Below are 254,297 nucleotides of genomic sequence, written 5' to 3'. Positions count from 1 at the left end.
AAAGAAAGTTTTTGTTATAAACCTGTAAACATATCAGGTTTAAAAAGGTTAAAATTAAATTTCAACTGCTCAGCTGCAAAAATACACTTATAATTTTATATTTAATACGTACTTATACATTTTATACTTATTACAGTTTGAACAAAATCTACTAAATATATTTTGGCAAGGAAAACCTCCGGTCTTTGTCTGTGTAAAGAGCCCCTATGGTCTGATTTGTAATTTTACATTTCATTTGGTGTGCAAGTGTGTACTAGTACATATTAACAATATGCAAATGGTCCAAACCCAAAGTAAACGATGACTCGAGTTTTACGTCTCCAACGTAAATCTCTTTTCTTGGACTACAACAAACACACGGATTGTAGGTAACAGTTTACTTTCTTGAATTGATGTAGAGAAGACCGACATTATCATAAATCCTCCCGCTTCAGACTCACAGCCTGTAAGTTAACTCCTGTTAGCATTGCATTGTGAGCGAATCTTTCAAACATGGTAAGGAGTGTCATGTTTACAGTGTCATGAGCAATTCTGCCCCCTTAAGACCTTGACTGGTACCTACCAATAATGCCTGGTCAAAATTTGTCATTGCGATATCTCGTCTGCCAAAGCGGTCTAGCAAGCTAATTACTTAGCATACAAAATATATTTTTAAATAAAAGCTTCCAAAAAATAATATAATAAACTTGTATTCATGTTGCAGACACTTTAGTAGTTTTGTGTCATCATCTGCTTTAAAAAAAACTATCTTTTTATTTTAGAAAAGTATTAACAAAACATACCTTACAAAATTAAGGTTTTTTATAGTAAAAGTGTAGTAATCATGGTTTAAAAATTACAATCATGTTCATCTGTATAAATAATGTATTAACTTTACACTGTACAAAAGTGGAAAGGGTACAGTATATCTAAATAATAAAATTACACAAGCAATGCCTCATTAATGAAACATACCGTTTAAAAGACATCGATTGTACGTTTCACAATGTTCTAACAACATTAATCATAACACGATTTTGTAGGATTTGTAATAAAGCACTAAAAAACTACCCATGAGGAGTTTTTTCAGCCAATGGAATCACACAGGGTCCTAAGGGGGCAGAATTGCCAGGGAGGACAGAATTGCTCATGACACCGGCTGACGTCAAGGTATTCAGGCCAATCACAACGTACAGATTAGCTGTGTACAGATTACAATCAGGGACACAGCGCTTTTCAGGTCGATGAGCTTTGTACAAAATCAATGCGTTTCAGGAAGACAGGATAGGCTATCTGGAACTACAAAAATATACGGTATGTGAAAAATAATGTGTTTTTTTAACCATAAACCACCCAGACACATTGTATTGCACCAAATACACAAAATAACCTTGTTTTTAGCCTTGTTGCTCTTTAATGGTCTGGCTAGTGGATAAACTGGAACAAATACCTTGTGGAAAATAACAAATGTTTTGGATTCCTTCTGATCATGGATCACCGCTACATGAAGGGAGGTTTGGCAGATGATCTATAGTTAACATTGAGCTAACGTTATTGTGTAAATAATGTATACAGTGCAGTTCAGGGGTCACCAATCCTGCTCCTGGAGGGCCGGTGTCTCTGCAAAGTTTAGCTCCAACCACAGACTGTAAAAAAAGATGGACGACTCTCGTTCGCTCTCTTCCATTGGTGAAAAGTGAAGCCGTCAGAGTCCCGATACGGCGCTGACTTCTTGGGTCTTGAGTCTGCACAGTAGCGATTTCGGGACCAGTCCTGAGCAGTAGAGAGCAGGAAGTAAAGCCGCGAAAGCAAGGCCCCGCCCTCGCATAATTCGCATATCACACCTGTCAATCATGACGTGACACCACTGTTTTTATATCATTAAATAACTAAAAACAAACTTATTTTAAAAACAAACACTTGTATTTACATCAGCGTGATAAAAACTACATTAAATGACAGAAACCAGCTTCGGAAAAAATTGTATTGAAGTGTAATTAAATTGTTTAGTTGTTCTCAAGTCCCATTAAATAACATGGGGAGGCGGGCTTTATGACCTATACTGGGACCAGTCACTGGGGGGGACTTCACTTTTTAGGGTTTGTGCGGCATGCTTGACTCCAACCATAATGAAACACACCTGAAGCAGATAATTAACTACTAAGCATACTAGAAACTTCCAAGAAGGTGTGCTGAGGCAAGTTGGAGCTAAACTCTGCAGGCCGTCCAGGAACAAGTTTGGGGACCCCTGGGGCACATTCAAGCTCACACCGGTGCGCAGCGGTTTGCTACGGTTTCCGGGTTGAACGACAAGTTTCCTGGAAACTGTGTGCAACAGGTTTTAGATACGTTTTCTCTTGTTTGGTGGGTGTGTCAGAAATGTCGGCCCATGCAGCGGCAGTACTAAAGAGACAGCTCGCTCAATGGGTTCAAGTTAAAATATTGTCAGTGACTGTAACATGGAGGGTATTTTACAGTATTAAACACGTATTTATAACGATTTCATCAGGCTCCAGAAACATTTAAAAAGTACGCAAAGAATGGCCTTTAAGCTACCGTAGTTGCAACTCTTGCGTCATCACAACAGGGTGTTCAACGCATCACCATTTCTGTTTAATAAACGTTGTGCAACATTTTGTCAGGATTCAGCCCTGGTGTAGTTCTTCCATATACACCAGGGATGGGCAACCCCAGTCCCGGAGGGCCGGTGTCCCGCAGAGTTCAGCTCCAACTTGCCCCAGCACACCTGCCTAAAAGTTTCTAGTATGCCCAATAAGTCCTTAATTGGCTGCTTCAGGTGTGTTTAATTATGGTGGAGCTAAACTCTGCAGGAGGACCGAAGTTGCCCATCCCTGATATACGCTTTAGCTATATTTTGAACTAAGGCATGTATGGGCAACTTCGTTCCTGGAGGACCGTGTCCTGCAGAGTTTAGCTCCAACCCTAATTAAACACACCTGAAGCAGCCAATTAAGTTCTTACTAGGCAATACTAGAAACTTTTAGGCAGGTGTGCTGAGGCAAATTGGAGCTGAACTCTGCAGGACACCGGCCCTCCAGGACCAAAGTTGCCCATCCCTGACCTAAGGTAATCTACTTGTTGTTTGTCTAGCTCCGGGGTTCCCAAACCTGTTCCTGGAGGTCTAGCGTCCTGCAGATTTTAGCTCCAAGCCCAATCAAACACAACTGAAGCAGCTCATCAAGTTGTTCAGGGTTGCTTGATAATTACATGCAGGTGTGTTGGAACTGAAGTCTGCAGGACGATAGCCCTCCAGGAGCAGGGTTGGGCACCCCTGGTTTAGCTTGTTATCAGAAATAAACTACTCTAAAAGGAGTTTATCGGAAGTTACGTTTGGTCCATGAAAGCCGTTATGCTGAAACTATTGTAAGAATAAAAATGTACTTGTTGCCCCTGAAATACATTTTGTAATATATGTTTAACCCCAGCCCCAATCAAACAGGCCTAAAGGTTAAAACTAAATTTTCAAATTCAAAAATATATTTAATTAAGCTTTACTTTCTACAAAATATCTTTAGCGTACATATTTTGGCCAGATAAATGTATTTATTTGCCGTATGGTAAGAGAAAGATTTAGTATCTATGTCCACAAAACTAAGCCTAGCAGCTAACAGGAACTGTGATCGATCACTTCCTGTTGTTTACCAGCACACAATGTCTCATCTATAGTAAAGTTTTCAACAATGTAGCCTATTCTTAACAGACTAAAATAAAGTTTGGTTTATTAAGTATTTCTTTGTTTACTTCACCTCATTAGAAAGACCAGGCTAGCTAAAGCCAGGACTAGGCCTTAGTTAAATTAAGATGTTTACGCATTTTTTAAAAGTATGCCTTAGGAAATGCATTACTGATGCGTATCTTGAGATAAATCAATGACACTGGCATGTTTTAGGATCTGTCAGTGCAAGTTAACATACCTCCGACATGGCTTTTACGACTGTGAAACCGGAGGTGAATGTGTTTCTTTAAGTGAATGCATTGTTGTACAGAAGACAATGCACAAGTTATGCTATTTTAATATACTGGTGATAAATCTGTTCTTAATGCGTATTTAAACATTTTGGTCTGCGTGTTATCTGTGCAGTTGTGTTTGCAAAATAATATTTTGTGTTATTGTAGCGTGTGGTCATTGTCACGATGTCGTCATCAGTTTGCGTGCACTTCACGTGAGTGTCCAGCAGGTGGCGCTCCTACACAGCAGCAGCGTTTTCAGTCACACAGGGCGTTCACTTTACTTTAATGTGACACAGCTACTTTAACTGCGTGTTTACAGATGTTTCACCTTTAAATTACCAAACGCCTCGATGTTTCGATGTTTCTTCACTAAAATGTGTTTAACATGCGTCTGGTTGATCGCTTTTATCGGATTCCATGAGGAAGCGGTTCATCTAACGGTCCGGTGACGTCAGCGGCCTGATTTGCATATCGCCCAGGATATATAGCGCGATTCTGCGCTTGTCTCTCACACTGCTGCGACTCGAGACTCAAATCACTGCACGCAAGGACTACTCTGGTGAGGCAAAACGTTTATAATTTTACTTAAATATGCACAATATACCATCATTGCTGTTATTTCTACCGAATCTGTAGATGTTAAGTGTGACCTCTTGCTAAATGCGCTTTGATAAATGTTTTTGCGTTTCATGCATAATGAGTGACAAAATGTTACGAATGTGTTTATAATCACGGCGAATAAGTGCTTTAGTTTATATGCAAAATGTCAAATCTGTTGTATGTAAAACGTTGGTTCTTGCGATAGATGTGTAGGAGAGACAATAGATGCGTGCTGTCTTTGTTCAGGAATGGACGAAGCCATTGGTCAGTTCATATATTTTGTGATCGACAATTGCAAATATCATATATATGGGAGGAAATAATACGTTCAGATGTTTGTCAAATGAGAGAAATATTTAGATTTAGGTGGATATAAAGTGAAATAAGAGAGAGGAATGGGCAGGAAAGGGCGGTGGTTTCATACCGCGATACTGTGATGCAACACCATCAGCATTTCACTTCATTGCACATTACTGCTTCGACACTAAACACTAAAATGCACGATGTTTCATTTTATTGCATGAAATGTTTCATCTGCAAATCAATTTACTAAGGAAAACATACTTTATTTTTTAAATAAAATATTTGTAAATACATTTATACAGTAATTAAATGAAGATTTGGGATCCAAACCTAATATTTTCCTTTGGTTTTTAGATTAAAAATCAAACAGATTGTTGTGAATATTTGAAGGGGTGGATGGGATGGGCAGGGGGTGGTAACGGGCCTGTTTCGGCATGCAGACGTCTCTTTGTGTTTGCACAAATGCGTGTGTCACCATTAACGGCGATCAACTTCCTGTCATTTCATTTCAGACCTACTGCCATCATGTCTGACAAACCCAATCTCGATGAGGTCAACAGCTTTGACAAGACCAAGCTGAAGAAGACCGAAACCCAGGAGAAAAATCCTTTGCCATCGAAAGAAAGTAAGATATCTCACACTTGTCTGAATCGTGAGTGTTATATGTGATGAAAGAGCTGCACACCAATCGTTTGTTTTTCTTCTTATCTTTCAGCCATCGAACAGGAGAAACAGGCGGGCTCCTCGTGAAGCACGCTCGCGACTCCTCTATGCACTGTACATTCCACATTGCCTTCTTTTTCACCTCTTTTTGCTGTTTAACTTTTTCCGGATAAAATTATGACCTAAGTTGCATTGTGATTGGACAACCAAAAAAATGCAGACGACCGTAGAGCCCTTTGTTTCTCCTCTTTTTGTAAACCACACCACTGAAATTCTGATGAAGTTCGTTGATCCAGAGGAGGAGGAGGAGGGAGGCGTGAAGCTGAGTTTCACTTCTGAATTCGCTTCGGAGTGGCGAGGGGGCGGGGCACGGAGTTTGAGTGACAAGTAACAGAGACTCGCTTTTGTAACATCTTTTGTGACCTCGGTTGACTTGCTCAAATGCTTTAAAGTCATGCAGTTTTTATTTTGTATGTCGACATCTTGGAATGCACAACTTTTGTTTTGTAATGCAAATAAAAATCTGTGATATTCAAATGGATCTTTTCAAGTGTTTTTGTCTCTTTTGGAATGTTAATGTCAAATCTACAAGAGTAGACTCTGGATAATATTAATGCATAATATTTACCATAAAGATATAGACTGACTGTTAAGAATTCCAAGGCCTTCAATTAACATTTCATAAAGGTTTCTGTTTTAACTGGGTGAGATAGTTACAGATACTTTAAATGACACGCATTAAACTAGCTGAATTAAATGGGCATATATGTATGTCCATCTGCGCAATAATTCCTGTAAACCGATGCATCACAACAGGTTCTAATCAAATTTAGTTTAGTGTGGTCAATATAAATTGGTTTGTATTGGCGTGGCATCTTTGCTTGTTCTCACCTCTCCAGCTGACCCAAAAAACCGGTCTGAAGCCAATGAATCGAGAGCTGTACACGCCTCGCAATTGGTCAATAGTCTATAAGGACAAAAGCAATATCTGTTGTTCTTAAAACATATAATGACTGCAGCTGTGCTTTCATTACACTTTCAAGTTTGACATGTTTTGATGATATACAAGACAAGAAAACCTCTTGACCAAACATCTATTTGCTTAAAGTGCTGTGTTTGGATTTGCATTTAGATATTTAGTGACACTTTTATTCAAAATCAACTTACAGAAGTAAAACAATTCATCAAAGGGAAGCAAAGTGCTATACAAAGTTTCGGCATTGTTTAAAAACACAACTTGTTTAGGAATGGAAAAAATACACTGGGGCGGTTTCCCGGACTAGGTTTAGATTAAGCCAAGACGAGTTGTTTTTACAAACATACCTTACAAAAAACATTACTGGTGTTCATCTTGAGACAGAGCAATGGCACTGATATATGAGGTTAAGATGTGTCATTTGCAGTTAAGACAGCTCAAACAAGCATATTAGTCTTAGACTAAACTTAAACCCTGTCCCAGAAACCGCCCAACTGTATCATGGATTTATTTATGACACCAATTATTACCAGATTTATACATTTTCTCTTGCTGGCATCCATCTGAACTTTCAATATAGGCCCAATGTTTAAGAATGAATTTAGTTTTTCTATATTTTTAATGTCATCTAGACATGTTTTTGTGAGTTTGAGCCATTCGGCATTACACAACTTAACCCAAACCATCAATCTAAACGGCATTATTAAAATACTGCCATTCACTGAGCAAAGAAGATTACAAACATTTGAATAAACGAGCAAATCTATTATCGACTTTTTGTTCAGAATGATGATGATAATACGTGTTAGGCTATCAAGTTTATTTCACTTTGAAAGAAGTGGTGTGTGCATGTCTTTTGTAATGGAGATGTGTGCAGCAGGGTTAAGTAGACATAAATGCAAATAATAAAAGGAAGGAAACATTTCACACAGTTTGTTCCTTTTAAGTCAAAAATTGTGGGTACATTCAGACACATTCACCCAAATTCTTGCAGATGATTGTTTAGACGATAAAGGGTACACAAGCTGTCACTGAGGCAGTACCCTTTAAAAGGTCCTAATATGTGACAGCTTTGTACTTTATTTTCTGATAGGGTGGTTTGTGTGTCCTTATCCCCAAACACAGAATTAATATTACACTGTAATAAAAAAACTGTAGAAATTACAGGTGTTACTTGCAGCTGGTTGCCGGTAACTTACTGTAGATTTAAATTTATGTTATTTACTGGCAACATTTTGTTCAAAGTTAAATGAACATTAAACGGTTGAATATGATTTCAGGTTCCCAGAATGCTTTGCATGATGCTGTTATTTTAGTTTTACTCCGTAAAGACAAAGACTTTGAACTTTGAACAAAATGTTAAATCTACAGTAAGTTACCGGCAACCAGCTGTAAGTAACACCTGTAATTTCTACAGTATTTTTATACAGTGTATGATCCAGACCACATTCACTGTATTATGGTATATTAGGAATGTTTTAGTCTGAAGAGGTGTTTTTGTGATGAATTATTATTTTGTTTTCCTGACAGCTGCTACCTCAAGACATTTCTGCTGAACTAAAGCTAACAATGACTTTTCTGACCTTTACCAACTGCGGTTTCTCACACACAGTTTTATACCACATGGCTATTAAACGCTTTGTTCTTATTGGTTAAGAAATGTTTCACAAGTATGCATTATTTTTTGATAAAGCACATCTGACCTGCCAAATGTCTTAAAATAACCACCAGATCAAGGTCTTCGCAATGTCTGTGGTAACCATGGTATACATTTAGCAGGTATAAGCAGAATAATTGACTCCGGTCCTTTGAATTATGTAAAGAATAATTGACAACGGGCCATTGAATTATTAAAAAATAATGCACACCCAAGGTGGTAATGTGGCATGACGCAAAGTGGTGTTATACCATTATTTTCAAAGGGCCGAAGGCAATTATTCCTCTTATACCACAGTTGCTCTGGTGGTTATTTTAAAACATTTGACAGGCTAGGTGTGCGTTTATTAACCAATCAGAATAAAGCATTCAACATGCAAGTGGTATAATTGAAAATAATGCACAATCGCAGTGTAACTCTGCTTCCCGTCATGTCGCATTGACAACGGGCCATTGAATTATTTTCAAATAATTCAACAGCCCATCATCAATTATTCCTTACTTATACCACGGGGCTGTTGAATGCTTGATTTTGATTGGCTGAGAAATGTTCCATGGGTGTTGATTATTTTTCAATAACCACACACCTAATCTTAAACATTTCTTAAAAATAGGCACCAGAGCAATATTGGTAACCGTGGTATAAGTGGAATAATTGACTCCGGTCCTTTGAATTATTTAAAAATAATGTACACATAACCACCTTGGGTGTGCATCATTTTCTTATAGTTCAACGGCCCGCCATCAATTATTCCTTACATAAACAAACCGTAAAATTTGGCATACTTTATAACCTGCTTTGTAAACAAAAGTTGCTGTAGTTATGCAGCTGGCTTCCGGTGGCTTAGTGTGGATGTGGATGTGTGTTGTTTACTGGCGGCATTTTGTACAAAGTTGAATACATTTGAAATATTAACAAGTCTTTATCTTTACAGAATAAAACTATACAATAACAGCCTCATGCAAAGCATTCTGGGAACCAGAAATCATCATCAACATTTTTCTGTTTTTGCTTTAGATTTTGTTTCCCAGAATGCTTTGCATGAGGCTGTTATTTAAGTTGTATTCTGTAAAGATAAAGACTTGTTGACGTTTAATGTTCATTTGGCTTTGAACAAGGTGTTGCCGGTAAGTGACATACATTTAGATCTGCGGTAAGTTACCGGGAACCAGCTGCAAGTAACACTTTCATTTTTACAGTGTAGTAAATAACATCAATTTAAATTTACAGTAAGTTACTGGCAAGCAGCTGACAGTAATACAGTAATTTCTACAGAAATATTTTAACAGTGTGTGTGTCTACTGTGAACAGTGATTGTGTCATTATTTATGTTAAAGTTTAAGACAGTATATGTGCGGTTCACAGATCTCTCTCAATCTCTTTCTCTCTTTATCCCATTAAAATAATTGACTCACACACCCATCAGGCTCTTAAACAAGATGCTTAAAGAAAAGTCTTAAAGCTACAGCAGCTTCCCCTAACTTCCAACAATTGTTTGGTTGTGTTGAATCAGTGTGTTAACACCCTGCTGCTGTGTGTTGTGATCCGGTCTTACAATGAGAGTGACCTCGTGAAACACACACAAGCAGTTTTCACACTTGATGTTCGCTTGAGTCATTGTAATGATCAAAAATGACCTCATCCATTACATATAAATTCTAGTGAATACATAATGCTCGATTATCTGGACATTGTTTTTTTTGTTGGTTATTTATTAATTAACTCAATTTGGTTACCCACCTTTTACAACAACAAGTAGACATTCGGAAGAACAAGTGGTTTTGTGGTTTTGCCTGTCACAATGTGTTTGTTCATTTCTACCCTGCTGTGTTATATAGACCATTGATATACATTGCTATTTTTGGGTGGTTGCTAGGGTGTTGTTATGCAGTTTTTGTGGTGTTCTTGGTGTTGTTATGCAGTTGTGTTGATTGCTAAGACATTGTTTGGTCGTTCTTTCAAGATGTTCTGGGCTGTTGCTAGGGTGTTGCTATGCAGTTGTTATGGTGTTCTGGGTGTTGTTAGGGTGTTGCTATGCAGTTGTTATGGTGTTTTTTGATTGCCAAGGCATTGTTGGGTGGTTGTTTTGGAGTTCCTGTTTCCAGGATGCTCTGGGCTGTTGTGAGGGTGTTGTTATGCAGTTGTTGTGGTATTCTGGGCAGTTGCTAGGGTGTTGCTATGCAGTTGTTGTGGTGTTCTGGCCGGTTGCTAGGGTGTTGCTATGCAGTTGTTGTGGTGTTCTGGGCAGTTGCTAGGGTGTTACTATGCAGTTGTTGTGGTGTTCTGGGAGGTTGCTAGGGTGTTGCTATGCAGTTGTTGTGGTGTTCTGGTAGGTTGCTAGGGTGTTGCTATGCAGTTGTTGTGGTGTTCTGGGCAGTTGCTAGGGTGCTGCTACGCAGTTGTTGTGGTGTTCTGGGTGGTTGTTAGGGTGTTGCTATGCAGTTGTTATGGTGTTTTGTTGATTGCCAATGCATTGTTGGGTGGTTGTTTTGGTATTCCTGTTTCCAGGATGTTCTGGGCTGTTGTGAGGGTGTTGCTATTGCAGTTGCTGTGGTGTTCTGGGTGGTTGCTAGGGTGTTGCTATGCAGTTGTTGTGGTGTTCTGGGTGGTTTCTATGGTGTTGCTCTGCAGCTGTTATGGTGTTCTGGGTGTTGTTAAGGTGTTAGACATTGGTTGTTTAAAGTCTCTTTGACATTCTGATCTCTAGATGTGACTCAGGTTTAAACAAGTAATGATGATGCTTGTCTAATTCAATTATAATAATATGAGTAAGTGTTTTTTGTGTGCGTGCGTGCGTGTGTGTGTGTGTGTGTGTGTGTGTGTGTGTGTGTGTGCGCGCGTGCAGGTTTAAATTACCCACACAGATGGTAACAATAACAACACCTGAGAGGAAACGTGTTAAAAATAAACAGCAGAGAACATTCTCAGACCCCTGCTGCTACTCACATCAAGTTTGTCTGATCTCACATTTATAAGTCATATTACACCCTTCGTATAAATCTAATAGTCTTCATCTCTCGATCAGATCTGTTCTTTCCATTTCTGTGTTTAAATCCTTTCTCAAGATTTTTATTCATTGTGTTTTAAGTCTTGCTAAGGCTGTTTATGTATATTTTTTATTTTATGTTATGAATTTAATATTTTTATCTAGTAATTTGTGTTATGTGCAGGTCTAGTATTTAAATGATTATTGTCTTTATTTGTATTATTATGACTTTGTGTTTTATGTATTATGGTGTATTATGGATAGCTTTTATTTTATCTTAACTTTGTATCTATCTATTGTACAGCACTTTGGCTTTAACACCTGTTGTTTTAAATGTGCTATATAAATAAATAAATAAATAAACTAAACTAAACTTGTATCGTGTTTTTTATTTGTCACCACCTTCACATTAACATTTGATGTACACTTATTTTACAGTAAGGTGGGAGTCTAAAAGTATAGAGACTTTTTATATATCCATTGATGAGTATCAAGATTGAAGTAAAAATCATGGTCATAAATAACAGCGGTTGCCTATAAGGAATGTGAAACAGATTCAGACATGCATGTCTCAACTTGGCCAAGAATGAATCTTCTCTTTCATAGCAGCACATTCTCTATAGCAATACTGCTAACAGAAAGAAATGTGTGTTGGAGTGTTTGTGTAAGTGTGTGTGTGTCATGCACACAACAGTCCTTATTATTCTGCTTTACAGACCGTCAGATTGCGTTCAACAAATCACATTGTGTTTAGAGAATATGAGGGCTTGTTTGTTTAAAGTGATTAGACTACAGCATCATTTCATTATAGATTCTGAATCTAAACCTTTCTTACTGAAGTCCACATCACTTCTCAACAATACCAGAGTGTCTTGTGACTTTCATTAAGAATGGAAGATAAATGTAGAAATGTATTTATTATAGTTTATTTAGATTGAGTTAGTTTTGAATTATTTTATAAAAAAATTAATTTTAGTTAAAATGCTGCCTATTCAGGGAGTGAACAGCAGGGCAGATCAATAGGTTTTAAAACAGAACATGTGTGTGTGTGTGTGTGTGTGTGTGTGTGTGTGTGTGTGTGTGTGTGTGTGTGTGTGTGTTTGTGTGCATGCGTGTTTGTGTGTGTGCGGTGTGTGTGTGGAGTGTGTATGCATGTTTGTATGTGCATGCATGTTTGTGTGCGTGCATGTTTGTGTGCGTGCATGTGTGTCATTGTGTGTGTGCATGTGTGTCGTTGTGTGTGGTTGTGTGTGGTTGTGTGTGTGTGTGTGTGTGTGTGTGTGTGTGTGTGTGTGTGTGTGTGTGTGTGTGTGTGTGTGTGTGTGTGTGTGCATGCGTGTTTGTGTGATTTTGAGCATGCACAAATGTGTGAGCGAAGGAAAGCTAATGACAGTGACTGTAGTGACTGTGTGTGTGTGTGTGTGTGTGTGTGTGTGTGTGTGTGTGTGTGTGTGTGTGTGTGTGTGTGTGTGTGTGTGTGTATGTGTGTGTGTGTGTGTGTGTGTGTGTTGTCGAGCACACTGAGCAGTGATTGTGAGCATTTTGGCCCACGGGTGTCGAGAGACCATCTGCCAGTGTTGTGACGGCTACAGCTTGTAAGCGCAGGCAGATGCATCACAGATAATGCAGATCTCCTCTAAACTCATTTTCAGCTCTGACAAACTGATGCTTTTTAGTCAAGCTTATATTTATTTTAAAAGGAACATTTTTCCACGAATCATCTTAATTGTCTTTATTTACTCCCTCACGTCGTCCCAAAAACTAAAAACTGTTGTATTTCCAAAAACACCAATTTCTTCAAATGGCACTCATTATTTAAAAGCGCTTCCTCTGTAGACATCTCTCAGAAGGCCATTATGTCTCATGCGTGTCATTTAATATGCTACTGAAAAATCTTGGCCTAAAATGCCCATTACATTTTAAGAGTATTGGTTTGACTGTGACTTCCGCCTCAAATACGGGCAGTCAGCCTTTGCTCAAATAGACACAGCATTCATTTTGAGAAGAAATACAGGAAGATCAACAGGCACACGCAGAGATCCAAACACTAAAGTTTCTATAATGAGCACTAAGAAAGGAAGTAACAGAGACTGCAGTCTGCCAAAATAACTGCTGCTATCACCAACCACATATGCTGACTTTTAAATGTCTTATTATGTGTTCAACAGATCGAAGGTCAGCCAGTTGTCAGAAACTCTTAATACTGTGAAAACTCATTCAAAGTATATTAAAGTCTTTACTAGTACTGCTGAGTCGGATGTTAAGAAACTCCCTGGGGTGGTAAATTAAAAGCATGTAAGTACACTAATATCTTTTCACAAAACATGCACTAGTCTCAACATCTGGACACGGACGCTCCGGGGATTCTGGGGAAGACCCTTGTTTATACTTCTGATTGCATTTTCCAGAATATATTCATGGGAATACAGAGATTAGATAATAAAGGACAAACTCATCATGTGAAATATCTCACAGCAACTTTATGAGCACCAAAAATAACTTAAATAAAAATAACATGACTGTCTTGTTGCACTGCGTTTAATCGGCCCAGAGACACATGATAAATTCACTTTATAAGTAAACTCACATCAGTGCATCATTCAGGACGTAAAGATATCAAACACGAGATCAGTGTTCAGCACAATGCATCAGTAGATAATTGTTCGCGTATTCAAAGTAAATTTAGGCTGTAGTCTTAAATGCAGTGCCGTATCGGCTCTCCTGATTTTGCCAAGTGGTTGATGTCCTCAAGGCAACATTATGTTGACCCTGGAACAACATTTCAATCAACCAATCAGATTTCAGAAATAAGATTATAGTTTGTTTTAAATTTAAGCTTACCACCAGGATTAGCTGTTTCTAGACCATTGTTTTTCACTTATCATGTCCCTCTGATTTTAGGGTTTGGTTAGGGTTGGGGTTTGGGGTAGGTTTAGGTTTTATTTAGAAAAATGTTGTCCTTGGGTCAACACAATATCTTGCCCTGAGGACATCAACCACTTGGCAAAATCAGTTCGAGCGTGCTGTATCAGTGACATGAATATGCAAATAACACTGTGAGATCACCGCTGGTTACATTTTAAGTTCATTCTATTGATATACACTCACCTAAAGGATTATTAGGAACACTCTTTGGAGTCTGGAGATGGCAACAGTATTTTTTTATTCTTGCTGTAGTATGTTCAGGAAAAGCAGTAAAATTATAATGATCTGATAGCAACACAAAAACATGACAGGAATTCTTCTAACTTTCATCGCAGCAAACAAATTGTATCAGGTTTGAGAGATATCAACACATGTTTGTTATGAATAAATGTTTCAGGTTTAATCATATTTAAGTTGTGTTGACAGCATTTCTGCTACAGTATAATGTTCATTCCCTTCAGTGACTGAACCCAAAACACGTCGTCTATCAAAGTCTATCTGAAAATCTTAAAATGCCTGAAAATAAGTGTGGGGTTTTTCCCAAATGAGTTCCTTAACATCTGACTGAATGAGCTGAAGTGAGTCCTGCACACGTACTGTGTTTTGTTATGAGGTACTGACCTAAATCTAAGGACATTTCACAACAGCAGTCTGGTCAAGCTGTTGGTTATGCAATCGAGTTTTGAGCTAAACAGTCATGAAGTCTGTTTTCAGATCAGAATATTAATCAACAATCTACAGCAGTGTCATTTCTCACGATATAACCACACTCATAACACACTGAGCTCCTACTATTATTTAAGCTCCCGTTCTTTCTGTGTTTTTGAAGCTTTGGTTGTGTTTACAGTGCACAATATGTTTATGTTTCACGTGTAAAAAAATAACACGGTATTTTTCACACAATTGACTTATCTGTAGCGCTGTTTTCACTGTCCTAAAAATGTGCCGATGTCTTCTTTGTTCTATGAAGTCCCTCCTTCAGAAATACGTATCGAGTTCTGATTGTGTAGTTTGTTTAGTGTGTTGTGATTGGATAGCAGCTTAGCTTGCTGTTAGCTTAGCTTGCCGTTAGCTTAGCTGGCGACTGATGTATTCCTGTGGGCGGAGTTTAGTCAAAAAACTGTTCTAGTGACGTCATTAAAGCAGGAAGTAGAGGACTGTAGTCCAAACCGGCCATAAAGAAAATATACTGCGTGGCAGTGAACTTTGACCTTTATCATTTTACAGGTATTATTTATGATATTATAGCAACATTACACACTAACTAGGGTTTAAAAATGGGATCAGAAAGAACGTGACTTTCAAACTATAGCAATAAACAATAACCTTTAAAGGTCCTGTTTGTCTGTTTCATATGTGTTTTCTATGCTGTCATTTCTTTATTATAATTTTAAAGAGGACATGTCACAAGACTTTTTCAAATATGTTAAATAAATCTTTGGTGTCCTCAGACTGCATATGTGAAGTTTTAGCTCAAAATACCATATAGATAATTTATCATAGCAAGTTAAAATTGCCATTTTTTTAGGTGAACGCAAAAATGTGCCGTTTTGTGTGTGTTTTTAAAATGCAAATGATCTCTGCACTAAATGTCAGTGTTGTGGTTGGATAGTGCAGATTAAGAGGCGGTATTATTATAATAAGATCCCCTTATGACATCACAAAGGGAGCCAAATTTCAATGAGCTTTTGTTTCACATGCTTGCAGAGAATGGTTTACCAAAACTAAGTTACTGTGTTGATCTTTTTCACATTTTCACATTTGATTAAAGGACTGGACCCAATTGACCTACGGCTAAACCACGCCCCCAAATGCGATGAGCCAATCACAGTGCGCTAGCTAACCCAATACACTCAGACATTCTCTGCTTTCATGTCCATTGAAATGCATGGCAGTAAGTCAATTTTCATTCATTTTTTTATGTTTTTTCTTGTCATTTTAAGTTTAAAATAGTCAAACGGTGTGCATGGGTTAAACCACAACACCAACTAAACGTGGATAAATTAAACAAGGATGTCTACATCTGTTCTAAGCTAAGTCAACAACGTATTTAAACGTTATCTTTAACATCTCTAACATAACGTTAGCCTAACATTAGAAAACGTTAACGTTAGCTTTTAGCTGCGTTGTACATCATGTCACTTAGCTTCATTAACGTATCTGTAAATAACCGAGATAACAAATGTTATTTGTAATAGCAATGTTGGGCTGAATTATTTGTGTAAATACTGTAGCACCAAACAAATCTTGGTAACGATGGTAAAAAGGCTTGTCCTGAAAAAGTATGCAACTTAGACCTGTAAGTTATTTAGTTTGATCATAATGGCAATGAGATGCAATATATCGCGTTTATACTGTGACCTGTACAGTTTTGTGTGGAGCTGAAGCTTTTCATCGACCTTCTCAACAATAAAATTATTAATATAACCCTCCAATGCATAGTTAAGGCCCTTTTGGTGACTTGATATATAGTTTTTTTGTATCTAAAATTAATCATTTGCCTCCTGTGAAATGTCTCCTCCTGTGACAGCTGCCATAGCACCTATCACCGAATGTTGATTTTTTTGTCAGAGTGAGTGAAGGGGGCGTGGCTTAGCCATAGGTCAATTATAGCACTTAAACATGGAAAAGTCAGATTTATATGCCCCATTTAAGTAAACAAACATTGATAGCATCATTAAAAACCAAATAAAATCTATTCATGAGAAAGCGTTCACCAATCGTATGAATTGAAGAGTCTGTCCAGCTCTTGATACAGATATAAGATAAGCTCTTAAGATCCATCACAGCAAGCAGTTTTATGTTTAAAATACATCTAATAGTCATCCAAACACAGCCCAGACGTCTAAAACAGGCCAAATTTGGTCTGTGAAAATTGAAGAGACCTCTAACCATATCTCAAAAACAAATTAAATAAAAGCAATACATAAAGGAAAGCAAACAGCTTATAATTACTGTTGACTTTGCAGGATATCAGACATCTCACAATTTATTTGGGCAAAAACTTCATGTAACCAAATTCAAGTTTATTTTGGCTAGAAGTGGGTTACTCATAACCGGACCATATCGGGTCTATAGTTAACCTAGATGGTGAAATGATGACTATTGCTTGCTGAGATCGCTGTGAATGTGTGGACCGCTGCTCAATACTTTTTCTCATCTCATTTTAAGAAAAATCTGCAGAATGGATTCATACCTGAGAATGCAAAACCATACATGCAATAATACATTTACTGTTTTCTTATAGATTAACCCACTTCTGGTTTGATTTATGAAATAATTTGGTAAAATTGGTAATTGCTTTCAGATTGCTTTCAGTGTCAACACATTTATTCCACAAAATCACAACCCAAAGTCTGATTTAGGCCTTGTATGTGTATATTTTGTAAAGGACTGGAGTTTAATGGAACGGTCTTGTGTTCAGATAAACGTCACACATATTTTTCCCAGAATTCCTTACGCTGGAGCTCACTCTCTGATGTAAGCACATAACTATCTCACTGCAACTGGAGCCTTTGACCATATTAGGGTGTGAACAAAAAAAAAGGTGGGCTTGCGTTACTGTTTTTGTCAGCTCAAGAATGCTGTTCTCTCTATTAGATCTGCACAGACAAAAGCCTCTTGTACCAAATATTTCACAAGGTCACCGTGCATCGAATCTTCTTCATGAGGAATGACACAAAAACGTAAAGTTTTATCCAAACACCAGATGCTTCTGTAGGGCAGATAAAGCAGACAAATGGATTCATGTGGTTTAAATGTCGAGTAGAAAAGCCTGTCAAGACAAACGTGGATGCTTGCACGTCAATACCTGTCTGAACTTGCCTGTTATAAGATTGTCAAGGCTCTGAAGTTGGAATGTGTTTGTGGTTTTCTGTATGTTGAGGACATGCCGTTTTTAACCTGAAACCTTAAATGGTTTTCATTTGCTTCTCCGCTTTCCTTCAGGAAATGCTCGACTAATTTCATCTATTTCCTCTTGTGACGTCCAGAGCTTTGCAAACATCGCAGACCAAACCGAAGTTTGGTAAATGAAGTAAATAGAGAACATGTGCTGGATGTAGAAACAGTACAAGAGGAAGCACTAAACCTGTGAATTACATGCCAACAAGCACACAAACTTGATCTGATCAACACTTTTTTATTTCATATGAATATAGAGCATAGGGTTTAAGCCTAAAATGGATATAACTGAAAACATCTTGCACTAAATAACTTATACCAATGTCGTTGTTTTGTCTCAAGATGCACACCAATGCAACCTGATCTCACAAATTTCCGTGAAATAGTCAGGCATTATTTTGCTCAGTTTTGCGTGACATTGTCACATATTTCCACCATTTTATGTGCCCCTGCCATGACTTTCTTTTCAGTTTTACGTTTTGGTTACTCAACTGTTTTTCTTTTTTTTAACAATTGTCGTTTTGGTTTGGGGTTAGATTTGCTATTATTGCATTAGGATGTGACTTAAAGTATTGGTTTATACCAGTGCTTCTCAAATAGTGGGGCGGGACCCCCAGGGGGGGGCGCGCGAGACCCCGGGGGAAAATACTTTTTCAGGAAGTGATTTTTTTTGCACGGTCACTTAAAGACATTACACCCCAACCACGCTGATAAGCCGCTTGAGTTTTTTTCTTATTATTTATTGATTATATTTCATTTAATTTTTCAGTATCAAATGGTCAAAAAATATACTGTAAATAAGGATTGATTTTTTTATTTCAGGCAAATTGATGCATTTTAAGTCTTTACTGTTACAGACTAAAAAACAGTGTTAATAAAGTTATTCTTTGTTGTAAGTTGATTGATTTTTTTTTTTTTGTGTTTTCTTTAATGTTAATAAGAATACAATATGTTGCAGATGTGTAATTTTATAGACAAATTATACTATTTACAGTCGCGGCAGAGAGTTGGGGGGGGGCGTGAAATGTTTGCTTCTTCCTAGGGGGGGCGTGACAGAAAATAATTGAGAAGCACTGGTTTATACTATTTTTCGTATGCTTTTTAAACCATTGTCGCCTTACGTTAGGGTTAGAGTTGGGTTTGGGTAAAGATGTCATTTTATGTAACAGAAAGTTGTTCTAACCCCAAACCGAACCGGCAATTGTAAGAAAAAGGAAAAACAGTTGAGTAACCAATACGTGAAACTGTCGAAAAAAGAAAATCGTGGCAGGGGCACATAAAATTATGGAAATATGTCACGCAAAACTGACCAAAATAATGTGTGACTATTTCACTTATTTTGTGAGATCAGGCTGCAGTACGTTTATAACTAAGGCCTTAGATTAATCTAAACCCTGTTTGGGAAACCACTCCATACAAAATATTTATATTATATACATTCATTTCATATGTTTCTGCGTTAATGACAGAAAGACATCAGGCTAACATGAACACACATGATGACCTTGGACTGGTTTCACAGACAAGGCTTAGCTAAAGGCAGGACTAAGCCTTAGTTAAATTAAGATGTTTAAGCATCTTTTAGAAACATGCTTAAAGGGGGGCGCACACAGGACGCGCAGCTCAGCGCCGCGCCGTTCTAAAAAACTCGAACACATTGCTTTCTATGAGTATACGCACACCAGCGCCTGTCTGCGCCGCCTAGCTACGACGAAAGTTGCTCATATCCCTGTTGCGCCACAGAGCGCCACACACATAGTTAAACATTTAATAACATCATATTTGTCCTAAATCATTAACAATTAACATTGGCTGCTAACGTATATTTGGCATTTTGAAGTAGACGCTATCTGACGAAGCTTGCCCTATTTAATGTGCACTTCTGGTTTACGATACCTTCGAGATGTGACTCAACGGGGCGCGACGCTGAGCTGCATGGTCGGTGTGCGACCCCCTTTAGAAAAAGACGTTATTGGTGTGAATCTTGAGACAAATCAAAGACACTGGCATATTTTCAGTTCTGTCAGTGCAAGTTATTTTCAGTTGATACAGCTCAAACTTGGACCTTAAGCCTTGTCTGTGAAACCAGGGGCCTTATTTATAAAGCGTGCATACGCAAAAAAGTCCATATTTATAAAAACTGTGTATGATGTGGAAAAGTGCTTAGCGCCACATCAGGGTCTGAGCAGACGTAGGCACTTTTGCTTGTCTGGTTGCTGCAGGTTTTTAGCCATTTTTGCTACTGGAATAAGATTTAAACATTGACAGGTGCTCTTTTATATGTCGATGACATTAATTAGGCATAGTTTAAATGCAGAGATTTGAAACAATTTCAAGATAATTTGTAAATCACACGTATACACTTTTAAGAAATAATTAAGGATGTTTTCTACACAGCATTTTATAAATGAGGCCCCATGTGTTAGTCTTCTTCAGAACTGAACTTTTGTAAAGTAGTTCACATCCTCGGATAAACGTCCATCTCAAAACTCGTGTTGGATCTTTATGCCATACATTTTTCGCGTTTAACATTTTTCAAATGTGTAAGAGTTTTCCATGTATAAATGTTTAGGCTTCACTGGCAGCGTTGCATTTACCATCTCAAGAGGTTTTACAGGAAAGCCCTCACATAACTTAACAACACTTCACAATGCTATTTTAACTGAAGTAAATGTGTCACACAGGAAACTGTGCGGTTTGACACGACGAGACATATTCGCCGTGTATTTGATCTCTGCTGAACACCTTGTCTACATTACCGTGTGCTGATGTTAATGAAACCCAAATTCCCTGGATTTTTATTGGACTCATAAAACATCACAAAAGGTTTCACGGCTGAACGTGGCACATTGACATGTCTAGAATTGAACATTGATCTTGAATTCTTAGACATTGAGCCACAGAGTTTAGGGTGACGTTATAGATGTTTGGTATTGTGAAGAGATAATTGTGGTGTTTTTGTTTCATTAAGGAAAACTGTCGCTGTGAAGTAACTCTGATGAAGATTATTTTGCGGCTTTAGCAGGATCATGTGCATGTCATGCAATCGCTCACAGGAAACGTGCAGACCTCTGATACTTGCTCTGTGTGTTTTCATTTCAAACTGTCACTAAAATACTATTTTTACACCAACAATTTTCATGATGTGGAATGGATAATGATGGATCATCAGTTATAACAATAATTGTGATTAATGATTCGCTTTTAAATATATATGAAAGGATTATTAAACAAATATTATAAGAAGACAACTCATTGGCCAAACTCTGTATGTATTATAGTCATAAAAATAATATTGCATTAAATATAAAAAGAAAGGTCCATCTTCTCCTATGAGTATTGAGATGTAAGCACCGCCTCCTTTGATATAGGCTCCACCCCCATCCTGTCTATCACCGCCTGAGAGAGAGGAAGGGGTGTGCCCTAACAACTCATGTGGCCCTGTAAGGATGAATGTGGGATTTGGGGTTAGGTTTCGGGGCCTTCTCTCGCTCTCCATGAACTTTAGATGATGCTGAGTCACTAAAGAAAGTGGCCGTCTCTTGGATCAGAAGAGAGGCGCATGCAGACACCCAAACTTATTCATTAATCTCTCAGCTTTATTGAGACACCTCTCACCATGAGCACACCACATAAAACATTTATGTTTATTTTATGTTTAAATAAATCCTTGACGACCCATCCTCTCTGTTTGTCTTTGCTCATCCCTGTTAAATGTTAACTGGAGCAGCCAAACCTTCAGCTCTTAGTTTTAAAGAAGACTTATTTTAAGATGTAAAATATATCTGGTGTATCCAGAGTACAAAGGTGAAGTTTTAGCTCAAAATACAATATAGATAATTTATTATAACATGTTAAAATTGACATTTTTAAGTGAACTCAAAAATGTGCAGTTTTGGGGTTTGTACTTTAAAATGCAAATGAGCTGATAATGCAAACACTGATCACCATAATGGTGGTTTGTTATAATTAAAACTCAATTGTGCTGTCAATTATTTTCTCTCTCTTTCTCTCTGCAATAAATGTCAGTGCAGTGATTGGATAGTGCAGATTAAGGGACAGTATCACTTTAATAAGATCCCATCACAAGGGGGGTCAAATATAAATGAGCTATTTTTCACATGCTTGCAGAGAATGGTTTACCAAAACTTAGTAACTGGGTTGATCTTTTTCACATGTTCTGAGCACTGGGGACCCTTTAGCACTTAAATAGTCCATTTTTTTTATGATATGTCTCCTTTAAGTAGATATTACTCACAAGGTATTTCAGGTCTGTTTTTAAAGGTCAGTTTCTGTATCTGTGCATTATTTTGACTCTTCATTAGTTTTATTGAGATTATGTGTGACAACTATAACCCTGATCTTTCCTATCTGTGTCCACATCTAAAGTCTGTTGACCGGCTGAGAGTTCCTGCATCACATTCTTTGAAGCTGTTTTGTGCAGTAACTTCCTCCTTCTGTTCTTAATGTGTGTGTGTTTCTGTTCCTCCTCCATCTGCTTATTTCCTGTATTTGCAAACATTAGTTAAAAAAATTAAAGGTTGAAACTTCAAAGTCCTTTTGACAGAAGCAGGCAGGTTGATTCCTGATTGTTAGTTGAAGATCTGTTGCACCTTTGTTGCCATTTACAGAACTAGAGGCTTGAAGTGGGAAGTAAAACAAAAGCTGTATAATCAGTGCACACTTTTTTGTCCTTTTACAATGGAGCGGTCGTTTAGAAACACAATAAATATGAACAATTATGCTTAATTTGTATTTAAATCTGATGTTTGGAAAGAAAAATAATTCCCAAACCGTTTGATTATTTTTGATTGATTGGCAGGTAAGTAGAAGTCAAGTGCATCTAAACAAACTCCTTCTTGTGTGTTGACCTTTAACATGCACTACTTCCTAATTACTCAAACCACAATAGTTTTCTTAGTTTCTCATCTATGTTAAATGTTCTCATTGTTAGATAGAAACATCCTGATGTGGAGGATGTATCTTTCAGCGTAGCCAAACTTTAGGAGTGTGAACTCGAGGTGGGAAAACATTTCAGTGACCTGGGTGGAGATAAGAGTCATTGACCGAAAGGTTTCCAAACAAACTCACATTAAATGTTTAAGGAATAATTGACGACGGGCTGTTGAATTATTTAAAAATAATGCACACCCACTGTGGTAATGCACTGAAAAATTACTTTCTTTCTTTTTGTCTTGTTTTCAGTACAAATATCTAAAAATTCTTAAATCAAGATGTATTTTCTTGATGAGCAAAATGGCCTAAAAAAATAAGTCTGGTTTTTGGACAAAAATACACAATTTAAGTAAATTTGTGCTTAAAACAAGCTTAAAAATCTGCCGATGGGACGAGAAAACGTTTCTTGAATTAAATGTTTAAGGAAAAAAGTAATTTACTAATTTCTCAATTTTTTCTAACTCCATTGGCAGATTATTATTATTTGCTTATCTTAAACACTAATTTACTTAAATTGTATATTTTTGGTCTAAAAACTAGATTGTTTTCTTAGGTTATTTTGTTCATCAAGAAAATGCATCTTGATTTAAAAAATGTTAGATATTTCTACTGAAAATCAGACAAAAATACTAAGTAAGAAAGTCATTTTTTTGCAGTGTGTGGCATGACATGATGCGATTATTTTGAAATAATTAAAAGGCCCAGAGGTCCGCTTATACCACGGTTACCACAGACATTGCTCTGGTGGTTATTTTAAGACATTTAACAGGTCAGGTGTATGTTTATCAAAAAATAATGCATACTCGTGGAACATTTCTCAACCAATCAGAATACAGCATTCAACATTAAGCTTCAATGTGATCAAACAATAAACCTTACACGGATCTGTATATTCAGTGAGAAAAGTATTTAAAGATGCACTTAATCGATCTGTAAACATCCCAATCTAAAACCATGAGAAAAATTCTGCTGAATACTAACCGTCAGGATAATGGTAAGGCGGGTTTGTTGTGCATTGAATGATTGTGGTTAGACGAGACACTCCCTAAGTCCAATAGCAAAAGCTTTCTATGGGAACGCTGCTCTTCTTTTGTGTCCAGTAAGTCAGCCTTAAAAAGGTTTTATTGAATGTGAAATGGATCTCGTGTAAAATATGTGATGTCATTTCTTTCTCAGTTATTTTCACTCGGTCCTCTATAGATTAAAGGCCTCTATTTACCCATTGTATAAGACACCACAGTGTTTATCTATAACTTACATTGTATGACCCAACATTTAACAAATAAAGATTCTCATTATCAACATTAGCTTGTATTGACAGTATAACACTCTTTGAATTCTGCTTTATAGAGCCGATTATCATTATGATTTTAATGTTAATTCTGTCAGGGCGATATGTTTTCTTTGTGAGGGTGATCTTATTTAATCTTTTATTAGCCTACAATCCACAACAAAACACACAATCTCTCTCACTGTTGAGTGCTCAGATATCATCAGACTTAGTAAGTTAAATCTGTTTCAAAGTCTCTCTTTAATGTGACAATAACACCACTCACCAACCATAAAAGCTTAAGTTTTAACAATCCCAAAGGATCACACTGATGCTGGATCAGTTCTCTTGAGATCATTGTTGCGCCTGCGCGCACACACACACTTATTTGAAGTAGCAAATGTTACAGTAATATATCGTGTGATTCATCATCTGTGAGTCTTTGGTAGCTTCAGGCGCCTTCATTTAAAATCCTTTAAATCAATAATATTGTATTTTGCTTTCCTTGTTATGAAATGCCTTCAAATAGCTTTAGTCTATAAAACGTCAGTATGTGTTAAATATGTCTTTCATTAATAATTTCTTATTAAAAATCCATGATAGATTGAAAGTGTGTTACGCAACAGAGAGGGTCTCGGTCCCAACAGCTCGCGCGTCTGCGCACACATCCTCAAAGGACAGCTGGAACTGTGCGTGCGCTGCTCTCAATACACACAAATATGTTTGTGATAAAGTTATTTTACGAACATCTGCGTCATTTTGTGTTACCATGGCGGTAACGAACCGCAGTACTGAGAGCGATTGTACCGCGGTTGAATATCGTAAACTGCAGCAATGTTTTGACAAAACTGTGAGACGTATTTTAAAGGAACAGTATGTCGGATTGTGGCCAAAACTGGTACTGCAATCACACAACTGGTGATTTAGTCTATGATGACCAGCATTGGGATGCGGGTGCGAATGCTGGTTTGGTGCTGGTTTAGCTGGTGCTAATGCTGGTGCTGATACTGGTTTAGCTGGTGTTCACCAGCATACCAGCACCAAAACATAACATATGCTGGTATGCTGTTTTTTTCAGCAGGGACGCGATCCATCTCTGCTGAAAAAAATAATAAAACCATTACAGAAAATTCTAATGGTTTCCATTAAAATACCAACAGGAACCATTAGCTTTTCCATTAAACCACTACACTGTAGTGTGTTTTGGGCCATATTCCATTAGAACCAATAATATTCCAAAAAAAACAATAAAATTTCTGTGATGGTGTCTAATGTTGTTTTTTTAGCAGGGATATAAACCCTACCTGTCAATCTAAAAGTATTTCATTTAGCAATATGATATACAGATTCTAAATCCAGCATAAACTGGTTTTAGCTGGTATTGCTGGTGTAGCAAGCTGATCTAGCTGTGTTTTGGTCACTTTTTAAGCTGGTCTAGCTGGACTTAGCTGGTTAGGCTGGAATACCAGCTGACCCACCACCAGCATGACCAGCTTTGCCTGGCTGGGAGGACCAGCTTATACCAGCTACTGCCACTTTAAACCAGCTAAAACCAGCTACCTTATCCTTGTCTTTGCTGGATTTTTCAGTATATTGCAATATAATTTAATCTGATACATGCATGCAATTGTAGCAGTGTAGTAAGATTGTTTATCAATAAAATGATTGCTGTAATTGATGTTACAGTTGTTTCACTGTGACTGAAATCTGTCAGGTTCACATCTGATTATTGTGTGTTAGTGAAGTGAGCCGGATGACGTATATGTGTGACTCTCTACACGGCTTCAATCTGATGCAGCGTCTGCTTTCTTGCTATTAAAGCGTTCTTATACCAAAATGGCCGAGACTTCATCCAAAAGTTTTCTCATCTTAGCTCTCTACTATATGCACCAATAATAAAAAACTTTACAGAAACAACTCCGATCTCCATTAAGCCTCTGGTGGCAGAAAGAAAACTGTCTGAGCATTAAGCATTTCCTCGGGGACAGGAGTTATATAGCATACTAATGCTACGTAGCTTCAGCTTTAATCTTCTGACATGATACATTATTAGATCGCCCCCTCTGTTATCTCTGTTTAATAGTGTTGGGTCAGTATGACAGAGGAACTACAGCGCCTCAGATCTCTGTCATCACCCCACATACAGCAGGATGTGGTTGTGTCAAACTTTCGAAATAACTCTCTACCTCTCTTCTCTCTCAGCTCCTTATATAGGCAAAGACAGCGAGAAGCATTGTGGATTCTGTCTGGCACCAACAAACCTTTGTTTTGCTGTCAGTCGTTCAATATGTCTCATCAGATTTTAATGACATTAACATTGCTTGTGTTTAAGACATACAGACACCTTGAGGAACATGTGATCGCTCAACAGATTTAATGGAGATTTAATCAACTTCAGCTTGATCTGGAGACGCATGTACTGGATCTTATTTTAAAAGTGAAAGTTATTTCATAGGGGAAATTCACTAAACTGTTGAATTCACCAAACTTTTGCTGATGTTATAAATAGCACGCATGTGTCTACAAGCACTTAAGCATTTTAATGGAGATGTCGTGAGTGATGCTGTGCAGGCCCAGTGAAGCATCACAGATTGCATTTAAAACAGCCATCAAGATGAGGAATTGCGGCATGCATGTTGCATTGGGCACTTGTTGTAAGTGTGTTTTGGGGCGTTACCTCAGGTGCTAAAGTCCTTTAGTAAATCAAGTACTAAAACCACCCGCCGTATGCTATTGGTGGGCGTAATCCATTCCTAGTGAATTCTACCCTTGAGGAAACCACTGAGATATTAAAGAGATCTCCTTTGTGATTTGCTCTCTTATGGGTTGATTTGTTTTCAGATGATTATTATAATAGCCCTCCAGAGATTCATTAGCATGGAATTAAAGGTGCTCATCTAAAAAAAAAAGAAAACTAAACCTTTCTTCGTAAGCAGCTTCCTGAAAACACACAATGGTTAATGGATAAACATTTTCATTTCTGTCGGACTCCTTCCCTGTTTCACTTGAACTCTGATAAGGGTCTGATAGTCAACGTCCTCCCCCTCACAGTTACTTCCTCATAGCAAACACAACACACCCGAGAGAGAGAGAGACCTCTGCTGGAAATCAAGCGTATCTCCAGTAGATCAAACCCTGGTAAAATTCCACTCCCGATGGCAATAATATCCGAGTGTTGGAAATATTTTTCATTTCAGTGCTCTGGTGTTTATCCGGACACAGTTTCTATACTTTGTGTTTTATCTAAGCGGATGGACCAGCAATAGCAGGAAGTAAAGTTTTATAAACCTGCAGTTATGAAGGTCAGAGGTCAAACAGATAACAGTGTGTTTGTCATGTAGAGAAAACAGGAACAATGCTAGAAGAAATTCAAGAATGTGCAGAAATAAAAAACACTTTGTTTCTGATGCCCCCTGGTGGATAGAAGTGAAGTACACTCAAGAGAAATGTTGTGCATACTTCAAATAGTTTTCTCACAAAAACAGTTGTACAGACATGTTCATTTACGATAGGGAGTTTCTTTACAAACAGATCTCCTTAAATCTACACATTCTTCATTACACATTTCTCTTGATTTTATTTTAGGAATTACATTTTATGTTGGCCTACAGACGGCAAAGAAAATCATTTCTCTGGCCAAAAACATCTTTTCAATATATGCTAAATACATTTTGTAGAAAGTAAAGCTTAATTAAATATATTTAGGAATTTGTAAATATATTTAGTTTTAACCTTCATATATTAACATATATTTCAAAATGCATTTCAGGAGCAACAAATACATTTCTAATTTTACAACCCTTAATGCAAAAATATATATATTTTCCTGGCCAAAGTATAAAAGTTTGTATAAAATGTATAAGTATGTATAAAATTTAAAAGTATTTTTTGCAGATGAAAATCTTTTTATTTTTTAACCTTTTCAAACCTGTTATGTTTTGTAAAGTTTTATTTACAATGCCACGTGAATATAAATGCTTTTAAATATATTTCAAAAGAAAAAAAAGAAAAACATTTTTGTAAACATATTTCAAAATATCTTTCAGCACATATTTTTTTGGTCATTGGTCATATATATATATATAAGATACTTTTATATTTTATACATACTTATACATTTTATACAAACTTTTATACTTTGGCCAGGAAAATATATAATATATATATATATATATATTGAAATATAGAAAACAATGACCAAAAAATATATATACATATATATTTGATGTATGAAGTAATGTGAATTTTATTTAACACTAAATTATTTGACATTAAGGCTTAAGATGTTAACATGTTGGAGAAAGTATCTGGTTTGTCTATATAAGCTTATCCGTAATTAATACATTTCACTGGATCACTTTGCATTAATATCAGCTATAGAGACTAAAAAATGAATGTGTTTCTGATGTGAGGATTTTAAAATGCATGATGCTTCATGGATCACAAATTATATTATGCACAAAGAAAATGAAGTGTAATACAACACGAAATTCTGTTTCATAACATTTGTAATGATTGTAGCGTAAGTTTACTAAAATAGATTAAACATTTTGGTCTCGTGTATACCTGCATCTTTCTGCAGGCTAATTACATTTCAGTCTGTAGGACAAATTCAAGCTTGTTTGGTGATCTCCTTTCAGATGATCTGCCTTCAGGCCTTCAGAAACCTCCTGTCTGACAAACATTACATGTAAAGCACAGAACCTGCAGCTACATGCACCTTTGCCCTCCAGATACGCCTCACACCATGGAAATGTATTGGAAAAATGAAAATTATTACTTTACTGCGTCTATCCAAATCCATATGATTTCCTTTCTGCTGTGTAGAAAGACAAATAGAGATACTGTCATGAAGGGAAGCAACAAGTACTGTAGGGTATAAATAGTCTGAATGGAATTGAAGTCATGCACCAACAATCTTCTGCAAACATCTGGTTTAAGGTCATGTTTGTAAAAACTTGTGTTGTAACGTCTGTTTTACCCGTGTGAACACAGAGCTCATGTGATTTACTTGCTGACAATGTAAACACAACAGTTTGATGTTCGTCATCATTTTGGTTTTTGGCAGCATCACGCTCACTCTCTTTACAGATTTGATCTGATAGGCTTTGTAAGATCCTCATGATTATTTTAATCATGCTAATAATTCTGCAAGGCCTGATGAGATGTTAGTGTTTAATCTGAAGATGCAGACGAGGGAGGGAGGTTCTCATGGACAAAGATCATCCCAGCTGTTAATGACAAGTCCAAACAGAGATCCTCACTTTACTGAAGAGAAGAACTGAGGACAATATGAGGACTGCTTGTGTAAAACACACAATGACAATGATTTTAACTTTAATATGATAACAATTGCTTGGATGAAATCGAAGAAACAAGCTGTATTTGATCACAGGGTGGGTTTCTTTAGGGTTGGGCATTGTTTAGAAATTAATTTCAAATGACTTTTAAATCCCTGAATAGATTAGAAGAGCGCTCAGGTCACAGGGGTTTGGGTCACTTTAGATAAAAACATCTGTCAACTGAATGAATGAATGAAGGAATGAAAGTGTCATTGAGGTTGTGAAAAAAGTGAAAAATGACTGCTTTCAACTGTGCATAACCCATAAACATATACACAAAACGGGCTCTTTCAAGAAACAATATGTATTTAGCATCAAATCAATCATTTTAATGTAATGTTTATATATTTATTGATTTAAATGTAATTTTATGGACTAGGGTAAAAGAAAAATTTCTCCAATTTACCCCAAAGTCTTTTCAATGGAGTCACACATCAGTTTCATAATCAATAGATCAAATGATCAAAAGTCTTTATTTTAAAAGTGCAGTGTGTACATTTTAGTAGCATCTAGTGGTGAAGTTGCGAATTGCAACCAACGGCTCAGTCCACTGCTCACCCCTCGCTTTTGAAACGCATAGAGAATCCGACACCGGAAAAACACGTCATCAATGGAGACGACTTAGTAAAAAAGTTTGTCCCATTAGCGCTTCTTTAGAAACATGGCGGCACAAAATGGCGACTTCCATGTAACGGGACCCTCAGTGTATGTAGACAAAAACGTCTCATTCTAAGGCAGTGCTTCTCAAATAGTGGGGCGGGACCCCCAGGGGGGGCTCGCGAGACCCCTGGGAAAATACTTTTTCAGGAAGTGATTTTTTTTGCACCGTCGCTTAAAGACATTACACCCCAATCACGCTGATAAGCCGCTTGAGTTTTTTATTATTATTTATTGATTATATTTAATTTAATTTTTCAGTATCAAATGGTCTTGATAAGGATTGATTTTTTTTCAGGCAAATTAATGCATTTTTAAGTCTTTTCTGTTACAGACTAAAAAACAATGTTAATAAAGTTATTCTTTGTTGTAAGTTGATCGATATTTCTTTTTTTGTGTTTTCTTTAATGTTAATAAGGATACAATGTTTTGCAGATGTGCAATTTTATAGACAAATTACACTATTTACAGGCACGGCGGAGAGTTGGGGGGGGGCGCGAAATGTTTACTTCTTTCTAGGGGGGGCGTGACAGAAAATAATTGAGAAGCACTGTTCTAAGGTAATAAAAACACACCAGTTTATTATAAAAAGGTCTTTATACACCCCTGATAATATAGTTTTGTATATTATTTTGCATTTCTGTCAAGAGATCCTTCTAAAAATTACACACTGCACCTTTAATAAACTGTTTTTGACATTTTATGACATATTTGCATAATTCGTTCAAATTAATCATGAAATGAGTTTGTTTTGTCACAAAATGTGTGTTTAAATTCCTATTCTGGCCATTTCAATGCAACATCTTGTGGGGGTGAGCGATTCAATTCAAATCCACGCGCTATTGAAAAGAAGCCAATTGTTAAAATGCAAATTTAATCCTGGTTTTCTTCTCCCCCAGTGTGAAGTGAAATGAAGTGAGACGTGAAGCCATCAATCAAGACATCATGGATTGTGTTTCAGTGAGATGTTGTCCACGATAGCCCCCACAGAAGAACTTCAGTCACTTCACCCAACCAACCACATGTGGGATTTTAGTTGTGAGAGAAGAGACACGAGACGAGAGAGAGAGAGAGAGAGAGAGAGAGAGAGAGAGAGAGAGAGAGAGACGTGCTGCAGAAGTTTGGCTTGGACTCTTTGCTGGATGCATAAGCACAGGAAAAGCAGACAGTAGAGATTATAATATAACCCAACAGAGATATAGAGACTGATATCTTGATCTCAAACATGAAATATTTCACCTGGATCAGTGCTCTGTCATTGTTGTTGTGTTTTTCTCTGGGATCTACACAATACAGGTATGTCTTCACTTTCATGCTAAAAGTTAATGAGCCTCAACATTTCTGTATTGTCTTCTTCTGTCATAACACCCAATCGTTTGCTCTTTCACGGCTCCAATGAATTCTCATTTCTTTTTTATTTGGCATAGAGTTATGAAAAAATCTGATGTGTGCAGACTAACTGCAAATCTAATGACAGTTCTTCAGATCTTTCGTGAAGATGTGATTGCCATGATTGTGTTTCGACTGTGGTGTTAATATAATTGTGATTGTGATGTAGTTGTATATTGTTAGTGTCATGTGATAGTTGAGGTCTGTTTTTTAGGAAAAGTATTTGAGAAGCAGAAGTCTTCTTCTTTTGCATTGCATTGTGTTTGGTTGCATAGCAGTCTAAAAACCTGAAACAATCAGATGTTATGAATGCTCTTCAAATGGTCATTTCTGTAGTTCTGCAGTGAGTATTGTATTTATTCTATGATTTAACTTGAGTTTAATGAATAAATCACAGAATCTTGCAGTCAAATATTTCTGTATAATTACTGCTAAACTGTGCAATGTGCAAAACATTTGTGACCATAGCAGTCTTTTTACTGGAGGAAATATTTGCTTTTTATATTCTGTATAGCACTCATATTACAACAGAGATTACAGGGTGCTTCACAAAAACTAATTCTGTTCCCCTAACCCTATAAGTATATAAAACACAGAGTTTTTAATGTATTATATCTGAACAGGCTACGGTCAGTATTTACATCTCAACAGTTGTTTATTTGTTGCGGTATGTTACCGTTTTAACCCAGTGGGACGTGTGATGGGAAAGTTAGCAGCTACTTTTGGCAAAGTGTTAATAAGCAGTGGCCACCTGTTTGAGCTTCTGAAGATTCGGTAAGGAGAGTTTATTTCTGTCAGTTCACACCCTGACTCGGTCTCTCTGGTGCCCTGTCCAGATTTAGGTATCAACATGACAAGCATGCAGAATTATAAACATCTGGTGCGAATTTGAAACCATTAGAGAGAAGATGTTGATTGAGAAAGTCTTCATTTCTAATGTGAGCGATTGTTGCACACCAGAGATTACATTAAATCTGATTGTGTCACCTTAAAGGTTTAATAAAGTTTAAGAGAATTTTTAAAATAATCAAACCAGATCAAAGACATTAACATCTGATTAAAACCCGTCAAATCTCAAAGAAAAAACTTATTCAGCTCAATTTCATAGTGTGCTATATTTTTCCACCTGCTCAGTTACCTCTACACAAATCAAAACTGAATTAAAAATGTTACGAATGATAACCTCAGTTGCCTGGGAAGGGAACGAGACACTGAATCTTATTTTCATACTTCTGGCCAAGGCTTTGAACCGGTTCACGGAACGAAAACGAAAACTTTTTTTTGCAAGGAACAGAAACGAAACCAGAAACTTTAAAAAATATATGTTCTGGAACAGAATCGTTTATTTAAAATAATGGTTACCGGTTAATACCGTAATTTTTTTGTTCTATGACAAGATTTCTGTCTAATATGACTTGGTGAAGTTCACTTCTGGTCGTCGTTGACTCATCGGAGAAATGAGAAGCTTGCCACCAGCAAGTAGCCTAACTTACTCAAGCCCAAGTCTCTAATGCTCGATCGTAAGACGGAAATATTGTAGGCTACTAAGTATCTCAAGATGTTTGTTTTTTACTAATTAGTGGTGTAACAGATCGCAGTTGATTATGATCCGTACAGATCACGACCCACGGTTCGGCTCGCATGCGATTTGCAGATTAATACACAAATTTAAATAGGGTGAAAGTAGATCATTTGCACGTGTTTCAAAGGCTTGAAAATGTTAATGCTTAAGTGATTTTAAATAATTTAACCGCAAAAAGGCTCTAAAGTGAACAATTTTCTGTATGCACAGACCCACATGAATGTGTCGGTCCAACTCCAATCAAACGTGATTATCCCTTCAAAGATCAGAACTCTTGATGTATAAACTTGAGAGAGAGTTGCGCTACTGTGCCTCATACTGTAGTTTATATTTGGCGAATAAAGCACTGAAAAACAACCTAATTTTCACTTTATGTGGAGCGCCGTTTGGAATTCGTCCTCCGTCTGTGTGTGTGCGCGTGTTTAATTGCACTCAAAAGAGCATACACGGAGAGACGCGTTTCAAAAAGCAAACAATCTTTTTGTTCTTGACAGGACACATACAAACAAAATGATTAGGGATGCACCGATATGGAAATTTTGGCCGATACCAATAACTCTTTAAATTTGGGGGCCGATAACCGATATCTATAGGCCGATAAATATTCATATTATTTTCACAATGAAAAACTCCCAGACCGCAGAGATCTTGTATTTGCGCTAGACTAGCATACTCTTCTTAAGCCCGCAACACGTGTCATCTTCGTGCTATGTCACAGAAAGCACCAAACAAAACTCCACATGGCCAGCAATGAGCAAGTGAAGTGGTTCAACAAACCAAAATAATCCATAATTTATCGGCTTTCATTTATTGGCCTAATTTTGCTATAAGACCGATAACCGATAATATTAAAAATAAGCAGTTATCGGCCGATAATGATATGTCGGCCAATATATCGTGCATCCCTAAAAATGATCTCAAAATACCACAGTGTTTCTTTTTCTAATAAAAACATTTGTTTAAGTTGTTTGCCAATAAACGGCATGGCAGAAATTGTCCTTAATTCATGTGTAATGCTGAAACAAATATAGGCATGTCAGAATTACAGTCATGCGGCTTACATAATGTAACCTTTTTTAAAGTTGATGACGAGATAGAGACTTAAGGAAAATTATGTAGAATAATAATTTAAGTTTAATGTCCTAAAGATCAGCCTACTTATTTGTATGTCCCAAAGCAGACATGGAACGTTATTAACCGGTTCAGGAACTTTATTTATTTGTTCTAACCGGTTCAGGTTAGTCAAATTTAGGGTTGAACCTAAAACCGGAAACGTAAAATACTGTTTCTGTTCGGAACGAACCAATTGGGGAAAAAATCTAGTTCAAAGCCCTGCTTCTGCCATACCTGTACACCTGCTTCGGCATATGCCAGATAAAGTGGGCGTTCCTTTTCATCTTTTAATGCTGTCTGGAATCCACCTTTGACATCACGCCCAACCATTGGTTGAATTTGATATACATATTGCGGTGTCGTCACGCTGTAGCTCTCTGATGCTCTCTGATTGTGTATTGAATGGCTGCACATGCTAAACAGTCTAGTTGATATCTACATGCTGGAATATTGTTATTGTATCAAAATACATTTTTAAAGTAATCTCACCTCATCCTATACATTTCCACCCAAAGGCAAAGAAGAGAAATCCCATCTCGGAGTCTGGCAGGTGTGTGTCGCTATGGCAGCAGGCTGGAGTGTTGTTATGGATGGAAGAGAAACAGTAAAGGTCATTGTGAAGGTAAATGATGAGGCATTATTTCAGATTCATTACTCTGTAAAGGCTTCAGAAGTCAATATAATGTGACCACCAGCTAAAATCCACATCCAACATACATAGCCTGCTGTATAAGGCACACTAAGGTCTGTGTGTACAGGTTTAACTACAGAACCTAAGAGATATACTTGATATATTTCCGTTTTTAACTGTAGTCTGTTGAACAGAATTCCTGACTTATGATTTATTAATCATTGTATAAACATTGTGCAAATACCCCAACCAGAAGCAAATGTGATATCTTGATTCTGTATGTTTCTTTAAAGCCACACAGAAGTACAGGGGAAGTCTGGGAGACACGGATGTCGGCTCTGGTTTTCCAGACATGTAGAGTTTTTGTGGTGTGTCTCTGAACTTAACTCTAAATGGTTTCCTTTACTAATATATCACTACGGTTGAATGTTTTACCAGCCCAGTGTGACCCGGCATGCAAACATGGCGAGTGTGTCGGTCCAAATAAATGCAAGTGTTTCCCCGGATACACTGGAAAAACATGCAGTCAAGGTCTGTACGGCTGAACATCAGCATGATTTATATTTATAATCTTTGTATTGGTCTGCACATACTGCACCATATTATTTGAAAATATTGGAAGTGAAATACAATGAAAAAAAGTACTTTTGTCTTGTTTTCAGTAAAAAATATCTAAAAATTCTTAAATTAAGATGTATTTTCTTTGATTAACAAAATGACCTGGGAAAATAAGTCTACTTTTTAAACAAAAAATATCAAATTTAAGTGCATTTGTGCTTAAAACAAGCAAAAAATATCTGCCAATGGAATAAGAACAAATTTCTTGAATAAAGTGTTTATGAAAAAAGTAAACTTATTTCAAGAATTTTTTTTCTTATTCCATTGGCAGATTTCTTTTGCTTGTTTTAAGCACTAATTTACTTAAAGTTTATATTTTTTGTAGGGATGCACCGATAGGATTTTTTGGGCCATTGCCGATACCGATTTAAACACTTGTATACAAAACTATACAGTTGGTCTATTAGCTAGTTTATTTCTGCATCAAATTATTTTTACTGAACATGGATTGATCTAATTAACATTTAACTGACCAACATAATAAGAGAGGCACCAATTAAGCTAAAACAAATATAATAAGACAGCACAACAACCTTCAAATATGATTTTTTTTTTCATTTATTTTATTAACAACTTTAACTCTTTTTTTTTTTTTAACATATAATGGATTTCTTTATGCAGTTAATTAATAAACAATCGGTATCGGCCTTTCTCGTGCTATTGCCGATATGCCGATGGTTTCAAATTCATCAAAAATTGGCCGATAAATATCGGCGGCCGATACATCGGTGCATCACTAATTTTTTGTCTAAAAACTAGACTTATTTTCCTAGGTCAATTTGCTTATCAAGAAAATACATCTTAATTTATGAATTTTTAGATAGTTTTACTGAAAACAAGACAAAAATACTAGGTAAGAGAGTCATTTTTTGCTAAATGCATTTTCATTTAACAGTATAGGCTACACACTAAAAAAAGCATTTGGCCAAAAGTTAGAAACCCAAAACCCTCTGCATTGTAATTGAACCTATGCTGGGTTGTTTCAACCTATTGTTGTTTCAAAGATAAACATTTTCTGGATTAATTTAACCCAAACGGCTGGGTTGAAAATAATCAAGCATTATTTTTTACTGCACAAATGTTTAAAAATGTTGGGTCTCTTCATGCTTAACCTGTATTTTTCCACATTTCAGATTAATAGTAATTTATCAAACTGTGAAATAGCACACAAAAGTAACTTGTGTTGTCATACAAAAATCCAAAATAAATGATGTTGTTTTAATGATATTTTATCATCTTCAGTTTAGTCACCCTTAGTCTAAAATTAGCAGAAATCTCCTCTTGTCAATTTATCAAGCAGCATCTCCATGTCTCACAGTGAGATGATTTATAAACATTACTGAAGAAGTTCTGAGCTCATACTGGCTCATTTTGTTTTCAGATTTTTTCAAACGTATGCCTTTATATCAAAATCAGATGAGGTCTATGTTTAGTATATTATTCTGCATGGCCATTGACTGTATTTTTCTGAATGTTGTCATCTTCTCCATCAGATCTCAATGAGTGCGGTGTAAAGCCACGGCCCTGTGAGCATCGCTGTATGAACACATTTGGTAGTTACATGTGTTACTGTTTAAACGGCTTCATGTTGATGCCTGACGGCTCCTGCACCAGTGAGTAACCCTCCTGTCATCTGTCTCAACTGCATGTCATTGCATTACTGTCCTCTGTTTAGTAGAGATAAGATCTTATTCATACTACAACCATTTAAAGTAAAATATTATACATATCAGTCAATACAACTTACGAAGATCTCACTGAGCTATACAGGAGCACATAAGTCATACAACAGATATATGTGTAAGAAATAAACTGAAGTGTATGTCAGAGCGATGAGGGAGAATCTTCATTTTTGGGTGAACTATTAGATGAATATGTCTCTAAAGCACTAAAGTGTTATGTGTCCTTCAGATTCGAGAACATGCACGCTGGCTCACTGTCAGTACGGTTGTGAAGAAGTTCAGGGTGAGATTCGATGTCTCTGCCCGTCTGCTGGTCTTCAGCTGGGACCTGATGGAAAGACGTGTGTGGGTAAGAACATGACACAATCTCTCATCCCAAACCTACGGAGCAGTGATATCACTCAATAATCATCATCATCATCATCATCATCATTAACAAGAATACAGAAATTAATCCTAGATCATGTTTTTCTTGGTTTGCTCAGCTTGCAAATATATTAAACTGTTTATTTAAGTCATTAGGTATGAGAAGCCTAAAGAGGATCTCTTGTGTTTCTCTTTAGACATCGATGAATGTGAGACTGGGAAGCATCAATGTCCTTTAAATCGTCAGTGCACAAATACGTTTGGCAGCTATTACTGCAAGTGTCAGGGTGGTCATGACCTCAAATATGTCAACGGAAAATACGACTGTGTTGGTAAGAAAGTGCTTTTATATGACTGATAATAAAGTTTACTTTAGGTGGAAAGACAAAGCATTCATTATTTAAAGTGCATGAAATCAATAATAGTTTAGGTCAAGTTTGCTCTCACAAGGTGTTTAACTCCCAGTCTTTTTCAATAAAATTCTTTAAAATCATTTCTGCTTTGAAATGACATCTCTGTTTTGAATTGTCAGATGTGAATGAGTGTTTGACAGAGACACACAAGTGTAGTCCTCATGCTGAGTGCATCAATACTCCGGGATCTTACAGATGTAAATGCAGACCGGGCTTCCGCGGCAGCGGCTTCGATTGCTCAGGTAAGAGATTCAAACAATCTGCAGGACATTACTACAGTACAGATCAAATGTTTGGACCGAATTTATATTTTTCATGATCATAAAATATGATCTATATAGTGATCCTTTAGTAGCCTACTGTCCTATACAGTACGGCAAAAAATTCATTTCTCTGGCCAAAAATATGTTTTAAATATATGCTAAATACCTTTTGTAGAAAGTAAAGCTTAATTAAATATATTTTTGAGAATATATTTAGTTTTAGCCTTCATATATCAACATATATAGCAAAATGTATTTCAGGGGCAACAAATACATTTCTACAACCCATACAGCAAAAAAGATATTTTTCTGGCCAAAATATAAAAGTTTATAAAGTATATTTTTGCAGTTGAAAATATATTACATTTTAACCTTTTTAACCCTTTAACTGGCGCAGCCCTTTTTGAGTGGGGGGTTGGTGAAAAGGTGATATACACCTTTAAATTAATATAACTCTGGCATTTTTTTGTCTAGAAGCCTAATTTTGGTTTTAATTTTGGTAATTTTTGGTTTTAAAGAAGACACTTCAACGTTTTTTAGGGAAGTGTCTGGAGGTGAAAATATATTTTTTTTTAAAGTAGTTTACATTTATTTGTAATAAATAAAAATGCAATATAGTATAATTTTTAATACATAAAATTGTCAAAAAACTGAGGTTTGTGCTGTTTTGCTTTGAGGTTTGCTGCATACTTGTGTCACAAATGAATAAATTACAGTTACTGCATTATTATTACTGCTAAAAGGTTTTGAAATCTACATTCTTAGACCTTTCCAACAATATATAGTTTGTCGTGATAGATTAACATTTACATAGAAAATATTGAAATAAACGTAGGTTTCCCGCTCACGGGACAGCGCCAATTAGCGGGTTAAACCTGTTATGTTTACAGGTTATAACATAAACAAAGTTTTTCTTCCAATGCAACATGAATATAAAATGCTTTAAAACATGTTTATTTTTAAAATAGCCTTTATTTTAAAATATACAAAAAAATATTGGTTAAATTTTTTTTATATTTTAAAATTTATTTAAATTTGTATTCAAAAAATATATTTTTTGCCATATCCCAGCATGCACCTGTATGAGGTCTGTGATCTAGAGAAAGCAAAAATTTAAGATCTTCAAAAATTGTTTACCATTTCGAAACACTTCTTATGTATGTGACAACTTCAGTTTTATTTAAATAGTACAAATATAATATAAGTGTGTCTAAACATTTGACAGGCAGTGTACTGTATATGTTGTATATGAATATGATCTGACTCGGTTGTGTAAATACAGTGTTTGCATCTGACATTATAAAATAAAAAAGCTCTGAAAGAATGTGAAATGATCAGCAGATCCAAAAGTCATTTCCTCTAAAGAGCTTCTGAATGTCACAGATGTTACTTTGGGAAAACCTGAGATTGAAATCCCACCTGTGTAAATATCTGCAGACAGACAAAGTGAACGCAGCCCGTCCATGCAGTGGAATCACTGGAGATCTCTTCTTTATAAATCAATATCATGTAATTTTGGAAATCAAAGTTTAGTATTGTTTAGTTGCTTCACTTAGACAGGAGTGAGATTTCTGTTAAGATATATTTTGTAAAAAAAGCCCAGTGGTGTCTGTTGTCTCCTGTGAAGAAATCTCATTGGGTCAGATTGGACTCGGGTTGCCCCAAAGCCTAAATTTAACCTGAACTAAAAACGTTTTTCATGAAGTTATTTCAAGAGCAAATGAAGTGAACTACAACCTCTGAGCAATAAAATGAATTCCTCTGTGTGTTTATAGTCAAGCCGTTTTATCACAGATCGTGGGCTGATGATAAAGGCAGTGCTGATGGGTTTCTCAATGGTGAGAATGATTGGAAAATGCAGGCTAAACGTTTAATGGCTGTCTCTGCTGACCTTTATAAATGACATTATTGACAAAGATCTATATCATTTCTCTGATCTTAATGCATTGCAAATGTGACCCAATAACCTTTGACTCGCATGAAACAGCTTCCTTAATGCCAGTACACGCAGCCACATAATGCACGATGTGGCTTTAATGCAATGCTGTAATTGCATGAATCATATCAACACTGGTAAGTTGTGGAGTGTGAATTTGTTCATGGCTCTAAACTCAATCTTCAATCCAGTCTCTTAACAGGTTATGCTTTGCTTTTTCTGGTCTTCATACTTTAAACTTCATCATCGTTTCACAGCTATTCCTGATGTGCACGTAAAGCCCCGGATTCTGGGGGGCAAATCTGACAACACCATCCCAGAATCTGTGGTGACCGAAGCTCCGAGACTTCACCTGCAACCCTTCGATTATGACGGAGAGGTGTACATCGGTGCTCCAGTGGAAACCCCAAGAATTCCTGAGGAGGAGGAGGAGGAGGAGGAAGAGGAGGAGGAGGAGGAAGAGGACGACACTGAAAACCAGCTGGAGGGTGAGGAGCTGAACCCCAGAGGCGATGTGTTCTATGAGTGACTCTCACCCAAAAATAATCCGTCCTCTTCATACAGTACTGTCGACAAGGCGGCTGCTATTTAAAGTGCATATTTACTGATCCTTAAGAATGCAAGTAATGTGCTGACGCTGGACATACCAGAGTATAATTTAGTTTATATGCATCGGAAAATACTTTTTGGCTGAACTTATTGAAGCAGAAATGCATTTTAAAATACATCAGCAAGCAACAATTACAGTGCCAGATACAGTAAGAGCTTTATAAGCAACAAAGAGTCAAACCTTCAATCTTCTAAATATTAGCCAAGTTTCCAACCACTGACAGGAGCTTTGTTACGCTGCCAACACACACAAACACACACACACACACACACACATGCTGGTTTCCATGTTTTGTGGGGACATTCCATAGACGTAATGCATTTTATACTGTACAAACTGTATATATTAGACTCGTTTTTAGTTTCTCACTTAGTATTTTTGTCTTGTTTTCAGTAAAAATATCAAAAAAAGCTTTTTCTTGATGAGCAAAATGACCCAAGAAAATAAGTCTAGTTTTTAGACCAAAAATATCAACTTTAAGTGATTTTGAGCATAAAACAAGCAAAAAAATCTGCCAATGGGGTAAGCAAATTTTTCTTGAATTTTTCTTGAATTTTGTGTTTAAGAAAAATTGATATTAAGTTGATATTTTTGGTCTAAAAACTTATTTTCTTCGGTCGTTTTGCTCATCAAGAAGAAGCATCTTAATTTAAGCATTTTTTTATATTTTTACTGAAAACAAGACAAAAATTCTAAGAACTTTTTTTCTTGAAAAACATTTTTGCAGTGTAGGTTTTTAAGCAGTTTTTTGCTTGTTTTAAGCACAAATGCACTAAAATGACATTTTTTCTTATTTTCTCAGGTCATTTTGCTCATCAAAAAATGCATCTTGAATTTTTAGATATTTGTACTTAAAGTAATTTTTGCAGTGTAGGGAATTTATTATTTTATTATTTTTTAACTTTCATTTAAACGTCCTCATTTGAAGAACTGATGTGTGATGTAGACTGAAGATCATCTAGATTAACATTTTTCAACTAACTATTAATGAGGTCTCAAGATGGCTTAAAATGATTAAAAAAATAAACTAAAATGAACTAAAAGATAAAGATATTTTAAGTGGGTTTTTATAATGAAAACACATCTTTGTATATTTTGTTGGTTATAAACTGTGAGGTGGGGCTTCAGATATTGTTGAGAACAATGCGAGTGAGCTTTAAATGGTTGAGGTCAACTGATCTAGAGACAGCTGTGCTACCAAAAGACAATTTCCTGTTTTATATACCGGTTCATTCAAACTTCTGTAGGCTATAGCATAAATGGTCACAATAGATAAAATATGAAAAAGGTATTTTATCAAAGACAGAGAAAAACAAAGAAATGAGGTCTGAATTCAGTTCAGGATGTTTAAACCCAACCGTTCCCACTACATTAAAGGGCTCCTATTATTGCCTTTTTACAAGATGTAAGTCAAGTGTGCTCAGAATGTGTCTGTGAAGTTTCAGCTCAAAATACCCCACAGATCATTTATAATAGCATGTCCAAAATGACCCTTTTTGGGTGGGAGCAAAATTGTGCTGTTTTAATGTCTGAACCATTAAATGCAAATGAGCTCCAGCTCCTCGCTCCCTTACAAACAGACAGTGAGCGCTTTCAGTTCAAATAGATCTGATTAATACAGTCTGAGAGAGTACAACTCGCTGAGGGTGGAAACTATGGTAATGTAGGACTGTAAGTGGGCGGGGCTTTATCTATGTGACCTCACATTGATAAGAGACTCAAAACAACATGTCTAATGAGCTTGCCTTTGTTTAATGGGGATTAAAAAACAAGGAGCGGGTGGATTTTTTTCATTGTAGGATGGTTTTGTTCACACACTGCCAACACACATTATGTCCAAATATTTTATAAAAGTGGATTTTGCATAATAAGTGCCCTTTAATCTACTGTAATGACATCTACAGCTGTACAGTATGGAGATGTATAGTAAATGTACTACAGACAAAGAGTCTTCGTTTACTCATTTCATCACTACATTTCAGCTTTTCCATAAGCGGAAAGAAGCTTTAATGGTGTTTACAGGAAACATTCTGGAGTGTCGAGGGAAATAATAGCTCATAAAATAACTTCTCATAACATTTAGGCATTTAACAGACACTTTTATCCAATGCAACTTACAAAAGTGAGGAAAACAACCAAGCGATTTGTCTTAGGGAGGCAATAATATAAAAATATCATCTCATGTGAGGAATAAAATCCTATGTAAAAAGAAAGCTGTCTGAAACATACATGCTTTCAGTATAAAACAATATCTTTTATTTATATTCACTAAAAGCAGTGTTTTGTTCTGTGGGGTCATGCTAACAAAAGCTGATCTCATACTGAAAGGCAAGAGATCAGTCAAGCTGTCAGAGAAGATGAATCTTCTGAACCTCTGTGACCTGTAGAAGAAAAACTTTCCTCCTTTAATCCTCACAGTCAAATATCTTCAGGACAAACACGTTACACTGAACATCACCATAAAAGTACACAAAAACGACAAACTGTGAAATATTCGAAACCTGAATGCCTTTCTGCTCTTCTCATTATGGAAGGAAAAATTTTTAGGCGGTTTTTGATGCTCTAAATCTCTCAACAAGACACAAAGCTGTAGAGCATCTTCCCTTCATGTTTGATATTGATAGAGATAAGGCAGGAGTAGACAAGCCCGAGACACACACATGAGCTCTGAGGAGAAAATTCCACGCTTGTGTTGAGATTATGAGGCAGGAAAGACCTAAAGCCTTTTATTAGCGTGCTGGAGAACAGCTGTTTGACGGTCCGAGACCCAATGTCTTTCATCAGTCAGGTAATCTTCTGGAAACTCCCCTCACCTCCTTCGGTTAGCCTGAGAACACGTCTGCTCTTCAGAAGCCAACATCAGAGACATAAAACTTCAGGCTAGTGGCCACACGCCGATCCAAAAACCTTCTTGATTCTCCAAATGTGCAGATACTTCACTATCAAACGTAAACTGTGCTTAAAAGAAATCGGGTATCTAAACACTTGAGTTTGGTGTCACAGCACAGCTGATCTGATCTACCAAAACCTGCAACATAAACTTAGAAGAAACTTTCACTCATCTGTCTGTCTGTTTCTTTGCATTGACAGTGACTGAAAATGCTTTTAATCTGCTGTGTGTTTCCTTTTATAATTCCAGATGAGTTTGGACCTGAATTCAGTCCAGAAGAGCCGAAGGAGATCCAAGCAGCTCCATTGAAGGAAAGTAAGAAGACTTCTATTTATCCTGCTTTTGTCTTTGGAAAAGATGATGCTGATTCTGTTGTGTTTATATGAATATGTTTGTTTGTGCAGGGTTTCTGACAGACTGTAACTTTGATCACGGGGCTTGTGAATGGGTTCAGGATATCGAGGACGATTTGGATTGGATGATTAAGTATAATGAAAACGGTACGTATTTACCTCGCATTTTAATTTAATTATGTTGCTTTGACATTGGGTAGAAAAGACCACACCAATGTATTTGTTATTTTTTTATTGTTTATTTAATAGTGACCATGTATATTCATGAACATTGTTGTAAATACACCATGTAAATATGCCAGAATTAGTTACAATTACTACTTTTCATCTGTAGTCCCTATAGGCAGAAAACATGACTAAGATCAACAATCATGTAACATTTATTCAAATGAAAAAATACACATAATAATGACATATAACAAAGCGAACAACAAAATACAACATACATAATGGCAATGGTTTATTACTGTCTGCCGTCAGAAAGACAGAAAAATCCATTCCACACTTTATCTTTATGATCATGACCAGGATAAATGGCGTGTAATGTTTGTTTTAGTGTACATATATTAACTCTCGAATAAAACTTTATTTAACACCATCAGTATGTTATTTGTGTTGTTGTTTTAGGATTGGACTACCACATGGCTCTCTATGGCCTTGTGGGCAACAGGAAAGAGAAAGCCAGAATGAATCTTCTACTGGATGATTACATGCGTCAGAGCAGCTTTTGTCTTAAATTTGATTATCGTATTTTGGGGCAGCATATGGGCGTCTTACGGGTGCTGTCGGACAGCAGTGCTTATGCCATTTGGGAGAGAAGGCAAAGTCTCAAACAGGATTGGCAGTCAGTGAATATCACAATAACCTGGACAGAAACAGCACCAGAGACGGTAAGACAATCCTGCATTTGCAGGTGGAACATTTCTACTAAAATGAACTGACTTGGTTACTTTAAAGGAACAGTATGTAAGAAATTTGTATCAATTAGTCATAAAATGGCCCTTATATGTCACTAGACATTAAGAAATCATTGTCATTTCAAATACTTATATCACTCACAACAGTGGTCTGGCCAGGATATTGTCATTTAAAAAGGGGAGTTGCAGCCCTCAACTGATGTTTATGTTGTCATTTTGTGTATTGGCCACCAGTTGTGTAATTGCAGTACCAGTTTTAGCCACAAGTTTTGTGATTGCAATACCAGTTTGGGCCACAATCCTACATACTGTTCCTTTAAAGGTGATGTATTTGTAACGTAATAGCAACATTTCGAAATATATTAGAATCGTGTGGATGGATTAATCATGGCAACACATTTTGAATGAAATGATTTTAGACTTTTTATCTTGTTTTCTCAGATCATCTTTGAAGCTGAACGTGGGAGATCAGTAACTGGTGAAATCGGGCTGGATAATGTGGTTCTGATCTCAGGACCCTGTTCAGATGATGAAACTGTCATCTTTTAATGACATCACTGATGACATTGTGTGTGTGTGTCCGTGTGTGTGTGTGTGTGTGTGTGTGTGTGTGTGTGTGTGTGTGTGTGTGCGTGCGTGCGTGTGTGAGTGTGCGTGCATGCGTGCATGCGTGTGTTCCTAATAACCTCTACAGCAACAAAAAAGTTGCTAAAAGGTGATAACATACAGTGAATAAGAGTTTTCTGACTCTGTTAAAAGACATTTTATATATGTGTTATGGATATTATGTTCTGAGGTTTTCTGATGGATTCCTTTCACTATTTGTATGATTATTATATAAACATTGTAACATTATAACAGCTGTACATTTGGCTTTAAAGTGGCATTACATTAAACTACTTTTAAGTGATTTACCATTTTTGTAGGCCTATGTCTGTTAATTTAACGGTTATCTGTTTTATAGAGGATTATTATTAATTATTAGTTAATAATAATCCTTAATAATCCTTAAACCACAAACTTCCCTTTAAAATGTTACATTCTTTTTCACATTTTGTCATGTCATGTTAAAAAACTCTTTGAGGACATAATGAGAACTACCGGTCACATTTACACACTGAAATGTGTTTATTTTAGTTGTAAATTAAGTTGCATAAATTAAAAAAGGCATTTCTTAAACATTACGTCCTGGTCATATTTCTGTCATAATAATTCAAATTTTTTCATTGTGACACACTCAAGACCCATATGGCAAAAATTTACAATATATTTATTTTTAAAATATATTTCAAAATATACAAACAATGGTCAGAAATATATGCACTGAAATATATTTTGAAATATGTTTACAAAAATGTATTTTTACCAATATATTTTTGGCCATTTTTTATATTTTAAAATATATTTTAAAAATAAATATATTGTAAAGTTTTTCTATTCACGTCGCATTGAAAGAAAAACTGTTTTTCACAAACCGGTAAACATAACAGATTTATTAACAGGTAGATTCAAATAAAATATATTTTGACTGCAAAAATATACTTATAATTTTATACTTTATACATACTTAAACATTTTATACTTAGATTCACATTTTATACATACTTTATTATTTAGGCCAGGAAAAATATATTTTTTGCAGTATGGGTTGTAAAATTAGAAATATACTTGTTGCCCCTGAAATACATTTTAAAATATATTTTAATATATGAAGGTTAAAACTAAATATATTTTCAAATTCAAAAATATATTTAATTAAGGTTAACTTTCTACAAAATGAATTTAGCATATATTTAAAACATTTTTTTTTTTTTTTTTGCCGTATGGGGACGATTTATCACATTTTATGTGTAATAACACATAATATAATAATATATAATAAATAACATAATAACACATTTGCTTTTACACGCAAATCTAGCTTTTATTGTACTCCGATTGGAGTTTGTCCTTATTAAGATCTCTAAAGAAAATAGATTTCATATATATCTATGTAGGTCTCTATGAAATGTAGCTAAATTCTTTGAACATCATAACTAGCCTACACAGACCAGACAAAACAAACACAAATAGGCTGCGTACACCGTTTAGTGTAGAGTATGACATCAAAGCACCGCGATAGTGATGCAAAAGCTGCGGGTTGAAAGCTGTGCTCGCGGTACTTTACGTCATAAACCGATCGGTCTCCGCAGCGTCGCCTGAAGTCGAGCATACCTCATAGCAGCAAGAAGTGAGCTTTGCTGACGTCAGCACATCACGTGATCGACAATGAGCCAGCAGGTCACATGACACACAACGGCCAATAGGATTGGTCGAGTGTGGCACCATCAGCAGGGCAGAGGAAGAGCTCTCAACTATTCGTTATTATTCCACTTAATGTCTTCATTTTGTTGTTTTTATGAAATGCGGATGTGTGATTATTGAAGTGTGATTTGTCGAAAGCAGCTGCAGGGGAGAGTTTAAGCGCACGAGCTCAGATGACGCGGGTTAAAGCTAAAGTTAGCTGTATGTATAACACACATTGTACACATCTATGATTGATTTACATTCAGTCTCAGTCTTGTGTTTCACTCACGTTTGTTTTCATCTATATTTTGTTTTTCAATCGACGTGTTTGCTTGATTCCTTTACGCATCTTTGCTTGTAAATAAATCAATCCGTTCGGTGTAATGAAGCGTTCCATATCTCACCTTAAATGTTTGTGTATAAATAATATGAAACCTGTTTTAGGACCATACATTTTTTATTTTATGACATTAGCAGTCCATTACTGTCATCCTGGATGTGTTTATAATTGTCATTGATTTCAATGACTGGTGTCTTAGCATAACTTATAATTATCGACCAATGTTTCCTTATGACATCAGTGCCTGACAGGTCAGATGAAGAACAGATTGTTAATTTTTATTTAATTTCTGCTATCATATATACAATTGAGACTATACCAATAGAAACATATTAACATTTTTATAACTTTAATAATAATTGTGGTATGTTTGGTAGACCTGATATGAAATAATGGATGAAAAAAGTATGCAGATATCAGTCAATCCGTAACTGTAATGAATTGATTTTGTTTTTATCTAAAGCAGCGTAAATAAATAGAAATGTTCTTCTTTCAAATAGAAATAAATGTATATTTTCCCATTCACTTGTTTGGCATTAAAGGTGCAGTGTGTAGATTTTAGCAGCATCTAGTGGTGAAATTGTGAATTGCAACCAACCGTCCACCGTTCACCAAAACGCATAGAGAAGCTATGGTAGCCGTTGCAGGACAAACATGATGTTGTCTAAGACAAAATTCAGTAGTGAGAAAATGTGGTTCGTAGAGCAGTTTGTCCGTTTAGGGCTACTGTAGAGACATGGGGGGGCGGCACAAAATGGCGACTTCTATGTAAGGGGACTCACAGTGTATGTAGATAAAAACGGCTCATACTAAGGTAATAAAAACAATACAGTTCATTATGTAAGATCTTTATACACCACTGCTAATATAGTTATGCAGATTAGATTGCATTTCTGTCAAGAGATTCTTCTAAAAGTTACACACTGCACCTTTAAGTTGGAGAGAATGAGTGATATTTTGTGAGTCATTGAAACACATGTATACTCATACACACATTCAATAGGTTTGTCATGACCTACTCTAGTAGACTAGCTTTATTTCATTCAAGTTTTTCCCCTCTGTGCGTGCGTGTGTGTGTGTGTGTGTAGTGTTGTATTTAGTTTGTTTTGCACTGGTTAAACAGGCTGGCCTGCATGTTAACTGAATTCTAATGGTCACTATTGCATGTGATCTGTAGGGCAGAGTAGCACATGACACCCGGCAGCTGAGTGAAAACAGTGAGTCCATTTTTTCCTCTCATTCCTTCATTTTGTGTTGAACCACATGTGTAGATTCAGCTTTTTTTATCACTATGTGAACTAGAGAGTAGTGTTATTATAGATATATCTGAATGATAGATTTCTGTGTGTTTAAAGGATTAAACACTTGTGTATAAGATGTTTGGCCAGCCAAAATGACATTTGCTGGACCATTTAAAATGAAATAAAGGAAATGGCAAGTGTTTGTTTAAAGTGGATAGTTCACCCAAAAATGAAAATTCTGTCATTTACTCCCTCTCATGTTGTTGCAGACCTTTATAAATTTCTTTATTCTGATGAACAAAAAGAAAGATATTTTGAGAAATGTTTGTAGCCAAATCGTTTGTGGACCCGATTTACTTGCATAGTATTCTTTTTCTCTACTATGGAAGTTAATGGCGTCCACGAGCTGTTTTGTTGCGAACATTTCTCAAAATATCTTCCTTTGTGTTCATCAAAACAGGGACATTTATACGGGTTTGTAGCAGCATGAGAGTGAGGAAATGATGACTATCCCTTTAAAGTCTGGAAACATCTTATACATTATAACTTAATCAAAATTCTTGATGTTCACTAAACTAATGAGTAATTTCACAACTTTCTGTTCTAGATTTTGAAGGATGAATTATTTGTGGTGTTAAAGGTGAGTAAAACTCTAAACATGCACCTGTAGTTTCATAAGTTTCAATAGTTTTAGGGACATGTGTTTATGTTGGATATTCACAGTGTTTGTACAGTAAAAATGACCTGTGCTGTCGAAATGCACGTATAAATGTTGATTTTGGTCGAAATTGAGGTTTTCATAAAATAAGTACATGAAGCCCTCGTCTAGTGATCCCAATGCCCTAAATAGCCATTAAACATCTAAAATAATTCTTATTGGTATGTTTTCTGAGAGGTGTACCATCTGAAATGCTTAATCTAATACAAAGATGCGTCTCCATCCACATGCACATCTGACATTTTGGTTAAAAGGAGGGATTAGAAAATAAAGTGCAGTACTTGCTTGATGTTGAAATAATTATTAAGAGAGATAAGACATGAAAACGATCTTCCTCGCGCTGACTGACAGATCTGAAACATGGCAAGCGCTTGACTCTGATATATATACGCAAAATTAAAGTTTTAAAAATTTCTGTTTTGATAAGAATTCCCACAGATATAATCTGTTATGTCGTAAGTGAATGTTCGGTTAACTGTTGGGTAAAATATCTGATGTGTAAGATTATATTAAAACTTTACATTACAGTAGATCTAAAGCTGTCTGTCTTAATGTCAATCAAACAATAAAACAAAGAAAAAAGTTGAACATATAATTTTCCTATAGTATTGTTTTTGACTTTGTGTGCTAAATATATTAGTTTTACAGTGATTTAAAGGTATGGATGTGGTGATTTTGCTTATGAACCTTCAAAAATCTTTAACTGGAATTTTCTCAAAATTGACTTTGCTGACTCGATCAACTTCAAATCGTTGTAGATCTGTCATTTTTTTTTATCAGATTCCATCAAATCATACATCGTTTTGAAGATTTTTTTTAATAGAGAATGTCAAAATATATTAGTCAACATTTGAAGTGGATCAAAAGCTTTCATCAAAGTTGTCTTAAGACATTGGGTATTGGTTTTAAGACAACTTTTAAGAAGGTTTTGATCCACTTGAAATGTTGACTAGTGTATAGACGGTTTCATCGGACGCATGTGATACACGTCTGGATCCGAACCTTACTTCAGGTTTCCTTTTTTTAATGGTCTGACTACTTGCTAAACTGATCTCTTGAACAAATGCCTCGTCGAAAATAACAAATGTTTTTGTTTCCTATATAATCTATGTGTTTTTGTGCTTGTTATATAAATAAACTATGTTTAAAGAACTTTGTTGTTATTTATTCTTAGCGGAGTTTACCGGAAGTTACGTGCGGATCGCGACAGCCGCTTGTTTATGTTGTTACTGCTGAAACCGTCTATATATTACTCATTTTTCAAAATTTGCTCATTCTGACTCATTTTGCCAGCACGGGTCACATATGTATCTACATAATGTAACATAGTTATTGGTTAATGTGTAGTTAATAACCAGCTAAAATGTATTTATTAATACAGAGAGTGATTTTTGAGCTCTTCTTCACCCACTATCACTTTAGGCCTGATCCTGATGTTATGGCTCTTCTGAATGTCTTTAATGTTTCTTTGAAGGTAATCAGTAAGCGATCAACTGAAACAAACATGTCATCCAGATCATCTCTTCTTAAAGTCATTCTTCTGGGCGATGGTGGCGTTGGCAAGAGCTCGCTCATGAACCGCTACGTCACCAACAAGTTTGACGCCCATCTCTTCCACACCATCGGCGTGGAGTTTCTCAATAAAGACCTGGAGGTCGACGGTCATACGGTCACGCTCCAGATCTGGGATACGGCCGGTCAGGAGAGATTTCGCAGTCTGCGAACGCCCTTTTACCGCGGCTCCGACTGCTGCCTGCTCACCTTCAGCGTGGACGACAGCCAGAGCTTTCACAACCTGGCCAACTGGAAAAAGGAGTTTGTCTATTACGCAGACGTTAAGGAGCCTGAGAGTTTTCCCTTCGTGGTACTGGGCAATAAGCTGGACGTGTCGGAGAGGCAGGTGTCGAGCGAGGAAGCCCAGGAATGGTGCAGGGAAAACGGCGACTTCCCGTATTTCGAGACCAGCGCTAAAGATTCGACCAATGTTGCGATAGCATTTGAAGAAGCTGTGAGGAGAGTTCTAGCCCTGGAAGACCGACATGAACATTTGATTCCGACAGACACCGTCAATCTGCACAGGAAGCCACGCAGCGGCACACCCTGCTGTTAATGGACCACGCGTGTGTCATAATGATCCATTTACATTAGCTATTTAATAGTCCTTTAGTGAACTGAATGAGTCTGCATTATTTGTCCATATGCACTTGAATATCAACACTGGGTTGGGTCCATTGGGTGACATCTGAACTGTCCGAATTGTTTTGAGGATTCTGTGCGTTCAGTCATTTATAGATTGTGAGATTTGAGTTGAAGAGCAAATGCAATAAATGCAGTGCAAAAAAAATGTTTTCTTAATCAGCACTTTATCTTGTTTTCTATCTAAACATCCTTTAAACAAGATCACTTTGCTCAATACATTTGTGTATGATGCTTGTTTTCAGAGAATATATTGACTAATAAAGTTTTCATCCATAACCTGTTACCATATATATATATTCTTTAAAGAAATCCTGTGGGTTATATGCCTAAAACAAGGAAAAAATACCAGTGCGGATTTCATCTCTTAATATTTTGCACAAGTCTGCTTATAATGTAAATCGTTTCAAGGGTGTTTAGATGTTTATACTGGAAACAAGACAAAATTGTGATTAAGAAAACATATGTTTTAGTTGTTGTTGTTGTTGTGTCTGTTTTATGTGATTTTTTTCATCTATAACTATGAATAACTAATGCAGCTCCTGTATTATAGCAGGGCAGGTGTTTATACACTGTGACTGATGTCTAATATATTAACATAACAACAAGATTGTGTACAGAGTGCCAAATATAAATACTTAATACAAAAAAAAGGTGGGGAGCTTAAAGGGATAGGTCACCCAAAAAGGAAAATTCTGTCATAGTTTACTTACCCTCATGTTGTTAAAAACCTCTGAAAATGTCTTTGTTTTGTGAAACACAAAGTTAGATATTTATAATGAAGCAGGAAACACAAGCACCATTCACTTCCATAGATGGAAACAATACTACTAGGGAAGTCAGTGGAGCTCAAACACAAACATTGATCAAAATTCCTTCCTTTGTGTTTAGCAGAACAAAGAAATGAATACAGGTTTGTAACAACATGGGGGTGAGTGAATGATGACATAATTTTCATTTTTGGGTGAACTATACCTTTACTTAAGCACTTACTTAAAAAGCACTAAAATCTTCAGATTGTAGAATATTAAATTGACATTAAAGCATAATTATTTAACAATGATTCATGAAATTTTTTATTTGATTTAAAGTTGTTATGTAATAAATAATATGGTTACATAATGACATGTAGTCAACATTTAATTCAGATTTACCTTCTTTAATTGTTTTGTGTATTGTGGTGTTATGCACAATTCATATAGGAAATATTCTTTGTAAGCATTTATCATAATATTAAAACTGCCTTTTATTTGATTTTCCTTTTAGCAGATGTCACAAATCTCTCTTACTTTTTTACTTAATTTCCTCCAACCATCTGTGCCTACTTTTTATGATTTAAAGGGGACATTTCACAAGACTTTTTAAGATGTCAAATAAATCTTTTGTGTCCCCAGAGTATGTATGTTTAGTTATAGCTCAAAATATTATATAGATAATTTATTATAAGACACTTTGTAGGTATGAGCAAAAATTTGCTGTTTTTGGGTGTGACCTTTAAAATGCAAATGAGCTGATCTCTGCACCAAATGACAGTGCCGTGATTGGATAGTGCAGATTAAGGGGCGGTGTTATTATAATAAGATCCCCTTCTGACATCACAAGGGGAGCCAAATTTCAATAGGCTATTTTTTATCACAAGCTTGCAGAGAATGGTTTATCAAAACTAAGTTAACTTGGTTGATCTATTTCACATTTTTTAGGTTAATAGAAGCACTTGGGACCCAATTATAGCACTTAAACATGAAAAAAGTCAGATTTTTATGATGATATGTCTCCTTTTAAGTTTAGATGGAAAACAATCGGGTCATGCTGACTGTGGGTTCAAGCCACACATGCTATTTACTGTAAAATAGTACAAGTTAATATGTTACAATGAATACAGCCTGAGTAGTTTGTCATCTTATTAATTCTGTTGGTACATAAGAGACAGGGACACTTTAGATCCTCTCTTTATTTTGATATACACACAACATATCACAGCTTAAGTAAATAACTGAAATATGTATTTGAAATAGAAAGATGCTTAATAAACACACAAAATACACATCCATATGAGAACAAAATTCAAGCAAATGTACATGTTTAAAATCATTAACCAAGGAGATGTTTCTTCCCAAGAAACTGGACTTTCCTTTCAAACGCTGTGGAGCGAATCGGTGTGTTTGCTTCATAGAAAGGATTCATTGCAAACTGGGTAAAGAGAAAAAGATGTTTCAAAACAAATTCAATATTACATTCGTATGGTACGGAGAATGAAGAAATACTTTACCTTGATGTACAGGTCATAAACATCATTAAAGAAGTTCTTGATTCCATCCTCTTGCCGGACATCATGCAACATTATAAATCTCATATGTATACAAGCAAAGTTAAGGAATAAACATTGATGAAATACACATTTTTCTGTCCTGACTGCTCAGTGTTTTATGTTTATCTATGATTTTTTGAATACATTATTCTTATACTTGCATTTGTGTCATGACATAGTTTGATGACAACTTTATTTGAACATGTAGGACATAATAAAGAATAGATTAGCTGTTGGTTTAGGATATGACCTGCAGTGACGAAGGCAGAGACAAACCATTCATTAAACTTGTCCACAGTCTTCAGATACATGTTGTTGGACATCCACATATTCTCATCCACCAGATCAAGTGCAGCATGAGCGATAAACTGATTCAGATGTCTGTGGTCATCCTGTCACGAGATCATCAGCATCAGACTTACATTACTGCAGTGTTAACTATCTGATCATCATCATCATCATCACTTACCTTTGATTCTCCCTTTCCAGGAGGAAGAAACTCCATCTCAAATACTGGATTATCGTGATGACCCACCATAACAAAATAAAAACTGCCCGACATTGTGAATCCTCACGAAGATGAAATAAAGCAGTCAATATAAATACAGAAGATTTTATAAACAAACCTGCGCTACTTAAACACGCGCTACGCAAATAAGTTTGGTTTAATTTAAAGGACCCGCATTCTAACAACAATAGTGTTACGCAAAGTAATAAAAAAATAAGCGCAGAATCTAATGTATATCAGTGAAAAGATTGCGTATTATTGATGACCATATGACTTCCTGTTTCCGACGGCCTCTCGCAGCTGACACAGAAACAGCCAATCAGAGGTGCGCACGAGCGTCGCGTCATCAACACAACACCGGAAGTGTAACTGTTTGCTGGCAGTTAGAAATTTAAAAGGATTTTGACCAGCAGAAGCCGCGAGACGTCGCGTTGCTAAGTAACTGCGCGCGTCAGTGTTTTTATCGATGTGATGAGATGTCGTCTGTGAATGAAGAAGAGAGTTTAACTCCAAATGAGCTGCGACAGAAACTTTATCAAACCTTCAAGAGTCGCGGACTGCTGGACACTCTCAAGGTTTGTGATCACTAACTTACACACTGCATTAACTAGCTGTCATTAAACTGAATGCATCTTCGTCTGGTCACCATTAAAACTTAGTGAACTGCGTCCAGTAATATTTAATGGTGTTCTGTTCTTTCCCATTATCCAGACAACAAATGACCAGTAGAGACCTTTATAGTTCCCATTATAAGACACACTGTATGCATGGGTTTGTGTTTTATCCAGTTGTTTTTTCACATCTGATGTTTTGATCTGCAGACACAGCTTCGGAATCAGTTGATCCAGGAGCTTCAGCAGCCTCTTCGTACACGACCCACTGTTCCCAGATCAGCAGCATCAGCAGTACTCAGTGATTCAGTGATGGTTAAAGCTTGTAACAGTGTAATGATAGATCATCTACAGAGTATCGGCTATGAGTACACGCTGTCTGTCTTCTACCCGGAGTGTGGGATGAGTAAACATGAGGTGATTGTGTTATCAATATCTAATCATTTACTCTTAACAGTTTAAAGCAGGACCTTGAGTAATACATACAATAATACAATCATGTTTTTATTTGTTTGTTTTTAAGGTGTTATCGACCAGAGATCTTCTTCAGCTCATGAAAATCAGTCCACATACGCCTTTATACAAAGCTGTGGTAATAAACATCAATTTGATCAGCGTGATGATGAGATGTTCCTGTGTGTTAAATCCCTGTTTGATCTAAAACTGACCTTTCCTTTTTATCTCTGAACAGATGTCAAATATCCAGAAGGGACAGACAGGTATGCTGTATAACAATATAACTCTTTCATTTTAAATCAAATGAAATGTATCCTTTATTTAATGCATCATTATATTTTTATAGCACATCATGGATTTTAGTTGTGAAGCAGAAGTTGTTTCTAGCTATTTTACATAACTCACCTGTTATCTCGCATTATCTGCATACATTTAAACCTATTGCTGCACCTCACTGTAGATACTAGTTTATACAATTTTTATAAAACATTTGAAATAAATATATTTATTTAAAAGAAAACCATTTGAAAAACAAACAAATGCGAATTAGTTGTTTCCATCAAGTTATTGGTATTGGTTATATTACTAACAGTAAGTAAAACAAGGTACACTTAGAAAATTGAGTTATACATTTACTAGCAGTGCAGCTTGTTATTGCCAAACTGAATGCTGTGCACGGAAAAAGAAATGCTGAATTTTTGATGGAGGCACAAGCAGCAAGGGCGTTGTGATGATGTTGAGCCCCATATATGCAGCATGAAGTTAAAACAACTTGGTTTTGCAAGTCAATTCAACCTACTATTTTAACTTTTGACCTGTGATTATTTGACATAATTTATAAAAACAAGTTACAATTGTTTAAAGGGGAAGTCCACTTTAAACATGGGGCCCATTGACTTACCATAATATTTTTTTCCTACTATAAAAAGTCAATAGACCCCATCTTTAAAGTGGACTACTACTTTAACTTAAATTGTTACAGGGATAGTTTACCCAAAAATGAATATTCTGTCATCATTTTCTCATCCTTATGTTGTTATAAACCTGTATGAATTTCTTTTTAATGATGAACACAAAAGAAGATATTTTGAGAAATGATGGTAAACACACAGTATATAATTGACTTCCATAGTAGGAAAAAATATTTTGGAAGTATTGTGATAAATGATGAATAAAATGATGGTTAGCACACAGTTGACGGTACCCATTAAATTTTATCATATTTTTTATTCCTACTATGGAAGTTTAAAACAACATGAGGATGAGAAAATGATGACAGAATTTTCAGTGAACTTAAATCTCTTTTAAGTTAAAGTAACAAAAATATATGTTGATTTGACAAAAATGCTGAATTTTTTTTACAGTGTGGTAAAGATAACATCAGCTGATACAGCTAGACGATCAGTCACACGGGTTTAATGTTCGCTACGTCAGAATTTATTCGACAAATGTGCTTCCATCTCCCATTATTCGCATTTACTCTTTTTGGCATAAATCAAACAAAACTTTTTTGCCACTTAATGGATTTTTATTTGAAATTTGCCATTTCCATCACTTGTTTGTCATGCAATACTTTAAAATGCGCATAAAATAAGTGTGATGGATACCCAGATGAACATCATCATTTTTTTCCTCCACAGGTTTTTTGATGAGTCTGTTTACAGAACTCATTGATCATCACATTCATGAAGAACACTGTGATGCTGTCACCCAGACCTCAGATGAACCTGCTCATAAACAATCTCTCGGTAAACCACACTGAACATCTCTCATTCATCAGTCATGAAAAACACATGTAACGAGAGAGCTTAACAACATATCCACCTGATGTTGTGCAGTGGAGAAGATGCAGATGATCGAGGAGGAGTATGAAGTCCTGAGAAACAGAGGAGATCGATGGGCGTCGGTGGAGGCGAAGCTGGCAGGATACAGGAAGGAGATGGAGGAGCAGTCTCAGGTGGAGCTGAAAGCAAAGGTCTGTCTTCATCACACTGGATAGTTGTTTTCGTTGTATCAACTCGTGTTATAGAGAACTTATCAAATCATCGTCTTCATCACACAGCTTCAGCACTTTATGGATGTTGAGATCATGAAGGTGAAGAGGGAGGAGCAAGAGAAATCCCGAAAAGAAATCCTGGCGCTGAGGCGAGACCTGGAGAGAACATATGAGCTTAAATCTGAGGCTTTGATGAGTCGTGAGAAAAACGCAATCGAGCGATTACAGAAACATCAGGAGGTAAAAAGACTTCAAATAATCAATGTTTTAAAATAAACTTCAGCTGTTCTTCAACATAAAACTCTCCAATCCAGATGGAGGAGAAAGAAATGTACACACAAAGACAAATGTTGCTGAAGGACATTGAATCTGTGCGTAACAGAGAGGTGGACCTTAAACGGAGAACTGAAGCGTTTGAGAAGTGAGTTAAATCTATGATATAGTTTCCCTGAAGTCTTATGATCGTTTGTGATTCAAATAAATACTTTACAAACATTATACGTTTTTATAATCATCTGAATGTGACCGTACTGACCACAGGACATGTAAGTTACACGAGGAGAAGATGAAGACCATGGAGGATCTTCTGAGGAGAAGAGAAACGTCTGTTAAAAACATGGAAGATTCATTTGATCAGAAACTAAAGAGCGAGTTAATGAAGTAAGTAAAGATCATTAGTTGTTCATGAATCATCCTGCAGGTGTCGCTGTTGTAAAAGAACTGCAGCACAGCAGACTGGAGTTAAACCTTAACATGTCTCGTGTTTGATGGAGTTGTTTATGATCAGAATATGATACATCAGCTCTCACTGTTAAAGTTGAAGAGGACATTTGTTCAGTGGTGCAATATTTTCTCTACACTTTAATTATAAGTAGGGTTGCAAATGGGCGGAAAGTCTCCAGTAAATTTATGGAATCTTTCCATGGGAACATAATCTGGGGAATGTTGGAAATATTCCAAATTGGAAACTTAACAGGAATTTATGGGAGTTATATGGACATTTTTATAAACTATATCATATGCAAACAAAAATAAACATTTAGTTTGGTCATCAGCAGACATGCATGCAAGGTAATAAAAAAGTGAAAAATCCTGATATTCATCAAGCCGTGGATTTATTTGATCAAAAATTTCTGATTAATAAATGCATGCTTGATGAGCATAAAATACTTTTTTTTAAAACATTAAAAATATTAATGTGTCCACAACTATTGGGTGGTACAGTAATTCTGTATGATAACAAAAATAATGGCCTTTCTGTAAACTGTGTGCATGCGACTGAGTAATGTGCAGGGTAGAAATTCAACAAAAATTGCATTAAATCTTGTTGTTTTAAACAAAATTATGTTGCAGGATTTTTAAAACTACATTTCCCTCTTATAGGCAACTTTGCATTATTTTCAAATTCCTCATTTATTCCCATGGAAAGTTTCCAGTCTTTCCCAGATTTTTGCAACCCTAATTATAAATCAGTCATTGATAGAAGACTGTTGAAAGTAAAGCAGTCATGTGATTGAGTCATGTTTACATTCATTTTAATCTGTATTTCTTTCTTTCTGTTAGGTATCAGCAGGAACTAAAGGAAGATTATATCAAGAGAACTGAGATGCTTACAGAAAATGAGAAACAGAATAAAGGTCTGAAGATTATAGCAGACAGATGTGACTGATCTGTGCTGTATGTGTTGGTTAATAAAGTGATGTTTTGTGTTTGCAGTTGAAATGAATCGTCTACAGAAAGAGTCGGCTGTTATTGAAGCTAAAGCCGATGAACATGAGAGAAATCTGGCACAAGTCAAACGTCTGCTGGTAAAACTATGATCGTATAGTCACCATCATACATCTTCATTCATGTTATTTTGTGTTTAGATTGTGTCAGAATCATTTTAGGGAGTATTTATGGGTCTTGTATAAGGTGAAGGGAGAACACTTTAAGCAGATGCACTGAATAATAAATATGAATATGTTTATATATCTGCTTCATGTATCTGTATTGCAGGTGGAGTTGGAGACGGCTAGACAGCAGATGTTTCTCCTCACACAGCAGAAAGAGCAACTTCACGAGAAGCTGGAGAACATGAAGGATTATCCCGAGCTGAAGAGACAAACGCTGGAGCATCAGACACACATCAGACTACTGAAACAACAACTGGAGGACAATCATGAGGAGAACCAGAGACTCAGACGAGGTCTTCACTTTTCCTCTCTCTCTCTGTGTCTGTGTGTGTTTGTTTGAGATCTATCTGTCTATAATCAGTCTTTCTGTTTAAGATTGTAAGGTATTATTATATGTGTAGTGTGTGTGAATGATTACAGACAGAGGTCACACACACTTTAATATTTCACTTAAGATAACAAACTCCTCCATTTACTCGTGTGGATGAAATCAATAAGTCCTGGTAGGCAGTGAGTTACAGTGATGGTTTTAAACACCAGTGTTTCCCATACATTGATTTATTTGTGGTGGCCCACCACAGAATCAACACTGGCCCCCACAAATAGAATTTTCGTGATTCTCATTTACATTTTTATTTCACCATTTAAAACAGCTTAATTCGGCTTAAAATATAAATTGATATATAATACAGATCAAATACAGATACAGATCAAAGAGTAGAAGTGAAACACGACATGATGACATCACATATATGCTAATTAGCGGATGACGTCATCACCACCACAGTCTCCTCAAAATCCTGTGGAAAACACTGAACACCAAAGGCACATTACACATGATGACATTACACTGACTTAAGTGGCTTACTGCTTTATTAATCATGAATATGGCCAAAGATAGCGACTAAAACAGTTTTAATAATAATGAGAATGAAGAGTTTTTATGTGCATGGTTTGTGCTTTAATGCATCAACTTAGTTCATTAACGAGTTATCTCGTCAATTAAGAGAAAACAAATGCATAAAAAGGTGTTCCTGATGAGTTTTTATAGTTATCTGTAATTCCGCGATTATCCAATAGATGGTGCATTTACCCTATTTATAAAAAACGAAGCCAAAACGTTGTTTATTAATTTTAAACTCTGTGTATGTTTTGATAATCATTCTGAATCTGATCTCTAACAAAAATGCTATTATTTTTAAAGAAAAAAACTATTCAACCCATATTTAAGAGTTTATAAGCAGAGAAAAAGTATAGATATGATGAAACGGTTCTTTCCCAGTTTAGTTTGTTTATTTATTTGTTTATTGTTTGTTTGAGGGTCTGGTCTATCATTTGATATATTTGTATGTTTATAGATTATAGTCAAACATTTTCTTGGAAGGCATTTTGTGAAACTTTTGGGAAAATTACATAAAATGCTGGTGGGCAACTTTTCAAAAAAAGGCCGGTGGGGAAGGAGTTCATACAGAATCTTCTCACATTGATTCTTATCAAAAGTTCAGGTGTTGAATGTATTGCTCAGATTTGGTGATGTGTGAATGTTTTAGTAGAAATTGAGTTTTGCATGTTTGCACATCTATACTTACTGACAGCAGCAAACATTTGCAGACTAAATATAAAACCAAAACCTCAGTGCCATTTCTGTCAACTGATGTTTTTGAATTCATTCATTTTTGTGAGTTTAGGTAATTCAGTTCAAACTCTAAAGGGGTGAAATAAGGATAAAAGATCCACAAACAAACATTATATCTGTCTGTCTGAATCTAATCGGTTTGCTGGAACAGAGAAAGGTTTAATAGTTAACGGTTCGTTTCAGCAGTGCAGTCAATGCCAAACTAAATCACTTCCATTATAATCTACAGCCATCTTTACACTGAAAGCACACAAGTGCTCCACTGTGTTTAAGATCATTGACTGATTTTTGTGTTTCTCCTGCAGAACTCAAAGCTCCGTCTACAGAGCAGCTGCGGCTGCAGGAAGAGCTGCAGAGACTGCAGACGGCACGCAGACGTGATGAAGAAGAGTTTCAGGAGCAGAATAAAGTACTGCACACTCAGCTTCAACATGAGGTGAGATATATATATCAGATATTCATGTGTATGGACTACTGCCCTCCCTCCAAACTAATTCATAAGGAGCTGTGTGTTGTGTTGTGTGTGTGTGTGTTGTATTGTTATAGGTCCATCAGTGTACTTTATTAAAGGGTCAGCTGGTGGAGTGTGAGGAGCGCATCAGGTGGATGAACACAAACGTTGAGGAGATTAAACTTCAGCTGAAACACACACAACAAGGTTCAGTCTGAGGCCGTTCTGCATGTTATCGCTTACTTTATAGTTTCTCCAGTAGGTCAGATTCACTGAAACCTTGCACCTGTTTGACTCTGTGTTCACAAACAAGGCATTAGAAATCCATTACTCAAAACATAACATACAGCTGCTCATTCATCATCTCTTTGACTTTATCTGTGATAATCACTCACTTAATATCTCATTCTTCTGACCATACAGACCAGAACTCAGAAGAAAGAAACACTATGGTTAAGTTTTCTCAATCATTTACCACATTTTACACTGCTCTCCCTTTACCGTGTTGTACTTTGCTCTCCCGGTACTGTTTACTGTGTTTTACACGGCTCCTGGTACTGTTTACAGTGTTTTACTCTGCTCTCCCGGTACCATTTACTGAGTTTTTCACTGCTGTCCCTTTACCATGTTTTACACTGCTCTCCTGGTACTGTTTACCGTGTTTTACTCTGCTCTCCCGGTACCATTTACTGAGTTTTTCACTGCTGTCCCTTTACCATGTTTTACACTGCTCTCCGGTTACGGTTTACCGTGTTTTACACTGCTCTCCTGGTACTGTTTACAGTGTTTTACACTGCTCTCTAGGTACCGTTTGAGTTTTTCACTGCTGTCCCTTTACCATGTTTTACACTGCTCTCCTGGTACTGTTTACCGTGTTTTACTCTGCTCTCCCGGTACCATTTACTGAGTTTTTCACTGCTGTCCCTTTACCATGTTTACACTGCTCTCCGGTTACGGTTTACTGTGTTTTACACTGCTCCTAGTACTGTTTACAGTGTTTTACACTGCTCTCTCGGTTCCGTTTGAGTTTTTCACTGCTGTCTCTTTACCATGTTTTACACTGCTCTCTCTGTACTGTTTACTGTGTTTTACTCTGCTCCCTCGGTACCATTTACTGAGTTTTTCACTGCTGTCCCTTTACCATGTTTACACTGCTCTCCGGTTACGGTTTACTGTGTTTTACACTGCTCCTGGTACTGTTTACAGTGTTTTACACTGCTCTCTTGGTTCCGTTTGAGTTTTTCACTGCTGTCTCTTTACCATGTTTTACACTGCTCTCTCTCTGTACTGTTTACTGTGTTTTACTCTGCTCCCTCTGTACCATTTACTGAGTTTTTCACTGCTGTCCCTTTACTGTGTTTTACACTGCTCTGCCGGTACTGTTTACCGTGTTTTACACTGCTCTCCTGGTACTGTTTACCGTGTTTTACACTGCTCTCCTGGTACTGTTTACCGTGTTTTTTAAAATTCTGTCTCTCTGTAGTACTGTAAGTCAGCGTCTGACAGTGATCATGTTCAGGGGCCTCATTTATAAAACTTTGCGTAGGATTTGCGTCAGAAGTGGCGTACGGATGAAACATAGGACGGGCGTACGCACAGAAATATTCGGATTTATAAAACCGTGTGCACGCACATCCTACGCATTTTTCCCTTAATAAATCACAATCAATTCTAAATGTAGCGCAGCTTTTGCGGCTTCATGACACGCCCATAGTTGCCCATAAATAGTCCGTGAAACGCCCACAAGTTAATATGCATTGATTGCGAAATCATGGCAAACACATAGAGGAAATAAAAAAACCCGTAAATTCACTCAATGTGAAGTAGAAGTTATCGTTGGCGAGGGGGAAAAGAGGAGAAAAACGTTGTTTGGAGGGCACAGTGGGGCATTTTATTTCCATTCATTTAATTGCATCTGACAAGCTACAGATGTCGGTAATAATCGACGTGGAAATGGGACATTGTTCAGCGCAAATGTAATTTCTTGTTGCTTCCTGAATGGTTGAGACATACGCCATACATTGTTTTATCAAAAATAAAACACACTAAAGGCATATGCATGAATACCATAATTCCGTAGATTATGAAGATATGGTTTACTATGAAAACAACTTTCCCCAGTGAACAATTAATACATCTATCTATTTATTTATCTATCTATCTAACTATATATCTCCTTAATTATCTATCTATCTGTCTATTAATTGCATCTATATCTGCTCCGCCAGACGGGAATATCAGTTTTGTACATTATTTCGTTCTGTTAACTATATTCTTTATGAGGATGAATTGCACAACATGCCAATATTATTGCAGAACATATTTCACTTTTCTATTAGCAAATATGTGTTCATTTGAATTTCTGTTGTAATTTTCGATTTCTTTATTTTTTTGTTTCACTGCTGATCGATCAAACGGGTGTTCGTGTAGGCTGTTAATTGTAAGACTTGCTTTGTGAAGTGTTGTGTCAAACTCAGTTCCCCCTATGTTTCCCTTTAGTGTGGTGCTTTTGTGGCGTTTTCGTCACGTTACATTTAGAAAGATTAAAGATTTGAATTGGTTATACTAAAAAGGCATAATATCATGTATTTTATAATACAATTTATTAAATATTTCATACATTTGACAGTTTTCTATTAGAGTATTTCTTTTAAAATATAGCCTGTCTTTTTCTTTTTTTCCTTTACTGGTCGTTTTAAAAATGTAATGTTTGCATACATAATTAAATAAATATTATACATATAATATTATTCATACTGTAAAAATAATTGACTTACCATTAAGAACAATACAAATACATTACAGAAATGCACACATATACATCTCAGTAGCCATTAAAACTTTAAATATATAAATAATACAACCTATAACGTGATAAAAACGCCATAAAAACACTACACTGAAGGGAAAAATAGGGGGAACAGACTTTGACACAACAGAAGTCTTCATGTTATTTATGAGAGGTAGTGTTGTCATTTTTACTTTCACTTTCACGTGTTTCTTCCATCTGCCGTCGGTGTCGCCATTTCTCATTTCACCCGTTTTTATGCGTACGCCTTGGTCAGAGCTTGCGTGACGGACAGCACATTTTCCCGTCACGTTTGCTTTTTATAAATAACAACTATTGCGTAGAGAGTGGCGTACGCCTTCTTTTGTGCGTACGCAACGTTTATAAATGAGGCCCCAGGTCATGTGATTTGTTTGGTTGGAGGTTTCAGTGAATCTGACATTCATCATTTTTTTAGATTTGTTCCTGAAATCACTTTCAGATTTGTAAGCTATAAACTTACAAATATATTTCATTCTTTCAGAGTTGCCACATTTATTTCTAATAGTGATTTTTAATCATACAAATGATTAAAGATATGATGGAGTTTTTATAGGTGTGGGAACTCTGTTATCTCAATCTGTGCTTCTCCTCTTCTGTTCTTTGTTTCTGTGATTGGAGCGCAGCTCTCGAGAATGAGATCCTCCTCAATCCTAAACCTTCTCTGGTAGATCGATCTGTTCTCACTTTGATGCCTGACAAGCTGCTTCCTCCAGACGTTTACATAGACAGCGCTCTCCTCAGAAGAGCTCCAGGTTCTGATGGTGGTTTATCTGAAACAGGAGTGACTCTCAGAGGTCAGCGGCGTTCATCGCCTCAAGCACAGATTCAGGATCAGGACTCTGAATTGGTGTCTGGTGCATTGGCCAGGATTCATGAGCTGGAAATAGAAGCTGAAAGATTAGAGGAAGCTTACAGAAACCATCGGCAAAGAGCCACAGATGATCTCTCACTTCACCATAAGAGAGCCAGCGCGTCTCACATCAGACCCAGAGTTACCTTCACTGGAGATCCACCTTCACACGAGCACCTCACGAGAACTCCTCCAGAAGATCAAACTCCACCCAGACTTGACTCTCCTCCAGCCAGACGTTTGTCTTCCACCCCGCTCTCCATGAGCAGAAGCAGATCAGATCAGACTTCTGCTGTCACTCAAGGTAGCACTTTGGTTGTTCAAGATTAATTTTTAGGATGAAATTCTTTCTTGTGTGATATGATGATGATGATGATATGAAGAGCCTGTAAGGCTCTTGCACTGTATTGCTTTCAGGTCATTGTGATGTTTGTAATTTAAGACACTACTCACTCTCAGAGCGTCTGTGAATGATGTTTAATGTTTGACTCAGACTGGATGAGGAAGACCAACGCTGAAAGACCATCAGTGATGTTCACTGATCTCAGTACAGACAGACAAATCTCACCAATCCCCGCTGGAGACACGAGCCTGTCCAGAGACCTGATGTGTGTCAGCAGCCCCACGATGAAGAGCACCACACGAGACAATAACAGGTTCACACCTCCATTCATCTACAGCTAAACATCTTCAACCATCATTTCAAACAAATGACAAATGTTTCATGCTGGAGCAGCTTAAAGAAATCTAGTTAGAGTCATTACAGGATTACTTTTATAATAATTTGCTAACCCCCATGTCATCAAGATGTTTATGTCTTTCTCTATTTAGTCAAGAAGAAATAAAGTTTTTTGAGGAAAACATACCAGGTTTTTCCTCTTTATAGTGGACTGTTGAGGTTCACTAGTTTCAATGAAGCTTCAATGGGCTTTAAACAATCTGAAGGCATTTAGTGTCTAGTTACAAAATATTTGATTAATTTTTGTGTTTAGTACAAAATATGAATTTCTATATATTGTTTTTGTGTCTCGGATGAGGACAACTTTCCTTTTTTGTGATATTTTATGTATTTGTTTCTCAGTTTGTTTTCTGTTTTTCTGCCATTGTCGCTTTGGGTTTAGAATGATTTTCTGTTTCATTTCAGACATCCAAACTCTAACCACAAGCAAAAATAGTATAAAAATCAGAAGAAAAACATGTATAAACAAAACCATCAAATTACATCCTAACCCAAACCACAAATGATGATAGTTTATAAATAGGGAAAAAAAATGAAAAACCAATACATAAAATGACACGATGAAGACATTCATGCTCAATGACACAGGGAAATAAAAGGAAAATTGTGTCCACATAACAGTTGACTGTGAAATATACAAAAGTGAGGATTTATTGCACAGATGGCAACCTATCACTGTACCACACTTGAATTCAACGACACATTCTTTCACAAATGTTTGTAAAAGCTGTCTGCATGTTTAGAGATTGATTTGTACACCTGAGGCCATGGAAGTGATTAAACATCTGAATTTAATGATTTGGAGGGGTGTCCCAAAACCTTTGCACTATAGTGTATTTGAGAGACGTATCGCCAAACTGATGGCTCTTTTGTAAACATTAGAGTTACATTAAACACACTTCTGATGATAGTTGATGTCTCATCATGATGTCATGTGATTTGTGTCTGCAGTCCACCTAAACTCCAGCAGATCATCTCTTCATCATCTCAAGAGTCTTCACCACAGCCTGAGAAGATCAGCCTTCATGATCTCACTGAACCATGTATGTGTGTGAAGCATCAATCTGTGTTCATACCGTCATGACCACTAAACCTGGATGTGTAGAGAAATGTGTTTGTGTGTTCAGATATGTCTGCAGATCAGGAGTGTATCCTGGAGAACCTGCAGGACATAAACACACAGCGCTGCCTGAAGGATGAGGGTGAGACAGCTTCTGTCTTCATCTGGTGCTCATAGACATCATGTTCATTTAACTCTAGATGTGTATTTGTGTTATGATGTCACAGTGATGATGTCAGCGGTACCTTCATCAGACAGCTTTGAGGAAGAAGAGGAGAGGAGATCACAGGAGAGAGAGGAGGAGGACCTGGTGAGAGTGTTTGTATGTTAGGCCATCTGGGCGTTTTGTTTTTGGCATCAAAGCATCTGTGTGTTTTCTCACATTTGTTACAAATAATCTGAGGAATGTTGCACAACAACCCTTCCTTGAGGCATTTCGTGGTATAGTCACAAAATATTTGATTTTTTCCTTGAGCATGGACACAATTTTCCTCTTCTTCTTTTTTCATGACCCAGAGCACAACTTTCATTTTTGTGTCATTTTATAAAAAATTAACTTATTTTTAAACCATTGGGGTTGGGGGTTAGATTTGAGGTTTGAGTTAGGATGTAATTATATCCCATACAGCCATTTTTTTATTTCTGTGGCCCAAAATATGTTTTAAATGTATGCTAAATACATTTTATAAAAAGTGAAGCTTAATTAAATATATTTTTGAATTTAAAGATATATGTATTTAATTTTAACCTTTATATATTAACATATATTTCTAATTCTAATTTTACAACCCTACAGCAAAAAATATATTTTACTTGCCAAAAATATGTTTATAACGTTTATTTTTGCATTTAAATATATTTAATTTGAACCTGTTATGTTTAAAGGTTATAACATAAACATGAACAATTCTTTCAAAGCTTCATGAATTAAAAATGCTTTCAAATATATTTCAAAATATACAAAAAATGATCAAAAATATATTGCACTGGTTTTGAAAAAACTTTGTTTTGCAAAGTGAAAAGTTGTTTTGCAAAGTGAAAAGTTGACATACTGTATAAAATCATGTTGAAATTATTGAACTTAATTTTTTATGTTAAAGTAACAAACCAATATATGTTGATTTGACAAAAATGCTGCATATTTATACGTGTTTGTAAATATATTTTGGCCATTTTTTTTTTTGTATATTTTGAATTATTTTTGAAAATATTGTTTTTTGCCATATGGGATGTATTGGTTTCTTAAAAAAATACATGAAATGATACAAAAACAAAGTCGTGCTCGTGACAAGAAGAAAAACAATGTCCATGAACACAAAAACATCAATGAAATATTTTGTGACTATACCACAAAAATCCTTTAGATTGTGTTGTGTTGCAACATGTGGACAGACAGTGTGGTCATCATGAGTGACGTCTGTAGTCATCATGTGTTCATAGATGTGAATGATGCTCTACTGAGACACATTTATGATAAATCTTTATTTTTCAGGAGATTGAACACGAGGAAGAAGCAGAAGAGGAGCAGGTAACACTAACAGCTTCAGTGATTGCAGGAGGACGAGATGAAGAAGCTGAGGAGGAGGAGGAGGCATCAGGAGGAGCTGATGTGGTCAATCCACTGGAGAAATACATGATGATCCTCATGCAGGGAAAACACGAGGAGGTGCATGAAAAACACATTTTAACCCTTTCATTTACCTTGTGTTACAGTGTAAAGGAAAATTACTGGATTTAAAAGTTTTTTTTATTAATTTATTGTTTGTATGATTTTCAGAGCCCAAAGAAAGAGTCGGAGCATGAGAGCGCTCAGGAAATCTTGTTGTCTGAGAATATTGATGACAGGTTTGTTTATGTTTCATTCACCTGTGACTGCTATTCAAGCAGATATCTGTTTTTTCTGTATTTTTTATAAACATTTCATTTATTCTCCAGCATTGATGCAGTTTCACGTGAAGAACCAGATGAGGATTTCTGGTGAAACCTGCAGAGCATTAAACGTTTACAGTTCTGTATTTTTTTATTATTTTTATAGTCTGATTCACACAATAACTTGAAACTGTCTGTATAAATCTGTTTATTTATTGAAATAAATTTGACATGACGTGAATGTTTGTGTGTCCTTTTAAAACGGTAGTAAACTCTGAAAATGTGTCATGCGAACATCTATAATTTAATATATCACAACTGTTTATGATGTTTAAAATGTCTCATTGAAACAGGACCTGTTTTATTTTTTTATCATAAAATACAATAAATTGTGGAGATCTTAACACATTCTGGGTAAAATACATCAAATAAATCATCAATGTTGGGCAAATAAAGTTAAAAACATCCACCTTGTTATTGGTTTAGCTGGTTAACTTACCAGTTTAAAGCTGCAGATTACAAGAAGTACATAAACACATTTTGGTCAATCATAGAAAAACAATCTCACAGGGCTCATAAAACAGCATGATGGTTTATATAGTGGTTTAGACAGAATATCACCATTTAAAACAAATACAGTTTAAGATAAAAAACTAAGAGAAATCACTACAGTTAATGAAAAATATTGGTTACAAAAGGTATTATAGAGAGAACATACATAAACATGGATTAAAATAACAGCAATGATCTAATAAAAAGCATTTCTCACATGATTATAGGATGTTATAAAGCAGAAGGCAAACACTGCTTACAATATCTGTCAATACAAATAACCATCACACAGGTTTTCTTTATAAAGTTATTAAGAACTCGAGCACTATAAACCTCTTTTACAAAAATGACTGTAAGATTTGTCTGTATTTACAATCGCACATTTGTTGAATTCTTCTCTTCCTCTCAAAAAACAAAACAAAGCTTGCGTTCCACTTTCTGAACTGGGTCACATTACTCATGCTGATGAATTTCAACGTGCTGGATGTAAGAAAACATTTTCTGTGATCTGAACACATTAACAAAGTCTTCATGTAAGATTTTTCCTTCAATCATTTTATAACTCTGTAAACATAAACGCTCCAAAAGTCTTCTATTGTTTATTCTTCACTAATTTGAATTTGTTAAAATCATAAATGATCACATGTTATATTAGGTGACCTTAACTACTATGTACTTGGCCATTTAACTTAAAGGGGTGTTCATAAGACTGACATGACGCGTGTGTTCATGAATATGAAGGAGATTTTATGGATGTTTATGATAACTGTCATTAAGTGTCATTCGCTCAATTATGTCATTTTTAATGCAAAGATGACATTGTTTGAGATGACTTTGTTATGACAACTTGACATAAACCAAGACAACATAACAAAATTTGTCATAAGCATGACAAAGCAGATATACTATCAAACTTAATAAACCACCCAGCCCCATGGGCCAACACCACACCGAACGGTCATGTGGTTGGTTTTGACATTGGCTGTCTTGATTATAATTGTGTCATGAATTTTTTTCTTTATTCGTTAAGTATTTAAAACTATTTGACATTTTAATGACAAATAAATTTGAACCACTGTAGTTGAGGTCAAGAAAAATATTCATGACGCTGTTATAAAACTATTTAAGAGAGTATTAACACTTAATGACATTTTAATAAAAAACAATTTGTACCACTGTTAAAAAGTGGTAAGAAAAATATTCATGACACAATTATAATCATGACGGCCAAAACCAACCACATGACCATCCAATGCAATGCCAACCCACAAAGCCAGGCAGTTCACCAAGTCTGACAATTAATATGCTATGACATGTTTATGACAGGTTTGTAACAAGTTATGATGTATTGGTTTATGTGAAGTGTCATAAAGTCATCACAAACAATGTCATCCTTGCACAAAAAATGACACCATTGAAGGAATGACACTTAATGACAGTTTAATGCATAAAATCCTTCATGTTCGTGAATTGTGACACGTGTCATGTCATGATTATGAAGGTGTCATGTCAGTCCCGTGCTCACCCCTTCAGGGTAAAGTGTTACCCCCAACCCTTACCCCAAAATCTAACCCTAACCATGCCCTTAATCCTAAACTTAACAATCTCAAACACATTAACAGTAAATAGGGTGAATTTTCATACCAACAGTAAATCCATAAAGTCATGCAGGTATTTAACGCAAGTAGGCTACACTGCAAAAAATGCTTTTCAAGAAAAAAAATCTTAGTATTTTTGTCTTGTTTTCAGTAAAAATATCAAAAAATCTTAAATTAAGATGCTTTTTGATGAGCAAAACGACCCAAGAAAATAAGTCTAGTTTTTAGACCAAACATATCAAATTTAAGTGATTTTGTGCATAAAACAAGCAAAAAAAATCTGTTTTCAGTTTTCTTGAATTTCGGTTTAAGAAAAATGTTTAAGATTTTTCTGCTTGTTTTGTGCACAAAATCACTTAAATTTGATATTTTTGGTCTAAATACTAAAGTGATTTTGTGGACAAAACAAGCAAAAAAAATCTTAAACATTTTCCTCAAACACTAAATTCAAGAAAAATTTGCTTAAAACAAGCACAAAAAAAATCTGCCAATGTGGTAAGCAATCTTTCTTGAAGTTTTCTTGAATTTAGTGTTTAAGAAAAATGTTTAAGATTTTTCTGCTTGTTTTGTGCACAAAATCACTTAAATTTGATATTTTTGGTCTAAATACTAAAGTGATTTTGTGGACAAAACAAGCAAAAAAAAATCTTAAACATTTTTCTCAAACACTAAATTAAAGTAAAATAAAAAAATTAGCTTACCCCATTGGCAGATTTATTTATATTTTTTGCTTGTTTTAAGCATTTTTTTCTTGAATTTAGTGTTTAAAAAAAATTACGATTTTTTTTGTCTGTTTTACGCACAAAATCACTCAAATTTGATAGTTTTGGTCAAAAAACTAGACCTACCCTCCTGGGTCGCACTGCTCATCAAGAAAAAACATCTTAATTTAAGAATTTTTACTAAAAACAAGACAAAAATACTAAAATTATACTAAATACTAAAACAAGACTTTTATCTTGAAATCATTTTTATCTCAAAATAATTTTTTGCAGTGTACATAGTAGTTAAAAGCTCCTAATATAAAATGTGACCTTATAAACTGAAATACTTCATGTAAGGATGACTTGAGAATGTTGTGGAAAAATATCAACATAAATGTGCTTTCAGACTCTACTGTATATACACCGCGTGTCTGTTGACTGTATCATAACCTAGAAGAGTTAAATGTGATTGAAACCATGTGTCTTTAAACAGCTTATTTTAAATAACTGCATAGGAGATTCTGACCCTGCATACAAAATCATCATATTAACAAACTCCTCCATACCTTCAGTACATAGTATATACTCTGCACATGTTTTCTATGTATTGAATACCTGGATGACCCATTGCATCTGATAATATATGAAGTACACAAAAAAGCCACCGTATAGCTCACATACTCAATCCCACAATGCAATGCATACGACCGGACCTTAAATCACTGATGTGATGAAGGTGTTGATTGTAACTTGTTTTGATTGAACTGTCCAAAGTTAAAAAACATTTTAATACAAAGTGTAATTAAAAAAGAAAAACTATTTTATTTTCAAGGTAATAAATGGACGCCGATCACCAAAAACATGCGACATCAAAATGTAGCACAATACTCTTTTACATACTATTATTAAAAATAGTAGGTCATATATATATAGTGAGTGCTGCTTAATATTTAGCATGAACTTCACAATATAAAGTAAATAATAAACTAGTCCTGCATACCAAACAAAACCTTCAGATAGTAAAACGTCAAGAACAGAAATCTGCCGTAAGATCATAAAATATTAACATTTAATGACTGCAGAATAATCAGAAAGATTTTTGTTTTGTTTAATAATTTTTCTTAGAAATAATATGACAAACTAGAAAAACTAGAAATAATACAAACACAGGGAATACTTTTAAATGTTGAATAGGGAATTACTTTATATGCCACATGTGTGTATTATATTCATGTTTATGATGATTCAAATCACATCGATTTGCATTTCTTACAAAAGAAGGTCTCAAACCCCTTTGAACTGTTTTGTAAAATGAACGTTATAGTGAATAGTGCAATATTTTTAAACTTTAACCAGTCAAAACCAGCTGGTTCAGAAAGGGGAAGTAAAGAAAATCTGACCTACCGAAAGAGTAAACAACATAAAATACAAAAGGAGGTCCGGCTTAAAAAAAGCACATTAGTTGAAAACCAGCAGAAGATGCATTAGTGTGTTAGGTTAGGTTGGGTTTAGTTGGCAGTTTAAAACAGACTGGTGTTTGTCGTCCGGAGCGTCGCGAGCTCAGTATCTTACGAGTATGAATTGAGACACTCTTTGGAGCGAGACTGGATGTCCTGAAGCTCCTGTTCCTCCTTCATTCGGATGTCCTGGTAGGAGTGTAAGTGACTGGCATCTTTAAGGTAGGCCCAGTTAGCAGAGAGGATCATTAGATAATGAATCTGCAAGAGAAGGTCAAGCGGATGACCGGTGAGCAGGTTAAACACGCAAAGCCACAACTATATGAAGTTATTAAATCCTCCATGTAATCTACAAGACACACACACACACACACATATTATAAAGGAAGAGTTCATCCAAACATCACAATTCTGTCATGAGATTTAATGCGCTCAGAAGATTTTCACTTTCATTGAATCGACATGAATGTGAGTAAATAATGACAGAATTGTATTTTTGGACTATTCCTTTAATACACAAACTAGTGGAAGTGATTCAAGTTATTGTCAGTGTAATGCACATAGATGTTAAAAAGAGAAAGTGAATTAAAAGCTAAGCAGCGCAGCCGATGAGGGTTAGTCGAGAAAAAACAACCTGCGAGAGCCAAATCCATTCCATCAGCCGCTCAACACCACAACAAATGACATTGAGGATATTTTGTACACAAAGTATTTTTATTTTTATAGAAAGAAAAACTACAGCCACCAAAATCTTACTGACACATTAAATAATCATGAAGGAATTAAAAAAGTCAATCATGCAATCTGTTAATTCTGCGTCGGTCATCAATAACTAAGAGAAGAAATTGTCAAATACGCATGCGATCCTGCAATATGAGCAGCATCACGTCCATAAAATATCAAAAATATTAGAAATCTATACATGGTTATGATACGTGACATAACACTGACACTGGATTAAACAGAAGTCAATCTGAACTCATGAAGCTCCACCTCTAAACTCTGATTGGATGAAAAAGCTTTGTGCACATTGATACAGGCACACATAAAGACGCTTTACATCAGTACTGTACTTTATTATTTTAATGGTTAGATTTATTATTAAACAGACCCAAACTTTATTCATCATCTCACTGTAAGCTGTGTACAGGTCATAAGCAATGTAACTTTAATAAAGACTCGTGCACAGGTGTCACGTGCGTTTACTCATCCAATCAGAGTTTAGCATCTGAATCCTTCGTTTGATTAAAAAAACAGTAAGGCACTTTATGATGTGCTTTACAGTACTTTACCATGCTTAAAGTGGTAAATCACTGTAATTCACAGCTATTTGTGGCTTGATGCTTTATTTTATACCCTAACTTACTAAGACTAATGTGAAGTATATAAGCACGCTCAGGTGTTTGGCATTACTAGTCGGTTCTAGTGCATTATAGTTTTAATGTGTAGTGTGATTATTAATAGCCAAATGTTAGGGTTATAGAGGCGAATCATTTGATGACATCACTAATTAAATCTGGTCTGTGAATTTATTCACATAAGGCACAACTAAACCTCTTGTCAATTTCACCTATACAGTCACAGACACCCTAACCTAATAACACATTATTATTATTTACTTGTTATTTGTATTATGAAGTTAATCTTCTATAAAGTTTTTTTTAAAGCAACAGTGCCAAATGTGTGACTGAAACCAGATCGATAGCCACTAATAGCAGTTAACTAGATCAGAGCATAACATGATAACTAGGTCAGTTGCACTGTAAGAAGTCAAAGTTGGATTAAAAGTGTGTTGCATACATTTTAGAAGGATCTTTTATGAGCAATGCAATATAATCTACATAACTATATTATTATTGGTGTACAAAGAGCAAACACAATGAACTGTATTGTTTTATTTCCTTAAAATAAGCTGATTTTATCTACATACACCGCTGGTCCCCCCACATGGAAGCCGCCATTTTGCACCATTATGTTTCTACAGAAGCCCCAAACGGACAAACTGCTCCACAAAGCGAGCTTGTCACTACGTTGTCTCAGACATCTTTGTCCTGTGGCAGCTACCGTAGCTTCTCTATGTGCTTCGAAATGGAGGGGTGCAATTCGCAACCTCACCACTAGATGCCGCCAATATTTACACACTGCACCTTTAACTTAAAAAATATACTTCAACTGGTAACACCTAAAAATGAAAACATTTGCAACTTTAATTATCTTACTTTAAAGGTGGTGTGTGTACATTTTTAGGGGCATCTAGTGGTGAGATTGTGAATTGCAACAAACAGCTCACCTCTCAATTTCAAAACGAGTATGGTAGCTGATACAGGACAAACATGTTATCGTCTGAAACAACGCAAGCATGAAACGCGCTCTCTAGAGAATTGATCCGTTTAGGGCTACTGTAGAAACACGACGGCGACTTCCATGTAAGTGGACCCGCGGTGTATAGAGGTAAAAACGACTAATTTTAAGGTAAAAAAAACAATAAAGTTGATTATATAAGGTCTTTATACACCAATAATAATATAGTTATGTTGATCAGATTGCATTTCTGTCAATAGATCCTCCTAAAAGTTACACATTGCACCTTTAAGTGAAAAAAGCTTGAATGTTTTAGGTGTTTTTAGATAATTTTACTTCACTTTTTACAGTGTGTGTAGCATCTGAACACTGACATCTGTCCTCAACGCTTCAAAGTAAACATACTTAAAATCTCCATTACACTGCTTGTAACATATGAATGAAAAAGGCAAAAAATGAAAAGTGTAAACAGGGTTAAAATGAGAAACCATCATAAAAACACTGAAGGTCTCAACTGGCACTCGCAGAACTGGCACATTTCTAAAAAAAAAAAAATTCCTCCAATGCAGCTCATTATAAATCCTATTCACTTTCTTCATAATCAAATCAAATTCATTTTTACTATTTATGACATGCAGGGTTCACTCGAGCACATCGTCCTTAATAATGCCACAAAGTTTAGTTACTTATTTGAGTTAATGGAGGAAATTAAGCTGATCTCATTCTTTATAATAACACTGTGATGGTGGTGGTGATGATAGAAAGACAAAGCAATAGTTGACATTTACACTCGCATCACTATATGTACAGGTTATATACGTGTCTGAGTAACCGGCTGCTGGGTTTGTTAAGTCCATCTGGTGAGTGACTCTAAGTTATGACATCAATGTCAAACTCAAGTTAAAATTTAGTGCAGCAGTCTTCTCGACTCTTAAACTTCAAAACAGCAAAGTTATACGTGGTGGCCATCATGTAGATGAGCTGGTGAAAAAGAAGCACAAGAATGAGACGCCAAATAAACATCTAGTGAAGGCATGTAGTGAACACTACAGATAAAACCTGTCTGTCTGACGCAGAAAACTGAAGAGAAAGATTTGACTGCATTTGGAGACATTCAGCAGGATTTGGGACACTCTGATCAGACTTACATCCCACTAGCCAATTCATCTTTCAGAACTTTAAAGGGGAGACTTTTTTAGATGTCAAATAAATCTTTGGTGTCCCCAGACTGCATATGTGAAGTTTTAGCTCAATATACTATACAGACAATTTATTAAAGCATGTTAAAATTGACACTTTGTAGGTGTGAGCAAAAATTTGATGTTTGGGTTTGTCCTTTAAAATTCAAATGAGTTGCTGATAATGCAAACACTGATCACCATAATGGTGGTTTGTTGAAATTAAAACTCAATTGTGCTGTCAATTATTTTCTCTCTCTGCACTAAATATCAGTGTTGTGGTTGTATAGTGCAGATTAAGGAGCGGTATTATTATAATAATAAGATCCCCTTATGACATCACAAGGGGAGCCAAATTTACCTTTTTTATTTCACATGCTTGCAGAGAATGGTTTACCAAAACTAAGTTACTGGGTTGATCTTTTCCACATTTTCTAGGTTGATAGAAGCACTGGAGACTCAATTATAGCACTTAAACATGAAAAAAGTCAAATGTGTGTAGTTGTGAGTTGGCTAGTGGGACACAACCTTAAAGAGAAAGTTCACCCAATAAAGAAACGTCTGTCATTGTTTTTTCACACTTTATTCATTTGTTGTGAAGGATCTTCATGCATGTTTCTATATAACTTCACTTCAGAGTCATGTCCCTAAAACCGTTTCATTTTGATGTTGCACAGCGTCAGAGACATTTGCAATGACAGCATAAGACAGAATGTGTATTTTTGGGTGAACCGTTGATTAAAGCAGAGCTACAGAAGAGGGATTTTAAAGCACATGGTTTGCAACAGGTGGAGTTGAGAATGAAGATGCTCGTGATTGGCAGAAGAAAAACACACGAAGACATAAACACTCACCAGAGCGATGACTGTCGCACCTGCTCCTGCACACGCTACGATATACAGGTGATAAGACAGGTAGAACTGAAAAACACAGACAGACGGACAGAAAATCAGTCTCACAGAGATTTTACATCATTATAAAATTACAAAAAACACTCATTCAATTCTTATTAAAACTACTACTTTCAAATGCTTTTTATGTATAGATTTTCAATGTATAGAGATTCAATCTTGAAATATAAAAATATAAAAAGTACAAATAAAACTATAAAAATACAAATACATTTATTACATTGGAAAGCTATATGGCATAAATTCTACCATGTTAAATGTTAGGATATTGAAATAGGAGATTTTGAAATGCATAAAAGCATAAAATACTTACAAAATATTTTTCTTGCAAAGTATTAATTTATTACTGAAATCTGTCAAATGTTTTTACCACAAAATAAATCTTGCTCTCTGAAACAGATTTTGAGATAAAGTAAGGACAGATGTTCATACCTCATTTGTGTTACAAATTTCTCCCAGAGTCGAGCCGCAGACTTTTCCTGGTGTTGCGTTCCATGGAATAATCCCTGTTAAAATAAAAGAGTCGCATGATAAACCAATCCTACAATTAATCTGCAACTAAATCTTTATCAACACTGATATATAAAATATACTGTAGAAGGGTCAGTGACAAAAATGGTGTGGCAAGATGAGAAATTCAAAAATCTTTTAAAAAAACTTTTTTTAAAAGCACGCATCAGGTTTATTACAGTGCACATAGTGTATTTATGTTGATTTTTTGCAATAAAAATTGCATTTGCACCATTTTTATGAAAGTTAAGACTGAATAGATCTGAAAATGTAAAATAGTGCAACCGCCAATTGTGCCAAAGAATGAGAAATATTAAATATTTTATTCACCTTGATGGCATGTACCAAGCCCCTAAGGTGACATTGGAGTAAAAAAAATCAAAAGTTTAGTTTCATGTGCTCACACAAAACCTTCATGTGCAGAATTTTTTTAAAGTTTAGTTTTGCGCGCTCATGTGACACTAAACTATTATGTGCGCACGTGAAAGCGAAACTAGATAGTTTCACTTACTTTATTTAATTTTTGCTCCATGTCCCCTCAGGGGCTCCGTAGGCATGTAAGCGTAATCATTTAAAAAATAAATCATTTTAAAATATCATTTTATTAGTTATTTTAAAATGTAAATTTTAATGCGTTTTTGTAATATTTGTCCTGACATATAATGAAAACAGCTTTTTTTTCTAAATAATCTTTGACAAATGATGTAAAAAAAAATCATATTACACTAAACTAGATGATTATATTTTATTCCACATTTTTTATGAATATATTTATATTTTCATTTAAAAAAAATACTAGTTACACCAATTGACACAGACCGGTTACACCACACTGACATTTTTGCAATTATCCCCAAATATTCAAAATGAAATAAAACCAGAAATGTTAGTCTTGGTTCTCAAAAAAGAGAATGAATGCAAGTAATCAGCAAATTTATTTTGAAATTTTAACCCTTTTACGTTTAATTGAACCATGTTGGGTATGTTTGATTAGGGTTGGAGCTAAACTTTGCAGTACAGTGGCCCTCCAGGACCTGTACTAGACTGTTAAAAATAAATGAATAAAAACAAAAAAATTAAATGTTGAGCAGTTACAGCACCTTAAGTTTACGTTTATAAAAGTTTAGCCTATAATCCTTAACCAGATCCTTTAATCCATAGTGCATTATAAGGTAAACACTTTATTTATCAGCATGTGCGTTCCCCGGGTTTAAACCCATGACCCTTTGCGCTGCTAGCACAATGCTTTAACACAGGAGCACAGCTGATACTAAAATCATGCAAATGCATTAAAACAGTCATATAGGATGAGATTAGAGTTTGTGTATCGTACCGTACTGACGCACGTCTACACAGATGCTATCCACAGACGTGAGGTTGGCCACTGGTGATCGCATGGCAGCACAGGTGGACCACATGTTGTAGAATAGAAACACAGGTACAGCGGAGAAGCCAAAGACACCCAACCAGGCAATGCCCAGGATATATGTCAGAAACACAAACTGAGAAAGAAACATTTACAACGTTTATCACATATGATACTGTTAGTAAGACAATTACATTTATTCTGACACTGTGTATTATTCATTACAGTATGTACCAGAGTAAATAAAGAGTAAATGTATAACTTGACAAGAGTGTCCGTACCATTCCACTGATACAGCGGCCACAGACGGTCGTCTTAAACTCGCTGTGAAGCTCTTTCACTGCACTGGTGGTGTAAAATCCCTCGGCCAGCAGAATGATCCCGTACAGAAAGAAGAAGGAAGCGATGCCGTAGATGACGTACTGCATGAGCTGGACTCTAGAATCAGAGATGACAGACAATCATTCACAGATGTGTGTTTATGTGTTTACTTTACATCCAAATCAGAAGGAAAATCCACTTGTGTGCTGTCAATCACCCCTAAATCATAAGCAGGTCTTTACGTAAGCTGATTTACTTAGCATTGAAAGCTGACAAATGATTTGAATTATTTATTATACAAGCACAAGAGTAATGTAAAGATTTGAACAGCTATAAGTAGATGTCACATGACTGCTGTGAGCTTTACAACACAGAACTCAAAGCTAAGTTTGTGATTTAGTCTCACTTATCATGTCTTTGTTAGGTAAACTCACATGTCAGTCAGCAAGGCATTATCAGCTGTGATCTTGGAAAAGTGGTTCTCCATGAGGGTAACGGTGCCCGTCAGGGCGACATGGCCGCATCCGCAGAAGAGAGCCACACCTGAGAAGCACAGGATTGTGGCGACCAGCGATGCGTAGGGAACGCCACCGAGACATTTAATACAGCACTCGAAACAACCTGCAGAGAGACATAAAGAAAAGTTATTGTTTCTTACCATAAGAAAGTGTCAACCCATATAAGTCCCCCTATTGTCAAAAAAATTGATCATTTAAAGAGCACATATTTTGTTGCTAAAAACAACGTTGTTTTGTGTGTTTAGTGTAATACAATGTGTTCTCAGGGTTTATGGTTCAAAAAACACATTATTTTTCACATACCGTACATCATTGTTGGTTCCCTATGCACTGCCTCCCTAAAAATAATTGATTTTGTTCATAACTCATCGATCTAAAAAGCTCAACCAAAATGTTGTGATTGATCTGAATACCTCTGACGTCAGCCGGAAATGTGACGCTCCTTACCAAACTTGTGTTTGAATCATGGTTTAGTAAATTTTTTAAATATAAAAAATATCGACTGCTTACAGGCTGTGAGTCAGAAGCAGGTGGAGTTATGATAATAAGCGTCATGTCTACGTCAACGCGACGAGGAAGTAAACTGTTTCCTAAAATCCGTGTGTTTGTTGTAGTCCCAGATTTAAGTTGGAGACGATAACTCGCGTCATCGTTTACTTTGGGATTTGTACCTTTGCATATCGATAACATGAACTAATACACACTTACACATCAAAGGAAATGTGAAATCGTGAGTCCGATAATAGGTGCTCTTTAAAGGAATAGTCTACTCATTTTTAATATTAAAATATGTTATTACCTTAACTAAGAATTGTTGATACATCCCTCTATCATCTGTGGGCGTGCACGAGAGTGCTGCGACGCTTCGATAGCATTTAGCTTAGCCCCATTCATTCAATGGTACCATTTAGAGATAAAGTTAGAAGTGACCAAACACATCAACGTTTTTCCTATTTAAGACGAGTAGTAATACGAGCAGGTTTGGTGGTACAAAATAAAACGTAGCGCTTTTCTAAGCGGATTTAAAAGAGGAACTATATTTTATGACGTAATAGCACTTTTGGGAGTACTTCGACTCGCCTGAAAAGTCCGCTCCCCTTCTCACTCTCATAATGGGAGAGGGAGGGTGTTACTGCACTGAGTCGAAGTACTCCCAAAAGTGCTATTACGCCATTAAAATATAGTACTTTTAAATCCGCTTAGAAAAGCGCTACGTTTTATTTTGTACCACCAAACTTGCTCGTATAACTACTCGTCTTAAATAGGAAAAAGGTTGATGTGTTTGGTCACTTCTAACTTTATCTCTAAATGGTACCATTGAATGAATGGGGCTAAGCTAAATGCTATCGAAGCGTCGCAGCGCGCTCCAGCGCTTACATGCACGCACACAGATGATAGAGGGATGTATCAACAATTCTTAGTTAAGGTAATAACATATTTTAATATTGAAAATGAGAAGACTATTCCTTTAAAAGCACATTTGGTATACACAGATCCATATGCAAATTAGTCTCCGCCTCAACTCTTTTGTACCACCTCGCACCATAGATATATATGTAAATAAATGCTACATTTGGCAGTTTCACACAATGCATATGTGAACTGTGTATTTGCAGCATGTTTTTTAACAGGTTAGAGGATTCACACTGCACATCTGAGCATCACAGAAGTCGAGCTGAAGCAGCTGCTTCGTGTCTATGTGGCATCTATACATAATATCTATGAATCAATCTACTGATCCACACTTCAACTGTGATCATCTGATTGGTTAAATGTTTGTGACGTAGGACTTTTTTCTTTAACAAAGCATTCACATAACTTGTCTAGTAAATCTCGCAATAGTCAGCCTGTACGGAACAAAGCATTCACATAACTCGTCTGCGTAATATACTAATGCCGCAATAGCTAGCCTGTCTGGAACCGAGCATATATTAAAACACAACACTGTGTGACGCTTGCTTTACATGCGAACAGCCCCTACGCTAATAGGATTTTGTTTTTCTCTCCCTGTCTCGTCCTCGAACCCGATGACATTGAGAAAAACAGCCCAAGTTCCGTCTGCCGTGGAGGTCAACACACCACTTATCTACTGGCCTTCCTTCAAGGTGATGCCCAGCTGATGCCTGACCACCGACGGAACCCGCTTAATCTTCTTATCCATTCACATCCCATACAAATATACGTCAATATATATATCTCCCAAGGGGTTTTTTCCTCCTAAGACCTTTTGTTCCTCCCAGAGTTTTTTCTCCTAGGGGGTTTTTCAACCCTGGGGAGTCAGCCGATATATGCTTAACTTAGCACCCTCTTGTATACAAGACATTATTAATATGCTCGCTTGTAAAGTTTATTCATAGCCGCTGTATTTTGCTACTTATATTGCCTGTCAATTTTTCTATGTTGCCCCTGCTTCTTTTAATGTAAAGCTGCTTTGAAACAATTACCAATTGTAAAAAGAGATATATAAATAAAATTGAATTGAATTGAATCCGAGGAGATTTCAAGCTGGGGGAATGAGGTGAATAATGGTGAAAAAACTTAGCAATGAAGTTGAATTTTGCACATGGTTTATTTTAAAGCATATTACTTGATTTCAACACAGGGGGACACAAACAGTCACACCTCACTGATCTTTCATATGACTTCAGAAGACTTAAATGTGTGAAATAAAGTCATGTGCTCATGTTTTGATCTTGAATAATATAAGGAGTAAATAAGGATGAAATGCTTGTTTTTGGTCAATTATTCCTTTAATAAATGTGACATTAAACTTCTAAACACTTAATGAAAAACACTTAAGACTGTGAAAACAAAGACTTGCTAATGAGGATTTTTTTGGAACGTGTGTGTTTATGTGTATGTGGTTCCCACTAAAACTTTATGGCCAGTAGTTTTTTATTGCATCCTTAAAAGTTTTTGCTTCTCAAACAAAAACAAAAAGAATCCATTTTTTAGAGTAACTGAAGAGTTAAAGAATGAAAAGCATATAAAATAATATATATGATAACATCATATAATCTCATATGTGAGTGTATGTGGGCCATCTATTATTCATTATCACGGTTTTACCATGCTAGAGATGACGTAAACGATGTCCATGTCTAAAATAATAATAACTTCATGGAGATGTTCTTAACCAGATATTCATCCACACAGACATAGTAACACACTTAACAAGCCCTTATAATACGATTCAGTCATACATTTATCATCACCTTCGTCCAGGGATGAGAAAACACGAGAGCGATTTAATTCAAGCTCCTATTGTTCACAGTTTGAATCCTGCAAGTTCTTCTAGTGAAGGCTTTTCTCTCAGCACACAAAGGCAAATGAAGGCAGATATATTAAGAAGCAGAGAGAAGGCCTTTCAGATCCCGTCTGTGTCCGACAGCTTTTATGAGGCACACAGGGGTGAAAGCATTCTGTCCCAACTAGTGAATAGCCGTTACCATAGCAACAAGTTAACCACAACCCAATGAGTATGCCCACGGCACAGTCTCTCACGACCCACAACACACACACACACACACACACACACATTTAGGTTACAAAACACTCTTAAGGGCACTTAAATGCTTCCATCTCAAAGGGAAACATTACAATCTATTCCCACCCCTTCCTGAAACACTTGGGAATTCTTGTATACTATGAATACATTCTGAAGTATTGGTACGTGTAGGCAGAATTTATTAAGAGTAACTAAGTATCAGTGATTTTTAATGATAATGATACTGTGTGGTTGAAAAGATCAGGGCTTCCAAAACTTTTTTAATCCGGGACCCACCCGGACAGGTAAAATCTATCATAAACTCTTTCCCCACCAGCATTTTTTTTATTTGCCAGCCAGCGTCAGCATTTTTTATGATTTTCACAAAAGTTTAATGCCTGCCAGAAAATGTTCTTCTTTAAATATATAAACATACATATACAATATAAAAAATGAAAGAACAGACCATCTGCTCTCAAACAAAAAGTAAGTTTCATCCTACCTTTGTTTGTTCTCTTTTATCACCTCTCAAATATGGGAAGGGTTCTTAAAAAAATAACAAATTTTCAGCAAAAAGCTTAAATAATTGCATTTTTGTAAAAGGACTTTTGTTAGAGATTAGATTCAGAGCGAAGATCAAAACATACACTGAGTTCTTACTGTTTTCCCTAAGGGCTTGCTTCTGGGTTTTATTAGTTGGGTAAGAGTGCCATCTGGTGGATAATAGCAGAAATACAGATTGCCAGAAAAACTTGGCAGGGAAGCGTGTTTAATGCACAGATGAGTGAACCAATGAAGAATTGTCATTGCAACCCACTGTTTACAAATCCCCCTTTACATGATGACTGCTGTACCCCAACCACAGCGCTCACGCATATTTCAATGTTCCGGGTAACATTTCTGTCAAAAGATTAATAACGATTCGTCTGTCTATATGTTAGGATTGAGAACCAGAGTTCCCACACCTTAGTTAACTTCACATTCAAGGACCTTTCCAGTGGAGCCCGACCGATACAGGATTTTGAAGGCCGATACCGATACAAATGTTTGATGGTTTTAAATCCGATATTTCGATATATCGGACGATATTTTTGACTTCTTTTTATTTCAGAAACGCGCAACAAAACATTAACAGATTTCCCTAACATTAGTTAGTTGTAGTTATTTAGGAGTTTTAACTAAAATAATATGATAATGCATTTTAAAAAGAAACATGTTTCTTTTATTGTCACAACAAAACAGAGGAACATCAAAATATATTAAAGTTCTAAAAAAATAAAATGTATAAAAATACAAACTTAAGATATGAAACGTAAAGGCCTTTGAACAAAAACACAAAAGCAACAACAACCAAATCAAAGTCACCAGTTTTAAAAAAAACCTTGGTTCATAAATATAACTTTAAATAGGACTGGAGACAAATTCTGTTAAGTTCTAATAAATAACAACAACAGCAAAATATAAATTGCTGATCACTTGACTCAGGCAGTAGCTAGACGCCCAAATCTGGACCACACCAGCAGCTACTGGTTCAGAGCGCTCTGTCAAAAACACCAACAGTGAGGAAATCGAATGAAGGCTGTTTCGTCCGTTTTTTTTAATATTCATTTATTGGCCATTATGAATGCTGATACCGATAGTTTGGAAAACGCCTAATATCGGCAGATAATATCGACCTGCCGATATATCGGTCGGGCTCTACTTTCCAGGTCCAATTCCCTCAAATTCAAGGACTAAATGTGGGGACACAGTTCAAGTGAGAGCAAGGTTACATCGTGTTACCTTTTAAGATACATTGTTACAGTTCCTTTCAAGGGAACTCGTGCTGCGTCACTGCGGTGACACTTTGTGGACGCCTCCAGGGGTAAGTGCGTCTGAATGTGTATATTAAATTCAACCAATGGTGAGGCTTAACGACAAAGACAGGGTGAAGCGGTAGCTAAGAAGTATATCGCTATCTGAAATATTGCCAAAGATGGCGTTACAGGAATGCAGGAAGTATGGTAAGGGAGACGCAGCGTCTCGTTCCCTTCTCAGGGAACAACAGTTACATACGTAACCTGAGACGTTTTCATGTGTCAAATACAAATATTCAAAAAAGCATTTTGGTATGAATCAACATTCGCATACAGAAGATATAAGCATTTAAAGTGAACAGTTTAACATGTGTGCTTAAAAAGTCTAGAAATTTTATGATATTATCCTACACTACACAGAGAATAATATGGATTTTTTTTACATAAAACGTCTTGCATAAAATAAATTCAAGCACTTCCAATGACCTGTATCTATGTATGTATATTTTCAAAAACTTCCCAGGGCTTTGAACCCCCCCTCCCCCCAGATTCACAAACTTTCAAGGATTTCAAGAACCGGTGGGAACCCTGGAGAACGTGTGGGTGCTCGAATCAAGACCCTGATCTTTTTACGATTAATCGTGCAGCCCCAAATGGAAACTGGAAACTTTTTGGTGCTAATAGATAGTTCCTATAATGGATGATATTACCTTTAAATTTAAATATATACACTAAGGGGCAGTTTCCCAGACAAGGTTTAGATTAGTCCAGGAATAGGCCTTAGTAATATTAGGACATTTAAGTAGTTTTTACAAACATACCTTACAAAACAACATTACTGGTGTCTCGAGACAATGACACTGATATATGCTGAGATAAAACATGCATTTTAGTCTGGGACTAAGATAAGCCCTGTCCTGGAAACCGACCCTAAATTAAATATTTTAATCGAATGAGATAAGAGTTGCTTTATTGGCCTTATCATCTTTATTTTTAACTATACAGGGCACGTTAAAAAGGAGATGTCAATGGCCCAGGGCAAGCATGAACAAGGCCAGTTGACAGAATTGTCACTTGCCCAATCATTGCTACACTATCATGAAAGTTTATCATGTTTATCACTGTCATGAAGGTTTATCACGTTTTTCGCCTGGCCAATTCAAATATTCAAGCACAAGATCTCAATGCATTACTCACATGCTGTTTGGGAAGTTTTGACACATCTAAAGAGCATGCACAAAAATCTGCATCTCAAGGCTTCAGACAGCGCACAAATACAGAGTTCAATTTTTCTTGGGTTTAAAGAGCCATGTTTACATAATGATCTCAAAAAGCCACACTTGTCCTCATAAACTTAGTCAGTTATGTCTTGAGTAAATGTTAAAAGTTCAGAATAAAACCAAGCGGCAAACGTCCAGTCTCTCTCTTGAATCCAACACAGAAGTGACTTAAACTGCAATTCATTATGGAGTCAATCCCACAAAGGGGAATTAAAATGCCCAACTTTACAGCAGAAAAATATATGTTTACAGTCTGGTACAAAAAGTGGTTCAAGCAGGCCAGTAAAAAAACTTAGCCTTGAGCCACACTGAATATCAAGCTATGATGTAAAAACAAATAATTCATATAAACATATCAACACTGTTAAAATAATGCTTTTATAAACACACAACAAACAACACTGTGATATCATGACCAATGTTTCACAACCACACAGCTGTGATTCTGACTACAGTCATATTTTACTGACATCTTTCTACCATAAATCCACTGAAATCCCCGGCTTTTGAATTGGATCCTCACTTTAAATGCCACAAAGTAACTTTGGATGTAACACACAGTGGAAAAACAGAGAGTATTGATTAAGCTTTAAGATGGACTCTATGGTCACATTTTATTACAAAAGCCTTTTAAACGCTTCTTTCATTAAGCATGACAACAGCATTCATGCACAGCATGGACTCACTTCAGTCCCACAAATAAACTAGAAAATGAGAAGCACGTTTCTCTTAAAAACCTTCCCCCACTCCTGCTTCACACACACTCATAATGAGCTTTCCTTGCAGAGGAGGAGGAGAAGAGAGGAGGAGGAGAGAGAGAAGAGGAGTCTGACAAACAGAAAGACAGTAAATACAAGAAGAGAAATATAAAGAGGAAGCAAAGACTGGAAAAATATGAAAAGAAAGATGAAGGAGGAGGACTTTGGAAAAACTGAGATTTTAAAAATGAGGAGAATAAAGAGAAGAACAAGAAAACAAAAGAGGAGAAGGAAGATGAAGATGAGAAATAAGGAAGATGATAAAGAGGAGGACTTGAAAACAAGTGGAGTGATGAAAGAAGATGATGAAGTGCTCTCCTGATTTTGAAGTAGTTGATGTCCTCAGGGCAACTTATGTAACATTATCATCCAATCAGATTTTAGAAATAAGTTTACAGTTTGTTTAAGTTTAACAACCAGGATTATCTGCTTCTAGAACGTTGTTTTTCATTTCCCTTTGGTTTTTAGGGTTCAGTTATGGTTATGGTTGGGGTTTAGGATTTATTTACAAAAATCTTGTCTTTGGGTCAACACAATATGTTGCCCTGATTGACATCTCTCACTTGGCAAAATCAGGTCGAGCAAGGATGAAGAGCAGGAAAAAGACATCTTTAGTGACTGGTGTCTCTCTGCATATCATGCAAAAAAGTCTAAAAGATTTGGCTAAAATTATAAACGCAACGGACACAAAGAGCCCAGTGTGCTGGACCAGAGCCGTAGTCAACATCTGACCTTTATGGAAACGGCCATTGAACAAGAAAACAGGGTCAGCACTTCCGGAGATTTCTATAGGAAAACAGAGCCCTAAACAGCTCCACCACAGTATGGTTTCCAAAGACAAGACACCACTGGAGTCTAAAAAGATGGACAGAAACCAAACCAATCTGCCAACTTCCTGCTGATGTGTTGAATGATTTCCTCTGGAGAGAATATGTGCTTTAAACAGATGTAGTTTCACACATACAAACAGACATGTGTCTTAGGTTGCATCTGTAAATGTCGTGCAAACATCACAGCACTGATGGGAGTTTATTTACAGCATAAAAAAACCATGAAGAGAAAGACCGTCTGCTGTATTTCCACCTCATAACACCACTGGAAAGCTCTTAATATCTCAACCCAACAGGAGCCTTCAATCTTCTGGTGTCGTTTTTAATGCTCAGGCATCATTATACAAATATCTACAAGAAATAATAAATGTTTTAATTCTCTGGTCTCTGCTTTGGTGGTTTAGAATAGACCCTTCTGGTTTAGTGTGTATTCTGTTTATTGTAGGCAAGACCCGCCCCGTTTAGACAAGAAGAGACTGTTTGACTGACATGTGAATCAACCAATCCCAGCCTGTCTTGTTTTACATGTCGTTCAGGGGCAGGTCAATCTGAGACTGATGATACAACAATAACAAGACCTAATCCTGGACCATCGACAGCCCAACATAATAGTCAAAAAATAAAAGAGCCAATGCACAATTAGAATCCTCTAGTTATTAATAAGGCAAACATTGAAACAAGCACCCATGAGATAAGACACAGAACAAAAGCAGTATAGAGACCATCTCACGGTGATTCGATGTTCATTACAATGAAGCATCGCTGTGAGAGATGTGTGATGTGAGGTACCTGGTTTCTCCTGCTGTTCATCTTCAGGGTCATCATACGTTGTCTCCATGACTATTTCACACAAATCCAGGATTAAAAAACACCTCCTGGTTCTTCGCTGGTTCTCCTTCTTTGTTTTTGTCCGTATTTTCTCTTGCTCCTCCTCTATCTGTCAGTCTGTCCGTCTGTCTGTGCTATCTCTCGCTCTTTCCCTTTCTGTCTGTCTATGCGTCTGTATTCTCTCTGCTTTTGTTTCCTTTGCCTTGATTTTACATCACCGCAGAATCCTAACCCACATGGACTGAATGTCCAACGAAAGACGGTCGTGTCTGCACAAAATCACAGACACGTTCCCATACCAGCACAATGCGTAGGAGACCCCCACAACACTGAAGTCTACCACACACCCCCTGAATATATTAACATATTCAAAAACATTGACCACAAACTAGCTTTCCATCTGCTGCCCGGCCCCTGAGAACCACAGAGAAAATCCTCGCAGAACAATGGAGGACAAAACGAATGGTGGATGCAGAAGAGGAGAAAATAGGGAGGGGAGATGGACAGAATGAGAGGTAGAAATAAAAGAAAAGATAGAACGAATGAGAGAGGAAAACGGAACAAAAATAATTGTCAAGAAATAAAAAGCAAATGGTAGATTAATGGATGGATGGATGGATGGATAGATAAGATGCCGTTTTGAATGTACCAGAAGTGCAAATGGTAGAATTGTGGAAATGAGCAAATGCAAATTAGATATGAAAATAATGTACAAATTAAGATAAATAGTAAGCTATGAAAAAGAGTATGGAGAGCTGTAGTGTAAGTAAGACTGTGTATCTATAAAGATTCATGCAATTTACAGAAATGCTAAATATTACGCTTCCACTCATATTTACAATTACTACACATAATAAATGAAGTGAAAAGTATATAAACAAAAGCAAAGGCTGTATTAATGTTTAAATATTAAAGCTGTAGTGTTTGTGAGAGTATAAAAAAGCTGGAGAATGCATGAGGACTGCATTGTGTTTGGCATCATGGGGCTGAATAACAGTCAAATGTTCAGTCACCCGAAAGCAACGGAGGACGCTCTGACACACAACACAGAAAGTTCTCATGAACGCCATATCACCACAATACTCAAACACACACACACGCACACACACACACACGCACACACACAAATACCTCGATCTGCTTCCCAAAAGCCATGAAAGAGAAGAGATTCCCACAAGCTGTCTAAAGGAGAAGAACAACTGTGGAAATGTGGATGGGAAATAAATGCACACCTGTGAACTCAATGACCCTTTCAGGACCCACTTAAATAGGTACAATCTATGCCAGCACCCACCAACACAAACATAACATTTTTAAATGAAAATATGAGGGAGCGCACATTTTTTATAATTGACTAGTTTTAATTTTTTTCCTCATTTTATCAATGAAAGTTTAATTGCAATACCAAAATATCTTATCTCATCAAAATCATTGTCATTGTTTGTCATTGGTTGGACGAAACTGTTTTTGTGCCATTCAGACTAAAGCCAGTGACTGTGCGACCCACAAGTGGGTCCTGACCCCTGCTGTAGAGAAACATACTAACAAAATAAAAAACACAACACATTTGACCCACTTTGTAGTGCACACACACTCTAGCTGAAACAAATAGTTAAGAGCAGGTCATTGATTTCACTGTCAGAGTCATAACCTAGATAACTTTCTGTGTCAATCAATTTCTCTGCCTACTGACCTGAGTTAATGACAAAATCCCTATCACACTATTTATTACATGACCATCTATCTATAAGTGTGTTTCACACATTAAAGAAGAACAGCTTTTATTTCATGTGGGCAAAGGTAAACAGCTTGAGCTAAAACTGATGATAAAGTAAAGTCATGATAACTGAGGCGAAATATTTCACTGTTCATGTGTATGGGAGAGCAGGGGCGAAAGTAAAATTTTTCAGAAAAACTTAATTTTCAAAGCTAATGTTTTAGACAGAGATATATTTTTGCTGTGGTCAATAACTCACAAGTTTAGTCGATTAATACCTGGTAGAATTTTGATGTGAAATGTAAAACAACTTCAATATAATTTCACTTAAACATAAGTAGCGCATTGTTACTTTTGACCCTGTCAGCTGGGACGAAAGTAACACAACAAAACAAGATAGATTTTTGTGTTACACATGTTTTTAGTGAATATACATGACTATCACCTTGTTAATATGTAACTGGAGACATATTTTGTAATTTATCGTTGCGAAAAATAATGAAATTACATTTTCATTTTAAATCCATCATCCATCATTTTCATTTAAAGCAGCCATCAACTGCTTTCAGATGGAGCGGCATTTACTTCACAGAACCGTAGTTCACCGAGAAGCTAGGCAAAATCATTTTTTTTTTGTGAAAATCACGATTTTGCTTGGCTTTTCTGTGAACTACGGCTCGGTGTAGTAAATGCAGCTCTATCTGAAAGCAGCTGATGGCATTTTACTACTAATCACGGAACCGGCTTTACTGATGAAACACGCATGAGAATCGCAGGCGATTTTTTGCACAGCCCTATTTCGTCCCGTGTTACTTTCGCTCCGGTTCTCTCCTACTCTCCTCTTAAATTAGTTTGCAAATATACTACATTATTAACACAATGCCTAATCTGTTTAAAAGACAATAAAACCTTACTTAAGACATAGACTAGCCGACACAAATTCTGAACAATTTGTGAAATATGAGAAAGGAAAATGAATGAACTGTCTTCTGTTGGGGTGAAATTCTCTTAAAAAAACTAATAGATAGCCATTAAGTGAATGTTCCCCTGTATCTCTGCATCAGCATCTATCTAATGACATGTTTATGTTGTTGGTTTGTAAGGCGTAGGGGAACGTAGCTGTTGAGGTTTTTTAAACCAAAACGTGTCCGCTCATGTGACTTTACACCCGCAGACTGGCACCACAGTAAAGAGAAAACTGATGGTTAGCAAAACATGAAGCCAGATGTTGCCTGAGGAACATCAGGAGAGAGCAAATCTCAATCCAGTGCCTTCTGGTTTATAAAGAACACGTGACTGAGTGAAAATGTTTTAAGGATCTGCACATCTGCAATAAACAAAAGTTTAGATTCACTTATTTTATAATTTAGCCACATTTTAGAACGGGAAACAACAGACACATTTACAGATAGATTTTGCGTTTATACAAAGTAACAGTGAATGTAACCTTTACATTTTTTATTTGATTTTATCTGTCTGTTTCGAACCCATGACGATGGCACTGCTAACTTACTGCTGTTCCAATTAAGGAACTGTGAAATAACACAAATGTAACTATGGGAATTATGCTGTGACTAAAAATGCAAAATAAATCATATCATAACGATCATTATTTAAGCCAATTGCAATTTAAAAAACATTTTAAAGTAATAAAATAAATTAACATGTTGGCACAAAAAGGGCTTTGTTGCTTTGTTACGCTGCAAAAAGTGAAAAGTTGGCTCAATTTAAGTAATTTTTTAAGTTGATCCAACTTTTTATAGTGTAAAAACTTAATCTGATTGATTTCCAAATAAATAAAGGCACATGCACACTGATACAGAAACACTGTGTGATGACTCTGTGTGTATTAAATAAAATGTGGACAATCTTCTTTTATATGTGTTAAAGAACATCTTTATATCTGTACAAATCTTAAAAGCTATAATTTCTTCTCCTCAATGTTTTTCCAAACTTTTCCAGAATAGTTGAACAATGAACAAATCTATGCGCCTAACTATATGTGAGCTCATTGAATATTCATGAAAGTAAACAGCTGCCCCATTGATTGGGTTCTGAAGAGATCTGAATTAAACGACCAACTGCTTTATTCTCAGATAAAATGTAATACAAATTCTAGCCCAAAAGCCCGACTTGGAGGTTTTATAGGTCAAATGAGGTTTGAACAGAGTAATTTGTCTAACTGCTTTAACCAAAATATGTACTTCATATTTCTGATAATAAACCCATCTGGAATGTTGGCGCCATTATAAAATGGCTCATTCTGTGAACATTCTTTTTGGTAATCGACATTATGCCACAAACGTTGTTTATTCTTGACTTGAATATGGAACATTTCTTTAAGCAAATCAAATATGCTTGTTAAGCTTAAGATAATGGTGGCTGCGAGTTACAAAAACTATGCTAATCATATGGTAGAGATGAGATTGTGTGCATTTTGGTGTGAAGCTATGAAAGTTGTGTAAATGAAATAAATAAACAGCTGCCATCAGACTCAAAATGTCTGTGGTAGCTTTAAGCTACAGTACATTGAATCCATGACAGCTGGCTTTTCCCATACGTTCATGAATTATCCACATGTCAAAACACATTTTATTCAGATAATAATTTTCCCACCAATTTCCTTCTCAGCTTCAAACACATCTATCATATTTTAAACATAATATACGACCCATAATTTGGGTTTCTTGGGGTTAAGGCATCAATTTTGAATAATCATGTATTTATACTGTTATTGGATAGCTGAAACATCAAAGATAAATAATGTTTATAATGGAAAAAACTTTGAGTTAAGAAATAAACGTGTTTATCGTATGAGAGCTATAACTGTATGAGCTGTAATTTACCTTTGTTTTACAAATATTTCACAGTCTTGCACTTCATACAAGTAAGTCATAAAATCGGATTTAAAATGTTAATTGTTTAAAATAGCTGTAGTGTATAGCTTGCCAAAATGTCATTTTTACTTCCCATAAGTATTTATGTCAGCTTTCCAATCTGCAAATCTGCCAATCTGCTGATAACTTGCACAATATAAAATTTCACGCAGCTGTCGTTTTGTGTGAGAAGGGAACTCATGACTCTGGTCGTGATACGCTCTGTTTGGCCCACATGTTCTTTACACACATTAGCCCCTAATTTAATGCTACAGAGGAAAATCCTAAAGATATTTGCTGGGAAATGAACATCAAACAGCAGCTGTATTCAGTTCTCATGAAGGCAGCATGACGGATGTCCTTAGACGTGCAGTCCTATGCAGCTGCTGAAGAACGCTTAATTTCTACCAGAAGGTGAATCACGGATGTCTTACGTAACATCCTTCAGCTCTGCTGGAGAGACTCAAGGGTGTCTGGGAATCGCAGGAGCATTTATGGAGAGGCAAAATAATGAGCTCTCCTAATCCTCCTCTCAAACAACTGACATCCTTATTTTCAAAGAACTCTGAAGGATCTTGAAACTGATATAAACCTCCAGAAATGTTATTTCTACTGATGACCATAGCGCCAAGATTTTTTATATACTGTATAGTTTAAACAGGCTGATACTAAAAAGATGAGCAGAAATTATACAGTTTACACTTGACAAAAATTGTCACTCACTTGAACAAAAATGTGTTCAACAGGTCATATCAGGAGCCTGATATACCTGCAAGCGATAGCCGTTATTTTACAATCTAGGTAAAAGGGATAGTTCACCCAAAAATGAAAATTCTGTCAATTTTCTCAGCCTCGTGTTGTTTTAAATCAATATTTTGGTAAATGGTAAACTACTCCCTTTAAAGGTATAGCGGAGGATTTTCTTGAATTTTAGAAAAGAACCGCCTTCTCCGCTTTTTTAAAAAATGCAATTGCACAACACTCCTGATTGACAACTAGGAGGACCAATAGTCTTGATGATCCACCCGGAAATAGAAAATCCTCCGCAATACCTTTAACTATACACCCGAAAAATGACGATTATGAGTAACCCACTTCCAGCCAAAATAAACTTAAATTTGGTTACATGACGTTTTTGTCATCCCTAATAACTAAGGATGTCTGATATTCGGTCAAGTAAGCAAAGTCAACCATGTTTAGATTGTTCTTGGTTTCATGCATTAATTTATTTTTGGGGTATGGTTAGAATAGACGTTTCTTAAATTTTCACTGACAGCCCAAAAATTTCCTTGGTTTAGCCTAGACGTCTAGGCTGTGTTTGGACGGCTATTAGACGTCTCCCACAGTCCAAAGACATATAGGTGAACTGGAGATACCAATTTGTCCTTCCCTAACTTGTGTATAGATTAACTTGTGTGTAAATGAACCCGTTCTCACCCTGAATATAGCCACAGATGCAGGAATGCCGTTAAGAAACAAATATATAACTGCTAAAATAAAAGTATATTTTGTTTTGAGGAAAATTAGATATGAAAAAATGAATTAAATTAAGTTTATTTTATATAAAATTAACATTAATTATAGTAAATTTCATTTTTTTAAAAACTTGATTTAATCGTGTTAAACCAGTGTCCATAATTGAATTACGTAGAGCCAACAAGAAAACTTCATCACGTGCACCAGTGGGATTTTTTTTCAGTGTAACACCTAAAAAAAATTAAGTTGTTTGAACTTAAAATTTTCTCCTAAAGTATAACTAAAGTGACATTTTAAGTTGAAAAAATAAAACATTTTAGGTGTTATCAATTGAAGTAATTTATTAAGTTGATTCAACTTTTTACTTTTTACAGTGTAGTTTTTTGTGTGTGTGTTTTTTGCATTGCGGATGTGGATTCCGAGTATGTGGTAATTCCATCCATCCATTCATATGGTGAGGGTTCCTCACTGGTCAAATGAAGAGATTCTGAAGCTTTTGTCTGGACACAGCGACAGTAAATGAGTGAAACACAATGAGCTATCTGTGAAGTCTTGAATGCGCTCCACAGGCCCAATGCCAAGAACTCCAGGCCTTTCGACTCCCTTTAAATCCACATTCCTAATAACTTTCACTCAAGACAGTTCAAGCCGAGACCACGAAAATCTGAAAGAAAGAAACTATCCTCTTGATTTCTGTGGCAAATGTGTAAACATCCAGTCGTGTGGGCAGTCTTGGCTTAATGGTTAAAGAGTCGGGCTTATAACCCAAGAGATACAGTTCGAGTCTCATGACCGAAAGTCACCCCCCCACACTACTTACTGTGCTTGTGTCACTACTCACTGAATGGGTTAAATGCAGTCGACATGGGTCATTACGTCACTTTTACTGGACTAAAGGTTTTTCTAGATACTTCACATGACGTAACATAGGATTAAGAGTCTCTACTGATTTCAACATGAAGAAATATGAGTTGCGGAGGACAGAAGATCAATTTAGGCTGAGCTTTGAGATCTGAACAGTAAGAACAAACAATAACTCACAGAAGAAAAACAGACCCTGTCAAGAATGCAGAAGATAGCAATAATATAAAACTGGCAAAATGACACTACATTCCCTTCAAATTTCATTTAAATCCCTATAATCCCAAATCATCGAGGGATGAAGGGGTGTGGCTACAGGGTATAACCGGATAGTGTGTCAGCCACTACAGATTTTGTTATATGATTTTATTTACACAGTGGAATAGACAATGTTTTGTTATTTACACATAAGAGCAATGTTATTTATATTTTTTGTAAAATGAGACTAAATATCTTTCTTTTGTAAAGTATTTAATTTACTGAACTATTCAAAAGCAGATATAACCGTATATAAATTTACAACAAAAACTATATATAATATATTAAATATTGAATAATACCATGAATGAAAAACCGCCCACTCCTACAACGTAGGATCCAATAAAATCTCTTGCTTACAACGATCTCTGCTTACAACATATATGAAATGTCTAATTCAAGCCATCAAATCCACTTCACTTGCTTTAATCCTGAAACTTAAAACTGAGCAATTTCCTAACCTTGTTTATATGTTATTCTCTTGGTTACCGCTCTTTGCTTACAGGAATGTAAACAGGTCAACCCAGAAAAAAAGAATGGATTTTTCCCAGACTCACCAATACCATCCAGACTAAGAGAGTATAGTGATGCTAAGTAGTGTTACCACAAATTTGCACTGAATAGTTTCAGCACAGTGTGAAGTTAGATTTTAACAAAGCTTGCCCCATATGAATCTATATTTTAAAACAACAGTAAACCTAACTAGGTAAGGCAAGAACAAACTGTGAATGACTTACAGGTTTATGCAAACCATCTGAAGAAGGCTGATGGTTGTTCAAACTGTATGTAGTTTCAACCATGTACCGTTAGCTACTGCAAGTTACTAAGATTGAGTTGTCTTGAAAACGTGGACATCTTTTAAAAGTTAAGAAGTTTGAAGGGTACGTAGACTGTGGTTGGGGATACTAGTGGAGTTTAAAGAGAGATCTGAAATGATGTATTAACTGCTTGGTTACTAGTCAGCTGCTATGTTGACTGAAGCACAATTTATAATTGTGCGTAAGCTCTACGCCGTAGGTTATCCTTAGCCTGTGCGTAGCTTATGTAGCCTGACGTGCACCTCACAAAATTTTTAACAGCGCGCCAGTTCTACGCGGACCGCAAGCGCTGTGATTGGTCCACCAGAACCCCTCCCATCAGGTAAAAAAAACTGTCATAGGTATTTCCGTTTGCGACGGTGAAAACAAAGATGAGCCAAGTTGAGGACTTAAACTTAACTCAGACTGCAACAAAAGTCGCTGTTAATTTAAATCCATCATTGCTGGTCTTCTCAAATCATACACAACAAGTTGCTATTTGTTCTTCGTTTGTGGGTTAACTTGTCAAGCTTCTTCTTTTTTGATGGTCGCACTGCTACTGTGGTTACGTCGCGGACGACGACGCAAAAGTATACATGAAAACCGACGCGGCTACGCCGTAGGACATACACAGAACTATAACGAGCCCTTAAGGTGTCCTGGGTCAACCTGTTTCAATAAAATCTGGTTTCAAAAGCTGATTATAGCTGGACCTCTCAACAGATCTCATTTAGGACTGTGACAAACATTTCTGACCTCTTCGTTTTATTCCTAATCATGCGGCACTGAAACAAATCTGCCTCGCTCTCATGATCATCTCTCTTGTCTAAGGCCTGTGAATGGCTCTTTGATGGCCAAATGTGAGGAAAATTGGCCATGCTTGAGCAAGCACTCCCACTCAGCACATTCACTGCCATGTCATTTCATATCACAACTCACAATGTCTCTCTTTGTGTGCCCTGTGATTAGTAGGAGAAACAAATAAACATGAAGGACAAACCCAGCAAGCTATGAGGAAAGAATGAGAAAAAAAGAGATCAGAAAACAAGAGGACACTAGGTGAAAGAATAAGAACAGAAGATGAGAGGAATACTTCTCAGTCATATTGCTAAATGTGGCCTTTGCTTTGAACTTCCCATCACAACACCTTCAACTCCAAAATTTGCAGAAACAACATCTCCCCTTCTGGTTCATGGGCTGTCGGTCTCTCCAAAGAGTGTTAAGAGTCAAAGGTCAACGTGTGTGGCTTGACACAATGATATAAAAGAACATCCCAAAACACTTCAGATGGAAACTCTGAAGTTAAACGTGGAGCTTTGTGACATCGTCCAAAGTTTTCAGACCTCACTGGCACACTGCAGCAAAAAAATGACATTTTAACCCCAATCATCCAATAGACCATGATGTAAGAGCCAAATCACACAACATAAACACAGCCACACCCATGAGATTTAAAATATTAAACTCTGGATGCCATCAACACTGAGGCAATACAGGGGAAATGTAAATGCTACGTGACTCAAACTTTCCAACCATGTCATCCTGAAAAATGTCCACAAGAGAAGGAGAAGAGTGGAAAACAAAACAGTTCTGTTTATCTCATTTGCTCACTTAAGGAAAATCTCTTTGACTCCTGTGGCTCCTACAATGAAAAAAAAAATGATTATGCGCCTTTGTGGATTTAACAAAATAAAATTAGTAAACTCTATTAAAAATATTGAATTCTTGTTTTTAACCAATTTTTTGTTATAAATAACATCAAAATGTGAGTAATTTGAGTAATTCTACGAAACTACTTACTTTTATCATGTATAATTCACTTAAATCTGTAAGAAGGAAATTAACTTATTTGAAACTACATGAATGATTGAGTAGACATGATGACTAACAAGGCAGTGGACTTGTAGTTCCTAGCATGCTTTGCATGGGACTGCATTTGGAGAGTAAAATATGAAATCAAACACTATTTAATGTGTTTTACCTAAAAAGAAATACTTGTTAGTTTTTAATTATCATTTATCTTAGAAGAGTTTCTGTTTCTTTGAGTTTTGTAGTTACCATCATTCAGACGACTGGTGCTTGTGTTTAGACTGTTATAGGTGACACAATGAAAATCATGATGCGTGTTCATTCACAATGGTGCAGTTTCCCAGACAGGGATTAGACTAGTCCTAGACTAAAATAAATGTAAGTGCTGCCCAAACTGAAAACAGCTTGCACTGACATATCTTAAAATAAATCATTGCCCTTTGTTTTGCCTCAAAATGCACACCAGTAATGATTTTAGTAAGGCATGTTTGTTAAAACTAGTTGTATTTCCTAATTAAACCAAGGCCTTTTCCTGGCTTAAAGTGACACTTCACCCATTTGCATTAAGCTTTTTATAGTTAGAACCCCAGTCATGTTTTTGAATCGTCGTGCATCATTTCCTCAGTTGCCACAGATTTCAGTGTTGCACTTCCTTCTTCATCATTTTGCATCATTGAAAGCAGGAAGTCCAATATCTTTGTTGAGGGGTGAGACTACAAACACCCCTTTTCTCGGTCAAATAGGCACCAAATTCAAAATGTGTGTTACATTTTGACTACAAATATGACTCACTTTAAATAAAGATTAATGTTTCTATGGGTGAAATGCTCCTTTAAGCTAATCTCTGTCCGGAAAAAACACCCGAATAACTGTGCCAATGCCAGTACAGAGATCAGTCTCTTCCTACTATATAATGTGGTATATAATAATATATATGTAAAGAAAATAGATAATTTTACATGATTAAATCAGGAAGATTTCATTAAAGAAGTAAGCCTTAAAGCTCCTATAACACACGCCGTTTATGCATTTCTGATGTTAATCTGGAGTACCTATTGAGTAGTATTACATCCTTTATATCTCAAAAGAGTCTTTAGTTTAAGCAGATTTATAAAAGAAAGATTAGCTTTACCGATTCTTTACGGAGCTACTATCGCTGAAGGAGCGAGTACGAGTAATGCAACACTATACAACACTTATAACTTATGATTCACTACATGTTCGTGCCATTTATATAATATGCACGCGCATATTTACAACATAAGACAGAAGCAGTGTTTCCTCTAGGATTTTTTTCAGCTGTGGCGGCAGGGGGCGCCCATGATGATTATAAATGTACATTATTTTTTTTAAAGTAGAATATAGGCTACAGTAAACTAACATGTATTTTTTATCATTTTCATGCTGTCATTTACTTTTCCTCATATTTATAGCATATTGCTTTTCTATGTTTGATCTAAAATGTATTTTCTTAAAAAACGTTACATAGCTACGTAGTTCGGATATTTCATTGTAGTTTTAATGTAGTGTGCATTGCAAGTTGTGCTCGTGTTTAGCGTTACATAGCTGTTGCAAACTCACGCACAGTCCTGTTTGATAATCCGCACCGCTGTGATTGACCGAACATCCATCAGCAGCAATTTTATTTCACACCCGGTCAGTGGCGGATGCAGAACGTGACATATGGGTGGGCATGGATTAAGTCCGGGTGGGCCTCTTTTGAATAAGAAACTATAACAAGTCTATAAAATTCGTCAAAACTTCAGAACACTAATTTAAAAAACATACACACACACCCGAACTGCACGTCAAATTTTTGACATTATTGATACTTTAAATTGTAATGCAACGTGACATTTATTAAGCCTTTTTGGTAAAAAAAATATATTGGGCTCTCATAGCCTACAAAAAAGAACATGCACACAGTGACAGGAAATATAAATGAACCCAAAAAAAACGTATACTTTTTTAAATAACCTATTAAAGTGTTTAAATAAATACGGCTACTAAATGCTTAAAATGAAGCTTCTAACATCATATTCTCTTCATGCAAATCATGCAAATCACTAAAAATATATTTTCGTTCTCACATATTTAAGTTAACTTACTAAATAAAGAAAGAAAAAGGGAATTGCTAGAATAATGTTAGACTCTGGGGTTAAACGAAATGACAAATAAATAAACATTTAATATACTTTTTGATGAGCACAAGAGCAAGCCTACTCGTGAAGAGCGGAGCCGAGGAGCGCGCATATCAGACGTGAACGAAAGGAATATTGGATTTAATGCCTTCACTTAATTTCCTGACAGTTTCACTTGTTAGTGAGGATAGTAATGGCTAAGAAGATGACGCCGAATTACATACAACATAATCACCTAACTAAATCTGAGAGAATGCAAACACATTACAATATTTTTTCCTCCGCCCGACGGCCAAGGCGCATCATTTTTTTAGCCCGACAGGAATTTGCCATAGCCCGTAATGGACGTCGGGCAAGCGATTTTGCGAGGTTTGTTTTGTAGAAAGACTTTCTTTAAAGTGAATTTCGTTTTGTATAAATTGTATCTTAATATTAATCAATGTTTGATCAAACAATTGCCTCGATTTAATAAATAAGAAGCAAACCAAGAACGTCTGTGGTGTGGATTGAAGTGAACCCACTATATTTCCGCAGCCTACGTCTTTCTGCTTTAATGCATTTCTTAAATGAATGTCTCAATTACACAGTAGGCTTATAGGTTGTTATGATAGGCTATTTGTTGCTTAAAAGCAATAGGCTATATTGTATAAAGTGTAGCAATAAACGTGGCGTGACTTATAGTGCTGCTATATCGCTATATCAAACAACATCACTATGATCAGATGTTTTCTTTCTATTTTTTACCCCGCTGTCATATTTGTTGTGTGTTTATGTTATTGAGAGGAAAGCGCGCAGCACTTATTTATAACGTGTTGTTATTCAAAATACGTTTTCTACTTGCTTGCAAAAAAGTTCTCAAAGTGATCATGGCTGAAAGCTAGGAATATTTCATTATAACGCAACATTCAACTGCTTTAATAGTTTTTAAATAGTTATCAGGCTTACTTATAACTTTACTGTTTTTAACATAACATGCAATAGATAAATTACACCACATAAAGTAGTATACATGTCTAACTATACAGAGTAGTATTTTTTACATTTCTGATTGGGCGGGCCAGCTGTCAATCTCATAGCTCCGCGCCTGCACCCGGTCCGGACCATTTGACATAAAGACCCCGGGCCGGTCACACCGCAAATCGCGCAGTTGAATAGAAAACTTTAACGGTCTTCAGACAGATCTTAAACACAAAGCACGGGACCATTTAAAAACGAGTCAACTTTTGGTCTTGGATGTTAGACCCGCATTTTACTCTTGTCTATTGAGTCCCGACCTGCATCTACAACACAAATGACACGCGAATAGTCTATTATTACACCCGTTAGATCAAATCCCGCGGGTACCCCGACCCTGCTGTTTCGTCTGAAAACAGATAAAACAGTCTCACCGTCTGCCTCAAGTTTCTATTACCAACGTTCTTCTCTTCCACGGGAATAATGTAAGTTTCCTTACAAACAGACTCGACTATTAATGTCTTGCAGTCGCATAAGTAGTATTCAGTATTTAGCCTTTTGTTTTTGGACAAATATCATATCATTTAATGTGAAACTTTGTGAGTGTTGATCTAAAGCACAGAAGATTGATTGACAGCTGAGCGGTCAGCAGCGCGCTACTGCGCTTATAGCCTATATTCTGAATAACTAATGACCAGATAAGTTGATAATATGAGTACAGAGATTCCAAATGAATGTCCAAAAAACTCGTAATATGTTAAATCGAAAGTTTAATAATGTCTTTTCTCGCAGCCCTGCGCTGCGTCCGCGTTGAACATCAAATGCGTGATGACCTTGCACCTTAAATTACCCTAAATTTATAGTCATAAAGATAAAAGTAAAACAATATTCGAAACTTCAAATTATGTATTTTTATTTGTGTAAACTCACAATAAGGAGAAAACTTTGTGCTTACTTAAAATCATTAAAAACATGACGTGCTTTCTTCTGCTTTGGTCAGCGCGTCACAAAAAAAACAGAAACTCAAATACTTTTTTATTCGTTTTGTCAATTTAATTATTATTTAAGTGTAACATATTTCGTATAGGCTTATTTATTTTATTATTATTTCTCAAAACAGAGACGAAGCCTAATCATCCTCTGTTGATTTAAATCTATTTGTTCATTAAACTAAACCCATGGAAGAAATTATGATACTTTAGGAGATTTATTTATAAATGAGTTAACAACGCGAATCCAGAAAGGAATTTATTTCTAAGACAGCCAGTCTGGCAGGGCGGACATTTATGTAGCTTTTTTGCGAGCTGCCGCCGTGGGTTTTGTCTAGAAGGGATACAGCAAATGCCGAAAAGTTAATGATTAGATTTGGAGGTAGGATTATTAGGATGAAAACAGCGGCTCTGGCTAAATGAGATACAAATACATCCTACAATCGTGTGAAATGTTGTGTTTAGAGTTGGGTTTGGTTGAAGGATTAGATTAAAACAGTGGTCATCCAGCGAGATTTCGTTTGCTGTATCCCTTCTATCCACAACCGCAGGCGTGGCGGGGATGTTTTAGGCATGGCGGGCCGCCACGGTTGAATGTATATAGCGGAAACACTGAGAAGTCTTTCTTACTGCATGCAACTCGTGACCCGGTTGGGACTTTTCAATGAAATCCAGCGCATCAAACACACACACACAAAACTCCGCTGCTACCCCGGATAATAAACTATATCCATTGTTTCCATAAGGCTGACTTTCTTCTCCTTACGTCCAAAAACAGACTTCATCTTTCGTGTCATTGTTGAGTTTTGAAATGAAACTAAGCTGTGTCATGTGATGTGATGTTTTTAAGTTCTAGCGTCTCCCGCTGATTGACGGTGGGGGGGTATTCCGGGGGAAGTGCCCATATAAAGAAGTGATACGTATAGAAACCCCTGAAACGTCAGCTGGACTCATGATCGAAATAAACTTTCCGAAACTTGTACAAACCCTGGCGAAGTGCATAAAGCACAGAAATACTCTGTAACACGCCCAACTGCTTTTTTGACACTTTGCCTACATTTAGCATGAGGAAACAACTCTATAACTGTGTTAATAAGTCATAATGCATGAAATACCATTGAACCTCTTTAAAAAAACTTTATGTATTATACATAATAGGGATGGGACAATTACCGGTTTTACAACTAACCACGATAAAATGTCCTGACGGTTAGTATTATCGTTTAAAATGTAATTATCATTACAACCGTGTTTGATTACCGTGGTTTTGAAATCTTACGGTAAATCCTGTCCAGCCAGAAGTTTTTGACGCAGGCGTGCACATGAACCATAGTTTTTTGCAAGAAGGTATTTAAGCGATAATGTATTGTATTCATCCACGGTAAACTTATTAGACAGATTTATTTATTTTTTACCACAGAAATAATTTCAGGGACATGAAATTATGTTTTATTAACGTATAGTTCGGGAGGAGCACGTCAAATATACCACTTGAGTACTTCCAGCTGTCTATAATCAGTAATCAACAAATACTCTAGTACCACCAGCTGTCCACAATCAGTAATCACCATATCTACCCAATCAGCACAAAGGCAAGCCAAATATAAGTCACAGTTTAACTCTCCAAAGATCCTCTGCAGTCTTCAGAATCCCTCCACCACCCAGTCTCCTCTCACTCACCAGGTTATTTCCTAAACCGGGGGGGGGGATACTCTGCGTTCGGGCCCATTTCCGAGCTCAGAGCCCTCTCCCCGGAAAGCACGCCAAATACGTTTACTAATTTAATCTAACCAATTTATTTGTAAGTGTGAACTCTTGAAATATTAAATTGTGATTTTCAAAAATAAAACTTGTTCAAATGTTTTTAGTGTGGGTGTCAGTTCTTTTTGAACATTTCCATCTAATTTTAATAAAACCATGATAATATTGATAACCGTGATAACTTTCACTATAATCATGATATGAAATTTTCATTCCGTCCCATCCCTAATACATAATGGGGTGGTTTCCTTGACAGGGATTAGCTTAAGCCAGGACTAGGCCTTAGTTTAATTAGGAAATATAACTAGTTTGAACAAACATGCCTTTCTAAAAACATTACTTGTGTGCATTTTGAGGCAAAACAAATGACACTGATGTATTTTAAGATATGTCAGTGCAAGCTGTTTTCAGTTTGGGCAGCACTTACATTTATTTTAGTCTAGGACTAGTCTAATCCCTGTCCGGGAAACCGCCCCATTAAGTAATATAATAAGTAAAAATCACATATTTTTAAAGTGTAATTTTACTTAACTTAGTTAGAAACATTTGTGCAAAAACTTGTAAAATAAAAATTAAGTAAATTCTACTTAGTTTTAATTCAGTGTTTTGGCACATCAAAATGCAGATTTCTAGTCTCAGCTACAGGCGACAAATCCTGTCTAGTTTTAAAATGACTGGTCAGTGCACTATACCATCCCCCTTTAAATCTGTGCTCTATATTTGATCCATTTTAACCAAACTCTGCAGCCCCCCAATATTGCATCAGATTTGTTTTTGTGTAGCACAAACCTGGACATTTGGTATCTGAAACTTAAAAACTCAGCTTTCTTACCCGTCCCATCAATTTTGCATTTATGTAACATAAAATAACTTAATGGCCACAAAAATCATGGCATACAACTAAAGTACACAACGTCAGCGGCAACAGAAAGCCTCCTTACCAAAAACCTAGTAACAAATAAATAAAGTGTTTTGAAACTTATTAAAAAGGACTGAATTCCCTTGTTCTTAATCACAAACACAATTTTTGTAATCTTGACAAAACCTCACAAACACATAAAGGCAATTGGCTGAAAACTCTTTCACACTGGGAACCATCGAGCCATTCTTATTGATCAACCCTTCCTTTCATCCGCTAATACAGTTCATTAGTCTGACTATAAAAAAACATGAAAGAAATCATAGTGCAACACTAAGAAACAACGTGGCCCTTCAGAAACCTTTGAAAACTCAAAAACAACAAGCGTCCTCTGATGAGAGAGTAACAGTGAGGGCAGTGAGTTTAGTGGATAAGATGCAGCTGAAGTTCATTGAAGGAGGAACGCTCAATTCATTGGCATTATTCTTCTCAAGACATTCAAGCTCACTGGATCTACTTTATGTTCACAGTCTCTGGAGTCACACAAAGACACGGACGATGTATTAGACACACAAAACTCTCACACATTCCCATACTGTCAGCTGTGAAGGGCAAAATCAACTCCCTCCAAACATTTCTGAAGAACCCACAACACACAATGCTATTAAAAAAAGCCCTCGTGGTTTGAGGCAAAAGTCGACTAAAGAACAAAACCCTATGAACATAAATAAAACAAGATGTTGGTCATTATGAACATTTATGTTTTTCATCCAAAAATAAACATTTACTCATGATATTGGAAAACCCTACGGAAAACAAGTTTTTACAAAATCTTTTTTCCACCAACAATCGTTCACAGTGACCTCATCTGTCATGATCCAAAAAGAAACATAAAGCCACCCATGTAGATTGTGTTTATAACTTTAAGGTAATTAAATCTATGGTTTCAGCAGAAACATCATAAACATAAAACTGCTTTCGTGTAACAAACGTAACTTCCAGTAAACTTTCGTCTAATTTCGACTCTCTCTCGCTATACTTTTACGTCATCCGCTTGTCAGTTTTTGCTGCGCCGCATTAAGTCGAACAAGCCTTTTAGAGTAGTTTATTTCTGATAACAAGGAAATTAACAACAAGTAGATGACCTTAGTTCAAATCATAGCTAAAGTGTATTAAAAACTATACTGAGCTAACGTTACTGTGTAAAATGTGAACTATATAATCTATACAATCTTAACTAGATCAGCTGCCAAACCTCCCTTCACATAGCGGTAATCCATGATCATCGTCTCCCCTCATCTTTAGAAAACCAAAACATTTTTTTCCAAGAGGTATTTGTTCCAGAGTTCAGTTTAACTACCAGCCAGACCATTAAGCAAACAAGAGACCGGAAGTTAAGTTACGTCCAGATGCGTAACCACGACAACGCACGTGCATCCGATGAAACCATCTATGGTTAACTGTAAAATCAGAATAACCAAATGACATGACCGCGACTATTCATCAGATTCCTGAGGTCAAAATGTGAACAGGCCCATCTGGCCCGCAGCCCTTCTTAGTGTCCCAAAGCTCATAATTCAGTGGAGAGCTCTAAAACAGTGATAAACAGACGCAGCGCCTCTATGCCTGTAAGTGAGATCTCAGACAGGATGACATCACATTCTCTTCTCTAAAAATGTCCAAATATTTACCAAATGTATAGGATAAAGTACACACTTCACTGAGAGCAAACCAGCATTAAGTGTGTGATGGATGGACCCCAAAAGTGTCGCATGTTTGTGAGGAGAGGAAACTAATAGTGCACTTTGCATTACATACGAAATAAACTTCTTAGTTTGTAAAGGTAAATGCAGCAATGCAGATTTAGTAGAACTGAGTGTACATGATGAGAAAGCCATTTGCTCACTGCCAGCACATAATCCCAATGAGAAGGATCAATTTAGAGAGCTGTGCTCATAGATGACACAATGGAAAAGTCATTTTTCATTCCTCCGCTTTCAAACACAATCACTAGAAGACACTGATGTGTTATTGTCATTACTGCCAATCCAAAACCAATAGTTCATAAACTACAGTCTACTGTCCCAGAAACTCACTCTAGTGCTGCATTATAAAGTAAGTTAGTGCAGTCTGTTGTTGCTTTTCGCTCGAGTGTTTTGCTGCAGCTGCTCTGCAGCTCGTGAGGTAAATCTCTTTAATCCATAATCTCACTTCTCAAGAGCTGCTCGGTTACCTCAACTAATGCTAATAGCAAAAAAAAAAAAGGTTCAAAAACGCAGAAATGCAAAACCTTAGCTAGAAAAACAACTACAACAACAACAACAGATGGATGGATGTTTCTCACATCTAACGGTTAACGTTATGTCGCGCTACTGTCAACATCTCAGAACAAAAACACTCCTGTTGTAAAACTACAGCGTTTATCTGGAGTTTATCGGTTTAAGGTTTGGTTTTACATACCCATTTCTCAAACGTCCCAGCTTCTCTGTTGCAGTCGCATCAACTGTTGAGAGTTTAACGGGATAACGGGACGCTCTGACCGGACTGTGTGCCACTCACTCACCCGGGAACTCTGACTGAGTGAGAGAGAGTGAAGTATCAGCACGGGCTGTGACGTCACCAGCGAGGATTACCCGCCTCCGACAAACTCTCCTCAGCAAATAAAATAACAAAACCACAAAAAATATATATATTTAAATGTATTTCAAAATATACAAAAAATGGCCAACGTATATATTTGCTGAATATGTTTACAAAAAAACATTTTTCACAGATATATTTATTGTATATTTTGAAATATTTTTTATAAATAAATACATTTTAAAGCATTAAAAAATATATTTAGCCATCCATATATTTCAATCCAAGAAAATATATTCTTGTCACATTGGAAGAAAAACTTTGTTTATCTTACGAACCTGCAAACATTACAGGTTTGAAAATGTTAAAATTAAATGTATTTTCAATTTCAAAAATATACTTTATAAAATTAACTTGTATTTAGCATATGTTTAAAATATTATTGGCAAAGAATACACCTTTTGCCATATGGATTGTAAAATTAGAAATGTATTTGCTTGTCCTTAAAATACATTGATATAGGGAGGTAAATTTAAAGATGCAGTGTGTAATTTTTAGAAGGATCTCTTGACAGAAATGCAAGATATTTTACAAAACTAAATTATCAGAGCTGTATATAGACCTTTCATAAAGAACCGTTATGTTTTATTGCCTTAGAATGAGACATTTTTATCTATATACACCGAGGGTCCCCTTACATGGAAGCCGCCATTTTGTGCAGTGTTACTACAGAAGCTCTTAACAGACAAACTTTTTTACTAAGTTGTCTCCAACGATGACATGTTTGTTCGGTGGTGGCTACCGTAGCTTCTCCATGTGTTTCAAAAGTAAGACGTGAGCAGTGGACAGAGCCGTTGGTTGCAATTCACAACCTCACCACTAGATGCCGCTAAAATTTACACACTGCACCTTTAAATATATTTCCAAATTCAAAAATATATTTAATTGAGCATTACTATCTACAAAATGTATTTAGCATATATTTAAACATATTTTTGGCCAGAGAAATTTATTTTTTTTGATGTATGGAAATTATTATTATTATTATTATTTGTGTATAAAATGTTTTTAAGCCTGAAAGATTTTGCTTCTGACTCCTTTTTATTTAATCCTTATTTAATTTTTTATTAATCAAAATCTATTTATTTTATTAATTCTACTGCAAGTGTTTTACTTATAATAACAAGATTGAGTCGTTTGTGCCTTTGTTGTTGATGAGAATCAAAACACTTAAACGGCCTGCAGTGAAGTATCTCCTATCAAATACGAACTTTGAGTAGGACATATCCATGGGCTTCTCCTTTTTTGGAAAAAAAAACATTCCATGGCTGTGTCCGAAACTGCCTACTTATACTATATAGTAGGTGAAAAGCAGTATAGTATGTCTGAATTCATATTATTACAAAAACAGTAGGCAAAAAGTACCTGGATCACCTACTACTTCCGGCAAGATCCCAAAGTGTTTATTCGATGGACCCTGCTATCCAGTGATCCACGGTGAGAAGAATTATCCAATTAAAAAGAAGCAAGAGAGTCGTTGTTTTATTAAAAAATGTCCAAAAATGGTAATGTCCAAAAGTGGAAAGTATCGCAAATAACCACAAGGGTCAGCTGTTTAATATGTATTTGCATTTGAATAGAGCTCCATTACTGCTTTTGGACATTTTGAATAAAACAACGCGAGATAACTCCTCTCCCGGTGGATCACGGTATAGTAAAGGGTCCATCAAATGAACACTTTGGGATCTTGACGGAAGTAGTAGATCATCTGGGTATTTTTCTCCTACTGTTTTTGGAATACCATGAATTCGGACATACTACACGCCTCACCTATTTCACTTACTATATAGTATGGAAGTAGGCGTTTTGGATGCAGCCATCGTTTTGTCCAACAATTCTATACGTTGGCGTGCACAAGGAATGTGATTGGTTGAGCCTGGTCGAGTTCGAAAAAAACAAAATGGTGGCCAAGAAAGCGTCTGGAGCACAAATTTATTGTAAATAAAGTTTTATTTTCACTTTTTCACCTTTTAATTGCATTCTAGTGAGAAATTAGTGTTGTAGTTTTCAAATATGGGATTAGTTATCACAAAGACTCTCTCTGATTATATTTCAAACTGAATTCCATTACGCTGCCTATAAAGGCTGTCTGAAAGCATTACCCAGAGCTGCCTTCATGTCGCTAAAGTCATTGTCTCATGAGGCAGCGAGGCAACAAGTTAGATGCCTAAGCTTTCGGACGCAGCCATTGACACTCTTGACTTGTGCCTCGTGGATTTTTATTTCTGCATGCCATACCAGTAAATTGAGCCTGAGCGCAGAGATGTCACGTGACTAACCCTAACCCTGAAGCAGACATGATGTTCTTACATAATTAACAGTTTACATGTCAACAATTAGTCCAATTAATTGCTTAGGTAAACACATTTGTGAAGAGTTGTACACTAAGTAAACTTACTTGTTTCATTGTTTTTATTTTATTTTTAAAGCAATACATTACAAGAATAATATCACCGTTCAGATGCAGAATGTTTTCTCTTTGAGAGTGAAGTTGAGTTTAAATCTCATCGTTATTCATGGTACAAGCTCCAGGGCTTTTGATCCAGTGCTCATTGATCCAGTAAACTGGCATTCGGTATCCTAGGAGCCCAAAGTACCCGAATTACAAGCCTTTTCAGAAGATGCCAAATGGCTGTAACTGAATGGAAAATTTGAGAAAGAAACAAGTGAAAGCAGAATTGCTGGGAACATTTGTTCAAGCCAGGCTCAGGGTTTTTATTGGCCTACCTATGAAAAGTATTTATATTGTTCAGTGTTGTGAGTTGACAAATCATTTTTACCAAACGATTGGAAAACTAATATAATTTTAGAGTAAAAGTTCCCATATAATCCTTATGGTCATATGATGATAAATACAGAATCATTAGACTGTTAACATGATCATGGCTTCATATCCCCTATCCAACCAGTGTTGCCAGATTGGAAATGTCCAAGGATCGAACCAGAAGCTCAGAATGATGGTGTTTGGTAGAAAATTATTATACACAAGTAAAATGTGCAGAATACAGCTTGTTTATCTATCTAAACAAATGACCTTTAATAGCCTGCAGATTTCTCCAAGACAAATAGCAAGGTGTACTTTAGTGGGAGGGTCAAAACAACTGACTAGAAACTACAGACTAGTAACGTTAACTCTTCAGAGAAAAAGAGAGAGTCATTCTCCACGATTATTTACCAAGAAAACGTAGGGCCCTATCATACACCTGACGCAATGCAGCGCAAAGTGAGACGTAAGTTTTTGGCTAGTTTCAGCCTGGCGCAGTTTTCATTTTCACATTCAGCTGTTAGCAAATATAGGACTAGGCAATTACAAACTCTGCCATTTCAATTGGTGATCCGCGCAAATGGCTTTTAAAGGGAATGGAAGATTGCACGTTACACCCAAAACACACCTATTACTCATTACGGGAATAGGAACAACTCTTTTAGACTGTGTGCCAGGCGCATAGACCATTTTTTCCATCGTTAAACTAGCAGAAGTGGATTTTGGACAAACCGCTTTAGACTGTGCGCTGTGAGCACAAATATGTGATACAAATATAATCACATGATATTTTTCATATATTTGGCAACACGGCATCCAACCATCAACATGCAGGCACTTAACTCTAAAAAATTATTTTGCTTTCAAATATTTAAAAACATATTAACATCAGATTTTCCTCAATGATTTTTCTCTCTGTTGTTATATTGTCCACAAGGGCCTGAACCTTCCGATCCCCAGCTGAAGCTCTTCAATTCACTGAGCCTTTAGGAATTTTCAACAATCCCTGTTTATAAAAGGATCATCAAATTTCATTGAGTTGGATTCAATCCTGTAGAACAACAAGCTTTAAAATGAAACTTTGAATGGAAATACAGGTAAGAAGTTTTACTGATCGGAACAAACTTCAGATCCAAACTACTTGTTAGGCACCAGTTGTGCAGAGCAGTGTGAGGAAAAATCCTTGGAGAGTCTGAACGACGTGACTGGAATGATGACATCACTTTAACACATCACCATGGAGATATGGAAAGTTTGTCTTTCTTCTCCCTTTAGAAAGGATTTTCTAAATCTCACATAAAGCGACTCGTCCTGTCTGCCTTTCAACAAACATTTGATATTCATATGAAGTCTGTTGTGTATAATTAGGAAACTTTGAGAGGATTTAAAGGAAAGTTTGTGAGGATAAACTTTAGTGGGTGTGGCATCAGGTCAAGGGACTATTGGGAAATGGTGCGTGTTGTCCTTGATGGTGAGAGAGTGATGAATGGGTTTGGTCCACAGGTAAGTGATGAATTCCTCATAGAAAGAGAAAATCGCTGTTTTCTTCTCTACAGTATAAAGCATCTTCTCTTACAGATCATCATCACTATAGAAACACAGTTGAGAGTAAATGCAGCGCGGCTCATGTGTGTCTGTCAGCGTGACCTTCAGCTGATTTATATTCATTTAACCTTTAGATGGGAAACAGATTTGAACACCATCTCCATAGCTGTTCTCTGCTTAAAAACAATATTACTCTAATGTCTCAGAAATCTAAAAGAAACTTAAATCTATGAAAAGCTGTACTGTACAGTTAAGTTTGACAAGTTCTAGCTTAAAGTAACATCGTTACTTTAAGTTCATGGTTATCTGATGTCTCATACTGACTGTCTTATAAACCCAAGTTTGTTTCCAGGCTGGCAGAATAAAAAACTTTGTGTTCTTACTCACAGAAAGCAGCCAATCAGATTCAGTCTGAGGCTCAGATGACAGTCAATGGCAGAAATGATTGGATCAATGTTCTTTTAGTCTCCTCCCTTTAGTAGGCCCTATCTGTCTTATACTGATGCTTGATATTGTACAGAAACTCAGATGGGTGAAAGGTGATGATGACCCATACGGCATTTCTCTGCCCAGAAATATATTTTTAATGGCCAAAAAATATTACAGTGAAAATATATTAATTTAATAATTTTTTTTGTATATTTTGAAATATATTTATATTTTTGCCATGAGATATCTCAATAGATGAAGAGTGTTTATTGACCTGAACACACTGTGTGTTAAAGCTGCATACAGATGAGACTGAGAGAGGAACAAAACAAAATTCCAAACATTTCCCACCCGGAGCATTGTTGATGACATCTACAGACTCACAAAGTGAAACCTTACTGAGAGAGAGAGAGAGAGAGAGAGAGAGAGAGAGAGAGAGAGAGAGAGAGAGAGAGAGAGAGAGAGAGAGAGAGAGAGAGAGAGAGAGAGAGAGAAAATAACAAACTCAGAGCCTCTACTCTTGAAAAAAAGAAAAGAATCATATTTGTTTTGTTTTTTTAAAGAACTTTATTGGCATAATTGTGTCACAACATTGCCAAAGCATATGCATGGAACAAGAAGCATACAATTGCACAACAGTAACAAGCATTAAGATGGAATTAAGGTGCTGGGTGATGAATGAAGTACTACTGCAAATATAATAGAGTCAAAGGATATTTACAATATATAATAGACTTTGAAATATAAACATTTGAAGTATACAAATTTATCTGATGTATCTCTCTTTTAACATCAGACTGAATCAGGGATCTTGAAATAAACTTTTAGAATAAGAAAATATATCAGCCATACTTTAATTAAAAAACAAAAATAAATAAAAAATACTTTAATGACCAATGTTTAGATGTTTCAATGTGTATCAGTAAATAAAGATAAACAAAAGAAAAATAAAATGACCTGTTTTAGCTACGCAACTTTACCAAAACACTCAATTCTGCTGCCATCCAGTGGTAAACATTGATCATTACACACTGGACATGTTCATAAAACCGAATTAGTTTTGTACTTTTGTTTTAGGACACAGAGATTTTAAAACATTTCAGGTTTAACCTCCATCATCTCTTTAGTCTCACCAACATGAATAAACCTCGTATTTTCTCATACAGTTATGAAGACTAAAAGAACACAGATGACCAGCAGGTGTCAGTGTGGTGCTCTGTGAATAATGTGCTATAAACTGAGCACTTTTAAATAACATTCATGCAATTTATCACCTTGCCAACACCTGAACATTACAGCTACAACACTCCCACATTCATTCTTGCTCATCAGCTTTAATGTCAAATACTAAAAATAAAAGTGTGAGACAGCTGAGGTGAGCAGTGCTGTGTTTTAATTCATCATATAAAAAGATCAAGGGATTCTCATTACTGCTGAGTTTCACTCTGACACTTCTTTTAAAAAATATAATGATTTTAAACATGAAACATCAATCATTGGCCAGCCCTGTTATCTAGAAATCATGATCAGGCTTTTCTTTGGACTTGATGAACAGTGTTTCTTTAATGATACAGTCATTTCTAAAGAAAAAATCCATCCACAAATCCTCAAATTTGTAGTTTCTTCCTGATAGATATCTGTGTTTGGATATAAAGACTGCACTTATATTGTCTTGTTGTCTTTTTAAACTCAAATAAAGGGATGCACTTGAAATTCTGTTTTCGTATGTTTTCCATCTATCTAAACAGAACTAAATGAATGGATTTGAGATGTATTTGAGTTGTGTGGGTGTCTCTGAGGTTTAGTTGGTTGAATGAAGATGTGATCTATAGAGAGGCTCTTACCTCATATTACACTTAAGTCGAGCAATGTTTGTCTGACAGTCTCTTCTTAAACCCAATGTGACAGCGCACCTCTGTATGCAATGAAATATGAATCTGTTGAGATCTCCATTAGTCTGTCTGTTCATACAAGAGAAAGATCAACAACATGACTGTATATCACTGACATCTGTACTAACATTCACAGGAGAATATAAACAGCACTGTCCTTTCAGAAGTCTGCAGTGTCAAGACATCAATACAGATTCTTCATGGGATCATTTCACACATTTGATTATATCTTCAACTCCATTAAAGTTTATTTCTGTGCTTTTATCCTCATTTTATCACCCATTGACCTCTTAGATTAAAGTAAGTGTAGAGCTTCAGTGTTTATTCTCTGAGTATGTTCACCGTTGAACAAAATGAGCAGCTTTATAGATGTAGTTCTCATCAGAAGAGGGTCACGCAACACGGCAGTATCCCTGTGACGTTACCATGGTAACACTACAGACTGATGATGGTCTATAAATGGTCCGGTGATGCAGACCTGTGAAAGATGGAGAATAATGAAGAATCAAGAAACACTGCACAATCAGGTGAACAGAAATATACTGCATTATGGATACCACAAATATAAATAATATTCAATTATATGTATAGTGCAATTCACAATTGTTTAATTGTCCAAAGCAGCTTTACATTAATAAAAAAAACACAAAAAATAAGAAGACAACAAAAGTAGCAGAGTAATGAATAATGTAATGCATAGAAAAGAGTTCAAAGTTAAGCCAAAGTCAGCTGACTCCCTTGGCATTGAAAAAACTCCTAGGATAAAAAAACCCTTGATAGAAAGCCAAACACAGCAGACCCTATAGAAGATAGACTACTACATTAAATATTATACAATTTTATGGGATTTTAATTTTTTTAATTTTAAGGAAGCGGTCGGTTCACATGTAATGCAAGTGTCATACAATATAGTGGATGAAGATAAAGCTGCAATTGTCTTAAAAGAACCTCAAAAACCTCCACTTCAATTTCAGTTTTTATTTCTGTTTGTGTAGATGAATTCAGATCACCAGCAGTGTACTGAGTTTCAGCAGTGTATACAGTAACAGAGCTCAAAGTATGACACGTGTGATCTCTACAATAACTTAAATGAATTTTTAGTTGTTTAAATAATTTAAGTTTGCATGTACATCTTGCACTGAAAGCCCTAATGCTGTTTGTACTCAAAAAGTCAAGCAATCATGACTTAAATTTAGCATTTTGGATCCATAACTTAACTATCTTAGTTAATTTAACTTATTAACTTACAAAAAATCATAAACTAAACAATTCAAGTGCAATTAATTTAAAATGATCAGTACAAAATGCTGTGAGGAATACCCATAAGCCCTTGCACCTGAAAATTTTGAATGATTTATCTTTGGTCCAAGAATAACAACATATAAACCAGTTGATAATAACATTTCTTAGAGTTTTACACTTTTTGTAACATTATTGATGTTTTTTGTGAAGTCACCGTTCAGGTGATCAGTGTTTCTTTTAGTATGCATGCACCACATTTAACTCATTGTATTTCTCTCCACTAAAATGAAGATACACGTGAACAGTGCAGTTTGTTGTGTGCTTCTGTGGAGAATTAAGTTCATTCATTGATTGACATCGAGTCAGTTCTGAATATCTTTCATTACACGTTGTTATATAAAGTTAAATGGCAATTTAAGTTCAGTCTTTATGAAATTAATTGTTTAAGTGCACAGTACAAACTCCAAGTGTGGTGAACTTAACAATTTAAGTTCAGTCTATGTGGCCACCAAATATATAAGTTTTTGGGAGACCCATTACTTAATTTAATTGAGGGAACGAGTTTACTCAAATCAATTGAGTTCAGTCAACTTATTAGGTTTATCAGTGTGTGATGTCAAAAATGCTGATTGCCTGATTCATTATAAACTGATTCATTATAAACTCAAAACACCGTATCTACCATTACATTTATTTTGTACATAAAGCATGTAAATAAAACCATTTCTTATTTTTATTAGAGCTGAAAAGCTTTCTGTGTTTGTATAGTAAGTGAAAAATGAGCTATATTTTATTCCAGTCAAAATCACTTCACATTATAATGATGGATTCTGTACTCATATCCCTCCCACCCCACTTTCTCATCAACATCCAATTAAACACAGAAATCACATGAGATGAAGTCGCTTTCATCTTGGATTATACAAAAATAGGCATTAGCACACAGTTATAAACCATTTTGTTGAATTTTTTGCAAAGATTAATTATACAGTGTTGCTATGTTCATATGAAACTAATTTCAGTATTAATTTACATTGAAAGGATGTAGCAGATAAATCTCACATCTCATTACATTCACTGTGGGAATCCTGTGAAGTCATTACTGTCAGCAATGACACTAACAGATCATTTATATATCAAAAACAATACTCCATCATCATAACTAGAATTACACGCTGGACTGAGATTATAATTCAATTCTGTAATAACTCGTCACTTATTTATCAGCTATTCATGTTGATGATCATATAATACACATTTAAGACAAAAGAGTTCAATAAAGGACTTATTATATATTATTAATAATAAGTCCTTAAATAAACAAACAACTAAAGCAAAAGTTGAAATTCTAGCATTATTTATTTACTCGCCCTATAGTGCTGTTTCATGACATTTGCACTTATTAATGTTTTGTTGAAAATTATTGGAAAACTAGGAAAAACACACACAAAAAAACTACCTACAAAATCTATAAGAAGCTATAAATCACTTGGCAGAGGTTGTAAGGTATTACCATGGTTTACTTCACTGTGAGTATAGTAATGCAGTAAATGTGCTTGACTTAATAATTCAACACATCGTTTCAATCCAAAGGGTTTTCCCTTTAAATATAAATGCGGTCTATGTCATATTTCAGCAGCTACAGTAGAGAAAACTGTGTAAGTAAAGACAGATGGTTTATTTATAGAGATAAAACTCTACGCACTTTAATCCATCAAATCTCTACATGATCACAGTATTTCATCTCTTATCAGAGTCATCTACAGAGATCTGATTATTACACTGCATGCTGTCTATAGCACAACTATACTGTTTAAATGTGACTTCAAGTCACTTCAAATCTATGTGACTTTAAATCTAGATTTGATTTAATCTGAATTATTTTACATCATGAGATTTAAAGGGATAGTTCACTCAAAAATTTAAATTATGTCATCATTTAATCACCCTAATGAGTATTTTATTTTGATGAACACAAAAGAGATATTTTGATAAATGATGGTAGCACACAGTTGACTTCCATAATATTTGTTTTTCCTACTATGGAAGTCAATGGGTACCATCAGCTGTGTGGTTAATATCTTCTTTTGTATTCATCAGAAAAAATAAATTCATACAGATTCATAACAACATGAGGATGAGAAAATGATTTGAATTTTCATTTTTTGGTGAACTAAAGTAAGTTTTCACATTTTAATAAAATCATAAGCTTTAATAAAGTAAACTGGGCCAGATTTGACATTTAGTGTAAGATTTCACAGTGACAGCAGAACTGAAGACAAACATTTCTCATCTTCTCCAACATGAAGGCTAATATTAGACATAACACTCAATATGATCTGCTGACGCTCTTGTGAGACTTCTCAATGAAAACTTTATGTGACAGTAAATCTACTGCAATATGATGCTCTGTGCCGTAAACACCACATCACATTGAGAACCTGGACATACAAAATACAATAAATCTGTGTTATTTCATCTGATGGATCTTTATCCTGACACAGATTCACAGCAGTAAGAACGGTGAAGCTTTAGAAACGATGACCAATCATTGCACAGCGTCTGTATGAAACTGACAGCAGCTGGAGTCTTGATGAAAACACAAGTGACAGATCAAACAACAGCTATTGGCCAAACACTTAAATCACTGCAAAATACCTTTCAAACTACATTTACCTTCAACAGGACAAGAAATGAAGTAAAGTTAATAAGCAACAGCTGCATGACCCACAAAATCTATTTGGCATAAAATCTCTGAATTATAACACATTTCTGCAGACTGTTTTCATACTGTAGTTGTTATATGAATCACAAATGATTATTCATCATGATTAATTATTATTAATGTCACACTGCAGGAGCTCAATGAGAGCATCAATGACAGAAGAGACTTAGTCTTATATCTTTATTTGACTTTATAATATTTGCTTTCCTTTTTTGTGTCATCTGCTAACATCTTTTGTTTCAATAGGGTCTGAGTTGCTTGAGGTTCAGGTTTTCATGAATCCTGACAATAATAAAGAGATGGAGAGAGTCACGAGGAAAGATGGATGAACATCACACTGCATCTCTTATCATTACATCTTTTAAAGTTAAAGATCAATGTAAGATAATAAGCATCTCTCTGTTAGTGTTGATCTGCTGTTACAATGATGTCTGATGTGTTAACATCCATGACAACAATGCTGTCAAGATCTGTTATTGTCAAGATTTAAACTGAAGGATCTTATAAAAGCAGAAGTATTTTTAACTCAGCCCATGGTTATGGTCTCCGGTCTTTCTGGATTTTATGAATAGCACTGAACATTGCACACTGTACTGTTATCTACTCTTCATTATTTCACGGGGCTGTTGAATGCTTTATTCTGATTGGCTGGGAAATGTTTAATGGGTGTTGATTATTTTTCCATAAACGCACACCTGCGCTGTCAAATGTCTTAAAGGGGCCATGGCATGAAAATTAGTCTTTTTCCATGTTTAAGTGCTATAATTGGGTCGCAAGTGCTTCTATCAACCTAGTAAATGTGAAAAAGATCAACCCATTAACTTAGTTTTGGTAAACCGTTCTCTGCAAGCACAAACAAAAATAGGTTGTTTAAATTTGGCCCTCTTTATGATGTCATAAGGAGCTCTTATTAGAATAATACCGCCCCTTAATCTGCACTATCCAATCACAGCACTGACATTTAGTGCAGAGAAAAATTATTCACAGCACAATTGAGTTTCAATTGCAAAAAAACACCATCATTGTGATCAGTGTTTGCACTTCATCAGCTCATTTGCATTTTAAAGGAAACACCGAAAACGACACATTTTTCCACACACCAACAAAGTGTCAATTTTAACATGCTATAATCAATTATCTATATGGTATTTTGAGCTAAAAATTCACATGTGTGCTCTGGGGACACCAAAGAGTTATTTGACATCTTAAAAAAGTCCATTAAAATAACCATCAGAGCAATGCTTGTGGTAACCGTGGTATAAAAGTAAAAGGTAAAAAATAATGCACACCGACTGTGTAACTCTGCGTCGCGTCATGCCACATTACCACCTTGGGTGTGCATTATTTTATTTTATAATTCAACGACCTGTCGTCAATTATTTCCTTACCTATGACTGTATAAACACATTTTTACAGATTTCTAAACATGCGTCCAGACAATTATTGATGCCCAAAGGGACAAAATGACCCTGCGTGTGAAACCCAACTAAAGTCATTTATTTCTACACAAAACATCCAAAAAAGATCCTGTGAAAATATTACCTTGATATCTTTCTTGTTGACTGTAAGATCATGACAAAGTGTGAAATCAATCCTTGATGCTCCAAATCCAGAAGATTTACATTTAGGCATTTAGCAGACGCTTTTATCCAAAGCCACTTACAAAGATTAGAAAACAATAAAGCCATTTGTCATAGAGAATAATCTCAGTTAAACTCAGACATGATTGAAGATAAAGATGCTTTAGGTGCTGGATGAGATACATTTACATCACAGTGAATAAGATGAACACAGGAGATGAATGAGAAGTGTGTGGATTCTCACGTAATGAACGAATCTCTTCACTTAAAGCTGGACTGAATCATTTTCTCTTTTTATTCAGTAAGTGTAATCTGTCACTTCAGAAATCTAAACCTGACACATACACAGAGGTTTTTACTCATTATAGCTTTAACTCGTGACAGCACCCAGTTCAGAATTAATGATCATATAAGGGAACGATTCACACTTTTGGCTTTAGTTTGATTATATCTGAAGCTTCTCTTATAACACAAAGGTCATCACACATAGACTTTAATGACCAGCGAAAAACTCCACTTGATGACTGAACCTGGAGATGAAGAGATACAAACATTACAGCTCTGAAATCTCAACTAAAATGATGTCTAAATATCACCAAAACTGACTTATAGAGAAGCGAGAGAAATGTAAATAAGAAAAGAAAAATTATTCCTTTAAAAGCATGTTTTCAGTCTTTACACAGACACAAGATAATCAAATATTGTGCTCTGTTGTGTTTTATGGGTCAGATGTTTTTGGGTTTACAGGTGTTGAAGGAAATGAGTTTTGTCATACTGCTGATGACAGACAGATTTGATTCTGCCCGACAGAACAAGAGAAGATGGACGATTCAATTTATTAGACGTCAAAGTTTATTTTTGCAGCAGATCTGTGTGTTTCTTTATATCTTCACTTTGGACAAAAACCTCAGACAACACCATAGTATTGGAGTATTTTCCTTTTACATTAATGATAAACACAGAAAACGAGTTGTAATTCTTTTGTCTGCTATAGAAAGAACGTTCACGAACACTGAATGTACGGTGTGTTTATCAGCATTCTGCACATGGTTATTAGACTGCTAAGCGTTTAACGAAGCTCTTTATTTTGCAATGAACATTTAAAACCTGAGACAAAAAAAAACCACAACATGTGACTGAGCTGTTTGTGTCTGTAGATAAAGTGAATGAAGCTGTCAGTAACGCGTGACACTGTCTGTCAATCACCTACAACACAACAACAAACCTTTCAGCATCTCTCATCATGTGCTAAGTGAGTCTGTTTCCAAGGCAACCTGAGCTCGTGATCCATCCCCTCAGGGTGCACGCTCTGGGCTTTTTCATTTGATAGAAAATATCTTTTCAAACAGAGCTGTTGGGATTAGACAGGACAGGAGCTGTAATATCTTCAGTGATTACTGATATGAGATTAATGAATTAAAAACTATTGATGACCGCAGCACAGGTGGATATATTTTAAGTTAACAGATTTGTAAGTGTTTGATCTGTCATGTAATACATTCCGATAAATAATAAAAGGAAAAATAATCATAGAACGTGTCATTTATACATATTCATGCGTTGCTCTTTACGGCAGTGGCGGCTGGTGCCTCCTCTTTCTGAGGAATGTGTTCGGGGTGTAATGTATGTGGCTCGTCATGTCAAAATCTGTTTGGTACGTCATGTGAACCTATGTGCATCGCGTATCATGTCAAAATAAATGCCTGCTGCATACGCATACACATATTTTGGCATGACGTGCAATGCACATAGGTTCACATGAAGCACAGAACACATATTTTGACATGACGAGGCACACACGTGACAATGTTTTGACAAGTTTCGCGTTCGTTCCTCCTCGGAAAAGAAGCCACTGCTTTACAGACTCTTGTATATAATTTATATGAGAAAGTGTATGTCTATGTTGTGCATCCCTCACATGGTCACCATTTTTTTATTATTTTAGCATAAAAACATAAAAATAGTCAAGCAATGCAATTTAAATATTAAGACGTCATAAAAGCTGCATGCATGATAAATCATGCAAAATGTTTGTTTAAATCAGTTTTAAAAGGACAAGTCAACTTCTGTACAGTATTTAATTTCATCTGTTTTATCATTTAAAGGGGCCATGGCATAAAAATCTGACTATTTCCATGTTTAAGTGCTGTGACTGGGTCTGCTTCTATCAACCTAGAAAATGTGAAAAAGATCAACCCAGTAACTTAGTTTTGGTAAATTATTCTCTACAAGCACATGAGAAAATAGTTTGTTGAAATTTGGCTCTCCTTATGATGTCTTACTATAATAATACCGCCCCTTAATCTGCACTATCCAACCACAGCACTGCCCTTTAGTGCAGAGAAAAAAAGAGAGAGAGAAAATAATTCACAGCACAATTGAGTTTCAAAGGCAACAAACTGCTCATTTGCATTTAAAAGGACATACCCAAAACGGCACATTTTTGCACACACCTACAAAGTGGCAAATGTATGTGCTTTGGGGACACCAAAGATTTATTTGACATCTTAAAAAGTCTTGTGCCATGGCCCCTTTAATATTGGGGTTATAACACAAGCATCCTGCTGTTGCTATGGTTACCGCATCCGTTCAACGCTATCGTGGTTCAGCGCAATATCGTGCACAGATTAATTTATAATCGAACTTGTGTCATTGCTAAAACGTCGTGTAGACGATCTTCGGAAAGTTTTACTGTATGAAATAAACACAAACATACTTTTACGCAAGTCAACCAGTTGCCACCTCAACACCAATACTCTTTCATTTTTCTTTTAATTGTCAAAGTTCTCTTATATTTTCCACTCTTAATTTCGTGTCAATTAACACCAGATTAACAATCCACGCATGACTCAAAACTGTGGAACAGTTGCGCATGCGCGCAAAGAGTCGCGGAGCTGAACTCGGTCAGTCATTTGAAGACATCTCAGCACAGACAAACGCACAAGACTCTTAAAGCTCTGAAATACACAACGTCCTCACGTGCCATCTATTATTACAGCCTAACAGGTTATTCTCCATCCATCTGAATGTGCTGCGCTTTTATGAGCTTTGGTTACCGCCGCGTCTCTTCATGTTGTTTCTCTGACTGATCGGAATCATGAACATCTGGACTCGAGCGTTACTTTTGTGTCCATCTGAGAAATCCTGCAGATTTGGTTTAGTTCGGAAGAAAGACGTGTCGGTGTTTGGAGCGCGTTTCTGACCCTGCGCGTCCATGTGCGAGGACGCGCACAGCCAGAGGAATGACTGCTTCTATTAAACTCCTAACAACTTTACTCGGATGATTTATAGAGATGCACAAGTTATTCAGGTATGTACTTTAGTTGTCCAGACACAAGTATGTAGTGTTGTAAACTGAGTGCGCCATCGGTGAGGTAGAATGATGACATTTATATCACATTCATCTATAAAGAGCATCAGGTGCGTTGCTATAGCAATAGAGGAAAAATCTCTCAGCACTTCATGATGTAATCTCATTTAAAGATTCGGTTCTATTTGATTCCATTTCATTCTGTTTGGTTCTATTTAATTCAGTTCGATTCGATTCATGAAGTAGAGCAGAAACGGGAGAAATGATTCACTCTAAATTCTGCTGGGTTATTTTTAACCCTACAGTGGGTACATATTGGACCGAACACATGTTGTGTTATAAAGAAAACCTTTGGTGGGTTGTTGTGAACTATTCATGAGTTGAAACAACCCAGCATAGGTTTATTTATCAACCCAACACGTGTTCGGTCCAATATTTACCCATTGGGTTAAAAACAGCATAATTTAGAGTTATTTAAAGGCTGTGTGTGTGTTGTGTTAAAAGGGACATTTCACAAGATTTTTACACTTTTAAGACTTTTTAAAGATGTCAAATAAATCTTTGGCATCTCCAGAGTACATATGTGAAGTTCTAGCTCAAAATATCATACAGATCATTTATTATAAGATGTTAAAATTGACACTTTGTAGGTGTGAGCAAAAATTTGCCGTTTTTGTGTGTGTCATTTTCATAATACATAAAGCACCCAACACCAGTATAAAATAAACGAACACTGACTCGTGCAGATGTAAACTCTGTGTTCAAACATATTTTATTTGTTTGATGTTTAGTTAGAGAAGAATGGGATTAGTTAGGACTTTATCTCAGTAGACAAACGATATAAGGTGTCCTATTCGATTCTTGTGATGATGTTTGTAAAGTGCAGTATACACGCACCTAAAGGATTATTAGGAGTGCCTGTTCAATTTCTCATTAATGCAATGGTATAATGGTGTGGGAGATGTTTTCTTGGCACACTTTATGCCCCTTAGTGCCAATTGGGCATTGTTTAAATGCCACGGCCTACCTGAGCATTGTTTCTGACCATGTTCATCCCTTTATGACCACCATGTACTCATCCTCTGATGGCTACTTCCAGCAGGATATAATGCACCATGTCACAAAGCTTGAATTGGTTTCTTGAACATGACAATGAGTTCACTGTACTAAAATGGCCCCCACAGTCACCAGATCTCAACCCAATAGAGCATCTTTGGGATGTGGTGGAACGGGAGCTTCGTGTCCTGGATGTGCATCCCACAAATCTTCTTCAATTGCAAGATGCTATCCTACCAATATGGGCCAACATTTCTAAAGAATGCTTTCAGCACCTTGTTGAATCAATGCCACGTAGAACGTAAGGCAGTTCTGAAGGCGAAAGTATCCAACACAGTATTAGTATGATGTTCCTAATAATCCTTTAGGGGAGTGTATATTGTGGTTGAGGACTTACCCAGGATGTCGTTGTTGATCTCTTATACCTGCAGCATTTCTTGGCAAATGTTGTTTCCTGAAAAATTGACAGTATCAGTGGGGCTGCACAATATATCATTACAGCATTGACATCGCAATGCGTGCATCTGCAGTAGTAGTCACATCGCACAACATACAGAGCTTGTTTTTCAAAAGAAACACTATTAAGGAGCCCTTTGCCAGTCGTACACTCTTATATAAGAAAGGTTTTACACGGCAGAAGAAAATCATAGATGTCTGTGAGAAATTAGTGAGACGGAGGTTTATTCCTTTTAAACTGAGCTTTTACACGTCATCCAGTATTTCTCATTTCGCAGGAAAACCTAACATTGCAATCTAAGTTTCCCTCCAGTATCGTCCAGTCTTAGTGTTAGTTTATGGTTATAAAATTCAACATTCCTACAACATTAGAAACACATCTCACAAAAACACACTCATGTTGGGGGTTAAGGTTTTTTGTTTAGTGGATCAATCACAGAATAACATCATTCATTTACTGTATGAAGTTTATTCATTGGTGTAACACACTTGTGTTTTGTGTTTCAGTTTAACAGAAGCGAACGAGTATGAAAGAGCATCCGGACACGAATATTCATCTACGATGTCCCCCTCGGATTTCCTGGATAAACTCATGGGAAAGACGTCAGGTTACGACGCACGCATTAGACCCAACTTTAAAGGCAATCAATCTTACATTTACTACAATATTATAAACAGCATTTTTTTTTGTTTTAGTATCTCATATTGTTTAGATTCAATCTTTACTAACACTTTACTAGAGAGGGTTGAACGTTTGCTTTGCTTCACATGTTTCAGTCTTAACACTTTTTTAAGTTACACTATCTTGATGTTTGCTGGGATGTGTCTATATGCCAACTACTCAGGATCTTGAATAAAGTGACCCATAACTCTTAAACATTTCTGGGTTTAATCATAGTGATCACCATGCAAAAATCAGAAAGTAAATAAAATATATATTTTTTTAATTTCCATGATTTATGTTTCATGGGCTTTTCTGTATGAGAAGCAAAAATAAATAAATGAATAAATAAAAAGAAACAATACATTTTTTTATTAAATGTAATACTGAAGAGTAAAAAAGGATGAATGTTAATTATTTGTTACCCAAAATAAAAATATCTAGTTAGAGAAGAAGTATAGCATATATGAAGTGTTCAGATGCAAAAGCAGAAATGTGATAATAATGATATTAACGGAAAGTTTTGGGCACACGGGCTTACTATACATTCATCAAATACTTTAACATCAAACCCACTTAATGTCGGCCTCAGGCCATTCAGAAATAACGCTTTGATGGCAGAATCCATTAAGAGTCTGATAACAAAATGCTCATTTACAAGAAAACATGTCAGACACACAGCAGGTTTTGTATCTGAGCTCTTCATATATATTCTGGAAATTACTCCATTTTTTTTAAATGTAATAGTAAATTAGTAAATATTTCAGAGTTATGTGTGTGATTTTAACAGTGGGTTTGTATGTAAACACAGATGATGTTCAGAAAACATGCGGTGCTGTGTTTGTCTATAGACGGTTTTAGCAGTAACAACATAAACACGCGGCTTTCGTGGTCATCACGTAACTTCCGGTAAACTCTGCGAAGAATAAATATCAACAAAGTCCTTTTAAAGTAGTTTATTAATATAAAAAGCAAAATAAACCACACATAGATTACATAGGAACCCAAAACATTTGATATTTTCAATGATGTAGTTGTTTAAGAGTTCAGTTTTAGCAACTAGTCAAACCATTAAACAAACAGAAACCGGAAGTAAAGTTTGAACCAGACGCTTTTCGCGTCACCCGATGAAATGATCTATATGAATGATTTAAGCCTCACTGTACATGCAGGCAGTCTGACTTTACTTTATTTGTTTTCTCTGTTTGAAGAAGCTGAATATTTCTGTCACCCCTCCCATTTTCTTTTTCTTTTCTTTAAAGCAGATGAATACCATGCGTCAATCGATGTCATTATTCAAGTCTGATTTGGTTTGAATGAGTGTTTGTTCCCAGGAGTGATTAAAACTCAATCTTATTATGAAACATTCATGAGGTTTAAAATACGTTTAATGTTTTTTTTTTCTGAGAACCTTACACCTTAATTCATTCTTCTCTGTTTGATTTGTAAATATAATGTCATGTCATGTCAGAGTAAATGACAGTCTGCTTTAAATACATTTTAGTATGGGAGCTATCAAACATTCACAGAATTAAATTTATACAAAACTGTTATGCTTAAAAATATCAATACAGAAAACAGCCTGAACGAAGAGATGAGTTCAAACATTGCTGGAAATGCTAAATCTTGTTTTTAATTTGCATTACAGGTCCTCCTGTAAACGTTACGTGCAATATTTTTATCAACAGTTTTGGCTCTGTAGCAGAGACCACTATGGTAAGTTTTTCTTATACTTTCATAAAACATATACTACTTTGTGTACTGTGTTGGGTTAACCGAGACAAGATGCTGCCCTTTTATCAAAATGTAATAACTCTCTGTTGGCTGATGTCATAAATGTCTCTGATCTCTAAGCACCTGTCACGTAGAGATCATTCTTACCATCCAATCAAATCCTCATGGATTATAAAGGGTTAATTGCATGTAATTATAGTAATTTACTATTAAGCCTAAAGTGTAAGTACATGTAATGTGTAAGAAAGTCTACCAAAATCACTTAACATTTCTATATCATGTTGATCTGTTCTGCTGGAGTTTTGTTTTAATAATTCAAACAGTAAATTATTTTGTGATTTGCTAGCAGGGCCAGAGTTCAGATTGATTTGTTTAATGTTTGAAGATATTCAGACCCTTCAGGGCTAAACAATTACCAGTCGAGGTCAAGTCTCATTTTTCTTTACTAAAAAATACTACAGCAGCCCAAAGTTCAAACCAAAAGGATTTCAAGAAGTTGATAAACACAAAGAAAGATATTTTTGGCATTACACATTTAAAACAATAATTTTTCATATTTCATCATTCTGACAAATCCTGACACATTTTGTTGGAAAGCTCTATGAATGTATTTTGATGATATAAATTTGCCCTTTGATGATAGAAATTTAGTTGTGACAGTCATTTTGTTAAATGTAACTCCCCTTGTAATTATTATATTATATCAATACCTTTTTTCATTAATAATGATCCTGTGACAGTCATTTATTAATTCGTGATTATGCAGCAAAACGTTGACACCTAGTGGCCTTTGTTGGTAAAACCACTAAAAGTGTAACAAAAACCCTATTGAATGTGATTTTTACTTGAAATTTGGATCAGAACTAGTTGAGACACTTGGCCTGATTTTCATAGCAATTTGGGAGTAAAACATGTTCATTTTTATGGGTTTTTAATAGAAAATATATACTTTATTGCAGGGGTGCCCAAATGTTTTCCTACCAAGGGTCAAAAATCAAACCAGGCTGAGTTGCCCTGACTCTCCTTATTTATAATTTTCTAATATTTAAAAAATAAATAAGCAAACATTATTCTGTTAATGCATAACTGCAAATTTATTTTTAAAGGTAACGGTTGTAAAAAAAAAGTCATTTTGCCAATTATTTTTTAATTTCCTTATAATCCACCTCTCCTTTATTAGCTCTATACCAGCGTTTGCTAAGTTCTGTGATGTATACACCTTCAAGCATGAATGTACATAAAAAATTCACTTTAATTCCTTGCATTTAATTTCAATTAACATTTTTGTAATGTACAAATAAAAAAAAATGTTGCATTTTAGAAAATGTTTAATTAAAAATCTGTAATTTCAACAACGTCGCATACCTGTGTGTGATAGGTGCGTAGGTGAGCAGGACAATGTAGTCTTGATAGCAGCAAAATAACACTATCTACTTGCAAATAAATACAATAAGTTTCGTTCAAATGAATACAATACTTTACAATACGTTTCGATCATTTGATCTTCTTCAGACATCCATGACTGAAGAAGATTGAATGATTGAAACGTTGCAACTTATTGTATTCATTTGCAAGTATCTCTTATTTTGATCATTAGAAATCTGTGTCAATGATGTTAATCCTTTTTCTTATCTTACGTGGCATGACGGGCCAACACTTTAAAAAGGGTTAAGTAACCAATCAGAATGGGCTTTGAAAGTGCCTTCAAAAAACTTTATCATAAAGTGAATGAAACAATATGAGAAGAACTAAAGCATCTCAGACAAACTGTCGAGGGTCATATTTATATATATACGGATTTCTATGTGTGCCGTTGTCAAATGTAATGTTAAGCACAATGATTCATTCGAATGTGTGATGATTACATCAAATAATCACATTTACTACAAACACAATACAGCAAATCATGAATGAAAACTCTGAGCTTTATAGAATTTTACAATAGTTGTTCTAATGCAAAAGTATTCTTTTATTTATATTAACAAAAATATTATTAATAATTTCATTATTATGTTTTAGTGCCTTTCCAAATGGATCACAAAACAGCTGAATAGTTAAATGAATGAAACTCATACAGTAGTTATGAAAGACTGGATCGTTGTGCAATCTTATTAGTTTTCTTTGAAAAATAAAGTCTGGCTCATTCATTCATTCAACACAAGAGCTTCATCTAATAACATTTTTAATGACAAGCCGTTTCTCTGAACTTTAAATAAAGGCTAAAAGAAACTGAATTGATTCCTCATCCATTAGTGCTGTTAGAGAAACATAATGCAGAGATGAATGAATACCGATGAAGTCTTCTGTAAAGATAATGGTGCAGGTGCACGTCACAGTCAAATGCGTATAGTCAGTGTCTGTCTGTGTTATTGAAACTAAAATCTCCAAAACTCTCAAGATTTCATTTCAATGTCAAATCAGAGATTCAATAAAAACAGTATTATGCTTCTTCAGCTTTGATCAATATAAAGTATAAAAATGACAAACTCAGATCTGTATTACAAGTTGAATAGAAACTGACATGCTTACTTTGTGTATCTCACAGGACTACAGAGTCAATATCTTCTTAAGGCAGAAATGGAACGACCCGCGATTGGCCTACAGCGAATATCCGGACTCATCCCTGGATCTGGATCCGTCCATGCTGGACTCCATCTGGAAACCCGACCTGTTCTTTGCCAATGAGAAAGGAGCAAACTTTCATGATGTCACCACAGATAACAAACTCTTGAGGATCTTTAAGGATGGAACAGTGCTGTACAGCATCAGGTATCACTTCTCATTTTAGCACACGACTACAAACATCAAAATCAACTCGTCTGTGAATTAAAAAATCTGCTCAGACCAAATGATTTCAAACAATATGTTCATGTTTGATTTGTGACACTGTGATAATGAACTTAAACAGTGATCAGGTCTCCTTTGTGTTTATCAGTATGTGTTTTGATCAGGTGTTGTTGTGTAATAATGTGATTCATGAATCACCAGCAGAAGAAGTTTGAATAAACTTCAGCAATACTCCTCATACGCCAACAGCAAAAGCCGATGAAACAGAATAAAGTTATTCTCAATTAAATCTGACTTCAGTGTCTCACCTGCCTGAAGCATGTTAGGATGAAATCTTCACAGTCCAGAAATTCTCTCCAAATCAAATCTGAGACTTTCTGTCCTCTGATTCTCATTCATGTTGAGATAACCAGAAGAATCATGCAGATCATGAATATTCATTCTTTAACCTGTACATCCATCAGAAACATCAATCATAAAACCTGTGTGCAGGTGTAACAGAGACAAAAGATTAGTTCATCAAATACTGATTTTCATCACTGGATTTGTTTAGTGTTGGGTTACTAAATAAATCGCTTTTTGGGGGGCTAAATTACCACATAAGCACAAAGATGCTATGGGACAGTTTAGTGAAATCATTTTTGAGAAATAAATCTTCTCTGAGAGGTGCTGCACATTGAGTTAGCTGTGCAAAAGATTGGGAACAAATGTGTACCTTATAATGCACTGCAAGTTAATCTGGATAAAAGCATCAAATGCATAAATGTGATGTAAAATGATAACAGTGATGTTCTGGGTGCACAGATGTTTTATAATGAGAGTTTTACTGTGAATAAAATCAGATTTGACACATGATGACATGCAGATATTTGCTGATCAAGTCCTTCCTATACAGCTGCTGATATTTGATTTGTTTAAGAAAGAACGAAAGACTTCTTGTTAAGGTCTATTTTTAAACTGTGACCTAGTTTTACAAACACGTTTCTATTTACAGTATAGACATGAGGTTTGATACAGCACTCAATAACATCATTATCATCTCATGCATTAGTCATCATAGTGTTCACACGTGTGGCCCACATCAGCTGAAGAAAGACTTTAAATACAGAAAACAGAATAATGAACACGTGAATGTCGGGAAGAAAGACTTTAGTCTCTAAACAGCATACAAAACTTACAGAAACTAGTCAAATATATGAAAGAGTACATTTTTAGTAAATCTGCCTGCTTTGAACATGACAATAATCTCAATATCTCTCCTATAGACGGTTTCAGCAGCAATAACAAGGTATTTGTTTCAGAGATGAGTTTAGGCACTAGCCAGACCGAAAAATAAATACAGAGCGGAAGTTCACTTCAGTTTAGGTGCGTAGCTGTGAAGATGCTCATGCGTCCAATGAAACGTCTATAATAAACTAAATCTGAATATCTAATAGCAAACTATGACAAACCCAACAAATGTTTTTCTAAAGAGGTGTGTTTGTTTACAGGTTGACATTAATATTGTCGTGTCCGATGGATCTGAAGAACTTTCCTATGGATGTTCAGACCTGCACTATGCAGCTGGAGAGCTGTAAGGATTCAAACTGATTCAACTTCATGTGTTGAGATGAATTTTATTGTGTGACTTTATATTGTGTGTGTTTTTGTTGTTGTGTTCAGTCGGTTACACAATGAATGACCTGATATTCGAGTGGCTTGATAAAGGTCCGGTTCAGATGGCTGATGGTTTGACTTTACCACAGTTCATTATCAGAGATGAGAAAGATTTGGGTTACTGCACAAAACACTACAATACAGGTGAAAAGATCAGGATCATTATAATAATATACATTATCAATCAGTCCTGTCATGCATTTTTATTTCAATCTGTAAATCAAGTCCTTTTTTCTCCTGTGTTGTTTGTCAGGTAAGTTCACGTGTATCGAGGTGAAGTTCCACTTGGAGAGACAGATGGGATATTATCTGATCCAGATGTATATTCCCAGTCTGCTCATTGTCATCCTCTCATGGGTCTCATTCTGGATCAACATGGACGCGGCTCCGGCTCGGGTCGCGCTCGGCATCACCACCGTCCTCACCATGACGACCCAGAGTTCAGGCTCGAGAGCTTCACTGCCAAAGGTCTGAATGAATAACACCAGTAAAGAGAGTCTGAATATTGTTGATGTTAAAGTGACATTATGGGATGCATTTTGCCTTTGACACTTTTGTTATGCTGCTATAGTATTAAAGTTGAGAAAGACTTCAGATACATCTTTTATTATTTTGGGATAAACAAGATGTCAGTGTGATCATGACAGATACAGGGCAGTTCTTGAGTCAGATTGATCCCAAAATAATTCCTCATTTGTGGTTTACAAGGAATAACTACAATGTGTGCTTGATCAGCTAAATATACAAAAATCTAAATCCTCTGATGTTAAATTTAGGTATTTGGCTTTTATCCAAGTGGCTTAACTAGGTGTATATTTATGAGTATGTGCTTTTAAACCAATGAGGACGCAATGCTTTACCACTGAGCCATACATACATATAATTATTAAGATAAAATAAACATTTAAAGACATTTACGCACCTCATTGTCCATTCAAACCCTGAACTCTTTCCTTCTGAAACAAACAAACAAAGAAATGCACAATGAGACACGAGCTGCTGCTTTTCAATATCTTGTGCATGAAGAGAACGTGTTCATATAATGAAGCCTAAAAACATCATATGGCTTTTATTCACAAAACTAATATCAGATATGAGCAACAATCACCAAACACTTGACAGTCATTCGGTCTGTATTTACTGTAAATGTCAAATCTGCTGGATTGAGACTGAAGATTAAAGCTGGATCATTATAATGATTTTCAGACACGTGTTCAAATTCATCACCTGTGTGCCGCTCTATGTCACAGATTTGCATGAAAGAGATGATAAATATTTAGTGTCAAGCTTTCTGAGTCTTTATTCAAAGCAACAAAAGCTGAAAACAATTATCATCATGGTGATTATCATCACTTTTTTATTCTGTAACCCATCACACAAATGATCCTCTGCCTCCAGCGCTGCTTTTCTAATGAGATTTCACTTCTAGTTTATTCTGTCATCGATCAGTAAACCTCTGAATGTGTTGCTAACTTAAACTAGAGAGATTAGTTTATAACCACCTTGCTTTCATTTATTCTTCACCCTGCACATTGTAATCATGTCATTATGTTAATCTGATACTCTTCGTGAATGAACGCAGTCATTAGTAGACAACCAGTAATCTGATAATCCCCTAGCACAGCTTTCATTACAGGTCAGGTTTTCTCTGTATGACTATACGCTTTATCTTTATTAACAAAATACTATTACAGTCATTCAGCCAACAATTGGATGATGTTGACACTTTGAAACATTCACGTGATGAGAAGATGATGTTTAAATGATCACTTTTAAAGACTCAATCCGTGTTGTTTTGACTTCTTTCAGGGAGATTTTAAGCTTATTTAAGGACAGATACTCACAAACTCTCATTGTAATATATTCATGTTGAACTGCAAATGGTGGTTCCTCTGACTGAAATTAAGGTATTTTAGATGTTAAATAGTCATTTAAATGAAATATCAGACTACTAGCGAGATTATTACTAGTAGTGAGGATATATGATGCCACCTTCAAATGAGATGATGATATTAACTGAATGCTCTTGGCACGTATTATACATTCATCAAATACTTTCATTCAAATCTGCTGAATATTGGTCTCAGGCCTTTCAGAAATACCGGTTTAATGGCAAAATCCATAAAACATCAAAACATATTTTAGCAAAGTCCTCTATGTACACAGAAGATGAATTGCATGAACAAAGATTTTAGTTGTCAAGCTGCAAGAGTTTTTTACCCAGTTAAAGGATTAGTCAATTTTCTTTAAAAAAATCCAGATAATTTACTCATCCAAAATGTTTCTTTGTTCAGTCGAGAAGAAATTATGTTTTTTCAGGAAAACATTCCAGGATTTTTCTCATTAAAATGGACTTTAATGGACCCCAACACTTAATATAATGTAGTTTAAAATTGCAGTTTTAAAGGACTCCAAACGATCCCAAACGAGGCATAAGGGTCTTATCTAGCGAAACGATTGTCATTTTTGGCAAGAAAATAAAAAATATGCACTTCTAAACTACAACTTCTCGTCTAGATCCGGTCCTGAAAGCACCAGCGCGTCCTCACGCAATACATCATCACGTCAAGAGGTCATGTATGACGTATGTGAAACTACACCCCAGTGTTTACAAGTGTGTTGAAAGAGGACCTTTCTGATGTTGTTGTATGTGGAATGATACTAATTAATGTCTTTGTGTCAGTTTATTGTTTAAAGTATTCCGCAAATGTGCGTTTCATATATTTAACACGTGACCTTTCCACGGCATTACGCAATTACGTGAGGTCGCGCTGGCGCATCACGGCACCGGAGATAGACGAGAAGTTGTGGTTTAAAAGAGCATATTTTTTATTTTTCTTGTCAAAAATGACAATCGTTTCAATAGATAAGACCTTAATGCCTCGTTTGGGTTTGTTTAGAGTCCTTTGAAACTGCAATTTTAAACTGCATTTTTCATTAAAGTCCATTAAAATGAGAAAAATCCTGGAATGTTTTCCTCAAAAAAAAAACATAATTTCTTCTCGACTGAACAAAGAATGACATCAACATTTTGGATGACATGGTGCTGAGTAAATTTTTTTTTAAGGAAATTGACTAATCCTTTAAAGGGCCATTTCACCGATAGGAACATTAATCTTTATGGAAAGTGAGTCATATTTGTAGTCAAAATGTAACATAAATGTAGAATTTTGTGCCTATTTGACAGAGAAACGACAAAATGTGACTTTAGAGCACATTTGTATGAAAAACTACAACTGCCACTATGCACCACAATGCACAGCTCTGCAAGCCACTCCCATTACTCGGAACACGGCTCAGACATGCTATTATGTACATAAATGCCACGTTAGTAAAACAAAGAAAATAGCCACCACCACTGTGTCTGACTGACACCAATCATGATTTACTTTTAAACGTGATGTTACATTGTGGTACACACAATAACACTCTGGCCTGGTGTGTAGCAAAGTCTTATTCAAACAGTAACGTGCGGTTTCAGATCCGCAGTACAAATGTCTTTCCAAGTACTTAAAAAAGTGTATGCATTTTAAATGTTTATTTAGTTTTACCAATTTTCTTTTTGTCTCTTGTTTACTGTAATTACATTTGTGTTATTATTGGCCTCACTGCTCTCACAATATAGACATATAAAACACCGCTCAGATATGCTATTGTGTACATAAATGCCACGTTAGTATAACAAAGAAGATATAAACACTCACTTTAGTCAGACGTCCGTTTATCCCTGCATCCTCCACAAAAACGCGTCCCCTGCATAATATCTCCACAGACGCGCTGCCTCAGCTCTTGGAGCTTGTGCTCGTAAACCGAAACACGTCTTTGAAATAAGCACGCGACCAGAAACATTCCCAAAACAAACGGCCTTATCCTTAGCTGATCCATAAATGTTAAACCGAAAGCACACGGCGCGAGTCCGTCCAAGCTTATATACTCCGCAGCGCGTCTGCTCTTAAACCGAAACATGTCCGTGAAATAAACGTTCCAAACGCGCGCAAAGTTCCTCTCTTGCATAGAAACCTTCACCAAACAAACGTCCATATCCTTATCTGATGCAGAAATGTTATAAAGAAGCCACACAGCGAGAGAACAGGCAAGCCTCTCTACGCAGCAGAGGCCGATGGTTGCTGCTTCTTCACCGGGCTCCTCTACCCAGCCGACGCCCAGGCTCCGGCCTACTCCTCGGGCTTCTGTTCCTACATCTGCCTCAGCTCTTTGCAGTATTGTGGCTCATAAAGGTGCAATGAACAGCGGATTAGAGCATCATGCTTGTAAAATCACCCTCTTCCATGTAATATTGATTAACTTCCACTGTTATTGTAACATGAATTCGGGCTCGCTCCACAACTTCTGTTTAGCTTAGCTTAGCATAAAGATGGCGGCTGGTCGTTTTTTTTCGGTCTGTGTTCGTATATTTTCGTAAGTCCCACCCACTTATCTGTAATTGGTCTGAAGCGTGAGTGGGTCCCACCCATAGCCCCCACCTTGGAAAAATGAGGAATGAGTGTCTGTAGTCTTTCACACTCAATAGAGATACAGGATTTCCTTCTTTCAATGACGCAAAATGACGATTTTTACATCATTGAAAGAAGGAAGTGCCTCACTGAAATCAGTATTTCTCCCCTCTCAGGGGAAACTGAGGGAATGGTGCACGACCATTCAAAAACATGACTGGGGTTCTAACGGTACAAAGCTTAATGCAAATGGGTGAAGTTTCCCTTTAAAGGAGGTTTACTGAAAATTACACTGTAAGCGTGAAGTTAAAACAACTTGGTCAATTCAACCTATTATTTTAATTTTGACTTGTGAAAAGTTGACATAACTTATTAAAAAAGGTTGAAATTGATTAACTTAATTTATAAAAATGAAATGTCGATTTGACAAAAATGCTGCAATTTTTACTATGAATCAATTTTTTTTTTGTCTTTTACCTTTATTCAGAAAGGACAGTGAAAAGTGACTGGAGATTTTTTAGGAGTGAAGATTTTTGCACTTAGAGGGTTTCAAATTTGTTAAATACCAATGAAGTGACATTTGTGAAAATAGGGCATTTTAATGACTAAATAATAACTTTATGTAAATGACTTAAAATGACTTAAAGGAACAGTATGTAGGATTGTGGCCAAAAGTGGTACTGCAATCACAAAACTTGTGGCTAAAACTGGTACTGCAATCACACAACTGGTGGCCAATACACAAAATGACAACATAAACATCAGTTGAGGGCTACAACTCTACTTTTTAAATGACAATATCCTGACCAGACCACTGTTGTCAGTGATACAAGTATTTGAAATGAAAATGATTTCTTAATGTTTGGTGACATATCAGGGCCATTTTATGACTAATTGATATACATTTCTTACATACTGTTCCTTTAAGACAGCAAAATCACCAGTGTTAAATCTACACTGCTGGTCTTTATATGGGTGCCACCTAACACTGTTGAATTTGCTGTGGACCTAAACTTACCAGCCTGATAATATATATATCTATATATCTCACCCAGTCCTCTTTTCATCATTTCATCTCTTCAGGTTTCCTATGTGAAGGCCATAGACATCTGGATGGCCGTATGTCTGCTGTTTGTTTTTGCAGCTTTACTCGAATATGCCGGAGTCAATTTTGTCTCTAGACAACAGAAAGAGTTTCTTCGCTTAAAGCGAAGACAAAGACGAAGGCAGAAGGTACAAACATTACCTGGGTTATTCTGACAGGCGTGTAATGATGTAACTCTTCAGATTCATTTGTTGCTTGAAGGCAAAATGTCTAATACTTCAAGTGAATGAAGAAACAATCACATGCCAGACAGCTTAGAAAGTTAAATGAGCTTCACAGCTAAAATGAATGAGTTTGATCATCTAACTGGCTGGGTTTCCATCCAAACGTGAAGCAAATATTTTCAAAATTTGCCAAAAGGAAAAACGTGAATTAGAAATGTGTTTTTTCCATCAAGCCTATGATGGTGGTATTGGTAACCTAGTACCCAAGAGTATATAAAACAAGGTATGCTTACAAAATGGAGACAGGACTGTATTTAGTTACAATCTGGCAAGTTATAAACTTACTAGCAGTGCAGCTTGTAATTGTGAAACTGAATGTTGTGTACAGAAGAAGGAATGCAGTTTTTGATGCAGGCACTAACAGCAAGGGCAATTACGACAAGGTCGAGCCCCATAAAGACAATGACAGCTGATACAGCTAGACATGGGTTTAATGTTCGCTACATCAGAATTTATTCAGCCAATCCGTTTCCATCTCCCATTATTTGCATTTACTCTTTTTTTTCATAAATCAAAAACCACCGCAAGCGAGCGTAAAAACTTTTTTGCCAATGAAGGGATTTTTATTTGAAATTTGGCATTTTCATCACTGTTTCTTATGTAATACTTCAAAATGTGCATAAAATCAGTGTGATGGAAATCCAGCTAATAAGGAGAACATTTACACACAGAGTCAAATAGAAATCACACACTTAAAAGTGATTCAATCATCTAAAACTCTGTCCACAAGCTGAGCTTTGAAAACATCATCCATACAGAGACGTCTCCTCTTGTGTCCTTCTGTTTAAATGGACTTTCAGTGATTTTTGTGTCTAAATATACAGATTGGCTTCACATGTGAAGCTAAATGAGCTAAATAATCCCAAAATAGACAAAAAACTGTAAATCCAAAAATGAAAGTATTGGCACCACCAACTCACAGTTTTGTTTTAAATCTGTATGAAATGTATGAAGACAATATGAGACCATCATCTCATTCATCTCCTTTAGTTTTATTGCAAAAAGAAACCAACAACATAAGGGTGAATAAATGAGGATAAAAGTTTTAGTTTTGCGTGATTTTCTAGTAAAAATGCACAAATTTTAGTCAGAAATGTTTGTAGCTGAAGGCCTGAACACCTGTGATGAAGCTGGATTAATAGATAGAGATTGAAGATGTGGTTACGGGCGGCTCATTAAACTGAATAAAAGCTGTTAATGATCCAGCCTTTAGGTTGTTTTCATGCTGAAATATATGAACCTGTTCTCTGGTTTGATAGCTCAATAAAACTCTGTATCATGTTCATCAGGAGGACGACTTACAAGATGGCCGTTTGCACTTCACGGGCTACAACATGACTTCATGTGTCAAAGATGGAAATGCGGTGAAAAGTCCTTCGACAAACAGCGTTCAGACGCCAACGCTTCTAAAGGAAAACGAACCCAACAGACGAAAGTTTGTGGACAGAGCAAAGAGGATTGACACCATCTCACGAGCGGTGTTCCCGCTGGCTTTCCTCATCTTTAATATCTTTTACTGGATCACATACAAGATCATCAGACATGACAGCCCCAGGAAAGTCTAGTTGTGTTGTGTTTGTTTGTTTGTTTCATGAGAGTGTTGAGCTTTAGAAGCTCCGTAGAAAGACGTTTAGACGCTTTTATTTTCAGAGATTAAATGTCATCTGGACTCTGTGGACTAACACCCACCCCATGTGACACTGGGAGATATTGTGTAGCAAAAAGAAAATATAAGACATTGAAGTAGATTTACCGTCTTTAAAGGATTACTCCACATGACACCCCCATGTCATCCAAGATGTTTGTCTTTGTTCAGTCCAAAAGAAAAACATTTTTTTTGAGGAAAACATTGCAGTATTTTTCTCCAGATAGTGGACTTTAGAGGCATAAGGGTCTTCATTATCACCAAAAAAGCACTTTTAAATCAGAACTTATGTAATGAATATGTAAATTATCAGATTTTTTTGTGAAAGTGAAATAATCCTTTAAATATACGGTGCATATGATCCAACTGAACAGAGCTATGGATGAAATGTGTTTTTCTACATATGAAAGGTAATGATCAATGTTTTATATGATTGTCTCTTAATAGTTTTTATGAATTGTATAGTAACTTTTTACTTTGAAGGTCGAGTAGCACATTACAACCAAAACACAATCTGATCTCCAAATATTAAATCTGTCACAGGACATCAGTCATATATTTCACCCCAATAACCCAAAGAAAAACCTGATGTAGCACTTGTGTAGCACAACAATATTATTATTATATTATACAGAATATATCAATCAAGAATAAACTGAGAATAAATAACAAAACCCAAAAGTCAAACTTACATATGCATCATGTTATGACAGTTTCAGGGAAATATAGCCAAATAATGTCACTACTCAATGAGTCCTAAACATAGGCCTTATTTTATTTATACTATACATATTTTATTTCTTTTGATTAAGGGGTGAATTGTGAGCAGGCTTCATTCTCATCTTTGAGGATTTGTTGGCAACAGCTTTGTTATCTTGAGTGTTTTTAAATGTTGACAGATAAAAACATGACTCTCTCATAAGACTTCAGTAATGATGTACTGTAGATGTGTCTCTTCATCGTGTCGTGGTGGCTGTGAAGTTAGTTTGTTTTGATATCAAGCTATTAAATGCTGAATATGAAGAACACTTCCTCGACTACTGTACACTACATACTACTAGGATTGTAACAGTGGGTTGTGGTATGAGATTTTCACAGTATCATAATCATCTCAGAAAATATCACGCTTTTGCAGTATATACACTATTAAACAATCATTGTTATTATAATCATCTGCTACAATGACCCTTAAATAAATTAAAACTGAAGGGTTTTGGGTTTAACATATCAAACTTTTTTATGAAATATAATCTTTTTATGGAACACAGTAAAACCTTAATTTAAGTATAAGTGCATATGTGACTCAATATATTTAGGTTCACAGTACTCGTATGCGTTTGAAAAAAGGCAATCGGTTTCCACAAATGGTTTGAGTTAAAGGACAAGTTCTGTATTTTACACTTAAAGCCCTGTTTTCAGATTGTTTATGGTGAAATAGAATGCTTTTGACTGAAATTTTGACATATGCGGCTGCCCCGAGAATTTTCGGGTGTTTGTGTTTCACCTCACACCTCTATAATGGGTTTATAGGTGCACTGGAACAATCCTTTCCAAAATGCATTTTAACGTGAAACTCAGCGAGTGGTCAGGGGTGTTCACTGATATGCCCACACAAAAATCGCCGCAAAAGATGCCTTCCAACAGGTGTTTTAGCATTCGTTGTTAACTTGTGGACCTATTTTTTCAAACGCCTCACACCCGTATATTCTTCCGTTGAGAGCTTGAATAATAAACACTCCAGCCCAGTTGGTGGCAATAATCCACCATTGCCAATTGCAAGAATACAAACGGGTTCCCGGCGCGGAGTAATACCGTACCTCACAGCCAGTGGTGGCTCGTGACTGCACTTCCGAGGATGCGCTAATTCATAATAAATGTTCAGATTGTCACGTGTGTGGTTCCCTTTTCCAAAATATGTGTCATGGGTGTGGAGAGTTCTTGTGTGCAATGCATCACGTGTTTTGTCAAAATAAGTGCCTGCTGGAGACGCGTCAAAACCGTTTATGATAAAAGAGACGCTCACATTCCCTAAATACATGCAAGACACTCACTTAACAGTAAACTCTGATTACGCATGAGATTGTGCGAATATCTGGCACACGCGAGCGTCTCTTTTCAAGTTCAAGGCAGCAGGCACTTATTTTGGCATGACACGTGATGCACACATGATCTCTTCAAAACACATATTTTGAAATGACGAACCACACACATGACAAGCTACATACATGTTGTGAAGAACTTCACATCGTGAGCTTTAAAAAAAGAAGTCACCAGCCGCCACTGCTCACAGCACATCTAAGTCAATGGAGTTGGCAAAAACTACGATAAAACCTGTTGAAATCCGTCTTTTGCAGCGATTTTTGTGTGAGCATATCAGTGAACACTCCTTAACACTCGGTGAGCTTCACGTCTTTGTAAACGAAAGTTTAATGCATTTTAGGAAGGATAGTTCAAGCGCACCTACAGACCCATTGCAGAGGTGGAGCCGATCCAAAAAACACCCGAAAATTCGCGGGGCAGCCGCACATGTCCAAACCTCAGTCAAAAGCGCTCCACCCCACCACAAACAATCTGAAAACAGGTCTCCAAGAGCAAAACACCAAACAGGTCCTTCAACTTATCTGGTTTTGAAACCTTTTGAAAAAATAAAGATAAAATAAAGCTGCACATCTCCCATTTAAACAGAATAAGTTATTTCTCTTTAGATTAGACAAGAATAAACCGAACTGTCCTTCCTCTTGAACAGCATAAATGGGAAAGTAAAAAGTGCAGGGCCATATTCAGATACCCAAAGTTTTCACGTACTGCAGATTTTAACTTTATTTCAACTTCATATATTTGGATAGAGATCAGAAATGTTGTAGTCTTCAGCTCTTTTCTCAGCTGTATTTTATGAGTGAAGTCTAAGCAGTCAGCGCAGCAGCGAAGGTGAGATCTGCTTTCATTTTTGTTGTTGCCAAAACTGTGGATAAACAAATGTAGACCATTACAACCCTACATACTATACTTCTGAAAAAGTATTAACATGCACAGAGTATCAAAGCACTTAAAAACAGAGTCTTCGTTGATCAAGATATTAAAGGGCACCTATTATTCCCATTTTTACAAGATGTAATCTCAGATGTGCCCAGAATATGTCTGTGAAGTTTCAGCTCAAAATACACCACAGATCATTTGTTTAAACATGTCCAAAATACCTCTATTTGGGTGGGAGTAAAAACGAGCTGTACCTTCAAATGCAAATGAGCTCCAGCTTGACTTCAATAGAATAAGATGCAGTCATAAGGAAGTTGTTACGAATCACCTGCAAATGGCCCGTTATGTAAATCTTTCTACCTTTCTAGTCTGCTGTCTCCTATCCTCTTATAGGATTACCTAAAGGTCAGAGGTTCATTTCACAGAGAAAGGTTCTGCCATTTGGTTTATACAGTTAAAGGATTAGTCCTTTTTTTCTTAAAAAATTTACTCAGCACCATGTCATCCAAACTGTTGATGTCTTCCTTTGTTCAGTCAAGATGAAATTATGTTTTTTTGTGGAAAACATTTCAGGATTTTTCTCATTTTAATGGACTTTAATGGACCCCAACACTTAACAGTTTTAATGCCGTTTAAAATTGCAGTTTCAAAGGACTCTAAATGATCCCAAACGATGCATAAGGGTCTTATCTAGCCAAACGATTGTCATTGTTTACAAGAAAAATAAAAAATATGCACTTTTAAACCACAACTTCTCATCTATCTCCGGTCCGGCCAGCGCGACCTCAAGTAATTGCATAATGCCGTGGAAAGGTCACGTGTTTCATAATATGAAACGCACATTTGTGGACCATTTTAAACAATAAACTGACACAAAGACATAAATTTGTATTATTCCACATACAACAACTTCGGTCCTCTTTCTCCACACTTGTAAACACTGGGGCATAGTTTTGCATTCGTCATCCATGACCTCTTGACGTGATGATGTATTACGTGAGGTCGGGCTGGCGGATCACACAGCAGGAGGAAGACAAGAAGTTGTAGTTAAAAAGTGCATTTTTTTTCTTGCCAAAAATGACAATTGTTTGGCTAGATAAGACCCTTATGCCTCGTTTGGGATCGTTTAGAGTCCTTTGAAACTGCAATTTTAAATTGCATTAAAACTGCATCAAAACTGTTAACGTGTTGGGGTCCATTAAAATGAGAAAAATCCTGGAATGTTTTTCTCAAAAAAACATAATTTCTCCTCGACTGAAAGAAAGACATCAACATTTTGGATGACATGGTGGTGAGTAAATATCTGGATTTTTTTTTTTAAATAAAATTGACTAATCCTTTAAAATGTGCTGTTTGATTTACAGTATACAGATGGTTTACACAAAATAAAGTAAAAAACTATCCTTTTCACTATAGACCCTTTTACAGCCCACGTTATCAAATAGCCTGCGCCCACATTTTGGCAATGAAAGTGGTGTTATTTCCAGTGGTTCTGACGTGTTAGCAACTCAAACAGTTTATCGCAACGCTTTCCCAGCATCAAAATGTCTGGTTGTTGCATATACGATTGCACTAATATTTGTAATATTTTTACTATATCTTTTATATCATATATTTGGCCATCTGCTAAAGTCTTCTATCCACTCCACTATAGACCACAGATCTGGTAGCCCAATAATATTTAATAAAGTCAACTTTTAAAAATAACTGTCTGTATTGCTTAATCCGTTCGGGTAGCTTAACACGCTGCTGATTCTTGCCCTTGCTGTGTCATTATTGTGTACAAACAGTAAAAGGGTCTATAGGATTACCTAAAACGTTCTTTACATTATTGTTTAATAACAAAGATTTGTTGTTATTTATAGTGTACATTTTAGTGTTATATTTGATCAAGTTTTCTTATAGTTCTTTGACATTGCGAAATAAAATGTTTTCATGCAAATATGTAGACTACGCCCCTGGGGCCGCCAACCCCGCCTCCATCATTAAAAGGTCTGCATCTTATTTTGCATTGAATGACATTATCACAACTGCTCTGCGAAGACTCTCTGTGGAACATCTCAAAGAAAGAAACTTGTTTTTAAAGAATGGCTTCAAATTTAACTGGTAAGTTGTGTTTTAAATTTGATGATATCTGTATGAATGAATTGGTTGGTAAGTGTGATTCATTTGTAATTAATATTTAAAGTGTTAACTATGCCATTGTGTACAAATCTGATTTTTCCTGTATGTAAACAGATGGGACCTGGAGCGGTGCTTTGGCAAGCATCTCAGAAGTCAACAGTGATGTGCAAGATGTGTTTGTATCAGACAAAACTAATGGCAAAATCTCATCCGTGGATCCACATTCATCTGCTGACTCTGAGGTTGATGAGGACAGATCTGTTCATCATGTTAATGGAGACATTGTTAAAGGACGATCCTTCAATGATTATTGAGCAGCAATCTCTATCGGCAAATAAGAATCACTTGAACGACAAGTTGTTGCTGGAGTTGCTTAAACTCGTGAGAAAACTGTGTGTATGTATTGAGGCAATACAGTCGAGATCTGCACATCAAGATGCTGTAAACAGACTGCTAATTAATCAAATAGACTTTGTTCAAGGACAATTACAGAATATTGACCAAATCCTAGAAGATGACCTCAAAATAAGTGGTAGTATGACATTGTTGCTGAGAAATCTTAATCATGCTATTTTACGCAATAATCGTTCATAATTTTGTTCTTTTTTTAAATGTGCTATTGTTCGCTCTTTTTCTGTGAATATTGTTTTGCAGATTTTTCGTGTTGAATGGGACTAATTTAATTTGATTATTTTGCTTATTTAGTGTGTATAAATCAGCTAAATCTAAATACATTTTTGAAATGGCTGGTTCACCGTTCAGGTGACGATTTGTATTCGTGTGAACAGATGTGTTCTGTAATTTGTCATTCACTTGTTTGAGTAAAAAATATATTTTCAAAATGAAAACAAAAGGGTTTTTGCATTTTATACATTTAGTTTTATTCATTAAAATAAGTCAGGGCTGCACGTATTAGTCATTTGCAATATAACCGAACTGACGTCCTACCGTCCTCGGGAGATTGTTCTTCTGAGTCTGAACATCAAAGGGTTCCCGTTACCCAAAATCCACTTTTACAAGCTTTCTTGGTATTGAAAAACTGCCCTTGTAAAACCAAAATTGCACAGTTCATCTCTCTGCAAAACGTTATAGCTTATTTTTTATTTTTCTAAGAAAAGGCCCAGTTATGTTTTTCTGAGTCAAACAGTCAGATTTTATTAAATCTCATTTCTCAGCAGTGATGATAAAAAGTAGCTTTCTTTATTACAGATTAATCTTTCAAAAAATGTTCACATTCATTTTAAGAGCGCAGGTGATGTGGGATTTGTTAGACTAGTGAAGATAAAGCTCAGCTGGTTTAGGACTAACATGTTTTCTTTCTGTGAAGAACAAACAGCAGGGTAAACACGGGTGACCGGCTCATCTGTGTGCTTCTGGGATGAAGAGACGCTTAAGTGTTTAGAAATGTCACAGAAACATTAGAGGAACCTCTGGAGAACCTAGCAGAAGCTCACCGAAACTCCTTGGGCTTGATGTTAATCATTCAACATGGATTAAGATGAGATGTCTGGCTGTCAAAGGAGGGTGGACTGAAAAATATGAGTGAGAAGTTCCTTTATATTTTACCCTCGTGTCACTTCAAACTTACTTCTATTATCTTTACCGAGGAGAGAGAAATGTAGGAGTTTACTGTGACAAAACAGAAGTATTTGACTCTTGTTAAATGTGATGAACAGAAATAACACAATGTTCTGTGATAATGGATCTGTCTCTCAGTCACAGCAGGTCACCGACTCGAAAAGGAGTTTTAAAAGTTGCCCGACACGTGAAGCATACGAGTAAACAACAAACATGAATTCAGTTCTGTTCCATCGTATGACTTCACACAGAGAGTGCTTTTATAATCGGTTATATCTGCTAACAAGTCAAAGAAATTCATTACTGCTCTATCAAACATTAATCACAACTAATCATTTCAAGAATACATTTTTTTTATTTACATCATATGTGTGTGTGTGTGTACTGTATATAATAATTATGCATATATATAAACACACACACATGCATGAATATATGAAAGAAATATTTATATGTGTATATACATTTTTTACATATAATTTATATTATAATAAAATATAAATACTTAATATATAAATTAATTTTTTCTTAAACTTATATATGCATGTGTGTGTGTGTTTATATATACATAATTATTATAAACAATATTTTTCTGCAAACGATTAGTTGCGATTAATCGTTATGCAGCACTATTGCATTGCGTTGGAACTGAACTAGAGAGTTATTTCTCACCCTTCATCTACAGAGGAGGTAAATCCACCCGCGTCTCCATTAGAGCGACTACATCACTGTTCATCTGCGTGTGAATCCATCTCTCTATGAGTCTGCAGTAACGTGTCGCATCCACCAGGGGGCGCAGTCTCTTGTTGTACTTCTCTCTCTCTATCTGCCACTCCTCCCTTAATATCTGCAGCGGTTCAGAGGAGGCGTCTGAGGAGGATCTTTCTCCTCTTTTCATCCCTCTCTCCTCACACTGAAGAACAGAAAGCACTTCTTGTGTGATGCTTTGTATCTCTGTCTCTAGAGTCTGTGAAAGACCTCCAGTGTGTCTGCGAGATCTCGGGGTCCTGACCAGACGCACGTGATGTGACACGGGCAGAAAATCACACAGTGAGTTCAGAAACTGCAGCAGATGGAGCTCGTCCCTGTTGAGATGAAATCAAACACATAACGGTTTATCATAGACATATCAGTGAAAAACAAGCTTCTCAAACCTTTTGTGTTGATTTATTAAACATGGCAAAATGTGTTAAACTTAGATGAGTGTACCAGGATAAACGCATAGATATATAGAGATTGTACTCACAAAGAGAAATACTGAACATAACTAAAAATATAAACAAGGTTCCCACACCTTAGTTAACTTTAAATTCAAGGACCTTTCAAGGACTTTCCAGGTCCAATCCCCTCAAATTCAAGACTAAATGTGGGGACACAGTTCAAGTGAGATCAAGGTTACATCGTGTTACCTTTTAAGATACATTGTTACAGTTTCCTTTCGAGGGAACTCGCGCTGCGTCACTGCGGTGACACTTTGGGGACGCCTCCAGGGGTAAGAGCGTCTATATGTGTATATCAAATTCAACCAATGATGAGGCTTAATGACAAAGACAGGGTGACGCGGGAGCCAGGAACTATATCGCTATCTGAAATATTGCCAAAGAGGGCGTTACAGGGATGCAGGAAGTATGTCAAGAGAGACGTAGCGTCTCGTTCCCTTCTCAGGGAACAACAGTTACATACGTAACCCGAGACGTTTTCATGTGTCAAGCACAACTATGCAAAAAAGCATTTTGGTATGAATCAACATTCACATACAGAAGATATAAACATTTAAAGGGAACAGTTTAACATGTGTACTTAAAAAGTCTAAAATTTTTATGATATTATCCTACACTACACAGGGAATAATATAGAAAACTTCTTGCATAAAATAGATTCAAGCCCTTTCAATGACCTGTATCTATGTATGTATATTTTCAAACACTTCTCAGGGCCTTTAATTATTTCCCCCAGATTCACAAACTTTCAAGGGTTTCAAGGACCCGTGTGAACCCTGTATAAGCCTTTGCTTGTTGACTTTAACTATGCATGTAAACAGGCCGAGTTTTTACCTGCAGTGGACTGTTAAAAGCCCTTGGAAAGGTGTTTTCTGTGTCCAATGAAAGAGCAGTAAAGCAGATGGAGGTGTGGCGTAGTGTGGCTCCACCTCCAGACACTCAGCGTGCATCACGTCCAGTAACCAACCCTGAACATCCACCAGTGTGTGATCACAACAATCAATGATAAAAGACCACGAGTCCATCACAGCCATCAGGCTGAAGAGATCTTCTCTAGCATCATCTGCACACAAAACAACAACTCATCCATATAAGAATCACTCTTAATAAATCAAAACAGATTCACCAATCAAACATTGACTCCTCTGTGACATCATCTACCTGTATTGAGTTTACGGTCCTGTAACAGTTGTGGATTTAACTTTCCCACGGCAATATCTTTGATATCTACTGAGACCTGCCCGCAATAGTGAGAAACTCGAGCAGGTTGATCAGGTGAAGATGTTTCACTGCAGTAATGAAGTATGATGGGGTGTCTGATGCTGGCGGAGGTCAATAAAGGAGGAAGATCAGTGACTGTCAGTAGTGTGAATGTTGATGTGACGTCGTCAGCGGTCCAATCAGATCGTCTGATGTTCTTCACAGGTGGTGGATCACGGCACACAGTCATGTCTGATGTCAAGCAGTGCTGTGTTAAAATCCTGCTGTTTACTGACACAGGACAATCTGCTATGATTGAAGCGCTGAGATTCTTCAAGGATCTACAAACACAAATGTGTCATTAGGACTTCTTGATAGTTTATAGTGTTTTGGTGATATTCAACATGTCTTGATTTATAAGAGGCTTACTGTGCGTTCACACCAGACGCGAATGAAGCATTAAAGGAGTAGTCCACTTTAAAGATGGGGTTCATTGACTTTTTAACGTAGGAAAAAAATACTATGGTAAGTCAATGGGCCCCATCTATAAAGTGGACTACTCCTTTAAATTGCACTATTTGCGCATAGTTGGACACTTGAACATTTTGAATTCATGTCATTCACGTGTGAAATTTAGATGCGAATACACTCAATTTGCCGGCTTTACTGTAGCTAGCTTGTATGTATATACCGTATGTAGCTCAAATTGAGTAAAGAGTGTTTTTTACAACTTACCAAATTGGCCTCCTAACTCCCTTTCTTCCAAGCAAGATCCTTTTTATTCCTGTTTCTATAAAAATATAAAGATGTGTCGCACAGCTCCGAGTGTCCACATACAGCGACGATGATTTTGTCCTCCATTGTTGTTTCGTATTTCTGCTTCGGTTCACTACGTAGTCATCACGTAACTACTGGAGCAAGCTCCTGATTGGTTAATGTGAATTTCCGCTTTTCAACATACGCTAATCACTCGTCAAACGCACAAAACACTCAATTTGCATTGACTTAACAAGTAAATCATCCACGCTTAATGCTTCATTCACATCTGGTGTAAACGGTGTAAAATTAGGAAACTATTTTAAACAATCGTCACTGTAACAAAGCTGACTTAAAATAAATGATTCAAGAAGTTAAATCAATCTAAGCATGTTTTACACACTTTGTTGTGAAACTGAAATAATGATGCACTTTATATGAAAATTTCCAGTTTAACAAAAAGCAAACGACAAGATTAGTGCTTTTAAAGCTTGTCTTAAAACTTGCATTATTTTAGACTTAAAAGTAATTATAAGTAATTGCTTTTAGGTATTATTGTAAATTGTTTACTTTGTGTTGATGCTGTTTTATTTTTGTTTATCTATTTTTCTTTTCCCTCTCTTTGCTTGCTGTTATTTTTATCTTGCTTTTACTTGTAAAGCGCTTTGAGAAGTAACATTGAAAGGCGATATATAAAATAAAGATTATTATTATTATTATTATTATTATTATTAAGAGTCAAGAAATATTATTAAATATATGATAAATATGTAAAATATTGTTCAGCTCTGGTGTTTTTGACTGGGTATATAACAGAATAGGTACATTATAACCCTGAATGAGAGCAATAGAGGACCATATAGGAGACGGTCACCATAGAAACCAGACAGCCATCCTCCAGCAGAGATAATTTGTCCTCTTCCTCAGTGATTTTATATCAAAAACCTCCACCAGACCTACCTTAACTTAATCTATTCATTTTACATAGAGAAAAATGATCTGTTATCAGCCTATATGTGTGCTGGTTTAGTACTTATGTCTAAACTTTGATAGATAGGATGTTGATGATATTTACAACTTCTTGCATTGAACATATGGATGTCAGTCCTACAGTCGTTTGGTTCCACACATATATAAATATTGAGATATATATTGACTTTAAATCAGGCCTAATTGTAATGAATCTTTTATAAATTCACACAGTAGTTAATTTCCGCAGTTTTAAATGTGTCTGTGTTGTGAGTCAGAATCAGAACTCATCAATTTTCCTGAGTGATTTTAATATGATATTACACTCTGTGGTTGTTGTGTTTTGACAGAATGTTCATGACAACAGGTGTAACATACGTGTTATTTGTTGTTGTCATGACAACGCCACAGATCAAACTCTCCCCGATGACTCTTTGCCAAACTCTGTCCACCTTCATCAGAGCTTCACCACATTCAGTCTGCATCCGCTCATCAGTGATGTTCACCTCTTTATCATCATCATCATCATCTTCATCCCACAGTGAAACAAGCCCCTCCTGTTTAAACACAAGACAAGATCAGATATCTGTACTCTCCATCTCAACACAAGCATTGTTGAATATATTGTGAAGCTAATAAAAAGTAGTATTTAATTAATAAACATCGGCACATTTCTCCATCTCACAACTCTCTGTGGAGAGTATATGAATGAATGGATTTAGTTGAAGTGTTTGACATAATGTGCTGTGTGTTTTATAACCGGACCTGTTCTGGAGAGGAGATCACATGCTCTCGGTCTGATATCAGGTCAGTTAGGGCAACAAGCGTCTGATGTAGGAGTCTCTCTTTGACATTCACATCTCTCTGAAGGTCCTCGAGGAAGTTAAGACCGCTCTAAAAACACAAACCAGAGAACTGATCAGCAAAAAACACACAACCTTTTAGATAAAAACATTTTACTGTTTAACAGGACAAATCCTTTAGTTACGCTCTATAAACGCTGTCGATTAACACAGAAAGAGACTAATGTGTCAAGTGTGATGTTAATAGATATGCATTCTGCACACATTACTGAAGGACACAATAAACTTATTTAATAAACAGCATATCAAAGATGCTTAAAATAAAGATCAACTTTTATAAAAAAGCAGAGGGGTCACAGTTTTATGACATTTTTAAATACATGAATTCGTCATAAGTTCTGTGTGATTAAACCTCAGCACTACAGTATTTCATTTAATGTTTTGTTTAATGCAAATTCTACATTTGAGAACCACTGCTTTAATAAGGGAATAAATCACACAAACATTAGTGTACAGAAAAAATATGCATTGCATCAGGATTTATTTTATGCCTTCCAGAAAATATTTTATAAATATATAAACATACAATATATCAAATGAAAAAACAGACCCTCTGCATTTCATCCTATCTTCATTTGTTCTATTTTTATCACCTCTCAAATATCAGTAGGTCTCTTATACCAAATTTCTTATACAAAATACCAAAGCTTCTTCTCTTGTTAAAAACTCTTTTTTCCATCTCCGTAATATTGCTTGTCTCCAATCTTCTCTCACTTTAGCTGATGCTAAACCTTAATTCATGCATTAATCACTTCACGTCTGGACTATTGCAATGCCTTATTTCTCGGTCTTCCCAAAAAGACGTATTGTAAGGTTACAGTATGTCCAAAACTCTGCAGCAAGAGTACTCACATTACTCCTTTGCTACATGACCTTCACTGGCTACCCATGGCATCACGTATCCACTTTAAAGTATTGCTTCTAGTGTTCAAAGCATTAAATGGTCTTGCTCCCCAATATCTGTCTGACTTACTCTACCCTTACCGCCCTGCCTGGTCCCTTAGATCAGCTAAACTTGGTTTATTGTCCATCCCTAATTGGTGCGCACCGAACTTTACAGGTTTGAAACAACACAAGGACAAAAGTAATGACAGAATTTTCATGTCTGGCTAAACTATTCCTTCAAGATCATACTTTAAGCCCGGGATACACTGCAGGATTTTTGGCTGTCCCAGATGAAAGATTGCCATCGCGAAACAATCCTTGCCATTTCTGTGATCGTGGCTCTTCATCTGTGGTCCTATGTCGTACAGTGAGAGAGGTTCAAATACGGACATTTATCCGGTCTAGCGTTCAAATATAGCATACGATAGTTTTCTGACCGTGTCAGAAATTCAGCACAGTGCAGTGATTTTGGTGTTGCAACCTGCGTACTTGTATTTGTTTACCACTAGTGTGTGCTGGTGACATTACGCTAATGTGTGACGCTGCCGTCGAAGCCTCCCTGTCAGTCTACATGCTTGTCTTACAAAAGTTTAAATGATCCATGTCGCAGTGTGATAAGATAATGATCATATGTGAGTGCAAAAATCCTGCAGTATATTGTGGGCTTTAAAGAGAATGAAAGTGTTAATGGATGAAGATATAAACTGATGTAGGTGCTGTAATACCTGCAGTCGTGACTCTAAGGCTCTTACGGTGAGCAGGTAATTCTCCTGTAACGTCTCTGATGTATTCAACATCTCTGTGTTTGACTGTCCACACTACAACACAAACAATTTAATCATCATAATTCATCTAATACATATTTCACTACTAGTTGTATATCCATATAAGTAACTATGTGTGTGACAAATAAAATCTCGAAAATCTCTTACAGATCTGTTTGAAATCAGACAACTAACCCTTAAAGTTTAAACTGTATTATCAGCTAAATTATTTAACAGGAACTGCAACATCTTATGTTACTGAATATTTCTGTTAGGAATATTTAAGAGATATTGGGGCGGTTTCCCGGACCAGGATTAGCTTAATCCAGGACTAGGCCTTAGTTTACTTAGGAAATATAACTAGTTTTAACAAACATGCCTTACTAAAAACATTACCTGTGTGCATTTTGAGGTAAAACAAAGGGCACTGATGTATTTTAAGATATGTAAGTGCAAGTTGTTTTCAGTTTGGAGAGCTCTTAAAAGTGATTAAGTCTAGGACTAGTCTAATCCCTGTCCGGGAAACCGCCCCATAATATTGTGATATTATCATATTAATAATGATCCTGATAATGTTGACACCTATGCAGTTAACACAGTATTTCTGTTAAAATATTTTTAGTGTTTGATTTTTAGGTGTAATTTTGTTACTTCGTTTGGATCAATAATTAATATCTAATATATAAAATCTGTGCCCTGAACTGGTTTAAATCCATCTGAAGTTAAGATGAAATGAGAGTTGACTAACAGAATATGTGATGGCACACAGATCCGTGAGGAGGAAGTTGCTAAGCAACTCTCCTGAAGACATCGACTCTTCAAACACGAGGAGCATCTGATCTGTACCACATCCCAAAAAATCATCCACCAGAATCAGACGGACGTCAGTCCAACAACTGCCCACCTAAAACACATAGAGAGCATTAATATACATCTGAACATATAAAGACCAAATATGATCATTTAGATACAGTAAGTCATATGAACACATGTGTGACCCACTCTGTGAAATCCAAGCTTAAAGTCATTTATTTGTGATTTAATGTGTTCTACATAAAGTCATCCTACATAAAGAACACATTGTGAAAATATAATCTTGATATCTTTAATATTGACTAAGTAAGGTTGAAATCAATGTGAAATTAAATTTGATGCTCCTCATCTTTAGATTATGAGACTTTAACCTGAATTTTACAGATAGGGTCATATATTATTACCATGAAGATATAAACCATCAACATTATGAGTTTTATGCATGTGCTTTTATAGGTTTCAGAGCAAATATGAGCGTTTTAAAAGAGACACATTTGTGTGTCTTCCCTGTGTTTAGTTAGTAAAAACAGTGTGGAAAACCTTTAACAAGTTTTAGGCTTTATTTTATTTTGCATTACACAAATAATATAGGTTTAAAAAAAATAAACTGAAAACAGCCAACACAAATGTAACTTAGTTTTAGATGCAATGAAGAAGTCTCTTTTAATAGTCTCTAATATATATAGATCTACAGTAATATAGCGTGAGGTTATGAATGAACACATTTAACACAGTCAGTGATGTATATACCAGCACAAATATACTCTGACATTTAGTGCTACTTTAAAATGTTCACGTGTGACTGATAATCTGTTAAATACAAGTGAAGAAGAGTATTTAATATAATCATCTTTCACATTTATCTGCACAGAAGCGTCTCTGTACTGTGTGCTTATCTGTTTATCCTTCATACATAGAGTTTATTAAATGTGTCTAAACATTAAAAGTATAAAAGGAAAGTAAAATAAAGCTCAAGTTTAACTGCATTTTAACACATAATAAAACACAGATGCTTTCAAATGAGTATTCAAATCAATTCTGTATGAAAGATATGTTAGATATTGTGAGTGACGTGATTAACATACACATGATGACACAACAATCAATGTGTAGTTTTTGTTGCACTGGCGTTATACTGATATATAAATTAAAACAAATGTATTATTACAGCAATTAAATTTAAATACATCATCTATCCCGATTGTCAAAGCTAAAAATCTGAGATTCTAAGCCTAAATTTCTTCATGCAAAATATTATTTCTTGTCTTTGCTCATGATTTTGTTAGGATGACCAGGAAACCATATTTAAGACATTTCAGAATATTAGTGCTATTTCTGTCCCCTATTTTTATATGCATAGAAATGTAAGAAAACAAACTCTAAAAGATTTATTGTTATGCAAAGTGTCCTGCATGTTAATCTAACAACAAATTTAACCTGTATTATTCAAAACAATAATAAAAACTACATTTTATATCTGTCCCTGCTCTCTATCTCTATACTTTACCTTTAATTATAAAGCAAAACATTCTTCAGATATCTTTTTGCATTTTGTGTGGTTTCATATCCCATCTTTGCTTTAAATATTTTTTACCAATGAAAAAGTCATAATATTTTCGCTAAATGTACCCTTTAGTCATGTCATCAGGATTTCACTCAGTCCTCTTACCCAAACTGTTCCCCCCTCTGAAAATCTAGAAATATCCCACAAGTCACATTTTTAAGAGAAAGTGACATCATCTGGATCTTCTGAAAGCCATGTGAGATCAAAAGTCACTTTCTATTTTCATTTTCTGTATGTTTTATTATGATATTGATGCTATGACAATCTTATTGTTCAGTCCTATATTATTTCTTTGATGTTATCAGTTTATTTTAAATAATTAAAAAAGATAAATCACTTAAATTTGCTCAATGTCTTCATGCTATAAGAACATATTTAATGCAGCAATATTTCATATATTTACTAAAAACTCAATCCTGTTACTTTCAGTCCTGTTAACAAAATGCCTCCATCCTCCATTAAGAAAGCATGTTAAAAAATAAACTAGTTACCTGAAATTGACCTATAATCATTTTGAAGAGTAAAATATGTGTTATTAGATTTAGTGTTAAAGTATTAAAAGAATGAAATTCAATTTTAATGAGTTACAGGATACAAATGGCACAGATTCGGTGGAATGGCCCATTTAAAATAAACCCTCACCTGGAAGGTATCTTTCCACACAGCACAGACGTTCTTCTGACTGAAGGTGATGATGATGAGACAGTCATTTCTTACTGTATGAAGTGTCTGAATGCTTAGAGGATTCTCATACGGCAGAAGACAAACATCCAGAGGAACACCGTTCTCAAAATACACCAACTGTTTCATGTTTGTGACCGCCAGCACAGCAGATCTCAGAGAACCATCGAGGTCTTCAGCGGACAGCACGGTCATGTACTGAATCACACGACTGTAGGCATCAGGTACAAGACAATCTCCATTTAAACTTCTGTCATCATCTATAAAGTACAGTGTATTCTTCAACCCCGTGACATTAAACGGTTCATCCGGGCTCTTTTTGGAAACATTATGGGCACCTAAAACCACTAGTTTTCTCTGACAGAGAGGCAGTTCACCAATAAAACTAACAGTCATGGGTACAGGAATCTCTTTTACTCCAGGAGCCTGTGAAGATATAAAGCAGACTGTGACTTCATGACGCCAAACCAATGTAGGGCCCTGTAATATTGAAATATTATCTCGTATCTCATACGGCAACACAAATTCCACATGAAGCTTAGTCTCTGTGGGAGTGTTTATGGAGTACAGTACGTATTTGAAAGCAGACGTTCTCTTCTTGCACAGTCTCAGTAAAACACACGGCACTTTTCGTCTCTGTCGTACGTCCAGAACAGATGAGCAGTGAACGATGTCTGTTTCAGCAGCGCTGTCCCTGTGTAATGGGTACTTGGTGTGATCTTTATTTGAGAAACTCTGAGTGTTTGGGTCAAAGGTCAGACTGCAGAACGACACCTCTGAACCTCGACGTTGATCTCGACTTTTGGAGGTTAAAGTTTTGCATTGGAACACCAGCACATCTCCTCGAAACGCCAACATTTTAATGCCCTTCTCGACCGCCATTTTCTGTTTCTGATCATCTGAATGTTTGAGAAGATCAAAGCTGTGCGTTATTTGATCGCTGGCCTGGAGAAAAACAGAAAAGAAACCTGAAACTGTGTTCAAAGACAAAACTTTATTTTACAACAAAAATCTCTTTACTACTTTAAATAACATTTCTTAAAACTGAAAAATGTTTGTTAAGGTCATAAAAAACAATACAGTTCATTATGTACATCACTGATAATATAGTTATGTAGATTATATTGCATTTCTGTCAAAAGATCCTTCTAAAAGTTACACACTGCACCTTTAATTTTTAATTTTAAAAAGCAGCTTTTATGTAGAGCTTCACAAATCCACCAGTGAGGCCATTATGACAGTAACTTTTAATATTTAAAATCATAAACTACTTGGTTAGTTAAAAATTAGCTTTTAAGTAAATAAACTGAGTCGTGTACGTTACATTTTCAACTTTTGTTATAATTTGAGGTACAAACATTTGAAGCACTTCAATGACACCGCAGTAAAGTTCTACATTTATTATAAAATAACTAATTCATTATAAACTACTGTACATGCCCAACACTTTTATATTATCTGACGACCAACAAAGTTCACAACCTTTCCTCATGCTTCACCACATGCTTTACCTTGTTGTTTATCGCGCGTTCTTCCTCGTCAAAGTGCGCGCGCATACCCCGCTGGCCGCTACAGCTTCCGGCTGTTTCTTAAAGACACAGGCCGTTTCTCAATCGGAAGGCTGTAGCCTCCGGAGGTCGCATGTGCAGGCTGCATACGTCATCAAGTCTGATTTATTTAAGTTAACTGAGCATTGCATTCGCAAGTACGATTGCATACGATTAACTCAGAATAATAGTCAACTTTATAATTGTTAATATTCTAAAATTGGACAATCTTGATGACTATGCAGCCTGCAAGTGCGACCTCCTGAGGCTGCAGCCTTCGGATTGAGAAACGGCCACTGTTCTGCTGTTTCACAAATAAATGATGTCGTCAGTGGATTTACTGATCTTCAATTCCTCACATAACACAATTATTTGCCTTTAATCACGAGGGAGCATCAAAAGAGCTTTATCTCGAGCAGGAGCCGCTTAAAGATGTATTTATTTTGTTAGAGCCGTAATGGTGTGACAGAGCGTCCAGTTTCCTCCTGGCTGCGGTGGATCCCGCAGAGATTCCGGTAACTGCTGCTAACAGTCAGTGACAGTAAGAAGTATCATGGCGGAGGCAGGGCAGGGTGAATCAGAGCAGGTAATCTGACAGCTACAATTAATAAACATAACCCCTTATATTCACATCTCAACTGGATTTATAATAACTTTCATCCTCTCTCCAAAAGGACATCGAGAGTAAGATTGAAGAAACACGACAGAGGTTTAAAAGCGAATATGTGGAAGGTAAGTTAGCAGTGAGCTAAGTTCAAATGAAGTGTTGATCTTCACAATAACACTCATATGACAAACATTCTCGATTCATTTACATTCTTAATGTTATTCACAGTGAAGTTTAAGACTTGTGGCGATTGTTTATGTTTTATGACATGCTTTATGAAAACAGGTGTTTCATTGATATCACAGCTGTATGAATGCTTTATGAAGTCCGTCTTACAGTTCTTCTTTAAGATGTTAGGAGATTTTGGACTTTCAGTTTAGTATTAGTCATGCTTAGTTGTTATACTCTTTAGGTTTACAGTTACATTTATTTGATGTGTGTGTATTGTGCTAATCCAGTGAAATATATTTAAATATACAGAAAACATGCATTAATTTGTGTACTGCTGACTAAAATGCTGCACACACACACAGTGTCAGGAGAGTCTTCAGGTCCCTATGACCCCAGAGATGTGGAGAAACTCTTCAGAGATGATAGTCTGGTGGAGAGCTACCTCACATGGAGACAATTTGTTGTGGAGGACACCTTAAAAATGATCGACGAGAGTCTTCAGTGGAGGAAGGAGTACAACCTCAATGGTGTGTATTTGTGTTATATATGTGTATGTGTATGTATGTATGTACAGTATGTGTGTGATGTTCTGAAGCTTGTGGTACTTCACAGTAAAAGAGGAAGTTACTCACATGCGTGTTGGCTTATTATTGGCTGACATAAGACAGACAGAAACATGACAAGGACACATTTCACCTCAAAATGAATAAAGTTTTACATATGAAGCTGTTTTTAAGAGCATTTGTTGCTTTACAATGATATTTTCATAACAGATAAGCAAATCTTGCAGTGAGTATGAGCTCATCTCATGTGACTCTTTATCTTCTGTTGAATTTTTGAGTTTATTTAGTTTTATTAAAGTGAATTGAGACTTTAATATTTTATCAAATGTTTTCATAAAAGAGTCACATGAAAGTAAATAATGACAAAACTTTCTATTGTAGGTTAAATTTCCCCTTTGCAAAATGTTTTTCCTGTTAGTGTTGAGTCAATACAGTTAAACTTAAATACAGCTGTTGTTTTGCTGTTAATCCTGTAGTTCTACTAATATTATTAGGCTAATAATTTGTTCACGCCTTGATCTGAATGAATAAAGGGCCCTTAGGTTTAAAGCATTAAATCTGTGTGCTTCATACTGTAGTTGAAGTCCGTGACCTCAGCTTTAGACACCAAACTCTCTTTGTCTGTACTTTATATATAAAAGAAGCCGTGTGTTAATTCAAAATCTTTTAAATAGTTTCACTTTGAAAATTGGTCAGATGGTTCAGAAGGAACCGTTTGTGTTAAGTGAAATGAAAGTTAAAATGAAATGTGAGGAATGAATGGCATTTTTCTGTGTTTTCTTCCTCCAGACCTCACAGAGAACAGTATTCCACGCTGGATGTTTGAAACCGGTGCGGTGTACCTGCATGGCTACGACAAAGAAGGAAACAAACTCTGTACGTGTACTTAAAGGTGCCATAGAATATAAAAACTGTATTAATGTAGGTATAGATGCTTTTCCTGCTTTTGTAAACTTTATGAATGCAAAAGACTGCTGGAAAACAGACCAATCTCAACATAACACCAACTGTGACGTTACAGTCCAGATGTACGCCCCAACATTAAAGTAATTACGTTGTTATTACAATGCTATAAACAAAGTTGTGACTGCTGAGTTAAGTGTTCATTATAGTTGTCCGTAGGTCCTACAGCGTAGCCGCGACGGGATAGGTTCCGCGTCAGCTTCAGCCAGCAGTGATGGAAGTAAATAAACAGCAACTAATGTTGCAGTTTGAGTTAAATCACTCCTCAACTTGGCCCATCTTTGTTTTCACTGTTGCAAACGGAAATACCTATGACGCTGTTTTTTAGCTGACGGGAGGGGTTCTGGTGGACCAATCACAGCGCTTGTGGTCCGCCTAGAACTGACACGCTGTTAAAAATTTTGCGAGGTGCACGTCAGGAAACGCAGAGATATGCACAGTAGTGCTGCAACGACGCGTCACGCTGTGTACATTCATCTCGCGTAATGGCGGCTTCTGCTCCTGGCAGTGGCCACAAAATCAACAATGGCCGCAACATTTACATTTTTATTTTCATTTAAAACGGCTTCATTTATTGTTGCAAGCGCTCGGAGGCGCCTCTCTTGTGCGTGCGCTCTCTTTCTCTCTGCGTGAAGCCCATCGACAGCGCCTCTCACACATGACACTGAGTGAAAGAATTAAAAGTTGGATGTGTTTTCCATGCGGATTCCTCTGTGTTTATCATGAAAGGTTAGCAGTGTTTTCCCACACACACTGGTTCTCTATGTGCTTGTGCGTGAGCTTTCTCTCTCCTATGCCTGCGTATGCCTTCTGTAGTAACTCTGTGTAACGGCAATTTTTTAATTTGCGCCGAATTGTCTGCGATGTCGCGTTTATAAGTCAAGATTTTAGTAACTTAGTAGTTAAAGTAACAGCTGGTTGTATTAAACACGAGGTTATTGGGTCATGTTTAGTCACTATTTTAATAGTCTTTACGTCTGACAACATAACCGATAATATATGAAAATAGCATTCAGTTGTGTTAAAATACAATAAAACAAACAATAACCATCAGATCAGACAGAGAGTAGAAAAACAGATTATCCAACAGATTAATTAGCTAATCAAAAAAAGAACACTATATTAATAATAAAAATAATCGTTAGAGTAGTCGACTAATCGGAAAAATAATCGCTAGATTAGTCGACAGAAGAAATAGTCGTTAGTTGCAGCTCTAATGCACAGGCTACGGATAACCTATGGCTAGAGCTTACGCATGAATATAAATCGGTCTTTAGTACTATATGCTAGTTAATGCTATATGCTTATTAATGCTATATGCTAGTGTTTAGACTGAAGTTCTACTATTGGCGTTACAGTTACGTTCTGCAGGTCCATACTAAAAAAAAACCCCACAAACTTACCACTCAGAAACGTCCATTAACAATCTCCAAACTATTGATTATTCCCCAAAATCTGATACAGACTCAAATATAAGATCTGTTTACACACACACAGAGCTACTAAAGGAGAAACAGCCAATCAGAACACAGCTCAACATTATTATTCATGACCCTTTCAAATAAGATAATAATAGACCATTTCATTCAAAGGCAAATCCTAGGGTTGTAAATAGACATGTAAAACTGACTCTGGATCATTTTTGCACTTAATAAAGACACAAACCTTCGATGTAGATATCAAAGAAGAATTAAACAGTTTATTACAATGCATTCTTTGGCACCTTTAAAATTCTCACTTTGCTTGTCAATACTAAAGTCTGTTTTTCTGTGCTCAGATCATTAATATTTTGTGTTTGTATTGACTGCAGTCTGGTTCAGAGTGAAGCTTCATGTTAAGGATGCTAAGACAATAGTGGATAAGAAGAAATATGTGGCGTTCTGGTTGGAGCGTTATGCCAAACGTGAGCCCGGAATGCCACTGACTGTTGTGTTTGACATGACCGAGTCCAGCATCGGAAACATTGTAAGTATCCTTCATTAAACTCTGATCAGACTCAAAATGAACTGCAAAATTTCTTGAGTGTTATCTGTTGAATGCTTTATTCTGATTGGTTGAGAAATGTTCTACAGGTGTTGATTATTTTTCCATAAACGCACACCTGACCTGTTAAATGTCTTAAAATAACCACCAGAGCAATGTCTGTGCTAACCGTGGTATAAGAGGAATAAATGACTTCGGACACCTGCGGACTTTGGTAACTCAGCTTCGTTCGAGTTGCATTACCACCTGGGTTGTGCATTATTTTTGATTTAATGGCCCGTCAATAAAATAAAACCCTAATCCACATTAAGTGTTGAAGTACACAGTTGTGTATGTGTATATATTTCACATACAGCAGCAGATGAATTGTTTCTGATGTATATTAAGGTCATTGTCTGTTAAGTGAGACAGATGCCTTTCAATTCTTCAACACTCGACAGATTAACGTGTCCTTTAAATCCCTTCAGCACAATCTAACTATTTTACCTAATCTGAGAAACGTACCCGTAATACTCTTTATCTCTCTGTCTGGTGTTTCTGTGCTGGAATATTAAACCAATCGCCTGATCAAACTAATGCCAGTTTTCTGTGAAGGGATTAATTTCATCTCTTTAAGGATTATCAGTAATGACTGTGAATTGTTCTTACATGTTTATAATAAGGGAACGTGTCATGTTGAGGTATCTCAGCTTGTAAATCAGATATAGTTCTACTTCATTTTCAGTGAGAAACTAAAAAATTAATCTGACCCATCTTGGAGTCCCTTAATCCCTTTGCCGTCACCATCAACTTGAATTTTTACTTTCTGTCTATAAAGGTTTGGGTCAAAATGCACCAAATTTGGCTCTGATCATTTTCAAACAGTCCTGATCAACTTTATGCTATCATTCTGCTAATCCTGCTAGGCAACACACACCACATATGTTTGTAACGCAAATATGATCAAATAATCTGTCATCATCATTGAGACTTTTAGACTCAGTGGCTGTTTGTGTTTGGCCTTTTTGCTCCTCTATTGGTTCCCTTTAGTTTTAATTCTTGCTAAAAGTCAAAGAAAAGTTGTGTTTTATCACATTTCTTGGTTTTGAATATGTTTTACAACTCTGCACCTTGTGACATCTGACCTATTAATTTCCTTGAAACAAGATCTGGTTGAAAAGTCAATGTTGTGAAAGTCTTGTGTTGAGTTTATACAGAGAACAAACTCATGTCAACAGAAAACAAAGTTAAAGGTCACTGGAGCATTCAGTAAACACAACTGATTCATTCAGATGTCAATCATTAACTGAGAGATTGTATTCATGATCTTGTGATGGTTTCAGTCTTTATAAAGTGGGTCAGTAAATGTCTTTCTTGAGCAAACACTGCTTTCACTATCATCACTCTTTATACTGTAACTGATCTCAGAACAGTGTGTGTGAAACTCATTCATTATGTTTTATCTCTTCAGGACATGGACTTTGTCAAGTATATCATTAGCTGCTTTAAAGTCTACTATCCAAAGTTTCTTTGTGAGTACATCTAATCTATAGATCTAATCATATACTGTAGGAGTTGTATTCAATTCTGATGATTGTTTCAGATTGTTTAATCAGCTTTTATTTCTTTTTATCACAGCAAAAATGATCATGTATGAGATGCCATGGATCATGAATGGTGAGTTGTCTGACAGCCACAGTTTAACATGAAGACAGAGACACATTTATCTCATGTACATCTAAATCATTTCATTAATACAGCAACAACATTTGTAAAAAAAAATACAATTAATACATGTACTTTTTAAATATAATTGCAAAATGAAATGTATGAGTTATTAAAGTGTCGGTCAGGTCCAATTTCTAAGCTTCCTAATATTGTTTAGGAGTCCCCAACACCAGGTTTAAATCAAAGGGCAACTTTCCGATCTCTCTGATGAAGCCAATACAGAAGTGACTTAGGCCTAGTCCACACGGACACGAGTATATTTATAACCTCAGTTGTTTACACAGTTCGGCCATTCGTCCACACGAAAACGTAGTATCAGTGCACTGAAACCGAACATTTTTGAAAACCCCTGCCAGGGTGAGGATTTTAATTCAATTCAATTCAATTCAATTTTATTTATATAGCGCTTTTCACAATACTCAATTGTTTCAAAGCAGCTTTACATTAATAGAAGCAGTAAAAGCACAGAAAAATGACAGATAGCACAACATAATACACAATAGCATAAGCTGTCAAATTTGCTGAGGCTATGACTCGACATTATGAACGAGCGTATTACTAATGTAACGTCTAGGAGAAGAAGCTAAATTAAGCCCAAGCAGGCTACCTCCCCGGGGTAAAAAACCCCCTAGGAGAAAAAAAACAAAAACCCCGGGTTGTTGAGCCGAGAAAAAAAAAAAAAAAAAGTCCGAGGAGGGAAAAACCCTGGGGAGATATATATGTATATAAACACATATAAACGGATAAGGAGATTAAGCGGGGATTAAGCGGGGTTTAAGCGGGTTCTGCCGGTGGTCGTTGGTCAGGCATCAGCTGGGCATCACAGTGATGGACGACCAGTAGATCAGAGGTGAGTCGACTTTCACATCTACCGGAACTGGGTCTGTTTGTCCCATTGTCCTCAGGGTCGAGGACAGGACAGGGAGAGAAAAACAAAATCATATTAGCGTAGGGGCCGTTCACATGTAATGCAAGTGTCACACAGTGATGTGGTTTAATCAGCTTAGTTTCAGACAGACTAACTATTGCGGCATAATTATATTATCCACAGTTGAGGATTTTGCAAATTGGGGGCCCACTGCGACGGTATATATGGTAACTAAGGGTCACCTTCTGATTTTTAAGAGAAAGAGAAAATGAAACCTGTCGACCCGTTTGACTAAGGCCTGTAACCCCACTGTCGTCGTTAATGCAGGTTCAGTGGCAAACGGGTCTATATTGCATGCTATTTACAAGATCATGAGAAAACGCCAACATCGCAACCTGACCATACGTGCCAACCCGTTTGACTAAGGCTGGAGGCCCCACTGTCGTCGTTAATGCAGGTACAGTGCCAAACGGGTCTGTATGGCATACTATTCACAAGACACCAAAAAGCGCCAAAATCGCAACCCGACCATACGTGCCAACCCGTTTGACTAAGGCTGGAAGCCCCACTGTCGTCGTTAATGCAGGTTCAGTGGCAAACGGGTCTGTATGGCATAGTATTCGCAATATAAAGAAAGCTCCAAAATCCCAAACCAACCGTACGTGCCACCCCGTCTGACTACGGCCGTATTCCGAACTGTCGTCGTTAATGCAGGTTCAGTGGCAAACGGGTTTGTATGGCATACTATTCACAAGAACACGAAAGTTCCAAAATCGCAATCCGACTATACGTTAAGATAAGGTTTTTATTTATTTATTTGGTTGGTCTGTTTTATGACCGCGAGTGCTTTGTTCGGTACAAATAACTATTTCGAGTTAAGTACTTTTACTAGACAAATTATGCGAATGCTTTGTTGAAGAGAAAAGTTTTAAGTCTAGATTTAAAATTATCGACTGTGTCTGATTCTCGGACATCGGTTGGTAAATCATTCCAGAGCTTAGGGGCTAAGTAGGAAAATGACCTTCCACTTTTAGACACTTTTGATAGTCTAGGGATAATCAAGAGACCAGAATTTTGTGACCGTAGTGTGCGTGATGGATTGTATTCTGATAGTAATTCTCTAAGGTATGAGGGTGCTAGGCCATTTAAAGCTTTGTAGGTGAGTAGTGATATTTTAAATTGTATGCGATATTTAACTGGTAGCCAGTGTAAAGATGCCAGAATTGGGCTTATGTGGTCGTACTTTTTAGATCGAGTAAGTACCCTTGCTGAAGCGTTTTGAACTAGCTTAAGCTTGTTTAGTTGTTTTGCATGGCATCCCCCGAGTAGCGATTTACAATTGTATTTTCTAGAGGTCATAAAAGCATGGATAAGCTTCTCTGCGTCAGATGTAGACAGTATATGGCGTATTTTCGAGATATTTCTAAGGTGGAAGAAAGCTGTACGGCAGACGTTGGCGATATGACTATCGAAGGATAAGTTGCTGTCGAACATCACACCTAAGTTCCTTACCGTGGAAGATGGCACCACAGTGCAGCCATCTATGTGCAACGTGTAATCTGACATATTATGTTTGTAGCGATTCGGTTCAATAATAAGTATCTCTGTCTTATTGGAGTTCAGCTTAAGAAAGTTATGTGCCATCCAGTCACTAACATCGCTAAGGCAGTCTGTTAGCTTAGAAAACGTGTGTGTTTCGCTGGGATGTGAGGAGATGTAAAGCTGGGTATCATCCGCATAGCAGTGAAAACTTATGTTATGTTTCCTGATAATGTCTCCTAGAGGTAACATGTATAACGAGAACAGGATAGGACCTAAAACCGATCCCTGCGGTACACCGTATTTAACCAGGGAGTGATATGACTCTTCCTCGTTTACATAAACAAAGTGATAGCGATTGGTTAGATACGACCTAAACCATGCTAGCGCCTGACCACTGATACCAACATAGTTTTCTAGTCTATTGAGTAAGATTGTATGATCTATTGTGTCAAAGGCTGCACTAAGGTCTAATAATATAAGAATTGAGATTTCACCACGATCGGATGTTAATAGGAGGTCATTTGTAACTCTAAGCAACGCTGTCTCTGTGCTATGGTGGGGCCTGAATCCTGATTGGAACTTTTCATATGTACTATTATTTGTCAAAAATGTGCGTAACTGGCTTGCCACTACCTTTTCTAATATTTTCGAAAGAAAAGGGAGATTTGAGATTGGTCTAAAGTTATTAAGCTCTCCCTGATCAAGCTGTGGTTTTTTAATCAGCGGTTTAATAACTGCTAGTTTGAAAGATGTTGGAACGTATCCTATTTCTAGCGATGAGTTAAAGATATTTAGAACCGGGGTTGACACTACAGGAAATACCTCTTTAAGTAGTTTTGTGGGAACGGGGTCTAATATACAGGACGATGATTTGGATGACGTTACTAGTTTAGAGAGCTCTTCTATTGTAGTAGGTTTAAATGAATCAAGATGTTCGTGTGGTAGTCTAGTGTTAAGTGAACTAACGGGTAGAGTGGTGGCTGCCTGTGTAGCTACGATGTTTTCCCTTATAGCAGTAATTTTGTTAGAAAAGAAGTTCATGAAGTCGTTACTATTGTGTTGGAGTTTACTATTGGTTTCTGTTTGTTCTTTGTTTCTAGTCAGTTTTGCAACGGTGCTAAAGAGGAAACGAGGGTTATTATGATTCTCATTTATAAGCTTGCTAAGATAGGTAGATCTGGCGGTTTTAATAGCCTGTCTGTAGTGTTTAACACTATCTTTCCATGCTGCACGCCATACTTCTAATTTTGTGCTTCTATAATTTCTTTCCATTTTCCTAGTTGCCTTTTTAAGAGCTGCGGTGTGATGATCATACCATGGAGCTGGCGGCTTTTCTTTGATTCTCTTTTTTCGAATGGGAGCAACGGCATCCAATGTGTTAGAACAGACATTGTTTAGGTTTTCTATTACAATATCTAGATCATCACAGTTATCTGCATGTTTAATTTGGGACAGGTCTGGAAGAGTGCTAATAAAGCTATCTTTAGTGGTGGAAATTATTGTTCTGGCTAATCTGTAGCATGTTGTGGATTGAGTGATCCTATCTAGAAGTACAGTGTATGACACAAGGTAATGGTCAGAAACTGCATCACTCTGAGGTGATATTTTGATGTCATTAATATTAAGAAACGCTGGTTGCAGTGTTGTCATGTAGACAGTAAAACCGGGTTTTTGTCTTGCGACTTCACTTTTGTTAGGCTTCTGATTGGCAAGGTGGCTTTACGATTTGAGTTATATCGCCACCTGCTGGTGTGGTATTCTCTTGACAGCGCTTGATAGCCTGTTTTTGCTTTTTCATGAGGACGAAGATTTCTTTTAAACCGAGCATGTGTGGATCTGATTTTTTTGGAGGAAAAACTGTCCATGTGGACTAGGCCTTAAACTGCAATTCATCGACTGGCCACTGGCTCCAAAAGGGTGTACTTCCCATAGACCTCCATGTTAAAATGCCCAACTTTAAAGTAGAAAATGATATGCTTACACAGACACTACGTCCGTATTTTTTTACTGTCTATGTTTTAAATGCATGCAAGGTCAAAAAAACACTGTCATTTTCTCAAAATATAAATGTAATATTACCTCATTTCTCCCAAAACGATTCATGTGAAGCCATTCAAAGATTCAGTCTACCTAAACCTGACCACAAAATTTGAGAGTGTGCCACTGAGTTTTACATCCAGTCGCACATGTGCGACCAATAAATTTGACCTTTTTTTTGTTGTGTGTGTGATGTGACACTGAATTCAAAACAGCACATTGTACTTTCTGCATCTATCATCAAAGTATTTGTTAATAATACAGTGCATTACTTAGTAGAAATGTGAATATTTGGTTAGCATGTTGATTTACGGTATGTGCCCCTAAATTTTCTGGTTGCGCCCCTAAAATTTTCAGTTGGGGACCACTGTGCTCCTAGTGAAAAAAGTTAGTCTGGAGTGCTGGATTCGTCTACAGACAGTTGCGATTGTTTTTTCTGCACAGTAAACAATAGTGCAGCATGCATTGATCTAGTGCTAACGTGACTTACTGAAAAGACATTAGAGTTTGAAAACTGATATCATTACACATCATTTATCATTAATCCAAGTAATAAGAACGACAACAGAAACTAACATTTTATCACACATGTAAGCACGTATGTAATCAAACGGTCCACAGCTTAACAGTAGTGTAACTGCAACATGAGTTAGCTGAGTGCTAGCGTGACTTACTGATGAGAAATTACAGTAAACTTAATAATCATACTTACAGGTTGTGGTTAGGAGACACATGTTAGTCCAAATAAAGTGGATACTGAACCATCTTTCATGGCCAAACATTTAGTAAATCCTGCCTTTACTGATTCTTTGGTATTGAAATCAACACAAACTTGTCTTTACAGCTGAAAACACAGTGTCTTCTCGACATGATGTTAACACACTAACTAGTGGAAGTGTCTGTGGGCTGGTCACGGATTTCGTTTCTTGCTGTCAAGACTGTAGGCAGAGATTATGCAAAGTATTGCCTTCATACGTAGACAGACAACAGATCAGAGATTCTGAAATAATTTGACTCGACTTTCTACTTTAGAAGCCAATAACTTTATTTACAATGCACTTTTTGGGTTAACAACATTGCACACCACTTACGTTGATGGACAGCTACATGACACTGCAATAAAGGTCATTTTTGATAGTGCATCTGACTGGCACTTTAAGGTTCTCATTTGAGCTGGCCATGGCAGGTCTTTATATGTCTGATATGTCGTTTTCTTTTGTGTGACAGCTGCCTGGAAGATAGTGAAGACATGGCTCGGTCCTGAAGCCATCAGTAAACTCAGATTCGTCTCCAAGAGTGACATCCAGACGTTTATTGACCCTGAGCATCTACCACCGTACATGGGAGGAACGGTACGCAAAAAGCATTTAAAGTGGACAGAGAATGAAAAAACATTTTTACCTTGTCTTTGTAGAATAATGGTAGTCTACCCACATTCACAAACATACAAAAAGTGCTAGACATTCTAAACATCCCAGTCTCATAGAAATTGCTCTTTTAGAAATGTCAGCCAGAAAACAGCCCAATCTGAAAAACTGATGCTTATGACATCACAGGCATCTAACTGCCCCTCCACTTTAAAATAATTGGCTACATTTTTTGAGTGGCAGCAAAGTCAGCCAATCAGTAATGAGATTGCAAGTTAAGCCAGTAGGGGGAGCCAAATAGGTGCAAAACCACTTGTTTAAAATCCCCCACCCTAATAGAGCTATCTGAGAGAGGTTTTTAGGAAACTTCTAAGGCATTACAGACCCAAACAAAACATTTTTTGTCTACATGTCACATCACAGAACAAGGATAAATACTCTGTTCAATCATTCTATGTCACCTTTAAGGAAATCACTTATTAGATTTGTCATGATATCAAACATTCAGTAGTTGATACCAACAGCTGTCTCATGGCTTTGTTATTGAACATAGTCCTCTTATGTTAGATTACAATTAAAAGGTCATGGAGCCATCAAATATTTCTCACAAAGTAAACATTGCTTCAAATTTGTTTAGTAATATTCAGTAACAAAGAACATGGAAATACATTTTAAGCACGCTTTTCTTTATTGGTAATGTCGTTCGAGTAATATTTATCATTAACAGCAGATGCAAAGATCCCATCATTTAAAACAAATCTGATTTGAATCTGTTGGCTGTGTTTACCTACATCTGTGTCACAGGACCAGTTTAAGTACAGTTATCCTCCTTTACCTGACGATGACTTCCAGTCTCCAATCTGTGAGAACGGTCCAGTGATCAGTGAGGATGAAAGTGACATCAAAGACCTCGAATCTGAATCCAAAGAGACCCTGGAGTCCAGCTTCAGTTCTGAGCAGAATATCAAACCCAAGAAGGTGCCGTATATCACATTATCTCACATCAAACATCACACCAATCTCACAACATATGAAGAGTTCAGATGCCTCTAAACGCCACTTCCGTCAAAAATGACATAATCATAATAAAGGTGCCGTAGAATGTAAAACTGTATTAATGTAGACATAGATGAATACTAAGAGCTCAATACATGGTAATTACATATCATGAGCCTCAAACACGATTGTTTTCTCCTTCTTATGTAAACCTCGTGCATGTAAAAGACTGCTGGAAAACAGACCAATCACAACATAACACCAACTGTGACGTTACATTCCAGATGAACACCCCAACGTTTAATTGCACATTAAGTACAGTGTTGTTACAATGATAAAAACAAAGTTGTGACTGCTGAGTTGGCATTAGTTTGCTAGTTAATCCTATATGCTAGTTAGTGCAGAAAAAATCTGGATCATCTTTGCACTTAATAAAGTTACATTTTATTCATGTTGAACAAATTATTACAATGCATTCTTTGGCACCTTTAACTGAATGTTCTCTGCATGTATTATACCTTCATCAAATACGTTTGTGTCAGATCCGCTTAATCTCGCCCTTGGGCCGATCAGAAATATCATTTTTAGGGTGAATCTGATAGAAGTCTGATAACAAATGCTCATTAACAAGAGATCATGCCAGATGCACTTATAGGGGTTTGCATCTGAGCTCTTCATATGTCTGTGTGAGGTTTTACAGATATATATGAATTCTGTATAAAGAGATTCAAAACTGACAGGTTTCATCAGAATCATCTAGATTTTCCTGCTCGTTACTCTTTGATTTCTTTTATATTTAAATGAACTAATGCCTTTCTAAGAGCTTCTAAATCAATGTTTTTATTCTTTCCTGCTGTCTGTAAAATCCAAGCTTTCTGTACACATCAACACCAGTATCAAACATTTTATTCATGTAACATAAACATGACAGATGAACCATCATTTTAACCAGACAGTCATAAGCTGCGTTTCCATTGTAGATTTGCGCAAAACGTTTGTGTTATTTTCTTAATGTCGACAAGTCATTTCAAACATAACGTCGACTGGTATTGGTAGGTTTACTAACATCATTTCCACCGCACTAGGCATTATTTTTAAGCAAAGGAGACGTGAGAATATTATCCAAACATAAATGCCAAGGAAAGCCCCTTATACTTGGGAGCAGACACGTATTGAAGTTTTTCTTGGAGGTTTTAGTTTCATACTGCTTCGTCTTTAATAATCATGTGACTTGCGTACATCATGTGACCTGTAGATGTGAATAAACTGTTTCTGTTGCAATTTTGTGAAATACGCATTTTCCAAATTGCCTGAAAAGCCACTTAATGTGGGTGTAAAAAGTTTTTTGTGATTATATAGGTTTTTGCAAAATTCAATTTCAATTGTTTCAATTGGCCGTATTTTCAATTCACAATGTCATTTTGTGCAATTTAAAGGGTAATGGAAATGCAGCTATTGTAGCCAAATAGATAAATGTTTAAAATAATGTACATACGCCGCAGCCATATCACCCTGTAGCCCAAGACAGCTTGCCCACTGAAGCTAAGCCTGGTCAGTACTTGGATGGGAGACCACCTGGGAAATCCAGGTTGCTGCTGGGAGAGGTATTAGTGAGTCCAGCAGGGGGTGCTCACCCTGTGGTCTGTGTGGGTCCTAACACCCCACTATACTGTCAAAAACCACCGTCTTTCGGATGAGACGTTAAACCGAGGTCCTGACTCTCTGTGGTCGTTAAAAATCCCAGAATGTCATTCGAAAAAGAGGGGGGTGTGCCCCGGCATCCTGGCCAAACTTGCCCATTGATCTGTACTAATAAAACAATAGATGATAAACAGTGATTTGACTTCAGGAAACAGTGTTTTAGTGTTTCTGCTGAAGTGAGAAGAATCAATATTGGTCAGATGGTCAAAGGTCATTGTGTGCTGTTCTTCACATCCAGATGTGTGTTTATTATGTGCTTTGATCAGAAGCTGTTGGTCTTATTTCAGGTCATGTGATCTCATGTTCACGCTTGCACACTAAACAGCTGTAATGCACTTTTCTTTATTCTACACGTTCACGTCTTTCTCTTCGACTCTCTTGTTTGATCGGTGCACACTATTTCCTCTGAATTTCTCCCTCTTATAAACCAATGCTGCATGTCACAATCTTTCTGCTGATGGCTTCAGATGATTGACATCTTCAGTCACGTTGCATTAGGTCTTCATCATCATCATCATCATCTCAAATGTTCTATGCTGATTTCCGTTCTCTATCTGTCTTGAAACAAGGCCTTGTAAGACATCCTCAGCAGTACACAGAACAAACCCATCACCTCATCTGTGTCCAATCCATTTCAACCAGCAAGATCTTTCACCCGTTCATTTAATGGACACATTTCATCAGGTTTTGAAATATATTTCTAGAAAATTGACCCAATGTTAATGTTTTAAATCATATTGATTGGGTTTAATTGTTTTGTGTTTTTAAAGAAGTTTCATGTAATTGTTTTAATGATTGAAAATGATCTCAAGTAATATGCACTAACACGTACTCTGAAGTTAATTCTTTTTACTTTAATTTTGAAAACATTTCATTGGTAGTTGTGTGATGGTTATGGGATAGGGATGCTTAAATGTGGAAGTGAATTTGTGTTCATTTGTTTCTGATTGTCTGCATTCATCTGCTGATGTGAGGGAAACTCAAACACATGAAGCACTAATACATGAAACACAATCTTAAGGTGATTTTATTAGTTTAAGATCAGAGAAATATCCCTAGTTTTAAGATTTTATAGGGTCATCTAAACTCAACTGAAGAGTTTTGTTAGCAGATGGTTTTCCTGTTGTAGTTTTTATTATGAAGCCGAGTGTTAAACTCTTGAAGTATTAGAGAGAAATGATTATAAACCGCTGATGTCCGTTCTTCCTCTTCACATGGGAAGCAGTCATATGACTTCTATATATTTTGCAGTGCACACTCCATAAACACAAGACTGTGTTAAATCTCATCTCGTTTATTAACCACAATGTAGTTTTCTTTTAGTATGCAAGTGTGATTTCTGATGATTTATACTGTAATTCATTACTGTATGTTTGCAATGTGTGCATATTTAATGGGATCATTAATGAAGGAATAAATAAGCACTAATGATTAATGTGAAATTGTGAAAGACGCTATAGAAATAATCTTGAATCGATTGATTATTTGTGACACTATTTAATGTTTAACACTTTATAAAATGTTTATCCTGACATTTCTACAGGTCACACAGTAATCTGATGATTCATTTAAATAATTTTCTGTTCTGTGATTTACTTTAATAAATTCCATAACATTTCAAACTCAAGCGCCTCGTTCATGTTGTCTTATAAACTGTGCTTCTGTGGTAACAGTGTTACGAGTAGTGTCACATTCTTTATAAGATGACCTCTGACCTATGACACAAACCTTCTCTTCAGCATTTCTAAAGTTTCACTTCTGCAGTACAACAAAAGTGTTTGTGTGTGCGCGCATGCATGACTCTGTGTGTGTTTGTGTGTGCCTGTGTGTGTGTGTGTGTGTGTGTGTGTGTGTGTGTGTGTGTGTGTGTGTGTGTGTGTGTGTGTGTGTGTGTGTGTGTGTGTGTGTGTGTGTGCGTGTGTGGTTAAGGTGTTGTATTTATATATCTGTGGTCTAATTACATGTAACTTAAAACTCTTCTTATGTTATGTTTAAGTGTGACGACAAACACACACAACAGAGAGAGAGAGAGAGAGAGCTGCTGCTTGGCTTTGTTACTATAATTCATTGCGTTAGTTTAAGAATTGGAGCGGTTTGAAGAGTAATGACTTTATTTTATACTTTAATCTTTTCAGGTGAACTTTCAAGAGGAAGGTCAGAGGTCAGATGACCTTGAGAGAAGTGACAGTCGACTGAGAGGGGTTAGAAAACCTACAACCACTTTTAAAGCCCCTTTACTGCACATCAGGTAAACTTACTGTATTCATGTTTGTTGGAATCAGACTTGTGTTATTTTTAACATTTTTTCTTCCAAAGTTTAGAGACCTGTGATTAAAACATTGCTTTTAAAACTCTAATCCACTTCACTGGTACAGCCCTTTTAAAATGGGGGGGGTGGTGATGTACACCTTCAAACTAATCTTGGTCTTGTTTTTAAAAAGACACTTTAAATTTTTTCACAAAAGTGTTTGGAGGAAATAGAAAATAGCGTTGTGGCCGTTTACATTCACCTTGATAAATAAAATAATGAAATAATCACAGAAAAGGAGGTTTGTGTCACACTTTTAGTGGTTTTACCAACAACGACCACTAGGTGTCAACGCTTTGCTGCATATTCCTGTCACAAATTAATAAATGACTGTCACTGCATTATTATTATTGCTGCTAAATGTTTTGAAACTACATTCTTAGATCTATTCAATGATATATAGTTATCGAGATTAATATTTACATACAAAATATTGAAGTAAACACCAGTTAAAAGTCATGAGAGATGAAAGAAGCCAAGAGTGGTCTAATATATTAAAGTAGACAATCTCTGAAATGTTATGGCGCTTTTCCATTGCATAGTACCCCACGGTTTAGGTCTGGTCAGGCTGGGTTATATTTGCGATGCCTACTGCTATGACATCATACTAGTAAGAGCGTTGTTGTAATGCTATACATTCCCATACATTCATATATTTCTCAGTCTGCAACAAAATTAAAATTGACCACCTCAAATAGATGTTTGCAGATTGCGTTTATCACTACCTTTACCTGTTTATCACTACCGTTTCTGTACAAACACTTGTGGCATCAGTCGATGCGCTCCACTAAGCCTCATTTAAGTTGCATTTAAGCATATATGCAAACGTGCACATTGCGAATGTGCCGCCACAAACTGCAAGTCTGAAAAAAACTGTTATTGTGTTTCTGATTCTCAATCTGTGGATGTTTTTCATCGCTAAAATGGAGTTTAAGTACTTACAGCAAAGCACAGATGACAACATGTTTGCTCGAGACAGCGCAAGCTAGCATGAAGTTAAAGCTAATATTTTACATTATAGCGATGACGCTGGTAGTGACGACTCTCTCAGACCAATCAGTGATCTACAGTGTTTTCACCTCACGTTTTGGTGTCAGCTCAGGCCGCTTGGAACCCCAACCGAGGCGGTACTAAAAAAAGTATCGGGTACTACGTACTGCACTCAGTGGAAAAGCTCCCAGAAGTAAGCTGACCCGACCCAAGCCGTTGGGTACTATGCAATGGAAAAGCCCCATTATACTATGAATGAACGCTGTATCAGTCAGTGAGATTATGAATGTGATCATCACATGTGTCGTCTCTGTGTCTCAGTCCAGCAGAAGAGCTCAGTTTTGGTGCTAAAGAAACCGAGAAGAAATGTTTGATCATTCTTAACAACATCACCAAAAATCATGTCGCTTTTAAGGTGAGACTTCATCTTTACCTCCTCCTGTCTGAAGAGATCAACCGTCGATATCATAAAATAAGTTGAGTCAGTAAGTTGAGTTGTTTTCTGCCGTACGCAGGTCAGGACAACGGCTCCAGAGAAATACAGAGTAAAGCCCAGTAACAGCAGCTGTGAACCTGGAGCCAATGTGGATATCGTGGTGTCACTTCATGGAGGTAAAGACCCAAAATAGCTCACTTTATTATTACTCTTCATATCAAGGTTTGGTAGTCATGCACAGTTTGGACGCATGGGTTGATGTGTGTTTGTTGCAGGTTTCCAGGCGTCCCCGCAGGACCGTTTTCTGGTCATGGCTGCAGAGATGGACTCAAACACTGGAGCTGCTTTACCTGATCTGGCTCAGTTCTGGAAAGACGTTCCCAAAACCAAAGTCATGGAGCACAGGTGACGTCATGCTCTCTTAATATCTGTCAAATATATGCTGTGAACGCTGCTCTTTAAAAAAACAAACAAGGGAAAGTATTACCTTCCTTCTGGCCAATGACAGGAACCAGAAAGGTCTTAAGATTGCGTGTTTGAGGGCAAATTATGTAGCTTTCATTTCTGTTCATATAAAAATCTCTCTTGGGTCTTTGTGTACATCAGCGCTGTTGAAGGGTCACAGTCCAGCCGTGAGAGAAGTGACATGAAAATCCTTTTAGTTGATGGAGTATTTTGTACACTGTATTAATTCAGCAGGGTCTCCTGTACTGTAATGGGCTGTAGACAACAAACGTATTCAACTCCACCGATACGTATCCAAATCCCGTGAGTAATCTAGAGCGAGGAACGCAAAGCACAAATTCAATGATTTGTGCCATTAGATTACATATAAAGTCAATGCAGAGATGCAAATAGACACATACGTGTGGGGGGCGTTGCAAACGATTGGCACAAAAACACACGTTCACATGAAATGAAGTTAAATCATGCGAGTGATCTAGAGCAAGGATAACAGCATAAGTGTTCCTGTACTGGTCGATCATTATGTTAGCAACACAGAGGTCATGGGGATTGATTCCAAGTGATTTGCACATACTGATCAAATATTGTCTAAACCAGGGGTCTCCAACCTTTTTGTGAGCAAGGGCTACTGTGGAGGGCTGCTTTTTTGATATAGTCAACTCTTTTACTTGTTGATTTTATTTTAATTTACTTGTTGATATTTTTATCATCGTTTAAAATGTTACATACACAAATGAAGCCAAGCTAATATAAAAATGATGTAATAAATAAATATTAAAATTGAGGCTATTAATAGAATGAGCTTTGGTGGGCAACTCGCAGCGGGCATCATGTTGGAGACCATCGGTCTAAACGCTCCACCAAATGGGTTAAATTTTTCATAGAAATAAATCAAGGCTTGTGTCAGACTTTGAGGTTTTGTTTCTGTGTAAATGAAGTGTTACATCAGCACATCTCTGCTGTCTTCATGACGTGATGTGTTCAAATAAATCATGTATCATTGTCCCTGCAGGGTGAACTCGCAGCTATAAATAAGGTTTGACAGGTTCACAGCTTTAAACGTTTTTATTCTCATCCATCCTTTGGTCCTGTGATGAGACGTCGCTCAGGACGCATTTACACTGCCTGTCTAAAGTGACTCAATTCTGATTTTTCTCTCTCATGTGGCACAGATCAGATTTGACCCACAGACGTGTAAGCAGGAAAAAGCACATAGATTCTCGGTTTCATGCCTCATTCATATGTGGAAATTAATCTGCTATGTATCAGATACATGCATTTGCATCCGCAATGTTAGGTTGGATATTTCCATCTCATGATGTGTCGTGCATGATTACAAATGCGACGTTGGCAAATGATGTCAACTTAGGTGGACACCACCCGTGATCACATGACTCTTCTTAGCAGTGCAATGCAGGATGACGAATTGTTGTTTTTACTGTATTTTCCAGACTATAAGTCGCACTGGAGTATAAGCCGCATCATTCAAAAATGTGTCATTAAGACGAAATAAAATATATAAGTCACAGTGAACTATAAGTCGCGTTTATTTAGAAAATTATTTCACAAAATTCAAGCCGAACAGACATTTAATTTGGAAAGGGAAGTTATTAAACTAAACAATAGCAGACAGAAGAGCAGGCTGAATAGATGTCTGTACGTTAAAGTAATATTATCAGTTATTTAAACGATAAACCATAGCATAAAGAACTTACCTGGAAGGATGAATAGTCTAAATTAACCGAACAAGCCAACTAGTATGAAATTCACATACTCGTCATTCCACATCACTGAATCCATTGAATTACATAAATACAGAAGCAGCATATGGCAGACTCTCACAGCTGTAGACAATAATGTTGTCTTTTGCCTCATAAATGTCAAAATTAATTCATACTGACTTACAAGGTGCACCTGATTATAAGACGCAGCACCAACCAAGTTATGAAAAAAACGCGGCTTATAGACCGAAAAATACGGTAGTGTAAACGCAGATATCAGATATGAGTTGCTTTTAAAAGATGATGCAAGCAGGTTGTCAAATCAGATAGAGGCAACAGATCAGAACTGGTAATCAAGATTTTCAGTGTAAATCCAGCCTCAGAGTCCTAATGAGATGTGAATGTTGCTTATATATGCATACTTATGTTTCCTGCAGGCTACGATGTCATGTTCTAGAGACTCCAAAGTTTGTTCACAGTAATTCACTGGAAAGTTTATCAGTCACATCCACCAATGAGAATCAAGACCTGCAGACGACGGTAAGACCTCCAGGATATAAATCACTTATTTAACGTGAGAGATCAGTCTTGACCTAAATACACAAGCATGCTTTCAGCATCAGTATTCATTCAGTAACTTGCAGCTTCTCTGAAGTGCTGTATAAACACGTCAAGTCTCAGTGCTTATAGAGTCCATGAGATTAAAGAAATAATCCACATTATTCTCACATGTAATCAATGCATCTGACTTTATTGTCAAAAAAGGTTCATCAAGGATCATTTTGATATCTTCCAGCTATAATCATTCCAAAAAAATGACAAAGTGAGGTAGAGATGATTTCACACTCAGGGGTGCAAACTTGTCACCTTTCAGCAAAATTCGCCATTTTGGATCCAAAATAGGTCATTCTTGTGATTCGTATAGATCCAATGAGTTTTTGTAAATGGGGTGTGGGGGGTCTGCGACAGGATCACAGTGAATGAAATTATGAAAATCGTGTCCAGCTATTGTTTCAGCGAGTGAAAAAGTAGTACACTTACATAGTGTACTTAAAGTGCTTTATTTAGCACACTAATTTTGTACTTAAAGGTGCAGTTTGTAAATTGTAGCAGCATCTAGTGGTGAGGTTGTGAATTGCAACCAACGTCTCAGTCCATGGCTTACTCCTCGCTTTTGAAAAACATGGATAAGCTACCGTACAAACATGTCATCGTCGGAGACAACTTAGTAAATAAAACTTTGTCTGTTAAGGGCTTCTGTAGAAACATGGCGGCACAAAATGGTGACTTCCATGTAAGAGGGCCCTCGGTGTATATATATAAAAAAAGTCTCGTTCTAAGGTAATAAAAAACATAATGGTTTATTATGAAAGGTCTTTATACACCACTTATATTATGTAGAATATATTCTGTCCAGAGATCCTCCTAAAAGTTACACACTGCACCTTTAATATACTAAAAATTCATCTTTAGTACTTCTTAAGATCATCTAAGTGTACTTCACTGTGCTATTTTGAGACATCATAAATATGAACAAAAATGTGCTAAAAATGTTTTAAAAAAGGAATTTAGGTATCACTTGTAGTAAACTTGAACCCATCTTTGTATGAAAGTTGAGTTTAAGTTTAATACAAGTGTTAACTGAATCCATTTTTTAATACAGAGATAGTATGTTAAAAGTGCATTTTAGTTGATATTCGTGGTGTCTCAGAGTGGCACATTTAAGTACACTTAGATAATCTTAAGAACATCGTAAGAAGTAATAAAGATGAATTTTTAGTATATTAAGTACAAAATTAGTGTGCAAAAATAAAGCACTTTAAGCACACTATGGAAGTGTACTACTTTTTCACCTGGGGATTTTTTTCTGCGGGTTATAGATAACAGGATGTTGTTTGTTAGTTATTGGTAATCTGTGAATAGTCATTGGGGTGCTTTTGATACGCAAATCTGGCAACCCTGGCTGTGCGTTTGCGCAGACGTTTGGTTTGGATTATATAGAGTGTACAGTACATGTAAACCAACATTTTTATCAGATTGCAATGTTTAGGGTGCATGTAATCTGTACTGTCCTAACCTTCAATCAGATTTAATTCAGTCGGATTGACGCAGATTTGTGCATGTAAACATAACCATTGATGTAGACGTGGTTAGTGGTACTTTTGATGGTTAAGAGTTTGACTGAGTTGATCTCTGTGTTAACAGCTGCAGCGTCTCATGAACACAAACTCACGTCTGGAACAGAAACTGGAGATGTGTCTTTGGGTACAGAAGGTTCTTCTGGTTCTGGTGTCATTTCTATTGGCTCTCAGCTTCATGACGTCATACTCGCTGTGGCAGTCATGAAGCAGATCCGTCACGGCCTCCACACGCACTATACGAGCACCTGAAGATTCTCTAAAGTTGGACTTTAACCTGGAGACACACGGACTCCATTTTATCTGTTTACTTATCAAAGGACCAAAATGAAGTTCGACTCTGTACATGGACAAATGCAGGATATTGCCACACTGCTCTGTACACATGTGAGAGGCTTTGTGTCAAGCTAAAAAGCATTTTTTTTTAAATTAATGATTCAACTAAGACAGGTTTAATTTATAAATCATGTTAAGACCATGCAAATGTAATTAACTCAGTTTAATTTTAATATATAGTATTTTATAAAAAATTATGAATGTATGGACATTAAAATTATACTTTTTGTTATGCATCACTATTTTTTGTCTTTTTCTTTGCCTAAACGCATTGACCTTTAGCGTGATAGTGTCACACATATGTATAAAAACAGCTCATGTCATTTACACTCAGTCCTCGTGTCAGGAGCACTGGTTTATTTGTCTATATTTATGTTTTTTTCTTTAAATGTCAGTGCGATTATTTTGCCATAATTGTTCGTGTTACAAGAAAAGCTTGACAGAAGCAGTTATTGTCTTATGATCTGGAGAGATTCTGTGAAGATATTATGATACTGAAACTGTGTCTTAACCTGGTTTGGTTTCACAGGATACGTGAGGAATAATTGACGACTGGCTGTTGAATTATTGGAAAATAATGCGACAAGACATAAAGCGGAGTGTGCATTTTTTTCAAATAATTCAAAGGACTGGAGTCAATAATTTCTCTTATACCACAGACATTGCTCTGGGTGGTTATTTTAAGACATTTGACAGGTCAGGTGTGCGTTTATTAAAAAATAATGCATACCCATGAAACATTTCTCATCCAATCACAATAAAGCATTCAACAGCCCTGTGGTATAATATCCTCTGTAATGCTTGTCAGGTCACATCAGTAATTTATCTGTCACAACTGATAATGTGATGTTTATTTATGACTACAACACCGTCTTCATTTCCTCTCTACTAATTACAATCTGGATTGCTTTGTTCTCTGTCAGGCTCAGATGAATTGATTTTAGCTCTGTGCAGAATTGAACGGTGGGGTTTCAGTCGAGTGAAATGAAAACAAGTGGAAATGAGGCCGAGGCATCAATAGAGAGTAACTGAGAGGAGAAGACAAACTGAGACTCGCTCATATATTTACAGGTTTTGTCTGTATGATTCTGCTATCAGATATGAACATCAGACTCTTCACTGATGTCTGTGACTGTCCTGGGCATGAATCAATTTCAACTCAACCCTTAGTGAGCATTGTATTGTTTAGTTTTATACATTAATAATTGCCTATAAACAATGGGACAGTTTGCACACAACTCTCATTTAGTTACAATCTCGTTTTATATCAGTGTTATAATCTATACTGGATGCATGCAAACATGTATTGAATATGCAATGTATTTTTAGCCATATTTAAACATGCTACTTAATGTTCATGATTTATTGAATTTACCAGAAGGCAAAATATGTTATCATTCTGCTGGCATTACAGCAGCGCCTCCTAGTGGCATTGGAGTGTAATAGCATTTTCATCTTTAATACAACGTTTACATTTACATTTGACTGTAGAAAAACCTGCACATCTAGATTTTTTTAAAAGCTGATCCTAGACTTCTGAGGGCTCTAAGCAACTTTGTGAGGGGGCCCTGTCAACGAGTTCATAAAAACCCATTCATTGTCTCTGCTTAAATGTGGCTAAAAACAAAAAACACATTGTATTATCTTATAGCTGTACACATGGGCATTACTGTGACTTACTCAGTAATTATAATATTAACACATGTTTTCTGAAAAGCTCAGTGTTATATTGGTATTTAGAAAACAAGGTCTACTGCCAGATCTATTCTTTAAGAGATGTAGAACATCAAGGAAACAAATTGAAAATTATGAATAAAAAGCAGAAAAACTAAAACAACTCAACAGATTTTCCAATTTGCTTTAAAACTAAGGCATGATCAGACTCCAGAGGTAAACATACAAAAAAATACATCAATAATTCTCTAAATATGCAAGCTTTAGACGTAATGTGCATTGTTTTAAAATGCTAGATGAGTCACACAACGGCTTGTATGAATAGATGTTTTCATTTTTAACACGTATAAAAAAGATTTTGATTATTGATGTGTACAAGCATTTCTAACAAAACACACTGGACTAATATTGAATTTGGGGATGTGGACTGTGTGGTATAATAAAACCATTGCATGGTTAGTCAAGAATAAATAGAAATTTAAAACCTTGTGTTTTCAATATTTTTACTTTGTAGCACTTTTTGTTTTTTCTGCTCCGGTCGGATAGCTTTAAATCATTTCCATATATGCAGACGCATGTCGGTAGGCACGTCAACTGCATGCGGAGCTGCATAGACCGACAATAACTGGGATTAACTCAGTCCCCAACAGTGAAGGGATTTTGTTAGAGATCAGATTCAGAACGATTATCAAAACATATATGGAGTGTAAACTTAATAAATAATTTTTTGCTTCAGTTTTTTTATAAATTGGGTAACTAGTGGATAACCGCAGTATTACAGATAACCATAAAAATTCATCAGTGGTGGGGAAAGAGGTCAAGTATTGTTGGATCAGACTGCTTGGCAAGCTTTCCAATGGCTCTTGCGGTACAATGATGTCACTTGCCAATTGGTCTGTGAAGTGTGACATGAAGTTAAGAAGCAAGGTGGCCCCATAGTGTTTCGGGCCCCTACTCAGCTTGTGTACCCTGCGTATAGGAAGGATCAGCTCTTTTGTACATTGTCCACAGTTACATAAAGAAGACGTATGATGTATTCTGTATCAATATAGTCAAGGAGTAAATACCTGCAGTATATGTATTGCATAATCACGCAATAAGAGCTGAAGATTTCCAGACGTGTTAGATGAGGATGAGTTCTTCTGGGTCAGAACATGGACCAGTTGACTTCTCTTCAGACCTCTACAGAACCACACTGTGAAGAGAGCGAGGCCACACAAAGATATTTAAACTTCTTGTTGAAATCTTTCTCTTAATATAAATCTCTTTTTAATTTCGTTTGTGATGGAGCAGTCAGTGTCTGTACTCACAGATGACATCTGTCCTGCATTATGCTGAAGAGAAACTTCATGTACTGGTGAAAATGTCAGAAACTGTACAATCTAATAAGAACGTTTCTTTTTTCTTTTTCTTTTTGGAGAATTCTGTGTTGGTAAAGTGCGCGAATCCTGCTGAAGACCGCATCAAGGGGCAAAGGGGGCGCTGATGAGCACACTTCAAAGCATAAAAATGATAGTATGGACACCCTACAGACTCGTAGACTAAGCGAGCACGTGCAATAGGCTTTATGCCCAGCTGCACTACTTCCTGAACTTCAGCCAGCTCCTTGGCTGCGTCCGAAACCGCATACTGTATAGTAGGTACTGAATTAGATGAAGTACCTACTTACTTGGCATTAAAACAGTAGGTACTGTATAGTATGAATCCGGGTAGTATGAATGAGATTCGGACGTACTACATCCGCCATGTTGTTACATCACGTGACAAACGTCGTCATCACGTCATGTCATTTCAGCGCGAAAACAGCCGCGTGCCTCTTCTTCTTCGTTGGATAACTCCTCGTCCGGGGCATCATGGGATAGTGAAGCGTCCATCGTATGCACACTGCAAAATCTAACCGGAAGTAGTAGGTCATCCGGGTACTTTTCGCATACTGTTTTTCAAATACTATGTATTCGGACATACTACTCGCCTCGCCTACTGCTTTTCGCGTACTATATAGTATGTAGTAGGCGGTTTCGGACGCAGCACTTGTTTCCTGTCTGCCATTATTGGACAAACTGATTAATCCAGGTGTGTCTGATTATTGTTGTTGTGACTACTGAGGTCAGGCACACCTGGATTAATCAGTTTGTCCAATAATGGCAGACAGGAAACAATAGCCGTTTCTCAATACCAAGTATGCCAAACTCGGACTTGTGTCCTTCGTAGTTCGAACTTGCAAGTTCAGACTCGGAAGAACGAACTCCTGACGCGAAATGCATTCTGGGAAACTTCGCTGTCATAAGTCCACACAAGTCTCCTCTGATGCATCCTCGATAAAATGGGCGGATCAAGAACACATCCGGGGATTTTATGTGAACTTGCGCTTGATGCGAACTTTGAATTGGAACAGTACTTGGGCCGCGACTGATGACGTTTCACAAGTCCACAAGAACGCAAGTACAGACAAGAACGCATATTGAGAAACGGCTAATGAGCTGGCTGAAGTCCAAGAAGTAGTGCAGCTGGGCATAAAGCCTATTTAAGGCCACAAGACCGAAAGTCCACATGAAGTGCGCCATTTGGGACAAGGCCCAAGGTGAATCTAGAAATCTACTAATATAACATTGAGTCTGTCACATTTTGAACCATACAATTTATAAACAGCGGAGGTTACCTTCATCTGTACAAGAAGCCCGCGAGTCCCGCGCTCAGATGCTGATGACGTCTGCGCGTGCGCAATTGCGTCTGCAGCGCCTGCCATAGATATAAAGGCTAGATGGCTCGTCCGCGCTGCTGGCCAATTGAGTGCAACGTCCGCATTTTGGCGGCCATCTTGGGACGGGGCGCTCGCTCGCTCGTGGCATTGAGTTTTGGTGGTGCAGGTACTTTTGAATGACCATGACTTGCTTAATTGTTTACCGATTTTCAAACGGTTTGGTTTGTTATAAACTTCAAAGATGTACCTATGACACTGCATACCTATACTAAAAATAAAAAATAAATTCATGAAACATGTTAAAACATCCAGTATTATAGCCACGTTAATAACGTTTGTAAAAACCCAAACCGTTTGAAAATCGGTAGAAAATTAAGCAAGTTATGGTCATTTAAAAGTACCTGCACCATTAAACTCAATGCTACGAGTGAGCGAGCGCCCTGTCCTAAGATGGCCGCCAGGTGATGCCGTTAGGGACTCCGCCTTGAGCCATCTAGCCTTTATACATATCTATGGCGCCTGCTGCCTGAATAAAGCAATATGTAAACTGACATTTCTGAAAAGTGACACAGATGCAGCACAAAACTGATTGTACATATTAAACAGATAAAAATACAAGTAACAGTTAATGGACTTTTTTTTGAAGGTTGCATGCAAAATCCAAGTTTAAATGGGCATGACGCTGCACACACAGCATATTGAATGATGTCAGATGTTTCTAAAGATCGCGGCTCAGCCAATCATAATCGAGGACTGTAACTATCAGTTTAATATTAAAGTTATATGTAAATGACATCAGTGAAACCGGTAAAAACATTATTTAAAAGTGATATATACTTTGAGCTTTTCTTGTTGTGTCATATTTATTTTCATCTGGCGATTATGGTGATTGTCTCCTACAGTACCTATGGGGAAAAATATTTATTTCAAAATAAGGCAGATGTTTGTTCATGAATTAAACAAAGGACAGTTTTGTGTTAAAAGTTTTTTATTTACACAAAAATGTGTTTAATATTAGCCTAAATTCTGTAACGTATAACATTTTATTTAAAAAAGCAAAAATAATGCATGATAAATGTTTCAATGTAACCTCCAGTTAAATGCTTTAATGAACATCACAGAGTTTGATGTTAAAGAGAAACACATGAGAGCAGCAGCGGCAGCGTGCGCGCGCATTCATTCTTCAGTTCGGATTAAACTGAAGCACATGATGATGATGATGAAGCCTCGTGATTTCACCCGCAGCAGCTCAGATGAATGAATTTACTCTTTTCTCCTCCTCTTCCTTTTCTTCTCCTTTCTTCTTCTCTCTTCCATCATGGCATCTCCACGGCTCGAGACCTTCTGTTGTCCGAACCGTGACCCCGCCACCGAGCTGGTCGTCAGTTTTCAGTCTCGGATCTTCAGCTCGATATGTATCTGCAGCTCCGGGTTGAGTTTGATCTTCTGTGTTCTTCAGATGCTGCCGAAGCGCAGAGACTCCAGACGTTTATCTCCTCACCCGCATCCCAAACCCACAGCATCCAGCAGGATTTTATTCATCATCAGTCTGTGTGATGTGTTGGGATGCGCAGGTAAGTTATTCTGTTACACTTCTGTTAAGTTTTCCAAATGTTTAAGCTTATCAAACAGTAATATGTAGGCCTAATGTCATTATGTAAAGATAAAACTTGAAAAAAGTTGAGTGTTTAAATAAATATTGGTGTCATATGAAGACATATAACATGCTACCTGGATAAGTGGGTATACTCTTTAATTTAAGCCTAATAAAGTGGCCGACCTAAGGTTGAACACCCTGTGATATAAAAGTGACATGTAAGACTAGTCTTGCATACTTAGTTTACTCCAAAATGGGCCCTGCTGCTTGACTTCTGAGCGTAAGGATCATTATGAAATGAACATTTAGAATCGGGCATACCCCATGCCATCTAATAAAGAAGTGGGTATACCCCATGCCATCTGATAAAGAAGTGGGCATACCCCGTGCCATCTAATAAAGAAGTGGACATACCCCGTGCCATCTAATAAAGAAGTGGGTATACCCCGTGCCATCTAATAAAGAAGTGGACATACCCCGTGCCATCTAATAAAGAAGTGGGCATACCCCGTGCCATCTAATAAAGAAGTGGACATACCCCGTGCCATCTAATAAAGAAGTGGGTATACCCCGTGCCATCTAATAAAGAAGTGGACATACTCCATGCCATTTAATAAAGAAGTGGGTATACCCCCAATGTCATCTAATAAAGACGTGGGTATACCCAATGCCATCTAATAAAGAAATAGGCATACCCCATGCCATCCAATAAAGAAGTGGGTATACCCCATGCCATCTAATGAAGAAGTGGGTATACCCCCAATGTCATCTAATAAAGATGTGGGCATACCTCATGCCATCCAATAAAGAAATGGGTAGACCCCATTCCATCTAATAAAGAAGTGAATATACCCCCAATGTCATCTAATAAAGACGTGGGTATACCCAATGCCATCTAATAAAGAAATAGGCATACCCCATGCCATCCAATAAAGAAGTGGGTATACCCCATGCCATCTAATGAAGAAGTGGGTATACCCCCAATGTCATCTAATAAAGATGTGGGCATACCCCATGCCATCCAATAAAGAAATGGGTAGACCCCATTCCATCTAATAAAGAAGTGAATATACCCCCAATGTCATCTAATAAAGACGTGGGTATACCCAATGCCATCTAATAAAGAAATAGGCATACCCCATGCCATCCAATAAAGAAGTGGGTATACCCCATGCCATCTAATGAAGAAGTGGGTATACCCCCAATGTCATCTAATAAAGATGTGGGCATACCCCATGCCATCCAATAAAGAAATGGGTAGACCCCATTCCATCTAATAAAGAAGTGGGTATACCCAATACCATCTAATAAGGAATAGGCTACCCCATGCCATCTAATAAAGAAGTGGGTATACTCCATATGCGCATATCCTGCACTACACTATTGAACATGCATGACTATCCTAACTAAAGTTAATTGAATCAATGACATTACCACGTCTGATTAATATATTTATTGAATGTTATTTTATTTCCGGGAGCAGTAATCTAAAGGTTAATGAATGACTGAAACATGTTGCCCAGCTGATGTCTGATCATCGACCACAGACTGCATCCCATTATTTCTACATTTTTTAATTCTTAATAAATTTAATAGTATATATATTTTTTTCTGCATCACCTAAGTCTGCCAAGCGACAACCAACCACTTCCTTTAATTTTTTTTAATAAATTATTAAAACTTTTAATTCCCATAAAAATTGAATAATCTCTCTCTTTTCTCCCAAGGACTTTTTTCCCACAGGGATTTTCTCCTTAGAGTTTTTTCAACCCCTTGTGAGTCAGCTGACATTCGCTTAACCTAGAACTACTTTACGTTACGTTACATTATATATTACATTATTACTCTGCTCACTAGTTCGGTTTAATCTAAGCCACTGTACTTTTTTTATTACTTTGTTGTCCTATGATTTTTCATTTTTTCTTGTTTTTATTCATGTAGGCTAAATCTGCTTTGTAACAATTAAACAATTGTGAAAAGCACTATATTGAAACAGTAAGAAATGTAATGAGATACTAAAATAAAAGTCATCTTCATAGGAATCATTGTCAGGTCATCCATATGGGTCGGTTTACCAAACCTGGTGAATAACATCTCAGTGAACAGCAGTGACGTCTGGCCGCAGGTGTATTGTGTTGGCAGTGCTGTAAGTCACAGAAGCTTCATTTCACATTTTACAATCAAAATAATTCTGCTCAGGTTGTCTGTCTTAAAGAAATGTTGATGTAGTTTTTATTGATCATTTCTTTATGATTAAAGCTGTTTATGTTATATTTACTCAGCAGATGTGGATCCAGTTGTTCTTCAGCGCGTCATTCTGGTGGAGCTTCTGTTATGCAGTAGATGTTTACTTAGTGGTCAAAAGATCTGCAGGAATCAGGTTTGTCCATCATATTAGTGATGATGGAGGATAAATAATAAATACAAACTTGTGTTAAGTGTTTTCATGTCCGTGTTGTGGATATTTAAACACTTTTCTGTGCTTTGGTTCTTTAGCACCATGGTGTTGTATCACATGATCACATGGGGTTTAACTCTGCTGTTGTGTGTGGAGGGAGTCGCTATGTTGTATTACCCATCTATATCAAGGTAAACATCTTTTCATTTGTCGAGTGCACTGTACCTTTAAGAGTTGCATAAAGAGTAAAGTAGGTCAGGTATTTTGTGTACACAATGTGATTCAATCTGAGGGTTCGCTCTGAAAATCCACACCATGTGCATGAGCTTCAGAAACACAACACAAGATCATCATCATAACACAAGGTTTTCATATCAATATCCTGTCGATGTGATGTGTTTTTTGATTTGGCAGTTGTGAGAATGGACTTCAGCACGCCATCCCTCATTACATCACCACATATGTACCAATGCTCCTGGTGTTGTTTGTGAATCCCGTGCTTTTTACTCAAACCGTTTCTGCTGGTGAGTGTACAAAAAACTGCATTTTAAAACAACTGCATCAATAGCATCAGAGGATGTAAATTACAATGGTGTTACCTTGGTAAAAAAAACTTGCATGAACTGCATGCATTCAAAATCATTAATTAAAAAAAGTTACGATTGCTATATTTTGTTATAAATAACCATATACTGGTTACAGTCTCTAACAGGGCTGGGTAATGTTACAAAAATTGCATCTCAATATCTTTGATTCATATCCCAGTTATCCCAGTAAGGGTAAATCAGAGGATCTATTATTTCAACCCAAGAGACATTATTGCAAAGATTTAAGATAGTAAAAAACCTCAGGCTTTAATCTTTACTTATATGCACTAATATAAGAATTCATACAGCAATAATTACATATTTAATGTTTATGAATGTTTTAATCATACACTCACCTAAAGGATTATTAGGAACACCATACTTATACTGTGTTTGACCCCCTTTCGCCTTCAGAACTGTCCAATTTTGGTGAGCTCCCTATTTGTAGTGGAGATGAGTGGTACCTGGTGGGGTCTTCTGCTGTTCAAGGTTGTGCGTGTTGTGGCTTCACAAATGCTTTGCTGCATACCTCGGTTGTAACGAGTGGTTATTTTAGTCAAAGTTGCTCTTCTATCAGCTTGAATCAGTCGGCTCATTCTCCTCTGACCTCTAGCATCAACAAGGCATTTTCGCCCACAGCACTGACACATACTGGATGTTTTTCCCTTTTCACACCATTCTTTGTAAACCCTAGAAATGGTTGTGCGTGAAAATCCCAGTAACTGAGCAGATTGTGAAATACTCAGACTGGCCCGTCTGGCACCAACAACCATACCACACTCAAAGTTGCTTAAATCATCTTTTTCTCCCATTCTGACATTCAGTTTGGAGTTCAGGAGATTGTCGTGACCAGGACCACACCCCTAAATGCATTGAAGCAACTGCCATGTGATTGGTTGATTAGATAATTGCATTAATGAGAAATTTAACAGGTGTTCCTAATAATCCTGCAGGTGGGTGTAATATCACTGGAGCTGTGTCCCAATTCAAGGGCTGCGACCTTCTAAGGACGTATTTTAAGACCGATTGCGTCACAGCAGCGCGACTTGAGGCTGGTAAGGAAGTCCGAATTCAAAGGATGCTTAGAATGAAGCCTCAAAATGCGTCCTCATTTCTCCGCGATGTTAAGGATAGAACGAATGGATCCTTAACAGCCGAGGATATCCCAAGATTCATTGCGCGCCTGCAACGGCTGCATATAACGGCTGGATATTCTAAAATAAACTATTAAAACCTTTATTAAAAAAAGTGTATTTTTCAGAAAACATTTTTTTTTGTATTATAAGTTATGTTTTGTGTTATTATTATTATTTTTATGATGCATATATTTCTAAGGTTGATTAATTTAATTTAATATACTGTTGAATAGTTTAATCTACATCAACGTGTCATATTTTCTAAACTAAATTAATATTTTTCTGATTTCATATTTATTTTAATAAGTCAGAAACGTTTCCGCTATGTCCTGCTGACAAGCGCGTGCAGCAGGTGACGCCAATTATGGGTCGTCCGAAAGTTAGACCGTCTCATTTCAGTTCTCTTCGCGAACTTCTGAGGCTGCCACCTTGAAAGATGGAGTGCTCATCTTTAAGGTCCCATGCTTATAAGGTCGCAGCCCTTGAATTGGGACACAGCTTTTGATTCAACCTGAGTTGAATCTGAATTTTAAATTGATTCACTGAACATCTAAAGTGATTCATTAAAACTGAATTGAACTTACCAACTGCATATTTTCTAAGCCGAAACTTAATGACAAAGGCAATTTAGAAGAAATCATTTCATCTCTACAAGATCACACCACACTGATGTCTGCTATATAAAATCTCTGCAATACAATTCTCTCTAAAAACTCTCTTTGACAAAGCTCATAATGCTTTAGTGATCAAGTCTGTGATGTTTGTGTGTCTGCGCAGTCATATCACTCCTCAAAGGTCAACAGGGAATCTACACGGAGAATGAAAGACGTCTGGGATCGGAGATTAAAATCAGATTTTTTAAGATAATGCTGGTCTTCTGCATTTGGTACGACCTTCATCTCTCACATAATGAATAACGTCAGTGTCATTCAGAATGATCGAGTGAATATTTCTCATCTTATAGCTGGCTGCCCAACATCATCAATGAAAGTTTGCTGTTTTACATGGAAATGCAACCTGATATTAAAGCCATCGATCTGAAAAACATCCGCAACGCTGCTCTCATCACATGGTTTATCATGGTGAGTATTAAGTCCAATGATCTGGAAAGATCTGGTGATGAACTGCCTTTACTGGGATTTGTTTTATGAGAGGAATATTGTGTTATATACAGACAGTACTAACACCTAATGTCACAGGCATATCTGAATGTAAATCAGCATCATTCTTAAGAGATTGATCAGATCTCTCTTCTGTCCTGCAGGGAATACTGAATCCCATGCAGGGTTTCCTCAACTCTTTGGCTTTTCATGGCTGGATGGGTCTGGATGTTGATCTGAGCCATCAGAGACGCAGAGATCTTCCCTGGGACTCAGCATCCACGTCTGTGGCCGTTGCGAGCGGTTACAATCCCGTGATGGGATCCACGCTGTTCTTCCAAAGCCACGTACAGAAGAACTTAAGCACCAATGGACATCAGCAACATTCAGACGCCATAAGTGTCCTATCTGAAGGTAAAGGACTCAAGTAGGACTCTGAAAACTCTACAGATGGGGATTGACCTCTGATTTTTGATTCGGTTCACACTCGGTTGGATTATTTGTCTTGTGTAAAATCTGAAATAAAAATCATGTTCAAATGGCAGCTGTAGTTGTATATGAATGTATTTTTAATAATGTGAAATTGGGACCAATTCTATATTACTTATGCTATATTAATAAGCTATAAAAACATCTATAATAATAAATAATAAAACAGTATTTTCATTTCTGGGTGAACTATCCCTTTAAAAGCATCAAATCAAAATCTACAGCATTGTGATAGAATTTCATCTGTTATTTAGTAATATAAGACTCATTCTAATACTATATTTTTGTTATTGAATATATGTATTTATAATTATTTTTAAAGAAAAGAAACATATCAGTTCTATAATTATTCATCATATTATTCAATATATTATAGGGTAAAATATTTTAAAGGTGATAAAGTTAACTAGTCTTCTTTATTTTATAGGTTCAGAATCTAGTACAGTAGAAATCCACATATCCAGTGACCAGCGAGAATTTGAAGATGTAAATCCTGATCACGTCACGTCACTGGAGATTTCTACAGGCTGATGTTCATGTGACGTTAATATCACCTGTGTGTTAGAAAAACTGATAAAAAACACAACTTATTAAGAGATTTATCATAGTCAACACACAAATGCATGAAAACTTAAAAGATTGATCTCTTTCTGATGTCATCTTTAAAGGTGCCGCAGAATGTAAAACTGAATTTATATAGTCATAAATGAATAATAAGAGCTGTGTACATTGTAATGAGGTATCATGAGCTCCAAACACGATTGTTTTCTACTTCTCATGTAAACCTCGTGCATGCAAAAGAGCGCTGGAAAACAGACCAATCTCAACATAACACCAACTGTAATGTTAAAGTCCAGATGTACACCCCAACATTAAATTAATTACAATGTTGTTACAATGATAAAAACAAAGTTGTGCTGCTGAGTTAGTGCTATATGCTAGTTAATGCTATATGCTAGTTAATGCTATATGCTAGACAGTGTTTAGGCTGAAGTTCTACTATTGACGTTACAGTTACGTTTTGCAGGTCCATACTGAAGAAAAAAACACAAACTTATCACTCAGAAACGTCCATTAACAATCTCCAAACAATTAATTATTCCTCAAAATCTGTATCAGACTCAAACATAAGATCTGTTTACACACACACACACACAGAGCTACTGAAGGAGAAACAGCCAATCAGAGCAGAGCTCAACATTATTATTCATGACCCTTTCAAATAAGGTAATATAGACCATTTCATTATAAAGGGTTGTAAATCAACATTTAAAATCATTTCTGCACTTAATAAAGCCACAAACTAATTAAAATAATTAAAACATTATTACAATGCATTCTTTGGCACCTTTAAAGTTCAATATGAATCAATCATATTTGTATATTGTATTATACGGACATTAAAGGAGAAGTGTGTATTTTTGTTATAAAAACACTTTTCCATGTCTTTTGGTTTTTAATACACTGTCAGAAGCTGTTCTAAATAATTTACCTAAAGACTTCATATTAGGACCTCAGATTGGTAGAGACCTTTAAAAATGGGAACCATTTATTATTCTGACAGTGTATGAAGAAAATATTGAGTTATAACAGCAAACTGTTATTAGAAATTATATCTATAGTTTAGCAATTTTGTAAATATATTTCAGATTTTATGGCATTTGACATTGCACACAAAAACACCAAACACAAGAATTTGTAATATCAAAATAAAGTGATTTATTGAACCATCATGTGCAAGACATTGAGATACATGTCTGTCTATAAAACAGATTAAACCTCAGCAACAGGGCAGATACACAACAAACACACAAACACACACAACCCAACTGCAAACATCAACATCCAATCCAAGCATTTCTCTATCTGACACAGACTGCTGGACATTCATACTTCAACATGTCATGACTTTTAATGTTATCAAAGAAACCAAAACTGATTCTACCATCAGGAAAATATGTACAAAAAAAAAACCATGAACGTTAAAAAAGCCGAGTCCTGAGCAGAGCTGAAATAAAGCTGAAACATGATGACTGCTGATGTTATCGGTATCACTAAAGCTGATGTCAGGCCTCAATTACAGTAAAAACAAACAATACAGCAGGACAAACCAATCAATCAGGCAATAATAACCTCATAATGCTGGTCATAAACTAGTTTATTCAGATTAACTCCACTTCTGGCCAATAATCTGAATAAGACTCGTAGTTACATTGACCTGATTTTACACATGTAAACATGAAGACATGGCCATTGACTTTCTCTCTCTTTGTCTTTCATCAGATGATTTGAGTCTTTATCAGCTCGGTTTAAACATCACCACACTGTGCTGCCAACCCAGCAGACAAAAACTACAAAACAAAAATCTGCACAAAACCGAGTATTCAACAGTTTCAAGCTTTAAAGAAGGCCGACTCCGTTATAAACATATTTACACAGTTTATAAAATCTGTGTTTTTTTCTAATTTACAATTTTACATTCATTAAATGTACATCCACTGGAGATATGACACATATCTGAGAATCAAACATCTTCATTCAATATTTTCTGAATTGAAGTTTCATTGGCTCATTTAAGATGGAAATCAATCAGACAGAAGTTTGCATTAGACATGAAGTGTTTCTCCTCCGCTGACATTACTCACAGCTGCTTCTTCTCATATGATCAGAGAAATAAACTCACCCAAACAAAACATCCACATGTAAAAACCAAATAATCATCAGCAGTATTTCACTCTTTAAAGCCCATCCATTAATGCACAGACCCCTCACGAGACCGAGCGTCACATTTACTGAACAGCACAAACACAATCTGCTCGTCTTTTGGGTTTCATTTCTTCAGATGTTAATCTTTTGGATTCATACAAGAAATGCAAGTTCAGGTTGTCAGCTGCGAAATCCAACTTTAGATCTGTTGAGCGCTACTTCCGTAGATCAAGAACACAGACCTGACAAACAAAAACCAAAAAAAAGACCTTCAGTATACATGCAAAGTCTTTGACTAATGTGTCAGTTTGTATGTATTCTAGTTAAAAGTTGTTTAAAAGCAGATGTTGACGTACCGAACCATCCGATGCACTCGCGCCAACTTTATCTCCAACACTATTCCAGCAAACTTCAAATATTCCACCCGTTCCTGTGTAGCTGTTCACAAGAGATCCGCTCTGAAGACAAATCAACACAAATAAAGTTCATTCATCCAACACATAAAACAAATCACATATTAATGTCAATAATTAAGTAAAGTTGCTTCATAATATTGATATATGTTATAAGACACATTATGGGAATTGCTCAATGTTTAAGAAGTGAAAGAAGTTTTAATTCTGGTGTTTGTTAATGAATATATAAACTGACCAGAGTGTCCCAGATGTGCACACATTTATCAAAAGAGCCGCTGGCCAGGAACTTTCCATCAGGACTGAACGCTACGCTGTAGACGGGCTCCTGATGTTTAGTCAGCGTGTGAACACAAAGTCCTCTTTCAGCATCCCATAATCGAACCGTTGAGTCAAAAGATGCACTGAAGTACAGAGAGAGCAGTCATGTCAAGATCAAACTGGATGTTATCAGTCCTACACATTATTTTAAGGGTGTTAATGACGTCTACCTGACACAGATGTGATTTTTTTAATGTAAGATTATAATAGTTATAAGCTTACGTCTGATCAAATGATGTTTGTTTGTTACCTGGCCAACAGCGCGTTATAAACAGAACCTGCAGGACTCCATTTAATGGTGTAAATCTCTTTGTTATGGGCCTGGAGGTTGTGCAGACATGAATCCTGCCTCATGGTCCAGATCTACAGTAAGAGAAACATCAGATAACATCTTAATAATGTATAACACTGAAGAGATATGAACAGCCCACAAACAGACAAAACCATTCTTAACATCTTTAGTATTTAGATGATATATACTGTATGTGATCCTGATCCTATCTGTGAAATCCAGACTAAAGTCTCAAAATCTAACGATGAGATGAGGAGCTTTAAACTTTCACTCATTGATTTTAATCCTTGACATGATGTTTGTCAATATTAAAATAATGAAAATTATATTTTCAGAATCTTCTTTCCATTATGTAAGATGATTTTATGTCATTACTGTGATTCTGATAAATCATCACTTTAACTAAACGTTCACTGTTGTCAAATAAAACAGAAAATGTTCATATAAAATTGAAATACTGTAAAAGCTGATCAAAAGTGTGAAGTCTTGAACTAATTCTTTATAGTTAAAATGATTCACAGTGAACTCATGTTTGTATCACAAACTGACGAATACATCTTCTCTTTTCTACTTACATGAAACCTAATTACATTACAATCACTGATGAAATCATTTCCCTCCAAATCTAAATGTAACCACAAATATAATCACATTTCAATAACATTTAAATAAAGACTAGAAAACAGAAGATAAATCAAACCTTTAAGGTCATATCATCTGAACAAGAAGCCAGCAGTGTTCCTGATGGATCCCATTTAATGGCATTCACTTCATTCTGAAATCAAACGTTTGAGAGTTTTTAGCTCACGGTCAAGAGGACATCCTCTCTGACAACAACATATTTGTACAGAGCACACAAACTTTCTTTTCAAAATAACAAAAATTGCAATTTTCATATTTTATGGCAACAAGGGAAGTAAGTAATACTTTTTTTTGCAAATGATGCTTTCTTGATAATCATCAATTGTTATTTTTTTCAACACGAGAGTCTAGACTTAAAGTTGAGCAGCATTTGAGAAATGTACAATCATTTTGACCCTTTTGAAACACAACTTTTATTTGATGTCCTTTGTATTGGACACCAGGACTTCTTATGTTCGATTCATGTTCTATGACAAATGCTGAGAAGTTTTTGGATAAAATTATTTCTAACACTTTACAATAAGATTGTATTTGTTTCCATTATAAAATGCATGAACCAACAATAAGGAATATAATTTATCAGCATTTATTAATCTTTGATAATACAATTATTCATGTTAGTTCATTGTGCATTAACTAATGTTAACAAATACAACACAATTGTAAAATGTTACCTAATAATTAAAAGAAAGCCACACCCAGAAGAGAGAATAAGAAAATATGGTGCAATCCATTTGCCTCAAATGTTAGACAATCCAAAAATGTTAGTAGATGCATAAAAATCTAATTTAAAACTCATAACCTTTAACTGCATGAATCATGATGGATGTAATTAAGAAAATTAAAAGAAAAATTAAAAGAAAAAATAAGTGGGGTTTTTTGCAATGCGTTTGTGTAAGAAAAAAAATCAGGATTTTTTTTCTAGAACGTTTTCAGGAGGATTTACTGTATAACTTATATAACTTGTGTTGCTCACCGTGTGCCCTTGAAAGGTCTTGAGCGGTCGTTCACTTCCTAGACGACATACGTGGATGCACATGTCTGTACTACAGGAGGCAAACGTGGTGTTGTTCTGCCAATCAACATCCAGAGCCGGAGCTGTGGACAACAGACATTGGTCAATATATGCGATGACATCACTGATAAGATCACCCCGCCCATGACCCATCTTAGGATCAGATGTATAAATGATTCTTGGGGTCCTTTTTACTGGAAAAACAATGCCAACATTAAGAAAGCAATGGATTTCTAATCAACACCCATATTTAACATGTATTGCCTCTGTTTAATTAGTTTTAATGGCTTTCAGTTCATGTTAACTAGCTTTGATCTCATAAATATGCCAGTGAACTCTTAAAGGTGACAAAATGATCGCTTAGCAGATGATATGTGCACATTAAAACATCAGGTAAACTTTACTGTTGGGTAAACCGATTAGAAATATGATTTCTCACCGGAGTGAAATGGAAACTGCTGTTTGGCTTCACCTGTGTGTGCATCCCAAATGATTGTCGTCTGAAAAAAGATGAAAAACATGAAATGGACGAATGCTTATAAACAAACCCAGATGTGAAACTCATTTCCACATGATTTCTTGTGTGACTTTAGTGAAATATAGATTTACTTTATCGACTCCAGCGCTCAATATACTGTTGCCTTTCTTGTTCCATTTGAGTGCAAATATGGGACCTTTGTGTTGACCGAGTGTACTGCTGAGATTTCCTATAAAACACCATAAACACATGAAGCTTTAACAAACACCTCTGACTTTTGTCTTGTGTGTTATATGATTATTAGCAGCATGCACACCATCTTTTGTCCATATTCTTGCAAATCCATCATAAGATCCAGTTGCAAGAAGACCTCCATCACTCTGCAGAGAATGCATCACATAAGAATCAGTGTAAGAGAGAGAGAGATGCATTGAGAAGCAACTCATGAATAAAGATGGAGACACTCACGTTCCAGTCTAATGAGGTGACGTCTTTATTACTGGGGACGTCTTGACCTCCTTCTCTGATGCAGTGACGCAGAACCAGCTGAGTCGAGCTGCTGCCCGCTCCATTAAGACTCCAGATACGAGCCGTCGAATCTCCAGAGCTGCCGAGCAAACGTCACAGTTATAGAAACAGAAACAAAGACATAAATACACATCACATTGATCTGTGCCCCAGTTTATACTGTCTGCATCATTAACACAACAGCAGCGCTCCTCCTGACCTGCAGAGGGCAGCGGTGAACTCTGTACACAGGCATAACATACACTTCTTTATATTCAACAGACAAACATTTGTTAACTTTGCCATTTTAGTTTTTTCCGACTAATACATACAGTTAGTAAAAATTGAAGATATCCAACTTTTCTGGTGAGGTAATGATGATGGACATCTGTGATATTGTTGAGCAAGTAGGGGTGCGCGGGGCACTAACTAACACGGGGTTAGTTGTAACACAAACAATTTACGTTAATGCACAGGGTCAACAATGCCAAAAGACAGTATCCCGCAAATGTACGGAAAGGTATAAAGAGCTATTGATGAACGAGTGTTTTGGTGGCATGCAAGTAGATTTTTTTTATCGGTTTCTGAGTTGGGTGTGTAAAATATCAAAACCAATGTTATGTCATATTAAGTGTCGTGTTGACTAAAACATAGTATCATTTTGAAATATGTCTGCAGCTCTTAACTTCTTTTTTGGTGGGCTTGAGAATATTTTCACCCAGTGGGGTTAGTTGTAACGCTGTGTTAACCCCTCAGCACTAACAATATGAAAACCGCTAATGTTAGCGCAATTCTCGCCGTTGTTTTAAATAGGCTACACATGAATGATTGCTGGCTGCCAAAAAAATAAATGTGCCCGTCTTATCAAAAATGGTGTGTCAAATGTATTTTTGTTCACATCTTTAATATTAATTGAATAAGTTCACGTCAAAGATTAAAATCATAATGAAATGAATGGATAAAATCAGACTTTGATTTTGAGACTTTAGTATGATTATTACAGACTGGGTCTCATATAAAAAAAGTTTTGTCATAATTGTGCTGCTTTTTCTCACATATTTAGACATTTGTATCCATTTATAATTGAACTATTGTTATAAAAGTGCTGGATGAATGACTATATACGTCTATTAAAGACAGATATATATAAACAATATCCACTTCAAGTATATAGACAAAACCGTATTGAAATATTTGCATGCAAACTTAATTTTTTTAAGCAAGCGTTATAACTAACCCCGCCTGTTACAATTAACCCCACCTATGGGATAAGTTGTAACGTTTGCACTTCTGTCACGTTTGGTGTAATTGTTATTGAATGGTAAGTAATAGAAACAACTTCAAATGTTCATTTGTAGCAGAGATGTGTGTGTTGCTTGAGTAAAAATATAATTAATCAAACTCAAATATTTTTTAATGATTGAGCCAAAACCAAAAAAACCATTAGGTTGTGCCCCACTCTCTCCTACACTAGAAGGCACAATAGATTTAGAACAAGGCCAACGAGCCAAGTGAAGTGCTGACTTTATTTTATTTTAATGTCAGGTTAAGAGCTGCAGGATTTACCCAGAAGCCAGAAGATCACACACAGGGTTCCATGCACAGATAAACACCTCTGATTCATGACCTCTCAACACTGTCGCCCTGCTGGCAGGAATCTGAATCTCAACATCCGCCTCCATAAACTCCATGTGATTATCTGGCAGAGAGAAAACACAGATCAGTTTTAACCCACAATGCATTGCAGAGCTTCATTTAGTGAAAGAAAGAGAGCGAGAGACAGGGAGAGAGAGAGAATGCAGAATTGTACTTATATGAAATAAAATTCATGTGGTTTTAAATTAAAATATGTCATTTTCCAATTATGAATAAACATCATATTTCACAGATTAGTAACATATAAACATCAGGGGCCTCATTTATAAAACTTTGCGTAGGATTTGCGTCAGAAGTGGCGTACGGATGAAACATAGGACGGGCGTACGCACAGAAATATTCGGATTTATAAAACCGTGCGTACGCACATCCTACGCATTTTTCCCTTAATAAATCACAATCAATTCTAAATGTAGCGCAGCTTTTGCGGCTTCATGACACGCCCATAGTTGCCCATAAATAGTCTGTGAAACGCCCACAAGTTAATATGCATTGATTGCGAAATCATGGCAAACACATAGAGGAAATAAAAAAAACGTAAATTCACTCAATGTGAAGTAGAAGTTATCGTTGGCGAGGGGGAAAAGAGGAGAAAAACGTTGTTTGGAGGGCACAGTGGGGCATTTTATTTCCATTCATTTAATTGCATCTGACAAGCTACAGATGTCGGTAATAATCGACGTGGAAATGGGACATTGTTCAGCGCAAATGTAATTTCTTGTTGCTTCCTGAATGGTTGAGACATACGCCATATATTGTTTTATCAAAAATAAAACACACTAAAGGCATATGCATGAATACCATAATTCCGTAGATTATGAAGATATGGTTTACTATGAAAACAACTTTCCCCAGTGGACAATTAATACATCTATCTATTTATTTATCTATCTATCTAACATATATCTCCTTAATTATCTATCTATCTGTCTATTAATTGCATCTATATCTGCTCCGCCAGACGGGAATATCAGTTTTGTACATTATTTCGTTCTGTTAACTATATTCTTTATGAGGATGAATTGCACAACATGCCAATATTATTGCAGAACATATTTCACTTTTCTTTTAGCAAATATGTGTTCATTTGAATTTTTGTTGTAATTTTCGATTTATTTATTTTGTTTCACTGCTGATCGATCAAACGGGTGTTCATGTAGGCTGTTAATTGTAAGACTTGCTTTGTGAAGTCTTCATGTTATTTATGAGGGGTAGTGTTGTCATTTTTACTTTCACTTTCACGTGTTTCTTCCATCTGCCGTCGGTGTCGCCATTTCTCATTTCACCCGTTTTTGTGCGTACGCCTGGGTCAGAGCTTGCGTGACGGACAACACATTTTCCCGTCAAGTTTGCTTTTTATAAATAACAACTATTGCGTAGAGAGTGGCGTACGCCTTCTTTTGTGCGTACGCAACGTTTATAAATGAGGCCCCAGATGATGATAAATAGGTTTGAAGTGGTTTTCTCTAGTAAATGAAAGACTTACTGAGGTCATCATGAGTGCCGTTCTCATCACCATTCATTGAGACGTTGCCGTTCTTCATGGAGTGAGATTGTGTAGTGTTGGTCTGCTGATGTCGGGTGACTTTGTCTTTGACCGTCTGTTGCCTCGAGTGGACAACATCTGGTATCACAGCATCAATGAGTGACAGAGACTCGATCGGCCGACCGTCAAACACTGTGCCATCCTAACAGATCAATTAATAACATATTAAATATATCATCATAATCAACATTCAGATATAAAAGTCAACAAGCTGAACTGACGCACAAAACTTTGAGAGCATTTTGGGTCACATGTTTGTTATATGAGCAAACACACAGTGTGGGACAGGCATGGGCCGGTTACCGGTTTCAAGGTATACCGAGGTTTTAAACAGTCAAGGTTTCAAAGCCCATAAAATCTCCAAGGTATGAGCTGTGTTTTTACAAAATTCATTAAATCATTAAGTCATGTGATTGATTTGATGTTTACATTTAAAATACATCATGAAAATATTTTATATTTTTTTAAAGTATTTGGCATTTGAAAATAACACATTTTAGTTTTGCAATGGCAATACCACAACAACGTAAAACCGTGGTATTTTTGCTAAAGGTTATCATACCACCAAAATCTTATACCGGCCCAAGCCTAGTGTACAATAACACTATAGAAAAATAGACCTGTCTGAAACATGTTTTTAATTCTGTATAAATAAATCAAAAGCTAAAAGACATTTAAGACTTTAAGATCAAGGTCTGCTCCAAGAAATGCCATCAGTAAGAGTCTTACTTCATTGATGCTGATCTCAGCCTCCACATACTGAAGTCCTTTCTGTAATATAGAGATGAGAGCGGCAGGAGGAACCAGCGAGCCGTTGATGTTTGATTGACTGATGTGACTCTCAATGCCGAATGTGAACGCAGAGTGAGAGAAACCTAAAGACAAAACACATCACACTCACAGACACACAAACACACACACAAACACACACACACACACAGTCTTTTAAAAAATGAGTAAATATGTGACACATAAACCAACACTAAACACATTCATGCAGGTAGATAAAATAATGAACTATTTGAGTTTATGTCAAGGATTTATTTACACCTGTTATTATTACCCATCACAACACACAGAACTAAACACAACTATACAATCCCATAAGAAAGAAAAATCACACACACAAGATCTCTTGAATGATCTTCTCCTAAACAGCAATGAGATTAAATGGAGATTCAATTACATATTCATCTTAAATATTCACAATATTCTGTCATTTTATATCTTTAACATCATTGAGTGCGTTTACATGCACAGCCAGACGATTATGCTTAATAAAATGATAACATGTGCTGTCATGTAAACGCAAAACGGTTTTCTTTTATTGGGAAAAGCCGATCGGCACAGGTAGTTTTTTGCTCATTACCCCGATTTTGTGTTGCATGTAAACACCTTAACCGGCTTTTTCTAAGTCTTGTCCATGTGCGCATGTCTCAGCGTGTGAACGATAAACATCTAGTGACCAATGGCAATCTATTAAGTGCCCTTAAGATGCCGTTGGGACGTGTGTACATGTAATCATAAGTTTATGATAAACCTTAAGATATTTACCTGACTCCTGCAGATATCTGTACACCAGAAAGTTGACTTCATCACTAGTTATGCTCATCTTAGCTCACCTGAGAAGATGAGAAACACTGGAGCTCAGAATGAGCCCCGATCTGCAAGAGGAGATCAAAGACAAAACATTAAAAGACAACATGTTACATACATGAAATCATAAAAACAAAATGTCCTCAAATCAAATAGTTTTAACCATCACAACAGATTCTTTACATTTTTCTCATGAGACACGTGAGACTCATTTTCTCCTGGCTGGTCACATCCAACAGATGTGCAAACAAGAACTAAAGCAGCCATTTTCTCCTGAGCGCCTCTGCCGGGTAAAAATGCGCTGCTTAGTCAATCACCAGATACTGCGACATCTGACCAATGAACCCACAAACCCACCGATCATCACAGTCACACTTAATCCTCCTTACAGCAGATCTTACAATATATACCAAATGCAATCAATGTCAATGAACTACGGTTAAGCAGTATTATAAGTGAACTTTGGTGGTAAAATCATAGTAAACCACAGCCTTAGGTGTATTATTGTGTTTTCATTTATTTACAGTACGAAACATTGAAACTGAACAGGTCAAGTGATCACACTATTTCATTGGGTAAAATGTAATTTATGATGGTCAAGGCATCACCTACGCTACCTCAGCACTTGCCCACTTCCTGCTTAATTGCACACACACTTTGTCTGCATGTATGCATATACAATACGACTGCACAATATATTGTTTCAGCATCAACATTGCAATACATGCATCTGCAAGTGTCACATCACAGAACGTACTGAGCTTGTTTTTTAAAAGAAACACTATTTTGCCAGAGCTTTAACAGAAGAAAATCTATAAGAAATTAGTGAGCTTTACAAAAAAATGCAAGTCAAAAAAGTTAATTCCTCTTAAAGTGAGCTTTTATAAGTTGTCTGGTGAAGTCATCCAGAAGTTCTCATATTGCAAAATAAATTAAAGATAAAGATTCAGTGAGCATCATCTTAACCCATCGTACATCTGAAACAATGTTGCTATGGAGATGTAACAATCACGTGTGTCTTTTCAGCAACATTACAGTATCACAAATCACACACATTTACACAAACACTTGTGAAACTCCCATGTACTTTACTCTCTGCTGTATTTAGAGACCTGACACATAAACCACATCAGACAAATGAATGCTGCCTTCACAGCAGAGCTTCATACATTTACAAAATCTGTGTGAAATCTGTCTGTTTGAGCGGCGAGTCGTTGTGCATCAGTCATCAATATTTCAGCGTTGTTTTGTTGAAGATCTAAATTTAGCTGCTGATCCTTTAAAGGTGCTGCAGAATGTAAAACTGCATTTACTGTGAGGTATAGATGAATAATAAGAGGTCTGTACTTGGTAATGACATATCATGAGCCTCAAACATGATTGTTTCCTCCTCCTTATTTAAACCTTGTGCATGCTAAAGACCGCTGGAAAACAGACCAATCTCAACATAACACCAACTGTGACGTTACAGTCAAGATGTACGCCCCAAACAATAAATTTAACAGAGTTAGCACTATGCTAGTTAATGTTATATGCTAGATATTGACGTTACAGTTACATTTGGGAGGTCCATAGCGAAAAAAACAGAAACTTACCACTCAGAATCTTCCATTAACAATCTCCAAAAAATTGATTATTCCTCAAAATCTGATCCAGACTCAAACATAAGATCTGTTTACACACACACAGAGCTACTGAAGGAGAAACAGCCAATCAGAGCAGAGCTCAACATTATTATTCATGACCCTTTCAAATAAGGTAATAATAGACCATTTCATTATAAAGGGTTGTAAATGGACATGTAAAACTGACTCTGGATCATTTTTGCATTTAATAAAGCCACAAACCAGATTCTACTGCATCAATGCAGTCTTTGGCACGTTTACAAGTTAAACTGATTAGTCAGGTTTCTTTACTGAATAGAATTCTGGTTATAGCCTATTTTAAACAACAACAAAATAACACAATCTTCAGGAAACTCAAATTAAAATATGAGATATTCAAATTAGATATTCACAATGTTGTGTTCATGATCATAAAAATATTGTAAATATATAGCAAAAATTTTATGTCACCTTAGTAAAGGGTTAAAAAAATGCATGATTTCATGTAGGGATGTCACGAGAACCGATACTTCGGTACCAAGTCAATACCAACATTTTTTTAAACTTGACGGTACCTGCTTTCTCTGGTACCGGAGGTACCGAGGCTGCAATACTCTTCCGGGACTGATGGGGGCAGCATATACGCGCGTGTGTATTTGACGCTCCACAAGAGTTAAAGAAGAGGAATAACGCCTCTTACGAGCACACGGGAATCTTTAGCTGTGTCTGAAACCGCTCCCTATCCACTATATAGTGCACTATATCGGGTGTCGGCCATTTTGTAGTGGTGTCCGAAACCTGAGTGAACAACTTCATTCCCTACATTCATTCACTACTTTTTACCCACAATGCACTCTGATTTTGAGGGTACATTCGATGTACACTCGTTCACTCATATTTCCCATGATGCAATGGGAGACGAATGCGTAACTTGAATCTGCTGAAGGATACTGACAGTAAACACCAAACAATTAGGTTTATAATTTGTCAGTTATTTACTGCTTTTTGAAAATAAACAAATGAAAAATAATTGCGTTATCTTTTATTTAAAATCTAATAAACATTTTTATTAAACAATAAATAAACAGCAGAAATAAATATTATAACCAGTTGTTTGCTCTCTTTATTATCAACTAATAGAATAAACATGACAAATGTAAAAAAAACATAGAAAGTAAACTTTACCATTTCACAGTACAATCAATAAAGCCACACAGGTGTTTATGATGAATCTCTGCGACAGCTCTGACGCATGATATTTACGTCAGTGTCCGAAACCGCTCACTCATTTTCATTTGCTTCTTCCCCATATAGTGGACTCAACTGTCATTCCCCATATAGGGAATAGTGAACGAGGGAACGGTTTCAGACACAGCTTTTCTAAAGTTGTTTGTCGCTATCAAACATAGAATTTGGCAAAGCTCTTGAAAGACAGACACCCCAATCTCTTTAAAGAATTCGAGGTAAGTTTTAATTCACATTAACATTATATACAAACTGTAAAACTTTAATTTTATACTGAAACCCAGACCCTATATTATGTTTGTTTGAGGCAGCTGTCATTAATGCCGTGTAACCAGCTAACTTTATGCTAGATGTTAATGTATTGTGTAAGTCAGTTATTTGTTAATGACGCTGCATTTGCAACTTTAAAAACTATTTATAAATGGGCGACCATGCATCGCCATTTAGTCATCCTGTCAGCAAAAAGTAGCCTAATGTTACTGGATGAAGTATTAAAATGTTAAGGGCTTTTAATAACTATTTTCATCCTGCAACAATGTGAGTGATATTAAACTAATGGTTGCATTCAGAGTATGTGTATGTGCACGTGCGTGTGTTTATAAGTGCACCTTAGCACCTGTAGCTTTAGCTGATTTATTAGTCATTGTCAGACAGTATGTTAAATAAATAAAATGTATTTCTTATTCTCTCTCTTTTTAACAGTATCAGCCAGATGAGGATGTACACCAAGAGAGTCAGGAGAAAAGTCAACAAACATTAACACAGACAACCTAAACAGAAGCTCTTAAAAGTTTTCTATAATGTTGAAATGTTTTAATAAAAAAAATAATGTTGAGGTATAATTGTTCTTTTTTTTTTTACACACTGTGGTACCGACTTGGGTACCAAGTACTTTTTGTGGTTTTGGTACCGACTACTAGATTTTTGGTACCGTGACATCCCTAATTTCATGCCAATATTGTTTAAATAATAAGAGACTGTTGGGTGAGTATCAAGTCTTTCTCTGTTACAAAACCAGACCCGTTTAACAGGTTAGTTATAGCTGGATTCAAATCAAAGTAAAATCTGACAGAAAATCTCCTGAATCAGACTCTCTCTCCTTCAATCCTATTAACCATTAACTCAGTCAGTCGTAATGATTTACAACTGTGTGCAAATCTAAAGCTATTTATAACCTCTTCATGACAAGATGAAGTGTAGGAGGAGATGTGTTCTGTATTTACTGCTCTCATTATCTGTTTTCTTCATCTTGATGTTTTTAACCCATTCACTGTCCTTGCATACGGTTTAGAGATGAATCATACGACACACTTTTAAGAAAAACACTTAATATGTATGAAATATCCACTATGCGTCAATGCCATGACGGGTATGCACTTGTATTTATTAGGCCTGTAAGCTCATAAAGAGCATCTTATCAATAACTGCTTCTTTTCAGATCAAATACATAAATGTAAATATCAAGATTAGACATAAGAATAAACAATAAGGTCAAAAAAATATGTTGAAGAAAACAGCAGCTATATCAATCTACATTATCCTTTTATAAAGTGGACACATCACTGCCATCTGATCTGACCACAAACCACAAGCTGACACACAACTTTGTGAGCAACAATATCCAGACTAGTTGGTGTTGTCTGTATTTAAAGGCTTTATCATCAGAACACAAACACTGAAATCTAAAACCCACCACCAACACTTTCAGGAAGATCCTGCTAGATAAAATATGATTTGGTCTTGGTGTGAATATAAAGGTTTCAGATTCAGGTCCATGCAGAGGTGACACAGTTGAGATTTAGTCACGAGTCTACATGAAATGAGTTAACTACTCATCTCATGTAGTAATAAACACACAAACGCTGTTACATCTGTCAAGCACAAGAGGAACATTTCTAAATTCTCACACAGATCTTTTCTTATTATAAGAGTTTGTACAGTTCAGATACAACATGAGGTCAGTCAATAATCACACAAGTTTCATTTGAAGTGACCTGGAGATATTCAGACTCATTGATCTACAGTAGATTCCTGACCTTTGATCAAGTAAGTATAACACCACTGGCCAATGCTTATAATTACATAACAAGATTGTGTTTATTGTCATTCAAATAAATGCTCTAAAATTAAACCATTATACATAACATTTTGTGTGTGTGTGTGTGTGTGTGTGTGTGTGTGTGTAGGCATATGTGGTTTATGAGACCAATTTTCAGGTTTACATACCAGCATTACAAGACCATTCGGTTTATGAGACCATTTTGTGTGGTCTCGTAATTCTGGAACTTTGAATTGTTATAATTAATGACTAATAATAATTCTAAAAATTATTAATGCTTGTATGTTTACTATATTAATACTTTTATTAAGTATTGTCGCTATTTTACTGTTATGACACTCCCTACCTTTTTTATGACGTTTATAAACATGGTCCTCTTAAACCATGATGTGTCTGTGTGAACTCGGAACAGTGCCCCTGTAGGTGGGAATTGGTATTGCGTGGTATACACATTCGCGCCATATTACACACATATTCGCGCCAGATTACACACAAATTCGCGCCAAGTGCCATTGACGGAACATTCAAGGAGATTTGCAGCAGAACAAACGCAGCAGCTGGATCTGTGGGGATAAAAGTAAGTAATATCTTTTATTTTTTACAAATAGTTGAAACTCGTAGTTAGTTTCAATTGTCAAATGTTCATTTGATGTTATTTAATAACTTAAAACTCTAGCAATGGCGTGTAGCACTGTAACGTTAATGTATAATAAGCTCTGAGACGCAAAGATGATGTAGATCTCAACTCAAGAAATACAATTTGAATGAAATACAGTATATCATTGTAAAATAAAGTGGCCTTGGGCACAGCAGACTGCCAATATGTCACGGGGCCTAAAAAAAAACAATGCTGCGATATATTTTTTTATTTGATCATTTAACAAACTCCTAATAATACAGTAGTTTGACATCTGAGTAAGCACAATTTTCTCTAATGTCGCAGTTCACGCGGTTTGAGCGAAGCTGGCTGAGGTGAACTCTACACGGGGCAATTGTCTCTCGCTCCCCTGGCCACGGAGCGTGCGATTTTCTCACCATGTCACGATTTCTGTATTTGATTTGAGACCTCGATTAAAAAAACATTGATTACATGATTTTGCCCGTGGCAGTAACCATAAAACATGGCGAATATGGCGAATTTCAAGGATGAGAAAACATTAAGCATTATGAGACGGTTTTCCAAGGCTGCATTACATGTTAAAACCATGAAACGATTAGTCTACAACGCCGACAATAAATAAAATTGTCGACACATATCTTTGTTGTCGAGTGGTCGTTTTCATCTCATTTAGACTTAAACAAATATAAATGCATGTAATATCGTGATTTGACCGCTACGACGCTGTAGCGCTAGAGTGTAATGCAGCCCTAACAAATCTGCGATAGAAGAAGATAGATGAAAAAACACAGCGCAGGTTATGGCGAAGTGCAAATGAAAGTTTTACAACACTTAAAAACCAATAATGCTGTCGTGTGTAATACATAAAAGACAGATATTGCCTTTCACGGGAGCACATGGTGCATGTTGGAGCACTTAGGTGGGAGGTAATACCCTAAATCTCTTTATTAGATAAATGAGAATGCAGTACTACCTATAATAATAATAACATTAATAATATAATGGTTACACTTTATAATGAGGGTCCATGAATCATAATGAACTTATTTTTACTTCAGCCTGAACTAATGCTGAGTAATGCATGTACTAATTATAAATTAATAAGGATTCGTCATTAAGTACAACATAACATGTTTTTTAGTTGTTAGTTAATGAATTAATAAACAATGAATTTATGTGTTGAGTTATGTTATAGTTAATGATGACTCATTATTAGTTTATAACTAGTACATGCTCAGCATTACTTCATATTTCAGTGAGAATTCATTTACATCAGTTCATGATTTATGGATCCTTATTATAAAATGTTACCAATATAATTACAGTAATGTGATGATTTATTTTTGAAAGATTAAAGCCTTTATCGAGCCTAGGAGTTTGGATAGTGATAATAAATAGTGTTATTGTAGTAACTCTTTTAGATACTATAGTCTGTTTTAGAAAATAGGTTCTAAATACTGCTGACAAGAGATGTTTGGGTTAAAAAATATTTTGTCTGTAATGCTGCTCAGTTTTTGTTTATTTTAATTTTTAAATATATTTAAACAATGCTTAGAAAGCATTTGTGTATAATTTGATCTAGACACAAATCTGAAAACTTAAGAGAATGACCTGCCCAAAATTCATTAAAACAACTATTTCATATGCTGAAGTGATTTTCTTTTTCATTTATTATTAGTAAGAATATGTAAAACGTAACTTTAACTGATTAAAAAAGCTGAATAATAGTTCAAAACGCACTGATTAGTCATCAAAATTATCGATGATCAGTTGATGGTCTAATAATCGATAGATTATTCGATTATCAAAATAATAGTTTATTGCAGCCCTAATTAAAAATTATAATAATGCATAATGCTATTGTGAATTCACAAACACTGATTCAACTAAATAAATATATGCAGTGTCAATTTCAGTTAGAATAACTTATAGCTAATGATGAAATCTTTTATATTAGTAACTATGAATATGAAAAAGCAGCCATTTTGAAACAAAGCATTACCAAATTCTCTCAACTTAAGCACTTTATTAAAATTATACTGTTTATCTGTAAAGATTTACTTGACATGATATTTTCTAGTGATTCGGAGTCATCGGAGAAGAAGACCAAATCCTCTGAAAGATGCAGAAATCCATAAACAAAAGGGCAAGGACAAAGACAACATAACCAGAAAATATATTAATCCCATCAAAGGTAAGTTTTTCTTTGTGTGTGTGTTGGCCATAAATAGGGCTGTGCAAAAATATCGATACAGCTAACTATCGTGATGTCTCAGAAGTTAGAGGGAGTGAGAAAATGGCAGAAAATTTAAAAATACCTGCAGCTTTCAAAGAGCTGTTCAGCTTGAAAAAGTATTGCAATGTATCGCAACATGCAACGTATTGTATTGTATCGTGATACGTATCGTATCATGACCCATGTATCATGATACGTATTGTATCGGGAGGCCCTTGCCAATACCCAGCCCTACCCATAAATCTCTCTTACTTCGTTGAGTACTGCTGAGTCAAGTACAATAGTCACATGTGTCCTCATAAACCATGAGTAAACACACAGAAGTGTTGTAAACTTATAGTCTACTGTAGAGGTCGACCGATATGCTTTTTCTCTGGCCGATGCCGATTTTTTAGAAATCAGGGCAGCCGATGGCCGATATGTTTGGCCGATTTTCTATATGTACATAATAATCAAAATGTTCTCATCATTATTAGCAGATATTTTTAAATGCAAAAATTTCACTATTTAAATCAAAGTATTTAAAAATATATGACTGGTCTTTCTGAAGAGTTTTACAATCTCCTTTGCACCATGCATTTATCAGACACAGATATTACCTGACACTCTGCTGTCATAATCTTTGATCAGTTTTTTACCATGGCTTTTATTGCTTTGTAGGATAAAATCCTTATTTGGTAGACCTGATAAAATATTTATTCATCATAAAGTTAACATAGTAAATGTCTATGGTTTTTAGTTGAGAGTGTTATTTAGGGCAAATCTTTCTAAACACATTTACATTCTCATTTCTGAGACGCTATAAGTGACTGATTGTGCTGACAGTGACGTCTTGTGAGTTTAGTGTTGGGACAGATCTGTTGTTTCAACCGTTCATTCAAACGAATCCGTTCAAAGGAGTCAGTTCGCGAATCGGACGCGCTGTGTTCTAATCCAGGCTGAGCAGCGCAAAACTGTAAACAAAGTCTTACTGTAACAACACGAAAAACATTTACTTTGTGGATATGATTTGGTCTTCCGACCTTTCGCCATCGAGTCAGTTTTGTTTTGAGTAATAAAAGCAGGGAGACAGAAAGCGTGCACGCGCGGCTCTTCTCTCTCTGTCACGCAAACAAAACTCATCATCACTCATTAATCACATGAAATGAGTCTAATCTCTGCACGGACAGTGCACCGCGAGACATAAGCCCGTCGCGCTGTTGTACTGGCTGCTTAATTCGCGCGATCCGCCATCATTTAGTAAAGCTGTTTGTGAACAAGGCATGGCTGCACACACACGAGACGAGAGCGATCTGCTTGCAGCAAGAGGCAGCGTCACGAGTTCTACAACAGCGCTTAGGTGCCCGCAGATGCGCCTGCCTATTAATCGGCCTAATTTTGCAGCAAAATCGGCCAAAGCCGATTTTTTAAAATATGCCAAAAAATCGGCCAATTAATCGGCCGGCCGATAAATCGGTCGACCTCTAGTCTACTGCTGAGTCATGTACAATAGTCAAATGTGTCCTCATAAACCATGAGTAAACAAACACAAGTGTTGTAAAGTTATAGTCTACTGCTGAGTCAAGTACAATAGTCACATGTGTCCTCATAAACCATGAGTAAACACACAGAAGTGTTGTAAACTTATAGTCTACTGCTGAGTCAAGTACAATAGTCAAATGTGTCCTCATAAACCATGAGTAAACACACACGTTAGGCTTGGGCGGTAATACGGTAATATGGTATACCGCGGGATCTAAAAATAGCAAAGGTATCAGTTTCTATACCGCCATACCGGCATTTAAAAAAAAACAATGAACTTATATAGCAGACAAGGATTAAATATTAAATTAGGGATGGCGAAATCTAAAAATTTTCTTTACCTACCATCGAGCCATTAACCAAATAGTTTAAAATATTTTAAGCTGTTTGAAGTAACAGCTATTTCAAGCCGCGCCTGCAATTTTGCAACTCTGTCGCATCTCTCTGCTGCTCTGCCTCCGGCTCATCCGAAACATCATTCCCGCAAACGCGTCGCCGACGAGCTTGTATGCTGCTTATGCAATCGGAGGACAAATGACTCCTTAGTTTCAAAATGGTTTGAGTAAGGTGATCGCGTGGAAAATAAAGGCGTTTGTCTCATTAGAAGCTCATTTGAAACATTGCCGCGGCTTATTTAAGAAAATGACAGCTCCGAAGAGAAGCCGCTTAAGTTTGAGGTAGTGCTAAAAATAATAAAGAAAGATGATGATCATCATCACCTTATCAGTTAGCACTGAAATGTAGATGTAATCTATTTCCAAATCTAAGCATCTTATGCGGAATGTTGCCTAATAGACTGCAACACGATGGATAAAACAGGCACCTTCAGAATGCATAAAAGACGCACCGCCAACTAGGCAGGTCTAACTCACTCTGTGCCTTCTAATAACGTCTATACAAACTCTTTTGTATAATTATAATTACTTTTTTAATTTTCAAAAAGACAAGTGTCAACTTCTGTTAAGTGAAACATGGACGATGCAATGCTCTGCTGATGCGAGCCGCGAGAAAGCCCTTGTCTGTTTTAGAAAGAATGCAGCAAAGATATTTAATGCTAATGTATGAGTTTCATTAATTTATGGTGAGATCCGTGCCTTCTAGTTAACAATGCAATGCAAGCGAACAATGCCGTGCCGGTGCCTCCATGTCACGGTTATTATATTCTCTACTATATTTGCTTTTTATTTATTAAATACATGCAATTGGTTGATGAAAAATTTATTAAAATTAAGACACAATTTATACAAAACGAAATTCACTTTAAAGAAAGGCTTTCTACAAAACAAAACCTAATTAAGTGGTAAAAAATGTCTAATGATTTACAAAAACAAAACTTAATCTGCACTTTACTGTTAAAAGACGTAAATGTTAATAATTTGGAATACAACCAGGAAAGACTTTCGTTTTAATTATTTTATTGCTGGATTTTACAAAAAATATTTTTATTTTATATGCTGGAATATGCAGAAATATAAGTTAACAGAAGGATGAATTTCTTTATTTCATTAAAATATGGTGGAATGTGCAGCAAATAGGTTTAAATGTTGAGCAATTTTCTTCAAGTCTTGCTTTGATAACATTTTAGCTTGATGCAATGTGAGTGCACAAAACCAAACGCCCTGACCTTGCGCCAAATGTTTTTATTGGTTTATAAGTACAAAAAGGCGAGTTATGAAAAATTGAGTGTGAGGGATTTGTTCACTTCACACAAAAAGATCCTGGAAATTGGAATGAGATGGCTAACTGTAGTAGCGTTTAGTCTATAGCCTAATTAAGAGATCACTTTTTAACCAGCAACTGGTTAATTCTGTTTGACCTTTGTATTTAACTTTTTATAAACTGCTAGTTGTTGCTAATAAAAGTTGTTAACATTGTTGTGCATGTTATTTTGCTATTTTTTTCAGTATTAGTGTTTGGTATTCAGTTTCTGAAGGGTTTAGGCACAAGCCAACATTATGGTGACTCTGTCTGAGCCTTACGTCATAATTTTATAATTATTCAAGGTAATACCGTATACCGGGGTAAAATAGGGAGGCGGTTTGATGGTATCAAAATTTGGATACCGCCCAAGCCTAACACACGTACAATAGTCACATGTGTCCTCATAAACCATGAGTAAACACACACAAGTGTTGTAAAGGAAAAGTCTACCGCTAAGTCACGTACAAAAGTCACATGTGTCCTCATAAACCATGAGTAAACACACAGAAGTGTTGTAAACTTATAGTCTACTGCTGAGTCACGTACAATAGTCAAATGTGTCCTCATAAACCATGAGTAAACACACACAAGTGTTGTAAAGGAAAAGTCTACCGCTAAGTCACGTACAAAAGTCACATGTGTCCTCATAAACCATGAGTAAACACACACAAATGTTGTAAAGTTGTAGTCTACCGCTAAGTCAAATTATAGCTCATTTCTGTTTTTTTTCTGTCTTCCAGCTCGTCCATGAGCCTGTCGTTTCAGGAAGTGAAGTCACATCTCCTAAAGAGGTTTGTTAATAATTTTGTCAAATTTGTGTCACACGTGTTATAATTTGATCTGAAGTGAAATTGTAATTCCTACTAAATGTGATTCCGCAGTTAACATGTTAAAACACCTGTGTGTTAACAGTATACGGAAAGGCTTGTGTCCTCATAAACCATGAGTAAACACACACGTACAATAGTCACATGTGTCCTCATAAACCATGAGTTAACACACACAAGTGTTGTAAAGTTAAAGTCTACTGCTGAGTGAAGCACAATAGTCACATGTGTCCTCATAAACCATGAGTAAACACACACGTACAATAGTCACATGTGTCCTCATAAACCAGTGTTCTTCATTGCGCGGCTCGCGAGCCGCATGCTGCTCGGCAAGCTTTAATTTGTGGCTCGCATGGCAGTAAATAATACAGTGATATGATCATGCAGGCATGCGCTTTTTCTGTCTTTTCTGCTCCGGACGCTAACTTTGTTAGAAAACCATACCTATTAGATCAAGATGCACGTCGAGAAGCGTGTTCAACCGCATGCAGCGCTTGCACAGAGCGATCGTCATATGACATCAAAGTACCGTGAGATAAGACTGCTTGTTATGCTTTCGAGTTGCTCTCGCGCACAGTAATAGTCACTCGCCAACCGTTCTGTGCAGCGCCGCATGAAATAATGAGAAAGGTGGCCCCCTGGTGGTTTGGGGGGCACTGCATAAGCATATTATAAGAATGCTTAGCATTATTTAAAATCCTGTTTTTGTCATTAAAGGAAATCATATTGTCTCAGTTATAAATTTGACTGTTAATGATAAAGAATGGTTTTCCCTTGTATTTATTACATTGCAACAGATTGACAGATTGATAAGCAGATATGCTTTTTATGACTGGATGTAACTTTTGATACTTTGTGGTAAAGGCGGCTCTCCTATTGACCCTGACCTGTCAGTGTGGCTCTCATGAAAAAAATAGTGAAGACCACTGTCATAAACCATGAGTAAACACACACAAGTGTTGTAAAGTTAAGGTCTACTGCTGAGTCAAGTACAATAGTCACATGTGTCCTCATAAACCATGAGTAAACACACACAAGTGTTGTAAAGTTACAGTCTACTGCTGAGTCAAGTACAATAGTCACATGTGTCCTCATAAACCATGAGTAAACAAACACAAGTGTTGTAAAGTTATAGTCTACTGCTGAGTTAAGTACAATAGTCACATGTGTCCTCATAAACCATGAGTAAACACACACAAGTGTTGTAAAGTTAAAGTCTACTGCTGAGTGAAGCACAATAGTCACATGTGTCCTCATAAACCATGAGTAAACACACACAAGTGTTGTAAAGTTATAGTCTACTGCTGAGTCACGTACAATAGTCACATGTGTCCTCATAAACCATGAGTAAACACACACAAGTGTTGTAAAGTTATAGTCTACTGCTGAGTTAAGTACAATAGTCACATGTGTCCTCATAAACCATGAGTAAACACACACAAGTGTTGTAAAGTTATAGTCTACTGCTGAGTCACGTACAATAGTCACATGTGTCCTCATAAACCATGAGTAAACACACACAAGTGTTGTAAAGTTATAGTCTACTGCTGAGTTAAGTACAATAGTCACATGTGTCCCCATAAACCATGAGTAAACACACACAAGTGTTGTAAAGTTAAAGTCTACTGCTGAGTGAAGCACAATAGTCACATGTGTCCTCATAAACCATGAGTAAACACACACAAGTGTTGTAAAGTTATAGTCTACTGCTGAGTTAAGTACAATAGTCACATGTGTCCCCATAAACCATGAGTAAACACACACAAGTGTTGTAAAGTTAAAGTCTACTGCTGAGTGAAGTACAATAGTCACATGTGTCCTCATAAACCATGAGTAAACACACACAAGTGTTGTAAAGTTAAAGTCTACTGCTGAGTCAAGTACAATAGTCACATGTGTCCTCATAAACCATGAGTAAACACACACAAGTGTTTTAAAGTTAAAGTCTACTGCTGAGTCACGTACAATAGTCACATGTGTCCTCATAAACCATGAGTAAACACACACAAGTGTTGTAAAGGTAAAGTCTACTGCTGAGTCACATTATAGCTCATTTCTCTTTTTTTCTGTCTTGCAGCTTGTCCATGAGCCTGTCGTTTCAGGAAGTGAAGTCACATCCCCCAAAGAGGTTTGTTAATAATTTTGTCAAATTTGTGTCACACGTGTTATAATTTGATCACGTACAATAGTCACATGTGTCCTCATAAACCATGAGTAAACACACACAAGTGTTGTAAAGTTAAAGTCTACTGCTGAGTCAAGTACAATAGTCACATGTGTCCTCATAAACCATGAGTAAACACACACAAGTGTTGTAAAGTTAAAGTCTACTGCTGAGTCACGTAGAATAGTCACATGTGTCCTCATAAACCATGAGTAAACACACACAAGTGTTGTAAAGGTAAAGTCTACTGCTGAGTCACATTATAGCTCATTTCTCTTTTTTTCTGTCTTGCAGCTTGTCCATGAGCCTGTCGTTTCAGTCAGTGAAGTCACATCCCCCAAAGAGGTTTGTTAATAATTTTGTCAAATTTGTGTCACATGTGTTATAATTTGATCACGTACAATAGTCACATGTGTCCTCATAAACCATGAGTAAACACACAGAAGTGTTGTAAACTTATAGTCTACTGCTGAGTCACGTACAATAGTCACATGTGTCCTCATAAACCATGAGTAAACATACACAAGTGTTGTAAAGGAAAAGTCTACCGCTAAGTCACGTACAAAAGTCACATGTGTCCTCATAAACCATGAGTAAACACACACAAGTGTTGTAAAGGTAAAGTCTACTGCTGAGTCGCATACAATAGTCACATGTGTCCTCATAAACCATGAGTAAACACACACAAGAGTTGTAAAGGTAAAGTCTACTGCTGAGTCGCATACAATAGTCACATGTGTCCTCATAAACCATGAGTAAACACACACAAGTGTTGTAAAGGAAAAGTCTACCGCTGAGTCATGTACAATAGTCACATGTGTCCTCATAAACCATGAGTAAACACACACAAGTCTTGTAAAGTTATAGTCTACCGCTGAGTCACGTACAATAGTCACATGTGTCCTCATAAACCATGAGTAAACATACACAAGAGTTGTAAAGGTAAAGTCTACCGCTGATTCATGTACAATAGTCAAATGTGTCCTCATAAACCATGAGTAAACACACACAAGTCTTGTAAAGTTATAGTCTACTGCTGAGTCAAGTACAATAGTCACATGTGTCCTCATAAACCATGAGTAAACACACAGAAGTGTTGTAAACTTATAGTCTACTGCTGAGTCATGTACAATAGTCAAATGTGTCCTCATAAACCATGAGTAAACAAACACAAGTCTTGTAAAGTTATAGTCTACCGCTGAGTCACGTACAATAGTCACATGTGTCCTCATAAACCATGAGTAAACATACACAAGAGTTGTAAAGGTAAAGTCTACCACTGATTCATGTACAATAGTCAAATGTGTCCTCATAAACCATGAGTAAACACACAGAAGTGTTGTAAACTTATAGTCTACTGCTGAGTCATGTACAATAGTCAAATGTGTCCTCATAAACCATGAGTAAACAAACACAAGTGTTGTAAAGTTATAGTCTACTGCTGAGTCAAGTACAATAGTCACATGTGTCCTCATAAACCATGAGTAAACAAACACAAGTGTTGTAAAGTTATAGTCTACTGCTGAGTCACGTACAATAGTCACATGTGTCCTCATAAACCATGAGTAAACACACACAAGTGTTGTAAAGGAAAAGTCTACCGCTGATTCATGTACAATAGTCAAATGTGTCCTCATAAACCATGAGTAAACACACAGAAGTGTTGTAAACTTATAGTCTACTGCTGAGTCATGTACAATAGTCAAATGTGTCCTCATAAACCATGAGTAAACAAACACAAGTGTTGTAAAGTTATAGTCTACTGCTGAGTCAAGTACAATAGTCACATGTGTCCTCATAAACCATGAGTAAACAAACACAAGTGTTGTAAAGTTATAGTCTACTGCTGAGTCACGTACAATAGTCACATGTGTCCTCATAAACCATGAGTAAACACACACAAGTGTTGTAAAGGAAAAGTCTACCGCTAAGTCACGTACAAAAGTCACATATGTCCTCATAAACCATGAGTAAACACACAGAAGTGTTGTAAACTTATAGTCTACTGCTGAGTCACGTACAATAGTCAAATGTGTCTTCATAAACCATGAGTAAACACACACAAGAGTTGTAAAGGAAAAGTCTACCGCTAAGTCACGTACAAAAGTCACATGTGTCCTCATAAACCATGAGTAAACACACACAAATGTTGTAAACTTATAGTCTACCGCTAAGTCAAATTATAGCTCATTTCTGTTTTTTTTCTGTCTTCCAGCTCGTCCATGAGCCTGTCGTTTCAGGAAGTGAAGTCACATCTCCTAAAGAGGTTTGTTAATAATTTTGTCAAATTTGTGTCACACGTGTTATAATTTGATCTGAAGTGAAATTGTAATTCCTACTAAATGTGATTCCGCAGTTAACATGTTAAAACACCTGTGTGTTAACAGTATACGGAAAGGCTTGTGTCCTCATAAACCATGAGTAAACACACACGTACAATAGTCACATGTGTCCTCATAAACCATGAGTAAACACACACAAGTGTTGTAAAGTTAAAGTCTACTGCTGAGTCAAGTACAATAGTCACATGTGTCCTCATAAACCATGAGTAAACACACACAAGTGTTGTAAAGTTAAAGTCTACCGCTGAGTCACGTAGAATAGTCACATGTGTCCTCATAAACCATGAGTAAACACACACAAGTGTTGTAAAGGTAAAGTCTACTGCTGAGTCACATTATAGCTCATTTCTCTTTTTTTCTGTCTTGCAGCTTGTCCATGAGCCTGTCGTTTCAGTCAGTGAAGTCACATCCCCCAAAGAGGTTTGTTAATAATTTTGTCAAATTTGTGTCACATGTGTTATAATTTGATCACGTACAATAGTCACATGTGTCCTCATAAACCATGAGTAAACACACACAAGTGTTGTAAAGTTAAAGTCTACTGCTGAGTCAAGTACAATAGTCACATGTGTCCTCATAAACCATGAGTAAACACACACAAGTGTTGTAAAGGAAAAGTCTACCGCTAAGTCACGTACAAAAGTCACATGTGTCCTCATAAACCATGAGTAAACACACACAAGTGTTGTAAAGGTAAAGTCTACTGCTGAGTCGCATACAATAGTCACATGTGTCCTCATAAACCATGAGTAAACACACACAAGAGTTGTAAAGGTAAAGTCTACTGCTGAGTCGCATACAATAGTCACATGTGTCCTCATAAACCATGAGTAAACACACACAAGTGTTGTAAAGGAAAAGTCTACCGCTGAGTCATGTACAATAGTCACATGTGTCCTCATAAACCATGAGTAAACACACACAAGTCTTGTAAAGTTATAGTCTACCGCTGAGTCACGTACAATAGTCACATGTGTCCTCATAAACCATGAGTAAACATACACAAGAGTTGTAAAGGTAAAGTCTACCGCTGATTCATGTACAATAGTCAAATGTGTCCTCATAAACCATGAGTAAACACACACAAGTCTTGTAAAGTTATAGTCTACTGCTGAGTCAAGTACAATAGTCACATGTGTCCTCATAAACCATGAGTAAACACACAGAAGTGTTGTAAACTTATAGTCTACTGCTGAGTCATGTACAATAGTCAAATGTGTCCTCATAAACCATGAGTAAACAAACACAAGTCTTGTAAAGTTATAGTCTACCGCTGAGTCACGTACAATAGTCACATGTGTCCTCATAAACCATGAGTAAACATACACAAGAGTTGTAAAGGTAAAGTCTACCACTGATTCATGTACAATAGTCAAATGTGTCCTCATAAACCATGAGTAAACACACAGAAGTGTTGTAAACTTATAGTCTACTGCTGAGTCATGTACAATAGTCAAATGTGTCCTCATAAACCATGAGTAAACAAACACAAGTGTTGTAAAGTTATAGTCTACTGCTGAGTCAAGTACAATAGTCACATGTGTCCTCATAAACCATGAGTAAACAAACACAAGTGTTGTAAAGTTATAGTCTACTGCTGAGTCACGTACAATAGTCACATGTGTCCTCATAAACCATGAGTAAACACACACAAGTGTTGTAAAGGAAAAGTCTACCGCTGATTCATGTACAATAGTCAAATGTGTCCTCATAAACCATGAGTAAACACACAGAAGTGTTGTAAACTTATAGTCTACTGCTGAGTCATGTACAATAGTCAAATGTGTCCTCATAAACCATGAGTAAACAAACACAAGTGTTGTAAAGTTATAGTCTACTGCTGAGTCAAGTACAATAGTCACATGTGTCCTCATAAACCATGAGTAAACAAACACAAGTGTTGTAAAGTTATAGTCTACTGCTGAGTCACGTACAATAGTCACATGTGTCCTCATAAACCATGAGTAAACACACACAAGTGTTGTAAAGGAAAAGTCTACCGCTAAGTCACGTACAAAAGTCACATATGTCCTCATAAACCATGAGTAAACACACAGAAGTGTTGTAAACTTATAGTCTACTGCTGAGTCACGTACAATAGTCAAATGTGTCTTCATAAACCATGAGTAAACACACACAAGAGTTGTAAAGGAAAAGTCTACCGCTAAGTCACGTACAAAAGTCACATGTGTCCTCATAAACCATGAGTAAACACACACAAATGTTGTAAACTTATAGTCTACCGCTAAGTCAAATTATAGCTCATTTCTGTTTTTTTTCTGTCTTCCAGCTCGTCCATGAGCCTGTCGTTTCAGGAAGTGAAGTCACATCTCCTAAAGAGGTTTGTTAATAATTTTGTCAAATTTGTGTCACACGTGTTATAATTTGATCTGAAGTGAAATTGTAATTCCTACTAAATGTGATTCCGCAGTTAACATGTTAAAACACCTGTGTGTTAACAGTATACGGAAAGGCTTGTGTCCTCATAAACCATGAGTAAACACACACGCACAATAGTCACATGTGTCCTCATAAACCATGAGTAAACACACACAAGTGTTGTAAAGTTAAAGTCTACTGCTGAGTCAAGTACAATAGTCACATGTGTCCTCATAAACCATGAGTAAACACACACAAGTGTTGTAAAGTTAAAGTCTACCGCTGAGTCGCATACAATAGTCACATGTGTCCTCATAAACCATGAGTAAACAAACATAAGTGTTGTAAAGTTAAAGTCTACCGCTGAGTCAAATACGTACAATAGTCACATGTGTCCTCATAAACCATGAGTAAACACACACAAGTGTTGTAAAGTTAAAGTCTACTGCTGAGTGAAGCACAATAGTCACATGTGTCCTCATAAACCATGAGTAAACAAACACAAGTGTTGTAAAGTTACAGTCTACTGCTGAGTCACGTACAATAGTCAAATGTGTCCTCATAAACCAGGAGTAAACACACACGTACAATAGTCACATGTGTCCTCATAAACCATGAGTAATCACACACAAGTGTTGTAAAGTTAAAGTCTACTGCTGAGTCAAGTACAATAGTCACATGTGTCCTCATAAACCATGAGTAAACACACACAAGTGTTGTAAAGTTATAGTCTACTGCTGAGTCAAGTACAATAGTCACATGTGTCCTCATAAACCAGGAGTAAACACACACAAGTGTTGTAAAGTTAAAGTCTACCGCTGAGTCAAGTACAATAGTCACATGTGTCCTCATAAACCATGAGTAAACACACACAAGTGTTGTAAAGTTATAGTCTACTGCTGAGTTAAGTACAATAGTCACATGTGTCCTCATAAACCATGAGTAAACACACACGTACAATAGTCACATGTGTCCTCATAAACCATGAGTAAACACACACAAGTGTTGTAAACTTATAGGGCCAGTTTCCCGGACAGGGTTTAGACTAGTCCTAGACTAAAACATTTTTAAGAGCTGTCCAAACTGAAAACAACTTGCACTGACATTACTTAAAATACATCAGTGCCCTTTGTTGTCCTCAAAATGCACACAGGTAATGTTTTTAGTAAGGCATGTTTGTTAAAACTAGTTATATTTCCTAATTAAACTTAGGCCTAGTCCTGGATTAAGCTAATCCCTGTCCGGGAAACCACCCCATAGTCTACCGCTGAGTCACATTATAGCTCATTTCTCTTTTTTTCTGTCTTCCAGGTTGTCCATGAGCCTGTCGTTTCAGGAAGTGAAGTCACATCTCTTAAAGAGGTTTGTTAATAATTTTGTCAAATTTGTGTCACACGTGTTATAATTTGATCTGAAGTGAAATTTCTTATTCCTACTAAATGTGATTCTGCAGTTAACATCCTAAAACACCTGTGTGTTAACAGTATACGGAAAGGCTTGTGTCCTCATAAACCATGAGTAAACACACACGTACAATAGTCACATGTGTCCTCATAAACCATGAGTAAACACACACAAGTGTTGTAAAGTTAAAGTCTACTGCTGAGTCAAGTACAATAGTCACATGTGTCCTCATAAACCATGAGTAAACACACACAAGTGTTGTAAAGTTATAGTCTACTGCTGAGTCAAGTACAATAGTCACATGTGTCCTCATAAACCATGAGTAAACACACACAAGTGTTTTAAAGTTAAAGTCTACTGCTGAGTCACGTTCAATAGTCACATGTGTCCTCATAAACCATGAGTAAACACACACAAGTGTTGTAAAGTTAAAGTCTACTGCTGAGTCACGTTCAATAGTCACATGTGTCCTCATAAACCATGAGTAAACACACACAAGTGTTGTAAAGTTAAAGTCTACTGCTGAGTCACGTTCAATAGTCACATGTGTCCTCATAAACCATGAGTAAACACACACAAGTGTTGTAAAGTTAAAGTCTACTGCTGAGTCACGTAGAAAAGTCACATGTGTCCTCATAAACCATGAGTAAACACACACAAGTGTTGTAAAGTTATAGTCTACCGCTGAGTCACATTATAGCTCATTTCTCTTTTTTTCTGTCTTCCAGCTCGTCCATGAGTCTGTCGCTTCAGAAAGTGAAGTCACATCTCCTAAAGAGGTTTGTTAATAATTTTGTCAAATTTGTGACACACGTGTTATAATTTGATCTGAAGTGAAATTTTCTAATTCCTACTAAATGTGATTCCGCAGTTAACATGTTAAAACACCTGTGTGTTAACAGTATACGGAAAGGCTTGTGTCCTCATAAACCATGAGTAAACACACACGTACAATAGTCACATGTGTCCTCATAAACCATGAGTAAACACACACAAGTGTTGTAAAGTTAAAGTCTACTGCTGAGTCAAGTACAATAGTCACATGTGTCCTCATAAACCATGAGTAAACACACACAAGTGTTGTAAAGTTATAGTCTACTGCTGAGTCAAGTACAATAGTCACATGTGTCCTCATAAACCATGAGTAAACACACACAAGTGTTGTAAAGTTAAAGTCTACTGCTGAGTCAAATACGTACAATAGTCACATGTGTCCTCATAAACCATGAGTAAACACACACAAGTGTTGTAAAGTTAAAGTCTACTGCTGAGTCAAGTACAATAGTCACATGTGTCCTCATAAACCATGAGTAAACAAACACAAGTGTTGTAAAGTTACAGTCTACTGCTGAGTCAAGTACAATAGTCACATGTGTCCTCATAAACCATGAGTAAACACACACAAGTGTTGTAAAGTTATAGTCTACCGCTGAGTCACATTATAGCTCATTTCTCTTTTTTTCTGTCTTCCAGCTCGTCCATGAGTCTGTCGCTTCAGAAAGTGAAGTCACATCTCCTAAAGAGGTTTGTTAATAATTTTGTCAAATTTGTGACACACGTGTTATAATTTGATCTGAAGTGAAATTTTCTAATTCCTACTAAATGTGATTCCGCAGTTAACATGTTAAAACACCTGTGTGTTAACAGTATACGGAAAGGCTTGTGTCCTCATAAACCATGAGTAAACACACACGTACAATAGTCACATGTGTCCTCATAAACCATGAGTAAACACACACAAGTGTTGTAAAGTTATAGTCTACCGCTGAGTCACATTATAGCTAATTTCTCTTTTTTTCTGTCTTCCAGCTCGTCCATGAGTCTGTCGCTTCAGAAAGTGAAGTCACATCTCCTAAAGAGGTTTGTTAATAATTTTGTCAAATTTGTGACACACGTGTTATAATTTGATCTGAAGTGAAATTTTCTAATTCCTACTAAATGTGATTCCGCAGTTAACATGTTAAAACACCTGTGTGTTAACAGTATACGGAAAGGCTTGTGTCCTCATAAACCATGAGTAAACACACACGTACAATAGTCACATGTGTCCTCATAAACCATGAGTAAACACGCACAAGTGTTGTAAAGTTATAGTCTACTGCTGAGTCAAGTACAATAGTCACATGTGTCCTCATAAACCATGAGTAAACACGCACAAGTGTTGTAAAGTTATAGTCTACTGCTGAGTCAAGTACAATAGTCACATGTGTCCTCATAAACCATGAGTAAACACACACAAGTGTTGTAAAGTTAAAGTCTACCGCTGAGTCAAGTACAATAGTCACATGTGTCCTCATAAACCATGAGTAAACACGCACAAGTGTTGTAAAGTTATAGTCTACTGCTGAGTCAAGTACAATAGTCACATGTGTCCTCATAAACCATGAGTAAACACGCACAAGTGTTGTAAAGTTATAGTCTACTGCTGAGTCAAGTACAATAGTCACATGTGTCCTCATAAACCATGAGTAAACACACACAAGTGTTGTAAAGTTAAAGTCTACTGCTGAGTGAAGCACAATAGTCACATGTGTCCTCATAAACCATGAGTAAACACACACGTACAATAGTCACATGTGTCCTCATAAACCATGAGTAAACAAACATAAGTGTTGTAAAGTTAAAGTCTACCGCTGAGTCAAATACGTACAATAGTCACATGTGTCCTCATAAACCATGAGTAAACACACACAATTGTTGTAAAGTTACAGTCTACTGCTGAGTGAAGCACAATAGTCACATGTGTCCTCATAAACCATGAGTAAACACACACAAATGTTGTAAACTTATAGTCTACCGCTAAGTCACATTATAGCTCATTTCTCTTTTTTTCGGTCTTCTAGCTCGTCCATGAGCCTGTCGCTTCAGGAAGTGAAGTCACATCTCTTAAAGAGGTTTGTTAATAATTTTGTCAAATTTGTGTCACACGTGTTATAATTTGATCTGAAGTGAAATTTTCTAATTCCTACTAAATGTGATTCAGCAGTTAACTTGTTAATTAAAGGACAAGTTTGGTATTTTACACTTCAAGCCCTATTTTCAGATTGTTTATGATGAAATAGAACGGTTTTGACTGAAATTTGGAGATATGCGGCTGCCCCGAGAATTTTTGGGTGTTTGTGTTTCATCTCCCACCTTTACAATGGGTTTAAAGGCGGAGTCCATGATGTTTGAAAGCCAATGTTGATATTTGAAATCACCTAAACAAACACGCCCCTACCCCAATAGAATCTGGACCTTCTGTTGATAGACCCGCCCCACACATACGCAACCCGGCATTTGATTTGATTTGATTGGCTATAAGTGTGTTTTGGTAGTCGGCCCGTCTTCTTTTCCAAAGCGTTTTTCAAACATCGTGGACTCCGCCTTTAATGGTGCACTGGAACAATCCTTCCTAAAATGCATTAAACTTTCGTTTACAAAGACGTGAAACTCAGCGAGTGGTCAGGGGTGTTCACTGATATGTTCACACAAAAATCGCTGCAAAATACACATTCTAACAGGTTTTATCGTAGTTTTTGCCAACTCCATTGACATGTATTAGATGTGCTGTGAGGTACGGTATTACTCCGCGCCGGGAACTTTTTTCTATTCTTGCAATTGGCAATGGCGGATTAGCGCCACCACCTGGGCTGGAGTGTCTATTATTCAAGCTCTAAGCGGAAGAATGTACAGGTGTGAGGGGTTTTTTTTTGGGAAAAAAGGTCCACAAGTTAACAACGAATGCTAAAACAGCTGTTGAAAAGCATCTTTTGCAACGATTTTTGTGTGAGCATATCAGTGAACACCCCTGACCACTCGGTGATTGTCACGTCTTTGTAAACGAAAGTTTAATGCATTTTAGGAAGGATTGTTCCAGTGCACCATTAAACCCATTGTAAAGGTGGGAAGTGAAACACAAACACCCAAAAAATCTCGGGGCAGCCCCATATGTCCAAATTTCAGTCAAAATCGTTCTATTTCATCATAAAAAAATCTGAAAACAGGGCTTTAAGTGTAAAATACCAAACTTAAAACACTTGTAAACACACACAAGTTTGTTTAAATTAAAAAAAAAAATTCTTCTGGGTGCCATGCTCCACAAGTTCGGTGTTTTACACTTAAAGCCCTGTTTTCAGATTGTTTATGATGAAATAGAACGGTTTTGACTGAAATTTGGAGATATGATGCTGGGCCGAGAATTTTCGGGTGTTTGTTGTATCACCCCCACCTCTACAATGGGTGTAAAGGTGCACAGGAACAATCCTTCCTAAAATGCATTAAACTTTCGTTTACTTTCATTTAATGCATTTTAGGAAGGATTGTTCCAGTGCACCTATGCAGCCATTGTAGAGGTGGGGATCATGATACAAAAAACACCCTAAAATTCTCGGCCCAGCATCATATGTCCAAATTTCAGTCAAAACCGTTCTATTTCATCATAAACAATCTGAAAACAGGGCTTTAAGTGTAAAATACCAAACTTGTCCTTTAAAAACTCCTTCACTAGCATTAAATAAGACCCATCCAATTTAGCTACTGCCATCTATTAGCAGCTGTGCATAATGATGAACTTGAATGCATTTAGGAGATTGCAGGTATTCACACTAATTTGTCCCTGGCATTAATTTGAGACTGGAATTTATTTGTCCACGATGTCCACGCCCCCGGCCACCATCAGAGGCCCGGCGTTTATTTGAATACCGGTCTTTATTTGAGGAATTACTTTATGATGTTTTATTAACAAAGTTAAGGAGGAGCAGGTTCAGATAATTAACCAAATGGTTACACTTTATTTTACTAAGTACAGTTGAAAGAAAAGGTATATGAACCCTTTGAGCTTACTTGGATTTCTTAATAAATTGGTCATAAAATGTGTTCTGATCTTCATCTAAGTCACAACAATAGAGAAACACAGTCTGCTTAAACTAATACCGCACAAAAATTATACTTTTTCGTGTTTTTATTGAACACAACATGTAAACATTCATAGTGCAGGGTGGAAAAAGTATGTGAACCTTTGGGTTTAATAACTGGTTGACCCTCCTTTGGCAGCAATAACCTCAACCAAACATTTCCTATAGTTGCAGATCAGACCTGCACAACGGTCAGGAGAAGTTTTGGACCATTCCTTTTTACAAAAGTGTTTCAGTTCAGCAATATTCTTGGGATGTCTGGTGTGAATCGCTCTCTTGAGGTCATGCCACAGCATCTCAATGGGGTTGAGGTCAGGACTCTGACTGGGCCACTCCAGAAGGCGTACTTTCATCTGTTGAAGCCATTCTGTTGTTGATTTACTTCTATGCTTTGCGTCGTTGTCCTGTTGCATCGTCCATCCTCTGTTAAGCTTCAGTTGGTCTTAAGTTTTTCTGCAAAATGTCTTGATAAACTTTGGAATTCATTTTTCCATCGATGACAGTAATCCGTCCAGGGCCTGAGGCAGCAAAGCAGCCCCAAACCATGATGGCCCCTCCACCATATTTCACAATTGGGATGAGGTTTTGATGTTGGTGTGCTGTGCCTTTTGTTCTCCACACATAGCATTGTGTGTTCTTTCCAAACAACTCAATTTTGGTTTCATCTGACCACAGAATGTTTCACCAGTAGTGCTGTGGAACATCCAGGTGCTCTTTTGCAAACTTCAAACGTGCTGCAATGTTTTTTTGGACAGCAGTGGCTTCCTCTGTGGTGTCCTCCCATGAAGTCCATTCTTGTTTAATGTTTTCCTTATTGTAAATTTGTCAACAAAAATGTTAGCATGTGCCAGAGATTTCTGTAAGTCTTTAGCTGACACTCTAGGATTCTTCTTCACCTCATTGAGCATTCTGTGCTGTGCTTTTGCAGTCATCTTTACAGGATGACCACGCCTAGGGAGTGTAGCAACAGTGCTGAACTTTCTCCATTTGTAGACAATCTGTCTTACCGTGGACACATGGACATCAAGGTTTTTAGATATACTGTTGTAGCCCTTTCCAGCTTTATGTAAGTCAACAATTCTTGATCGTAGGTCTTCGGAGAGCTCTTTTGTTCAAGGCATGGTTCACATCAGACAATGCTTCTTCAGAACAGCAAACTCAAAACTGGTGTGTGTTTTTTATTGGACAGGGCAGCTTTAATCAGCACATCCAATCTCATCACATTGATTGGACCCCAGGTTGGCTGACTCCTGGCTCCAATTAGCTCTTGGAGAACTCATTAGCCTAGGGTTTCACATACTTTTTCCACCCTGCACTATGAAAACATATAATGTTTGTGCGGTATTAGTTTAAGCAGACTGTTTTTCTCTATTGTTGTGACTTAGATGAAGATCAGAACACATTTTATGACCAATTTATGAAGAAATCCAAGTAAGCCCAAAGGGTTCACATACTTTTTCTTTCAACTGTATAAATAACTTTGCAACTTCATGTCAACTAACTTTCATTAATTTGCAACTATACATCAACTAACTGTCATTAAAGTATTAGTAGACTGTAAGGTTTAGGAAAGATGTTAGGGTTAGTTGAATAAGTTGACATGCACCTGCAAAGATACTTGTAGACCAAGGGTTTTCAAACCTGTCCTGGAGGACCAGTAGTACTGCACAATTTGCATGTCTCCGTCATTAGACACACCTGGTTTAAATCTTCAGCTCATTAGTAGAGACTGTAAGACCTGAACTGGGTGTGTAAGGTAACTGAATGAGGTGTGTCACAAAAGGTAAACACACAAAATGTGCAGTACTTGTGGTCCTCCAGGACAGGTTTGAAAACCCCTGTTGTAGACAGTTAAATGTCTGAGGAGATATAATCACAATAAAGTGTTAGTAGATATTAAGCAGACAGTCTACTAATTCTCTAAAGATTGGTAGTTGATAAGTAGTTGCAAAGTTACTTATAATTAGTAAAATGTCTAAAGTGGACTATCGAAATAAAGTGTTACCAGCCAAATTAGCAGAGGTGTAGAATTCCATGGACGTGGTAATCAAAGGGTACATGTCATGATGAAAAGGAAAATAAAACTTAATTTTGAAGAAACTGACAGAAAATGAACACATACTAGATTATTAATGAATTAAATGTTTTTAACAGATACCTCTAACGGGAATAGCTGCGTGATGAAGTGAAACTTAAGGGTTAATAAACACAAACTGAAGCAGATTTTGTAGAACATTATATTATCTTAAAGGAGTGTAGCTACTGTAGCATGTAAATAATGCACATAAATAACGTGAGCAAGAGCGAATCAGGCACGTGCCGCCTAGCTAGGTTGCTCAAACAACAAAATCACCACAGGGCTCGACATTAAGGCTTGTCTGGGACAAGTGGATTTTTTGAAGGACAAGTGTAAGAGAAATTAGTTGTCCGACTGGGGAAGTTAAATTTCAAACAATGTTACTTGTAACACTGAGCGGAATATTGAACAGAGAGCGCAGTGCACAGACAAACACACAAACGCACGTTTACACCTTATGTTGTTACTAAAAAGCTGCACGCGCATGAAACCTGATCACCGAACATGGAGGAGCGAGACGGCATGGAGTGGAGAGTGATGTTTCTTCAGGCTCCGGTGTGAATATAAATGATTTTGAAACCGCATTTTCATCACTGTGTGTCAAAAAAGCCGATTTAAGTCTGTATTTTATCTCTTCTAAAGTTTGGTTAAAACACATAATGGGCTTGAAATCTTGTTTAAGAATCTGTTTTATAATGAGAATCTCTCTTTCAGTGCGCCTATGTGTGTGTGCTGCGCGACAGCTGATTTGAATCTGACAGAGTTCGTCACTGTACATTAAAAATCCCACACAAACATTACAGCGTAAATGCTAGGTTTAAAATTTATTTTATTTATAACAGATAATCTAGATACATTTACCCTAATAAGTTTTTTAAAACATGGTAATGTTTTAATGTTTTGCTTTAGTGTTTTAATGTCAGATCATTAAAATGTGGGAAAAAATAAAGAGAAAGGCAGCAGCAGATATAGCATCATTCTTCAGAAAGAGTAGCAAGAAGCAGCCAAATGAATCTTAGTAAAATACATTTCAGTGGCCTACAAAATTCACGTGATTTTCTGGTCTCTATTGTTTTTTCAGCAATTGGAGATATAAATTCTGGTTTCAAAGTAAATTTCAAAAGTTTTATTTGATTAAATAGTAAAAAAAATGAGGTTGAATTATGACTATAAATTGTATGTTAATCTCAATTCATTTTAATTAAAATTGTAGAAAGTAGTAATTGTATGTTATACATCATTGTGATTATTGCACCTATAATAATTAATAGTATTTTAAGGTTGCATGATAGAGATTTTATGTGCCACCCCAGAGTAACTGGCACCTGCCTGGCCACCCCTATGAAAAATCCCTGGCTCCGCCACTGATTAGCAAAACACAAAAATACATTATATTATAAATCTTTACCCGGACAAGTGACTTTTGTGCATTGACAAGTGAAACATAAATTTACTCCGAAGAACAAGTTCCTCAAAAAGTTAATGTCAAGCCCTGCACCAGCTAACTTGCATTACATTTGCAAGAACCACGTCTTTCTCTCACTTCAGCCGTGTGGCACGCGTGCCTGCTCACGATGTGAAGCACGTCTGCGCTATTCTCTGAAAAGCACTTGACAGGCTTTTGTGCAGTGCCTGAATTTGTGTAAATGATTTTTGTCAAAAAATAGAATTCTGGTTTATCTCAATCAGTTTCCCAGCTCATTCAAAAGCGACTTCAATACTGGTTTTGAAAATTAGCTCATCACTAATATCTTTATCCTCTATGTCTTTCATGAACTTGTTTTTTCCCCTCAAGGTAATAATGGTAAGATCCCAGGAGGAAGCTAGAAGGCCAGGCAGTGGCAATGATGGTAAGAAAATTCCTTTAAAAAAAAAATAAAACAGAGTCCACGAAGTCTAAATTAAAATACTTAGTTAATTTTTAAGGAAAAATATTGAATATTGAAACTCTTTGGTTATTTTTAGCGCGATGCTAAATGGTCTGTTCAGATTCAATGGATTATGCTAAGCTATGCTAAAAAAACTAAAAAGTGGACGTGGTGCCATGCAGAAAGGAGGGGAAAGAGGGGAGACAGACAGACAACTTAGGATTCAGACAGTTTCACAGAGGTGTAAAGAGTAGCTGAAAGCCATACTTGAGTAAAAGTACAAATTCCTTACTGTAAAAATTACTCCACTACAAGTTACAAGTTGCCAATTTAAATACGACTTGAGTAAAAGTATTAAAGTAACCCAATTTAAAAGTACTCAAGTATTTTTACTCGTACTGAATGTTGGCTCAAAGATGCACTAGTCCTCAACACAAAGAGACATTGTAGATCTGGGCAGTGAAAACTAAGAAAGTTTATTTATGAGGTTTTATTTCCTAATATAGAAAAGAAATCAAACTCCTCAAAATTTTGACCTGGCAGAACAAACACAGATTAAACATAGTCATAGTCTTTTGACAAAAATTGAATTAAGTTTTAGTCATATTTTTGTCATCTGAATTGATTTAGTTTTAGTCTAATTTTATTCAACTACCGGTACATGCCATGAGATTTTAGTCTAGAAATCTACATTCAATTTAATTTAAACCCATTTAATTTTAGTCTAGTGTCATTGTGTACTTGAATGTGCCATGCTGAAAAATATATAGCCTAACTTTGTGTTATAAATATATGGTAACACTTTACAATAAGGTTCATTAGTTAACATTAGTTAGCTACATTACTCAACATGAATTAATAATGAACTGCACTTATACAGCATTTATTCATCTTTGTTAATGTTAATTTCAACAATTACTAATACTTTATTAAAATCTTGTTAACATTACCAAATATTCTTATATAGGCCTATCCTAAAAAAGATATAATTTTAATATTTAAAAAATTCCTGTAAACTAAAATTACACTAACAGAAATATGATAATGCATATTAAAAACGTGAAGTTGTTCATTTGAAAGATTAATTGTAAACACATGTAGTACCGTAACACCACTATCTCACATTAAGTGCACTACATTTCTTCCGTCATGCATCCTTCTTTACAGTAAATACATTACAGCATACTTGATTAAATGTGAGGACAGTGAAATTGTACATTTATTATCAATCTTATAATGTACTTAAGTTACTCGGGCAATCAGTACAGGACCTCGCTGGTTTATTTTGGCTTATATAGTAAGTTATATCAAGTTATGTAACCAGCTCAGGTTAGCTGATACAGTAGCGTCTAGAGTATATAAACATTTGTGCTTGCCTTTGAGTTGCGGGATGACCCTCCTGCAATCGCGCATCACTTTTGTTTTGATTGTAGCTTCACATGTTTAACAAAGGGTCCCTTGACAGAAGCAAATGTGATATGCATCCATATGTTTGCTCTTTATCTCTTCTCTCAGACCAGACGCGAACTTTTCTCTACAGTTTATGACATACGCAGCACGCAGATGTCCCGCTACTGTGGCTCAACGCAAGCCATTCAGCGTTTGACATCAAAGTACCGCGAGACCAGACTTCTCCATATGCATTTGATTCGCTCTCGCAGTACTTTGATTTCATACGTTTGCTCTGCGCAGCGCCAAATGAAGTCCCTCAGTTGTGTGTGTGCATAGTACCTCGCGACCACAGAGTCTATCCATCATCACTCGGTGACACTTTCGTCTCGTTTTTATTTGACGAATAAACAATGTAGCGAGTAACGTTAAGTGTCATTTCAAATGTAGTGGAGTAAAGAGTACAAATACCCAATCAAAAATGTAATTGAGTAGAGAGTAAAAGTTGCCTATATTTTTGATACTCAGTACAAGTACAAAGTAGCCCAAAAAATACTTAAGTACAGTAACAAAGTACATTTACTCGAGTACTTTACACCTCTGCAGTTTCAATTTGCTTCCATTGAGTTAAAAACACAATAAATGCACAGCCATTGGCACTCTGCATTGAAAACGTATAGATAAAACCCCTGTTGCAGTTTGATAATCAAAGGCTTATTCTGTGGCATTTATATAAGCCTTTTGACGGGTTGTGTCAAGGAGTTGTAAAAATCACTCACTAAAATGAATGAATAACATTTGTGCCGAACTCTTATTACAAAGCAAAAACAAACATTCTCTTTCGATTCATGAACGTTTCTCTCAGTTAATGTATGTGATCTCACAGTCTAAAGCGTCTGTCATAACATGCTGTTGTGAATAATTAAAGGAGCGGTGAATCAAATACTTAATTTTAACTTGATAATTTGTTATATAAGAGGTCATCATACTTAAATGAACATTCTGCAAGTTTCAGAACTGAAATGTGCTACTGAAATATAACAGTTTTTGGCACCAAGCCAGTATTACAAGCGAGTGTGGAATTCCAAAAAATATGACGTCAAAGTAGAATTGAAGCACCTCCCCATAGCCAAATACACTTTTGTAGCCCCTCCCACAGCTTCGCGTGACACGTGTGTCTCAACAATAAGTAAACATGTCTTTAAAGATTGGCAAATGTAACCAAAATGACTTTTAAATACATTTTATCTGAGAGACTTTTAATTTGACGCGGTGATATAAAGTAACCATGGAAACGCATTTTCGGTTGTGGAAGAACGGTCTATGGGAATAACACAGACGTTGGATAACGAAGGCTCAACATTAGGAATGCGTGGATAAAGTTTGTTTTTGAAAAAGTTCCAGCTCGCGTGGGGAGTGTTTGTTGTGTACACGGATTCATTTGTAAAGAAGTCGATGCTGGATTTGCAGAGAGACTGTGATTAAAAACACCACTAATATTGGATCTGACAAAAATGACACAGCAGTATACACATTAAGTTTATTTAAGTTACTGCGTTTCACTATTGCTTTGTTAGAAGAGATCGCTTGATATGTCTGTTGTAACATCCATGTCTAAACACGTATGTTTGACTGTTTTAATATACTAAAAACATTAAACGATTAATAAAGGTACAACACTTAACAACACGACTGTAATTTAACGGTAGAAATATACAAAGTTAGTGATAAAGAAGGATTTATCAGCCGCAGTTTCTGATGCCCGCTTACTGTGTTGTATACGGTAATTTAGGCGAGTTGCGTTTGAAAGGTCAAACACTCCACAAAGCTTTTTTATCATATAACTGTGGTATGTAACGTTACGTGTATGTCAGAGCAACCTCACAAGCACACAAGAAATATGCAAAGTTATTGATAAGGATTTATCAGCCACAGTTTAGATTCTAATGCACGCTTACTGTGTTGTATACGGTAATTTAGTCACGTCGAGTTTAAATTTTTGTTTCTACTTTACTATACGTATTGTCATTTATGTGTATCATTTTTAGCACCCAGAATCTTTTGTGGCTCAAACATATGTGTTCGGCTGCTATTTTTACACATTAACGTTTTTAAAACATTTCCCCACATGTAATCAGGGGTGCAAACTTGTCACCTTTCGGCGAAATTCGCCGTTTTTAATCCAAAATAGGTCATCCTTGTGATTCGTCTAGATCCGATGAGTTTTTGAAAATGAGGGGTGAGGGGGGTCTACGACAGGGTCGCAATGAATGAAAATATGAAAATAATTTCCAGATATTGTGTTAATGATGTCAAATCACTAGCCAGTTTAGCGGGTTATGTTTTACAATTTATAGTCACCTTATTTGCTCCCGAAGTTTAAACAGTCTGTGTAGAATGAGCGCACACACTTAACTCGTAGTATTTTCTAATCAAGGTTACGCGCCCACATCACATTGCTGTTCGCGTGGTCACCAAAACTTAACATTTGTACAGGTATTTAAGCACCGCAGTTTTAAAACAAGTGATTTTAAGCCGTTGAAACAAAAACAACAGTGCTATATGCGCGCGTTAGCTGTTTCAGTTTGAAAGGAGCGTGCAAGTCGCGCATCCGCCTCTCATTGAGCTTGTGAGTATTTTGCCGCTGTATTAGCCTCAAATAAGTTACACACATGCGTCAAAATTCCCGTCTTTGCAAGTGTCCTTATAAACACGACTATTTAGGTAAAAGAAAGTAAACAGCTGAAAGAGAAAACGCATGTGTAAGAGTATTAGATCCGGACTTTGGTCTTAAAGGGGAAGTTACCTAATTTTGCTCCTGTCACTTGTATTAATAAAACGGCATTGAAAGAAATCTATCACTGCTCTTAACTAAATCCCTTTTCTACCTTTAATACCTGTAATATTTGTATGTCGAATTGTATAGGAATTGAATTCGAGTTGCTCGTTCAGGGTTCATATTCATACTGTATTAATATAGCTATGACTATGAACTGTCGCGGTTACCACCTTCATTTACTAAAAGAAAATTATTTTTTAAAATCCAGAACAATGAGGTCAACTAATGTAGAAGGGTAGGCTACATGTATTTCCCCTTATGAAAAAAAGATTAACACAAGCTATACTACAGCTAAATATATTTTTGAGAAAACAAAAATAAATTAAAGAACATCATTTCGGTTTGTTAAGCGCAAATTAACAGAGCATCGGTCAATACAGAACAGCAGTGTCTTAAAGAAGTTAAAATTAGCCAGTATTTGTGCACCAGTTAATGTACAAAACGAATGCAATACAGAAGGCAGTGCATAATAATTTAGGGTATTTTTAATAATACATTAGTAGATAAATTAACGTGTATATATAAAGTATGAAAACGAATGTAATGTATCATTATTTTGGCTAAATTAAGCTGGAGAGGTCACTTTTAGTCACACAGATTTGTCATCATTTCAGAACAAGCTTAAATGCTATCTATAATAACTTACATTATATCTTGTGTCTTCCTTTGTCGAAAATATGTAGAAATATATGCGAGTAAAAAAGTAAAAAGCGGAAACGTTTAGCTCACGCGGACCGAAGGAAAAGCCGTTAATAAAGCAGACTCTCCGTGTATAGAGGATGCTGGGATGAAACAGTTGAGTCGGCAGATAATCATCAATGTTTAAAATCTTTCACGCAGATACTGTTGATGAAAAACTTGCATATCTAAATGTCTAGGTGAAAGTCAAGTGTGCATTCAGTTCACAAAAGCAACCGCAGCGTTATTTTAGGGACTTTAAGCAACAGCCTCTGGTGGAACGGCAACGGCATTCTGGCGTTGTATTGCGCATGCGCGAATTTAACTGCTACTTTGCGACGTTCTACTGTAACGGTCTACTACGGGAGAACAGCTGATTTGCCGTAGTCGCTACAACGTGAGAGATTATGTAAATAAATGTTATGTTTTATGGCATATGACATTGTAATTGCATCAGTTTATGTTTGTACCACAAGTCATTTATATAATATGTGTTCAAATGTTTAAAATTTAAGCTAATTTTAAAGATTTTTAAGTATTCAACATTTTCAGTATTGCTTAAATCTAGGTTTTTAGACTTATTTACATCATACAATAGGAAAAACTCTTCTTCTGACAAAAGATTGTCATTTAATGCCAAAAGCAATCCTTCTCTCGCTTTTAAAAATACATATTTATGTATCTTAATAAATGAATTAATACCGCGTTGCGCTGTCCTGTTTACGGTTGCTTAGTGATTTTTACGTTCTTGGCTACGGCGGTCTGACAGCATACTTCCGGTCGCCGTAGCCGTTCCATTCCCAGCTGTTGCTTAAAGTCCCTATTGGCTGCATCCACGGAGCGGACGCTTATGAGGTTTTAATGCTGGTAAGCAACCAGTTATATTTTGGCGTCATTTGTGTTTATCACTTATATTTATCAGTAATTTTAATCTTTAAAACTGCATCTAGAGGCAGACGACACCACAGATATTCTGTCATCTCAGTTTTACTTTTTCACACATTCACTGTATGATTTAACGAAATATGAAGTATTACATTTTTAATTGAAATTTACTAAAAACAAATTGGCCTACTCTCTTAACTCTTGACAATCTATTTGGCCTTTTTTATACATGTACTGTATGTCGTGAAAAACAAGGCGGCATATAGTTTCATGAATTTAACGTGAAAGGCGCGGTTGTTGCAGTTGCTTTTTTCCATGCGGTTGGGCTTTTCAGTAGCGCGGTCATGCGGTTACCGCGACAGCCCTACTGTGAACAGAACAAACCCTGAATTGTTTTTTTATGTATAGGCCTACTGAATAATAGGAAATACTAAGTTTCTTTTTTAAATAAGTTTCTGTAACACTAAACGCTTTGTATTTGTTCACATTAGTAAATGCATTATGATCAAACGATGAACAATATATTGTAAGCATTTATTAATTCTTGTTTATGTCATTACAGTAATTGATGTTAGTTTGTGGTTAACAGTTTCAAATTTGATTTTAAAAAATGTATTAGTAAATGCTCAAATTAATAAGATTTACAATGAATAAATAATTAATAAAACTATTAAAATTAAAATACAAATTATATATATATATATATATATATATATATATATAAAATTAGCAATTGTATCTTTGTCACCTTTTTCACCCCTGAGGAGTTTGCACCCCTGGTAATGATGGGGAATGAAGCTGTCCAATCATAGCAGTGGGCATTTCGTCCAGGTCTTCAGTGCGGCCTGCCCCTTCAAACAAACCATTTCTCCAGACAGCCACTAATCCATGTTACAAAATAGCCTATTACTTATTGCTTTTGATGTTTTTAAATGTAAAAACCACGCGAACATCATAAGTAGACATCAGACAACAGTATAAAACAATAAAATCGACAAATTCACCGCCCCTTTAAGCTAAGGGCCTTCTCATAGGATAAGAACACGCAGTCTCATGAATAATTTTATAGACACTGAAGCGTTATCAATGTACTAGTTCTTTGCCACATGTGACGTCAACACAATGTAGATTTTAAACCCAGAAGATGAAAATAGCGCAGAAAGCTCAAAATTAACCAGCTTTCAGATGCTAACATTGTCTTCTATTATGTGCAAAGTAGTCTGGGGTTTCATGACCCTTTAATTCAGTTCAGTGTTGATTCAGTTTAAGTTCATTAACCATATAAAAAAATTGAAATATTTTCAGATTTCAGGGCGCGGTTCCCCAATAACGCTCACTCTTAGCGCCCTAAAAAGACTCAAAAAGATATATCTTACCAAAGTTGTTTATGTTCCTAAGTGTGTTCCCCGAAGTGTCCCTTAGGAAGCTTCTTAACACGCTGCCTCTAAGTTGGACCTAAAGATGCCGCTGTCCCAAGTGAAGGTGCTGAATTATTTGAATTGATCACTCAGGGATTGATTTTCCACTTTATGCGAAGGTGCATTACGGCGCTATAAAAGACAGCACGCTCTATAGAAATGGAACATTACTCAAATTATTCCAGTAACATATATTTTAACTTAGTTTAAGTTATCCGTAAAATATAGACTATTAATTAAATTATCAGTAATACGGGTAGACGAACCACTTGTCACTTGTGCTGCTTCTTGACATGGGTTTAATGACTTTAATGACTTTTAAAAATTATGTAATACATTTTAATACTAATAGGTACTTTACAACAAGAAATGGCTTTAATGGCTACTGAGATGTATGTGTGCATTTCTATATTTGAAGAGTTTCGTTGCAAAACGAGATAAATCCATTTTTTTACATTTTTGTCAAAACATGTTTATTATTATGTTATCATGTTATTATTTTGTTTTATGGTGCTACTTAGCTGTATTTTTTAAGTTATGAAGGTTTAAATCAAAACAAACCAACTGCATTTGAATTGAAGTTAATTGGAATCCACAACCAAAAAACGAGATTTCTGGACAATTAAAAAAACGGTGGTTATCTCGTTTTGCAACAAAACTCTTCATTTATTGTTCTTAATGGTAAGTCAGTTATTTTTATAGTATGAATCATATTATATGTATAATATATAAATTTATTATGTATGCACGTATTAAAACAAACAGTATAATGTAATAAAGATATACCATAATATAAAACTGTGAAATGTATGAAATATTTAATAAATTGTATAATAGAATACATGATATTATTGCTTTTTAGTATAACCAATTCAAATCTTTAATCTTTCTAAATAAATTATAAATGTAACGTGATGAAAACGCTAAAAACAGAGGGAACAGACTTCAATGGGGAACAACCTTCGACACAACACCAGCGCCGTCTTCGATTCATTAGTTCTGATACCAAATAAAGTCAACTGCATAAAAAGTCCTGTATCTAATGCAAACATATATTATTATAAGTCCTAAAATGTCCATAACATAAAATCATTGTCAACATACCATAGTTTGACTTGTACTGCGCTGCGCTGATGTCTAAAGACTGCTGCACAGTGGCGGCGATAGCGTTTTGCGCTCAAGCAATGCTAAGAGAGAGCTTACGAATGGTCCAGACGAACCTTCCGAAAGTGTGACTTACAGAAGATATACTTATGGCGCTTTTCCATTGCATAGTACTCCACGGTTTGGTTTAGTTTGGGTCGGGTCAGCTTACTTTTGGGAGCTTTTCCACTGGGTGCAGTACATAGTACCCAATACTTTTTTCGTACCACCTCGGTTTGGGTACCAAGCGACCCGAGCTGATACCAAACATGACGCGAAAACACTGTAGGTCACTCATTGGTCTGAGAGAATATTCACTACAGCGTCATCGCTATAATGTAGCTTAGCTTTACCTGTGCTAGCTTGCGCTGTCTCAAGAAAACATGTTGTCATCTGTGCTATGCTATAAGTTCCCAAACACAAAATTGCATTAGGCAATGTAAAACAGAAACTGCATCTTAAACAACAGTACTGTTTGCACATTAGGCTTCACAGAGGGCGTGCAACATCGGCAATTTGGCAAGTAGATGGTAAGCTGTTGATTCATTCTAAAATGCTTTTTTGCATAGTTGTGTTTGACACATGAAAACGTGTTGGGTTACGTATGTAACTGTTGTTCCCTGAGAAGGGAACGAGACGCTGCGTCTCCCTTGTCATACTTCCTGCGTCCCTGTAACACCGTCTTTGGCAATATTTTAGATAGCGTTATACTTCCTGGCTACCACCTCACCCATTGTCGTTAAGCCTCACCATTGGTTGAATTTCTTATATGTGAAATATAAAAGCAGAACATACAGAGCAGAACATTGTCAGACTTGTTTCATTGGCCTCAAAAACACTGCAAACTCAGGAAAATGTGATGATTGACAAAGAGATAACAATAGCCACCTTCTGTCGCCTCGCGTGCTTAACACTCACAGCTTTGACCAAAATAATTTAACAGGATTATGTTTTGCAATAAACCTCCGTCTTGGCGTTGTGTACTGCATGCATTTGTGTTCACAGCGCCCAACATCTTGAGGTGTTGCAAGGTCCTCGTCTTTTTTGTACTTATATACCGTTTTGGTGCTTAACCGTTTATGGCTTTTGGCACATGAAGCGATCAAGATTTTGGTGTTATTAAAGTGTAAACATGCCTGTACGAATATTTTGATCTTTGAAATAAAGCATTTGGATTTATTTTGGTTTATTATTGGATTTTTCTTGTTTGCTGTTTTTCTTTTTTTTCCTGTAAGATCTGGCAACACTAGTCAGCAAACGCTCGTGCCTTTGTCATTTTCTGCAACGCGCATAAAGAAGACTTTTTCCCCTTCTAGGCATTTAAATTTTAAAATACTTCTTTTAAGTACTCCTAATAACAAAAAAGTTAGTCTGGAGCCCTGAATTACTAGACTTAAAAAAAATTAAGTTAGTTTTTTATTCTACTTTTTTTTAGGAAACCTGGCAGTATACAGTAAAAAATTCCGTTGAAGTCAAAATGTTCAATAAATAAACTTAACAACAAATACTTTCCTCTTCCCTTAAAGGCAGAGTAGGCAGGTTTAAGTCTAAAAAGTCTAAAACACTTTTTACCAAATTTGTTTGAACTGTCTTTATATTTCAATACATAAGTAAAATGTAAGTACCCAGAAAAAGAGAGTATAAAATCGAGTGTCTGTAGACCTCTCACGACTCATTTTTCCATTCACTCCACCTCCTCCCTCCTGGGTTTCTTCTAAAGCCACGCCCCCAAAACACATGAACGCGCGACTGCTTTGCTGGGAGAACCATCATTTACCTCAGACGAGCGGAGAGGAAGGAGCACGGTGCATGTAGTAACATCACGTCAGAATCACATGTAATAATACACCTAACTTTATCACTATGAATATAAACAAATAGGATGCCTTTTAGTACTCACTATTAAGCAAGCATATCGATACTGGAAAAGTTTAAAGGTGCAATTTGTAAGATATTTGGAGTAAAATCTCCAAAAACCACTAGGCCAGTGTTATATATTTTGTCCAGCTGATTACTATCAATATCTGTAATGTTTTCTACTACTTGTAAATCGTGAGAAAATTTCCATTCAAAACATTGACACGGGGCAGTGCAGTCTCCTGTCAATGACGTTAATATCCATGTGACCCTTTGTCACCGCCTTTACTGACGTAACCCACATGAGAACCCTGGTCAAACTCGAAAAAATAAAATGGCGGCCAAGGAAGCGGCTGGAGCAAAAATTTAGTGAAAATAAACGTATATTTTCACTTTTTAAGCATTTTAATTTCATTTCTAGCGAGAAATTAGTATTGTAGTTTTCAAATATGTGATTAGTTATCACAAAGGCGCTCTCTGTTTTTATTTCAAACACGCTGCCTTTGAAGTGCGTCGGAAAGCCTTTCTCTGAGCGGCCTTCAGGCCTCCGAGTCCGAAGTCATGTCCTCATGAGGCAGCGAGGCCACAAGTCCTCACAGTCCTCACTGCCTTGAGTTTTTGGACGCAGCCAGTGTTGTGGACAAATGCGGAACTATGCGCTTGCTTATGGACTTATGGATATCTCTGTACCGTCTGCCGCTGGTTGTGTCAGCTCCTGTAAGCGTACGGGCCAACCAAACGACCCAAGAAGAGTTTGGAACAAAACGAGGGAGGATCAATTTGGTGTTGCATTATCTGGATGGAGAGAGCTTCACGACAACATTTAACTAGACCGAGATTCTGATCCTGCTTGTGTTTTACGCAATGGGTGAGTTGTTTTGATTCGTAACCCTTCAAAAAACGTATGCTATTATATTGATCACAACATTAGTGTGTAGACTGTAATCAGCGCGTCTTCCCGCGGACGATGTGCACATCAAAAGGTATTGTACAGCAATATAAATGGTCATTTTAAGACACTTCATAATAAGATTTATAATGTCAATACATTATGTGAAAAATCATTGTAAGTTGAAAACTTAATTCTGAGCTGTGTTTACCATCGAATTTGGACTAATACTGTAATATCAATATGACTAACAATTTCGTTTTGAACATCACATATAAACTTACATAATGAAATAAACGATGTCATCAAACGCAACATTTAAAAAACTTGATTACCTTATCCATCAACGTGATTTCTCGTTCTCGTCTGATTGATGGCTAAAGTTAAAGACTACAAATCCCATAATTCCACGCTGCTTCAGAGCATCAGTAAACAACATCATTGTTTTTGTTTGATCTGGCGCCATCTTTCGGCACATAAATACAAATTGTATCTTTAAAATATATTTAGTTTGATTCGGTAACGAACAAGTTAGTTATATTTAGCCTATAAGACATCTAAAAATAGGTTGCATTGATACAAGTTTTTTCATTACCATCAGTTACACTGTAATATAGGTGAATTTCGTGGAAGATTCATAACATAAACAATGTTTTGCATGTAAGAGTTTCCGTGATGAAAGCATTGTTGACTCTGATGAGGACTACACTCCGGAGACAATACCACTACCGCATCGTCGACTCGAGGAAAAGCCATGCGATATTTACTCTCGTTTGATTTCTTCGTTTATTCCTTTTTTTTGCCTCGTTTGCCTTCGTTGACTGGATATTCAGGTACTGTGAGTTAATGCTCTTTCACTGCAGTACTTTTGCTCTTCATAGATTTCGTGCCCCGTGCACTGGATAATCAATCGGGTTTGCGCATGTGTGGGCAGATCCCGTAGCAACAGGGGTGGTGCCATGGTCGCGAGAGAGAGTGATAGTTGCGCAAGCCAATCATTTGTTTCGTCCCGAATGGAAATAATTAGCTGTGTTTAAAAAGCTACCGTGAGAGGTCTACAGACACTCGAGTTTTATACTCTCTTTTTCAGAGTACTTAAATTGTATAATAATAATATTTCTATATGTAGACAAAGCATTGTAAAACAATTATTTGCCTATCCATTTCCATAGAGCCTTTGAAAAGGAGGAAACCATGCCTGAAGTACCCATCTGAAGGAACAAACACTTGTCATAAATGTCTCTCAAAACAATGGTGTGGTAAATTTGGGTTTTATTTCATTCATGTAATGAGTTGGCTTACCTGTTCTTAACTTTGAACACTGTCATGCTTAATTTGAGTAAACATTACTTAAACAAATCTTTATATTAGTTCAGGCAGGGAACCAGTTCTGGTTAAAAGGTAAAAAAATGGTAGTCAGTTATGTTAACAATTTATCATCTTGTTTGTTTTCAGTCTCTGGCAGAGGAAAGGGTACGCTCAAAAAACCCTGGACAAAAGCTGAAGTGAGTGGTAAATGGACTGCATTTTATATAGCGCTTTTAACAGACCTATGGCCATCCAAAGCGCTTTACAATTTGCCTCACATTCACCCATTCACTCTCTCATTCATACACCAACGGCGGTGTGAGCCATGCGAGGGGCCGTCCAGCTCATCAGGAGCAGCTGGGGTTAGGTGTCTTGCTCAAAGACACCTCGACACTTGATCAGGTGGAGCCGGGGATTAAACCACCAACCTTCCGGTTTGTAGACAACCTACATGAACCACTGAGCCACTGCCGCCCCAGTGAACGCTGTAATGTGACACTTCAGATCTCACATCAGCAAAGGTCACTTGGCGTCAGTGAGAGAATGTAAGGTCTGTAAAAGATGTGAGCATCCAGTGCTACAAAATAGGACAGAGCAAAATCTCAGAGAGTTTGTTTGAAACCGAGGGCTTACCTTTAAGCGCATGGAAAAGTGAGTCAAAATGTTCAGAATGTAATGCTGTTGATTTTAAAGTAATGTTTTGTAATTGCCGTCATTGAAGGAGCACAACAACATTTTGGGAATTTAGCTTATTCACCGTATTCCCCAGAGTTAAATAAGTCCATACATATTTTTCTGTGCCTGCTGTAACCCAGTCTGACGCAGCCCCTGCTAGCTTAGCTTAGCACAAAGACTGGAAGTGAATGGCTCCAGCAAGCATACTGCTCCCAATACGTGACAAAATAACACAAACATTTTCCCATTTATGTGTTGTGATTTGTACAGTCGCACCATGTACAAATAACAAGGTGATATGAGACACAGCCATCTTTTAACGAATACATACTGGGAACTATATTCTCAGAAGGCGAAGCACTGCTACTTGGGCGTAGTGATTTGCTCGCAGCCCCCGAGAAGCCCCCTGGTGAGGAGCAGAGAGTTCGGTCAGAGTTGTGCAAATCACTCCGCCCAAGTGGCAGTGCTTCGTCTTCTGGGAATGTGGTTCCCAGTATGTATTCCAGGGCTCGAAATTGCGACTGTTCTGTGCAACCTTAAAAAATATTTGGGAGCATTTTTGCGACTGCCTATTTTGTTGTGGTGTGACTTGATTTAGATAGTGTATGCTGTGTGCTGTTCCAGGTTCAGGGTTTTCTCCAACATTACATAACCAATCAAATTTCACCATTAAGTTCTTGCGTTTAATAAAGAGCACAGATTGGTTAATATGAATGTCAATCATTCCTTGTTGCCGTGCTACGTTGGTACGCAAAGCGCGAAAATGTGAAAAAACGAACTGCGAGAATGAAGAGAACGAGACGACTACAGCCAATGTTACTACTGTATTAATGGAGGTTGCAGGTAAAACGGCGTTGGTGGCAGAATCCACACATTTTAAGCGCGAGACCTTGCTTGAACATGGCGAAAGTGCCAAAAACACAAAAAGTGTCATGACAAATGTGTTCATTATTGAAGGAGACACTGACCTGTCTATCAAATCAAATAGTGTTTGATGATGTATGAGCGCATCCTGCTTGAGGGACATCCGACAAACATCCTTTTGTAATGTCACAATTAATCAGTGTTTTACGTGTTTGCTAGATTTTTTATTGTAATCATAATTATGTTACCTATAATTGTTTAATTATTATTGTGGCTTTATTATTTAAACAGCATTTGGGTACTATTTTAGGAATCTGCAAAAAAAAAATTCAAATCCTGGCCATAGGATGTGTAAAGCCCAGTTGTGTTTATTTTTAATAAAATAAATCTATTAACTTATACATACTGTGGTGCTTCAAAATTCGGTGCTTCTAACTCTTTAAAGTTGGGAGCATCAGTGCTACCAAATAAAAGGGTTAATTTTGAGCCCTGTATACTAGGGGTGTAACGGTACGCAAAAATCATGGTTCGTGCGTACCTCGGTTTTGAGGCCACGGTTCGGTTCATTTTCGGTACAGTAAAGTAAAATACATTTATGAACGATTAGCCTACATTTTTGCCACCAAAAATGTTTCTGTTTTGAATTATTTTTGATTTTTTAAGTCACAGTATTGAATTGGTTATGTACCATCTCTGTATAAAAATAATATTACTTCTCTATGTGTAACTGCACAGCAAGCAACATGATGATATAGTTAATATACACTCATATTAAGATGGGTGAGTTGCATACATAGCCTTCTTTTACCTTTTGCACGTTTCTCCTAATCTTTGCTTGTGTTGCCAATAGGGTTGCCAACTTTCTAAAATGGAAATAAGGAACGGGGGGGGGGTTCCGGTGACATGCCCCCACGGAAGAGAATTTTGAACTTCTGGTGAAAATAGTGGAAACTAATTAATACATTTTAGATTCATATATTTCATACAACTTCTTAGGCCTAAAAATTTAATGAATAGCAAAGTATGCCTAATAAGTATACAAGACTGAACCACATAGATGTGAAATATAAAGGCTATCATGATAATTTTGCCAACAATGAACCATGCTTTTGTTAAGTTTATAATACGCCCTCTTCAAAGACCCCACCTTTTTTTAAACCTTGAGCTATCTAAATCCATAATTATTTAATAAGAAACCCACCAGAAATGATTGACACATTATGAGACGGGAGGGAGCGGGACACAGGAACAGAGGGAGAGCACTGGAGATATATATATGTGGATTGTTAAGCGAAACCTGTACTATCTCTTTTAATATAATCACTTTCTTATCAACTATATTTGAGATTTAAAAATCCACATAATTACATACCATATGAGCCTCTGGAGACGACTGACGGACAATGAACCTTGACATTGCTCCATCCTGTGCCCGCAGCCTCTCGCTCCTCTTATGATTATCTCCTGCGTGCTGCTTTATATCACACACTCCGCTGTGACAAACAGAAAAAACGCGACGGCATATGGTACATTTGGCCTTGTATTCATTGTCCCTCACGCATTCCAGCCACGGGTAGTCATTTTCCCATTCAATTCTATATTTTTGTGCTCGTTTCTTTTTTGCCGGCTGCTCGGATGCAGTCATTTTTACATTTCCCGCTGTTGTCACTTGTTGTCATCGTTGCTATGATACGTGACATCACAATGACTGAAACGACCAATGGGGCTGCAAGATGTTAAAAACGCTACGCTGATCATAGACAAACAGAGGGAGAAATTACCGCACCGTCAGGGTTTTCTTATACAAATGACGCGGTCTTCGTTCATGGCTGACATATAAGCTATGTGACTGTCATGTATTTGCACTGAATTAATTTTCATAAAATACGGAACAAACTGCGTTCCGTATCAGTTCAATACGGAACAAGAATTTTATGTGTCAAATACGGGACGATTCCGTATTATACGGAACGGTTGGCAACCCTAGTTGCCAATGTAAGCTGTGACTTGAACTAACGAACCCCTCCGCAGCTGAGTAACAGCTGAGTAAGCCCGGGTTACAGCTCTTCTCTGTCCCGACCAGCTGATCACATTGTGACAATGATATGATTGACGTGAGGTGCAGATGAAAAATCTGATCACGCATTCCGTTATTCTCGCGTGTCACAGAAAGCGCGACTTATGATTGCGTAGCAACGAAAGAACAAACAGAACAAAACAGCGCGTCAACACGCGTTTAACATGCGCTTTTAGACGCGACACGTAAACGTTTACATCAATAATCAAACGAATATACAACTAAATAAAAATCTTTCTGCGGGCCAAATTATGTTATATGTTTGACAGAAGACTTGCGCTGAACGCGGAGACTTTCGCCACTTAATATGTTCGTGTGGAAACGCACACAACATATTATGTTCCACCTATGTTCCGCACACAAAAGATTGCATTTAGCCCTTCGGTGCACACGTGCACCGTGCCGAAAGCACTGTACCGAAACGGTCCGGTACGAATACACGTACCGTTACACCCCTACTGTATACTGTTGAAGGATGGCTGTCTCGTATGGCCTTGATGTTTGTGCACGGTGTGGCTGTGCAGGTCACGACACATGGGTGGGGGAATGTTCGCGTTATTTTGTCGCTTGTTTGGAGCGGTGTGCTGGCTGGAGCCATTCACTTCCGGTCGTTGTGCTTGGCTGGGCTGGCGGGGGCTGCGTCGGACAGAGCACGCACGGAGATAAGAGTAATATGTGGGGACCTATTTAACTCTGGGGGATACTGTGAATAAGCTAAAATGTGGGTGTGTTCCTTTAAGTAAAATTTTTCTGATTGTAATGTTATTGCTGTTGAAAGTAATGTTTTTTAAATTCCCGTCACAAAGTAAAAATGTTCTGAATGTAATCGTGATTAATCATTTGGCAGCACTAGATTGTAATGTTGACAGTTTTTAAATTCAAAAAAATTATTTTTTTATTAAACGTTTTTACTCTCTTAACTCTTTCCCTGCCAGCGTTTTAAAAAAAGTTGCCAGCCAGCGCCAGCATTTTTCATGATTTTCACAAAAGTTTAATGCCCTCCAGAAAATGTTCTTCTTTAAATATCTAAACAAACAATATATTAAATGAAAGAACAGACCCTCTGCTTTCAAACAAAAAAAACCTGTTTCATCATACCTTCATTCGTTCTCTTTTTATCACCTCTCAAATATGGGAAGGTTTCTTCAAAAACACCCAATTTTGAGCAAAAAGCTGAGATAATTCCATTTTTGTGAAGGACTTTTTATAGAGATCAGATGCAGAGCGATCTTTAAAACATACACGGAGTTCTTTCATGTGAGGCATTTCTTACGGGTTGTATAAGTTGCGGTATTGCGGAAAGCCGGAAATTCTCGTCATTGGCAGGGAAGCGTTTTCTCTTAATTGACGAGTTATCTCATCAATGGCGGGGAAAGAGTTAATTATCCAAGATTATCATCATTACATTATTGTCAAAATGAATTAATTGTCAAAAATACAATAAAAACTAATTTGTGAAATATTTTCAATTCATAATAACTGTTTTTTATGTGAATATATATTAAATTATAATTTGTTTCTATGATTGAAAGTCAAATTTTCAGCATCATTACTCACGGTCATATTTTTGTGGAAACCATAATATATTACCATTCAAAAAAAAAAAAAAAAAAATATATATATATATATATATATATATATATATATATATATATATATATATATAGAAGAGACTTGTTTTAAAAGCAATGAAAACCTTTGACCACTTGTGAAATTGAGCTGTGTTTGTCAGTCCCCTTAAACCAGGATGAGGCTAGGTCAGTGGCGGTTCTACGCAGAGGCCAAGGGTGGCCCGTGCCTGTGTAGACATGTCTCTGGCCACCTTTGTTTTTCGTAGCGGGAGGGCTGTTCTCTTGAAATTTTGCAGGTTAGCTATAGAGTCATTTCTACACGCCAACTTCTGATGCCTATACCACATGTAAATTTTCGTCACTTCTTACTTGTGTGCAAAGTTCCATGAGTTTTTGAGCATGTTTAGACCTCCAAAAATGCGATTCATTTTGGAGAAAAAAAAGAAGAAACCGGACAAAAACAATAGGGCTTTGCACCTCCTTGGTGCTCGGGCCTTAATAAAGTTTAAGGGGCGGTTTCCCAGACAGGGATTAGACTAGTCCTAGACTAAAATAAATGTAAGAGCTGTCCAACTTGCACTGACAAATCTTAAAATACATCAGTGCTCTTTGTTTTGCTTTAAAATGCACACAAGTAATGTTTTTAGTAAGGCATGTTTGTTAAAACTAGTTATACTTCCTAAATATAGGTGTAGTCCTGGCTTAAACTAATCCCTGTAACCACCCCTATAATCTTTAAATATCATTTGTTGCCCTTTTTTAATGTGCCCCTCCTTTGCCCCCATAGTGAAATTTGTCTAGAACGGCCACTGGGCTAGGTTTGTGTGTAGAGAAACCTCATAAACTTTGAGTGTCCTCATAAACCACCATTTGGCTCGGACCCCATAAGCCTGTGAAATATCACATACTTATTATTAGTGTGTTGTAAAAGTGAAATTGCTATTTTGAAGCATGGTTTGTCTTTTGTAGATCAAATGAAAAATTTTTACATAACTCTCATGTCGATTGGATGTTGGGAAAGGTGTGTCCCCATAAACCACTAAAAAGTCACATTGTCCTCATAAACCACAATTTGGCTCAGACCCCATAAGCCTGTAAAATGTCACATAATTATTATTTGTGTGTTGTAAAAATGAATTTGCTATTTTGAAGCATGTTTTGTCTTTTGTAGATCAAATGAAATTTTTTGACATAACTCTCATGTCGATTGGATGTTGGGAAAGGTGTGTCCCCGTAAACCACCAAAAAGTCACATTGACCTCGTAAACCACATATGCCTGTATGTGTGTGTGTGTGTGTGTGTGTGTGTTCTGAAGTGAAGACTATATAATAATCCTAAGGAATAATCCTGACAAAAAAGACACAATGTAACTTTAGTTGACATGACAACACGTGGTGTAAACACACACACATATATACACACACAGACACAACTTCTGTTTCGAGAAATCTGAGTCATAAAGTCATGCATGTACGTTAAGAGTTAATGTGTGTCCCACTAACTAGTGATATTAACTAGTATACAGCAATCGAGTACTAACTAGTGTGGCGCTGGTCCTCCCCTCCCCCACACAGCGCGTCCTGACTGAAGCATGTGCTGTTTCATCTTTCATCATCTTGTATTATATTAAACAGGAAAATCAGCACAATAAAGTTGTAATCACTCGTTATAGTGACCATTACACTCGCGAAACTAAAGACTTAAGAGGTTTTAAAGGCGCGTGGAAAAGTTTAGGTTAACCTGTATCATTCACACGCCGACAGCAGCAGATACATTATATCACATTATAAAGACTTATAAACATCTACAAAGGCTTCACGAGTCATTATAATACTGTCAAGATGAATCAAATGTCGCCACTTACCTTCTGAAGTGACTCTCTGATTCTCTTTCACTTCCACAAGCGATTAAATCCTCAAACTTCACCGATTAAACTCAGACTTTATAGCCATTTCACTTAACACAGCAACAATGAGTTTAAATGTCGATCATGGCTGATTTACACAAGTTTCCTGTCTGTGTGCGTGCGCGCGCGCGTGTGTGTTTCTGAGAGAGAGAGAGAGAGAGAGAGAGAGAGAGAGAGAGAGAGAGAGAGAGAGAGAGAGAGAGAGAGAGAGAGAGAGACGGGCGGCGTTCAAATCCTAGTGAGTTGCCTACCTAGGCTATGATCGTTACATCAGACTAGGACCAGGACTAGTTATATTAGGAAATTTAAGCAGTTTTTACAATCAAATCTTACAAAAAAAAAAACAACACTGGTGTGCAACTTGAAACAAAGCAATACTTTAATAGTTTATAATAGTTTTATAATAATAGTTAAGACAAATCTAACATGGATTTTAGTCTGGGACTTAAGACCTGTCTGTGAAATCGATATAATGTGTGTCACTACTAAAACTAACAGTAATCAAAAACAAAGAGTTATCAAAACAAAATATTTTTATGTTGAATTATATCTATTTTATTTATCTCTTTATGGTCATAAATGTAGCAAAACTTTAATACATTAGTTAAAGATGGGTTAATTTCCTAATTCAAAATGCTGTCTATGTAGGCAGCTCACTAGGATTTGGTACATAGCAAGAAAATGAAGGGGAGGGCACTTTGTGACCCGCAATGAAAAAATGAGCAGCTGACCTTAAACCTGATTGTTCAACACTGTTAACTAACAGATCATTCACGGCTCCAGATGTGCTGTAATATCTCTAACAAACACAGAATATTAATAGTGTTAGTATTTTATTAGTTACTGTTAGTGTTAATATTTCTGTGACAGTTATCTTGTTTTGTCTGTTTATTGTACAATGTTGTAGCCTGTCTTAAAGTGTTAATGTTTGCTCCAAAGAATTATTATAAAATGACACATCAAATATCTTCTGATTGACTGTGATTAAATCTTATTGTACCAGTTCACTTTCAGTGTGGACAGATAAATACATTTATATAAAAGCATAACAACTGAACATCCATATCTATTCATAATTACATTAAACTATTTCATACAAACAAAAATAAAAAATCAAAATGATAATAAATAAACGTATCTACACATGAATAGACTTTTATTTAGTGTATCTGAGCACAGACACAGGTCCCCTCCCCCACTCCCGTTATTTTCGCTTGTCTGGTCACATAGTGACGGATGATTTCTCCTTTCGTCTTGCACGGTCACTTACATTTGAAAAGTAAATAACAAATTGACGTCATTACAGTCGACACATTCCACTGAGAGCCCTAAGTACGGATGTATCTGCGCACCTTTTACATACTGAAAACTGAATAAGTTATTAAAGCAAGAACAAAAATGTAAACTTTATTTAAACATTTAACAAAAAAAAAATGTTTTTAGTGTTTAGTTCGTTTGGGTGCTACTAAAGAATAAGATATTTTTGAAAATCTATTTAAGCTTTCAATAAATACAAAGTTGTACACATTGGCAATTAAATGAAATAAATATAAAGTAGGCTATTTAGTATTCAGCACTACTTAAGGTCACTTATGGGAGGTTTTCTTTCATTTGAATTGAAAGTTATGATGTACTTTCACGGAGCATTTATTTTCACGCACATCATTTAGAGGGTTTATGGTTGACCTCAAAACAAAGCACAGGGTCGATATGCCACCCCTCACCCATACTCACAGGGTCACGTGACCTCTCATGAATCGTGGGATTGAGTGAGTTGACTGCTCGGGTGATCGTACACACAGAAGGCTTGTTTCGACTGCATGCGGCGCCGCAAGAACCGACAGCCGGATGACGTCAAAGTACCGCGAGAGCGATTCGCGAAATCATACGGAGTCGTCTGCTTTTAAATTGCTCTCGCAGAACTTTGACGTCATCCGGCTGTCGGTTCTTGCAGCGCCGCATGAAGTTGAACGAGCCTAGATTCAAAGGAAAGGGCGTAAACTTTCTGCTAAACGTGCATTTACTTTTACTATCAAACACGGACACAAATCTGGTCAAATAACAGGAGCATCACTCGAATATACCGCATTTTATTTTCACACACAGGAGCAGTACATAAAAACAAACTGAATCGTTTAAATTCATTTTGGCAATGTACCTACACTGAGAAACTGTTATTGTTTATTCAGTTCTCAGCCCTTGAAATAATTGTTTGACTGCTTGAAAGAGAATACAAGTACATTTTGTAAGGAATAATTGACGGCAGGCCATTGAATTATAAGAAAATAATGCACACCCAGAGGGGTTATGCTGCACGACACGAGGCGGGGTGCCATTACACCACGGGTTTAATTTTCGAATATTTCAAAGGACCGGAGTCAATTATTCCTCTTATTATAAGGGTTACCAAAAACATTGCTTTG

General features: G+C 36.5%; 11 protein-coding genes and 1 long non-coding RNA gene across 29 annotated transcripts; 7 read left to right on the top strand and 5 right to left on the bottom strand.

The window, feature by feature from the left end:
• Nucleotides 1–3,021: 3,021 nt before the first annotated feature.
• Nucleotides 3,022–6,058, top strand: tmsb4x (thymosin beta 4 X-linked). 2 transcript variants are annotated; one of them, XM_055215547.2, is made up of 3 exons: nucleotides 3,022–3,066; nucleotides 5,367–5,479; nucleotides 5,570–6,058. In XM_055215547.2, the coding sequence occupies exons 2-3, from the start codon at nucleotides 5,380–5,382 to the stop codon at nucleotides 5,602–5,604; spliced, it is 135 nt and encodes a 44-aa protein (XP_055071522.1). In that variant the 5' UTR covers nucleotides 3,022–3,066; nucleotides 5,367–5,379; the 3' UTR covers nucleotides 5,605–6,058. The 2 variants fall into 2 exon arrangements, with proteins under 2 accessions (XP_055071522.1, XP_055071521.1); XM_055215546.2 differs by lacking the exon at nucleotides 3,022–3,066 and adding an exon at nucleotides 4,351–4,510.
• Nucleotides 6,059–31,113: 25,055 nt separating this feature from the next.
• On the top strand, nucleotides 31,114–46,110 carry egfl6 (EGF-like-domain, multiple 6). 3 transcript variants are annotated; one of them, XM_055216491.2, is made up of 13 exons: nucleotides 31,114–31,485; nucleotides 34,789–34,895; nucleotides 35,343–35,435; nucleotides 37,016–37,135; nucleotides 37,434–37,553; nucleotides 37,768–37,902; nucleotides 38,103–38,225; nucleotides 40,022–40,084; nucleotides 40,440–40,670; nucleotides 43,932–43,997; nucleotides 44,087–44,182; nucleotides 44,663–44,925; nucleotides 45,394–46,110. In XM_055216491.2, exons 1-13 carry the CDS (start codon nucleotides 31,415–31,417, stop codon nucleotides 45,499–45,501), a joined length of 1,596 nt encoding a protein of 531 aa, XP_055072466.2. In that variant the 5' UTR covers nucleotides 31,114–31,414; the 3' UTR covers nucleotides 45,502–46,110. The 3 variants fall into 3 exon arrangements, with proteins under 3 accessions (XP_055072466.2, XP_073710836.1, XP_073710837.1); XM_073854735.1 differs by having other exon boundaries at nucleotides 31,115–31,485; nucleotides 40,440–40,709; nucleotides 43,938–43,997; nucleotides 45,394–46,109; XM_073854736.1 differs by lacking the exon at nucleotides 40,022–40,084 and having other exon boundaries at nucleotides 31,115–31,485; nucleotides 40,440–40,709; nucleotides 43,938–43,997; nucleotides 45,394–46,109.
• A 1,121-nt stretch (nucleotides 46,111–47,231) lies between these two features.
• Nucleotides 47,232–52,998, top strand: rab9a (RAB9A, member RAS oncogene family). Of its 3 annotated transcripts, none has more exons than XM_073854734.1 (4): nucleotides 47,233–47,411; nucleotides 48,764–48,795; nucleotides 49,427–49,459; nucleotides 51,012–52,998. In XM_073854734.1, the coding sequence occupies exon 4, from the start codon at nucleotides 51,042–51,044 to the stop codon at nucleotides 51,645–51,647; it is 606 nt and encodes a 201-aa protein (XP_073710835.1). In that variant the 5' UTR covers nucleotides 47,233–47,411; nucleotides 48,764–48,795; nucleotides 49,427–49,459; nucleotides 51,012–51,041; the 3' UTR covers nucleotides 51,648–52,998. The 3 variants fall into 3 exon arrangements, with proteins under 3 accessions (XP_055072273.1, XP_073710835.1, XP_073710834.1); XM_073854733.1 differs by having other exon boundaries at nucleotides 47,234–47,405; nucleotides 48,758–48,795; XM_055216298.2 differs by lacking the exon at nucleotides 48,764–48,795 and having other exon boundaries at nucleotides 47,232–47,403.
• A 668-nt stretch (nucleotides 52,999–53,666) lies between these two features.
• trappc2 (trafficking protein particle complex subunit 2) lies at nucleotides 53,667–54,822 on the bottom strand. The gene is made up of 4 exons (XM_055216299.2): nucleotides 54,511–54,822; nucleotides 54,290–54,433; nucleotides 54,003–54,089; nucleotides 53,667–53,923 (listed from the first exon to the last, which is right to left on the bottom strand). The coding sequence occupies exons 1-4, from the start codon at nucleotides 54,601–54,603 to the stop codon at nucleotides 53,825–53,827; spliced, it is 423 nt and encodes a 140-aa protein (XP_055072274.1). The 5' UTR covers nucleotides 54,604–54,822; the 3' UTR covers nucleotides 53,667–53,824.
• Nucleotides 54,823–54,878: 56 nt separating this feature from the next.
• Nucleotides 54,879–67,383, top strand: ofd1 (OFD1 centriole and centriolar satellite protein). Its single transcript, XM_073854732.1, has 18 exons — nucleotides 54,879–55,124; nucleotides 55,371–55,577; nucleotides 55,684–55,752; nucleotides 55,852–55,879; nucleotides 57,257–57,364; nucleotides 57,455–57,591; nucleotides 57,679–57,852; nucleotides 57,927–58,033; nucleotides 58,153–58,272; nucleotides 59,176–59,249; nucleotides 59,329–59,420; nucleotides 59,611–59,800; nucleotides 61,449–61,579; nucleotides 61,690–61,801; nucleotides 65,048–65,578; nucleotides 65,768–65,930; nucleotides 66,965–67,215; nucleotides 67,301–67,383. The coding sequence occupies exons 1-17, from the start codon at nucleotides 55,026–55,028 to the stop codon at nucleotides 67,095–67,097; spliced, it is 2,475 nt and encodes an 824-aa protein (XP_073710833.1). The 5' UTR covers nucleotides 54,879–55,025; the 3' UTR covers nucleotides 67,098–67,215; nucleotides 67,301–67,383.
• A 5,210-nt stretch (nucleotides 67,384–72,593) lies between these two features.
• Nucleotides 72,594–108,453, bottom strand: gpm6bb (glycoprotein M6Bb). Of its 4 annotated transcripts, none has more exons than XM_055216293.2 (7): nucleotides 108,296–108,453; nucleotides 80,275–80,461; nucleotides 79,801–79,957; nucleotides 79,487–79,655; nucleotides 78,076–78,149; nucleotides 77,587–77,652; nucleotides 72,594–73,514 (listed from the first exon to the last, which is right to left on the bottom strand). In XM_055216293.2, the coding sequence occupies exons 1-7, from the start codon at nucleotides 108,297–108,299 to the stop codon at nucleotides 73,365–73,367; spliced, it is 807 nt and encodes a 268-aa protein (XP_055072268.1). In that variant the 5' UTR covers nucleotides 108,300–108,453; the 3' UTR covers nucleotides 72,594–73,364. The 4 variants fall into 4 exon arrangements, with proteins under 4 accessions (XP_055072268.1, XP_055072267.1, XP_055072270.1 ...); XM_055216292.2 differs by lacking the exon at nucleotides 108,296–108,453 and adding an exon at nucleotides 89,299–89,760; XM_055216295.2 differs by lacking the exons at nucleotides 72,594–73,514; nucleotides 108,296–108,453 and adding exons at nucleotides 73,947–76,094; nucleotides 89,299–89,757.
• A 14,957-nt stretch (nucleotides 108,454–123,410) lies between these two features.
• glra2 (glycine receptor, alpha 2) lies at nucleotides 123,411–140,768 on the top strand. Its single transcript, XM_055214641.2, has 9 exons — nucleotides 123,411–123,962; nucleotides 125,982–126,115; nucleotides 127,784–127,851; nucleotides 130,415–130,638; nucleotides 132,147–132,229; nucleotides 132,319–132,456; nucleotides 132,566–132,780; nucleotides 137,850–137,999; nucleotides 139,385–140,768. Exons 1-9 carry the CDS (start codon nucleotides 123,946–123,948, stop codon nucleotides 139,658–139,660), a joined length of 1,305 nt encoding a protein of 434 aa, XP_055070616.2. The 5' UTR covers nucleotides 123,411–123,945; the 3' UTR covers nucleotides 139,661–140,768.
• fancb (FA complementation group B) lies at nucleotides 132,644–157,792 on the bottom strand. Of its 7 annotated transcripts, XM_055214635.2 has the most exons (11): nucleotides 157,645–157,792; nucleotides 156,095–157,078; nucleotides 153,824–153,979; nucleotides 153,037–153,129; nucleotides 151,329–151,457; nucleotides 150,942–151,120; nucleotides 148,800–149,179; nucleotides 148,473–148,701; nucleotides 147,091–147,503; nucleotides 133,235–133,268; nucleotides 132,646–132,782 (listed from the first exon to the last, which is right to left on the bottom strand). In XM_055214635.2, exons 1-9 carry the CDS (start codon nucleotides 157,687–157,689, stop codon nucleotides 147,098–147,100), a joined length of 2,601 nt encoding a protein of 866 aa, XP_055070610.2. In that variant the 5' UTR covers nucleotides 157,690–157,792; the 3' UTR covers nucleotides 132,646–132,782; nucleotides 133,235–133,268; nucleotides 147,091–147,097. The 7 variants fall into 7 exon arrangements, with proteins under 7 accessions (XP_055070611.2, XP_055070610.2, XP_055070612.2 ...); XM_055214636.2 differs by lacking the exon at nucleotides 133,235–133,268 and having other exon boundaries at nucleotides 132,644–132,782; XM_055214637.2 differs by lacking the exons at nucleotides 132,646–132,782; nucleotides 133,235–133,268 and adding an exon at nucleotides 142,589–142,702.
• A 268-nt stretch (nucleotides 157,793–158,060) lies between these two features.
• On the top strand, nucleotides 158,061–180,821 carry mospd2 (motile sperm domain containing 2). Its single transcript, XM_055214639.2, has 15 exons — nucleotides 158,061–158,266; nucleotides 158,355–158,412; nucleotides 158,821–158,985; nucleotides 159,811–159,897; nucleotides 161,795–161,949; nucleotides 163,418–163,478; nucleotides 163,585–163,623; nucleotides 169,349–169,473; nucleotides 170,293–170,466; nucleotides 174,321–174,433; nucleotides 175,805–175,898; nucleotides 175,999–176,095; nucleotides 176,195–176,324; nucleotides 178,543–178,645; nucleotides 180,311–180,821. Exons 1-15 carry the CDS (start codon nucleotides 158,234–158,236, stop codon nucleotides 180,449–180,451), a joined length of 1,575 nt encoding a protein of 524 aa, XP_055070614.1. The 5' UTR covers nucleotides 158,061–158,233; the 3' UTR covers nucleotides 180,452–180,821.
• A 947-nt stretch (nucleotides 180,822–181,768) lies between these two features.
• On the bottom strand, nucleotides 181,769–184,302 carry LOC129451433 (uncharacterized). The gene is made up of 3 exons (XR_008646766.2): nucleotides 183,564–184,302; nucleotides 183,321–183,448; nucleotides 181,769–183,222 (listed from the first exon to the last, which is right to left on the bottom strand). It is a non-coding gene; the product is annotated as an uncharacterized lncRNA (long non-coding RNA).
• A 1,680-nt stretch (nucleotides 184,303–185,982) lies between these two features.
• Nucleotides 185,983–193,825, top strand: gpr143 (G protein-coupled receptor 143). Of its 3 annotated transcripts, none has more exons than XM_055215394.2 (9): nucleotides 185,992–186,528; nucleotides 188,591–188,697; nucleotides 188,834–188,931; nucleotides 189,048–189,140; nucleotides 189,364–189,473; nucleotides 191,450–191,558; nucleotides 191,637–191,754; nucleotides 191,937–192,186; nucleotides 192,689–193,825. In XM_055215394.2, exons 1-9 carry the CDS (start codon nucleotides 186,273–186,275, stop codon nucleotides 192,790–192,792), a joined length of 1,245 nt encoding a protein of 414 aa, XP_055071369.2. In that variant the 5' UTR covers nucleotides 185,992–186,272; the 3' UTR covers nucleotides 192,793–193,825. The 3 variants fall into 3 exon arrangements, with proteins under 3 accessions (XP_055071371.2, XP_055071369.2, XP_055071370.2); XM_055215395.2 differs by having other exon boundaries at nucleotides 185,995–186,528; nucleotides 188,837–188,931; XM_055215396.2 differs by lacking the exons at nucleotides 189,364–189,473; nucleotides 191,450–191,558 and having other exon boundaries at nucleotides 185,983–186,528.
• Nucleotides 193,826–193,956: 131 nt separating this feature from the next.
• tbl1x (transducin beta like 1 X-linked) lies at nucleotides 193,957–252,027 on the bottom strand. Of its 2 annotated transcripts, XM_055215392.2 has the most exons (16): nucleotides 251,833–252,027; nucleotides 203,392–203,501; nucleotides 202,963–202,987; nucleotides 202,567–202,712; nucleotides 201,778–201,979; nucleotides 200,202–200,334; nucleotides 198,597–198,735; nucleotides 198,445–198,508; nucleotides 198,260–198,357; nucleotides 198,090–198,150; nucleotides 197,612–197,733; nucleotides 196,694–196,768; nucleotides 195,952–196,064; nucleotides 195,619–195,784; nucleotides 195,324–195,425; nucleotides 193,957–195,209 (listed from the first exon to the last, which is right to left on the bottom strand). In XM_055215392.2, exons 2-16 carry the CDS (start codon nucleotides 203,431–203,433, stop codon nucleotides 195,183–195,185), a joined length of 1,515 nt encoding a protein of 504 aa, XP_055071367.1. In that variant the 5' UTR covers nucleotides 203,434–203,501; nucleotides 251,833–252,027; the 3' UTR covers nucleotides 193,957–195,182. The 2 variants fall into 2 exon arrangements, with proteins under 2 accessions (XP_055071367.1, XP_055071368.1); XM_055215393.2 differs by lacking the exon at nucleotides 202,963–202,987 and having other exon boundaries at nucleotides 251,833–252,026.
• Nucleotides 252,028–254,297: the final 2,270 nt, after the last annotated feature.

Source organism: Misgurnus anguillicaudatus, chromosome 17 (genome assembly GCF_027580225.2).
Source record: "Misgurnus anguillicaudatus chromosome 17, ASM2758022v2, whole genome shotgun sequence".
NCBI lineage: Eukaryota > Metazoa > Chordata > Actinopteri > Cypriniformes > Cobitidae > Misgurnus > Misgurnus anguillicaudatus.
Note: the sequence above shows the minus strand (reverse complement) of the source record. Positions and strands in the feature narration are given on the sequence as shown.

What these genes read in the sequence shown, in the direction of transcription:
- tmsb4x (XM_055215547.2), top strand. Translation starts at nt 5,380, where the DNA reads ATGTCTGACAAACCCAATCTCGATGAGGTCAACAGCTTTGACAAGACC. An exon ending in TCCTTTGCCATCGAAAGAAA is followed by an intron (nt 5,480 to 5,569) that starts GTAAGATATCTC and finishes CTTATCTTTCAG; the next exon opens with CCATCGAACAGGAGAAACAG.
- fancb (XM_055214636.2), bottom strand. Translation starts at nt 157,689, where the DNA reads ATGCGCGCGCACTTTGACGAGGAAGAACGCGCGATAAACAACAAG. An exon ending in AACGCGCGATAAACAACAAG is followed by an intron (nt 157,079 to 157,644) that starts GTAAAGCATGTG and finishes GTTTTTCTCCAG; the next exon opens with GCCAGCGATCAAATAACGCA. An exon ending in ATGACAACAACAAATAACAC is followed by an intron (nt 149,180 to 150,941) that starts GTATGTTACACC and finishes TTGTGTTTGTAG; the next exon opens with ATCCTTGAAGAATCTCAGCG.
- gpm6bb (XM_055216292.2), bottom strand. Translation starts at nt 89,347, where the DNA reads ATGGAGACAACGTATGATGACCCTGAAGATGAACAGCAGGAGAAACCA. An exon ending in TGAACAGCAGGAGAAACCAG is followed by an intron (nt 80,462 to 89,298) that starts GTACCTCACATC and finishes GTCTCTCTGCAG; the next exon opens with GTTGTTTCGAGTGCTGTATT. An exon ending in GCCGCTGTATCAGTGGAATG is followed by an intron (nt 79,656 to 79,800) that starts GTACGGACACTC and finishes TTTCTTTCTCAG; the next exon opens with TTTGTGTTTCTGACATATAT.
- trappc2 (XM_055216299.2), bottom strand. Translation starts at nt 54,603, where the DNA reads ATGTCGGGCAGTTTTTATTTTGTTATGGTGGGTCATCACGATAATCCA. An exon ending in CTGCCTTCGTCACTGCAGGT is followed by an intron (nt 54,090 to 54,289) that starts CATATCCTAAAC and finishes TTTGCTTGTATA; the next exon opens with CATATGAGATTTATAATGTT. An exon ending in TTTATGACCTGTACATCAAG is followed by an intron (nt 53,924 to 54,002) that starts GTAAAGTATTTC and finishes CTCTTTACCCAG; the next exon opens with TTTGCAATGAATCCTTTCTA.
- ofd1 (XM_073854732.1), top strand. Translation starts at nt 55,026, where the DNA reads ATGTCGTCTGTGAATGAAGAAGAGAGTTTAACTCCAAATGAGCTGCGA. An exon ending in CGCCTTTATACAAAGCTGTG is followed by an intron (nt 55,753 to 55,851) that starts GTAATAAACATC and finishes ATCTCTGAACAG; the next exon opens with ATGTCAAATATCCAGAAGGG. An exon ending in TATCCAGAAGGGACAGACAG is followed by an intron (nt 55,880 to 57,256) that starts GTATGCTGTATA and finishes TTTCCTCCACAG; the next exon opens with GTTTTTTGATGAGTCTGTTT.
- gpr143 (XM_055215394.2), top strand. Translation starts at nt 186,273, where the DNA reads ATGGCATCTCCACGGCTCGAGACCTTCTGTTGTCCGAACCGTGACCCC. An exon ending in TGTATTGTGTTGGCAGTGCT is followed by an intron (nt 188,698 to 188,833) that starts GTAAGTCACAGA and finishes ATATTTACTCAG; the next exon opens with CAGATGTGGATCCAGTTGTT. An exon ending in ATGCTGGTCTTCTGCATTTG is followed by an intron (nt 191,559 to 191,636) that starts GTACGACCTTCA and finishes CTCATCTTATAG; the next exon opens with CTGGCTGCCCAACATCATCA.
- rab9a (XM_055216298.2), top strand. Translation starts at nt 51,042, where the DNA reads ATGTCATCCAGATCATCTCTTCTTAAAGTCATTCTTCTGGGCGATGGT.
- mospd2 (XM_055214639.2), top strand. Translation starts at nt 158,234, where the DNA reads ATGGCGGAGGCAGGGCAGGGTGAATCAGAGCAG. An exon ending in TAAAAGCGAATATGTGGAAG is followed by an intron (nt 158,413 to 158,820) that starts GTAAGTTAGCAG and finishes ACACACACACAG; the next exon opens with TGTCAGGAGAGTCTTCAGGT. An exon ending in CTACTATCCAAAGTTTCTTT is followed by an intron (nt 163,479 to 163,584) that starts GTGAGTACATCT and finishes TTTTTATCACAG; the next exon opens with CAAAAATGATCATGTATGAG.
- tbl1x (XM_055215392.2), bottom strand. Translation starts at nt 203,433, where the DNA reads ATGAAGTCAACTTTCTGGTGTACAGATATCTGCAGGAGTCAG. An exon ending in GATCATTCAAGAGATCTTGT is followed by an intron (nt 202,713 to 202,962) that starts GTGTGTGATTTT and finishes TTTTGTCTTTAG; the next exon opens with GTTTCTCTCACTCTGCGTTC. An exon ending in CTGAGATCAGCATCAATGAA is followed by an intron (nt 201,980 to 202,566) that starts GTAAGACTCTTA and finishes TTGATCTGTTAG; the next exon opens with GATGGCACAGTGTTTGACGG.
- glra2 (XM_055214641.2), top strand. An exon ending in CTGTAGCAGAGACCACTATG is followed by an intron (nt 127,852 to 130,414) that starts GTAAGTTTTTCT and finishes TGTATCTCACAG; the next exon opens with GACTACAGAGTCAATATCTT. An exon ending in ACAGTGCTGTACAGCATCAG is followed by an intron (nt 130,639 to 132,146) that starts GTATCACTTCTC and finishes GTTTGTTTACAG; the next exon opens with GTTGACATTAATATTGTCGT.
- egfl6 (XM_073854735.1), top strand. Translation starts at nt 31,415, where the DNA reads ATGAAATATTTCACCTGGATCAGTGCTCTGTCATTGTTGTTGTGTTTT. An exon ending in AGGCGATGTGTTCTATGAGT is followed by an intron (nt 40,710 to 43,937) that starts GACTCTCACCCA and finishes TTCCAGATGAGT; the next exon opens with TTGGACCTGAATTCAGTCCA. An exon ending in GATTAAGTATAATGAAAACG is followed by an intron (nt 44,183 to 44,662) that starts GTACGTATTTAC and finishes TTGTTGTTTTAG; the next exon opens with GATTGGACTACCACATGGCT.